Genomic DNA, 221,029 nt, shown 5'->3' with positions numbered 1-221,029 from the left:
TCAAGCAAACTGACCCTGTGCTACACAGGAGGATGGCATGGCCCTACTTAAGCGGGGACATCGCCCCAATAAGAGGGTGGCCCAGCGGTCTTCGGAACTGGACCTTAGTTGATCCTAGGAGCCACGCACCAGAACAGGATGCATTCACATGCCGGGGACTGAACAACAGGACACACAGAGCCAAAATACACAGCATATGGCAGCCACAATGCAAGCACTAATAGCAGATGATAAGCTGAATATAAATGCTAGGTATTAATTGACATTTTGTACAATATATGAAAGCTAGTAGGCCACTTCATGGCTCCTAGTTATACTGCTAGTCCCTACACTAACCAGGAGTCCAGCGGAACCGGACAGAGTTTACACAGATCGGTGCAACAGGACAGGACACAGATCACAGGTCACCCAGCAAGCTAACACCAAGCAGACAGAATTTAAACGTACAAACAGACATGAACCAGCAAGACACAGATCACACAGCAAGCTTGCATCAGGAACAGGACAGAGCACAGGGCACAGCACACTGCAAACAGGACCGAACAGGAATACAGCAGACTACAACATATAGTGACAACCAGACAGACTCCATCCAGAGCTCACATGCACACAGATTAAACTCACAGCAAGTCCATATGTCCTCATACCAGGGGGGATAGACAGACAGCCAACCAGGCTGACATAGGGAACTGTGTCAGGGATCCACCAACAGACACACAGAGAGAGATATAAGACATTTGGAAGGGCACACTTGAAAAGGGGATCTGCATATTACACAGAAAAGGACTACAGGTGTCCAAACCGTCTTAGGGAAGCGGAGAGACAATAGACCTACTTGCAAACACAGATCAGAGTGGGAACAAGCTGAACATAATGGATAACAAGTTACAGACCACAGACGTAACATGACTGCTCACCCTGGGACCCAGCCAGAGACTGACCAGGAGCTGGGTTTATATGTGAGCACAGGCCCAGGAGATTGGCTAGCAAGAAGTACCACACCTAGCCAGCTCAATTAACCCTCAACCACCTGTAGCTGTGCTGCTAGGAAGCCTAGAACTACCGATCGCAGCAGCACATGTAACAGAATGTTTCAAAATAGTAGTTTTAGAAACAATGTTTAAACTGACTCAAAACTTGGTTCAGGAAATGCATGAATGTAAGTATTGTAGCAGAGTGTATGGAGTGAAAGTTGTGACATATAGAGAGCCTTTGGTGGTCTGTGTAATAGAATAAATACACAAAATGCCATATACATCTTACCATCTAGATAGCTGAGGGGGGATTTCACTGAGAATTCTTTGGGCACTGAAAAGCTGGAAGGCACCATAGACTTATTTAAATTGCCAAAGCTTGGTTCTGTGCTATTATCTATGTAAATGCTGTACCATACCAATGTAGTAAGCTTGGTTCTGGTACCATATATATATACATCCAGTGAGCTTGCTTCTGCTACTGTATGGCAGATCATCTTAAAACTTGAAACTGGTGGGAGGCCAACAGTCTTCATACAGCTCAAGGCCCATGACAGCCTTAACCCTTTCCAATCCACTGTCTGACATCTAAAAACATTCTGATTGGAGGCTGTACAGCTCCGATGTCAGAAGATGTCCGGCAGGGTATTATTACTGTATATTACTGGCCGCTCTGTTGTTGGGGGCCTCTCCAGCATGTACTATACCACAGTACTGGCTCTAGCCAGCAGATGGCACCATTGTGTAATGGCAGAAAGAGAAAGCCCCCTAGGAAACCCTGAATCCAAAATTGGATTGCAAAGGGATAAAAGGCTTGTCCAATCTCAGCATTTCATGTCTCAGATGAGAAATCATGGATGTTTCCCCACCACTTCACTGGGTGTTACAACCAAGGTAAGCCTTAGGCCAGTCTAACACAAGCATTTGTAAAAATGCTCGTTTTTAAGCACAGCGTTATACAGTGTCTTGGAATGGCATTTTCAAACATTTTCATTTTTAATGCACCCCATCATTGCAGTGGGCGACATGGTGCATTAAAAAGCCCTGCAACGCACTAAAATAGAAAAGACAGGGTTTGATAAGCACAGCATTCGAAAAGTCCCATTAAAATCAATGCAGGCTCAGTCCAGCATTAAAAGTGCCTTTGTTTGGGCGGCTTTACGCGGTTTCCATAACTCCTACTGTAGTGAATGGAAGTTACGAAAACTGTAGCACAGAGTGCCGCGCCATTTACTAAACTCCCATCTTACAGAAACAGTGTAGCTGGGAATCTTATCCCCAGAGTGCTGATCTTATGTGAGGCCAGAGACTGAGACTTGTATGGTGGAAGGAGAAGGTCCCAGTAGACCATCTCAGGAGTGATATGTGGAAGCAGTGACCCGTCCGCTCGGGCAGCTCTGTTATAGCTGCAAGACAAAAATGCTACAGTTTCATAAAAGTAAAATTTATTAAACAGTGGAAAAAAATATCCCAGAACCCCTTGTGATTTACACTGCATGTTGCACTCTCTGTGATTCGCTCAGCACGTTGCGCTCTCTGTTCATGCTGTGCAGTTATAATCTACAGCTCGGTGTGATCACTTCCATCTTCTGCCAGGGACCGGATTTTCTCTGGAAGGATCTCAGTCCAGAACTTGAACTTCTCCTCCTTCAGCTTTGAAGACGCTTTCTGCTTTAGGTTAATCCCCAGATAGTGTTCCTCTTCGCCGTACGGCGGCCATGTTGTCAGACCAGGACAATTGGGGTCCCTGCAGGAAACAATGTGGCATTGTTATAACTAATGAGGTGACACCAGCGGCGCAGTGAATGTGCCGCCATTCTAGTCCAGTGCGATGGGCTTACCCAGTCCGAGCAAAGTTAGCCCAGTATCTCATCATATTCCTGCTCAGGGCTTTCTCGGCATCGGTTGCAGGTCCTGAGAGAAAAAACATCATCATCAGTGACCGACATCCAGTTCTATCAGCTACACACAGTGGCAGCATAAGTCTCTCTACTGGTGGTTTGTTACAATGTATCAGGCCAGGTTGTTAATCACCATGTCTGCGGTGACAACCACCTTAGGAGAAGAAGTTAGCGATAACGTAAGCGAGTTAAGGCCCATTTACATGCAAAGACCGTTTTTCAAATGATTGAGCGTTTTAGCTATCATTTTGCATAATCTTTCAAGGTGTTAATGGTAACTAATGTCTATTAACCCTTTATCATCTTCATTTGCGTGTAAAAGGGCATCCAGGAGCTGTTTGCAGAGCCCAGTGTGTGGACTGGGCTCTGCACACAGCTGTATTGTTCTCGCACAGGCGACTGGCAGAATACACTGTAATCTCCCAGCACCCGTGGAGAACACAGCATGCGGTCTATTGAGAGCTACCTTATTTCATTGTGGCTGAACAATGGATTTTAAGCTTACCTTAAATTCATCGTTCAGACGAAAAGTACACGATGGCCGCGTTTACACGCAACGATTATCGCTCATTTGCAGTTGAACGAATTTTGAGCAATAATCGTTGTGTGTAAATGGGCCTTTACCCCCACATTGTCACTGTCTATCCATCCATCCATCCAATCTAATCAATTTATAACACGCTCATTGTTATTGTACCGCCTCTAGCTTGGATACAAGATGTGATGTGGGCAGGCATGGAGGCTCTAGTACCCTGTTGTACTGCCTCTAGCTTGGCTACACGATGTGATACAGGCAGGCATGGAGGCTCTAGTAGCATGTTGTACCGCCTCTAGCTTGGATATGAGATGTGATACAGGTGCAGCATCCAAAGAGCAGGCCCACAGCTGAGGAGACAGCGGGGAGAGAAAGGTCTTGTCTCGAGGCTCAACCATCTCCTCCCCGGGGTAGCTTGGGAGCCAACCACGTTACCGCTGGGGAAGATCACAGTCCAGTTGTCACTCGTGATGCCACCGTTCCGTCCTCTGCAACAGATCTTTCAGATGTAATAAAGTAGTCCACACACAGGGTATCTTTCTGAACAAAAACCGGGAACGGTCGACTCTGTTTGTTTACGGAAAACTCTTGAACTTAAATCCACATCAACAGTCTTGACATGGCAAAACGAGGCATAGTGAAGTAACCGGGAGGATTCTCAGGGCATTTGGATAGTCCACAGTCCAAGTTATCTGTGACACTTGTCTTCCAGCATACGCTCTCTCCCCACAGGCAAACACTCACTCGCTCCTATTCTTCTTCTTGCTATGAAGTGGTTTGTCCTGCTCTCGGTGCTCAGCAGAAACACCGAGGTATCCTGGGTCAGATGGGCCCAGGCTGAGCATTAGGCAATCACTAAGCCTCCTCCATGTTCTTCACATACAAGACGACCTCACTCTTGGGCCCGTTAGGCTCACTCAACGACTGACGTCTACCTTTTTAATTCTTGCAAACAGCTACAACATCATTACATGATCACAAATGATACACTGAAAATGATACATTTTCTAGACAGGACAGGACATACCAGATATTAACCCTCTCAGTCCTGCAACCATTCAATACACAAATCAAATGCATGCCACAGAGAAGACACCAACAAGACAACGGTACGAGACAGACATATAACATTATAGAGGGGCCCCACTAACTCTGGGCCACTACATAGGTGGGCATGGAGGCTGTAGTACCCTGTTGTACCGCCTCAAGCTTGAATACATGATATGATATGGGAGGACATAGAAGCATACAAGTTCTGTGTTATACGCTGCTGCATATCGCTCCACATTTGTAGTAACTGAGCCTCTAGATCGTGCAAATGAAATTGGTTCCATTCCGTAGCGTCCAGTTTCGTTGTTCATGACGTCACTGCAAAGGAGGTAACGGTGGGTGGCAAGAAAGTGCATATAATGGGCGCTGTGAGACCCAATGTCCTTCAGTCATACACATGGAAATGGTTCTGATAGACACAGGGGTGTAACGATGGCGCTCCCTATCTCTAGATAGCGGAAAACAAAACAGTTGGAGCTGCTGTTGCTTGTCGGTCGATCAGATACTCCTCTCTACTGGTGGTCTGTAGGGGGCGTCCTGAGCCCGGTCACCTTGTGTGCCCCCATTCACTGGTCCCAAAACCCTCTAACAGTCTGCTCAGATGCTCCTCTCTACTGGTGGTCTGTAAGGGGGCGTCCTGAGCCTGGTCACCTTGTGTGCCTCACACATCCACTGGTCCCAACACCTTCTAACAGTCTGGTCAGACGCTCCTCTCCACTGGTGATCCGTAGGGGGCGTCCTGAGCCCGGTCACTTTGTGGGCCCCCATCCACTGGTCCCAACATCCCCTAACAGTCTGCTCAGATGCTCCTTTCTACTGGTGGTCTGTAGGGGGCGTCCTAAGCCTGGTCACCTTGTGTGCCGTCACACATCCACTGGTCCCAACACCTTCTAACAGTCTGGTCAGATGCTTCACTCTACTGGTGGTCTGTAGGGGGCGTCCTCAGACTGGTCACCTTGTGTGCCCCCATCCACTGGTCCCAACATTCCCTAACAGCCTGGTCAGACGCTCCTTTCTACTAGTGGTCTGTAGGGGGCATCCTGAGCCCGGTCACCTTGTGTGCGCTCACACATCCACTGGTCCTTACATCTTCTAACAGACAGGTCAGACGCTCCTCTCTACTGGTGGTCTGTAGGGTGCATCCTGAGCCCAGTCACCTTGTGTGCCCTCACACATCCACTGGTCCCAACACCCCCTAACAGTCTGCTCAGATGCTCCTTTCTACTAGTGGTCTGTAGGGGGCATCCTGAGCCCGGTCACCTTGTGTGCGCTCACACATCTACTGGTCCTAACATCTTCTAACAGACAGGTCAGACGCTCCTCTCTACTGGTGGTCTGTAGGGGGCATCCCGAGCTCGGTCACCTTGTGTGCCCTCACACATCCACTGGTTGCAACATCTTCTAACAGTCTGGTCAGATGCTCCTCTCTACTGGTGGTCTGTAGGGGGCGTCCTGAGCCCAGTCACCTTGTGTGCCCTCACACATCCACTGGTCCTAACATCTTCTAACAGTCTGGTCAGATGCTCCTCTCTACTGAGGGTCTGTAGGGGGCGTCCTGAGCCCGGTCACCTTGTGTGCCCTCACACATCCACTGGTCCTAACATCTTCTAACAGTCTGGTCAGACGCTCCTCTCTACTGGTGGTCTGTAGGGGGCGTCCTGAGCCCGATCACCTTGTGTGCCCTCACACATCCACTGGTCCTAACATCTTCTAACAGTCTGGTCAGACGCTCCTCTCTACTGGTGGTCTGTAGGGGGCGTCCTGAGCCCGGTCACCTTGTGTGCCCTCACACATCCACTGGTCCTAACATCTTCTAACAGTCTGGTCAGACGCTCCTCTCTACTGGTGGTCTGTAGGGGGCATCCTGAGCCCGGTCACCTTGTGTGCCCTCACACATCCACTGGTTCCAACATCTTCTAACAGTCTGGTCAGATGCTCCTTTCTACTGGTGGTCTGTAGGGGGCGTCCTGAGCCCGGTCACCTTGTGTGCCCTCAGACATCCACTGGTCCTAACATCTTCTAACAGACAGGTCAGACGCTCCTCTCTACTGGTGGTCTGTAGGGGGCATCCCAAGCCCGGTCACCTTGTGTGCCCTCACACATCCACTGGTCCCAACATCTTCTAACAGTCTGGTCAGATGCTCCTCTCTAAAGGGTGGTCTGTAGGGGGCATCCTGAGCCCGGTCACCTTGTGTGCCCTCACACATCCACTGGTCCTAACATCTTCTAACAGTCTAGTCAGACGCTCCTCTCTACTGGTGGTCTGTAGGGGGCGTCCTGAGCCCGGTCACCTTGTGTGCCTCTCACACATCCACTGGTCCCAACATCGCCTAACAGTCTGGTCAGACGCTCCTCTCTACTGGTAGTCTGTAGGGGGCGTCCTGAGCCTGGTCACCTTGTGTGCCCTCACACATCCACTGGTCCCAACATCTTCTAACAGTCTGGTCAGACGCTCCTCTCTACTGGTGGTCTGTAGGGGGCATCCCGAGCCCGGTCACCTTGTGTGCCCTCACACATCCACTGGTCCTAACATCTTCTAACAGTCTGGTCAGACGCTCCTCTCTACTGGTGGTCTGTAGGGAGCGTCCTGAGCCCGGTCACCTTGTGTGCCCTCACACATCCACTGGTCCTAACATCTTCTAACAGTCTGGTCAGATGCTCCTCTCTACTGCTGGTCTGTAGGGGGCGTCCCGAGCCCGGTCACCTTGTGTACCCTCACACATCCACTGGTTCCAACATCTTCTAACAGTCTGGTCAGATGCTCCTCTCTACTGGTGGTCTGTAGGGCGCGTCTGCAACCGATGTAAATAGAAAACTGAAACAGCAGTAAGGGCCAGGGAGCAGCGTGGCAGCGGGAGGAGAGTATGGTGGGTTTTGGTTGTTTTTAAAATCTTATGTCCCCCCCACTGCCATCAATCATTGGTGTTCTCAGTAAATCTCTTTAAGCCCCTGAATGTACAGGAGAAAGGCCCCATTCACTGATAGAAACACAAAGTCTATTAGTAACTTCTCTTCATACAATGAGTAACCCTGTGTTACTACAGATGCTTGTTCTTCTCCTTTCTGCTCTCAGAATGGTGCCAACTGAGCTGCGATTTAAGTCATGTCTGACATTCTGGTTGCTAGGTACAAACTGCATAGCAACCCAACTCATTTTAAAGTTAGTGATGCACCTCTAGTAATCAGTTTGTCAGGTATCCAACTCATGGTGACATTGGCTCTGGACCTAGAGCAAAGAGGGGTGAGGGGTTGCCTGGACAGTAGTAATATAGGACACACCTAGTTTTTGGGTTATTGACTCACCAGCGTATAAGACGCCATCCCTCAGGAAGGGTCCTCCGAAGACAAAGAAGAGCTCATCACCGTGATCAGCCTTAACGTAATCCGCTCTCAGATGAGCCAGTAGACTTGGCGGGTGCTGGTACTCATACACATAGACTGGGAGCCCCGCATCTAATAAAGGTAAGAAGACTGAACGTTAGTTGGCGATGGCTGCGGAGTCATCAGTGATCACTGTTATATATAACACTATACACTGCAGAGGAAGATGCAATGATTGTGTAAGATGGCACTGTGCCCACAGATGATATCAGGGGTGGACTAAGAGGACTCTGATACTGGGATATAGTGTGCCCATGTGCTTAATGTGTGATTGGAAATGTTAAAGTGGGTGTGCAAAACCTGAAACTGCTGTCCATATGTCCTATTAGGACAGAGCAGGATACCTTAAGACTCCCCCCCCCCCCTCCATAGCCAGAATGGAGAGGCGTCCTGTAATACTATGCCCTCCCTATAGTGATTGCTGCAGGAAAAATGTGTGGCTTTCCCTGGCCAGGGGTGTTAAGAGTAAGACTCTGGGTGGTCAGCCATTCACCCCGGTTTCTGCATTCTGAAATGGCTTGTATATCTTAGCATCACCCCTTTAAGGACGTTTTGCATGGATTAATGGTCAGGCAAATGAACCTTCATATGAATGTTTGTTCCTGACCATTGGCCAATGTAAGTACATTTACAAGCAAAATACCCCCCCACTACAAATTTGATTTATTTACCAAATTTACAGACTTTCAGCTGTTTGCAAAAAAAAACACCAAAGAATAACAATTTTAATATTTTAGCACAACTAATATATACCAATATGCCACAAAATGCCATTTTTACTCCTGAAGTCTCAGAACTATCCGCCCTCCATGACAAACGTCTGTAGTAGTTAGTGGAGCTTCTTGTGCTGTAGACATGATGAGGAGCCTCACAGCAGCTTCTGACAGCGTTCCTGAGGAGTCTTACCCCGTTCCTCATGGACAGTGGCCTCCAGCGCACTAATATTCCTGGTTTGAGTGCTGCAGCCGCCTTCTTCAAATCCCACCAAATATTTTCTATGGAGTTCAAGTATCTGTGACGGCCCCTCCAGAATCACAATCTGCTGGGTGTCGCTGAGAGGTGTGGACATGCTTCGGTGAGCTCTCCTGAGAACCACTAGTAAAGGTTTGAAGCTTGACCCAGCAAAGAGTGCAGGTAATGGGCTTCCACCTGCCATGGAGTCCCATATCTTCTTCCTTTAGCCTCGGCCGGGGAAAAAGAATGTGCAGCCAGACAAGAGGCAAATAGGTCAGTGCTGCAAAAAATGCTTAAGTTGGGGCAAATGCAGAAAGGGTGAATTGGAGGATTTGGCATCCCATATTACTACCAAGATGTCCGAGAGGGAGCTGAATAAATGTCAATGCTATAGACTCATTGTTGTAGGTTAAGCTATATAGAACCTCCTCCCCTTCCTCTTTCCAGTCTCTGTAATTTCGTGTGTAAACTGGTCTTTGTCCTCTTGCCATGTGGTCTGTGTACAAACTTTTCCTTTGTCCCCGGCTCGCTTCTGGAGAGGGTGGAGGGGCAGGAAGAATGAAGTCAGTGTGTGTGTCATGTGATTCAAGTTGTCTGAATGTGGGGGTAGTCTGATACTACAGAGACCCCCCCCCACCATCATCCGGACTACCGAACCCATCTTCAGCAGCCCATGCAGCACACATCTGACTTCACGTTGCTGTCCAGCAGCAATCCCGATGAAAGATGTTGCTACGTGTCTCGGTAAATCAAATCACTCTAGTGAAATACATATAGTTGTACAACAAACAGACATTTTACGCTGGTTGATGCTCATCACAACCACAGTGTAGCTTGAAGAAAGCTGCACACAGAATTTTTATATTAAGTGGTTTTTAGCAAACCAGATATGGATGCAGCTTAGCATAGCTGCTTTAGCCGTTTACCTAGATGACACGGCCAGAAGAAACACCCTTGATAAGAAACGATTGATGTCATAGCATGCGCTCGAATAGCAAAGATAAGATGACAAAACAGAACGAATCTTCTATAAACAGGTTTTTCTAAAAAGATGCACATTTATTGGCTAGGCAGATAGGCGCACCCTTTGACTTAAAATTATAAAGGTTCGCTGTATAATAAAATAAATCGGAGATCATTCTGAGTGCACTAAACTGAGTCTGACGTCAGGATTTCTAGAGCAGCTTCTTTTTTTTATAACACATTTGACAAAAGCGAGGTATACCTGTCTTGCAGACTTGTTGCAACATCAATCCACTTTTCCAAAATGGCGGCTGGGAGCTGTGGCGACACCAGAGAGTGCTTGAGCAAACACTCCATCTGCAGCTCTGAAGAGTCGGATGGTGTAAAGAGACAGCCTATCTGGTCTTGTGGGCAGCAGTCCTTGCTACAAGGAGGAACAGCAAGCACCAGCATTCCAGCAGAGTTGGTCAGTCTACCTTCAGCATCAGAGGACACAGATGATGGTGATGACAGCAGCAGCGGCGGCGGACAGGGGACACTAATAATGCAACAAATCTGGCTGCAGGAATCCTCTGAAAGAATGCAGGGTACCATCGTAGACAACAGCAGGAAAAAAGAAAACAAAGAGAGCCTATATACAGGAAAGGTTAATTTATGTAACCAAGCACTCTGGTCTGGCTGCAAAGTCAGATCAGGGTGCTAACCCTGGGCTCCTAGACCTGGGATCTGTGGTGGGTCTAGTTCAAGGGACTAGGGAATAAAGGGTTAATATGACCCAAAGCCCCATACCCACTTGTGCCATTAGTGGGAATGTAAGTCCAAAAGTATTTCACCAACAGCACCTCCATTAGAATACCTTTTTCAGGGAAGGCAGGATAAGTGCATAGCCGTTTCATAGGTAATGGACTGTAATAATGGACCTAATAAAGCAGTCATCCAATGAAGATAGATATAAACAGCAGCAGGAATCTGGTGCATCAGTTATAGGAAAACCTTTATTCTTCCATCTCCAATAAAAATGACAGCGATGTTTCAACCGTCAAACGGTCTTTTTCAAGCATCTTTTTGCTTGAGTAGTGGGAATGGAGACATTAAAGAGGTTTTGGTCAACGGCAAAAAGAAGGGTTATGGCCAATCCGAAGGCACTGGCACTGTTGGTCACCTCACAGTTAGATGGGGGAGGGGGCAATCCAGTGTCAAGTCCCACCTGTGGCAGCTTGGCTGTCCCTCCTGTGTCCCTAAACCACCTGATAGGTGTGGAGGGGGCATAGTGGATCTTCCCACACATAGGAATACAAAAGGAGTCCAGAAGTCCTACTGGTACTGGAAGTTATGCCAGTGTCGCCACTGCAGGCAGTGGGGAAGCATCCTCCTTGTCTTTTGGAAGAGTGCCTCCTGGAGGCTTTGAGGAGAGGGGAGAGCTCAATAAATGTAAGCGATAGAGTTGTGGACTTATCTCTCTGGGTAGAGATATGAATTTGGTGTCTTCCAAGAGCAAAGGGAGAAGACCGTATGGTCCCTACCAATAACCAGGCAGGACATTCACTGTAGAAACATGGCCCGTCCTCAGTGGAGAAGCAATGATGTGTGCCCCACAAGGGTTAAGGGGGTGGAGTTTCTGCTAAGATTTCAGGGTGAAGGACATCTATGCCCTGATCCATCTCTACAGCGCATCTGAGTTCGACATCAGTTTTGTTTGCCCAGAGGGCCTTGAGCTCTTCTGGGGGAATTATGAACTGGTGAAGGACAAGCCAGGACATTTATTGTCAAGCTAAAATGTTTGAGGAACTCAGTGGCCCTCATACCATCTGCAGCCTTTTTCAGTAGGGATTGTGTCTTGGCCTTCTACCAGGCACAGCTGAAGCTTTGTCACAAGTGTGGCGACCCCACACATTTGAGTGCTGCCTGTAATGTCATTAAGTGCACTCTATGGTGAGGTAGGTCATCTTGCGGCATCTTATGCAGAGATCTGGTGTCACCTGTGTGGTGACCTCGGTCACCAATTGAGCCGCTGCCCATGCTCTTATGCCAATGTGGTCATGGCCCTAGGAGAGTAGAAATGTGAAGTTGCCTCTGTGGGGGAAGAGACCCGTAGTAGCAGTGGAGCCCAGGAGCCAAGGAAGAACAAACATGTTGGGGCCGCCAAGTTGAGGTGCCTAGAGAAGCGTAGAAGGATCAGGGAGCTGGCAGAGGCTCATGTGGCAGGTGGGTCAATGCTGGATTCTGTTCCAGATGCAAATCGTATGGTTTCAGGGGATGACAATTTGAGTGAGGAGGTCAGTACGATCCAGAGGCAGGAGGCTGCCACCTCTTCAGATGCCTCCCACTATGTAAGTGTTGGTGAGGATGGCAAGGAGTGGCAAGAGAAAAAGCATAAAGCATAAGCAGGGCGCCCAATAAAGATGTAAATGGGGTAGATGCAGGAAGGTAAACCCAACTCTCTTGTTGGGCATTCCAACAGGTTCCAAGGTCTCTCCTTTTCAGGAGGTGGGGCTGGAGGGTGAGGTTCCTGGGGCAAAGTTGAATCCTATAGGGGGCACTGAGTCTTCCTCTTGTAAGGGTTCACTGACCTCCAAGGGGAGGTGCTGGCCCAGAGCCTGGTGAGAAGGTGTCAGGGCTCAAACCCCTGGACCTCTTGCACTCGAGGCAGCAGTTCTCCCTGATGGACTTAGCCATGTTCCCGTACTCCTGGTCTGGTTCCCTGTCCTGGGCCAACCCTGCTCCTGACTGGGCAAACAATAAAAGCCTGGCCCTTCCACTGCACCAGTGTATGATTATTGTGCTCCTGCTGACAGTCTAGCTCTTCTCTTCTCGTGATCTACCATCACAAGCTGTTACCGACCTCTGGCATTCCTCTGACTATGTTACCTATCTGCTCCCTTTGTAGTACAAACTAATACCTACCGTTGCCGATCCCTGGCTAATCTAGACTAAGTTGTCTGTCTGCTCCGGTTACAACCTAGAACCAGACCGTTACACAAGGAGGACGAGGAGCCCCTTGATATGGATCTTTCAATGTACAAAAAACGTGGCAAGAGGTCATCCTCAGACCATGAGAAGAAGAGGGGTGGGAAAAAAAAAGCTGTCTAACGCAATCCCCTATGATGGCAGTACCTGCTCCATTGACACTGGCACAATCAATTCATGTTGCCAGCGTTAAGTTAGATATGACTAGATTTGAGGCCTTTGATTTTCTTGGCCACGTTGAAGCTGACATTTTTTTGCAAGAGATCAGGCTGCCAAATTTGGCAGCCCTACATAAGTCAAGGAGGGGGTGAAGGTCTGGACCATCCTACTGGTCTCTTGTGGCTTAGCCATATAGCAGAATGGTAGTCCTTTTTATCCCAGCAGTTGAATGCCGATGGGTTATTGACTTAGAAATAGGGAGGTACCTGATGCTAGATGTCCTCATGAAGGGACAAGATCTTCAGCCAATTAACATTTACTGTCCCCAAACCAAGACGGACTGCAAGGATCTCTTTAAGAGGATCAAGCTGTACCTTTTTACCAACCGTCAGGTGATCTTTGGGGATGACTGAAGAGGTCCAGATAAGAAATTTCGAATGACATCTCTCAATATTTTAACAGAAGAGCTCAAGGAAGAGGAAGTTAGACTGGCGATTGATGGGCTTCTACTCAAAAAGTCGCCAGGTCCGGGTGGCTTAACATCTGAGCATTATCAGACCTTTAAGGATATTCTGAGTCCCCTCTTGACTGAGGTATTCAATGAGTGTTTTTTTTCCCGATACTTTACCGAAGTCAATGAGGAGGTCGGCATTGATCATTCTGTCAAAGGGTAGAGATTCGAGCCAAATTGAGAACTGACATCCCATAGCACACCACAATATGGACAGAAAAGTTCTGGCAAATGTGCTGTTTAATTGGCTGGTGAAGGTTGCACCTCAGCTCCTCTGGGGGCCCAGCATTGCTTGTTTCCAGGCTGCAGCACCTTCAGTACTGTTCTCTGTATCCAAGAGGCAGTGTAGCAGGTTAGGGCTGGTCACTGAGAGGGGTACCTACTGTCCCTGGATCTGGCCAAATCATTTGATCAGGTTAATCATGAGTACCTCTGGTCTTTTGTTCTGAGATACAGGGTTGCTGATTGGCTCAGGACATTGTACGTGGGGGCTGAGACTTTCCCGCTAGTGAACGGTTGGGTCGGCCACCCATTTGAGGTTGTGTCTGGTGTCCATCAGGGCTGTCCTCTGAGCCCCTTGCTGTATGTGTTTTCTGTTGATCTTTTTCTCAAAGAGGATTGTGGACCTATAGCGGGGGTTAGGATGGATCAGGCAGTGCTGGAAGCCACTCTGAGGGTAGTGTCAGGTATGCTGATGATCCGGGGAAATTTTAGGGACAGATAAGTCTAGGGATAGGTTTCTTTAAAAATTGGTGCCCAGCTTATCATATCTAGTCCTGGTGGAGGGCTGTGTGCGACACTGCTAGAGTTTTGTTTTATGTCAAAGATGAAGAATATGGCTACAGGTAAATGAATTTAGGCTTTTGGGTATTATGGTGGGTTATTTAAAATGTTACAGTTGTAGAAATTGTAGGCATTACAACTTTTTCTAATTATAGTTTTGTATATATAGTGTTAGAGGTTATAGATAGGTTGGGTGGGGGTTTGTTGGGAGGGAGGGGGGGGGGGGGGATTTATGCTGTAGTTTGACACGTCCTGGACAATAAACATTGTGCATGGACTGTAGGTATGGGCATGGCTCTCGGGCTTTGGTGGACTGTGAAGTTATCCTTGATCACTGTCCTGTTGGAAAGTCCAATAATGTCCAAGCTTCATCTTCTTCATAGAAGGCATGATGTTTTCTCCTGGGATTTCCTGATACTTGATGGAATCTATCTTCCCCTCCATACATTGCAGGTTTCCAGACCCAGATCATCAGCGATCCACCGGCATGCTTAACTGTAGGCAGGGGGTTCTTTTCATTGTCTGCTTCATTCTTCCTCCTCCAGACTACTGTTAATCCGTAAGCCTTAAAAGTTTCAGATTTGTTTCATCTCCCGGAACAGAGTTTCAAAACTTCTGTAGTTATTTATATGGTTTGGAGCACTCTTAACGTTTGGGTCAGTAGAGGTGAGGTCTTGGCATTCAGGTAAGAAGACCTTCAGAGTTTAGTATGTGCCTTGCTATGCATACAGAAACCTCAGTGCTGCTGCCACCAGATCTCCCTGCAGGTCTTTTGCAGTCATTGGAGGATTTTTGACCACCTACCTCCTCAGGAATCTAGTGGCAGTCGAGGATAGTGCAGCCAGGGTTCCTGTAACTTACAACTTGTGAACTGCTTCCAGCTGTGTCTACAGGAACATTATGCGCCTTTGCATCTTTTTGTATCCTTTTCCATGTTTGCACAAGGCCGAGCAGTCTAGGTATTTCATCTCAAGAACACCTGATGTAACTAATCAAGAACTTTATTTGTTACATCAGGTGTGCTTGAGACAACACTTAATATGCAAACGTGTGCTCTTATGAGGAATTCTATTAAGGGGATGAATAATTCTAAGACTGCAAGAGTCAGTAAAAGTGGCATTTTGTGGTGAATGTAAAGAAACCGCTTGTTATATTAGTTGTGTTGAGCTATTTAGATTGTTCTTGTTTGATTTTGTTTTGGCAAACAGCTGAAAGGTCGTGAATTTGGTATGGATGGAAGAGGGAGGTAAGGGGGCAGAAAATCTGCATGTTTCAAATCACCCTCATCTGCTCCACATCATCTTGGTTTATGGCCATAGGCGACGCACCATACATTTAGGCACCACATGACCGCATCATTCAGCTGTTCTTATATTGTATACCACTAGACACTATGGATGATGGGGGCACAAGACACCATTTTTAATCTCATTGCATTGGCAAACTGTGACTACTACAACTCCCAGCATGCCCTGACAGTCAGCACCTCTACATATCAATGACAACAGGAACAGATTGTACCTCTATGGTGTTTTGCAATCCGTAGAGCTGGGATAACGAACGCTGTATCGCCACACAAATCCAAGAAGCGGTCACGGATCTCCACCGGATCATCAATGTCACCAAGATACTCGTCAATAAGGAAAGGAATGGCTTTAGGGTTTGGACCCTGTAAAATTAACATTATGGCCAACAAACAGGGCTTCATAGAAAGCTAACTAGGTAATGAGAAAACATAAATATGTTCATCGTATCTCACCATGAGAGGAAGATTTTGAAGATTCGATGTTGCTGTTTCCCGTGTCATTCCTTCCATCATTCCCGTTAGGTTAAATGACTAAATACAGATGATAATGAGTAGGATATAATTATACAGTAACATAGTAACATTGTTCAAAACCTCACTGCACATAGTATCCTTGCACATAGTGAGGAGTAGAAAAGGAGAGACTCAGTTTCCTCTCGGCCAAAAAATTAGTCAGATACACCTGATGCGGTATTAGGGCCGTCAACCCATCGGCCCCATATCCTAGCAAATTTGGCAGGGTAGCCTTAGGCCATATATGTTAATTTATATAGAGGGATGACTCTATTTACTTCAGCCCTAGTAGTTTTTTGGGGGGGTATTTCCAGAGTGTGTGCTACTGTATCAACCAGAATGTCTTCCACAAAGCTAATGGGCCAAATTTTAGGATGCAGGATGTGCGGGGCTCCTAGGTGCATCTTCATAAACCCAAGGACTTCTCTCCAATAGGTCTGCAAAACATGGCGTTCCCAAACCATATGCATGATTGTGCCTACACTTATTAAGCATCTTGGACAGTCTGCATTGGGTATTAGGCCCATGGTACACAGAATAGTGGGAGAATAGTAGACTCTGTGCAAGAACTTGACTTGGATTAACCTGTCCCTTGCACTGATCAAGGGCAGCCCCGAGCTAGCCAAAAGGCCATCTCGGTCATTCAAGTATAGGTCTGGTATGTCCATGCCCCACTATTTCAGAGCCAATCCCTCAGCGAAGCAAGACCCCTTGTCAGTTGCCTATAAAAACAAGAGAGTGGCTTCAGAATGTTGGCCATCTATGCCAGGTCTTCTAGTTGGGTCAGTGCGAGGGCTATATTCAGGCCTCCAAATAGAGCTCCAAGGTCATGACAGAGCTGCAGATATCTGAAGAGAGAGTTATTAGGAAGGCCCGATCATATCTGTAACTGTGAGAAGGTACCAAGTACACCACTCTCAACCACATCAGAGAGGGTAGTTATCGCATGGCGCCTCCAGAAGATAATTTCTGGCATTTCTTGCAAGTGCGGGATTTTCGGGTTTCTCCACAGGGGAGTAGGAGGGGACTATTGCTCCAAACTATAAGGGTCACCCACATAGGTTTAGGCAGGTTTAGGCAGGGTATTTATGTACAAAGTTGGCCCCTTAGCAATAATCCTCTCGAACTTTGTTCAGGACTTAATATTCTGTTCTCCAGCCTCATCACTGGGTTATAATCAGTAGAGGACAGCCACCACCCTGTCCATACCAAATGACTCGCCAGGTAGTAGTAGTGAAAATGGGGTAGGGCTAGCCCCCCTACCTCCACAGGCAGAGAGGTAGTCTTTAGTGTAATTCTTGGGATGGATCCTCTCCACAATATACGGAGGAGTATCTTTTGCAGAGCCGTAAAAAGCTTTTTAGGGATCAAAATAGGTGTATTCTGGAATATATATAGAAATTTGGGCAATAGCTTCATTTTAAATAGGTTTATTCGACCTACAAAGGTCAGTGGGAGTGAAGCCCATCAGGTTGCCATAACTCATGCCCATTGCAATAGTGGGGCAAGGTTGTCTGTATAGAAATGGTCAGCAGACTTTCACACCACTATCCCAATATAAGTAACTCTGTCTGTCCAACTCAGAGGGGCAATGAGGGACAAAGAGGTTCCAGGGGTATCGACTGGCAGCAGCCCAGATTTATCCCAATTGACCTTCACTCCAGAGTATATTCCAAATGTATCAAAAATAAAGTACTGCAGCCAAGGAGGATTCTGGGTCCTGCAAAATAAGAGAGCATCGTCCGTGTATAGTGCCACACATTCTTCATATGCCCTAAGTCGGAACCCCGCGACCCCAGTTGACGCTTTAATTTAGATCGCCAGTGGTTTGATTGCAATCACAAAAAGCCTTGGGGACAGGGGACAGCCCTGACGTGTTCCTTTAGCCAGGGAGAACTGCTTAGATATATAGGAGCTTGTGTGTATCCGAGCCATCGGAAGATAGTACAGTGTTTGCACCCAGTTAATGAAGCTCGCCCCAAAACAAACCAAGTCATCACCTTTCACAGATATCTCCACTCCACTGAATCAAAAAACTTAGTTTAGTTGATGAAGACCAGAGTATGCCTTACCCAGTTGGAGTGCGATAATGCAAGGTTAGTAAAAAGTCATCTAACATTCATGGTCGCACTCTTGCCTGGTATGAATCGCAATTGATTAGCATGTATGATATGGCTAAGGGCCCTATTAATGCATATTGCCAGTACTTTTGCTAGAATTTTAATATCGTTAAAGAGGGAGATGGGTCGGTATGAGCCACAGTCCGCTGGGTCCTTTCCAGGTTTGGGAATTAAAACCATCAGGGCCTCACGCATGGTTGCCAGCAAGATCACTTCACGAAGGATATAGTTATATAACTGAGGAGTTTCAGGGCTATGAATTCCTGTTTTTTTATACCACTGTATAGGGAGTTCGTCTGGGCCCAGGGATTTTCTGTTTGGTGTACCTCCACCAGCTCTAAGTTTACAACTAGCATAGTCACGCTACTCTGGGGTAATGTTAGGAATACAATAGTATCGAGGTAAGTGCTTAGGTCTTAGTTTAGACATATACAGAGTGGTGTAGAAGTTAGTAAATGTACTATTGATAAGCTCAGGGTCAATGACTGTGGTTCCAGACACATCCCAGACTGCCACAATTGGGGGTATGATATCGTCTTCACTAGCAAGATAAGCTAATAGTTGGCCATTTTTGTCCCTTTGGTCAAAAACGCGGTGCTGAGAATGCACAAGCTTTTTCTTGGTGTAGTCAAGCAGTGGTAGTCTATATTGCCTCCGTAGATTATTAAGCACCGTGTGGTTGGCTTCAGTGGGGCTCGTAACATCTGCCTCACAGATACGGCACTCCAAGCCGAATCTATTCTGCTGTAGGGACTTTCTATGGATAGATATAGGTACCGTGAAAGAGCCCCTGCTGAAGGCCTTAAAGACCTCCCACACCACAGACTCAGGCGCTGAAGCAGCATTGACTCCCAATAGGTCTCTGCCTCCGGATCAGCATGGATCTAGGCTTCCTGTTGATCTAGCCATAGAGGATTAAACCTCCATGTTGGATGGGTCCCCCTTCCTCAAATTTAGAACTAAGTGAAGCTGTGCATGATCAGAGATACCTCGGGGAAAGTAAGAGACGTTGCACACCAAGGGAAGACATTCCGGGTACCCAAAATGCAAATTCATTCTGGAAAAGGAGCCATGCAACACAGAAGGAATAGAGTATGCAGTATCATGCGGGTGTTTCAGATGCCAGATGTCCTCCAGCAGGTAAGAGGAGGCCCATGTTGGTAGTTGGGTTCCCACAGAGGTCGTCTGGCAAAGACAGTCCCGTATTGGGTCCATAAGTTGGTTAAAATCTCCCATCAGTACTAATTGGGCTGCGTCCAAAGCACCACTTTAGCCATAACATCATGCAACACCTGAGTAGCAGCTGGGGAAGGTATATAAATGTTACCTATGTTTAGGAGTTGCCCACCGAAGGAGCCCTGCAATATAAGGAAATGGCCATTAGAGTCAATATGTAGGATTTCAAAGGTAAATGGTATAGATTGAGCCACTAGGATAGTCATGCCTCTAGCATAGTTGGAATATGTGGCGTGGTAGGCGGAGTTGACAAATGCATGCTTAAGCGCCATAACTCTAGAGCCCTGTAACACCTCTCTTGTAGCAGGAGGATATGGGAGGAGTGGTTTTTAAGAAAATTAAACATTGGGCTCTCTTTACTTTAGAATTAAGGCCTCTGACGTTCCATGAGATTCGCTTAAGTTTATCAGCCATTGGGAATTAAGAGCAACTTCTCTCCCCACCCTACCCATCCAACCCAACTAAGGACAGGTTTACATCCCTGAAACATTTAAATCGGTTTCTCAATGCAGGGAAAGGGTCTGTTCAGCTACGGAGGAATCCTTCTCCCAAGGCCAAGAGCCCCCAACAAAACCAAAGCATATCTGATTTACAGGCTTAAATCTGTATTTGGGGTCAACCAGACAAAAACCAAAGGAGAGAGGAGGAGAAGCAGCAGACAGTATAAAGCAGCTACACTAATGCAAATATGGGACATGCATCTATTGGAACTCTAACTAGGCAATCACATCCTCCAACTTATCAAAGAAATGAGCCCGGTTGTCTCTGATCACCTAAAACTTAGCTGGGAACGGCATTGCATAGTCCAGCTGTTTGGAGCGTAGGAGATGCTTTGCCTCTGTGAACTTCTGACGACGCTTCTGTACTTATAGAGAGCAGTCGGGGAAAATTCTTACATGCTAGCCTATGAACGTGCGTGGAGGTGCTCCTGGTGGTGGGGGTTTAGCCGGAATATGATGCGCACGCTCCACACAAAAGAGGGTTGAAAAGAAGTCAGAGCCATAGAAGTCCCTGAGTAGTGATTCAAGGTATTTGCAGGGTCGTTTCCACTCCCTTCAGTAGGCTGACCATTCTGATGCTGCGATGGAGTGATTCTCCAGTAGATTGATCTTCAGTTACTAGGTTATGGTGACCGATTCAAGTGCCTGCACTTACACCCTGAATGGTGTGACTATGTCCTCTAAGTCAGAAACTTGGGTCTCCACTGTAGTAGTGCGCTGCCGCAGACTATGGACATCCACCCGCAGTAATCCAAACTCAGATTGTAGGACATCAAATTTTCTCTGAAAGCACAGATCGTCTCTCTGTAATAGCTCTCAGTACATCTGCAATGCTTGGACTTGGAGTACTGGATGCAGGCAGAGACCCCTGAGGTGTGCCAGTTGTATTAGGTTGGGCATCCTCCATAGCACCAGGTTTTGCAATCTGTTCACCCTATTAATGAATTTTGTTTGCTCTGCAGGGGCCATGCAGGCAGAATGTGTGTGTTAGGTATAGAAGAATGTAGCCAGAAGTGAAGGTGTTACCCTGTCAAATCTGTTGTAGTATAACAGGGGAAGTCCTCTGGGAATTTCCTCTATTTACTATTTCTCGGGGGTTCTTAAACATAGCCGAGAGCAGAATATATATCATTATGAGTCTGTCACATCAACTGCAGTCTGGCACTTTGCTTACAGTTGCAAACTCAAGGTTCTATAGCAAGAATATAATATAGGGTGTCTTTCCAGTAAAAGACCACTAGGTGACAGCAGAGATCTTATTTCTGCAGATTCACAGCGTCTCTTCCACTGCTCTTATTCCTCAGCTCACAGACTCCAGCTATTCATGCAGGTAATAAATTTCAGTCCTTGATGTACGGGTCTGAAAGTGGTTGGAGCAAAGCTCTGCAGCTCCACCAGAGCAATATATGTGACCTCTTCTCTCTTCCTGCACTTTTGAGGAGGGTGACCATTATCTTCTATTGTGTGTGGCTAAGGGAGGAGGAGGGCTGCTGTGCAGGATGGGGGCTGCTTCTAAGCCCAGGCCTTATCCTCCCTTTGTGGCTTACAGTTTGGGGTCTCTCCCTCCTCTGTTCCCCCCACTGCAGGCTGTCTTGGTATGTTTCAGGAGTTTCTCTGCTTGCTGCAGAGCGTTCCCCTGCCTGCCATGCAGGCCATAGTTAGCGCTCGTGGGTCTCAACAGCGTGCCCGCAGATCTCCCTCCTCGCTCCTCCTCACCTATACACTCGCTCGGTCTTCCTGCTACGGGTAAGTTGCGGGGTTTCCCTCCACCTCCTGGCTCTACTTGATGCACTTGCTCATGGGTCCTCCTGCAAATCAAGCTCCTGACTGCATCACCCCTGGTAGTCAGCACTAGGCTGCAATCCTCCGGGTCATTCCAGCAGGTCACACAGCCCCTCTTTCTACTCCCCTTCACTCAGGGGGGGTTATTGTGTGGTTTTGGGCCCCGTGGATCAGGGTATCAGCAGGGTCATTACTTTCACCCTGGGAGCTCTCTGGTCTTGCGTCCGTCCTGTTCATGGGTTAGGCCACGCCCCCCTGTTTGAAGCTATCCTTACTGTGAAAGGGATGAAAGAACAGGAATGATCATCCCTGGGAACCATCACTGCTGAGGCGACTGTTGGGCGCCCTGTGCCTGACAGGTTGTCCGAAGCAAAAGGGCCCCATTTGTCCTCAAAAGGCAGATGTGCTGGGATTTTGAGCAACGAAAATATGCAGCATTTTAGCAAAAGTGATTGAAACGTCAAGAAATCTCATCCACGGACTGCAGAAAAAAATCCACTGCGGAAATTGATCTGCAGAGGGCATTTTGAACCTGCAGCCAGTGCCATCTTAACACATGGGCCCAATGGGCACTTGGCTGGGGGCCCCACAAGTTTAGGGGTCCCATACTAATCTATGTATGTTTACCCTCTAGTGACCACTCATGTGTGTTTTTACATCCTGGGTTTCTGCGCTTTAATCCCCAATGCCGTAAAAACACACTTGTCCTGGGGATTAAAGCCCCAGGGTCTGCGTGGGTGATAACTCCCTGCTATTGGCTGCTGGAGGTAGCCGACAGCCTGGAGCTGTCATGAGTTGCCGTGATCCAAGGGATAACTGCGATCGCATAAAATAAACAAAAAGTCAAATAAAGTTAACGTTTTAGCTCTCCTCACGTATGGGATCCATAAGGGGGGTTGAAAGTACTCACCTCCATTTTTTACAATGCCCGCAGCGCTCTGGTCCTCCCAGGACCTGCTATCTTCTGCGCATACGCACTAGACGGAAAAAGTCAGGCGCATGCACAGAAAGCTAGGGAACCTGGGAGATTTAAAATCTCCCTGCTACCAGCAATCATGAGTAGCCAAAAGCAGGGAGATGTCACTGGGGACTGTGATACGCGGTCCCAGGTCACATGATTGCAGTTATCCGGCAAAATGGCAGACATATGCGCAAAAAGCCGAGGATTGATGGGTAATTTTAAATTTTCCTGCTCCTGGCAACCAAATGTAGCTGAAGGCCTGGAGAGTTAACAGGAGGCTGCTGTATGCGGCTGTTGGTCATGTGATCACCGTTATCCAATGGATAATGGTGATTATGTAAAAGTTAAAAAAAGTTAGTTTCATCTCCTGTCACAGATCCGATCCGTGAGAGGAGGTGAAATTACTTACCTAAGGCCTCCGGCAATGTCCCCCGATGAGATCTCTATCTGCTGACTTTTCCCCAGATTCGGCGCATGCGCCCGTCAGCAAAGTGGCCTCCAGTCACATGATTGCTGTTATCCAATGGATAATGGCAATCACATAAAAGTTTAATCTCCCCTCACTGATTCGATTGTTGAGGGGAGATGAAACTTCTTGGCTTCTGTGCATGCTCCCGCAGGCAAGATGCTGGACAGAGGCGCAGGAGCCGGGGAGGGCCCGGGAAATTTAAAATCTCCTTGCTCTCAGCTCTCAAGGTAGCCGAGAGCCTGGAGCAGTGACCGGAGGTCTTGTGGCTGATGTCCCTCGTCACATGATAAAACGTAACAATCTTCCTTAGGCTGGTCTAACACGACCAGAAAGAAATTACAGCTTCCGTATGTTTGATCTGTGGTAATACGCGGATCAATCTAATGCATTGGGTTACACAATTCCGCTCACATTAGCGGGTCAGAAGTATGTAATCCATTTGCAGAAAACAGAATGCAGCATATTCCATGCACAGCGGATATCCGTGACATAGAGCCTATTGTGCTCTATGGTTGCCGATATACCCACAGTCCATATGCAACTACAAAAAAGGTGTACTGCACGTGACCGCCTATGTGAGTATGCAGTTATTAGCAGTACATTATGCACTGTACGCAGGGCCACAGCCAGGCTCACAGCTGGGATCCACTGCCAGCCTCTGTAAGTGGATTACTTATATGGTTGTGAGAGCCTGGCATTATTCAGATCACTACCTGCAATGTCTACATAATTTACAAGAAGTCCCGGGAACGCTCACCTTCCTGCTGTTCCAGGAACAGCTTGTTGAATGCCTTCTCTGTGAGACCGCCGCACCTCAGCAAGCTTGCGGAACCTCACAGAGCGCCACTTTGGTCAAGAAATACCCCCAAAAAGTGTTAGGTTTACAGCAAACATGGGAGGAGGGGGGATACCTGGTTTTATTGCTCCATGTGTCCATCCCAACTAGCCCCCGTAATTACCCCTGTCTTCTGACAAACCACACAGTTTACATTATTACTTTTATCAAAGATTTAGGGAATGCCAAAGAGGTGTGTGTGTGTGTGTGTGTGGGGGGGGGATTTTTTTTAGGGAGTTAATTTTTTTTCTTCATAAGTGAGCAATGCGGCTTGGAATTTATTCAGTTGTGTCCTGAAATTCAATGGGTTTCCCTCCATTCCTAGCCACGTGTCCAGTAAGCAGATTGGGTCTGCAATGGGTATGCCTCTGAACACAGGACAAACAGGGGTAACCATTTGGGGTGCAAGACTTCATTCAAATGTGTGATGTACAAAAGAAACGTTTTAATTTTTGGGCAATTGTGTCATTTTAAAACAATAATTTTTTCCTTCTGCTTTGCTTAGATTCAGCCAAAAGCTGTGGGGTTGAAATACGCTTTACCCCCATAGATGAATTCCATAATGGGCATAGTTTTCAAAATAGGGGTCATTTGTGGTGGTTCTTCATCATTTGGCCGCTCAAGAGCTCTACAAGTTTGCAATTTTAAGTGCAAATCATTAACACCATGTTTGTTTCCTTTCATGTAATCATATGTATCTATATTTATATTAATGCGTCTTTAGATCTATTCTATAATGCCTGAGAAAGAAGCCTGAGTAGGTTTGAAAGCTCGCTATAACATCATGCATTTTTGTTATCCATTAAAAGGTATCATATCTACAAGATTACTTGGTTTCTCTTACTGAGAAAAATCACATTTAGACATCACACTGGTACAAGGCTTCTTAGCAAGGTGTACGGTTTAGAATGCAAATCATGTCCTATGAGGAACACTTAAAGGATCTGGGAATTTTTAGCTTGCAGAAGAGAAGGCTGAGACTGAGACTTAAGGGCTGTCACAGTGCAGAGGGATCAGACCTATTCTCATCTACACAAGGAAAGACTAGAAGCAATGGGATGAAACTGAAAGGGAGGAGACAGACTAGATATTAGACAGTGAGGGGGATCAGTGAGTGGAACAGGTTGCCATGGGAGGTGGTGAGTTCTCCTTCAATGGAAGTCTTCAAACAAAGACTGGACAGATATCTGTCTGGGATGATTTAGTGAATCCTGTATTGAGCAGAGGGTTGGACCAGAAGACCCTGGAGGTCCCTTCCAACTCTACCATTCTATGATTCTATGGATCCTTGCATTCACTTTCTTCAGCCTGCAGAGAATAAGTGAGAGCGACGATCCCTGTGGATTTCTAGATTTTCATTTTTTTTGCCTTTGTGATAAAATTTAGGCAAAAAAGAAAAACCATTTAGAGGGAGAAGCTGATAAGATCGGGCATATACCAGAAGAGAAGAATGATCGCTGTGACGGCCAGGATAAGCCAAGTAAATCTAAGAAACCAAGCACTCCTGCGAAAAACCTGGGCAAGAATTCCTAGGTGTATGAAAAGCTGCACTTCCATCAAAGAAGAGAGAAGTCATAAAGAACTCCCAGGACCCAGTGCCATTAATATGGAGGAACTCCCAGAGCCCAATGGCATCAACATGGAAGAACTCCTAGAGCTCAACATCATCAACATGGAGGAGAAACTCCAAGAACCAAGTGGAATAAATATGGAGAAACTCCCAGAGCCCAGTGGTATCAACATGGAGGACATCAAAGGGCGGGCATTATGTAACTTCTGATATAATACAAGGTTATGGTTACAGTTACAGCCCTCCATTATTACTGCCAAAAGATCCCTAAAAATATGGAAAGAAACTGCTTGAAATAATTGGGGTAGGGGGCGCAAAGATAAAGTGCAGTAAGGAAAATGCTTGGGATTCGCTGGGGGTCATAATGAAAGTTAGTTATTATTATTTGTAATTTAATGTATAGGTATGCTACTGCAAAGGAAATATGGATGAGACACCCAAAACAATCCACCAGATTTCAGTTTTCATCTCAATAGTAATAATGTCATCTGATTGGTTGCTTTAGGCAATTGCTCCATTCTTCCTTTGTACAGCTGCTATCATTAGTTATGACTAATAAAGACATCACAGTGAATATGGAGATTGAAGCCCAGCTAAAACCTGGTTAGGACCCAAGATATGGTTCAGGTGATGAAGGTGCAGATATGCATATGGAGAGTGAATATATTACTGGTACGGCTCAAATCTTTCATTCTCTGAAATGTCTGGAAACCAAGAGAGCCTTTGGCACCCCTAGTACAGGGGTATGTGCTGCACAAGTAAGCACAACTTCTGAGGGTAGTTGGGAGGGGTCACAGGTTCCAACATCTGTATATAATATAATTACTAGCCAAAAACTTTGCAGGAAGGTAGGCATTTTTTATGTGCCCCTGGCACAAAATGCTGACTCCTGCCTTTTTTGAATAATTTTATTTCCCACTTAATGCTTATTGTTCCTGTAAGGCCAATAGGATATTTAAGAACAGAGGCCACATGGGATCCATTCATACCGAGTCACTGCAGCAATGTGTACACTGCAAGTTCAAGAATAGCATCCCTTAAATAGGCTATTAAGAAGTTTTGTACCTACCGATGGTGCCAGCCAGCCAAACTCCTGATTATTCATTCCAATGATAAACGGGACCTTGTTGATTTCCTTGTCAGCCAACATCTCCTCTACTGGTTTAGGTAGGAAGACGCCATCCACATGGACAGGAAGAGGCAGCATGCCCTGTAGAGACAACAGATGAGACATACAGAACATGGAACTTGTCATACATAGCGGGTAATGGATGATCAGACATCTGATAGGTCAGTGTATATGCAGACCTCCCACAAATAGTGGTGCTATGAGCACAGTCCCTATAGAAGAATATATAGCGTGTTCTCTTCAAACCTCCCATGTTTTATCAGTTTGCAGAGTAGAAAGTGTGATGGTGGGGAAATGAAGATGCATCTTTCCCTGCATTATATTGTGATGTTGTAGTTGATGGGAGAGCATGTGATGGGCAGTGCAGGAACCAGAAAGGGTCACTGAAAACGGCCATATACTTACTAACACAGGTGGGGAAACATGTGCACCAGCCTCAGACAGTACCAATGTGGTTCACTTTTTAAGGTGCAGGGCAGCCCGCCAAATTATTATGGTGTCATTAACAGACCATCCTGATACATGTAGTGCACCATGCAAACAAGCAACCTGACACTTTGTATCTACTCTGTGTAGGAGTATACACTAAGTAGCAACCCCCTTCCATTTAGGAGGCTGAGTGGCTGTCTCATTGGTGTCCTCCACAGGTGTAATTGGTGGTCTCATTCGGCATTTGGCTGCCTGCATGCTGAGGTTGGTGCACATGCTTGCCCTCCTGTGTTAATAGGTATATAGCTGTTTTCAGTGATTGTTCGTTTTTATATTTCCCTTTCTATGATACAGGAACCAGAAAGGGTTCTAGTGTTCAGTGGTGTAGCCGCTGGTGGGAGTAGACACATTGTGTTTGACATGCAGATGGTTTCTGTTTCAGGGCCTCTGATTCGGCCACTAGGCTTTAGATTGTCCAAGACAGAGCCTCGAGAGCCGTTGGAGCATCTCCAGCTGAGAAGTAGCAATATGGAGACTTTATATTATGCAAAAAAAAACCCATGTACTGCTCTAGTGTAATACAGCTTGCCACATGCTCTCTGCCGGGCCCTGTCTGCTCCTCGGGTTGAGAACAAAGTTAAAATGGACAGATTGCTGAGAAAGTGAATGCCAGCATGACAGCGCTTATTGGACCATACCCCACTGCCAGGCACAGAGAGACATGTTCCCTTAGCTTTCAGACTACAGGGATAGCATTTGTGCTATGAGTGCATCGGGTATCTGCGCTTAAGCGACATTCATTTTGTTAATTGTTCACAACCGTTTAAGTAACTTTGTGCCTCAGGGTTCTGGATGAGTTGTTTGGCAATAAATAACAGTCATTCAGCATGGCGGATCATCTGTTCTCTTCCCGCCCGCTTTCCCTCATGCTTCAAAGATGTGATAGGAAAATTATCAGAGTCAGGGAAAATGAGGCAGACAAACCGCCCTGGTTACACTAGCCCCATCCCAGGTGGAGGATAGCCCTGCTCCAACAATGTCAGCAGGCACAAGAGGTGCCAACATTCCACCCTTCATTTAGCCATTATTTCTTGCCATTCTGAGAGGACACCATTCCACCATGGGGATTCCTTTGTATTGGGAGTCGCTACCTCAGTGGGGAGTCCATGCAACACATTGACTGTAGTTGTGACTACACAGTCCTTCATGTAAACCCTGAGAAAGGAATCCAGTGGAGTGATGAAGGGGAAGGCTACCAAATTTTATTGGACATATCTAATCCAGAGATCTGGAAAGTGTTGTTGAGGGAACTCTGAACACCTCAGACATGTTTTCTGTAGACATGGGGATTTTTGTTTTCCCATATCCACATATTACGCCGCCTGACATATCCTGACAGATGAAATGTGGCCTCGTCTGAGAACAAGGGGCCTCATGTATCAAAGCACAGCTTGCATTTTGCAACAGCAGTTTAAGAAATGAAAGGTGTGCTCTGATTGGTCGTTACAAACTTTGATAAATGGGCCCCTGTATGGTTCCAAGAAAGCGTCTATGGGCGTTGATACGATCAAGCATTTCCGTACCGATTCCCTATTTATGTGGCTTGTCATCTGCCATCAATCCTTGGACAACCTGCATTTTATAATAATGCATACAAATCTACTGATGTGCTACTCAATGCATTGTCATTAAATGATCTCGGTGAATTGATTTTCCAGACCTCTCTAGAACTGCGCTCACATTTCTTCCTCTAGGGCTCATTCACACAGGCTACAGCAGATTTTAGTCTGTGTATATGCAGCGTATTCACAGACTGAAACACCATGTATTCTTTTGTGTTGTGTCGTTGCATGTGTGAGAAATAAGTTTTTCACATGCGGAAGAAAAAAAACATTATAGCCCCCATTGATTTCCAGCACAAATACACAGTGAATACACATGTATAATGTGCATTCCAATATATTTGAATGGACTATTTCAGTCCGTAATATGGACCAAATTTGACATTCTGTTTTTTTTTTTGTACAATTAAAAGTTGTGTGAAAAATATGAACATGTGAATTAACTCATAGAAATTAATGTGTTGTGTTATATACTGTCCATATTACACGTGTAATATTCATATCTGTGTGAACGAGCCCTCAAGACTGTTCTAGAGCCCTTCCAGTTGTGAAAAACTTCAATGACAACATTGTATTGTTTCTCCATCAGGCGCCTCTCCTCTGTAAACTAGTCCGTAAGTTTGCAGTGAAATGGCATATTTAATTTCAGCGTACCGCACTACTGTCTGCGCATGCTGTTGCGGAGTCACCGTTTTGCTTCATGTTACCGCGGTGCTGCGCAGAGAGCAAGAACTTCAGGAGCCCAAAGGCCTCATTTAGCTGAAGCATCCAGCAGTGAGGCTCTCTGGTCCCCACGGCAACCAATCACAGCTGCTCTTACACTACTGAGGTAAAGTGAAAGCTGCTCTGTGATTGGTTGAGCTGCACACAGGTTTACTATTAGACATTGTTCTTATTTTATGTATTTACGTATGATTCCCGATCTGCCTCAAGAATACACTAGAGAAAGGTTTGATGTTTATGGAGGATGCATTGTCTGTCTGCCACAGGTGCTCTTATCCACTGACTACCACGGGTGCCTTACATATTACATGCCAGTCAACTGCAAGCCACAGATGCTGACTTCTATCAATCTAAGATTAAAAAGAACTGCAGGAGATGTTCTCAGTAAAGACGGAAGACTTTGGACTTTCAGGACCCCGGCAGAGAAGTGGCTGCTATTTAATAATGAAGTGAATCGAACATCATCCAATCTATTGCAGCAGATAAAAGGGGCATCAGAGGGGGCACATAATAAAGTAGTAAGAGAAATTGTGCAATTTATGTTATTCGGATACCAAAGTCACCCAGGGGTTGTATTACCGGTTGTATTGCCGTAGAGTTATAACACCTACCATTGCTTTAGCAATAACCATAATCTCCTCCTCTGACTTCTTCTTCAGACAGTCGGCTATGGAAGCCAAATCACAGCCCGATATCTTTGCTACTACCTGCAGGGAAAAACAGATATTATATTCCGATAATGCACAGAGTCATTTCAGGACTGGTTGTTGGGTTTGTGAAGGCTATGGGCCTAAATATATACATATACTTTTTATCTTGTCTCCTATGAACATCTCTGAGATACGCTTATACATTCATATGTTGTTTGCACAGTAAGATTGGATGGTTACAGGAATAGAAATAGTATATATATCTTACATTCTTTCCTTATCTTCTGTTACACTGTTCAAAGGTCAGTGTGCAACAGTGTCCAGTAAAGGCAATGCCTTCATGATTAACTGCTATCTATGTAAAGGCATATGACTGACTGAAATGTACACACATTGATAATAGACTTTAAAAATTCTATATAAAGGAAGATGTTTTGTAATAAAGACAGGTTGCTTTTAGACACAGTCCTGATCTCGGTGTCCATTGCTTTCTCACGGCGGCCGCCATAACCACCTCTGATTTGGAGCCTTACAGCATATTGACGGAACTATTGAATTCCCCTAACAGGTTCATGGGATTAATTCTTACTCACTCAGTAATATTCCCAACTGTCCTGTATCCAATGGGACAGTCAGTGCCATCTTAACGCATGGGCCTGATGGGCACTAGCTCGGGGCCACACAAGCATAGGGACACCATACTAATCCATGTCTGTTAACATTTCAATCCCCCCTGTTTCATATATGATAATGTTGTGTGGTGGGATATGAACTTGGCTCCAATCTGTCTATGCAATGTGTGAAAATTAGTTTTGTCACTTTCTGTTTCACTTTCAAATTACCCATAATTCCTTTTGGAAAGTACCCATAATTCCTACAGTAAATTATCCATAATTTCTATAATAAAAAGAGAGATTTACCGCTGAATGGATGTTAGATCATCTGGTGAAGCGCAGTACGTTATCTAGTTACTTTCTAGTGTAAAGTAGCCTGGCACTATGAACAAAATTGTCTACAGGGCAGAGGAAAATGGACCCTAGAGACTTAAGGCTGGTTCAGACAACGATTATCACTCAAAAAATCCTTTGAGCTGGGATGTCGGCCCTTGAATAAAAAAAATCTTCTAAACGATTTTTGAGCGATCACCTTATGCTTCGAATGGAGGATGCAGAAGACAAGCGGGGTGTCACTGCTTGTCTTCTGCATCCAGCTGTTCCCCGCTCAGTGTGCCATCAGCTTTAAATCTGTGTTAATTAGAGAAATTGATCTATACGATTTTGCATCGGTCGGGTCTTTTCCAGTTTTAGGAAGCAATTTGATACAAATTGATTGTTGTCAGGGAAGTTGGGTGTTCCCTTATGTAACCATTTAACAAGGTCTCAAGTAATGGGGTGGTATGGTCTTTTTAAAAATTTTGAAAAACTTGCTTGTATAACTGTCTGGTCCTGGGGCCTTATTATTTCCCAAATTTTTTAATACTCTCCTTGATTTCAAATTAGGATATGGGGGAGTTTAATAGAGTTCGCTGTTCTTCGGTCAGTGAGGGCCAGGACATGTCTGAAAACATGTCCTCATCAATATCCATTCGCAATTTCTTCTGTGAATATAATTGTGAGTGAAATTTTAAAAATCATTTACTTTTTGGGGATGAGATTGTAAATTCCCTTGCATTGCCGTTCAAGCTCATGATGTTAGACTTACTAAAGCGACCTCTTGCTAAATTCGTCATAATTTTACCCGCCTTGTTCCCATATTTTAACAGTCCTGCTTCCTTTCGTTAAAAAGATCATTGTTCCCAGATTTCATAGGATTCTTTTGCTGTTTTCCGTTTTGCTTGTTTTGGTCGTTTGGCCTATCTTGAAACCTGTTGGACGCTTCCCGTAAGTGTTCGCTGAAATGACCTATTTTGTCCTTGATGTTCCTTTTCAGAGATGTTACATAAGCCATTATCTTGCCTCAGATAACAGCTTTAGCCGCATCCCATAGCAATTGAGGATTACTAGAATGTTCCTCATTGTCTGACGTATAATCTAGCCACCATCCTTTTAGTGATGTGCAGAATGTCTCATCCTCAGCTAGATATGTATGGAATCTCCATATATAATATGCACCCCTCGGGATCTCATCACACAAAGACAAAATCACTGGAGCCCAACAGACAGTTTTATGAGCTTTCCGGCCCGCTGACAGCTGCGCTTATCTGTTCGGCAGCGGTCTCGAGCAATGAACCCATATTTCTGGGAAACACCCTTTGTTCCGCCCTTACATCTTTATTAATCAACATTTTCCTTCACTGGCTGAAGAAAAAAATCCAACGGCTGTTCTTCCTCAAGAATATACAATGGGTGGAGTAGTCCTCCTTCTAGATAGAATACACTTACATCTTGGTGGTGGATGAGATCTTCAGACTTGCTGGCCACAAAGTCAGGCATTGTTATGGCTCCGCTTTGTGCGATGGCGCGGTGAAATAAACCTTTGGATAGGGGAGAAAGCACCTAGAAGAGGAGACATTCGGGTTATACTCATCACATCCCTTGGATTGGACACATTTATTTTTTAGTTTTGATACAATGTATGGTATTCTGCATACGGCCCGAACCGCGACAAACAGACCAACGGGACCGATTCCAATCATAGAACTATATATAAAGACGAAAGCCCTCACTGACTGCCTCACTCACTAACTGACTCGCCACTAATTCTCTAACTTCCCGGTGTCGTACAAAAGGGAAATTTGGCACAGCCATTCATTAGATCCTAAATAGGAAAAGTAAAGGGGTCGCAACTTGATTATTCAATCCTATATGCAAAAGTAAGTGAGCCCCTATGTAATGCACCTAATCTAATTCCCAACTACCCAGTGTCGTACAAACTTGAAACTTGGCACGACCATTCTTTAAGTCCTACATAAGAAAAGAAGCGGGGTCACAATTTAATTATTCAATTCTAAGCGCAAACGTAAGTGACCCCTCTATGTAATGTAACTAACAACGCACATCTAAACTGAATAAATGCGAAATTTGCCACAACAATTCTCTATGTCCTAAATTGGAAAAGTTAAAAGAGTCGCAACTTCAATATTCAATTCTAAGGCCTCCCCCACACAGGGGGTTGCGAAAACGCTGTGTTTTCCTACATAGTCAGTAGCGTTGACATGCGTTTTGGCTGCGTTTTTAGTACAGCTGAAAATGTAGCCAAGGAAGCTGGAAATGCCAGAACTGAGCGAACTGGCATAGCAACCTGCGTTAAACGCTATAAAAACATAGTACAAAGTTGTGCCGCATTTTCAGCAGTGCTGCTAACATAGCCCATTCATTCCAATGAGAGACGCACAGCTGAAAACAGCCAAGAATAGAACATGCAACGCTTTCAAAATGCAGCATTGGAAATGCTGCATTTTAAGCCTTGTGTGACAAGACCCATTGAAATGAATGGGAGCATTGTACAGAGTTTAGCGCAGCGCTAAACACTGTACAAAAACACCTGCGTGGGGGAGGCCTAAAAGTGAAAAACTGGGAAAATCCACAATACATGAGAGAGTTCTTTTCTCAGAAACAGTAAAGCTTAGTAAAATGATTTGCATACTGAGGAGAATCTACCTTACCTCTATGTGTATATACTGAGGAGAATCTACCTCACCTCTATGTGTATATACTGAGGAGAATCTACCTCACCTCTATGTGTATATACTGAGGAGAATCTACCTCACCTCTATGTGTATATACTGAGGAGAATCTACCTCACCTCTATGTGTATATACTGAGGAGAATCTACCTCACCTCTATGTGTATATACTGAGGAGAATCTACCTCACCTCACCTCTATGTGTATATACTGAGAAGAATCTACCTCATTGTTATGTGTATATACTGAGGAGAATCTACCTCACCTCTATGTGTATATACTGAGGAGAATCTACCTCACCTCTATGTGTATATACTGAGGAGAATCTACCTCACCTCTATGTGTATATACTGAGGAGAATCTACCTCACCTCACCTCTATGTGTATATACTGAGAAGAATCTACCTCATTGTTATGTGTATATACTGAGGAGAATCTACCTCACCTCTATGTGTATATACAGAGAAGAATCTACCTCACTGTTATGTGTATATACTGAGGAGAATCTACCTTACCTCTGTGTGTATATACTGAAAGGCTGTAAAGTATATAAGGAAGCGGCCATAAACTTTAGGGATGGAGCATGCCTTTAAGGCTAAGGAGGGGTTGAAACCTCCAGTCTGGGGGTAAATTTAAATAAAAAAGGGTGCTACTTTTAAGTAAAGGGTAAAAAGGGAGTAAAGTGGGAGAGGTGGCACATTCTGCAGAGGGACATCGGTACATGCAGTCTGAGGAGAATCTAATGCTCCTCTATATGCATACATATTTTATTCCTTGGTTCCTGTGAAGTAACCACGATTTCAAAATTTTCCATGAAACAACGGGTAAGCATCTGTACCAAATTAACTCTGGCAAAGCTGGGTATATCAGCTAGTAGAACTACATGAAGGACTTGCTCTACAGGCATTATTCTACTATATACTGTGGATAGGAAAGCTCCTTTATGAGGTCTGTCAGCAGACACAGGTGATAGGCGCTCCGTGTGGGAAGAAACACCAGACAGAACTTACCAGAGCTGAGACGCTGATCGCTCCAGCGGATTCACCAAATATAGTGACGGATGAGGGGTCACCACCAAATGCTGCAATGTTTTCCTGTATCCACTGGAGGGCTGCAACTTGGTCCTTAAGCCCATAATTGCCAGACAATTGGTTATCTGTGGTACTGAAATAAGAATAGAATGATTGTGCCTGAAGCCCATGTCCATGTCCGATCACCAATTCACAAATCACATTAACCTGCATAGAATTACTTATACTGTACCAATCTTGAGTTACATCCTGCAATATATTCCAGAGCTGCACTCACTATTCTGCTGGTGGAGTTATTGTGTACATACATTACTTACCATGTACTGACCCTGAGTTACATCCTGTATTATACTCCAGAGCTGCACTCACTATTCTGCTGGTGGAGTCACTGTGTACATACATTACTTATCCTGTACTGATCCTGAGTTCCATCCTGTATTATACTCCAGAGCTGCACTCACTATTCTGCTGGTGGGGTCACTGTGTACATACATTACTTATCCTGTACAGATCTTGAGTTACATCCTGTAGATCTTTTATTATAAAAGTATGAAACATAACAATAAAAGCAAACTGTAACAATAGTAAATAATAATAATACAACCGTATACAGAGATAAGGCCCTTCACCCAGAGTCCATGGTCCACAAACAAAAGAAACCCCGTGTCTGGACTCCCCTCCCCCCTGCCGCACACTCGCACACACACTCAAAGCAAAACACAATATACCTAAAAGAAGAGCATCCAGCTATCCAGAAGAGAAAACTAAAACTAAAACTACAGGTCCAGCCGTACCGCACTGAAACCCCATCATAAACAAAATTAGGCAATAACGTAAACATAACATATATATATATACCAATAATTAACTAAATATGAAAATAAAGACCAAGCCAACCGGCATACAAAAATAACTTAAAGAAATAGTTTTTCAAAAATTTTTTTTTTTTTTTTTTTTTTTTGGGTCCCCAGTGCAGCTCGGGGGCCATGCCTGCTCCATCAGTCCGTGCCCAGAGTTCTAAAGTTCAGGACGTGCCAAGCCACACCAGGGTTTTTTTTTTTTTTTTAATATATATAAACTGTACAACACTCTGCCTGCCGCAGCCTGGGGGCCATGCCCGCTCCACCAGTCCGTGCCCAGAGTTCAATGTTCGGGACGTGCCAGGCTACGGCTCAAGGCGTGAAACCACTCCCCCCCAACCCCCCACCCAACCTAACTACCACCCAGAACGTGAATATATACATATAAAACATACAATAACCAATATACATGACATACACGATATATATTAACATAACCCGAAAGCCTAAGGTCGGCTCACCTGCAGCCCTACTTCACTCCATTTTGCCCAAATCAAAACAAAAAGCTTTATGGTGCACTCACAGCCCGCCACCGGGATTGGAGGTGATAAGCCGGGCACAGACATCACAATGTACTATCCCTTGCATTTTCTCCCTATTCTTTCCCTAATTTGCCCTAGACTGTCCTTAGTCTGCCCCTCAGTCTGACCCTTCATGGAAACCTGTCCCTGCCCTATCCCTCCTCTCTCCCTATCCTGTCCCTATTCTCTCCCTACTCTGCCCCTAGAAAATTAAGAAAAACAAACTGTCCCTAACGAAATACAAGCCCTCTCCATAGGAGAGAAGCTTTAGATGTGCCCAGCCTCTCATACTCCAAAGAACGCACCTTCACCAGGTCACCCAGGATGTTCCTACATACCGTATCCACGGGGAGGACTTTCAGCTCCGTCGAGATTAAACACCGTGCACTTCAGATGTGGAACCTGACCACTAGGCTAACTAGAAATAAAGTGCAGCGGTCCCTGCCACCAAGGCCTCTGAACGCTCCATAAGCCCACTCCGCATAGGAGAGGTGTGCCAGCTGAGGCCAGCCTATGGAGACCCCTACCCGTTGGTATACCTCTGTATTAAAGGGGCACTGAAGCAGGAAATGCTCCATGCTTTCCAGCACGTCGCTGCACTCCTGACGGGGGCAACCCCTGTCAATCAGAGGCCTGCTCTTCAAGTTACCCCTTACATACAGTCTCCCGTGAAAGCAGCGCCAAGCCAAGTCCCAAAACTTCAAGGGGACCCGGGTTGAATTCAGTAAACGTAACCCTCCCTCCAGGTCCCGACTTGGGCAGTCCTTGAGCGCCAGGGGCTTCTGGAAATGGGTCAACAGGACTCTTTCGTCGAGGAGCCTCCTCGTCAGAGTCCTGATCTCCCACATCCCCAGACCCCACCGGCGTATCACCTTCAGAACCAAGGTAGCGTAAGCCGGGAGATGTCCGTGCTGCGTGCGAAGGTCCTTCACTCGCCCTCCTGTCTCCCATTCCTGGAAGAAGGGCCGAAACCATCCCCTGCAGGAGTAGACCCACGGAGGAGCCCTCTCTTGCCAGAGGTTGCCTATGTTGATCTTAAAAAAAGTGTTTACAAGAAACACCACGGGGTTGACCATAGACAACCCCCCTAGTCTCCTCGTGCGGTATGTAACATCTCTCCTGATCAGGTTCAACCTATTCCCCCACAACATTAGGAAGAACAGGTTGTAGACCCGAGTCCAGAGAGGTTCTGGCAAAATGCATACGCTGCCCAGGTAGATGAATAACGGGAGCAGGTATGTTTTGATCAGGCTAATTCTTTCCCGAAGGGTCAAAGACCAACCCTTCCACTGATTTACCTTGTGAGTTGCACCATCCAGCCTGTCCACCCAATTTTGCATGGGGTAATCCCCCTGGCCGAATTTGATGCCAAGTACTTTTGCTGAAGTTTGGGGCACCGGAAGGGTGTCCGGGAGATCAAACGTAGGATCCCCCCTTCCTAACCAGAGACTTTCACACTTATCCCAGTTGACCATAGACCCGGAAGCTTCCGAGTAGCGGTCCACCTCCGACACCACAAACTCCGCCTCCTCTCTCGAGGACACGAAGAGCGTGACATCATCGGCGTATGCCACTGCCCTCAGGGTAGCCTCCGGCACCGCCCGGTCCATCCCGACCCCTGCTATAGGTCCACAATCAACCCTCCTAAGGAAGGGATCTATCGCAAACGCATACAACAGGGGGCTTAGAGGACAGCCCTGACGGACGCCGGACCCCACCTCAAAAGGGCGGCCGGGCCAACCGTTCACCAGCGGGAAAGTCTCAGCCCCTGCATACAATGTTCGCAGCCAATCAACAAACCCCACTGGCAGGCCGTATCTCAGAAGGACGGACCAGAGGTACTCGTGATTAACCCGATCAAACGCTTTGGCCTGATCCAAGGACAGCAGGTACCCCTCCCAGTGACCAGCCCTACCCTGCTCCACTGCCTCCCGGACACCGAGAACAGCGCTAAAGGTGCTACGGCCTGGAACAGAGCAATGCTGCGCCCCCGAGAGGAGCCGGGGTGCAAACTTGACCAGCCGATTAAACAGCACTTTTGCCAGAACCTTCCTGTCCGTATTGAGAAGCGCTATGGGACGCCAGTTCTCAATACGGCTCGAGTCTTTACCTTTTGACAGAATGATCAAGGCCGACCTCCTCATTGACTTTGGCAGAGTGCCCGAGGAAAGACACTCATTTAATACCTCCGTCAAGAGGGGACTCAAGAGGTCCCTGAAGGTCTTATAATACTCGGATGTTAATCCATCCGGACCTGGCGACTTTTTGGGCCGGAGCCCATCAATCGCCAGTCTAACTTCCTCTTCTCTGATCTCTTCTGTCGAAACGCCAAGAGAGGTGTCTACCCCTGGCCCAGGGACAGCTTCAGCCAGGAAAGCCGACATCACTTCCGAATCTAGATCCCTCTTTCCCAAGAGTTGCGAGTAGTAGGATCTGACGACCTCCAGAATCCCTGATCTGGATCGATTCAGGGACCCCGTACTGTCAATCAGTCCAGTGACCACTTTACTATTCACTGACATCCTACAGTTTCTGTAAGGGTCGGGCGAGCGGTACTTCCCGAAATCCCTCTCAAAAACCAAGGATGCGTGTCTGTCATACTGGCACGTCTTGAGTAAAGATTTCACTCTGGAGATCTCCTCGCGGCTACCTCCAGTCGAAACGAGATGTTCGAGTTTCCTCCTCAGGCCGTTGTACAGGCGGTACCTGTCCAGGCATCTGAGGTTGGAGAGCTCACGGAAGAACCTCGCCGCCCTCCTCTTGAACATCTCCCACCACTCTGACTTACTGCTACAGAGATCCAGTAATGGTACCTGGCTCTGCAGAAAATCCTCAAAGGACTGTCTTATCTCTGCTTCCTCCAGGAGTGATGAATTCAGTCTCCACAAACCTCTACCCATCCGGGGGGTCTCTGCAACATTCAGAGAAAACAATATTAGACAGTGATCGGAGAATTCCACCTCAACAACGGACACTGGTGAAGAGATGGCTTCCTCCTTCAAATAAAACCTGTCTATTCTAGACCTGCTCTGACCCCTATAAAAGGTGAATCCCTCGTGGCCTGGGGTGTGCCGGATGTGGACATCCACCAGGCGAGCCTCGCTAGCTATGCTATTAAGTGCGACGCTGTCAAAAGTCAACCGCCTGTCTCCAGAGCCTCCCCTATCGCGGGCTCTTGTGACTGCATTAAAGTCACCTCCAAAGACAACTTGGCGGCTGGTAAAAAGGTAGGGCTTGATCCTCATAAAGAGACTCTTCCTGTCCTTTTTTGACTGGGGACCGTAGATGTTTACAAGTCTCAATTCTTGTCCCTTCATGAGGACATCTAAGATCAGGCACCTTCCCATTTCTAATTCAATAACTCGTCGGCATTCGACCGCTGCGGTAAAAAGGACCGCCACTCCGCTATACGGCTCGGCCGCAAGAGACCAGTAGGAAGGGCCTGACCTCCACTCCCTTTTTGCCTTATGTATGGCTGCCAAATCGGACAGCCTGGTCTCCTGCAAGAATAAAATGTCGGCTTCAACGCGGCCGAGAAAATCAAAGGCCGCAAATCTAGCCGTATCCGACTTAATGCTGGCAACGTTAATTGATGCCAGAGTCAGCGGAGTGGGTGCCGCCATCATGAGTGATTAAATTAGATGGCTTTCTTCCTCACACCCGCTTCTTCGGGGTCAGAGAAAAGCCCCTTGCTTCTTTTTTTGGACACAGATGTGTCCATAGCAGGGGATCCCCCGACCCCATCGTCCTTGTTTCCAGGCTCCAGAGTAGCCCCCTCCCCGGAAGGAACTATGCCTCCACGAGTAGGAGACTCAGCGCCCCCTGTTGACCCTTTCTTTGCCCCAGGCACCTTGCCCTTCGCTTCCCCCTCAGAGGAGGAAGAGATGTCTTGAAGGGCCCGGTACCTGTTGGAGAGTCCAACTGGAGGCGAGCTGGCTTCTCCTTCCAGTACTTTGCCAGGGGTGGGAGAAGATCTTGAATCCCCCCTTCGCTTTCTCCTAGTGGCACCTAGCTTACGCCGTTTCTCTAACCACCTCTTTCCTTCCTCATCCACACTCTCATAGTGGGAGGAATCTGAAGAGTTGGTATTTCTCTCCTCCCTCTGGATCCTCCTGTCCTCTTCATCCACTTCGCTGTCCCTCAAGGCCTCAGCCGCACAATTTGCTTCAGGAACAGGGGCCACCATTGACCCACCTGCTGTGGGCGCTCCTGTCAGCTCCCTGCTCCGTCTGCGTTTGTCCTGACGCCTCTGCTCAGCAGGCGTCTTTTGACGGTTCTTCCCTGGCTCCTGAGCTCCTCCACCTCTGCTAGTCCCCTCACCCCCGGAGGCCGCACCATGGCCCCCATCCGTAGGGGCTGACACCGCATTGGCAAAGGAGCGTGGACAGCGACTGAATGGGTGACCGAGATCACCACACAGGTTACACCTAATCTCCGCACAGGAGGCGGCTAGATGACCCAGACCCCCACACAGAGCGCACTTCAAGGTCTTACAAGCGGCGCTCAAGTGTGAGGGGTCGCCGCACCTGTGGCAGAGCTTCGGCTGCCCCTGGTAAAAGGCCAGGATACGATCCCTGCCGAGGAAGGCTGCAGATGGAATGTGTGCCACTGAGTTACCTGAACGCTTCAGCTTGACCATAAACGTCCAGGCCCCGGACCAGATGCCGTGCTCATCCCTGTTCTTTCTGGGCATGTCTGTCACCTCTCCGTATCGACCGAGCCACGTCATGATGTCAAAACAAGAAAGTGACTCGTTACGAGTCAAAACGGTCACCTTCTTGACTTCGTTCTGGCGAGACACCACCTGGACGGCAAAGTCTCGCCAGCCGGGCTCGCTTTTCATCAGCTCGTAATTCCCCCAGAAGAGTTCTAGACCCTCTGGGCGAACGAAGCTGATGTCAAACTCAGACGTGCCGAAGGGATGGATTAGGGCAAAGATGTCAACCGCCCTGAAGCCCATCTTCAGTAGAAGCTCCACTACCCTCGCCCTCGGGGGGCATGTATCATTGCCCCTCCAACGAAGACGGACCACATTCCTACGACCTGCGTCCAGCCCGGGTGTTGGTAGGGACCATACGGTCTCCCCCCTTTGCTCTCGGAAGGCTCCTAAGCCGTGTCTCTCTGTCCAAAGAGATAGGTTCACCTCTCTTCCTCCAACTGTGATTGAACTCTCCCCCTTCCGTAGAGCCCCCAGGAGGCGCTGTTGCAATACGCCCTCTCTAGAGCCTGGAGACAAGGAGGACCCTTCCCCTCCAGCGGCGACACTGGCATAACTCCTACCAGCTGTCGTCGCCGCCGGAGGGGCGACTGGAACCTGTGATGTACCCTGACTATCCCCAGAACCTGTGCCTATATTTACAGTAGGTTCCCCTGTGCTGAGAACAGTAGCTTCAGCCCGTACCTCCGAGTGCGTCGGAGCATCAGACTCGCGGGCTGCACCAGACACATCCACACCTTTCATACCAAGACCTTTCATTCCAAGACCCTCTGGACCGGACTTGGGGTTAGAAGCAGCTTTTTTATTTTGGGCCTTGGTAGACCTGGGGGGTGGCACTGCTGCCCCATCTTGCGCAGCTGCAACCACCGTAATGACCCCCCCATGGTCAGCACTCTGCATTCCGGCAGTATTAACATTTTTATTTTTGCTTTTTCCTTTACATTTGCCAGCAGCCTCCACATCACTGGGTGCCTGGGACCTAGGCTGGGACCTAGACTGAGGGACCCCTGTAGACCGACCTGTCGCACGGGGGACCCCCGATCCCGCAGCACCCTCCGCATCACTGGCCTTACTGGCGCTGGCAGTTCCGCCACTGCCAAACTGTTTTGCCACCTTGCCTTGTCCTGTGCTGGCCGCCCTGCTGGCTGTTTCTGTCACTGCACTAACTGAAACAGGGACAGGGGACCTGGCCAGTTTAACTCCTTTATCCCTGTTCCCATGTTCAAAACCCACTGCAGAGTCAGAAACCGGGGTTCTCAGGGTGGGGGTGCCCTGATCCGACTTTGCAGCCAAACCAGCGCCCCCCGTCACAAACACAAATTTCTCCTGCACCAAATTCTTTTTTTTTCCTTTTTTCGCCTTGATTTTCACTTCCTCCTCTGGTAAATCATCACCAAACTTAAGGCTGCTCATATTAGGGGGGGATTCCAACAGCCTTATCTGCTGCATTATTAAAGCGCCCCCATCGCTTTTATCTTCTTCTGGATCAGAATCCCCGGAGGTTAGAGGCAGCGCAACCTGCTCCGGCCGGAGGCTGCTGGTGGTTGTAGTGCCACTCTGGGTCTGCTCTCCTGAGCAGACAGGCTGCTCCCTCAGACTGTCCTGGTAGGTGTCCTCCTCAGAACAGTCACCACTGCTGTCTCCATCGCTGGAGTGATCAGCCTCCTTGTGACCGCTGTATCCTGACGCCATTTTGGAGAACCTATCACTGTTTATTAATTTTTCCCTAAAGGGACCACTTTGCTCAAGAATCCTGTCCCTCTCTTCCTTGCACCTTTGTATGCAGTCTTTACAGTCCTGTATGGACTTGCTAATTGCATCTCTTTTTCCTTTAGCGGCGGTCTGGTCCTTCAGTGACCTGGCCGACCGCAGCTTCTCCTTCTGCAGGAGGATTTCTCTCCCCGCTCGCTCATAATCCGCCATGCTGGTGGCCAGACGGGAGGCCAGCTCTACCACAGACTCCCCTTTCCGACGATCACTCCACTGTGGCTTACCTTCTTTGCTGAGCGTTTGGCTGCGAGTCTGACTGCGGGTCATCATCTCGCTTCCGGCGCTGTCAGATGCGGCTGCACCAACCTGCTGGGCCATGTCACTGCGCCTGCGACCCGGACCCTCTCTCTTCGCAGCTTTACTAGCTGCTCCGGCTTTCCTGGTTGTTGCTGCTGAAACCACGTATGCCGCCAGCGCCGCTGATGGTGTTGTCGCTGCCTTCTCAGCACTCCCCCCCTCCGACCGAAGCCAGGGGGGGGGGGGGGAATTGCGGGATTCCATAGAGCAAGAAGCCCAGCTACGTGCTCTGATCCTGGGCTCCAAAACAGGCTTCCAGCTGGGACTGCAACCACACCCTGGTTCTCTGAGGAGCTCCAACAAACCACACCTTACTCCAGAGATGCACTCACTATTCTGCTGCTGGAGTCACTGTGTACATACATTACTCATCCTGTACTGATCCAGACTTCCATCCTGTATTATACCCCAGAGCTGCACTCACTATTCTGCTGGTGGAGTCACTGTGTACATACATTACTTATCCTGTACTGATCCTGAGTTACATCCTGTATTATACTTCAGAGCTGCACTCACTATTCTGCTGGTGGAGTCACTGTGTACATACATTACTTATCCTGTACTGATCCTGAGTTACATCCTGTATTATACTCCAACCTGGACGATGACCAAGGTCCTGGTTGGACTGAAATGTGTCCTAAGTTTTCTCCTGATATGTTGGACACATATTGAATAAAGACAAGGATGTTTAATCACAGCGAGCTTCTTCCTTTTTTTTGGATTGTTGCACATATGAATGACCGCTGAAGACTGGTCGCCCGTTGCACTATGTTTATAAAGATCTTCTGTTGCGGTGGTTCTGGGATCGCTTCTTTTCTAAATAATCTGCTAAGGTTTTGTGCTGTTTCTCTGTCTTCTGGCTCTGGGAGTGGCATTAGGTGAGACATGCTTGGTTTCACCTGTGGCTAGTTCATCAGATCTGTTTAGCCTGGCCTAGTTACTGTACCAATGTAGTAAGCTCCGTTCTCTTACAGTATTTATATAGTAAGCTAATTCTTTTTACTCCTGTGGGAGATAAACTACTGCTGGATGCCCCTGACAGAGCTTTTCTCTTTCTCCCCAGCAAAAACCAATGCACTCATAGCCCAGCATTCATGTGTATGGAGAAGTCTGGGGCGATACCTGTCGTCCTAATGAGTGTTTGCCTGACAGGAATCCCAAGTATATGGGCAAGAGATTTTCCTGACTCTCCAGAGGGGGTGTGAGCACTAAAGATGCCAAGGGCAGCCTAAACTGTAAATACAGTCTGTCTGTAAACTGTACAATGATGACCCTGGGTGGATATACACCATATATCATTGGCAGTATCTTTACCTTAAAAATCCTAGGATCCCCAGCCTGTACTGAATGGACACAGCCACTACGTTCTCAAGAGCACTAAGTGCAGAGCCATCAAACATGCTTGCCGACCCAATGACCAGCGCTCCACCATGTATAAAGGTCATGACCTAAGGGAAAGCAGAAAACATTACAATTTATATTTACTAGCAATGTAATTTCTTTTAAATAAAAAGAGAAACACTACAACTCCCAACATCCTCTGATCACCGGCAGTTGTTAAACAATGCCCTGGGCTTTAGTGTCCCAATAGCTGGAAAGCTAAACATTGTAGATCTACAATACTGATTAGAATAAGTGTAGTGACCTAGAGGGTCCTACAGGGCGGTCTTAAGGTTAATAGGTCCCAGGGACCTCACTTTGAGCCCTTAGGGGGACATAGGAGGCACCCTTTAAGGGAAAGAAACCCTGTTTTCCCTATCAATATGGTTAAATAGAATCTGCCTAACAGTTCTCTTTGCTATTGGCTGCCTGCAACAAATTTTTGGGTTGGTCAGCCTCTCTTTATAGGAAGATTTATGTGACTGGGGGAAACTGGCAATGTGAGTCAGAGGAGAAACTCTTAGAGCCCTGGTGATTAGAGGAGTGGGAGGAGTCATAGAGAGCCCAGGAAAGAGAGCTTGTGGGGTAGGGAAGCGAAGAGTGCAAAGAGGAAAGAGAAGAGAGAAGCAAGTGCTGGAGAGTGCAGAAGCCTGTAGCTGGCAGAAGACAGAGCCCTAAGTGGGGCAGGAGTCTATTTCAACCCTGCCAGGAGGAACATGAGCCAGGAAAGACCCACTTGTATTCCAGAAAGATACTGTACACTTAAAGCTGTGAGTTTCAGATGTCCTTGCACAGTAAACAGTTAGTTTCGACTCAGGAGAGCCTGCACCATAGCCCACAGCTCCACAAGGTGTTCAGCACACTCAGTTAACCCATTCCTTACAATGCTAGTCTCAACTGATAGAATCATCTCAGAGTTCAGCAAGAGTTCTACTCAGTCTTGCAAATCAATCTCATCCTGCAGGGAGTGTTGAGGAATTCATGGTTGCTTTCCAATATGATGGGGGAAGATGTTGGGAACTTTACCACTTGCTGTAACAAGAGTGTGTACATTGTACATGTTTATCAAATCTAAGACAACGGTGTGCCTTCAGCTTTATTGTATCACTATTTGACTTGTCTCCTTATTACACCAAGGAAATACATTAGATTAAGGCACTGGTGTCACGAAAAACCAACACCAGTTTCATTAGCCAAAAAAAACCCTTTACAATCGTGCCTGCAGCTCGCGCTACCCTCGTGACCAGGCAAGAATTTCCACACCCACTTAAACTACTCCACATCAACTCCTGTTCACTGCATAATCATCGAAGTACTAACCTTGAGCTTTAGGATACTTACTGGTAGTTTGGATTTCGGGTCCCTCTTGGCTGGAGTAAACACATTGAGGTACAGGCAGTTTTCCGAGCACCGTGGCAGCTTAAAGGAGGATTGGTAATATCCTTCAAGCATCTCAGACATTAAATCTTCCTGTAAACACCTGAAAACAGTAATAAATGGCATCTTCTTCCATGTTGCTGTAAGTAATGGTCTCGTAAATTGATACATCACTAAAGAGGATTTACAGATGTAGCAATCATTAACATGACAGAAGCATCATGGAAACTAAATTTACAGCATAGTATTTTGTAGTCATCATAAATGTTTGCTACACCTGTAAATCATGGCTACAGCACACGTACAAGACACTCACATGGGGGGATACTCAGAGGCATCTCTAACGGAGCTCCAGGGCTCAGGAGGTTTTGGGTCAGCAAATCTCAGTGGTCCAACTGGAGGTTTTGCAAAAGGGATGCCAAAAAATGCATTTACAGATGTAGAGGTTTCCTTTACAGGCACCGTAATGCCCTGTAGTTGTCCGTATTTTGTGGTTACTAATGGCCTTTCACCATTTTGACCTACAAACAAAAACATTTTTTGGGAGTGATTCATTATTTAATTAATATTAATAAATTAATTAATATAGGCAGTAATACTGCCCCTATGTAAAAGATTATTAATATAATACTGCCCCCTATGTACAAGAATATAACTACTATAATACTGCCCTCTATGTACAAGAATATAACTACTATAATACTGCCCACCATGTACAAGAATATAACTACTATAATACTGCCCCCTATGTACAAGAGTATAACTACTATAATACTGCCCCCTATGTACAAGAATATAACTACACTAATACTGCCTCCTATGTACAAGAATATAGCTACTATAATACTGCTCCTATGTGCAAGAATATAACTACTATACTACTGCCTCCTATGTACAAAAATATAACTACTATACTACTGCCTCCTATGTACAAGAGTATAACTACTATAATACTGCCCCCTATGTACAAGAATATAACTACACTAATACTGCCCCCTATGTACAAGAATATAACTACTATACTACTGCCTCCTATGTACAAGAATATAACTACTATACTACTGCCTCCTATGTACACGAATATAACTACTATACTACTGCCTCCTATGTACAAGAATATAACTACTATAATACTGCCCCCTATGTACAAAAATATAACTACTATAATACTGCCATCCTATGTACAAGACCATAACTAATATTATACTGCCCTCTATGTACAAGAATATAACTATTATAATACTGCCTCCTATGTACAAGAATATAACTACTATAATACTGCCCTCTATGTACAAGAATATAACTACTATAATACTGCCTCCTATGTACAAGAATATAACTACTATAATACTGCCTCCTATGTGCAAGAATGTAACTACTATAATACTGCCTCCTATGTGCAAGAATATAACTGCTATAATACTGCCCCCTATGTACAAGAATATAACTACTATAATACTGCCCCCTATGTACAAGAATATAACTACTATAATACTGCCCCCTATGTACAAGAATATAACTACTATAATACTGCCCCCTATGTACAAGAATATAACTACTATAATACTGCTACCTATGTACAAGAATATAACTAGTATAATACTGTCCCTATGTACAAGAATATAACTACTATAATACTGCCTCCTATGTACAAGAATATAACTACTATAATACTGCCTCCTATGTGCAAGAATATAACTACTATAATACTGTTCCTATGTGCAAGAATATAACTACTATAATACTGCCCCCTATGTGCAAGAATATAACTACTATAATACTGTCCTTTATGTACAAGAATATAACTGCTATAATACTGCCCCCTATGTACAAGAATATAACTACTATAATACTGCCCCCCATGTACAAGAATAGAACTACTATAATACTGCCCCCTATGTACAAGAATATAACTACTATAATACTGCCTCCTATGTGCAAGAATATAACTACTATAATACTGCCTCCTATGTGCCAGAATATAACTACTATAATACTGTTCCTATGTGCAAGAATATAACTACTATAATACTGCCCCCTATGTACAAGAATATAACTACTATAATACTGCTGCTATGTACAAGAATATAACTACTATAATACTGCCCCCTATGTACTAGAATATAACTACTATAATACTGTCCTTTATGTACAAGAATATAACTACTATAATACTGCCCCCTATGTACAAGAATAGAACTACTATAATACTGCCCCCTATGTACAAGAATATAACTACTATAATACTGCCCCCCATGTACAAGAATAGAACTACTATAATACTGCCCCCTATGTACAAGAATATAACTACTATAATACTGCCCTCTATGTACAAGAATATAACTACTATAATACTGCCTCCTATGTACAAGAATATAACTACTATAATACTGCCCCCTATGTACAAGAATATAACTACTATAATACTGCCTCCTATGTACAAGACCATAACTAATATAATACTGCCCCCCCTATTTTCAAGACTACATTGTGGATATAAAAAGTAACATAAAAAAACTGCCTGTGCATTCAAATAATAGATTACGTTTTTTTAAACTGCATGCAGGTTTTTGACTCAGTCTTGCAAATCAATCTCATCCTGCAGGGAGTGTTGAGGAATTCATGGTTGCTTTCCAATATGATGGGGGAAGATGTTGGGAACTTTACCACTTGCTGTAACAAGAGTGTGTACATTGTACATGTTTATCAAATCTAAGACAACGGTGTGCCTTCAGCTTTATTGTATCACTATTTGACTTGTCTCCTTATTACACCAAGGAAATACATTAGATTAAGGCACTGGTGTCACGAAAAACCAACACCAGTTTCATTAGCCAAAAAAAACCCTTTACAATCGTGCCTGCAGCTCGCGCTACCCTCGTGACCAGGCAAGAATTTCCACACCCACTTAAACTACTCCACATCAACTCCTGTTCACTGCATAATCATCGAAGTACTAACCTTGAGCTTTAGGATACTTACTGGTAGTTTGGATTTCGGGTCCCTCTTGGCTGGAGTAAACACATTGAGGTACAGGCAGTTTTCCGAGCACCGTGGCAGCTTAAAGGAGGATTGGTAATATCCTTCAAGCATCTCAGACATTAAATCTTCCTGTAAACACCTGAAAACAGTAATAAATGGCATCTTCTTCCATGTTGCTGTAAGTAATGGTCTCGTAAATTGATACATCACTAAAGAGGATTTACAGATGTAGCAATCATTAACATGACAGAAGCATCATGGAAACTAAATTTACAGCATAGTATTTTGTAGTCATCATAAATGTTTGCTACACCTGTAAATCATGGCTACAGCACACGTACAAGACACTCACATGGGGGGATACTCAGAGGCATCTCTAACGGAGCTCCAGGGCTCAGGAGGTTTTGGGTCAGCAAATCTCAGTGGTCCAACTGGAGGTTTTGCACAAGGGATGCAAAAAAATGCATTTACAGATGTAGAGGTTTCCTTTTTAGATGATCTGCGGCGCTCCTGCAGGCTTTCATAGAGAAAGCTTGTCTGCCGTGGACCAGGAGGGAGTGACAGCCTGCAGGAGCACCGCAGATCATCTAAAAACGTAAGTAATGCTTTTTATTCTTTGCTCCACTGTATTGCCGGCGTATAAGGTGACAGTTGGGGGGTCGTCTTATACGCCCGGTCGCCTTATACGCCGGTATATATTTTTAGTGTAACACATTTCTGGATGAATTGCAGGAAAGGGGTTATATATTTAACCCCTTTCCGACCATTCATCCTGCGATCGCCGGCAGCCCATTGCATTCAGTGGAACATGCTGTATTGCCGCTCCATTGAATTCAATGGGCAAACATCGTTCTTCTCTGCTACAGCTGTTACAGCTGTGCCAGAGGAGGACGATCTTTATGCTGACAGTGGGGGGGGGGCACTCTTGCCGCTATTGTGGCTTAATAGTGGGACCTGTGAACTTGAGATGCAGCCCACCATGTAGCCCCTCGCCTGCCCTATCCGTCACTGTGTCATTCCCATCACTTTCCTGAATTGCCCAGATTTTCACACATGAAAACCTTAGCGAGCATCGGCGAAATACAAAAATGTTCTGGTCGCCCATTGACTTCAATGGGGTTCGTTGTTCGAAACGAACCCTCGAGCATCACGGGAAGTTCGTTACGAATAACGAACACCCGAACATTTTGGTGTTCGCTCATCTCTATCCATATCACTATATACAGGATGTATAACTTATACCAGCTATACATATATAATTTTATACAGGAGATACCCAGGTTATACCAGCATGCTCCATATCACTATACAGGAGATGTATAACCTATACCAGCTGTACCTATAAATTTATACAGAGGATACACAAGTTATACCAGCATGGTCCATATCACTATATACAGGAGATGTATATCTACAGTATATACTGAAATGAACCATGCTGGTATAACTTGTGTATCTTCTGTATTCAGTTATGTCCAGCTAGTATAATTTATACATACCATGCATATAGTGATATGGACCATGTTGGTATAACCTGTGTATAACTGTGGTAGGAGTGCAATATATAAAATGTCCTGCAGAGGGGGATAGACAGGCATTCTGTAATCTGAAACCAGAGGTAACACCTGGGTGTGGCGGCAGCAACATAAGTCTCAGTTCCTGGCACACTGAGCAGAAGAGTACCAGCGCAGCAGAGCTGAAGTGCTGCAAGCTGGAGGGCCAGTGTGGACCAGTAAAGGCCCCAAGTAGGGCAGGGCCAACAACCCTTGACTCATACTGTAGTGGGGTTCAAATAATGGATTATGTGATATGCTGTACATGTTTGCTATGATCTGAAATGAACCTGGCAGACACGCTTTCTACATGTGTGGGGCCCATTCTAAACTGAGATCCATAGGTGAGTAACCCCAACTTGCCGCATATGGTGGAGAATGCGGGCATTGAAATGTTGGTGTGCAGCAGTAAAGGCTTCTGCATCTTACTAACTGGCCTCCTGTCAGTAATCTTCTTAATTTCCTTGTCTTTGTTCATTAACGCCTTTGCATCCTTTTCCATACTCTTGACAAAATCATGGCACCTGCCAGTTTTATTTCAGATCACAGCAAACATGTACAGCATATGACTTAGTCTATTATTTGAACCACATTAGGATATGAGTCGAGGGTTGTTTTCCCTGTCCGACTCAGGGCCTTTACTGGTCCACACTGGACCTCCAGCTTGCAGCACTTCAGCTCTGGTGGTATGCTAGTGGTGCCCAGAGCTGGACATAGTATACCAGATGAGGTCTGACCAAGGAGAAGTAGAGGGGAGCAATTACCTCGTGATCTAAACTCTATGCTTCTATACGTAATCCCTTCTAGGAGGATTTTCCTGACATTTTCTTAGTTGGCTGGTAAAGAGCTTACAGCATATCAAAGGTGTCTGAATGATGGAAGGTATCAGTCAGGAGAAGGGGACCAAAAATGTCCAAGGCATTACATATACCACGGAACATAGTCAAGACAGTCATCAAGAAGTGTATTATATTTGGCACAACAGTGACGTTACCAAGAACTGAATGTCCTTCAAAAATTGATGAAAAGACCAGAAGCAAATTGGTGCTGAAGGCTGCTAAGAGGCCTACAGCAACATTTAAAAAGCTGCAGAGGTTTCTGACAAGCACTGGTTGTGTAGTGCATGTCACAACCATCCCTCGTATTCTTCATATGTCTGGGCTGTAGGGGTGGCGGGCAAGATTGAAGCCTTTACTAACAAAGAAGAACATCCAAGCCTGGCTATGCTTTGTCAACACCTAGATCAAGTCTGCCAGAAGTCAGTGGGAAAACATGTTACAGTCTGCTGAGACCGAGGGGGAATTTGTGGGCCATAATTCCGGAAGGTATGCTTGGTGAAAAGCCAACAGTGAGGATCACCAGAAGACCACCAGACCCGCAGTGAGGATGGTGGGGACAGCATTATATGTGAGTCTGTTCTGCTGCAGGAACTGGGGTTTTCATCAAGGTAGAAGGAATTATGATCAGTTCCAAATCTTCAGGTCTCTACTAGAAAGCTGAATATGAAGAGAAGTTTCACCTGTCAGCACGATGACGAACCAAAGCATAAGGCAAATCACCAAGACAATGGCTGCAGCAGAAGAACAACATTTTGTAATGGCTCAGCCAGAGCGAAACCTGATTCCCGTTGAAGATCTGTGGGTGACCTGAAGAGGGCGCTACACACGAGATGCCCTCGCATTCTGACAGATTTGGAAGGATGCCCTCGCATTCTGACAGATTTGGAAGGATGCCCTCGCATTCTGACAGCGCTTTTGCAAGGAAGACTGGGCAAAGATTGCCAACCCAAGATGTGCCATGCTGATAGACACCGACCCAAAAAGACTAAATGATATTATAAAGTCAAAGGGTGCATCAACAGAGTATTAGGTTTACGTTGTGCACACTTGTGCAACCAGATTGTTTTAGTTGCTTTTCTTTTTGCACCCTAAAAGACTTCAGTTTGTTTTTCCATGGGATTATACAGATAACGGGCCACACGGAAGGCGGAAATAAATCAGAAAGGATTCATCTTTGTCAGGTTTTTAACATGACAATCACCTGGCATTCTAGCAGGGGTGTGCAGACCTTTTACATCCTGTGTAACTGCTATCATAGCGCCTTCTGATGATGAAAGTAGAGTTAGTGTAATATTGCTCTCCTGGGAAGCTCTGCCAGCTGACAACTCCTGTGAGACGCAACCCTCTAAGCTACTAGAAGATGTAGATCTATGTGTGATGGCTAAAGCACTTCTTTCTCCCCTGTCCTCCTGCACATACAGGACCTCCGACACATCTAATACACCTTTGGAATCGTGTCACCCCCAGGCATCCTGTTGTCCTATCCAGCCGAACTGACGAAGGGGTTCTTCCCCGAAACGCGTATTCTATTGCTGGTTTTTAATTTGTGAAAAAATAAAAAAGAAGTGCTTTCACCATCACACATTGGACTTTGATCTACATCTTCTAGTAGCTTAGAGGGTTGCGCCTCCATACCAGTTCTTTTCACATCCTTTTCGCTACACTCACGCCCACACTGGTGGAGCCTCATCTGGTTGGCAGCACCTCCACCATTCAAAATACTCAATCATTGAAAGCTCTTTGTACTCCATAAATATTCCACCCCCCTCACTGGGTCTTGCTCCACCCTCCTTTTTCATTTCTTTAACTCCTGTGAGAGGCTTAGTGGGGACCCTGCTAGTTGTCACCTGGATTTCCCAGAGACCGATTAAAAAAAATATAACAGCAAAAACAGATAAAGAAGAAATAAGAAATATCCGTAGAAGTCGATTATTTCTGTGGATTTCTCCCTCTCTGATATCTGGATGGTTTATTACTAAGACTTTCTGATTTGGAGAAAAAAAAGAAAATAACATATGAAGAAATTCTGATCTGCCTGTTGATGGGTGTGGATCATATCTGCTCTTTCTTGGCTCCTGTATACTTCCCATTACATCCTGTCTTCTGGTATCTGGCACCCCGGTTCTTACCTGTTCCAAATGCTGCTAGAACCAGGGGGCCGAGGAGGAGAATGTGTGGCAGAATCCCCATGTCCGTGCGCTGCGGTCTCCGTGTGGAAGCTGTTCTTCTTCTGCTCCACAGTCTTTACTACATCAGGTGTTCTGGGGTCACTGATAATAAATCACTGGTTACTATGTAACAAATCACAGTATAATTACAGGATTACAGGTCTGCCAGTGATAGAATTGTAAACTAAGCTCCACGGCTCCACCCTGTGATCTACATACAGCTTGGCTCCGGTCCATATAGCCTGCAGATAAGTCGTAGCTGCCCTCTAACCCCTGAGCTGCTGAGTCATTTGTGATCTGGAGTAAAGTGTAACACTACACAATTCCCTTTTAAATTTCATAGAATAATTGCTTAAAGGGAAACTCCAGAAACTACTGAATAATGTAAATATAGTAACATTAGGGGATTAGTCTCACTATGATCACCATCATTTCCTCATAGGGTGGTTGGCACATGCACAGAAACTTAGTCCCATACAAAACTTCTTTACTCTGGCCTCAACCCGGTTTATGGCATCTTCACAACATGTGCCCCCCAAACATCAGCCCTAACACATTTGGTGTCATACCATCACAGAGACTCTTGCAGATCATCGCGGATGTCTCTTCCCAGGAGTGGGAGCCCTGAGAGGCACACCTTCTCTGTGGTGAGTCTTCTCAGGTGCCTCATAATTAGAGACATTTATATGGACCCAGCACCAAATTATCTTTGTTAAAAAAGCAAGTTTTATTTAAACATCTTTAGGGCTTATTCAGACGACTGTATATCGGCCGAGTATTCACGCCCAGCCGATATACTGCGTCCCTCTCTGCAGGTGGAGGAGGCTGGAATAGCCGGGAGCTGTGCACTGAGCTCCCGCCAGCTCTCCGCCTTCTCTCCACCCCTCTGCACTATTTGCAATGATAGGAGGTGGGGCGGAGAGAAGTTCCAGGACTTAGCTCCGCCCCCACCCCTTCCCATTGCAAATAGTGCTGAGGGGCGAAGAGGAGGAGGAGAGGAGGCGGAGAGGTGGCAGGAGCTCAGAGCACTGCTCCCGGCTATTCTAACCTCCTCCTCCTGCAGAGAGGGACGCAGTATATCGTCCAAGCGTGAATACCCGACCGATATACGGTCGTCTGAATAAGCTCCTTAAAACATACCAGAACAAATGATGGAGGAAGAAAGCTCTGCGTTGCAGGCCGATCCTTGCAGCCCTGGCATAATTCTGCAAACTGAAAAAACACATTAAGGGTGCCGACCAACTAGCGATATTCTTTCTAGCGATGCACGGTTGAGTGCCTCGCAGCACAGAGAAAACGCTGCAATATTGCTCATTGTTTTCAATGGGGCTGGTGGCAGCAGCGCTAGCCACATTGAAAACATAGGAAGTACATTGCAGACTTCTGCCACAGCTGTGGCAGGGGATTCCCTTATCCCTGCGGGGACCACGGGGATGAAGGAATCTCCTGCCTCTGCTCATAGACAACCATATGTGATGTCCTCCAGTAATTGTGCACATGGAAGACTGCCCCCACTTGGCTGATGCGCAAATAGCAAGGACCAAACAACAACACATTCCTGTGCTCAGAGCGTCTGTTAAAGGAAGAATCTGGAATGAAGTGTAATAAACCAGACGGTACTTACCTGAGGAGGGTCTGTAAGCTGTATAAAGTCTTTGCTGGTTTCCCAAGAATTTCTGGATTGGGGTCATTTAGGTGCTAAAATACATCATTTAATGCATTGAAAAAAATACAAAACAGTAAACCAGGGATAGACGACGCGCTTGGGGAAGGTTCACCTTTATCAAGGACATAAAGTTATAATAAATACAAGGTAATACATATAGAAAAGGAATAGCGTGGGGGCCGCCGTAAAAGCATAAAGAATAAATGGCGCGCATTTTCATGAAGAATATGTCACATAGGCATTTGGTTCAGCAAAAAGGCGCCAACATCTTGCATGCGTTACAATGGCCTGATGTGACTGCAATGCCGTGGCAACTTTATTCCTCTGACGGACCCTTGGAGCATGGGTCTTGCCATTTGCGCATCCACTGAACCAAGACCTGTACGAGTATCTTGGCCATGTTCTTGCAGTGCCCTCCCCCTGTGGATGTCTCTTTAATGGAGGGTCATGTCAATTGTCTATGTCTGTGGGGACCACAGGGGTGTGAGAAGAGCTGGAGCAGAGGTGCAAAACATAGGCAGAAAAAGGCTGAACACTCACATCTTCATGGAAGATACAGTCTATTCGTGGACACAGACCCACTGCATCATCTGTACATTTCGACTGCAGTCTTTATCAAGCTTCCCCAGGGGTGACGGGCTGCCTTCTAGGTTAGGTTGCCCATACTAGGCCAGTCCCTTCTGGCTTATTTTCTTGCATTTTTCTGACTCTTTCATTCTAGAGGCGCGGTCTTTCTTTTAACTCTAACTATTTGCCCACTTGGCTGAATCCTAGTTTTGGACTTCCCAGCTAACAGGATTGGCGAGCAAGAAGGCAGTGGGTATAAAAACGACACAAACTTTTCTATATAGTCAGCGGGGACAACACAGCTGGTCAGAGGACATAACTGGAGGATGAACTGGACTGCTACGGAGTGGAACCGGGTTGTCCAGGTTTAGTTTGGGCGGTGATGACGGCCGCATTCATGTCAGGAGACCTCGGGGTCAATGCCTCAATCCTAACTTTGTTATAAAGTGGCACACTGCCCCCTGCTGGTGTGATTGTCTGGGGGGGCCATTGCATACAACAGTCGGTCCCCCCTAGTAGTGGTAGGAGGGACAATGACAGCTCACCGGTATGTTCAGGACATCCCACAGCCACATGTGTTCCTCTCATGGCGGCTTCCAGCAGGATAATGCTCGGCCGCACACACAAGGGGGTCACAAGAAGCCCCCACAACATTGTCACATTTCCGTGGCTGCCCAGTGACCAGAGCCAGTTGGGCTATCTGGTAGTTTTTTGAATACTTTGGGACCCCAAGACCTCCTTTCAGCCTGTGGGCTCTATAATATGGAGTGTGAGACCCTTGCAATGGAGTCTTTCTAAACAAAGCGAAGTAACATTTCTTGAAGGGTCTTTAGAATATGACTTGGCACATGAACCCGGAAGAGCTCTACAGTAATATTACAGTTTGGGGAGGAGTGTAATTTTCAAGGAATATACTCAGTCACCATGAAATCTGGTAATAGAAGCAAATCTCCAGAAGAAGTTGAATTAATGGAGGAGGACCGGTTTGTATTACTCCTAAGCTTGTAGTGACAAGAGTTGTCACTACATGAAGGCTGTAAATAGCTTATTTAAATATGTTTCTTTAAATTGCGTACATAGTTTTATTAAAATGTGTGTATGTCCCTTTAATTACACAGGAGCTAGAACAGACTTGGTGATTGGAGGAACCAACAAATCCCAATTACTAAACTCTGATCAGGGAGGAACCAAAGTCTATAAATAGCTGCACCCAGTTCTTACAAGATCAGTAAAAGGATAACAGTTGAAGAGCAGAGTAGTAGGAGTTGTAGGAGGAGTATTAATTGTAGGAGTAGTAGTGGAAGGAGTAGGAAAAGTAGTAGTAGAAGTAATAGAAGGAGTAGGAATAGTAGGAGTAGTGTAGTGACCAAGACTTGTCACTACATAAGGAATGTATATAGTTTATTTCAATCTATTGTAGCGGTGCAGTGCACAGGGGGGCCTGTAGAGGGCCAGAGACAGGACTCTTGGTGCGAGGGTTAACCAAGGGGTGGAGCAGGAACCAGATAAAAGCCGGTTCCTGCCAAAGACAAGAGGGAGAGTGTTTGGCTGAGAGAGCCAGAAAGACAACTCAGTGGAGCTGGGAGGGCTGCAGACCAAGAAGGCCAGAGGTTGACAGGGTGACGCCCCTAACCTCAACACCTGAGAGAGGTGTGTGTGTGTGTCTGGGAGAGCCAGACTGCAATTGAAAAGGAACTCCTGTGGTATACAGAGCGAGAGAGGACCAGCGCAACATAAGAAGGTGTTGCAGGCTGGTGGCCTGAAAATGCAAGAGTCCAACAGGGGACGCCCCTGGACTCCCACCCAAGTTGGTGTGCTTATGGACATTGATGTGATTTGTTGTACTGTGACATTCCGTGAAATAAACGCTGGCAGGAGCCAGACAAAAGATACATGCTATTCCTGAGCCGTGTTTACCCGTGTGGGGCGCCATTTCTGGCATAAGAGGTCAGCGATCCCGAGGCAAGAGGACCCCCCGTGCTACACTATGTAGATCATTTTAATTTACACTTGTTCTAGAATAAATTTGGTGATTGGAGGGCCAATTAGAAGATAGACAAGGCCCCTGTCTGCTCGCAGGGCTCTATACTCATGGGAGGACCTAGAATCTATAAATAACTCCATCAGGATTCTAGAGCTTGGTTCTGGTACTGGATCTATGTAGTAAACTTGGTTCTGGTAATTATATATATATTATATGTGTGTGTCTCATCTTCTATCCTTACTTATGTAAGGAGGTGTATGTAAAGGTTAAGTCACACTGTTTTCGTGGCAGACCGTTTTTCCGCAATCATCTGTTACCTCTCAGCAAGCTGGGTACTCATTTTACCAATCCCTGAAGGATGGGACACTGAGTCAACCTTTAGCCAACTACCTGAACCAGATAGTAAAAAAATAGCACTCAGCAGCACTCACCACAACCCATAAGGGGGGTTAAGCTAACGACAAAGACCTTCTATGTAATGGTCGAAATGTCGCTTTCCTTATGATGATGTGATGTTCCTATGGAAGCATAAAACTTCTTTTTGCACTTGAAATTTTGGACTCTGCTGCCTACTTTCTTCTTTATTGGAACTACCTGAACCAAGCGGGGATTGAATCTGCAAACTACAGGTCATAAGCGAGAGCTTAGGGCTGCATTTCTGCTGCCTTAACACTCTGCACCACATGGGACTCCTACCCAGGTATATAAGTACAGCCTACATATCTGTGTCATCCCCAATTATCTTTATTGTTATCTCAGTGTAATTTTTGATGTTGTATAATGTGATTATAGAATTGGCTGCCTGTGCATGGTAAAGGATTCTTAATAGAGATGAGCGAACGTACTCGGATAAGCACTACTCGTCCGAGTAATGTGCTTTATCCGAGTACCTCCCCGCTCGTCCTGAAAGATTCGGGACGCGCTGCGGAGCGGGGAGCTGCAGGGGAGAGCGGGGAGGAACGGAGGGGAGATCTTTCTCTCCTTCTCTGCCCCGCTCCCCGCTGCGACTCACCTGTCAGCAGCGGAGCGCCCCGAATCTTTCAGGACGAGCGGCGAGATACTCGGATAAAGCACATTACTCGGACGAGTAGTGCTTATCCGAGTACGTTCGCTCATCTCTAATTCTTAATCATCCCCCCCCCCCCCCCAACCAAAGTGTACATGACATGCTGAGCTGGGAATACCCCTATAATGTGATTCCCAGTGTGCTGATTGTATGTGAGGCCAGAGACTGAGACTTGTATAGCGGAAGGAGAAGGTCCCAGTAGACCATCTCAGGAGTGATATGTGGGGGCAGTGACCCGTCCGCTCCGGCAGTTCTGTTATAGCTGCAGGACAAAAATGCTACAGTTTCATAAAAGTAAAATTTATTAAACAGTGGAAAACAGTGCTGTGTAGTTATAGTCTACAGCTCGCTGTGATCACTCCCATCTTCTGCCAGGGACCGCATTTTTTCTGGAAGGATCTCGGTCCAGAACCTGAACTTCTCCTCCTTCAGCTTTGAAGACGCTTTCTCCTGTAGGTAGATCTCCAGATAGTGTTCGCCTGCGCCGTAGGGCGGCCATGTTGTCAGACCAGGACAATTGGGGTCCCTGCAGTAAACAATGTGGCATTGTTATAACTAATGAGGTGACACCAGTGGCGCAGTGAATGTGCCGCCATTCTAGTCCAGTGCGATGGGCTTACCCAGTCCGAGCAAAGTTAGCCCAGTATCTCATCATATTCCTGCTCATGGCTTTCTCGGCATCAGTTGCAGGTCCTGGGAGAGAAAACAACATCATCATCAGTGACCGACATCCAGTTCTCAGTGACAACAGCACTAAATCCCTCCACTGATGGTTTGTTACAATGTATCAGTCCAGGCTCTTTAGCTCACAAAGGGTTGTCTAGAGTGGATACAATTGTAGCAAACAAGGATAGCTTTTAAAGGGGTGTCTGAGTTAATACACTGATTGTCAAAACAATCCCTTCCCTAGAAGTTCACGGACGGATAAAACGTTCTCTGTGATTGTAATATTGATTTAAGTAAGTAATTACAGTATCAGAGCAAAAGGATCATTTATTGTGGAAAATTGACCCCTTGTAGGGACTCTTTTGTATGCTGTTGTACCGCCTCTAACTTGGATACAAGATGTGATACTGGCAGACAGAGGCGTAACTTGAAGCTTCTGGACCCCCATGCAAAACTTGTAACAGGGCCCCCAACTATAATGCTTTATTCATAGTACTGGGCTCCCTATATGGAGAAGAGAGGCCTTTTGGGCCCCCTGAGGCTCCTGGGCCCGGGTGCAACCGCATCCCCTTCATCCTCTATAGTTACGCCCCTGCTGGCAGACATAGAGGCTCTAGTATGCTTTTGTACTGCCTCTAGCTTGGATACAAGATGTGATACGAACAGGCATGGAGGCTCTAGTACCCTGTTGCACCGCTTCTAGCTTGGATACAAGGTGTGATATAAGGGGGCATGGAAGCATATAGGTTCCGTTTGGTATCCTGTGGCACATGGCTCCACATTTGCTGTAACTGAGCCGCTAGATCGTGCAAACTCATAGGCTGTCGCAGTTGGCATCCCAGATGGTTCCATACATGTACTATTTGCAATAAATCTGGCAGCCATGGAAGTGTGACAATGTTGTGGGGGCTTCCTGGGACCCTCTTGTGTGTGCGGCTGAGTATTATCCTGCAGCCTCTTGGAAGCCGCCATGAGAGGAACACATGTGGCTGCAGGATGTCCTGAATATTTGTATAGATAGTTGTATAAAGTGATTTCTTATATCATTAACTTTGGATAAAACTAATGTGAACTGTGATTGACCTGAGCCTGTAAAACTCGTTTAGGTAGGCCCCAATGTGTAACCTGTAAACCAATGGAGCTTTGCAATTAACTGATAATGAGCCATCAATTATTGAATGGTCTTGTGACCTTTGACTCGTAGATGCCTGAGGGATTGGCCACCCACAGGCGTGTAGGACTCAAAGTTGTCAATAGCTGCACGTACACATTTTTCTATGTATATAAGCTGGGGCAGAACGAAGATGATCAGAGCAAACTGGACCTGCATTAGGGACGCCTTATGCAGTGATGAATCCCCAGGAGAAACTCTGATCCATTTCGTTGGTGCTCTTCCAGCTGAGGGTAAATTGGACAGATGATGGAAAAAGACTCCGAGGTGATGGACTCTGTCCAGTAGTGGGTATCCAGCTGAACAGATGTAGTTTATGTGTTGTAAGTATATTCATGTGTAATGTTAATGTGTTCATGTATTTTACTTGGTGATACTAGTATTTAACCTTTGCTTAAGAAATAGTGTAAAAGTATGCAATATCACCTATTTTATGTAAATTAGTTTAATTATCATCCATTTTATATAATTTTGTTCATTTATTATCTTATCAAATAAATTGCGTTGTATCAACCCACTTGTCCTTCTTTAAAGCCGTATCCGAACTTGTCGTCTTTCGAGTTGTCAATACAATATTGGATATCCATGAAGAAAGGTGTGGTATAAAATCACCAACTGTTTATTAGCTTCATGCAGAAATAAGACAACGTTTCAACCCTGTCGGGTCTTTGTCAAGTCAAAGATGTCCTGAACATATCGCTGAGCTGTCATTGTCCCTCGCACCCCTACTAGGGGACCGACTGTCATATGTGATGGCCTTCCCAGACCATCACACCAGCAGAGGGCAGTGTGCCACTCCACAGCAAAGGCAGGATTGGGGCGCTTGAAGACAACCCGGTTCCATTTCATAACAGTTTCACCGTTCAGGACACCACTACAAACTGAGACGACAGTGGGTGTCAAAGGCCGTACATGTAATGGGCGCTGTGAAACCAAATGTCCTTCAGCCAAGTGCCTGGAAATGGTTCAGACAGACACAGGGATGTAATGATGGCGCCCCCTTTCTCTAGATGGTGAACAATGCAACTATTTGAGCGGTTCATTCTTGTCAGACAATCAGATGATCCTTTCTACTGGTGGTCTGTTGGGGGAGTCCTGAGCCCAGCCACCTTGTGTGCGTGCCATCACTGGTGCCAACACCTCCAGTTAGACTGGGTCAGGTAGTGGGCAAATCTTCGATTTAAGCATCCAGCTTATCACAAGACTATCCATCTAATCACGCCACAACTCTAATCATTTGTATATCTGCCTGCGATATAACCGTATGCTGAGTTTTTCAGCAAAACGACAACTTTTTCAAGGTAATGGATTCTTTTTGACAACGTGTACTTTTATATAGTTTTGAACCCCTCCTGTGTCCAAATATACTCACCGTGGTGCTGGTCCACCACCACGACATCTGAGAGGCGATATCACCCATAAACCTAATGTAGAAGCCCTGAGGCAGGTTTATGGGATGTCACTGATGATATCCCAGCCAGCCTTCTATTGGCTGCAGCGGCCTGCTTGATAAATAACCCACATCACTGCTGCAACCGATGTAAAAAAAAAAGACTGGAGAAGCAGGCGGTGGGGCAGCAGGAGGGGAGTATGGTAGGGTTTTTTTTATATCCCATCAATGCGTGAGGTTCTCAGAAAACCCCTCTAAGCCCCCGGATATGCATAAGAAAATTTCCATTCATTGATCGAAAGCAGAGATCCTGAAGATGACAATGAAATGAAACAAAAAGTCTATTAGTAACTTCTCATTATACAATGATTAACCCTATAATGTGAGTGTAGTTGCTCATTCTTCCCTTCTCTGCTGTCAGCATGGTGCCAACAGAGCGGTGATGAAAGTCATGTTTGACATGCCTGGCGCACCTCTAGTAATCAATTTGTCAGGTGTCCAACTCATGGCGACATTGGCTCTGGACTGAGGGCAGAGAGGGGTGAGGAGTTGCCAGGACAGTAATAACAATATTGGACACCTAGTTTTTGGGTCATTGACTCACCAGCGAAGAAGACGCCGTCCCTCAGGAAGGGTCCTCCGAAGACAAAGATGAGCTCATCAGTGTGATCGGCCTTCACAAAGTCAGGTCTCGCATGAGCCAGAAGGCTTGGCGGGTGCTGGTACTCATACATGTAGACTGGGAGCCCCGCATCTAATGAGTGTAAGAAGACTGAATGTTAGTTGGCGATGGCTGCGGAGTCATCAGTGATCATTGTTATACATAATGCTATAGACTGCAGAGGAAGGTGCAATGATTGTGTAAGATGGCACTGTGCCCACAGATAATATCAGGGGTGGACAAGGAGGACCATGAGTCTGGGATTAGCATGCCCATGTGCTTAATGTAAGGGGATTGTGCACAGGCAGAAGCCACTGTCCATATGTTTTATTACAGACAAGAAAGGAAAGAAACTTTTTTTTGAAAGGCGTGGCACAACCTTCAGACAAAAATAACAAATGTATATTTGCAAAAAAGACCTTAGCTTATTAATGAGGACCAGCTTGTATACGCGTTTCGAGTTATGTGAAACTCCTCCTCAGTACTCGCTGGGGATACAATACACTAACACATCTAAAAACATAATGAGATACGGAATAATAGAGAGAAAATAGAGCCTAATTCAGGTATAAAGTAGAATAGGAAATCAAGTAAAAAGAAAGGAGAAAATAAATTACATAAATAAGTAAATATAGCTCAATAATGTGCAAAAACAAATAATTAGTATAAAAGTATTAAGAATACAAACCTAACCATAATGACATCACTAAGAAACACCAGAATAGGAAAGATTTACCAGTTCATAAATTGTCTATTTAGATCCAATAATAATAAAAAATAAAGCTTTGTGACTATATATTCTAATGCCTGACATAAAGACTTGCAGGGTGTCGTTTACCCGGAGCGGGATCAGATTTCAAAACAGAGGAATATTTTTGCAAGTTGTTGGTATTAGAAACATTCTTAAAATAAAAAACTCTGAAAATGATTCAAAAAGTGCAGACAATGAAGGCACACGTTGCAACTGATGTCTGTTTAGGAAGTGTAACACTTCAAACTAGATTTAGGCCGCCTGCAGACGAGCGGGTCGGATCCGGCGGCGAGGATCCTCGCCGCGGGACCCGACCCGAGCACCTGCAGGGACGAGCGCTAACTCACCCGCGCCCAGCGGCCCCGGCTCTTTCATGTGCCGGCTGCCGGGCAGCCGGCGCATGCGCAGACCAGAGCCGGCGGCCGGGTGAGTGATGTTTCTGTGCGAGGCTCTGCGATTTGCCGCGCGATGTTTCGCGTGGCCAAACCGCAGCCGTCTGCATAGGATCGCGTTTGTTAACGCAATCCTATGCAGGCTTTGTGCAGCGGAAATCCCGCGGGATATCCCGCCGCAGGATTTCCGCCCGTGTGCAGGCGGCCTTACAATATAACAATCAGAGGAGAAATAAACTAGAACTCCATCCATCCATAGTCTCCGTGAAAGCCCTAACTGACTGACTCGCCATGGTCTCTCCAACTTCCCGATGTCGTACAAACATGAAGTTTGGCACAACTATTCTTTAGGTCCTAATTAGGAAAAGTACAGGGGTCACAAGTTAACTTTTCAATTCTAAGTGCAAAAGTAAGTGACCCCCTATGTAATGTACCTAATAACACACATCTGTACCACACAAACTTAAAATTTGGCACAACCATTCTTTAGGTTGCAAATAGGAAAAGAAAAGAGGTCATAAGTTCATTATTCAATTCTAAGTGCAAAAGTAAGTGACCCCCCTATGTTATGTATCTAATCAATTCTTTAACTTCCCGGTGTCATACAAACTTGAAATTTGGCACAATCATTCTTTAGGTCCGAATTAGAATTGAATAATCAAGTTGCAACACTTCTACGTTTCTTAAGTGCAAAAGTTAGTGACCCCCTCTGTAACTAACATACACCTGTACTGCACAAACATGAAAATTACCATGACCTATGTGGCAAATTGGGGTCACTCACTTGTGGATCGCCAGTCTCTCGGTTAGGAAATAGGTACCAGACTTGTAGACAATGGCTCAGGAGACTGGCACCTACCAGCAATTATTCACAGCAAAACAGCAAGCTTGTACAGCATGCAGTAGCACAAAGTTATTTGGGGTTCACAACCCACAGGGTCCCAGTCACCAACCCCTTTCATGCTGCTGACTGTTTGCATTTTTGTGATACCAACCCCTCCCAGGGTGCCTGGAGGGCATACTCCTCCATCAGATGGGTGACTGGCCCAAACTGGTGTGTACTGGACCTCCAGCTTGCAGCACTTTGGCTCTGCTGCGCTGGTACTCTCCCCCGAGTGTGGCAGGAGCTGAAGCTTTTATCTTACTTCCTGCCACACTCAAAAGCTGTTTAACTCTTTCTGTAGTACCAGAATGCCTATGTCTATAGCCCTCTGCAGGCCATCATGTGTACTGCACTACTCCACCATTCTTTATGTCCTAAATAGGAAAAGTAAAATGGTTGCTACATCAATATTCAATTTTATGCATTAAAAACTATGCAAAAATCCATGATACAATAGAGATTTCTTTTCTCAGAAACCAGAAAGCCTAGGAAAATGATTTTTATACTGAGGAGACTCTACCTCACCTCTGTGTGTGTATATACTGAGGAGACTCTACCTCACCTCTGTGTGTGTATATACTGAGGAGACTCTACCTCACCTCTGTGTGTGTATATACTGAGGAGACTCTACCTCACCTCTGTGTGTGTATATACTGAGGAGACTCTACCTCACCTCTGTGTGTGTATATACTGAGGAGACTCTACCTCACCTCTGTGTGTGTATATACTGAGGAGACTCTACCTCACCTCTGTGTGTGTATATACTGAGGAGACTCTACCTCACCTCTGTGTGTGTATATACTGAGGAGACTCTACCTCACCTCTGTGTGTGTATATACTGAGGAGACTCTACCTCACCTCTGTGTGTGTATATACTGAGGAGACTCTACCTCACCTCTGTGTGTGTATATACTGAGGAGACTCTACCTCACCTCTGTGTGTGTATATACTGAGGAGACTCTACCTCACCTCTGTGTGTGTATATACTGAGGAGACTCTACCTCACCTCTGTGTGTGTATATACTGAGGAGACTCTACCTCACCTCTGTGTGTGTATATACTGAGGAGACTCTACCTCACCTCTGTGTGTGTATATACTGAGGAGAATCTACCTCACCTCTGTGTGTGTATATACTGAGGAGAATCTACCTCACCTCTATGTGTATATACTGAGGAGAATCTACCTCACCTCTATGTGTATATACTGAGGAGAATCTACCTCACCTCTATGTGTATATACCGAGGAGACTCTACCTCACCTCTATGTGTATATACCGAGGAGACTCTACCTCACCTCTATGTGTATATACTGAGGAGACTCTACCTCACCTCTATGTGTATATACTGAGGAGAATCTACCTCACCTTTATGTGTATATACTGAGGAGAATCTACCTCACCTTTATGTGTATATACTGAGGAGAATCTACCTCACCTTTATGTGTATATACTGAGGAGAATCTACCTCACCTCTCTGTGTATATACTGAGGAGAATCTACCTCACCTCTCTGTGTATATACTGAGGAGAATCTACCTCACCTCTATGTGTATATACTAAGAAGAATCTACCTCACCTCTCTGTGTATATACTGAGGAGAATCTACCTCCCCTCTATGTGTATATACTGAGGAGAATCTACCTCACCTCTATGTGTATATACTAAGAAGAATCTACCTCACCTCTATGTGTATATACTGAGGAGAATCTACCTCCCCTCTATGTGTAAATACTGAGGAGAATCTACCTCACCTTTATGTGTATATACTGAGGAGAATCTACCTCACCTTTATGTGTATATACTGAGGAGAATCTACCTCACCTCTATGTGTATATACTGAGGAGAATCTACCTCACCTCTGTGTGTATATACTGAGGAGAATCTACCTCACCTCTACATGTATATACTGAAGAGAATCTACTTCACCTCTATGTATATGTTACGGATTTAGACTCACTGGGCTAACCAACCAGCCAGGGTTTTGGACCAGATCGGGTGACTGGCAGCTGACCCCTGCAGACAGGAGTACAGATGGCTAACTGGCCCTAAGGTAAGCAGGAAGGTTAAAAGGGGCCCTGCCTACAAGCAGGGTAACTGCCCCGATAAGAGCGCCCCTGTGCTTGCACCTTTGGGATGACTAGCCCTGACAGAAAATAGGGATGAAGTAACACTGTACAGACTAATTACTACAGAGATAGGAATGAAGCAAAGACAGAAATGAAATGGACACACATATAGATGCAGAGCACAAGGCAAAGGAACAAATGGGATAAACAGATAAAAGGTCAAAAATAGACTTGAACAGTCAAGAGACAGAAGACCCAGCAGTGGAGTGACACAGAGGAAAGCCACCAATACTGATCAAGGGGGAAGTGCATTGGCTCAACTTAAATAGGGAAGTGATTGCCCATTAATCCCACAGCTGAGCTGAAAGCCAGAGGACTGGTTAACCCTCTTAGTGCTGGATGAAAACAGACAGATCGGGTCCATATGCACAGGAATAGCAGAATGATGCTTGCAGCTGCCTGGAACTGCAAGAAGGCAGCAGACATGAGTAGCATAACTTACAGTGTATATACTGCAAGGCTATAAAGTACATGAACTGCAGGGATGTAGCATACACTTAAGGCTAGGAAGGGCTGCGAACTCCAGTCTGGGGGTAAAAGGGGCATTACCTATAAGGGCAAAAAGTGAGGAGAGTGGGATGGGTGGCATATTATGCAGAGGGATATCAGTACATGGAGGAGAATCTGAGGAGAATCTAAGGAGTCTGAGTAGAATCTAACGCTCCTCTATGTGTATAGATATTTTATTCTTCTGAAGTAACCATGACTTCATAAAATTTCTGTTCAAACAGGTGAACACCTGTACCAAATTAACATGGGCGCAGCCAGATATATCAGCTAATATATATTATATCTATCTATCTATATCTGAGCCAAAAGAAATTGAAATTATGGTCTTACCGTTCTTGACAGCTTATCCTCATTTCCTCATTTTAATTTTCTTTTACTCAATGTATTGCAATATATATATATATATATATATATATATATATATATATATATATATATATATATATATATATATATATATATATATATATATATATATATATATATATATTCATTCAGTCATTCCACGGAACAGAATTCCAAGAGTTCTATGATTTTCTATAAGGTTATGAGCACGTTGAAGGTGATATTTCTTGTCTTTTCGGTCAGTAGAAGTGACATCTTGGAGTTCAGGTAAGAAGATCTTCAGCATATGGAAACCTCAGTGCCACCAGATCTCGCTGCAGATTTTTGCAGTCACCTGAGGGTTTTTGACCACCTGCCTCCCTAGGAATATGGTGGCAGCCGGCGAGGGTGCCCTCTTTCTGTCACATCCAGGGTTCATGTAACGAAAACTTATGAACTGCTTCCAACTGTGTCTCTAGGTACATTTAGCACTGTTGTATCTTTTTGTATCCTTTGCCTTGTGCAAACATGGAAATGATGTCTTCTCATAAATTTTTGGAGCCCTCTTTTGACTTAGCAATATTTCTAACATGCAGCCAAACGTCAGTCAGGAAAAGCCGAGCAATCCAGATATTTCATCTCAAGCACACCTGATGTAACTAATAAAGCTCTTGATTAGTTACATAAGATGCACTTGAGACAACACTTGATATGCAAATGTGTGATCTTATGAGGGACTTTATTCAGGGCCTGTATAATTCTGTAACTGCAAGTGTCAGTATAAGTGGCATTATGTGGTGAATTTGAAGAAACCGTTTGTTATATTAGTTGTTTTGAACAACAAACAGCTGAAAGTCTAATGGATGAGTGAAAGGGGACAGGAAGATCTGCTTGCATCTAATCACCCTCATCTACTCCATATCATGTTGGTTTATGGTCATAGGTGATGCACCGTACATTTAGGTACTACATGACCACATACATTATGGGCCCAGGACACAGTTTTTTATTTCATTACATTGGCAAGCTGTGAATACTACAACTCCCAGCATGCCCTGACAGTCAGTACCTCTATATACCAACTACAACAAGAACAGATTGTACCTCGATAGTGTTTTGCGAGTCGTAGAGTCGGAATAACGAACACTGTATCGCCACACAAATCCAAGAAGCGGTTGCGGATCTCCAGCGGATCATCGATGTCACCAAGATACTCGTCAATGATTAAACGAATGGCTTTACTGTTTGGACCCTGTAAGATCAACATTAAGGATGATAAGCAAGACTTCATAGAAAACTAACCGGGTAATGAGAGAACATAAATGTGTTCATCGTATCTCACCAGTAAATGAAGATTTTGGAGGTTCGATGTTGCCGTTTCCCGCGTCATTCCTTGCATCAATCCCGTCAGGTTTAATGACTAAATACAGATGATAATGAACAGGGTATAATTTATAATTACATGGGAACATTGTTCAAAATGGCGCTCCACCCAAATAATAAACCTCTCAGGGCTCAGGAATCTTCCTTTTATTCTAAGTCTGCACAGTATTTCAATATTGGAGCAGCAATGTGTACACTACAGGTTCAAGAATAGTGTCTCTGAACAGGGCTATTAGGCAGTTCTGTACCTACCGATGGTGAAATCCAGCCAAACTCCTGATTGTTCATTCCAATGATAATCGGGACCTTGTTGACTTCCTTGTCAGCCAACATCTCCTCTACTGGTTTAGGTAGGAAGACGCCGTCCACACGGGCAGGAAGAGGCATTGGGCCCTGCAGAGACAGCAGATGAGATCTACAGAACATGGACCTCATCATACATAGCGGGTTACGGATGATCAGACGTGTGATAGATCAGTGTATACTCAGACCTGCCGCAAATAGTGGTGCTATAAGCGCAGTCCCTATAGAAGAATACACAGCGTGTTCTCTTCAAACCTCCCATGTTTTATCAGTTTGCAAACTAGAAAGTGTAATGGTGGGAAAAAGAAGAGACATCTTGCCCTACATTATATTGTGATGCTGTGGTTGGTGGGAGAGAGCATGTGATGGGCGGTGCAGGAATCAGAAAGGGGTCCGAGTCCAGTGATGTAGCGGAAGTCGCTGGTGTGAGTAGACGTGCGGGTGGTTCCTGTTTCAGTGTCTCCGACTTGGCCACTAGTCTGGGGACTCTTCAAGAGAGCCTTGAGAGACATTGGAGCATCTCCAGCTGAAAAGGAGCAATACATAGACTTCATATCATGCAGTTCTGGCATGGTGCAGTCCGCCACATGCTCTGCCATTCATTGTCTGCTCCTCGGCCTGAGGATGAAGTTAAAGTGGACAGTTTGCTCCAGATGTGAGTACCAGCGCAGCAGTTCTTATCGGACCATACTCCACTGCCAGGCACAGAGACTTGCCAGGTCCTCTAGCTTTTGGACTACAGGGATAGCGATCAGTTACGTGCGCAATCGTTTAAGTGACTTTGTGCCTCCGGATGAGTTGCTTATCAATAAATAACACAGTTCAGCATGTCGGATCGTCTCTTCATTTCCCGCCCCGCCATCACCCGCTTTCCCTCATGTTTCATGCAATAGGAAAATTACTAGAGAGTCAGGGCAAACTTGGCCGGGAAACCGCCCTGTTTACGCTAACCCCATCCTGGGTGGAGGAGAGCCCAGCTTCAATGATGTCAGTAGGCGGTGGCACCAGAGGTGCCAACATTCCACTCACCTCAGTGCCCCTATTGCCTGCCATTCTGGAAGGACCCCATTCCACCTTAAGGAATTCTCCATGTTGGGAGCCACTACCTCAATGCGGAGTCCCCCAACACATTGACTGTTCTTGTGACTACACGGACTTCATCTAATCCCCGAGGAAGGAATCCAGTGGAGTGATGAACGCGGGGGGCCAACAAATTGGATTAGAAACATCCAATCCAGCGGTCTGGAAAGTGTTATTGAGGGAACTCCAGACATCTCAGACATGTTCTCTGTAGACACGGGGATTTATGGTCTCCCGTATCCGCATATTATGCCAACTGACATATCCTTACAGATGAAATGTGACCTCGTCATTTTACTACAACAGTTTAAGAAACGAAAGCTGTGCTCTGATTGGTCGTTACGGGCAACAAAGACATACTTTTTAGACAGTTTAGATAAATGAGGCCCCTTTATGCTTCTAAGAAAGTTTCTATCAGCGTTGATACAATCAAGCATTTCTGTACCGATTCCGTATCTACGCGGCTTGTTGGCTGCCTTCAATCACTGGACGACCTGCAAGTTGTAAAGATGTATACAAATCTGCTAATGCGCTAATCAATGCATTGTGTGTCGCATCTTCTTTGCATGTGTGGGCATTGCAGAAAGCACAAAACTAAACACAATAGGCCGCATTGAATTCCAGCAGAAATATGCAGTGAATACACAGTATCATGCGCGTTCCAGTTGGTTTCAATGGGCTATTTCGGTCCGTAATAGCGAAAGTTGCGTGAAAGATACGCACAACTGAGTAAACTCAGGGTTTCTATACACTCTGTATTACGCACGTAATCTTCACACCTGTGTGAATGAGCTCTTACTCATTAAAAAACTTCACTGAGCTTCTCAAGACGGTTCTAGAGCTCTTCCATTCATGAAAAACTTCTAGAACCGCGTTTTATAGTTTTTCATCGGTCGCCTCTCCTCTGTAAACTTGTCAGTCATTTCTTTGCAGTGAAATGGCGGATTTACTTTTGGCATTCCGCACTGTCTGCACAGGCTATTACAGAGTCACCGTTTTGCTTCATGCTATCGCAGTGCTGCACAGAGAGCGAGAACTTCAGGAGACCAAAAGTGAGGAGAGTACACCAAAAATGTTGTGATCAAGGAAAAACATCCGGTGAAAGGGGATCCTGCAGACGGGAACAACTCATCACCAAAAGGGGTCGGAGGAGGAAGTCAGGAACCGTTCTAACCAACAGGCTGCACAGTCAGCTGAATACAACGCTGGAGCTCCAACTAACGTGTCCGAACGCACAACTCGCCGTTCCTCTACCACAGATGGTCTATAACAGCAGACGACCAGTTCCAGCACCATTGTGACTAAAAGGTGAGACTCCAGCTGGCAAAATAATGCAAAAATTGTATCACTAATCAGCGGAAGAACATCTCCTGGTCAGATGGATCCAGATTTCTGTTGAACCTTGTCAGCCTGGCGGAGTTGTAATAATGATGAGGGAAAGGTATTCTTGGCACATGCTGGGTCCTCTCATACCTGTAGATGGTCGCCACGATGAATTGCTGGAGTTCTGGACACTAAAGGACATCAACTGCACTACTAGATGAGGGGATTTTAGAAAGGGGCCATTCAGTGTAGAAGTAATGGGAGATAAGGAAATTAGTGATTTTTAAAAAATGTAATAGTTCTTATTTTATCCATTTACAAAATGATTCACGATCTGCCTCAAAAATAAACTGCAGAAAGGTTTGATGTTTGAGTTTACATTGTCTGCCACAGGTGCTCTTATACACTGACTACCACAGGTGCCCTATATATTACATGCCAGTACACTGCAAGCCACAGATGCCGACTTCTAACAATCTAAGATTAAAAAATTAAAAAACTTTGGTACCATGTTAGCCAGTAGAGCAAAACGTGATTGTTCTCAGCAAGAGAAACCAAGTAATCTTGTAGATATGAGACCTTTTAATGGCTAACAAATTACATGATGTTACGGCGAGCTTTTGAACCTATGCAGAGTTCTTCATCAAGGCATAATGAAATTGATTTGAAGAGGCATGCATATTTATACACACATTGTGCAATTAAAACTGCCTCATACTTTCTAGTAAAATTCTTCAAGAGGATTCATGCGTGACTGGGAAGTATGAGACATCTATGGCACAGATAACACTGCTGACCTGGTAATCCCCTAACACTAATTCAGGGACCCTAAAACCTTCACATCCATGTTTGTATTTCTGTTGTAGTAGACTTTTAAGTGCAAATTAATCACATCCATGTCTGTGCCTTGTCATAAGTATGTGTGTATAAATATGCATGCCTCTTCAAATCCATTTCATTATGCCTGGATGAAAAACCCTGTGAAGGTCCGAAAGCTCACATTAACATTATGCATTTTTGTTAGCCATTAAAAGGTCTCATATCTACAAGATTACTTGGTTTCTCTTGCTGGGAACAATCACAAGTTTAAAAGGAAAAAAAAAAACCGCAGGAGATGTCCTCAGTCAAGACTGAAGACTTTGGACTTCCAGGACCCCGGCAGAGAGGTGGCTGCTATTTAACAATGAAGTGAATTGAACATCATCCAATCTATTGCAGGAGATGAAAGGGTCATCAGAGGGGGCACATAATAAAGTAATAAAAGAAATTGTGCAATTTATGTGATTCGGATGCCAAAAATTTCTCTACAGAGTTTAGAATTAAAAGTCACCCGGGGGTGGCACTGCCATAGAGTGATAACACCTACCATTGCTTTGGCAATAACCATAAGCTCCTCCTCTGACTTCTTCTTCAGACAGTCGGCTATGGAAGCCAAATCACAGCCCGATATCTCTGCTACTACCTGCAGGGCAAAACGGATATTATATTCAGATATTACATGTAGTCATTTCAGGACTGGTTGTTGGGTTCATGTCATTAATTCTCACTCCCTCAGTGATACTCCCAACTGTCCTAGATCCAACAGGACAGTCCAGGATTGTGGTGTTGCCCTGCCAAACCGGAAGCCCAGTGAGTGGCTTGAAATCTCAGCATGGGAAGTAAGCCTCAGTTATGCTAAAACATCCAACCAGGAAAATGCTGTCTGTTCGGCAGTGGTCTGGTCCGGTATTGAAACGCTCTGTCATTGAAGAGAGCTGCAATACTGAACGAGACCACTGCCCAACAGACAGTATTATGAGTCATCTTATCTGCTTGGCAGGGGTCCTGAGCAATGAACTCCTATTCTCCAAGAAAAGCCCTTTAATGGAATGTTAGCCGCCCTTACATCTTTATCAAACAGTATCATCCTTCACTGGCTTAAAATTCCCACGACTGTTCCTCCTCCTGAGAATAAACAATGGGTGCAGTGGTCCTCCTTCTAGATAGAACACACTTACATTTTGGCGGTAGAGGAGATCTTCAGACTTGCTGACCACAAAGTCCGGCATTGTTATAGCTCCGCTTTGTGCGATGGCGCGGTGAAATAAACCTTTGGATAGGGGAGAAAGCACCTAGAAGAGGAGACATTCGGGTTATACTCATCACATCCCATGGATTGGACACATTTACTATTACTTTTGATACAACGTACGGTATTCTGCATACGGCCCAAACCGCGACAGAACAGACCAACGGGATCGATTCCAATCATAGAACTATATGAAGGACTTGCTCTACAGGCATTATTATACTATATACTGTGGATAGGAAAGCTCCTTTATGAGGTCTGTCAGCAGACAGGTGATAGGCGCTTCGTATGGGAGGAAACACCAGACAGAACTTACCAGAGCCGAGACGCTGATCGCTCCAGCGGATTCCCCAAATATAGTGACAGATGAGGGGTCACCACCGAATGCTGCAATGTTTTCCTGTGTCCACTTGAGGGCGGCAACCTGGTCTTTCAGCCCATAGTTGCCAGACAATTGGTCATCCTTAGTACTGAAAAAAAAAGGAGAGGTACATTATTTTTGATGACGGAGCCTGAAGCCCTTGTCCATGTCTGATCACCAATTCACAAGTCAAATTAACCTACATAAAAATTACATATCCGGTACTGACCCTGAGTTAAATCCTGTATTATACTCCAGAGCTGCACTCACTATTCTGCTGGTGGAGTCACTGTGTACATACATTACTTATCCTGTACTGCTCCTGAGTTACATCCAGCATTATACTCCAGAGCTGCACTCACTATTCTGCTGGTGGAGTCACTGTGTACATACATTACTTATTCTGTACTGCTCCTGAGTTACATCCTGTATTATCCTCCAGAGCTGCAGTCACTATTCTACTGGTGGAGTCACTGTGTACATACATTACTGTATTTATCCTGGTTTACATCTGGTATTATACTCCAGAGCTGCATTCACTATACTGCTGGCAAGGTTACTGTGAACATAGATTACTTATCCAGTACTGATCCTAAATTACATCGTGTATCACACTCTAGAGCTGCACTCACAATCATGCAGGCTTCGGAGCTGAAATGTCCCTGCACGTTTTTGCTTGGTCAGTATCTTTACAGAGCTGACTGTGGTGATTTCACTTCTGAGAAGTGTCTTCTTGATATGTGTGAGCATTAGGTATAAAGGAGAGGATCACACAAGAGATCCTAGTACAGAAACCATCAGATGCCACCAGGTGTAGAGCTGACAACGGGGTCTGGTGGAGAGATGTCACCAGGTGCAGAGCTGACAACGGGGTCTGGCGGAGAGATGTCACCAGGTGCAGAGCTGACAACGGGGTCTAGTGGAGGGATGCCACCAGGTGTAGAACTGACAACAGGGTCTAGTGGAGGGATGCCACCAGGTGTAGAACTGACAACAGGGTCTGGTGGGGGGGGGGGGGGGGGGGGAGTTGCTTGCTAGAGACGGGTGGCACTTTACAAAAACAGGTAAGCTTTAAACTAGAACAATATGGGAAGGAAAGTGAAAGACCAGGTAAAAATATACAGCCAATTAATACACTTTAGAACCTTGCTACTAGAAGTGCAAAGAAAGAACAAAGACAAATTATTCTGAAGGAAAGTAGAGGAGCAAGAGACCCTGATCACAAACTAACATGTTTCTACACAAATGCACAGAGCATGGGAAACAAACAAGGAGAACTGGAGCTCCTATCACAGGAAGAGAAATATGATGTCATAGGCATCACGAACACTGGGTGGGATGATACACATGATTGGATACAAGGCTTGAAGGATACAATGTATTTATGAGAAACAGACCTAATAAAAGGGGAGGTGGTGTTGTGTTGTATGTTAGGAAAACATAATCTCCACCGAGATTCAAGCTTCAGAGCTGGGGGTTCTGTAGAAACTGTTTGGGTAAGAATACAAGGAGAGAACAACAGAAGGGACACCATTATAGGCATTTACTATAGGCCACCCGGACAAGCAGAAGATATGGAGGAACTTTTTCTACATCAAGATGGCCACGCTCTCAAAAATGTACGACTTAGTGATCATGGGAGATTTTTCCTATCCAGACATTTGTTGGGAATCTCTTTTTGACAACTTAATCTTCCAAAAGGTAAGAGAAAACAAGGGGATCTGCTATCTTGGACCTAATTCTCACCAACAGGGAGGGAATAGTTGAGGAAGTAAGGGTGGCTGGGACCTTAGGAGGCAGTGATCATGAAATCCTTGAATTTTGTATGAAAAGGGGAGGAAGACCTGAGAAAACTCAGACCTCAAGGTTGGATTTCACAAAGGCAGATTTCAATGAACTCAGAAAGAGGGTAGGAAGAATCTAATGGCTGGATGTTGTTAAGGACAGAAATGTCCAAGAAGGTTGGGAAATATTGTGAAATGAGATTCTCAAAGCAGTCGTTAATCCCTAAAAGAAGGAAGAATGGGAAGCATTAAACGAAACCCGGATGGATGAACACAGAACTTGCACACATGTTAAAAACAAAGAAAAATATGTTTAGCAAGTGGAAAGAGGGGGGAAAATCTAAAGAAGATTATAATGTGGTCTGCAGAAACTATAGGGCAAATGTCAGAAAAGCTAAAGCTAATAATGAATTGAGGCTTGTAACAGAGGCCAAAAGCAATAAAAAAGGATAAAAGCAAAAGTCGTCAAAGATTCTATTGGATGCTTGCAAGATGAAAATGGTGAATTGGTTAAGAATGATGTTGAGAAGGTCGAACTTTAAAATTCCTATTTTGTATCTGTTTTCTTTCAGAAAGTAGATGGAACATCAGCTGATCTTCCCTGTGCTATTGGGGAATGAAAGATTGCAGGCTATCTATAAGCTGAGAGATGGTGAGGGAACACTTAGCTAACTTAAATGAATTCAAGTCTCAAGATCCAGATGAATTACATCCTAGGATACTAAAAGAAGCAGCAGAGGTAATTGCTGAACCACTCGCCTTAATCTTTGAAAATTCCTGGAGAACAGGAGAAGTCCCAGAAGATTGGAAAAGGGCAAATATTGTCCCTATCTTCAAAAAAGGTAAGAAGGTGGATCCAGGAAACTACTGGCCTGTGACCCTGACTTCTAGAACGGCAAAAATTTTTTTAACAGATTATTAAACAGCATGTATGCAAGTACTTGGATAAAAATTGAGAAATTAACCAGAGCCAGCATGGGTTTGTAGCAAACAAGTCATGCCAGAAGAATCTAATTTCCCTCTATGACGGAATCACCGACTGGGTCGATCAGGAAAATGCAGTGGATATAGTATATCTTGACTTCAATAAAGCATTTGACAAAATATCTCATACAATACTTATTGAAAAAAATGACCAAATCTGGGATTGACAAGACAACTGTTAGGTGGATTCACAGCTGGCTGAGTGATCTTACTCAAAGAGTGGTCATAAATGGCTGCACATCCAGGTGGAAAAAAGTATTAGGTGGGGAACCACAAGGCTCTGTTCAACATTTTTATAAATGATCTGGAGGAGGAAATTGATGGGAAACTGATCAAATTTGCAGATGAAGAAAGCTAGGAGGGCTAGCTAACACTAGGGAAGAGAGAGAGAGTATTCAAAAAGATCTAGAAAAGCTTGAACAGTGGGCAGCGACTAACAGAATGGTATTTAACAAGAGGAAATGCATCTGGGCAAGAAAAATGAAAAAAGCACATATAGAACGGGAGGAATTAGGCTAAGCAGCAGCACATGGGACTTGGGGATACTAATAGATCACAGACTGAACATGAGTCAACAATGTGATGCAGCAGCCAAAAAGGCAAACACAATTCTGGGATGTATTAAGAGAAGCATAGAGTCTAGATCACGTGAGGTCATTATCCCCCTCTACTCCTCCTTAGTCAGACCTAATCTGGAATACTGGGTACAGTTCTGGGCACCCCACTTTAAAAAGACAGACAAACTGGAGCAAGTTCAGAGAAGAGTTACCAAGATGGTGAGCGGTCTGCAAATCATGTCCTATGAGGAACGGTTAGCTTGCAGAAGAGAAGGCTGAGAAGAGACTTAATAGCTGTCTACAAATATCTGAAGGGCTGTCACAGTGCAGAGGGATCAGCCCTATTCTCATCTGCACAAGGAAAGACTAGAAGCAATGGGATGAAACTGAAAGGGAGGAGACACAGATTAGATATTACACTGTGAGGAGGATCAATGAGTGAACAGGTTACCACGGGAGGTGGGGAGTTCTCCTTCAATAGAAGTGTTCAAACAAAGGCTGGACAAATATCTGTCTGGGATGAATCCTACACTGAGGAGGGGGTGGGACCCTGATGACCTTGGAGGTCCAACTCTACCATTCTATGATTGTATGTCACCAGGTGTAGAACTCACAATGGGGTCTGGTTGTGGGATGACACCAACCAATCAGTACAGGGCAGCTTCCAGGCCCTCCAGAGTCCACTGTTGGCCATGTTATTGGTAGATGAAAGCCATCTGGTGTGTACGGTGCAGCTACATTCAGGCAGACCTCGTAAACTGACAGAACATGGACAACAAAGCGACGGACTGTAAGTGAGTGGCAGCAAGTGATGTATACATCCGAATCACAGTACACCATCTTCCAATCGGATGGCCGCACTTGGGTGTGGAAGTTGTCTGGGGAGCGGTTTCTACGTGACTGCGTCGTCTCAACAGTGAAGTTTGGAGGAGTTTCTGTTATGGTGTGAGTAGGGGGGGGGGTTGCTGAGAAGGACTAATCATTGGTTATAGTGCATTGGTTATAGTGCAGTCCACTCTCAAGACCAACATGTACAGAGACATCCAGGACAATGTGGCATCACCTACCCTGTGGAAATATTTAGGCATAGCCCCTTTTCTCTACCAACATGACCAAGCATCATGTCATACGGCATGTAGGGTTGAGGTAAAAAAACATCTGCAAACTTCATTGGCTGCCCAAAATCCAGATCTAATTCCATCGAGCATCTTTGGGACAAACTAGAATGTTGTATCCGTGTGTGCCCAACACGCTTATTATCCCCAGCATCACTATCTGAAGCTCTACTCGTGGAATGGGGGCAAATCCCTTAACACTTTTATGGGCATTTGGTGGAAAGGGGCCGAAGAGGGTTACTAGAGTCACTAAGACCAATGGAGGACCAACACTATGGAAAAATCTGTAGGAAATCCAATTGCATCACCTTCTATGTGTGTCCTAATACTTCTATTATAGTAACTGCCCCTACATATATAGAAACTCAGCTAAGTTGTTATAAGCGTGGCTGACAACAAACTTGATGACTGTTTCCAGTAGTAACCAGCAGAAATGGTAATGTTCCTCTGTAGTATAATACAAACATTATTTAACTTTTTAAAATTTTTTAGATTAAGCAATCATAGAAGTAAACTGTACAATGACGACCCTGGGTGGATATACACCATATATCTATGGAAGAATCTTTACCTGAGGAATCCTGGGATCCCCAGCCTGTACTGAATGGACACAACCACTACGTCCTCAAGAGCACTGAGTGCAGAGCCATCATACATGCTTGCCGACCCCATGACCAGCCCTCCACCATGTATGAAGGTCATGACCTAAGGGAGAGTGGGAAAGATTAAAATTTATATTTACTAGCAATGTAATTTTTTGAAAACAAAGAAAGAAAAACTACGACATCCCCTGATCACCGGCAGCAGTTAGACAATGCTCGGAGCTTTAGTGTCACAAGAGCTGGAGAGCTAAACATTGCAGATCTACAATACTGATTAGAATAAGCATCAAGGTACTAACCTCCAGCTTCAGGACACTTACCGGTAGTTTGGATTTCGAGTCCCTCTTGGCTGGCGTAAACACATTAAGGTACAGGCAGTCTTCCGAGGACCGCGGCAACTTAAAGGAGGATTGGTAATATTTTTTCACAATGTCACTCATTAAATCTCCCTGTAAACACCTGAAATTAGTAACAAACAGCATATTCTTCTGTGTCGCTGCATGTAATAGTCTCAAATGTATCCATCACTAAAGACGATTCATAGAGTAGCAATCACTAACATGACAGATGCATCATGGGAACTCAATTTACAGCATTGTACATTGTAGTCATCATAAAAGTCAAGTTACTGTTTTCTACATCTGTACATCAGTTACACCACAAGTACAAGAGACTCACATGGGGGGATACTCCGAGGCATCTCTAACGGAGCTCCAGGGTTCAGGAGGTATTGGGTCCTCAAATCTCAGTGGTCCAACTGGAGGTTCTGCAAAAGGGACGCCATAAAAGGCATTTACAGTTCTAGAGGTTTCCTTTACAGGCACTGTAACACCCTGTAGTTGTCCATATTTTGTGGTTACAAAAGACTTTTCTTCACTTTGACCTACAAAAAAAAAGTTTTTCAGGAGATTCTTTAATTAATTAATATTGATATGTTCAATAATATAACTACTATACTACTGCCCCCTACGTACCAGAATACAACTACTATACTACTGCCCCCTACGTACCAGAATACAACTACTATACTACTGCCCCCTACGTACCAGAATACAACTACTATACTACTGCCCCCTACGTACCAGAATACAACTACTATACTACTGCCCCCTACGTACCAGAATACAACTACTATACTACTGCCCCCTACGTACCAGAATACAACTACTATACTACTGCCCCCTACGTACCAGAATACAACTACTATACTACTGCCCCCTACGTACCAGAATACAACTACTATACTACTGCCCCCTACGTACCAGAATACAACTACTATACTACTGCCCCCTACGTACCAGAATACAACTACTATACTACTGCCCCCTACGTACCAGAATACAACTACTATACTACTGCCCCCTACGTACCAGAATACAACTACTATACTACTGCCCCCTACGTACCAGAATACAACTACTATACTACTGCCCCCTACGTACCAGAATACAACTACTATACTACTGCCCCCTACGTACCAGAATACAACTACTATACTACTGCCCCCTACGTACCAGAATACAACTACTATACTACTGCCCCCTACGTACCAGAATACAACTACTATACTACTGCCCCCTACGTACCAGAATACAACTACTATACTACTGCCCCCTACGTACCAGAATACAACTACTATACTACTGCCCCCTACGTACCAGAATACAACTACTATACTACTGCCCCCTACGTACCAGAATACAACTACTATACTACTGCCCCCTACGTACCAGAATACAACTACTATACTGCTGCCCCCTACGTACCAGAATACAACTACTATACTGCTTCCCCCTACGTACCAGAATACAACTACTATACTACTGCCCCCTACGTACCAGAATACAACTACTATACTACTGCCCCCTACGTACCAGAATACAACTACTATACTACTGCCCCCTACGTACCAGAATACAACTACTATACTACTGCCCCCTACGTACCAGAATACAACTACTATACTACTGCCCCCTACGTACCAGAATACAACTACTATACTACTGCCCCCTACGTACCAGAATACAACTACTATACTACTGCCCCCTACGTACCAGAATACAACTACTATACTACTGCCCCCTACGTACCAGAATACAACTACTATACTACTGCCCCCTACGTACCAGAATACAACTACTATACTACTGCCCCCTACGTACCAGAATACAACTACTATAATACTGCCCCCTACGTACAAGAATACAACTACTATAATACTGCCCCCTACGTACAAGAATATAACTACTATAATACTGCCTCCTACGTACAAGAATATAACTACTATAATACTGCCTCCTACGTACAAGAATATAACTACTATAATACTGCCTCCTACGTACAAGAATATAACTACTATAATACTGCTCCTATGTACAAGAATATAACTACTATAATACTGCTCCTATGTACAAGAATATAACTACTATAATACTGCCCCCTATGTACAAGAATATAACTACTATAATACTGTCCCCTATGTACAAGAATATAACTACTATAATACTGTCCCCTATGTACAAGAATATAACTACTATAATACTGTCCCCTATGTACAAGAATATAACTACTATCATACTGTCCCCTATGTACAAGAATATAACTACTATAATACTGTCCCCTATGTACAAGAATATAACTACTATAATACTGTCCCCTATGTACAAGAATATAACTACTATAATACTGTCCCCTATGTACAAGAATATAACTACTATAATACTGTCCCCTATGTACAAGAATATAACTACTATAATTCTGTCCCCTATGTACAAGAATATAACTACTATAATACTGTCCCCTATGTACAAGAATATAACTACTATAATACTGTCCCCTACGTACAAGAATATAACTACTATAATACTGTCCCCTACGTACAAGAATATAACTACTATAATACTGTCCCCTACGTACAAGAATATAACTACTATAATACTGCCCCCTACGTACCAGAATATAACTACTATAATACTGCCCCCTACGTACCAGAATATAACTACTATAATACTGCCCCCTACATACAAGAATATAACTACTATAAAACTGCTCACTATATACCAGAATATAACTACTATAATACTGCTCCTATGTAACGGAATATAACTACTATAATACTGCCCGCTACGCACAAGAATATAACTACTATAATACTGCTCACTATGTACCAGAATATAACTACTATGATACTGCTCACTATGTACCAGAATATAACTACTATGATACTGCTCACTTTGTACCAGAATATAACTACTATGATACTGCTCACTATGTACCAGAATATAACTACTATAATACTGCTCCTATGTAACAGAATATAACTACTATAATACTGCCCCCTACGTATAAGAATATAATTACTATAATACTGCCTTCTATGTACAAGAAATAACTACTATAATACTGCCTCCTATGTACAAGAATATACCTACTATAATACTGCCCCCTATGTACAAGAATATAACTACTATAATAATGCACCCTATGTACAAGAATATACCAACTATAATAGTGCCTCCTATGTACAAGAATATAACTACTATAATACTGTCCCCTACGTACAAGAATATAACTACTATAATACTGCCCCCTACGTACCAGAATATAACTACTATAATACTGCCCTCTATGTACAAGAATATAACTACTATAATACTGCCTCCTATGTACAAGAATATAACTACTATAATATTGCCCCCTATGTACAAGAATATAACTACTATAATACTGCCCCCTATGTACAAGAATATAACTACTATAATACTGCCCCCTATGTACAAGAACATAACTACTATAATACTGCCCCTATGTACAAGAATATAACTACTATAATACTGCCCCCTATGTACAAGAATATAACTACTATAATACTGCTCCTATGTACAAGAATATAACTACTATAATACTGCCCCTATGTACAAGAATATAACTACTATAATACTGCCCCCTATGTACAAGAATATAACTACTATAATACTGCCCCCTATGTACAAGAATATAACTAGTATAATGGCTCTTGAAAAGTGAAAATGAAAAATTGTTGCGTCCCTAAGCCCCAAATAGACCTTGTCCTTAACGGGTTAAAGGAGCTGCAGGAGTTTCTGGCAAGTCCTGGTTGTGTAGTCATGTGACAACCATCTCCTGTCTTTTTGATATGTCTGGGCTGCGGGGGAGGGGGGAAGATGGAAGCCTTCTCTAACAAGAACAATATCCAAGCCCGGCGACGTTTTGCCAAAACTGACGTCAAGTCTGCCAGAAGTCTGCGGGGAACAGGTGATGGTCTGATGAAACTAAGGTGGAACTTTTTGTCTAGGATTCTGAAAGTATATTTGGCATGAAGCCAACGCTGCACATCTCCAGAAGTACACCACCCTGCAGGGAGGATTCCCCACCAGCATCATGCTTCGGAGCTGGTCTTTCAGCTGCTGTAACTGGGGCTTTAGTCAAGCTGCAGGGATTTATGAACTGTCCCAAATTTCAGCTTGTTTTGGCATAAAACCTTCAGGCCTCGGCTGAGAAGAAGAAGATGAAAACATTTCACCTTTCAGAAGGACCACAACCCCAAGCAGACCTCCAAAATCACCAAGGGATCGGCATAGCCACAAGAAGATCAGTTTTGGAATGTCCCAGCTAGAGCCCAGACCTGAATCCCATTAAAGATCTAAGGGATGACCTGAAGAGGGCGCTACACACGAGATGCCCTCGCAATAAGACAGATTTTGAGCGCTTCAATAAGGAAGAGCGGGCGAAGATTGCCAAGTCAGGATGTGCCATGCTGATAGACACCGACCCAAAAAGACTGAATGCTGTCATAACGTCACAGGGTGCAACAGCAAAGTATTAGCTTTAGGGTGCATTCAGACGACCGTATATCGGCCTGGTTTTCACGCCCAGCCGATATATGGCATCTCTCTCTGCAGGGGGGGGGGGGGGGGGAGGAGGATGGAAGAGCCAGGAGCAGGAACTGAGCTCCCGCCCCCTCTTTGCCTCTTCTCCACCCCCCTGCACTATTTTCAATAAGGAGAGGTGGGACGGGGGCGGAGCCGATTCCCCGCACTTAGCTCCACCCTCATTCCGCCTCCTCTCATTGCAAATAGAGATATACGGTCGTCTGAATGCACCCTCAGGGTGTGCAGATTTATGCAACTACATTACTTTAGTTGTTTTCCTTTTTCCACCCTGAAAGACTTCAGTTTGTTTTTCAATGGAATTGTACAGAAAACGAGTCACACCGAGGGAATAAACCTTAAATAATCCATCGCTGTTGGATTTTTGTAACATGACACAACCTGGCATTCTAGCAGGGGTGTGCAGACCTTTCATATCCTCTGTAACTGGCATCATACCGCCTCCTTAGGGCTCAGGCAGACGGGCGTTTTTATGTGTGTAGGTTACCTGCGTTTGTGATCCGCATCTATTAAGAAGCCATGCTTTTCTGTGGCAGCGGTCATATGCCCGATATTTACCTGCGCAGCAGTTAATATACGGCAGCGGATTTTAAAACGCATGTGACTGCGGCTTTTGTCTTTTTTGCTTGTGAAACCCCTCGGAGATGAAGAAATAATGGGTCACAGCTGTAGCAGAAGAGCGCGATGTTCTCTGTATGGCAGTGGGGCCGGCGCTGCTGCCGTCGGCCCCGTTGTCAACGAGGTGAAGCCCCTGGATGTGACCGCATCCAGGGGTTTCACATCCAAGGAATCCCCTGTTGCAGCTGTCGCAGCCGCAGCAGGGGATAGCGGGCAGCGCACTTTATGTGCGCAAAAACGGCGCCAAGTGCTTTTTTCAGCGTGCCGCCCGCTTCGGTCGCGCAAGTTCTTAGGCACGCGTTTTTGTGCACATAAATTCACACATTATAACGCCCGTCTGACTGCGCCCCGATGCTGACAATATAGTTACCGTAATATTGCTCTCCTGTGAGCGGCTTAGTGGGGACCCTGCTAGTTGTCACCTGATGTCCAAGAGACAGATTGAAAAAAAATATGACAACAAAATTTAGATAAAGAACAAATAACTTAGAAGTTTCCAGAGAAGTCGATGATCATTACTGCGGATTTCTCCCTCTCTGCTATATGGAGGGTTTATTATGAAGACTTATTATTTAAAATAACATATAAGAAGTTATTCTAATCTGCCTGTTGATGCGTGAGGATTATATCTGCGCTGCTCTTTCTTGGCTCCTGTATACTTCCCATTACATCCTGCGTTCTGGTATCTGGCACCCAGTTCTTACCTGTTCCAATCGCTGATAGAACCAGGGGTCCGAGGAGGAGAATGTGCGGCAGAATCGCCATGTCCCACCGCTGCGGTCTCCGTGTGGAAGCTGTTCTTCTGCTCCACAGTCTTTACTACTTCAGGTGTTCTGAGGTCACTGATAATAAATCACTGGTTATTACGTAACAAATCACAGTGTAATTACAGCTCTGTCAGTGGTGCATTGTAAGCCAAGCTACACGGCTGCACCCTGTGATCTACATACAGCTTGGCCCCTGTCCATATAGCCTGCAGATAAGTAGTACCAGCCCTCTACCTCCTGAGCTGCCGAGTCATTTGTGATCTGGAGTAAAAACACTACACAATTGCCTTTTAATTTCACAGAATAATTGCTTAAATGGAAACTCCTGACATGACTGAATAATATAAATATAATGATATTAGGTGAGTAGTCATGCCAGAATCACCATCATTTCACTAATAGGGTGGTTGGCACATGCAACTCAGTCTCACCCAGAACTTCTCTTCACTCTGGCTTCAACCAGGTTTATTGTATTTTCTCAGAATTTAACATACACAATAACAGTGCGCAAACACCTGGCCATCTGGCCTCTATCTAAATATTTTACATTACCCTTCATAGCAGGCCCAGTGCCCCAGAACATCAGCACAAACAGGTCTGGTGCCATACTATCACAGAGGCTCCTGTAGGTCCTTGCCAATAGTATGTCTCTTCCCAGGAGTGGGAGCCCTGAGAGGCACACCCTCCTGTTTGTGGAGTCTTCTCAGGTGCCTCCTAATTAGAGACATTTATATGGATCCAGCACCAATTTGTTTACAAAAATGCAGGTTTTATTTAAACATCTTTACAACAAACAGGAACAAATGTAGGAGGAAGAAAGCTGTGAGTTTCAGGCCGCTCCTTGCAGCCCTTCCACGTGGCATTATCCTCCAAACTCAAAGATGACATTTAAAAATCAATCCTCCCAGAAGAAGGAATGGTCACATGCTCACTGCAGCTGTAGCTAATTAATAATAATGGCAACATTTACAAATCAAATCGGCTATGAGCATACATTTACATCTTAGGTGTGTGGAGTTTGTAAGAAGGGGGATCCTATCCTGCTCTGTATACAGAGGGTGCTGGCAGTCATTGACAGCTGACACCTGCATAAAATAGCCACAAGGAGTGTGAGCGCTGATCGTGGCTGTAAACCCTTTAAATGCTCCTGTCAAGAGGCATTCAAATGCCCCAATCAGCTTTCAAAGGTTCTGAATGGCCTACTCATGATGAGATCGGAAGGTGCTGTTTGGGTGCCATGCCAGCCTGTGTCATGACTTCATAGACCGCCTGTCAGAATGTGGTATAATGCAATACTACGGTATTACATTATACTATATGAGTGATCAAACAATTGCAAGTTCAAGTTCCCTGTGGGGAGTGAAAAAAAGTTATAAAAATGAGTACAAAACTTTTATTAGATATTAGAGAAACGCTAAAAGGTAATTCAAGTTTTAAAAATAACCCTTTTTGCATATTTATACTAAGAAACTAAAAAATTAACCCCCCCCAAACATTTGGTATTGCTGCATCCGTAAAAGTCTGATCTATCAAAGCAACACATTATTTATCCCATACGGTGAATGCTGTTAGAAAAAAAATACATACACAATGCCAGAATTGTGCTTTTTTTGGTAATCCCATGTGAAAGAAAACATGTAATAAAACATTATCAAAAAGTTGTATGCACTCCAAAATGGTACCAATAGAAATTACAGGATGTCCTGCAAAAAATTAGGCCTCACACCATTAAGTCCACAGTAAAATGAAAAGTTATGACAGTCAGAAGATGGCAGCACAAAATCATTTATTTTTTTCCAAAGAAATTGTATTTTTTAATGTTATAAATTTGATATCGTAGTTAGAGATGAGCAAGTATCGCTCTTCTCGAGTAACTGCATTCTCGTCCGAGCAGGCTCGGGGAGGCGGCAGGGGTGAGGGAAAGAGAGAGAGAGAGATCTAAGTATCAGAACATGAAGTTTTAATTGTTAATTACTAGAGATGAGCGAGCACCCAAATGCTTGAGTCCGCGTTATTCGAGTCGAGCTTATCGTAAAATTCGAGAGCTCTACTCAATTAGAGACACAGGGCCCTTTAACAATAGTAATACCTGTCTCTGGCTGGCAGACAAGGAAACAGTTTGGATCTGTCCATACTTGTCAGATGATCAGACACTCCTCTCCACTGGTGGTCTGTCAATGGCATCCTGAGCCTGGTTGCTTTGTGTGCAGGCCCTTACACATCCACAGGTCCCAACATTTTCTAACAGTGTGGTCAGAACAGCCCAGCTGATGGGCAATTCGCCGATACCACCATTGAGCCTCTCACATTCGAATAATGCACTCCCTCACAAACTCTGTTACCTGAGCAAAATCTTTTCTCTGCATCGCAGAGGCGTCTAGTGGTCAACTAGCTCCACATATCGGAAAAAAAGCTCCACTGCATGCAAGTAGCCTCTGAGAGGCATTTTATAGGCCAAGGGTGAAACCACTTTTAGGGCCTCAGGTGGCAAGACCGTTCATTTAATCCCACCACGGCTTTAATTATCTGCATATCTGTCTGAGATTTAACTGCATGCCGAGTTGAGCAGCAAAACAATGAGTCCGTCTAATGTTTTTTTTTAACACAGAGTGTATTTGGCCGATAAATTCATCAACCTGGTCTCTTGCAGAAATAAAATGTCAGCTCTGACCCGTCTAAGGGAAATCAAAGGCTACAAACCTACAGCATCAGTCTTAAATCCGGCAACATTAATGGATGCCAGCATCAATAGGGCAAGTGCTGCCATCATTGGTAATCGTGTTGGATAGCCTCACTCTCCTCCCTATCTGAGGAAGAGATTTCCCTTTTTCTTTCTCTTTAAAAAAATGCAAACATCCATACTTTTTTTTTCTCACCCCTTTCACATTCTTACCATCATCTTTTGGCTTCAGGGTAGCCCCCTTTTCAGAGGAAACCAGATCCACTTTAGAAAGAGATCTAGCTTAAACTGGGGTTCCCACGTTAAAGAATTCTGTCACCACCTCCAGCACCTCACTCTCGGCCTCTCCCCCTGGCAAGGTATTATCAAGGGCTTTAAGCCACTTATAGAGGTTGACCAGAGGGGAACTACGTGGGCCATCCTTTGGTATCTGTGCCAGAGGGAGTGGGACCGAATGATGCCACTCTAGAAAGGGAAAACACGTTTTTCCTTCTTGTTCTTCCCTTTATCTTTTTTTCCTGTTTTTATCATTTTTCCCCTTTCTCATAGGTAGTTTTCATGGGAGGATGCAGCAGACTTGGCAGTCACCTACTACCTCTCTATCCTGTGGGGCCAAGCTTCCTAAAGGCTGTATCTACAACGTTACGGTTCCAGAGAGGCAGTCCATGAAGGAGTATATCCAAGATAGTTTGGCCAGGGGGCACATCCAACCCTCAGAGTCTCCAGTAGGTGCTTGGTTTTTCTTTGTGGAGAAGAAGGACAGGGGTTTCAGACCCTGTGTTGACTATAAGGAGCTAAATAAGATCACAGTCAGAAACCCATACGCTCTTCCGCTCATTCCCGACCTCCTTAACCAGGTTGCCGGTGCCCAGTGGTTCTCTAAGCTTCACTTAAGGGGAGCTTACAATATCATTCGTATTCGGGAGGAGGAAGAGTAGAAGACGGCATTTAATATGCCTCTCGGCCACTTCGAGTATCTTATTATGCCCTTTGGGTTGTGTATTGCCCCTGCCATTTTTCAAGGATACATGAATTCCGTCTTTCAGGATATCATGGGCGTGTTTGTTGTAGTGTACCTGGATGATATTCTGATTTTCTCCTCTGACTGGGAGACACACTGTGCACATGTTCAGATCGTGCTGACTCGACTCAGGGCTAACAAGTTATTTGCGAAGATTGAGAAATGTGTTTTTGGTGTGCAGAAAATATCGTTCTTAGGGTGTGTCACTACACCATGGGATATTCAGATGGATCCTGGAAAGGTGAAAGCCATCACTGAGTGGGCCCGATCAGTCACCCTGAAGGCCCTGCAACGCTTCCTGGGGTTCGCTAATTACTATCGCAAGTTCATTAAGAACTTCTTTGTGGTGGCTAAGCCTTTAACAGATCTGACCAAGAAGGGGGCGGATGTGAGTACCTGGTCTTCCGATGCACTGGTGGCCTTCCCTACCCTGAAGGCTGCCTTCTCTTCAGCACCCGTCCTCATCCAACCAGACCTGTCCTGTTCATTTGCTGTGGTGGTGGATGTCTCCGAGTTTGGAGTAGGAGCGGTACTTTCTCAGGGCCCCTCCACACTCACGAATCTTAGACAGTGTGCTTATTTTTCTAGAACGTTTCTCTACAGAATGGAACTACGATATAGGTAATCGGGAGTTGCTTGCTATTAAGTGGGCTTCTGAGGAGTGGAGGCATTTTTTGGAAGGGGCAGGTCATTAGATCTTGGTACTCATAGACCATAAGAACCTTATTTATTTAGATTCAGCGAAGAGGTTGAATGCTCAACAAGCCTGTTGGGCCCTATTCTCTTCACGTTTTAACTTTCTGGTTACCTACCGACCCGGTTCGAAGAACGCTAAGGCTGATGCCTTATCTAGGAGTTTTGGTACTCCGGAACCTTCTGAGTCTGTGCCTGATACTATCTTCTCCCCTGGGGTTGTTCTCGCTGCTATCTTCTCTGACCTCTCCCCTCTAATTCAGGCTGCGCAGCAGTCTGCCCCTGAAGCCCTTCCGGAAGGCAAACTGTTTGTTCTTTTACAGTTGAGGTTGAAGGTGTTAGAGGAGACGTATAACTCGGTCCTAGCTGGTATCCGGGGAACTCAGGAACTACTTTCCAGAATCTATTGGTGGCCTCATATGGCTAGGGACGTTCGGGAGTTTGTCACTGCTTGTCCGGTGTACGCCAGGAGGAAGAGTGTCAGGAGACGTCCTGAGGGGCCTCTTCTTCCCTTTCTTATTCCGTCCAGGCCCTGGGCACATCTGTCCATGGACTTCATAACTGATTTGCCGCCGTCGCAGGGCAATATGGTCATTTGGGTCATCGTGGATCAGTTGTCTAAGATCTCACATTTCATTCCTCTGTGCAGGCTACCTAATGCTAAATTATTATCTGAGATGTTTATTAAAGAGGTGTTTCGGTTGCATGGGATTCCTGAGGATGTGGTCTCAGATAGAGGAGTACAGTTTGTCGCTCACTTCTGGCGAGCTTTCTGCAGGTACTTGAATATTGATTTATCCTTTTCATTGGCTTTTCACACCGAGTCAAACAGGCAAACTGAGAGGATGAATCAAGAATTAATTCAATACCTACAACTGTTTGCTTCAGATAATCAATATCAGTGGGTTAACTTTCTATCTCTCGCTGAATTCGTCATAAACAATCATGTTAATTCGTCATCTCAGATCTCGCCCTTCTTTTGTAATTATGGGTTCCACCCCTGATTTTCTTTCTCTGCTCCCTCAGTTTCTGACACGCCATCTGCGGATTCTGCCATTGACGAACTGTGCACAGTTTGGGCCCAGGTTCATAAGAACCTTCAGGGTTCTCAGGGTAAACTTCTTGGTCAAGCTAATAAAACACGCACGATCTCTGCACCGTTCGTGGTTGGGTTGCAGGTGTTACTGGCCTCAAAAAATTTGAGACTCAAGGTTCAATCTTTAAAGCTGGCTCCCCGCTTTGTTGGTCCATTCACCATCCCTCAGGTGGTGAACCTAGTGGCATACAGACTATCTCTTCTGCAGTCGTGGAAGATTCATGATGTTTTCCACAAGGGGTTGCTGAAGAAATATGTAACCCCAGCTCTGCCTGCCCAGCACCCGCCCTCTCCTACACTTGTACAGGGGGAACTGGAGTACGAGTTAGAGCGTTTGATTGATGCCCAGTGGGTTAGAAGCGTTCTACAATACTTGGTGCACTGGAGGGGTTTTGGCCCTGACGACTGTACATAGATTCCCACTTGGGACGTGCATGTTTCACAGTTTAGTTTGACGGTTCCACAGGGCCTTTGCCCTCAAGCTCGCTCCGGGTCGTGGGGGTCCGGTGTCTTACCCCGTAGAAGGGGGGTACGTTTAGGCCTCCGTGCCCTCACCACCATTTCCCAGGGTGCTGTGGTGTTGCTGTGTACTTCCTTTCATGACTGCATGTTATCTGCTGCAGCTATTCTGTCTGTGTGTGTTTATGCTGGACGGTATTCTGTTCCTGTGTGAATCCAGCTTTCTCTTTGTTCTGCTGCTGGTTCCTTCAGCTTGTTTGCTATTTCTCCCCTGTGTCTCTTACTTCTTTGTAGGTCTGTGTCCTGTACTTTCCTTACATTCACTCCCCCATACCTGCTTGGTTCGGCACAACTCCCTCTGGCTTCCTATCATCACCAGGTAGGTAGTGAGGACTAGAAGTTAAGGATAGTAGAGGCAGCCTGGACCTCCCCACCTTCAGGTGTACCTCCAGGTAAGGGACACTTAGCTCTTCACAGTTTAGGGTGAGGTCTGTTCTGGTCCCTTGTATGGAGACCCAGCTTTTATGCAGCCTCCACCTCGGAGTCAGATGTCCATCCTGCTGGGTGGTTTCACTCGGCAGGAAGACTCAGTGGATCCACAACCACATTGTTACAAAAAATAGAAGAACTACAAGTAGAAGAAAACCAATGGGGCTCAACAAGACTATGAGGGGTCAATAAGTTAAAAAAAAGAAAGCGTTTAAATTATTAAAACAAGAAGGCAGTGAAGAAGCTCTAAAAAAATACAGGAATAACAACAAATTATGTAAGGAAAAGATCAAAACTGCCAAGGAGGAGACCGAGAGATGGATTGCCAAAGAGGGCAAAAATACCCCTAAACTATTTTTCAATTATATAAACAGTAAAGGGATTTGCACTGAAGGCACTGGCCCTTTAACGAATAATGCAGGAGAAACCATAGAAGATGATGAGGGGAAGGCAAATCTATTAAATAGTGTATTCAAGAATAAAAAAGAAATGTCACACCAGATGCAGGAGATAAAACAAATTCCCCACTAAATATCACTTGACTAATGCAGGAGGAAGTGCTGAACCAGTTAAAAGGGATTAAAGTTAACAAATTGCAGGGCCCAGATGGAATGCACCCAATGGTTCTAATGTAACTAAGTGACGTGATAGATAGACTACTATTTCTTATATTTATGGAATTTATTGACACTGGGGTTTTACAACTGGATTAGCATATTGCCAATGGGATTCCAATATACAAAAAGGGGTCAAGAAGGGAGCCTGGTAACTACTGACCGGTAAGTCTCTCACTTTAAAAAATGGAAAAATATTGCTTTCCGAGTTTCCGAGAGATGTTTTCCTTGAGGTATTCCAGGATGGCAACCGTATAACTCCTCATCAGCATGGGTTCATGAGGGGTCAATCATGTCGGACCAATTTGATCTGCTTCTACAATTAACTACGTTCTAGGCGGGATCTAGGAGAGTCTATTGATCTTGTATATTTTGATTTTTTTAAAGCATTTGACACCATGCCGCATAATAGGTTGAGATATAAAATGAGACCACTTGGACTGGGTGAAAACGTGTGTCGCTGGGTAAAGAACTTTCTTGGAGATAGAAAGCAGAGGGTGGGGATAGGTGGTTCGTACTCTGATTGGGCCACGGTCACTAGTGGGGTGCCACACAGTTCAGTACTAGGCCCCATTCATTTCAATATATTTATCAGCGACCTGATAGAGGGGCTGCACAGTAAAATATCAATATTTGCAGATGATACAAAATTATACAAGATAATTAATACAAAGGAGGAAATAAATAGCTGCAAATGGACCTAGATAAACTGGGGGCTTGGATAGAAAAATGGCAAATGAAGTTCAATGTTGATAAATGTAAGGTTCTGCTCATGGGCAGGAGAAATGAATGTCACCAATATACACTAAATGGGGTACTACTAGGGAAAAGTGAGATGGAAAAAGACCTCGGGTACTAGTGGACTGTAGACTTAACTGGAGCAATCAATGCCAGTCAGCTGCTGCAAAAGCAAATAAAGTCTTAGAGTGCATTAAAAGAGGTATAGGGGCGAGGGACAAGAATATTATCCTCCCACTATATAAGGCACTTGTCAGGCCCCACATGGAATACTGCGCACAGTTCTGGTCACCGGCGCTCAGGAAAGATGTTACAGTGCTTGAGGGGGTTCAAAGAAGGGCAACTAAACTAATACATGGAATGGGAGGACTGGAATACCCAGAGAGGCATCAAAACTGGGATTATTCACCCTGGAGAAAAGACGGCTAAGGGGTGACCAAATAACTATATATAAATGCATGAGGGGACAATACAAGGATCTCTCCCAGGATCTGTTTATACCCAGGACTGCAACGGTAACAGGAGGGCATCCTCTACGTCTAGAAGAAAGCAGGTTTCATCACCAACATAAAAGGGGGTTCTTTACTGTAAGAGCAGTGAGAGTGTGGAACTCTCTGTCTGAGGACGTGGTGATGGCAAAATTGATAGAGCAGTTAAGCATCAGGTAGGAACTTCCAAACATCGATCCAGGGATTATTCTGGCTGCCATTATGGAGTTGGAAAGGATCTTTTCTTCCCCAAATGGTCTGAATTGGCTTCTGCCTTATTGGGGAGTTTTCGCCTTCCTCTGGATCAACAAAGAAGGAGGGAGGCGTGGTTGGAAGCAGACAGAACTGGATGGACAGTGTCTTCTTTCAGCCTAACATACTATGTTACTATTTATGATGGGGAGTGCGAGAATTCTCCGCTTATGTGATGGTATTGGAAGACAATCACGAAGGTGTGCCCCTCCGCAGTGAGGTAAAGGCTGTGTAACAATGTCAGTGTCCTGCACTATCTACCAGGAGCAGCGATTTCTTGTGGGACACCAGAAAGGGACGTGGTCACGATATTTCAGTGTTAGATGCCATTTCTGTATGTTGGAGATATGAGGTGCATTTATCATACAACCTTCTGAACACAATGCAAGCTTTGATAAGGCAAGGAGGCCCCCTGCAAGTAACACACCGTGAGCCTTAAAAGTGATCAACTACATGCGTTGGAGCTGCGCCATATCTCTCCCCGCTTGGTTACGCTGCATTAAAATTCCATACTGATGTACCGCTAATCCCGGTTTACATCGCCATTTTACTTTCCGCTCTGTAATAGGAACAGAAAAACAGAGAGCTGGATCTTTCCTATGATGGAACCAAATGGCGCCAGATGGACCCGCTGACTGTAATTGGGCTGTCTGGCTTCCATCACGCATTTCCCCAGATGAAATAACGCTGTTTTGTGTTTGATTGACGAACAGAGCCTCTGGTGCAGATATGAACAGAGCTTATTTAGTTATAGTACTTGTAAATATGACCCACTGCCATAAACAATCTCATCTGCTGCAGTCACTTAGCACTCAGGAGACCGATCTTAGAAGATGGTATTTGCAGCCACTATGAAATATACAGCGCTGTGTGATATAAATACATATAACCAGCAGCTCCTCACTTTTCTGTCAGTGCTCACTTATCCATCTTCACAGGTCAGCAGAGATTTCATTCCCTAAAGAGATCCAGGTGATCAGATAGACCCCATCACTCACCTGCAGCCACCCAGACAGGTGCAGCCCTGCAGGTATCGCCTTACACGGTATTTTTCGCCATCTAGTGGGTAGAATTGAAAACTGCAGAAAAACTGCAGATGTGCAGGGAACAGCACTTTTAGAACCAATTCACTCCTGTGTTGGGGCTTCACTACACAATTCTGTTTTATTGCTCCTTTTTGGGAGCAGAAAAACTAAATTAAACATTTTCGCTTTTCCTTTTGCTTTCAATGGTTTTTCATAATAATGATTTAGCCACATGGCTTTATCTGTAGTGCTGTTTGTCCATCCATAATGGAAAGGTTTCAGTTTTTTTCACATTGTAGTCAATAAGATGCAAGCAAACAAAAGGGCCGTCTATTTAATGACTAATTATACTTTCAGCTAACTTTTGACACATCAGAGAGACGTCATCACAGAATGTCCCACCGATTGTCTGAGATTTAAACAACTTTTATTTTGAATTTCTAAAAAGGGTCACAGAAAAAAACTATTACACCTTAGTGAATCCGAAGTGATATGGAGAACCCGCCCTACGAAGGGCGACCCTTTATCATATATGCCAATTATCAAAAAACATTATTGTGAATACAGTGCTCAGATTGCAAATAGTCTCATTCAGATATCCAAATATATAATCTCAAATCACAGAAAAATGGCCGTTACTTACTGACTGAGGAGTGCATATAGATGCATCCTCCTCTCGCCATGCAGGTAGCTGACTACCAAATGGAGGAGCCAATAACACCTGTGAGGGCACCGATAAAACATCCACTCACACTGCCTCCTGATAATGAGGGGGGTGGATGCTTTGAGTACACTCCCACACATAGTGGATACAGGGTGCCAGACCATCCTGATATATGTAGTTCACCATGCAGACCAGCAACCTATTAATGACGCCATGATAATTCGGCGGGTTGCCCTGCATATCCATCAGTGAACCACATTGGTACTGCCACCCTGGGCTCCCCCTGGAGTCTTAAAGCCACACTGCATGTGAATGATAGATAATAAATGCAAGGCATTGGTTGGATGTTGGCCAAGATACATGAGTCCACTAACCACTTCACTGTTCTTTTTAATTTTTTATTTCCCCTTCTGTGATGCAAATATATAATCTGCACCAATTATTACTCACCAGACTCCACTCTTAGGTCTTTTACCCACTAGCATTTTTTTGTAATGCTGCGATATCGCTTCATTTTTTTAAAATGCAAATGTCAATAGGACTTTCTAATGCTAAAATCGCATCTCACAAAATCACAAGTTTGCGCTTCTGCAATTTTTGTGCGATGCGATTGTAACATTGGAAAGTCCTATTGACATTTGCAGTAAAAAAAACGCAGCGATATTGCAGCGTTAAAAAAAACGCTAGTGGGTAAAAGCCCTAAGACTGCCTGTCCATTAGTGTTGCGGTATCGCTCGGGAGCCGCCGTCCGGGAGCAGGAGCCTGCAGACGGATCTCCACGGTCAGCCTATCCGACAGATAGGATGACCGCGGAAAATCATGGCAATTTGCAGCATGCTGCCAATTGTTGGCCACGAGCGGAGAATAACTATGATTCACTATGATTCTCCGCTCGTGGACAGGGGGGCTGCGTTTTCCATAGCAACGCTATGGAAAATGTGCATTGCGTTCCCCGCAGCCGGATTATCACTGCAGGGAATGTAAAAACGCTGGTGGACAGGCAGCCTTAGAAAGATTACATACAGATGTTATCCATCAGTACAATCCACAGTGTGTCAGGCGGAGTGTCATCTCTCATTAAGGAAAGCACCCAAAAAGTGTGTGGAGACACCTAGAGGGTGATTGGGTCGGAGAGGGCATTCCCAATCTTTGTTTTACAGACTTGTTAAAGTCATACATCAATTTGAAGGAATGCTGCCATCCAATAGGTGGAGCTGCAGGGGTAATGTCCCATCTTCCTTATTTACATAATCCACAGTGTGTTATTCCCAGCATAGAATGCAAAAATTTATAACACTTTTATATAATTATAAAGATAAAAAAATAACGCGTTTCACTAGAAATGGTTTAAGGCCCATTTAGACACAACGATTATCGCTCAAAATTTGCTCAAAAGACATCTTTTGAGCCATAATGATTGTGTCTAAATGGGCTCATCTTTCAGTTCTCTGCTGAACGATGGTTTTCAGTTCTGCTTGAAAACCATGGTTTGGCAGAACAGCTGATAAGCAGAACCGCACACTGTGTTCTGCAGAGGGAGAGCTGATAACAGCTGATTGCTTTGTGTCAGCTATTCTCAGCTGTCAGCCCTGCCAGCAGAACAGCTGTGTCTGCTGTCCATTGTGCTGAATTCTCCACGGGGATCTAGAGATTACATTAGAATTACAATTACAACAATAGAGCTAGTTACAGAGCTCAGACCTCCTAATGAGTACTGCAACAGCTCCCAGAGGTTCATTTGCATGCAAATGAAGCTGATAAAGTACTAATCACAATTAGTGCCTATTAGTACTTTATGCAAAATGATCACTGATCTTTCAATGTTTTGAAAGAGTATCTGTGTGTATAAATGGGCCTTTAGGCTCATCAGGGATCAGAGAATGTACAGAGTCACAATAAGAGGATTCCAAATCACAGCAAGATATGGAAATGATAATCATGACCAAAAGTCAATCAAGATAAGAGAATAATAAATATCCAGATATTCCCCACTCATAGGTGCTGCTATCCTTCAATCAAAAAAGGTACATGTGCATGAAAAAAACTCTCATGTGTTAATCGCTCCAGATCATAGTGACCTCCAGCACCAGAATAGCGCATGCACGAGTACTGGATGCTGCGCAGGCTCAATGCTGATGCAGGGGACTCAGATTCTTTCTCAATCAAAAGGTCTAGTATAAGCACAATAGTAGAAAATAGGGACTTAGAATGGTCTACCAGAACAGTTAGAAACTAGAGGTGAGCGAGCGTACTCGCTAAGGCAAATTACTCAAGCGAGTACTGCCTTTTTCGAGTACATGCCCACTCGTCTCAAAAGATTTGGGTGCCGGCGGGGGTGAGCTGTGAGTTGCGGGAGTGAGCAGGGGGGGAGCAGTGGCAAGAGAGAGAGAGAGATCCCCCCCCCCTGTAACTCCTGTCCACAGAGGCTGAACTTCGTATTATTATCAGTGCTGCTGCAGATGACGCTTAACATTTCCCAATGTCTTACTTTTAATACCAATGCAGAAGACAGCACTATACAGCATATCTGGAAAATCTGTGATACCGTTGAGTGCAGAGACTGTTGAAAGTGAACACTGTGTGCTGAGTGTGCAGACAAGTGAGAAATAGCTATGGCCATGTCTGATACTAGTAATGCTGAGCAGCCCTGCTTCTATCACTGCTTCAGTCATGCCTTTCCCAATGCATATTACTTGGGGGGCCCCATTGTTGCCACACTACAGTGGGGAAGCCCACACTTTTTAGAGACTTTTGGGGTAAAATGAAGGCCACGTTCCATCTGTATCCAATACCAACCGAACAAAAGGTGGAAATCCTGATTGGCCAACTAGAGAGCGCTGCTTTAAGGGAAGTTAAATCCTGGCACCAAACTCAGAAAGGAGCACTGGAACAAATTCTCGAGCAGCCGCAGAATATATTTGAGCCCTGCACCACCTCAGAGCTAAAGATACAGTTCTTTTTTTTCCTTTTTTTTTTTTTAAACTCGTTTTATTGAAAATTAAATAGCATAGAGAAACTTACAATCGCAGGAAGGTGCAGCACGTAGATAATACACATCACTGTATAATTAGGTTGGTATAGAAGTTCAGTCAATGCAGTACAACATAAATAACACATTAATTCTGTAAAACCTGATCAGGTACACAGAAGCCAAATCTCCGAGGCCACAGGTCCCGCTCCAGAACATGTATCCACTATGGGGCACGTCTGAGCTCCAGAATGGATGAAGCCATTAATTGTGGTGAATATAACGTGAGGGGGGAATCGCACCACAGACCCCACACTTTATCAAATTTCTCAGGACACTTGCGTCCCTTGTAGACTATATAATTATATGGCACCACCGAATTGACCAGCTTCCTCCACATTGAGAGTGAGGGGTTCTTACGATCCATCCACCGCAATGCAATCGTTTTTCTAGCAAGGAACAAAGATTCCCTCAGAAAAATCTTTTTATGGTGTTGCCAGCTTTCTTCATCTAGTATTCCAAATAAGCAGATCTCTGGGCTCGGTGGAACAGGGACTTCCACAAGTTCAGAGAGGAAACCTGTGACCTCCCCCCAGAAACTTTCAATAACAGGACACTCCCACATCATGTGCCAAAAATCTGAATATTCGCAGGAACACCTAATGCAGTTTGTAGACTGTATTCTGCTCATTTTGTACAATCTCGCTGGAGTGAGATAGCACTGATACACTATATACAGCTGGATCATTTTATTATTGGCTGCTAGGGATACATATAGAGGAGATTCCAGGAGCTCTTGGAACGTATCGTCTGTTAGTGTCGGTATCAGTGTCCTCCATTTTGTTAGGGCAGAGGGTATATCCTGAGAGGCTCGTATTGAGATGAGGTGGGAGTATAGTGCCGATATGAGGCCCCGGGGGCCTTGGGAGCGAAGGATGCCTATTAAGGGGTAATGAGAAATAGCAGGTCTGGGTGGCGGGAACTGCGCCTCTAAAGCGTGTCTGACCTGGAGAAATCTATAAAAATGGGAACGGGGCAGATCATATTTATTTTGTAGCTGCTCAAATGAGGACAGGGTGTTCTGTGGATAGAGATCTGCCAGGGTCCGGATGCCATATTGTTCCCAAATGTGGGCGTCCTCCAGTCGGAGTAATTCTGGGAGCCCATGATTACGCCAAAGGGGAGTGTCAGCTATTATGTCCATAAAACTGCCAATTGACTTGGCCTGCCGCCAGACCTGAGAGGCCAACCTATGAATTGGTAGCATTTTGCCTGTTAGGGTAGAAGGAGATTCCAGCAGGGGCCACAATCTAGGGATTTTAAGATAATGTGCCAGATGCGCCTCAGAGTTGGGGAGAGGGTCATCACTCAGCCAGCTTCTCAAGTGAATTAGCTGGCCTGCCACACAGTAAAGGAACAAATCTGGCAGGGCAGCGCCCGCGTCTTGCTTCGGCCTCTTTAGCGTAGAGATTCGTAGTTTGGGGCGGGAATTTCCCCAAATAAAGGAAGACATCAGGGACTGCATGGATTTAAAGAAGCGGGACGGGATATGCAGCGACGCATGCTGCATTATGTATAAGCATTTTGGTAATACTATTAGTTTGATAAGATTGATTCGCCCCGCTACCGAGAGCGGTAGGGAGCCCCATATTTTAAACTTAGACCTGAATAAATCTATGAGGGGGTATACATTTAGCTCTAGAGACTTTCCCACATCATTGGTTATCTGTAACCCCAAGTATTTAAACTGGTTTGAGATCCGGAGGCCGCAAAGTGAGTCAATATCGCCCAGACGACTCTCACCAGAAACAGGCATCAGGGCTGATTTAGTCTAGTTGATTTGAAGGCCCGAGAATTCACCAAAAGTATTAATAAGATTTATCACATGGGGGAGGGTTGCCTCAGGATCCGCCAAGAAAAGCAAGAGATCATCGGCATATAAAGCCACTCGATCTTCCCTATCCCCCACTGTGACACCCCTGTATAACTGGGTTTCTCGTAGAATCATTGCCAACGGCTCAATGGCCAGGGTAAATAGTATGGGGGAGAGGGGACACCCCTGTCTAGTTCCTCTATGTAGTTGGAAGTAGGGAGAACAGGATCCATTAATGGAAATAGCTGCTAGGGGGGATTTGTACAGAAGAGTGATCCAGCGTATAAAAGTCTCGCTGAAACCAAATCTCCGTAAAACTTAGAGGAGAAAGGGCCATTCAATGGAATCGAATGCCTTTGCTGCATCTAAGGAGGCCAAGGCCCAATCCTCTTCTCTGGCCGCCCCTATCTGCGTCACCACTTGGGCCCTCCTCAAATTCTCTCTAGTGGATTTTCCGGGCATAAATCCAGTTTGATCCGGGTGGATTCAATCCAGTATTATGGTATTGAGACGATTAGCCAGCATTTTAGTTAGGAGTTTGTAATCAGTATTAAGTAGGGAAATTGGCCTATAGGAACCACAGTCTAGGGGATCTTTATCCGGTTTTAGAATTAATACTATTGTTGCTTCGTAGAAGGATGGAGGGAGATCTCCGTTCTCATAGGCCGCATTGTATGCTGCAAGTAATGTAGGGAGCAATATGTCTTGGTATTTGGCATATACCTCAATTGGAATGCCATCAGGGCCTGGCGATCAAAGATACAGTTCTTTAGCAAGAAACCACAAACTACAGAGTCTTTGTGAGTCTACACCTTATCTCCTCAAGAGGCTGTCTGGGCAGTCATCCAAGTGGATCTCTGAGAAGCCGCAGGAGCAGATCAAGCCCTCCTAGAATGATTTATTGAGGGAGCTGCCAAGAAACTTCACATAGCCAGTTGAAGATGTTATCCATCCAACAACTTGAGGCCTCCTTTCTGGGTTTCAAAGAATTCTCTATCCAGGTCCTGGAGAAAGTTCTGGCCAGTAGCTGAAAAGCCAAAAGAGTCATCACCCATCGGGGTTGTTCAACTCCTCTCTCTATAACAAAGTACATTTTCACTGGTCAAGCTGGCCAGATAACAACTTTGCCTTCTGATGCTATCACCGAACTGCAGAAGCAGATGGCTAAAATAGCTTGTGGGCTAGCCAAGCTGTGCCATAAGATAGAGTGCCTGGAAACTCATCCTTAGGAGCCAATTAGTTGTATTCACAGTGGAGAACTAACACTCCAATAGCCACAGACCAGTTCAGCAGACAAGGGAAACCTATCTGCAGATACAGTCACCGAAGTGTACATGTGGAACGCCAATGCTGGCAGCTAAAAGAATATTCCCTGAGGGAGAAGACTAACCCTCATGTGGAAGAATTGTCGCTCCTGAAAACTCCAAGTGGCTGTCCAAGTATGTCCGACCTTGTCCTGAAGTCACCATCCATATCAATGGAGTCCCCCTTCACTGCCCTACTGGACACAGGGTCACAGGTCGTCACAATAAGAGGGACATTGGGACCTAAATCTTCTAATACAGCCTCTAGATCAGTGTCTGAATGTAATAGACACAAATAAACAGCAAATACCCCTGGAAGGGTAATCGTAGTCTATTATTCTTGCAGGTAGAACCAAGCTCCCCCAACAAGGAGCACTTGTTGCGGATGTACGAGAGAAAAATACCCCTTCTGTGGTTCTAGGGATGAATGTCCACTGTAACTGCTATGACAAGATGTTGGAAGCCCTCTATAAATCCATACCCTTGAGCCTCCCAAGGTCTGCAGAAAGTTTTGCAAAGGACTATCAAGGTGTTGTTAGCGCTATCACCAGAGGACAGATTTACTGTGCCTGCATCTGTGACGTGAGACCAGTCATCTTACAATCTGGTACTGAAACCATGCTGTGGTGCCAAGCTCGACTGGGAAGCCAAGGCCAAGATTACCAAGGCCTGGCAGAGCCTATGCACCTAGAGGTTCATCCTCTGGTCATGGTGCAAGGAGCCTAGTAACTGTCTCTGTAGGAAGAGTGCCAATCCATCTGCTGAATGCCAGTGACACACAAGTGGGACTGAAGAAGTTCTACCCTGTAGCACAGCTATCTCTTGTCACTATCTAGGTCATAGTGAAACTGACCATGGTCGAAGCCCCACAGTCTGCACAGTTGCAGAAAGATGGCAGTACACTTTCAACTACCCCATGGTGCTCTGATACGCAAATAGGTGATGTGATTACACCTTCCAAGCAAATTGAAGGTGTTCTTAAGGTCACCCAAGAGTTCCATCAAGCATCCAATGGACTTCAGGAGAGTATGTGATATATAGCTTACCATCTCAACTGGCTCTCATTCCCCAATAAAAAAGAGCCCTTGATAGCCCTAGGTTCAGCTGCTTACTTCTCTACTTTGGATTTAACCAGAGGATACTGGCAGGTGCCCATCTCAGAAGCAGACCAAGAGAAGACAGCTTTTACCACCCCAATGGGCTTATTTGAGTTTAATTATATGCTTTTTGGACTTTGTAATGCCCCAGGAACCTTTCAAATGCTCATAGAGCACTGCTTAGGCCACAAGAACTTTGAGACTATCTTGTTATAGCTGCATAACTTAATCCCCTACAAAAACCTGGCTGAAATCTCTCACATTTTGATTCAACATGGCCTCAAAGTTAAGCCATATAAATGCCATCAAATGCAAACTCAAGAGTGCTTTTTGGGACACATTGTAAGTATGGAAGGAGTGATACCTGACCAGGAGAAGACCACTGTAGTCAAGAATTGGCCTACATCTAACACTGTGAAAGAGGTCAGAAGTTTCTTGGGATTGCAGGATATTACAAGTGCTTTATATCCAATTTCACCCAGATCCCTGAGTCATTACAGGATGCCAGAGGTGAACAAGAACTCTGCGTAGTTCGAAACGCGTTCTCTGTTCCTGTTTTAAAAGGCACTTTTCAATAAAGCAGTAATACACTTTTCCCAAGTGTGATATCAAAGTCTTTTTACTGTGGATTTTCATTACAAGAACTGATACGAAGTCATCCAAAAGAGCGACAGAAGAGACCAATCTCTATTAATTGGAAAGGTTAACATGAGCTTGTCTTCCAACAACTCAAGGATAAACTGACTGCACAACCCATATTGGGCTACCCTGATCACAACAAGCCTTTCTGTCTCTACACACATGCAAGCATGACGGGACTAGGAGCAGTCTTAAGCCAAGTGCAAACTGGGAAAGAAAGGGTAATTGCCTTTGCAAGCTGATCTTTCAAGGGAGTAGAACACAATGATCAAAACTACAGTTCCTATAAAATTGAGTTCCTCGCTCTTGTATGGGCTGTGACAGAGAAACTCAAGGACTATCTGGCTGCCACGTCATTTATGGTCTATAAGGTAACAACAACTTTATTGCTCATCTGAATACAAAGCCTAGGAGCTCTAGAACAAAGGTGGGCCAATTTTGACTTTGCGATCAAATGCTGCACTGGAAAGACCCATGGGAATACTGATGCTTTCTTCCGTTTGCCAACAGCAATAGTTCCCTCACAAATAGACATCTGGAAAGATGCTGAAATACCTACTATGCTTGCTTTGCTGAACAAAAAGTAGCTAGTATCAACACAGGGAAGACCTCCACCTCACAGCCACAAGAAGTACAAAACCACCTTTTGAGGAGAAAAAGAGAATCCAGCTTCAAACTGAAAGCAGAATTATTAGAGAATTCCAAGATTTGCTAACTGGCAGAACAGTTCCTGGGAGAATCTGTCAAGGCAATTCAGAGTTGAGTTATCTGTAGAGACAGTGGAAGAGACTCTTTAAAAGGTGTACTGTAGAATCCATTACAGGTAACCACATTCATCAAATTGTCATCCCACAGAGAGATGTAACATGGTCCTAACTGCCTACTACGACCAGTCGGGACATATTCGTGTTCAGAAGACTGAAGCTACTATCCGCCACAGATTTTTTTGGATTGGTATGAAGGGGACATAGAAAATCAGTGTCAAGTATGTCCCACCTGTGAAACTAGGTGGAAACAGAAGGCTCCACTTCATCCCATTGTGAGTCAACAGCCACTGGAAATGGAAACCCTTGACTATCTCAAAGTGGAACCCAGAAGAACTGGGTGCACCTATGTGCTTACCATCATTGATCACTACATTAATTTTGTAGCAGCAGTTCCTGTGAAGAGCTGATTGCTAAAACTACTGCTGCAGTACTCTGGCAGAAATTTCTTGATACCTTATGGATGTCAGGAGAAGATTTTGATAGATAGGGGTTTGAGTCTCAAACTCTTTGATGTTCTCTACAATTGTCAGAAACTCAGAACCCCAGCCTATCACCCGCAGGACAATGGACAAGAAAATAAATCAAACATTCTTAACTTGTTGAGGTCTATACCACCCACAAGAGAGTGGAATGGCCAAGTCTACTGCTAGGACTCATCTATGTGTACAACGCCACAGTGACCTGCTCAACTAGCTACAAACCATACTACCTCAAGTTTGGACGCCAAGGTAAACTACCTGTTGACCTTGATTTGGGATTAACAGATCCAGATGAAATCAACCCCTTGCCTAGTACTGATTGGGTGAGAGACCAACAAAGATGACTGACTGGTTTCCACAATTTTCTGTGCATCAGAGGAAGATGAAATCTAGGTGCAAGAAGCAGCCCCTAGATTTCAACCAGCAGGCTAGAGCTAAACCTTTCCCCGTTGGAGACAAAGTATGGCTGAAAAATAAGTACTGAACTAATAATTAATTAATTAATGACCCAGCTAATAAGAATATGTATATGTTACTGATGTAATCTGTTGCACGCCCATAAAGGGCAGGTATTATGTGTTTCAATAAAAACCTGAGGCTCTTGTAACTTGAGTGAGAGCTGGTTGAGATTCAAGGCTGATGACTTGTGTCCGATTGGTTTCTTTCATTATGTGTGCACACTATACAATTAGGAAGCTACAGAATACCCTGAAACCTGCTGGAGGAAAATATGATCCAGTTCAATTGGCATCCCTGATTGGTGGGCCGAGTAGATTTGTGATTTCTTCATTCTAGGGCAATACAGAGATCGGCAGATAACACGCAGAACTCAGGGGCCCGAAAATCTACAGAACACGGTAAGATTGCTTTATGTTAATCTACCGATGTGAGCCGACTTCTAACTGTTAATCTGCCCATATCTAACCCAGAGTGATAAATTACTGAAAGGCAGGTAATATAGTTCTTTCTACTTGAAAAAAAACCCACCGTGTAACCTGTCTAGGGGTATTCTGTATGCTGTATATGTTGTGTCTGAGACGGTTAAAGATTGTGTATACAAGACCAAGAGACAAATTCTGTGAGGGTTAATGTGTAAGAAGGGCGGACTTGGCTGCATAAGCCTGAGGGAGCGCGCCTGGGGCACACTCTCCTATGTAAATAGTGCACGGTTTGCGCTACTACACTTCGAGAGCGAAGCCAGGTAAATCTATATTCCTTCGACTATTGTACTGTGGTCCCGTGTCTAGGCGCAAAATCCCACCGCAGGCCAGATTTAGCTCAGTCCAGCTGGTTATATGACTTATATACCCGGGGAATACAATATGTTCGCGCCACTGATAATGTCTGGGGAGAGGACTGCCGTTATTGGGGATTAGTGGGATGGTAAGCAGGAACAGACTGGTCCTATAAACCGCGAAGTGCCTTAAATAAGAAAGATAACAGCAGGAAATCCCTAATTAGTTGTATAACCCTCCTTGAGAATAATAAGGACAGCAGATATTGGAAGGCTGAACTTAGTATGTTGCTTGGTTTTAATATGGTTCTTACACTAACCATGGAAAATCCAAGCCCGGGGGGGGGGGGGGCTTACAGCTTGGGGACATACCAGTACTGGAGGACAGATCCCTTAAGGAAGTTTAAAATAAGGGATATGGTAGATGCTCCCGAATGGAGGCCTTCACCTAGTCCCGTGCCCATAATTAACCCCCTCCGCCGTAAGATGAAGACCTTAAAGAACATGATGATCATAGCCGACCCTACCTTTGAGGACACCTTGACGGTAGCGAATGGCTACTCTGACCAGAATTCCTGGTTGGAGTTCATGAGGTACAATACTAACAAGAGCAACAAGTCTAACTGTTGCGTGTGCGGTAGTGCCTGACCGCACTTGGGGACGGTCCCTCTGAATCTCCCTGTAGATGCTGAAGAGTGTTTCCTTAGTTTCGTCATTAGCACTTCCACCAATTACACTGTTTGTGAGAAGTGGAAAAAGGAATATGCTATAACTACTTAAGTGTTTTGCACCGAAGAGAGTATTACTGCCTACCCTGGAAACTACACCTGCCATCCAAATTGGCAGGGTGGAGGGAGATTTTTGGGGAACTCACTAACAGGTATTGCTCCTTCTACGGTACGATAGGAGGGGAATGGATGCAGAATCAGGTCCAGTCCTTAGGAGACGTTTAGTGGCTTTGTGGAGACATGAGGTGGAGGACCCGCCTGGAAGGTAATTGGACAGGGGAGTGTGCCTTAGTAAAGCCTTTATGCTCCTCCACATCCTGTCAGACAGCATTGAGGATAATGAGGTTACCCCCCAATAGTTACTTTATCTCGATCCAACTCAGTCTGTGTTTTGTGGTTTTCTTGTCATGTTGGTCTATCCTTGTTTTCTGCATAGGTACGGCGGTTCCTTCCAGTCTTGTCACTAGGTAGTGTAGGGTCAGTGTTGGCGGCCTGGACCTGTCCACCTTCAGGGCCATCTCCAGGAGGGACATTGGTGTGGGTGAAGATCAGGGAGTCCCACGCCGTGCGTACCTGTGCACACTACTAGTATTGTAACATTACACTAGAGTGAGAAGAGAGACTCCTGGTGGTAGTTTTGATCTACACGTGTACATTGACGTCATAGGACAGCCAAGGGGGGTACCTGACGAGTTCTGAAAATTAGAGACCAAGTTAAAGCTAGATTCGAGTCCATTTTTCTGATCATTATGGTAAATAAAATGTTGACTGGATTAATTATGTTTATTATAATTAGCAGCGGTTTATAAATTACACTAGAGATGCCTTATAGGGACCAGTCGACCCATAGGACCTACCTCGACTATGACTTTTCAAAATGGAATGGCCTTAGGTACGATTTTAGCTAAAAGGGGGAGTGTCTGTAAGATGATAGGGGAGATTTGTACCTACATCCCAGACGACACGTGACCTGCGGGTAAAGACGCAGTTGCCATTAAGAAGCTGACCGCACTAACTAAAAAGAGCTAACCTTTGGGACCAGTACTCGCCATGGATGAGCGGGTGGCAAAGGATCCTGGCTCAGATGGGCGTCGCTGTTGTATGTGCACTGATTATCTTTTCCGTTCTAGTCTACTGTGTTATCCTGTGTCAGAGAGACCTGTGAAACTGATGCTGGAAAAGCCGCTCCCACAATGAGTTTGCTGGATGCATCCCCAGAAGGAGTGGACAAGTCCTACACCGCCTTGAAGACCATAAATCGAACCTTCAACGCGCTCCAGTTATTGGCTCACGCGCAGAGAACTGGGAAAATTTGACGAGAAGCGTTACAGGATAGACATTTTAAGGGGGGATTGTAGTAGACATGATAATTAGTCAGCGTAAAATGTCTATTGATTTGTATGAACCAAATGTATTACCCTACTGTAGTGACTTTAACTCTGTGGAGGTTAATGGCCACACAATCTCACCATGGTAATTGATGGACAACGGCATGGTGAAAGATGTATGGTATAATGTTAGCCTAATAAAAAGTTTCACAAGCAGCCTCTAAGAGTTAAAGTCACAATATTTTATGTATACCTGTATTCATCATTGTGTGTTACCCCAGCCCTAACTTCCCCCATACCGAAACTTCTCCCCCATACGGAAATTTCTCAAACAGAGACTGTCACGTACACTGAAATTCCTTCAGCTTGACCGCATGCTGAGAAGACAAAGTCCACACTACACTGGACTTGAGAGAAGGTGGGGGGTGGGGGGGGGGAATTCTGGAATTCTATATGACCCAGCGAATAAGAATATGTATATGTTACTGATGTAATCTGTTGCACACCCATAAAGGGCAGGTATTATGTGTTTCAATAAAAACCTGAGGCTCTTGTAACTCCAAGAGGAGCTGGTTGAGATTCAAGGCTGATGACTTGTGTCCGATTGGTTTCTTTCATTATGTGTGCACACTATACAATTAGGAAGCTACAGGAAACCTGCTGGAGGAAAATATGATCCAGTTCAACAGATAGATAAATAGAAAGATACATACATACATGCATACATAGACAGATATACAGAGATACATATTTATATATATATATATATACATAGACAAATGCATAGAATCTATCTATCTGTATATAAACCTATGTCATATTTGTTTATCTATGTCAGATCTATCTATTCATCTATCTATATATCTATTTATCTCTTTGCATTTAGCTGTCATATCTAATTATGTCATACGTATATATGCATCTATCTGTTTATCTATGCATGCATGTATGTATCTATCTACCTTACATACATAGACAGATGCAAAGATAGATATATGCATAGACAGATGGATTGACAGACACATACATACATAGATGCATAAACAGATAGATACATACATGCAGTACATACATTCATAGACAGATGGATAGAATCTATCTATCTTTCTCATATCTACCTATGTATGCATCTGTACATCTATCTGTCAATGTGTCATTTTATGTATGCATCTATACACCCACCTATCTATGCATCCATCTATCTATATGCATCTATCTCTCTATGCATCTGTCTATCTATCCATTTATGTGTCTATCTATCAACCACAAGAGCCATGCTTAGCCATCTATATAATTGAATACAATGCAGCAAAGGTAAAAAAAAAATTTGATTATGCGATTTCAAGTAAATAAACCAGAAACTTGCAACTGTAAGTATCTAGTTTTTCTCTCTTTTAATAATTCCAAAATTAAGATGGGAGGGGTGACAAAAACATTTTCCGAGTACCACCTGACATTGCTACGCCACTGGATCAGGACAAAGATGACAATCCCAATGAATTCCATCCCAAGGAGAAGCTCCATCACCATAGTACGGTTAGGTCAGGCATCATCACACCCCTATCAGACGTGGAGAGACCCAGGTGGTCATAAAGCCCCCAGCACTCACCTGCAGGGAGCTCATTACATGGAATTTGTCGCCATCTAGTGGATGGAATTAAAAATTGCAGACCTGCAGTCCCAGTGTTAAATTGCATTGACCCTACAGCATTGAGAAGAGTGAGCAGTGCCAGGCTTAGGTTAGAAAATACCATGTGAGGAATTCTTTTTTTTTGCACCCCATCATCTTTTGAAAAAAACAAACTATATATTGTACAGATAGGCAGTCTGCCTGTACAAAAAGCAGCAAGATGGCAGCATAACCATATCAAATGCTGTTACAGAACTAAGCTCAGTACATGGATACAGTACCAAAACCAAGCTCAGTACATAGATACAGCACCAGAACCAAGCTCAGTATATAAATACAGTTCAGTATTTTAATATAGTACATGAACCAAACTTGGATAAAAAAATGCAGCACCAGAACCAATCTTATAAAATAAATACATCACTAAAACCAAGCTCACAACATAAATACAGCCCCAGAACCAAGCTTGGTATATAAATATTGCATGAATCAACCTCAATATATAGACCACAGAGCAGCAAATATTTTTTTAGTTTCTATACCCACCATTTTCTCCCATGTCCACTCCTGTTATGTTAGTTTTCAATCAAATGTGCGGGTGGTCTCCTCTGCTCATAGACAACCATATGTGATGTCCTCCGGTAACTGTGGGCAAGGAAGACTGCCCCCACTTGGCTGATGCGCAAATAGCAAGGACCAAACAACAACACATTCCTGTGCTCAGAGCGTCCGTTAAAGGAAGCATCTGGAATGAAGTGTAATAAACTAGACGGTACTTACCTGAGGAGGGTTGTAAGCAGGAGAAAGTCTTTGTTGGTTTCCCAAGAATTTCTGGATGGGGTCCATTTAGGTGCTAAAATACATCATTTAATTCAATAAAAAAACACAAAACAATAAACCAGGAATAGACGGTGCGCTTTGGGGAAGGTTCACCTTTATCAAGCACATTAAGTTATAATGAATGCAAGGTAATACATATAGAAAAGGAACAGCGTGGGGGCGGCCGTAAAAGCATAAAGAATAAATGGCGATCATTTTCATGAAGAATACTTCACATAGGCATTTGGTTCAGCAAAAAGGGGCCAACATCCTGCATGCGTTCCAACGACCGGATGTGACTGCAATGCCATGACAACCTTATTCCTCTGATGGACCCTTGGAGCATGGGTCTTGCCATTTGCGCATCCACTGAACCAAGACCTCTAGGAGTATCTTGGCCATGTTCTTGCTGTGCCCTCCCCCTGTGGATGTCTCTTTAATGGAGTGTAAGGCTTGAGGGACAGTTAGGAGGGTAAGCCACATGGGATCTGGGAGCTTTATGTACATGATGGATGATATGTCAGCTTCTATGGAGCCTCAAGGGATCTGGGAGCTTTATGTACATGATGGATGGATGATATGTCACCTTCTATGGAGCCTCATGGGATCTGGGAGCTTTATGTACATGATGGATGGATGATATGTCACCTTCTATGGAACCTCATGGGATCTGAGAGCTTTATGTACATGATGGATGGATGATATGTCACCTTCTATGGAGCCTCATGGGATCGGAGAGCTTTATGTACATGATGGATGGATGATGTGTCACTCTCTATGGAGCCTCATGGGATCTGGGAGCTTTATGTACATGATGGATGGATGATGTGTCACTCTCTATCGAGCCTCATGGGATCTGGGAGCTTTATTTACATGATGGATGGATGATATGTCACCCTCTATGGAGCCTCATGGGATCTGGGAGCTTTATGTACATGATGGATGGATGATATGTTACCTTCTATGGAGCCTCATGGGATCTGAGAGCTTTATGTACATGATGGATGGATGATATGTCACCTTCTATGGAGCCTCATGGGATCGGGGAGCTTTATGTACATGATGGATGGATGATATGTCACCTTCTATGGAGCCTCATGGGATCTGGGAGCTTTATGTACATGTTGGATGATATGTCAGCTTCTATGGAGCCTCAAGGGATCTGGGAGCTTTATGTACATGATGGATGGATAATATGTCACCTTCTATGGAGCCTCATGGGATCTGGGAGCTTTATGTACATGATGGATGGATGATATGTCACCTTCTATGGAACCTCATGGGATCTGGGAGCTTTATGTACATGATGGATGGATGATATGTCACCTTCTATGGAGCCTCATGGGATCGGGGAGCTTTATGTACATGATGGATGGATGATGGTGTCACTCTCTATCCAGCCTCATGGGATCTGGGAGCTTTATGTACATGATGGATGGATGATATGTCACCTTCTATGGAGCCTCATGGGATCTGGGAGCTTTATGTACATGATGGATGGATGATATGTCACCTTCTATGGAACCTCATGGGATCTGGGAGCTTTATGTACGTGATGGATGGATGATATGTCACCTTCTATGAAGCCTCATGGGATCGGGGAGCTTTATGTACATGATGGATGGATGATATGTCACCTTCTATGGAGCCTCATGGGATCGGGGAGCTTTATGTACATGATGGATGGATGATGTGTCACTCTCTATGGAGCCTCATGGGATCTGGGAGCTTTATTTACATGATGGATGGATGATATGTCACCCTCTATGGAGCCTCATGGGATCTGGGAGCTTTATGTACATGATGGATGAATGATATGTTACCTTCTATGGAGCCTCATGGGATCTGAGAGCTTTATGTACATGATGGATGGACGATATGTCACCTTCTATGGAGCCTCATGGGATCTGGGAGCTTTATGTACATGATGGATGGATGATGTGTCACTCTCTATGGAGCCTCATGGGATCTGGGAGCTTTATTTACATGATGGATGGATGATATGTCACCCTCTATGGAGCCTCATGGGATCAGGGAGCTTTATGTACATGATGGATGGATGATATGTTACCTTCTATGGAGCCTCATGGGATCTGGGAGCTTTATGTACATGATGGATGGATGATATGTCACCTTCTATGGAGGAGGTTTTCTGGTTAACCAAGATATGTTACAAAAGTCATTACTGGGTCAGATGAGATGGCAGAGAGTGCGTTCTGCCCAGTGATGGACTGGTTGGCAGCAGCTAATGATTGGCTGAAGAAAAATAGCGGGAAATGCCTGTGGTTGTCAGGCGGAATCTGGTGGCCTGACAGAGGCTGGTGATTGGTCCAGAGGAACAAGCTGAGAGGAGCAGCAGTGAGATATGGAGGTGCAGAGATGTGGGCCATCATCATCTGGGAAGGAAGCAGCATGCAGCATCCCGGTGACAGCTCCCTGTTCCTGTCAGCTCCTCTCACAATTCCTGTCACAGCTTCAGACCCTCTGTGAAAATGGAGGACTTTCTCCAGCGCCTGATCGTCAGCGAGGATGAAGTGGACAGTGAGGAATAACTGCACAGATGTCTGGAATCCCCTGCGCTTCAGCTTAGGACTTGTCAGCAGCGCCGGCCAGGAGGAGCTGCAGAGGACATTGTGTGAACGCTTGTATCTGAGGAGGACTTGAATACCACCAGTGCAGCGAATGCAGAGGCTGCCTTTACCTTCATCCGATCGGAGGCGACTGAAACCTGGCAGCGGGGACAGTGCCCAGCAGATGCCAACACCAGCAGGAACAGTGCCCAGCAGATGCCAACACCAGCAGGAATAGTGCCCAGCAGATGCCACGCCAGCAGGAACAGTGCCACCAGATGACAACACCAAGTCCCGTGCTGCTGCAGGGTACAGGTGAAGCTCTACAAGATGGCGACAGCACCTCTGCCAAGTCCTGTGCTGCTGCAGGGGCAGCGTACAGGTGAAGCTCTACAAGTGGTGAGACCCCCGGTAACCAGGTGGTACCCCTGGTTACTGGCACCTGTTTATACAAGGATTTAGATTGTGTAGCAGTTGGGAGTGATTTCGTACGGCGGTTTTTGTGTTCGGTTTTTTGGCGGGCCGGAGCCAGGAGCGGGTCCATTATAGGGAAGACATGCAAATCTTTCCATTGTACTTTCTCTCTGCTCCTGGCTTTGGCTCACAGGGTGCTGGGCATGGGGGCCGTCGTGTGAGCGCCCCCTAAGGTAGATTTGTCAGTTTTAGGCCTCCTTCCCACGAACGGATTTCCGCCGCGTAATTCGCGGCGAAAATCCGCTGCGTTGCACGCAGCTATTAGGTTCTATTGAACCTAATAGCTCCATGCTCACGATGCGTAATTCCACCGCGGAATTACGCACCGCGATTTCTCCCGTCCTCACCCGCAGCATGCTCTATTTTCTGCGGGTGAGGACGGGCTGTACGCACTGACGGCTTCCATTGCAGTCAATGGAAGCCGTCCGTTCACGCTATCTCCCGCTGTAACCAGCGGGAGATAGCGTGAAAAAACGCTTTCCCGCCCACCGCCGAGCGTCATATGACGCCAAATGACGCGGTCCGGCCGCGTCACGTGACACGGCTGGTGACGCGAGAGCGGTGGGCGGTGACGAGCGGTGACGAGCGGTGACGCGGCGGTGGTGGGCGGGGAAGCGATTTCACGCTATCTCCCGCAGGTAAGTATAGGGGCTCTGGGGGGCGCCGTGACGGGCTTCACAGCGGAATATTACGCTGCGGAGCCCGTCACGCTCGTGGGAAGGAGGCCTAAATGTGTTAGTGTTATCCCTTACTAGGCTGTAAAGAAAGGGCGAGTCAGGGAGATGATGGGGAATGTATGTCTGCTTAACAATTGTGTTTTATTAATGGTATCATGTCTGAGCTGAGGTAACTGAGTGCAGCACTGAGGTAGCCGACCTCTGCCCTGAGGTAGCCGAACGCTGCCCTGAGGTAGCCGAGCGCTGCCCTGAGGTAGCCGAGCGCTGCCCTGAGGTAGCCGAGCGCTGCCCTGAGGTAGCCGAGCGCTGCCCTGAGGTAGCCGAGCGCTGCCCTGAGGTAACTGAGCGCTGCACTTAGGTAGATGAGCACTGCAGTAAGCTGTCAGCTGTGAGGTAACCACTGTATGCAGGCAGTCAGCTGTGTGGTAACCACTGTATGCAGGCAGTCAGCTGTGAGGTAACCACTGTATGCAGACGGTCAGCTGTGAGGTAACCACTGTATGCAGACGGTCAGCTGTGAGGTAACCACTGTATGCAGACGGTCAGCTGTGAGGTAACCACTGTATGCAGACGGTCAGCTGTGAGGTAACCACTGTATGCAGACGGTCAGCTGTGAGGTAACCACTGTATGCAGGCGGTCAGCTGTGAGGTAACCACTGTATGCAGGCGGTCAGCTGTGAGGTAACCACTGTATGCAGACGGTCAGCTGTGAGGTAACCACTGTATGCAGACGGTCAGCTGTGAGGTAACCACTGTATGCAGACGGTCAGCTGTGAGGTAACCACTGTATGCAGACTGTCAGCTGTGAGGTAACCACTGTATGCAGGCAGTCAGCTGTGAGGTAACCACTGTATGCAGACGGTCAGCTGTGAGGTAATCACTGTATGCAGACGGTAAGCTGTGAGGTAACCACTGTATGCAGACGGTAAGCTGTGAGGTAAACACTGTATGCAGACTATCAGCTCTGAGGTAACCGCTGTATGCAGGCAGTAAGCTGTGAGGTAACTACTGTATGCAGACTGTCAGCTGTGAGGTAACCACTGCATGCAGACTGTCAGCTGTGAGGTAACCACTGTATGCAGGCAGTAAGCTGTGAGGTAACTACTGTATGCAGACTGTCAGCTGTGAGGTAACCACTGTATGCAGACGGTCAGCTGTGAGGTAACCACTGTATGCAGACGGTCAGCTGTGAGGTAACCACTGTATGCAGACGGTCAGCTGTGAGGTAACCACTGTATGCAGACGGTCAGCTGTGAGGTAACCACTGTATGCAGACTGTCAGCTCTGAGGTAACCACTGTATGCAGGCTGTCAGCTGTGAGGTAACCCCTGTATGCAGGCTGTCAGCTGTGAGGTAACCACTGTATGCAGACTGTCAGCTGTGAGGTAACCACTGTATGCAGACTGTCAGCTGTGAGGTAACCACTGTATGCAGACTGTCAGCTGTGAGGTAACCACTGTATGCAGGCAGTCAGCTGTGAGGTAACCACTGTATGCAGACTGTCAGCTGTGAGGTAACCACTGTATGCAGACGGTCAGCTGTGAAGTAATCACTATATGTAGACGGTCAGCTCTGAGGTAACCACTGTATGCAGACGGTCAGCTGTGAGGTAACTACTGTATGCAGGCAGGCAGCTCTGAGGTAACCACTGTATGCAGGCAGTCAGCTGTGAGGTAACCACTGTATGCAGACTGTCAGCTGTGAGGTAACCACTGTATGCAGACTGTCAGCTGTGAGGTAACCACTGTAAGCAGATGGTCAGCTGTGAGGTAACCACTGTATGCAGACTGTCAGCTGTGAGGTAACCACTGTATGCAGACCGTCAGTTGTGAGGTAACAACTGTATGCAGACTGCCAGCTGTGAGGTAACCACTGTATGCAGACTGTCAGCTGTGAGGTAACCACTGTATGCAGACGGTCAGCTGTGAGGTAACCACTGTATGCAGACTGTTAGCTGTGAGGTAACCACTGTATGCAGACCGTCAGTTGTGAGGTAACCACTGTATGCAGACTGCCAGCTGTAAGTTAACCACTGTATGCAGACTGTCAGCTGTGAGGTAACCACTGTATGCAGACAGTCAGCTCTGAGGTAACCACTGTATGCAGACTGTCAGCTGTGAGGTAACCACTGTATGTAGACTGCCAGCTGTAAGTTAACCACTGTATGCAGACTGTCAGCTGTGAGGTAACCTCTGTATGCAGACCGTCAGTTGTGAGGTAACCACTGTATGCAGACTGCCAGCTGTGAGGTAACCACTGTATGCAGACTGTCAGCTGTGAGGTAACCACTGTATGCAGACTGTCAGCTGTGAGGTAACCACTGTATGCAGACGGTCAGCTGTGAGGTAACCACTGTATGCAGACGGTGAGCTGTGAGGTAACCACTGTATGCAGACGGTCAGCCGTGTGGTAACCACTGTATGCAGACTGTCAGCCGTGTGGTAACCACTGTATGCAGACTGTCAGCCGTGAGGTAACCACTGTATGCAGACTGTCAGCTGTGAGGTAACCGCTGTATGCAGACGGTCAGCTGTGAGGTAACCGCTGTATGCAGACTGTCAGCTGTGAGGTAACCACTGTATGCAGACGGTCACCTCTGAGGTAACCACTGTATGCAGACGGTCAGCTGTGAGGTAACCACTGTCTGCAGACTGTCAGCTGTGAGGTAACCACTGTATGCAGACTGTCAGCTGTGAGGTAACCACTGTCTGCAGACTGTCAGCTGTGAGGTAACCACTGCATGCAGACGGTCAGCCGTGAGGTAACCACTGTATGCAGACGGTCAGCCCTGAGGTAACCACTGTATGCAGACGGTCAGCCCTGAGGTAACCACTGTATGCAGACGGTCAGCCCTGAGGTAACCACTGTATGCAGACGGTCAGCCGTGAGGTAACCACTGTATGCAGACGGTCAGCCGTGAGGTAACCACTGTATGCAGACGGTCAGCTGTGAGGTAACCACTGTATGCAGACTGTCAGCTGTGAGGTAACCACTGTATGCAGACGGTCAGCCGTGAGGTAACCACTGTATGCAGACGGTCAGCTGTGAGGTAACCACTGTATGCAGACTGTAGGTTTTAAATAAAAAAAGTTATGCGCTCGTGGAAAAAGCAGTTAGGTCAAGCAAAATGTGGAAGGTGTTCGTCCTGTGAGGGACGGAAAGGGTATAAAAAAAGAATGGCACTTACTCGGAAGGAGGGGGGTGTATAGAACAAGAAGCCCCCTCCTCTGTGTGCTGACTCCGCTAAGTCCTCTCAGTCGCCGATGGTAATCGCGGGAGGCAAGTTGATTTGTCCAGTTTTATTCATATAAAATCAAGTTTACAGGAAGGCAACGCGTTTCGGTTAATAAAGGACTTAGTAGCCCCATCCCGCCCCAAACAAAGTGAAAAGAATCAAGAAACATCCACAAGAATGAGCGTTATGAAGCCCATCAAAGGTGCATACAAATGCGGACTAGCCAGATGCAAATGTTGTACATCTATTATTAATGGTAAAAAAGAAATTCCACTACCTCAACCCGGAAAAAAAAAATACAATAAAATCTCTGATGACGTGCAGTACAAATTATGTTATTTATCTTCTTGAATGCCCATGCGGCCTAAAATACATTGGTCGCACGATTAACGCCCTGCGAATACGTATCAATAAACATAGAAACAACATCATCAAAGGTTTTGAAAAACACAGTGTTTCCCGTCACTTTAAATTAACACACAATATGGATCCCACAGGACTCAAAGTGGTCCCAATTGAAATAATCAAACCAGGTCTCTTCTCTTTATTGAAAAGAAGGGAAATGTACTGGATATTCAAAATGAAGACATTATTTCCCCAGGGGCTCAATGAAGCACTGGAAAAGAATTTTTAAAATACATATAGTGGTAAATATACCTTTTTCCTGCCATACAACTTAATATACCATCTAAGATGTTATATATGCCATAAGATATACTTTGGTATAAGAAACATATATGATGACCCTATATGTTTTTTAATGATCAGTAGGTCTCTTTTATGTAGCTTCTATTAATTAATATATTTTTATATTCACTTGTATCTATTTTCATTAATGTATGAATTATAACAAAAATAGGATGCATTTTTTAAATATGATGATTTTATTCTGTTGTGCAAAGAATACCTGTTTGACTCACAAACAACTCATAAACATTCTTCAATGAGCATATGACTGAACTGCATAGTATCCATAGAGACAGAGAACGCTTGAATAGCGTTAGTACACCGAACAATCACGTGACCGAGTACATAACGTAACACGCACACCGCTCTCCATAGCAACGCATGATGCTTAGACAAAGTGATTACAAGTTATAATCATGTGACTCACATCACGAGCGGCACGCACGCCTGATGTGACCGCATCATCCATCCACTGGTTCTTCTAGTATGACGCGGCACGCATTGATAGCGCGATCGCGTCATCAGGTCACATGACCAAGGACCCTCCGTGACAACGTGGCACGCACAAGCAACGTGACCACGCAACTTCAAAGTGAAAGTAAAGCATAGAATGCCACGTAACACATCTGGCTTGTGCGGCCACGTCACCAAACTAAACAGGTGACACACACCAACCTATCACCATAGACACCTCCCCCTCAAATCACATAGCTCCACCCACAAAATGGCGCTATACACAGAACGAAAGTGATACTCTGATACTTATAAATGTGAGTAAATCTGTGTTCCAATATATGTACGCATAGGCTTGAAAAAGGTGCATGTCGCACCGAAAACGCGTTGCCTTCCTGTAAACTTGATTTTATATGAATAAAACTGGACAAATCAACTTGCCTCCCGCGATTACCATCGGCGACTGAGAGGACTTAGAGGAGTCAGCACACAGAGGAGGGGGCTTCTTGTTCTATACACCCCCCTCCTTCCGAGTAAGTGCCATTCTTTTTTATACCCTTTCCGTCCCTCACAGGACGAACACCTTCCACATTTTGCTTGACCTAACTGCTTTTTCCACGAGCGCATAACTTTTTTTATTTAAAACCTACTGTTTGTTTTCTTATTGGGGGTCCACTCTCCTGGCGAGAGTCCCCCCTTACTGTCATTGCAGCTCTCCTCCTTCACGGAGGATAGGTGAAAAGCACATTGGGGAGCCTGCTCAATATCCATTGGCGCTGTCTGAACTATTGTGTTTTTATAAACTGTATGCAGACGGTCAGCTGTGAGGTAACCGCTGTATGCAGACTGTCAGCTGTGAGGTAACCACTGTATGCAGAAGGTCAGCTGTGAGGTAACCACTGTATGCAGACGGTCAGCTGTGAGGTAACCACTGTATGCAGACGGTCAGCCGTGAGGTAACCACTGTATGCAGACGGTCAGCCGTGAGGTAACCACTGTATGCAGACGGTCAGCCGTGAGGTAACCACTGTATGCAGACGGTCAGCCGTGAGGTAACCACTGTATGCAGACGGTCAGCTGTGAGGTAACCACTGTATGCAGACTGTCAGCTCTGAGGTAACCACTGTATGCAGACTGTCAGCTGTGAGGTAACCACTATATGCAGACGGTCAGCTGTGAGGTAACCACTGTATGCAGACGGTCAGCCGTGAGGTAACCACTGTATGCAGACGGTCAGCCGTGAGGTAACCGCTGTATGCAGACTGTCAGCCGTGAGGTAACCGCTGTATGCAGACGGTCAGCCGTGAGGTAACCACTGTATGCAGACCCTCAGCCATGAGGTAACCACTGTATGCAGACTGTCAGCCCTGAGGTAACCACTGTATGCAGACGGTCAGCCGTGTGGTAACCACTGTATGCAGGCGGTCAGCTGTGAGGTAACCACTGTATGCAGACTGTCAGCCCTGAGGTAACCACTGTATGCAGACGGTCAGCTGTGAGGTAACCACTGTATGCAGACTGTCAGCTGTGAGGTAACCACTGTATGCAGACGGTCAGCTGTGAGGTAACCCCTGTATGCAGACGGTCAGCTGTGAGGTAACCACTGTATGCAGACGGTCAGCTGTGAGGTAACTACTATATGCAGACGGTCAGCTGTGAGGTAACCACTGTATGCAGGCAGTCAGCTGTGAGGTAACCACTGTATGCAGGCAGTCAGCTGTGAGGTAACCACTGCATGCAGACTGTCAGCTGTGAGGTAACCACTGTATGCAGACTATCAGCTGTGAGGTAACCACTGTATGCAGGCAGTCAGCCGTGAGGTAACCGCTGTATGCAGGCAGTCAGCTGTGAGATAAGCACTGTATGCAGACGGTCAGCTGTGAGGTAACTACTGTATGCAGGCAGTCAGCTGTGAGGTAACCACTGTATGCAGACGGTCAGCTGTGAGGTAACCTCTGTATGCAGGCAGTCAGCTGTGTGGTAACCACTGTATGCAGACGGTCAGCTGTGAGGTAACCACTGTATGCAGGCAGTCAGCTGTGTGGTAACCACTGTATGCAGACGGTCAGCTGTGAGGTAACCACTGTATGCAGGCAGTCATCTGTGAGGTAACCACTGTATGCAGACTGTCAGCTGTGAGGTAACTACTGCCCGCAGTCTGTGGTTGAGGCGGCTGCTGCTGTTAATCAGGTTTGGTTTATTATTACTTATTATTATTACCTCGGTGTAACTAGTTAGGTGGTGGTTAGACATCCTTGGGGCGCCTCACTACCTCAGTGTAACTAGTTAGGTGGTTGTTAGACATCCTTGGGGCACCTCACTACCTCGGTGTAACTAGTTAGGTGGTTGTTAGACATCCTTGGGGCGCCTCCTTACCTCGGTGTAACTAGTTAGGTGGCTGTTAGACATCCTTGGGGCACCTCACTACCTCGGTGTAACGAGTTAGGTGTTTGTTAGACATCCTTGGGGCGCCTCACTACCTCGGTATAACTAATTATGTGGTTGTTAGACATCCTTGGGGCACCTCACTACTTTAGTGTAACTAGTTAGGTGGTGGTTAGACATCCTTGGGGCGCCTCACTACCTCGGTGTAACTAGTTAGGTGGTTGTTAGACATCCTTGGGGCACCTCACTACTTTAGTGTAACTAGTTAGGTGGTGGTTAGACATCCTTGGGGCGCCTCACTACCTCGGTGTAACTAGTTAGGTGGTGGTTAGACATCCTTGGGGCGACTCACTGCCTCGGTGTAACTAGTTAGGTGGTTGTTAGACATCCTTGGGGCGCCTCACTACCTCAGTGTAACTAGTTAGGTGGTTGTTAGACATCCTTGGGGCGCTTCACTACCTCAGTGTAACTAGTTAGGTGGTTGTTAGACATCCTTGGGGCGCCTCACTACCTCAGTGTAACTAGTTAGGTGGTTGTTAGACATCCTTGGGGCGCTTCACTACCTCAGTGTAACTAGTTAGGTGGTTGTTAGACATCCTTGGGGCACCTCACTACCTCGGTGTAACTAGTTAGGTGGTTGTTACACATCCTTGGGGCACCTCACTACCTCAGTGTAACTAGTTAGGTGGCTGTTCGACATCCTTGTGGCGCCCCACTACCTCGGTGTGACTAGTTAGGTGGTTGCTAGACATCCTTGGGGCATCTCACTACCTCAGTGTAACTAGTTAGGTGGTGGTTAGACATCCTTGGGGTGCCTCACTACCTCGGTGTAACTAGTTAGGTGGTGGTTAGACATTCTTGGGGCACCTCACTACCTCGGTGTAACTAGTTAGGTGTTTGTTAGACATCCTTGGGGCGCCTCACTACCTCGGTGTAACTAGTTAGGTGGTTGTTACACATCCTTGAGGCGCCTCACTACCTCAGTGTAACTAGTTAGGTGGCTGTTAGACATCCTTGGGGCGCCTCACTACCTCGGTGTAACTAGTTAGGTGGTGGTTAGACATCCTTGGGGCGCCTCACTACCTCGGTGTAACTAGTTAGGTGGTGGTTAGACATCCTTGGGGCGCCTCACTACCTCGGTGTAACTAGTTAGGTGGTTGTTAGACATCCTTGGGGCGCCTTACTACCTCAGTGTAACTAGTTAGGTGGTTGTTAGACATCCTTGGGGCACCTCACTACCTCGGTGTAACTAGTTAGGTGGTTGTTACACATCCTTGGGGCACCTCACTACCTCAGTGTAACTAGTTAGGTGGCTGTTCGACATCCTTGTGGCGCCCCACTACCTCGGTGTGACTAGTTAGGTGGTTGCTAGACATCCTTGGGGCATCTCACTACCTCAGTGTAACTAGTTAGGTGGTGGTTAGACATCCTTGGGGTGCCTCACTACCTCGGTGTAACTAGTTAGGTGGTGGTTAGACATTCTTGGGGCACCTCACTACCTCGGTGTAACTAGTTAGGTGTTTGTTAGACATCCTTGGGGCGCCTCACTACCTCGGTGTAACTAGTTAGGTGGTTGTTACACATCCTTGAGGCGCCTCACTACCTCAGTGTAACTAGTTAGGTGGCTGTTAGACATCCTTGGGGCGCCTCACTACCTCGGTGTAACTAGTTAGGTGGTGGTTAGACATCCTTGGGGCGCCTCACTACCTCGGTGTAACTAGTTAGGTGGTGGTTAGACATCCTTGGGGCACCTCACTACCTCGGTGTAACTAGTTAGGTGGTTGTTAGACATCCTTGGGGCGCCTTACTACCTCAGTGTAACTAGTTAGGTGGTTGTTAGACATCGTTCGGGCGCCTCACTACTTGGATGTGTGGTAACATTTATGGGATCGAGGTAATGTGGTGTGGGTTACATTTATGGGATCAGGTGTGGGTACACCTGATATATATGTGTGTGTGTGTGTGTGTGTGTGTGTGTGTGTGTATCATCTTCCATCCTTACTTATGAGGTATATGTAAAGGCCAAGTCACACTGTTTTCGTGGCAGACTGTTTTTCCGCAATCATCTGTTACCTCTCAGCAAGCTGGCTACTCATTGTTACGATCGTGTGAGCAGGCAAAGCACGGGACCCACACGATTGTGACCAAAGGGGACGCACATGGGTATCACCAGGGTCACACGGGACTCACACCGGTTTCAGGCAACTGACCCTGTGCTACAAGGTGGAATGAGAGTGACCCTACCTGAGCGGGGACATTGCCCTAATAAGGGCAGCCCAGCGGTCTTCGAATCTGTGCCCTAGCTGATCCTAGGAGTCTGGCACCAGAACAGGATGCATTCACATGCCACATGCCAGACCCAGAATACACTGCACACAACATGCAACCACTAGTAACAGATTGGAAGCTGAATATAAATACCAGGTATTGGTTGACATTTTGTACAAGATGTTGAAAGCTAACGGGCCACTTCACGGCTCCTGGTTATACTGCTAGTCCCTACACCAACCAGGAGTCCAGCAGAACCGGACACCGTTCACACCGCACGCTGCAACAGGACAGGACACAGATTGCAGTTCACACAGCAAGCTAACACAAAACTGACAGAATTTAAACGTGCAAACGGACATGAACCAAGTCACACTGTAAACTCCACCAGGCAAGCATTCATGACTGCTCACCTGAGGGGCCATACAGACTGACCAGGGGCTGGGTTTATATGTGAGCACAGATCCAGGGTATTGGCTAGCAGACAGTACCACACCCATCCAGCTCAATCATTAACCCTGAGAGTGCTGTGCTGCTTGAATCACAATAGTACTACATGTCTCAGCAGCACACGTAACACTCATTTTACCTATCTCTGAAGGAAGGGACACTGAGTCAAACTTGAGCCGACTACTTGAACCAAGCGGGGATTGAATCTGCAAACTTCAGGTCGTGAGCAAGAGCTTAGGGCTGCATTTCTGCTGCCTCAACACTCAGCACCACATGGGACTCCTACCCAGGTATATAAGTACAGCCTACATATCTGGGTCATCCCTAATTATGACTTTATAAAGTTGCTATGACGATCTTTATTGTTGTCTCAGTATAATTTTTGATGTTGTATAATGTGATTATAGAATTGGCTACCTGTGCATTATAAAGGATTCTTAATCATACCCCCCCCCCCCCCCAACCAAAGTGTGCATGAAATGCTGAGCTGGGAATATCCCTATAATCTGATTCCCAGAGTGCTGATTGTATGTGAGGCCAGAGACTGAGACTTGTATAGCGGAAGGAGAAGGTCCCAGTAGACCATCTCGGGAGTGAAGTATAGGGGCAGTGACCCGTCCGCTCCGGCAGTTCTGTTATAGCTGCAAAAGACAAAAATGCTACAGTTTCATAAAAGTTAAATTTATTAAACAGAGGAAAACAGTGCATATTGCGCTCTGTGATTCGCACCGCACGTTGTGCTCTCTGTTCATGCTGTGTAGTTATAATCTACGGCTCGCTGTGATCACTCCCATCCTTTGTCAGGGACCGCATTTTTTCTGGAAGGATCTCGGTCCAGAACTTGAACTTCTTCTCCTTCAGCTTTGAAGACGCTTTCTGCTGTAGGTTAATCTCCAGATAGCGTTCATCTGCGCCGAACGGCGGCCATGTTGTCAGACCAGGAGAATTGGGGTCCCTGCAGGAAACAATGTGGCATTGTTATAACTCATGAGGTGACACCAGCAGCGCAGTGAATGTGCCGCCATGCTAGTCCAGTGCTATGGGCTTACCCAGTCCGGGCAAAGTTAGCCCAGTATCTCATCATTTTCCTGCTCAAGGTCTTCTCGGCATCGGTTGCAGGTCCTGAGAGAGAAAACATCATCATCAGTGACCGACATCCAGTTCTATCAGCTACATACAGCAGCAGCATAAGTCTCTCTACTGGTGGTTTGTTACCATGTATCAGTCCAGGCTGTTAAGCTCACAGAGGACTGACTAGGGTGGATACAATTGTAGCAAACAAGGATAGCTTTTAAAGGGGTGTCTGAGTTAATAAACTGAGTGTCAAAACAATCCCTTCCCTAGAAGTTGTCGAACGGATGAAGCGTTCTCTCTGTGATTGTAATATTGATTTAAGTAAGTGATCACAGTATCAGAGCAAAAGGATCATTAATTGTGGAAAATTGACCCCTTGTAGGGACTCTTTAGTACCCTGTTGTACCGCCTCTAGCTTGGATACAAGATGTGATACTGGGAGGCATAGAGGCTCTAGTACCCTGTTGTACTGCCTCCAACTTGGATACAAGATGTGATACAGATGGGCATGGAGGCTCTAGTACCCTGTTGTATCGCCTCCAGCTTGGATACAAGATGTGATACGAACAGGCATGGAGGCTCTAGTACCCTGTTGTACTGCCTCCAGCTTGGATACAAGATGTGATACGGATGGGCATGGAGCCTGTAGTACCCTGTTGTACCACGTCCAGCTTGGATACAAGATGTGATACGGGCAGGCATGGAGGCTCTACAACCCTGTTGTACCGCCTCTAGCTTGGATACAAGATGTGATACATGGGGCATGGAGGCTCTAGTACCCTGTTGTACCGCCTCTAGCTTGGATACAAGATGTGATACGGGCAGGCATGGAGGCTCTACAACCCTGTTGTACCGCCTCTAGCTTGGATACAAGATGTGATATAAGGGGGCATGGAAGCATATAGGTTCTGTTTGGTATCCTGTGGCACATGGCTCCACATTTGCTGTAACTGAGCCTCTAGATCGTGCAAACTCATACGCTGTCGCAGTTGGCATCCCAGATGGTCCCATACATGTACTATTTGCAATAAATCTGGTGACCGGGCAGCCATGAAAGTATGACAATGTTGTGGGGGCTCCTGGGACCCCCTTGTGTGTGCGGCCGAGCATTATCCTGTTGCCTCTTGGAAGCCGCCATGAGAGGAACACATGTGGCTGCAGGATGTCCTGAATATTGGATATCCATGAAGAAAGGTGTGGTATAAAATCACCAACTGTTTATTAGCTTCATGCAGAAATAAGACAATGTTTCAACCCTGTCAGGTCTTTGTCAAGTCAAAGATGTCCTGAACATATTGCTGAGCTGTCATTGTCCCTCGTACCCCTACTAGGGGACCGACTGTCATATGCGATGGCCTTCCCAGACCATCACACCAGCAGGGGGCAGTGTGCCACTCCACTGCAAAGGCAGGATTGGGGTGCTTGAAGACAACCTGGTTCCATTTCATAACATCTAGTTTCACTGTTCAGGACACCACTGCAAACTGAGGCGACAGTGGGTGTCAAAGGCCGTACATGTAATGGGCGCTATGAGACCAAATGTCCTTCAGCCAAGTGCCTGGAAATAGTTCAGACAGACACAGGGATGTAATGATGGCGCCCCTGTCTCTAGATGGTGAACAATGCAACTATTTGAACTGTTCATTCTTGTCAGACAATCAGATGATCCTTTCTACTGGTGGTTTGTTGGGGGAATCCTGAGCCCAGCCACCTTGTGTGAGTGCCATCACTGGTGCCAACACCTCCAGTTAGACTGGGTCAGGTAGTGGGCCAATCTTCAATTTGAGCATCCAGCTTATCACAAGACTATCCATCTAATCACGCCACAACTCTAATCATCTGTATATCTGCCTGCGATATAACTGCATGCTGAGTTTTTCAGCAAAACGACAACTTCTTCTAGGTAATGGATTTTTTTTGACAACGTGTACTTTTATATAGTTTTGAACCCCTCCTGTGTCCAAATATACTCACTGTGGTGCTGGTCCACCACCACGACATCTGAGGGGTGATATCACCCATAAACCTAATGTAGAAGCCCTGAGGCAGGTTTATGGGATGTCACTGATGATATCCCAGCCGGCCATCTCTTGGCTGCAGCAGCCTGCTTGATAAATATCCCACATCACTGCTGCAACCCATGTAAAAAAATGACTGGAGAAGCAGGCGGTGGGGCAGCAGGAGGGGGTATGGTAGGTTTTTTTTTATATGCCATCAATGTGTGAGGTTCTCAGAAAATCCCTCTAAGCCCCTGGATATGCATAGGAAAATTTCCATTCATTGATCAAAAGCAGAGATCCTGAAGAGGACAATGAAATTAAACAAAAAGTCTATTAGTAACTTCTCATTATACAATAATTAACCCTATAATGTGAGTGCAGCTGCTCATTCTTCCCTTCTCTGCTGTCAGCATGGTGCCCACAGAGCTGTGATTAAAGTCATGTCTGACATGCCTGACGCTATGTAGTTTGTAACTAGCAACCAACTCATTTTAAAGTTAGTGATGCACCTCTAGTAATCAGTTTGTCAGGTGTCCAACTCATGGCGACATTGGCTCTGGGCTGAGGGCAGAGAGGGGTGAGGAGCTGCCAGGACAGTAATGATAACAATATTGGACACCTAGTTTTTGGGTCATTTACTCACCAGCGAAGAAGACGCCGTCCCTCAGGAAGGGTCCTCCGAAGACAAAGACGAGCTCATCAGTGTGATCGGCCTTCACGAAGTCAGGTCTTGCATGAGCCAGAAGGCTTGGCGGGTGCTGGTACTCATACACAAAGACTGGGAGCCCCGCATCTAATGAGGGTAAGAAGACTGAATGTTAGTTGGCGATGGCTGTGGAGTCATCAGTGATTACTGTTATATATAACACTATACACTGCAGAGGAAGATGCAATGATTGTGTAAGATGGCACTGTGCCCACAGATGATATCAGGGGTGGACAATGAGGACCATGAGTCTGGGATTAGCATGTCCACATGCTTAATGTGAGATTTGAAATGTTAAGGGGATTGTGCACAGGCAGAAGCCACTGTCCATATGTCCTATTACAGACAAGGAAGGAAAGAAACTTTTTATTGAAAGGCGTGGCGCAACCTTCAGACAAAAATAACAAATGTATATTTGCAAAAAAGATCTTAGTTTATTAATGAGGACCAGCTTGTATACGCGTTTCGAGTTATTGGATACTCCTCCTCAGTACTCGCTGGGGATACAATACACTAACACGTCTAAAAACATAACGGGGTATGGAATAATAGATAGAAAATAGAGCCTAATTCAGGTATAAAGTAGAAAATAGGAAATCAAGTAAAAAGAAAGGAGAAAATAAATTACATAAATAAGTAAATATATTTCAATAACGTACAAAAACAATTAATTAGTATAAAAGTATTAAGAATACAAACCTAACCACAATGACATCACTAATGAACACCAGAATAGGAAAGATTTGCCAATTCATAAATTGTCTATTTAGATCCAATAATAATAGAAAATAAAGCTTTGTGACTGTATATTCTAATGCGTGACATAAAGACTTCATACATATAGTAGCAGGGTGTCGTTTACCCAGAGGGAGTTCAGATTTCAAAACAGAGGATTATTTTTGCAAGTTGTTGGTATTAGAAGCAATCTCAACGCTTTGTAATCTAATTTTGGATTCAGGGTTTCCTAGGGGGCTTTCTCTTTCTGCCATTTTACAATGGCGCCATCTGCTGGCTAGATCCAGTACTGCGGTATGGGACATAAGTAAGAATACCCTGCTGGACATCTTCCGACATCGGAGCTGTACAGGCTTCAATCAGAATGTCTTTAGACGTCAGACAGTGGATTGAAAAGGGTTAAAATAAAAAACTCTGAAAATGATTCAAAAAGTGCAGACAATGAAGGCATACATCCCAACTGATGTCTGTTTAGGAAGTGTAACACTTCAAACTAGATTTACAATAGAACAATTAGAGGAGAAAAAAAAAACTAGAACTCCATCCAGCCATCTACAGTCTCCGTGAAAGCCCTAACTGACTGACTCGCCATGGTCTCTCCAACTTACCGATGTCGTACAAACATGAAATTTGGCACAACTATTTTTTAGGTCCTAATTAGGAAAAGTACAGGGGTCACAAGTTAACTTTTCAATTCTAAGTGCAAAAGTGACTGACCTCCCCCCTATGTTATGTATCTAATTTAATTCTCTAACTTCCCATTGTCATACAAACTTGAAATTTGGCACAATCATTCTTTAGGTCCGAATAAGAATTGAATAATCAAGTTGCAACACTTCTATGTTTCCTAAGTGCAAAAGTTAGTGATCCCCTCTGTAACTAACATACACCTGTACTGCACAAACATGAAATTTACCATGACCTATGTGGCAAATTGGGGTTACTCACTTGTGGATCGCCAGTCTCTCAGTTAGGAAATAGGTACCACACGTGTAGACAATGGCTCAGGAGCCTGGATTTCCTTTAAAACTGGCACCTACCAGCAATTATTCACAGCAAAATAGCAAGCTTGTACAGCATGCAGTAGCACAAAGTAATTGGGGGTTCACAACCCACAGGGTCTCAGTCACCAACCCCTCCCATGCTGCTGACTGTTTGCATTTTTGTGATACCAACCCCTCCCAGGGTGCCTGGAGGACATACTCCTCCATCAGATGGGTGACTGGCCCAAACTGGTGTGTACTGGACGTCCAGCTTACAGCGCTTTGGCTCTGCTTCGCTGGTACTCTCCCCCTTGAGTGTGGCAGGAGCTGAAGCTTTTATCTTACTTCCTGCCACACTCAAAAGCTGTTTAACTCTTTCTGTAGTACCAGAATGCCTATGTCTATAGCCCTCTGCAGGCCATCCTGTGTACTGCACTACTCCACCATTCTTTATGTCCTAAATAGGAAAAGTAAAATGGTTGCTCTGTGTACATACTAAGGAGAATCTAACTAACCTCTACATGTATATACTGAAGAGAATCTACTTAATCTCTATATGTATGTTACAGATTTGGACTCACTGGGCTAACCAACCAGACTGGGTTTTTAGACCAGATCGGGTGACTGGCAGCTGACCCCAGCAGACAGGAGTAAAGATGGCTAACTGGCTCTAAGGTAAGCAGGAAGATTAAAAGGGGTCCTGCCTAGAAGCAGGGTAATTGCCCCGAAAAGGGTGCCCCTGTGCTTGCACCTTTGGGATGACTAGCCCTGATAGAAAACAGGGATGAAATAACACTGCACAGACGAATTACTACAGAGATAGGAATGAAGAAAAGACAGAAAGGAAATGGACACACATATAGATGCAGAGCACAAGGCAAAGGAACAAAAGGGATAAACAGATAAAAGGTCAAAAATAGACTTGAACAGTCAAGAGACAGAAGACCTAGAAGTGGAGTGACAGAGGAAAGCACACCAATACTGATCAAGGGGGAAGTGCATTGGCTCAACTTAAATAGGGAAGTGATTGCCCATTAATCCCACAGCTGAGCTGAAAGCCACAGGACTGGTTAACCCTCTTAGTGCTGGATGAAAACAGACAGATAGGGTCCATATGCACAGGAATAGCAGAATGATGCTTGCAGCTGCCTGGAACCAAAAGAAGGTAGCAGACATGAGTAACATAACTTACAGTATATATACTGCAAGGCTATAAAGTACATGAACAGCAGGAATGCAGCATACATTTAAGGCTAAGAAGGGGCTGAGAACTCCAGTCTGGGGGTAAATTTGAATAAAAAGGGGCATTACCTATAAGGGTAAAAAGTGAGAAGAGTGGGAGGGGTGGCATATTATGCAGAGGGACATCGGTACATGAGGAGAATCTGAAGAGAATCTAAGGAGTCAGAGTAGAATCTAATGCTCCTCTGTGAATACATATTTTATTCTTCTGAAGTAACCATGACTTCATAAAATTTCTGTTCAAATAGGCGAACACCTGTACCAAATTACCATGGGCACAGCCAGATATATCAGCTAGTATATATTTATATATTTTCTATAAGGTTATGAGCACGTTGAAGGTGATATTTTTTGTCTTTTCGGTCAGTAGAAGTGACATCTTGGAGTTTAGGTAAGAAGATCTTCAGCATATGGAAACCTCAGTGCCACCAGATCTCGCTGCAGGTTATTTGCAGTCACCTGAGGGTTTCTGACCACCTACCTCCTAAGGAATATGGTGGCAGCCAGGGAGGGTGCCCTCTTTCTGTCACATCCAGGTTTCATGTAACTAAAACTTGTGAACTGCTTCCAACTGTGTCTCTAGGTACATTAAGCACTGTTGTATCTTTTTGTATCCTTTTCCATGTTTGCACAAGATAATGATGTCTGCTCATAAATTTTTGGAGCCCTCTTTTGACTTAGCAATATTTCTAACATGCAGCCAAACGTCAGTCATCAATGGCTGAGCAGTCCAGATATTTTATCTCAAGCACACCTGATGTAACTAATAAAGCTCTTGATCCGTTACATAAGATGCACATGAGACAACACTTGATATGCAAATATGTGATCTTATGAGGGACTTTATTCAGGTCCTGTATAATTCTGAGACTGCAAGAGTCAGTATAAGTGGCATTCTGTGGCGTTATATTAGCTGAAAGTCTGTGATGGATGAGGGAAAGGTGGTCAGGAAAATCTGCTTGCATCTAATCACCCTCATCCACTCCATATCATGTTGGTTTATGGTCATAGGTGACGTTTAAGCTCCACTTGACCGCATACATTATGGGCCCAGGACACAGTTTTTTATTTAATTGCATTGGCAAGCTGTGAATACTACAACTCCCAGCATGCCCTGACAGTCAGTACTTCTACATACCAGCTACAATGGGAACAGATTGTACCTCGATAGTGTTTTGCAAGTCGTAGAATCGGAATAACGAACGTTATATCGCCACACAAATCCAAGAAGCGGTTACGGATCTCCACTGGATCATCGATGTCACCAAGATACTCATCAATGATTAAACGAATGGCTTTACGGTTTGAACCCTGTAAGATCAACATTAAGGATGATAAGCAGGACTTCATAGAAAACTAACCGGGTAACGAGAAAACATAAATGTGTTCATCGTATCTCACCAGTAAAGGAAGATTTTGGAGGTTCGATGTTGCTGTTTCCCGCGTCATTCCTTGCATCAATCCTGTTAGGTTTAATGACTAAATACAGATGATAATGAACAGGGTATAATTTATAATTACATGGGAACATTGTTCAAAATGGCGCTCCACCCAAATAATAAACCTCTCAGGGCTCAGGAATCTTACTTTTATTCTAAGTCTGCACAGTATTTCAATATTGGAGCAGCAATGTGTACACTACAGGTTCAAGAATAGCATCTCTGAACAGGGCTATTAGGCAGTTCTGTACCTACCGATGGTGAAATCCAGCCAAACTCCTGATTGTTCATTCCAATTATAATCGGGACCTTGTTGACTTCCTTGTCAGCCAACATCTCCTCTACTGTTTTAGGTAGGAAGACGCCGTCCACATGGAGAGGAAGAGGCGTTGGGCCCTGCAGAGACAGGAAATGGGATCTACAGAACATGGACCTTGTCATACATAGCGGGTTACGGATGATCAGACGTGTGATAGATCAGTGTATACTCAGACCTGCCGCAAATAGTGGTGATATAAGCACAGTCCCTATAGAAGAATACACAGCGTGTTCTCTTCAAACCTCCCATGTTTTATCAGTTTGCAAACTAGAAAGTGTAATAGTGGGAAAAAGAAGAGGCATCTTGCCCTACATTATATTGTGATGCTGTGGTTGGCGGGAGAGAGCATGTGATGGGCGGTGCAGGAATCAGAAAGGGGTCCGAGTCCAGTGATGTAACAGAAGTCACTGGTGTGAGTAGACACGTTGTGTTTGACATGCGGGTGGTTCCTGTTTCAGCGCCTCTGACTTGGCTACTAGTATGGGGATTCCTCAAGAGAAAACCTTGAGAGACATTGGAGCATCTCCAGCTGAAAAGGAGCAATACATAGACTTCATATCATGCAGCTCTGGCATGGTGCAGCCCGCCACACGCTCTCTGCTATTCATTGTCTGCTCCACGGCCTGAGGATGAAGTTAAAGTGGACAGATTGCTCCAGATGTGAGTACCAGCGCAGCAGTTCTTATGGGACCATACTCCACTGCCAGGCACATAGAGACTTGCCCGCTCCCCTAGCTTTTGGACTACAGGGATAGCGATCATGTTACGTGCGCATTGGGTTCCTGCGCTTAAGGGACTTATTGCTATAATTTATTCACAATCGTTTAAGTGACTTTGTGCCTCCGGATGAGTTGCTTAGCAATAAATAACACAGTTCAGCATGTCGGATCGTCTCTTCACTTCCCGCCCCGCCATCACCCGCTTTCCCTCATGTTTCATGCAATAGGAAAATTACTAGAGTCAAGGCAAACTTGGCCGGAAAACCGCCCTGTTTACGCTAACCCCATCCCGGGTGGAGGAGAGCCCTGCTTCAATGATGTCAGTAGGCGGTGGCACCAGAGGTACCAACATTCCACTCACCTCAGAACCCCTTTATTCTTGCCATTCTGGAAGGACTCCATTCCACCTTGAGGAATCCTCCATGTTGGGAGCCGCTACCTCATTGTGGAGTCCCCCAACACATTGGCTGTACTTGTGACTACACGGACTTCATGTAATCCCCGAAGAAGGAATCCAGTGGAGTGATCCAACAAATTGCATTCGAAACATCCAATCCAGCGGTCTGGAAAGTGTTATTGAGGGAACTCCAGACATCTCAGACATGTTCTCTGTAGACATGGGGATTTATGGTATCCCGTATCCGCATATTATGCCAACTGACATATCCTTACAGATGAAATGTGACCTTGTCATTTTACTACAGCAGTTTAAGAAACGAAAGCTGCGCTCTGATTGGTCGTTACAGGCAACAAAGACATTTTAGATAAATGAGGCCCCTTTATGCTTCTAAGAAAGTTTCTATCAGCGTTGATACAATCAAGCATTTCCGTACCGATTCCGTATCTATGCGGCTTGTCGGCTGCCTTCAATCATTGGACAACCTGCAAGTTATAAAAACGTATACAAATCTGCTAATGCGCTAATCAATGCATTGTGTGTCGCATCTTTTTTGCATGTGTGGGCATTGTGTTTTTCAGATGCAGAAAGCACGAAACTAAACACAATAGGCCGCATTGAATTCCAGCAGAAATATGCAGTAAATACACAGTATCATGCGCATTCCAGTTGGTTTCAATGGGCTATTTCTGTCTGTAATACCGAAAGTTGCATGAAAAATACGCACAACTGAGTAAACTCAGGGTTTCTATACACTCCGTATTACGCACGTAATCTTCACACCTGTGTGAATGAGCCCTTACTCTTTAAAAACTTCAATGAGCTTCTCAAGACTGTTCTAGAGCTCTTCCATTCGTAAAAAACTTCTAGAACCGCGTTTTATAGTTTTTCCATCGGTCGCCATTCCTCTGTAAACTTGTCAGTAATTTCTTTGCAGTGAAATAGCTGATTTAGTTTTTGCGTACCGCACTACTGTCTGCGCACGTTGTGCAAATAAAAGTGTTTCATACTTTCCAGTAAAATTCTTCAAGAGGATTCATGCGTGACTGGGAAATATGAGACATCTATAGCACAGATAACACTGCTGACCTGGTAATCCCCTAACACTAATTCAGGGACCCTAAAACCTTCACATCCATGTTTGTATTTCTGTTGTAGTAGTCTTTTAAGTGCAAATTAATCACATCCATGTCTGTGCCCGGTCATAAGTATGTGTGTATAAATATGCATGCCTCTTCAAATCCATTTCATTATGCCTGGATGAAGAACCCTGCGAAGGTCCAAAAGCTCACATTAACATTATGCATTTTTGTTCGCCATTAAAAGGTATCATATCTACAAGATTACGTGGTTTCTCTTGCTGGGAACAATCACAAGTTTAAAAGGAAAAAAAAACTGCAGGAGATGTTCTTAGTAAAGACTGAAGACTTTGGACTTCCAGGACCCCGGCAGAGGAGTGGCTGCTATTTAACAATGAAGTGAATTGAACATCATCCAAATCTATTGCAGGAGATGAAAAGGTCATCAGATGGGGCACATAATAAAGTAATAAAAGTAATTGTGCAATTTATGTGATTCGGATGCCAAAAATTTCTCTACAGAGTTTAGAATTAAAAGACACCCATGGGGGGTGGTACTGCCATAGAGTGATAACACCTACCATTGCTTTGGCAATAACCATAAGCTCCTCCTCTGACTTCTTCTTCAGACAGTCGGCTATGGAAGCCAAATCACAGCCCGATATCTCCGCTACTACCTGCAGGGCAAAACAGATATTATATTCAGATATTACATGTAGTCATTTCAGGACTGGTTGTTGGGTTCATGGGATTAATTCTCACTCCCTCAGTGATACCCCCAACTATCCTGGATCCAGCAGGACAGTCCCAGATTTTGAGTGCTGTCCTGCCACCCCAGGAATCCCAGTGAGTGGCTTGATATCTCAGCATGGGAGGTAAGCCTCAGTTATGATAAAACATCCAACCAGGAAAAGGATATGTGGAAGTTATACTTTATAGGTTGTGAAGGTTCAGCCATCCGTTATTTCCTCGACTCCCCCCATTAATATGTACACACTGCTCCTTCAAACATGAGTGTCATTTTTGTGGGGGCTAAAGGGGTTTTCTGGGCAAACATTATGCATGACCTATCCTTACAACAGGTCATCAACAGCAGTTAGACAGCGGTCTACTGTTCGGAATTCCTGCCTATCAAGCTGATAAGAGCTGCTGTCAACCGTCCAGAAAGCTCATAATGCTGCCTGTTCGACAGTGGTCTGGTCTGGTCTTAAAATGCGCTGTCATTGAAGTGAATGGGAGAGAGCTGCAATACTGAACGAGACCACTGCCTAACAGACAGTTTTATGAGTCATCTTATCTGCTTGGCAGGGGTCCTGATCAATGGACTCCTATTCTCCAAGAAAACCCCTTTAATGGACCGTTAGCCACCCTTACACCTTTATCAAGCAGTATTATCCGTCACCAGCTGAAAAATCCCATGGCTGTTCCTCCTCGAGAATAAACAATGGCTGGTGTACTCCTCCTTCTAGATAGAACACACTTACATTTTGGCGGTAAAGGAGATCTTCAGACTTGCTGACCACAAAGTCCGGCATTGTTATGGCTCCGCTCTGTGCGATGGCGCGGTGAAATAAACCTTTGGATAGGGGAGAAAGCACCTAGAAGAGGAGACATTCGGGTTATACTCATCACATCCCTTGGATTGGACACATTTACTATTGGTTTTGATACAACGTACTGTATTCTGCATACGGCCCGAACCGTGACAGAACAGACCAACAGGACCAATTCCAATCATATCCAAACTATATGAACGACTTACTCTACAGGCATTATTATACTATATACTGTGGATAGGAAAGCTCCTTTATGAGGTCTGTCAGCAGACACAGGTGATAGGCGCTCCGTATGGGAGGAAACACCAGACAGAACTTACCAGAGCCGAGACGCTGATCGCTCCAGTGGATTCACCAAATATAGTGACAGATGAGGGGTCACCACCAAATGCTGCAATGTTTTCCTGTATCCACTGGAGGGCGGCAACCTGGTCCTTAAGCCCATAGTTGCCAGACAATTGGTCATCCCTAGTATTGAAAAAAAAGGAGAGGTACATTATTTATGATGACGGAGCCTGAAGCCCATGTCCATGTCCGATCACCAATTCACAAGTCAAATTAACCTACATAAAAATGACTTATCCTGTACTGATCCTGAGTTACATCCTGTATTATACTCCAGAGCTGCAATCACTATTCTGCTGGTGGAGTCACTGTATACATACATTACTTATCCTGTACTGATCCTAAGTTACATCCTGTATTATACTCCAGAGCTGCACTCACTATTCTGCTGGTGGAGTCACTGTGTACATACATTACAGTATTTATCCTGGTTTACATCTGGTATTATACTCCAGAGCTGCATTCACTATACTACTGGCAAGGCCACTGTGAACATAGATTACTTATCCAGTACTGATCCTAAGTTACATCGTGTATCACACTCTAGAGCTACACTCACAATCATGCAGGCTTTGGAGCTGAAATGTCCCTGCACTTTTTGCTTGGTCAGTATCTTTACAGAGCTGACTGTGGTGATTTCACTTCTAAGAAGTGTCTTCTTGATATGTGTGAGCATTAGGTATAAAGGAGAGGATCACACAATAGATCCTATTGCAGAAACCATCAGATGCCACCAGGTGTAGAGCTGACAATGGGGTCTGGTGGAGAGATGTCATCAGGTGCAGAGCAGACAACGGGGTCCGGCAGTGGGATGTCATCAGGTGAAGAGCTGACAACGGTTTCTGGTGGGGGGAAGTTGCTTTGCTAGAAATGGGTGTCACTTTACAAAAACAGGTAAGCATGTATTGAGTGCTTCACTCATTAGGAGGGCTTTAAACTAGAACAATATGGGAAGGAAAGTGAAAGGCCAGTTAAAAATATACAGCTAATTCATACATTTTAGAACCTTGCTACTAGAAGTGCAAAGAAAGAACAAGGACAAAAAATTCTGAAGGAAAGTAGAGGAGCGAGAGACCCCGATCACAAACTAACATGTTCCTAAACAAATGCACAGAGCATGGGAAACAAACAAGGAGAATTGGAGTTCTGAACACAGGAAGAGAAATATGATCTCATCGGCATCACGGACACCTGGTGAGATGATACACATGATTGGGATACAAGGCTTGAAGGATACAATGTATTTAAAAGGAACAGACCTAATAAAAGGGGGGGAGGTGTTGTGTTGTATGTTAGGAAAACCTTCATCTCCACGGAGATTCAATCTTCAGAGCTGGGAGTTCTGTAGAGACTGTTTGGGGAAAAATACAAGGAGAGAACAACAGAAATGACACCATTGTAGGCATTTACTATAGGCCGCCAGGACAAGCAGAAGATATGGAGGACCTCTTTCTACATCAGATGGCCAAGCTCTCAAAAATGTACGACTTAGTGATCATGGGAGATTTTACCGATCCAGACATTTGTTGGGAATCTCTTGCAGGTAAAAGTAATGGATCCAACAAATTCTTATCCGCTCTTGCTGACAACTTTATCTTCCAAAAGGTAGAAGAGGAAACAAGGGGATCTGCTATCTTGGACCTAATTCTTACCAACAGGGAGGAAATGGTTGAGGAGGTAAGGGTGGCTGGGACCTTCAGAGGCAGAGATCATGCTGTCCTTGAATTTTGCATGAAAAGGGGAGGAAGACCTGAGAAAACGCAGATGTCAAGGTTGGATTTCACAAAGGCAGATTTTTATGAACTCAGAAAGAGGAGAGGAAGATTCCAATGGTTGGGTGTTGTTAAGGACAGAAATGTCCAAGAAGGTAAGCAAATATTTTGAAATAAGATTCTCAAAGCACAATTGTTACCAATCCCTAAAAAAAAAGGAAGAATCGGAAGCATTTAAAGAGACCAGGATGGATGAACACAGAACTTGCACACGTTCCAAAAAAGAACAATATGTTTAGCAAATGGAAAGAGGGGGGAAAAAAATCTAAAGAAAAATATAATGTGGTCTGCAGAAACTATAGGGCAAGTGTCAGAAAAGCTAACGCTGATAATGAATTGAGAACAAAAGCAATAACAAAGGATTTGGGGGGTCAAAAGCAAAGGAAAAGTCAAAGATGCTATTGAATGCTTACAAGATGAAAATTGTGAATTGGTTAGGAATGATGTTGAGAAGGAAGAACTTTTAAATTTCTATTTTGTATCGGTTTTCTTTCAGAAAGTAGATGTAACATTAACCCTTTCCAATCCACTGTCTGACCTCTGAGGACATTATGATTTAGGGCTGTACAGCTCTGATGTTGGAAGACGTCCGTTGGAGTTCTCTTACTGTATATTGCCAGCCTCTCTGCTGTCGGAGCCTATCCAATGTGTCACCTCATGCAGTACTGGCTTTAGCCAGCATATAGCGCCGTTTTATAACGCCAGAAAAAGAGTAAGCCCCATAGGAAAACCAGGATACAAATTGGATTGGAAAGGGTTAACTGATCTTCCCTGTGCTATTGGGGAATAAAAGAATGCAGGCTGTCTATAAGCTGAGAGATGGTGAGGGAACACTTAGCTAACTTTAATGAATTCACGTCTCAAGATCGAGATGAATTACATCCTAGGATACTAAAAGTAGCAGCAAAGGTAATTACTGAACCACTCGCCATAATCTTTGAAATTTCCGGGAGAACAAAAAAAGTCCCAGAAGATTGGAAAAGGGCAAATATTGTCCCCATCTTCAAAAAAGGTAAGAAGATGGATCCAGGAAACTACAGGCCTGTGAGCCTGACTTCTATAAGGGTAAAAAAATCTTTGAACTAATTATTAAACAGCATGTATGCAAGTACTTGGATAAAAATGGAGAAATTAACCAGAGCCAGCATGGGTTTGTAACAAACAAGTCATGCCAGAAGAATCCAATTTCCTTCTATGACAGAATCCCCGACTGGGTCGATCAGGAAAATGCAGTGGATATAGTATATCTTGACTTCAGTAAAGCATTTGACAAAGTATCTCATAGCATACTTATTGAAACAAATGACCAAATCTGGGATTGACAAGGCAACTGTTAGGTGGATTCACAGCTGGCTGAGTGATCTTACTCAAAGAGTGGTCTTAAATGGCTGTACATCTAAGTGGAAGAATGTATTAGGTGGGGTACCACAAGGCTCCGTTCAACATTTTTATAAATGATCTGGAGGAGGAAATTGATGGGAAACTGATAAAATTTGCAGACGACAGAAAGCTAGGAAGGATAGCTAACACTTGGAAAGAGAGGGAGAGTATTCAAAAAGATCTACAAAAGCTTGATCAGTGGGAGGCGACTAACAGAATGGTATTTAACAAGGGAAATGCAAAGTCCTACATTTGGGCAAAAGAAATGAAGAAAGCACATATAGATCGGAGGAATTAGGCTAAGCAGCAGCACATGGAACTTGGGGATACTAATAGATCATAGACTGAACAAGAGTCAACAATGTGATGCAACAACCAAAAAAGACAAAACAATTCTGGAATGTATTTAGAGAACCATAGAGACTAGATCACGTGAGGTAATTCTCCCTGCTATATAACTGCTATAATACTGCCTCCTATGTACAAGAATATAACTACTATAATACTGCCCTCCTTTGTACAGGAATATATCTACTATAATACTGCTCCATATGTACAAGATTATAACTATTGTAATACCGCCCCCTATGTACAAGAATATAACTACTATAATACAGCCCCCCTATGTACAAGAATATAACTGCTATAATACTGCCACCGATGTACAAGAATATAACTACTATAATACTGCCCCCTATGTACAAAAATATAACTACTGTATTACTGCCCCCTATGAAGAAGAATATAACTACTATAATACTGCCCACTATGTAGAAGACTATAACTACTATAATACTGCATCCTATGTACAAGAATATAACTACTATAATACTGCCCCCTACGTACAAAAATATATCTGCTATAATACTGCCCCCTATGTACAACAATATAACTGCTATAATACTGCCCCCTATGTACAAGAATATAACGGATATAATACTGCCCCCTATGTACAAAAATATAACTGCTATAATACTGCATCCCATGTAAAAGAATATAACTGCTATAAAACTGCATCCTATGTACAAGAGTATAACTACTATAATACTGCCTTCTATGTGCAAGAATATAACTACCATAATACTGTTCCTTTGTACAACAAGATAGCTACTATAATACTGCCCCCTATGTACAAGAACATAACTAATATAATACTGCCCGGATGTAGAAGAATATAACTACGGTACTATATTATTGCCCCCTATGTACAAGAATATAACTACTATAATACTGCTCCTATGTACAAGAATATTACTACTATAATACTGCCCCTATGTACAAGAATATAACTACTATAATAGTGACCCCTATGTAAAAAATATAACTACTATAATACTGCCCCCTATGTAGAAGAATATACCTACTATAATACTGCCTCCTATGTACAAGAATATAACTACTATAATACTGCCCCCTATGTACAAGAATATAACTACTATAATACTGCCTCCTATTTACAGGACTATAACTACTATAATACTGCCCCCTATGTACAAGAATGTAACTACTATAATACTGCATCCTATGTACAAGAAGAATACAACTACTTAAATACTGCATCCTATGTAGAAGAATATAACTACTATAACACTGCCCCTATGTAGAGGAATATAAGTACTATAATACTGCCCCCTGTATACAAGAATATAACTACTATAATACAGTCCCCTATGTACAAGATAATAACTAATATAATAATGCCCCCTATGTACAAGAATACAACTACTTAAATACTGCATCCAATCTACAAGAATATAGCTACTATAATGCTGCCCCCTATGTACAAGAATATAACTACTATATTACTGTTCCTATGTACAGGAATAAAACTACTATAATAGTGCCCCCTATGTACAAGAATATATGCACTATAATACTACCCCATGTACTAGAATATAACTAGTTTAATACCGACCCCTATGTACAAGAATGTAACTGCTATAATACCACCCTCTTTGTAGAAGACTATAACTACTATAATACTGCCTCCAAAGTACAAGAATATAACTATTATAATATTGCCCCCTATGTACAAGAATATAACTACTACAATACTGACCCCTATGTACAAGACTATAACTACTATAATACTGCATCCTATATACAATGATATAACTACTATAATACTGCCCCCTATGTACAAAAATATATCTGCTATAATACTGCCCCCTATGTACAAGAATATAACTGCTATAATAGTGTCCCCATGTATAAGAATATAACTGCTATAATACTGCATCCTATGTACAAGAATATAACTACTATAATACTACCCCCTATGTACAAGAATATAACTACTATAATACTGAAACTATGTACAACAATTTAACAACTATATTACTGCCCCCTATGTACAGGAATATAAGTACTATAATAATGCCCCCTATGTTGAAAAATATAACTACTATAATACTGCCCCCTATGTAAAAGAATATAACTACTATAATACTGCCCCCTATGTAGAAGAATATAACTACTATAATACTGCCTCCTATGTACAAAAGTATAACTACTATAATACTGCCCCTATGAACAAGAATAAAGCTACTATAGTACTGCCCCCCATGTACAAGAATAAAACTACTATAACACTGCAACCTATGTAGAAGAATACAACTACTTAAATACTGCATCCTATGTGCAAGAATATAATTACTATAATACTGCCCCTTATGTACAAGAATTTAACTAATATAATACTGTCCCCTATGTACAAGATAATAACTACTATAATATTGCCCCCTATGTAGAAGAATACAACTACTTAAATACTGCATCGAATATACAAGTATAACTACTATAATACTGCCCCTATGTACAAGACTATAACGACTATAATACTGCCCCTATGTACAAGAATATTACTACTATAATAATGTTCCTATGTACAAGAATGTAACTACTTTAATACTGCCCCCTATGTAAAAGAATATAACTATTATATTCTTGCCCCCTATGTACAAAAATATAACTACTATAATAATGCCCTACTATATACTTGAATATTTCTACTATAATACTGCCCCATGTAGAAGAATATAACTGCTATAATACTGCTCCCTTATGTACAAGAATATAACGACTGTATTACCGCTGACTATGTACAACAATATATCTGCTATAAAACCGCCCCCTATGTACAAGAATATAACTAGCATAATACTGCCTCCTATGTACAAGAATATAACTACTATAATACAGACCCCTATGTAAAAGAATATAACTACTATAATTCTGCATCCTATGTACAAGACTATAAATACTATAATACTGCATCTTATGTACAAGAATATAACTACTATAATACTGCCCCCTATGTACAACAATAAAACTTCTATAATACTGCCCCCTATGTAAAAGAATATAACTGCTATAATAGTGCCCCATATGTACAAAAATATAGCTGCTATAATACTGCATCCTATGTACAAGAATATAACTACTATAATACTGTTCCTATGTACAACAATTTAACTACTATAATACTGCCCCCTATGTGCAAGAATATAACTACAATAATACTGCCCCCTATGTACAAGACTATAACTACTATATGACTGCCCCCTATGTACAAGAATATAACTATTGAAATACTGCCTCCTATGTACAAGAATATAATTACTATAATTCTGCGCCCTATGTACAAAAATATAACTACTATAATACAGCCCCCTATGTAGAAGAATATAACTACTATAACACTGCCCCCTATGTACAAGAATATAATTACTATAATACTGACTCCTAGGTAGAAGAATATAACTACTATAATACTGCCCCCTATGTAGAAGAATATAACTACTTTATTACTGCCATCTATGTACAAGAATATAACTACTATAATACTGCATCATATGTACAAGAATATAGCTACTATAATTCTGCCATCTATGTACAAGAATACAACTACTATAATATTGTATCCTATGTACAAGAGTATAACTACTATAATATTGCCCCCTATGTACAAGAATATAACTATTATATTATTGCCCCCTATGTACAAGATTATAACTACTATACTATTACCCCTATGTACAAGAATATAACTACTATAATACTGCATCCTATGTAGAAGAATATAACTACTATAATACTGCCCCCTATGTACAAGGAAAAAACTACTTAAATACTGCATTCAATGTACAAGAATATAATTACTATAATACTGCCCCTTATGTACAAGAATTTAACTAATATAATACTGTCCCCTATGTACAAGATAATAACTACTATAATATTGCCCCCTATGTAGAAGAATACAACTACTTAAATACTGCATCGAATATACAAGTATAACTACTATAATACTGCCCCTATGTACAAGACTATAACGACTATAATACTGCCCCTATGTACAAGAATATTACTACTATAATAATGTTCCTATGTACAAGAATGTAACTACTTTAATACTGCCCCCTATGTAAAAGAATATAACTATTATTTTCTTGCCCCCTATGTACAAAAATATAACTACTATAATAATGCCCTACTATATACTTGAATATTTCTACTATAATACTGCCCCATGTAGAAGAATATAACTGCTATAATACTGCTCCCTTATGTACAAGAATATAACGACTGTATTACCGCTGACTATGTACAACAATATATCTGCTATAAAACCGCCCCCTATGTACAAGAATATAACTAGCATAATACTGCCTCCTATGTACAAGAATATAACTACTATAATACAGACCCCTATGTAAAAGAATATAACTACTATAATTCTGCATCCTATGTACAAGACTATAAATACTATAATACTGCATCTTATGTACAAGAATATAACTACTATAATACTGCCCCCTATGTACAACAATAAAACTTCTATAATACTGCCCCCTATGTAAAAGAATATAACTGCTATAATAGTGCCCCATATGTACAAAAATATAGCTGCTATAATACTGCATCCTATGTACAAGAATATAACTACTATAATACTGTTCCTATGTACAACAATTTAACTACTATAATACTGCCCCCTATGTGCAAGAATATAACTACAATAATACTGCCCCCTATGTACAAGACTATAACTACTATATGACTGCCCCCTATGTACAAGAATATAACTATTGAAATACTGCCTCCTATGTACAAGAATATAATTACTATAATTCTGCGCCCTATGTACAAAATTATAACTACTATAATACAGCCCCCTATGTAGAAGAATATAACTACTATAACACTGCCCCCTATGTACAAGAATATAATTACTATAATACTGACTCCTAGGTAGAAGAATATAACTACTATAATACTGCCCCCTATGTAGAAGAATATAACTACTTTATTACTGCCATCTATGTACAAGAATATAACTACTATAATACTGCATCATATGTACAAGAATATAGCTACTATAATTCTGCCATCTATGTACAAGAATACAACTACTATAATACTGTATCCTATGTACAAGAGTATAACTACTATAATATTGCCCCCTATGTACAAGAATATAACTATTATATTATTGCCCCCTATGTACAAGATTATAACTACTATACTATTACCCCTATGTACAAGAATATAACTACTATAATACTGCATCCTATGTAGAAGAATATAACTACTATAATACTGCCCCCTATGTACAAGGAAAAAACTACTTAAATACTGCATTCAATGTACAAGAATATAATTACTATAATACTGCCCCTTATGTACAAGAATTTAACTAATATAATACTGTCCCCTATGTACAAGATAATAACTACTATAATATTGCCCCCTATGTAGAAGAATACAACTACTTAAATACTGCATCGAATATACAAGTAAAACTACTATAATACTGCCCCTATGTACAAGACTATAACGACTATAATACTGCCCCTATGTACAAGAATATTACTACTATAATAATGTTCCTATGTACAAGAATGTAACTACTTTAATACTGCCCCCTATGTAAAAGAATATAACTATTATTTTCTTGCCCCCTATGTACAAAAATATAACTACTATAATAATGCCCTACTATATACTTGAATATTTCTACTATAATACTGCCCCATGTAGAAGAATATAACTGCTATAATACTGCTCCCTTATGTACAAGAATATAACGACTGTATTACCGCTGACTATGTACAACAATATATCTGCTATAAAACCGCCCCCTATGTACAAGAATATAACTAGCATAATACTGCCTCCTATGTACAAGAATATAACTACTATAATACAGACCCCTATGTAAAAGAATATAACTACTATAATTCTGCATCCTATGTACAAGACTATAAATACTATAATACTGCATCTTATGTACAAGAATATAACTACTATAATACTGCCCCCTATGTACAACAATAAAACTTCTATAATACTGCCCCCTATGTAAAAGAATATAACTGCTATAATAGTGCCCCATATGTACAAAAATATAGCTGCTATAATACTGCATCCTATGTACAAGAATATAACTACTATAATACTGTTCCTATGTACAACAATTTAACTACTATAATACTGCCCCCTATGTGCAAGAATATAACTACAATAATACTGCCCCCTATGTACAAGACTATAACTACTATATGATTGCCCCCTATGTACAAGAATATAACTATTGAAATACTGCCTCCTATGTACAAGAATATAATTACTATAATTCTGCGCCCTATGTACAAAAATATAACTACTATAATACAGCCCCCTATGTAGAAGAATATAACTATTATAACACTGCCCCCTATGTACAAGAATATAATTACTATAATACTGACTCCTAGGTAGAAGAATATAACTACTATAATACTGCCCCCTATGTAGAAGAATATAACTACTTTATTACTGCCATCTATGTACAAGAATATAACTACTATAATACTGCATCATATGTACAAGAATATAGCTACTATAATTCTGCCATCTATGTACAAGAATACAACTACTATAATACTGTATCCTATGTACAAGAGTATAACTACTATAATATTGCCCCCTATGTACAAGAATATAACTATTATATTATTGCCCCCTATGTACAAGATTATAACTACTATACTATTACCCCTATGTACAAGAATATAACTACTATAATACTGCATCCTATGTAGAAGAATATAACTACTATAATACTGCCCCCTATGTACAAGGAAAAAACTACTTAAATACTGCATTCAATGTACAAGAATATAATTACTATAATACTGCCCCTTATGTACAAGAATTTAACTAATATAATACTGTCCCCTATGTACAAGATAATAACTACTATAATATTGCCCCCTATGTAGAAGAATACAACTACTTAAATACTGCATCGAATATACAAGTATAACTACTATAATACTGCCCCTATGTACAAGACTATAACGACTATAATACTGCCCCTATGTACAAGAATATTACTACTATAATAATGTTCCTATGTACAAGAATGTAACTACTTTAATACTGCCCCCTATGTAAAAGAATATAACTATTATTTTCTTGCCCCCTATGTACAAAAATATAACTACTATAATAATGCCCTACTATATACTTGAATATTTCTACTATAATACTGCCCCATGTAGAAGAATATAACTGCTATAATACTGCTCCCTTATGTACAAGAATATAACGACTGTATTACCGCTGACTATGTACAACAATATATCTGCTATAAAACCGCCCCCTATGTACAAGAATATAACTAGCATAATACTGCCTCCTATGTACAAGAATATAACTACTATAATACAGACCCCTATGTAAAAGAATATAACTACTATAATTCTGCATCCTATGTACAAGACTATAAATACTATAATACTGCATCTTATGTACAAGAATATAACTACTATAATACTGCCCCCTATGTACAACAATAAAACTTCTATAATACTGCCCCCTATGTAAAAGAATATAACTGCTATAATAGTGCCCCATATGTACAAAAATATAGCTGCTATAATACTGCATCCTATGTACAAGAATATAACTACTATAATACTGTTCCTATGTACAACAATTTAACTACTATAATACTGCCCCCTATGTGCAAGAATATAACTACAATAATACTGCCCCCTATGTACAAGACTATAACTACTATATGACTGCCCCCTATGTACAAAAATATAACTATTGAAATACTGCCTCCTATGTACAAGAATATAATTACTATAATTCTGCGCCCTATGTACAAAATTATAACTACTATAATACAGCCCCCTATGTAGAAGAATATAACTACTATAACACTGCCCCCTATGTACAAGAATATAATTACTATAATACTGACTCCTAGGTAGAAGAATATAACTACTATAATACTGCCCCCTATGTAGAAGAATATAACTACTTTATTACTGCCATCTATGTACAAGAATATAACTACTATAATACTGCATCATATGTACAAGAATATAGCTACTATAATTCTGCCATCTATGTACAAGAATACAACTACTATAATACTGTATCCTATGTACAAGAGTATAACTACTATAATATTGCCCCCTATGTACAAGAATATAACTATTATATTATTGCCCCCTATGTACAAGATTATAACTACTATACTATTACCCCTATGTACAAGAATATAACTACTATAATACTGCATCCTATGTAGAAGAATATAACTACTATAATACTGCCCCCTATGTACAAGGAAAAAACTACTTAAATACTGCATTCAATGTACAAGAATATAATTACTATAATACTGCCCCTTATGTACAAGAATTTAACTAATATAATACTGCCCCTTATGTACAAGAATTTAACTAATATAATACTGTCCCCTATGTACAAGATAATAACTACTATAATATTGCCCCCTATGTAGAAGAATACAACTACTTAAATACTGCATCGAATATACAAGTATAACTACTATAATACTGCCCCTATGTACAAGACTATAACGACTATAATACTGCCCCTATGTACAAGAATATTACTACTATAATAATGTTCCTATGTACAAGAATGTAACTACTTTAATACTGCCCCCTATGTAAAAGAATATAACTATTATTTTCTTGCCCCCTATGTACAAAAATATAACTACTATAATAATGCCCTACTATATACTTGAATATTTCTACTATAATACTGCCCCATGTAGAAGAATATAACTGCTATAATACTGCTCCCTTATGTACAAGAATATAACGACTGTATTACCGCTGACTATGTACAACAATATATCTGCTATAAAACCGCCCCCTATGTACAAGAATATAACTAGCATAATACTGCCTCCTATGTACAAGAATATAACTACTATAATACAGACCCCTATGTAAAAGAATATAACTACTATAATTCTGCATCCTATGTACAAGACTATAAATACTATAATACTGCATCTTATGTACAAGAATATAACTACTATAATACTGCCCCCTATGTACAACAATAAAACTTCTATAATACTGCCCCCTATGTAAAAGAATATAACTGCTATAATAGTGCCCCATATGTACAAAAATATAGCTGCTATAATACTGCATCCTATGTACAAGAATATAACTACTATAATACTGTTCCTATGTACAACAATTTAACTACTATAATACTGCCCCCTATGTGCAAGAATATAACTACAATAATACTGCCCCCTATGTACAAGACTATAACTACTATATGATTGCCCCCTATGTACAAGAATATAACTATTGAAATACTGCCTCCTATGTACAAGAATATAATTACTATAATTCTGCGCCCTATGTACAAAAATATAACTACTATAATACAGCCCCCTATGTAGAAGAATATAACTACTATAACACTGCCCCCTATGTACAAGAATATAATTACTATAATACTGACTCCTAGGTAGAAGAATATAACTACTATAATACTGCCCCCTATGTAGAAGAATATAACTACTTTATTACTGCCATCTATGTACAAGAATATAACTACTATAATACTGCATCATATGTACAAGAATATAGCTACTATAATTCTGCCATCTATGTACAAGAATACAACTACTATAATACTGTATCCTATGTACAAGAGTATAACTACTATAATATTGCCCCCTATGTACAAGAATATAACTATTATATTATTGCCCCCTATGTACAAGATTATAACTACTATACTATTACCCCTATGTACAAGAATATAACTACTATAATACTGCCCTCCTTTGTACAGGAATATATCTACTATAATACTGCCCCCTATGTACAAGAATATAACTACTATAATACTGCTTCATATGTACAAGATTATAACTATTGTAATACCGCCCCCTATGTACAAGAATATAACTACTATAATACCGCCCCCTATGTACAAGAATATAACTGCTATAATACTGCCACCGATGTACAAGAATATAACTACTATGTTACTGCCCCCTATGTAAAAGAATATAACTACTGTATTATTGCCCCCTATGTACAAGAATATAACTATAAAAATACTGCCACTAATGTACAAGAATATAACTACTATAATACTGCCCCCTAGGTACAAAAATATAACTACTATATTACTGCCCCAATGTAGAAGAATATAACTACTATAATACTGACTCCTATGTACAAGAATGTAACTACTATAATACTGCCCCCTATGTACAGGAATACAACTACTTAAATACTGCCCCCTATGTACAAGAATATAACTACCATATTATTGTCCACTATGTACAAGAATATAACTACTATATTATTGTTCCCTAGGTACAAGAATATAACTACTATAAAAGTGCCATCCTATGAACAGGAATATATCTACTATAATACCGCCCCATGTACAAGAATATAACTACTATAATATTGCTCCCTTATGTACAAGATTATAACTACTATAGTATTGCCCCTATGTAGAGGTATATAACTACTATAATTCTGCCCCCTATGTACAAGAATATAACTACTATAATATTGCCCCCCATGTAAAAGAATATAACTGCTATAATGCTGCCCCCTATGTACAAAAATATAACTGCTATAATACTGCCCCCTATGTTTAAGAATATAACTGCTATAATAGTGCCCCCTATGTATAAGAATATAACTGCTATAATAGTGCCCCCTATGTATAAGAATATAACTGCTATAATACTGCCCCTATGTACAAAAATATAACTGCTATAATACTGCATCCTATGTGCAAGTATATAACTACTATAATACTGTCTCCTATGTGCAAGAATTTAACTACTATAATACGGCCCCAATGTACAAGAATATAGCTACTATAGTACTGCCCCCTAAGTACAAGAATAAAACTTCTGTAATACTGCATCCTAAGTTCAAGAATACAACTACTTAAATACTGCATCCAATGTACAAGAATATAACTACTATAATACTGTTCATATGTACAGGACTATAACTGCTATAATACTGCTCCCTTATGTACAAGAATATAACAACTGTAATACCGCTGACTATGTACAACAATATATCTGCTATAATACCGCCCCCTATGTACAAGAATATAACTACTATAATACTGCATTCTATGTACAAGAATATAACTACTATAATACTGCCCCTATGTACGAGAATATAACTACTATAATAGTGCCCCCTATGTACAACAATGCAACTGCTATAATACTGCCCCCTATGTACAAAAATATAACTGCTTTAATACTGTCCCCTAAGTGCAAGAATATAGCTGCTATAATACTGCCCCCTATGTACAAGAATACAACTGCTATAATACTGCCCCCTATGTACAAAAATATAACTGCTATAATACTGCATCCTATGTACAAGAATATAACTACTATAATACTGTTCCTATGTACAACAACTTAACTACTGTATTACTGTCCCCTATGTACAAGAATCTAATTACCATAATACTGCCCCCTATTTACAAGACTATAACTACTATATGATTGCCCCCTATGTACAAGAATATAATTACTATAATACTGCCCCCTATATACAAAAATATAACTACAATAATACTGCCCCCTATGTACAAGAATATAACTACTATAATACTGCCCCCTATGTACAAGAATAGAACTACTATAATACTGACTCCTAGGTAGAAGAATATAACTACTATAATACTGCCCCCTATGTAGAAGAATATAACTACTATATTACTGCCATCTATGTAAAAGAATATAACTACTATAAGGGCTTAGTCAGACGGGCGTTTTTAGCTGCGATTTGCGCATGCGCATGCGTCCGGCGATTTTTTAAAACCATTGCTTTGCAATGGTATCGGACACATGAGCGCTTTTTATGCGCTCGTCCGATAAATTATAGAACAGAAATCGCAGATCGCACCTATCTGCGATCTGCGATTCCTGTTCTCTTCTCTATATGCGCTCAATGGGGCCGGCGGCAGCAGCGCCGACCCCATTGAGAACATATAGAAGACAAATCATTCTCCTCTGACACAGCTGTAACAGCTGTGGCAGAGAAGAACGATGTTTGCCCATTGAATTCAATGGAGCCGGCAATACAGCCGCTCCATTGAAAGCAATGGGCTGCCGGCGTGCGCGGGGTGAATTGTCGGGAAGGGCTTAAATATATAAGCCCTTCCCTGCAATTCATCATAAAAAAAAATTGTATACTCACCTTTCCGCTGCAGCCGGAGTCCAGCCGCGGCCGCTGTCAGTTCTCCTGAACTGCTTCTCGGCACTATTCAGCCGGCGGGGCTTTAAAATCCCCGCCTGCTGAATGATCTGCCTCTGATTGGTCATAGCCCTGACCAATCAGAGGCAGGTTTCACTCACACACCCATTCATGAATTCATGAATGGGTGAGTGACTGCTGCCTCTCAGCGTTGAGCCAATCAGGGGCAGGTCTGACTCACATCCATTCTTGAATTCATGAATAGGTGTGAGTGAGACATGCCTCTGATTGGCTCAGCGCTGAGCCAATCAGGGGGCAGGTCTGACTCACACCCCCTTCACACCCACTGCAGGACGGCCGCGCGGAGCTCCGGCTGCTGGGAGGTGAGTATATATATATTTTTTATTTTTACACATTTTAGGATAAATTGCAGGGAAGGGCTTATATGTTTAAGCCCTTCCCGACAATTCATCCCGGGCACGCCCGCAGCGCATTGCTTTAAATGGAGCCGGCTCTATTGCCGTCTCCATTGAATGCAATGCGCTGGACAGCTCCGGCCCGTTTCTAATGAAACGCGATCTGAGCAGATTTTCGGGCGATTTGCGCACAGCGGTCACGCGATTTGCGGATGCGCATCCGTCATGCGATCCGCAAATCGCGTGAAAAAACGCCCGTGTGACTAAGGCCTGATACTGACTCCTATGTACAAGAATATAACTACAATAATACTGCATCCTATGTAGAAGAATATAACTACTATAATACTGCCCCCTATGTACAAGAATATAACTACTATAATACTGCCCCCTATGTACAAGGAAAAAACTACTTAAATACTGCATTCAATGTACAAGAATATAACTACTATAATACTGCCCCCTATGTACAAGAATATAACTACTATAATACTGCCTCCTATGTACAAGAATATAACTACTATAATACTTCCCCCTATGTACAAGAATATAACTGCTATATTATTGCCCCCTATGTACAAGAATATAACTACTATAATACTGCCTCCTATGTACAAGAATATAACTACTATAATACTGCTCCCTATGTACAAGAATATAACTACTATAATACTGCTCCTATGTACAAGACTATAACTACTATAATACTGCCCCCTATGTACAAGAATATAACTACTATAATACTGCCTCCTATGTACAAGAATATAACTACTATAATACTGCTCCCTATGTACAGGAATATATCTACTATAATACTGCCCCCTATGTACAAGAATATAACTACTATAATACTGCCCCCTATGTACAAGAATATAACTACTATAATACTGCCCCCTATGTACAAGAATATAACTATTATAATACTGCCCCCTATGTACAGGAATATATCTACTATAATACTGCCCCATTGACAAGAATATAACTACTATAATACTGCCCTCCTATGTACAAGAATATAACTCCTATAATACTGCCCCATTGACAAGAATATAACTACTATAATACTGCTCCTATGTACAAGAATATAACTACTATAATACAGCCCCTATCTACAAGAATATAACTACTATAATACTGCGCCCTATGTACAAGAATATAACTACTATAATACTGCCCCCTATGTACAAGAATATAACTACTATAATACTGCCCCCTATGTATAAGTATATAACTACTATAATACTGCCTGCTATGTACAAGAATATAACTACTATAATACTGCCCCCTATGTACAAGTATATAACTACTATAATACTGCCCCCTACGTACAAGAATATAACTACTATAATACTGGCCCTTATGTACAAGTATCTAACTACTATAATACTGCCCTTATGTACAAGAATATAACTACTATAATACTGCCCCTTGTGTACTGGAATATAACTACTATAATACTGCCCCCTATGTACAAGATTATAACTAGTATAATACTGACTCCTATGTACAAGAATATAACTACTATAATACTGCCCCCATGTACAAGAATATAACTACTATAATACTGCCTGCTATGTACAAGAATATAACTACTATAATACTGCCCCCTATGTACAAGAATATAACTACTAGAATACTGCCTCCTATGTAGAGGAATATAACTACTATAATACTACCCCCTATGTACAAGAATATAACTACTATAATACTGCTCCATATGTACAAGAATATAACTACTATAATACTGCCTCCTATGTACAAGAATATAACTACTATAATACTTCCCCCTATGTACAAGAATATAACTACTATAATAGTGCCCCCCTATGTACAAGAATATAACTGCTATAATACTGCCTCCTATGTACAAGCATATAACTACTATAATACTGCCCCCTTTGTACAAGAATCTAACTACTATAATACTGCCTCCTATGTACAAGAATATAACTACCATAATACTGCCTCCTATGTACAAGAATCTAACTACTATAATACTGCCCCCTATGTAGAAGAATATAACTACCATAATACTGCCTCCTATGTACAAGAATATAACTACTATAATACTGCCCCCTATGTAGTAGAATATAACTACTATAATACTGCCCCCTATGTACAAGAATATAACTACTATAATACTGCCCCCTATGTACAAGTATATAACTAGTATAATGGCTCTTGAATAGTGAAAATGAAAAATCGTTGCGTCCCTAAGCCCCAAATCGACCTTGTCCTTAACGGGTTAAAGGAGGAGTTTCTGGCAAGTTCTGGTTGTGTATTCATGTGACAACCATGTCCCGTCTTCTTGATATGTCTGGGCTGCGGGGGAGGGGGGCAAGATGGAAGCCTTCTCTAACAAGAACAATATCCAAACCTGGCGACGTTTTGCCAAAACCGACGTCAAGTCTGCCAGAAGTTTGTGGGGAACAGGTGATGGTCTGATGAAACTAAGGTGGAACTTTTTGTCTAGGATTCTGAAAGTATATTTGGCACGAAGCCAACGCTGCACATCTCCAGAAGAACACCACCCCGCAGGGAGGACTGTCCACCAGCATCATGCTTTGGAGCTGGCTTTCAGCTGCTGTAACTGGGGCTTTAGTCAAGCTGCAGGGATTTATGAACTGTCCCAAATTTCAGCTTGTTTTGGCATAAAACCTTCAGGCCTCGGCTGAGAAGATGAAAACATTTCACCTTTCAGAAGGATAACATCCCCAAGCAGACCTCCAAATCACCAAGAGAACGGCATAGCCACAAGAAGATTGTGGTTTTGGAATGTTCCAGCCAGAGACCAGACCTGAATCCCATTAAAGATCTAAGGGTTGACCTGAAGAGGGCGCTACACACGAGATGCCCTCGCAATAGGACAGATTTTGAGCGCTTCAACAAGGAAGAGCGGGCGAAGATTGCCAAATCAGGATGTGCCATGCCAGTGCCAGACTGAATGCTGTCATAAAGTCACAGGGTGCATAAACAACGTATTAGCTTTAGGGGGCAGATTTATGCTACCATATTGTTTTAGTGGTTTTCCTTTTTCCACCCTAAAAGACTTCAGTTTGTTTTTCAATGGAATTGTGCAGAAAACGGGTCAAACAGAGGGCGGGAATAAACCTTAAATTAGTCAGCTTTGTTGGATTTTTGTAACATGACACAACCTGGCATTCTAGCAGGGGTGTGCAGACCTTTCATATCCTCTGTAACTGGTATCATACCGCCTTCCTAGGGCTCAGGCAGACGGGCGTTTTTATGTGTGTGTGTTACCTGCGTTTGCGACCTGCATGTATTAAGAAGCCATGCTTTTCTGTGGCAGCGGTCATATGCCCGATATTTACCTGCGCCGCAGTTAATATAGGACAGCGGATTTTAAAACGCAGGTAACTGCGGCTTTCGTCTTTTTTGCTTGTGAAACCCCTCAGAGATGAAGAAATATCGTGTCACACCTGTAGCAGAGTAGCGCGATGTTCTCTGTATGGCAGTGGGGCCGGCGCTGCTGCCGCTGGCCCCATTGACAACAAGATGAAGCCCCTGGATGTGACCGCATCCAGTGGTTTCACATCCAAGGAATCCCCTGTTGCAGCTGTCACAGCCGCAGCAGGGGATAGCGGGCAGCGCACTTTATGTGCACAAAAACGCGGCCAAGTGCTTTTTTTTAGTGTGACGCCAGCTTCGGTCGCGCAAATTTTCTTAGGCACGCGTTTTTGTGCACATAAATTCACACATTATAACACCCGTCTGACTGCGCCCCGATGCTGACAATATAGTTACTGTAATATTGCTCTCCTGTGAGAGGGTTAGTGGGGACCCTGCTAGTTGTCACCTGATGTCCAAGAGACAGATTAAAAAAAAATATGACAACAAAATTTAGATAAAGAACAAATAACTTAGAAGTTTCCAGAGAAGTCGATGATCATTACTGCGGATTTCTTCCTCTCTGCTATATGGAGGGTTTATTATGAAGACTTTTATGATTTCAAATAACATAAGAAGAAATTCTGTTCTGCTGTTTGCTGGGTGGTGATCATATCTGCGCTGCTCTTTCTTGGCTCCTGTATACTTCCCATTACATCCTCCGTTCTAGTATCCGGAACCCCGGTTCTTACCTGTTCCGATTGCTGCTAGAACCAGCGGTCCGAGGAGGAGAACGTGCGGCAGAATCGCCATGTCCGTGCGCTGCGGTCTCTGTGTGGATGCTTCTCTTCTTCTTCTTCACAGTCCTTACTACATCAGGTGTTCTGGGCTCACTGATAATAAATACCTCGTTACAATGTAACAAATCACAGTATAATTACAGCTCTGTCAGTAGCATTGTCAGCCAAGCTCCACAGCTCCACCCTGTGATCTACATACAGCTTGGCCCCTGTCCATATATCATACAGATAAGTAGTACCAGCCCTCTAACCCCTGAGCTGCTTGGTCAAATGTAACACTACACAATTGCCTTTTAAATTTCATAGAACAATTGCTTAAATGGAAACTCCTGCCATGATTGAATAATATAAATATAATGATATTAGGTGAGGAGTCACACCAGAATCGCCATCATTTCACTAATAGGGTGGTTGGCACATGCCACTCAGTCTCAACCAGAACTTCTCTTCACTCTGGCTTCAACCAGGTTTATTGCATGTTCTGAGAATTTAATATACACAATAACAGTGCGCAAACACCTGGCCATCTGGCCTCTATCTAAATATTTTACATTACCCTTCATAGCAGGCCCAGTGCCCCAGAACATCAGCACAAACAGGTCTGGTGCCATACTATCACAGAGGCTCCTGTAGGTCCTTGCCAATAGCCTGTCACCTCCCAGGAGTGGGAGCCCTGAGAGGCACACCCTCCTGTTTGTGGAGTCTTCTCAGGTGCCTCCTAATTAGAGACATTTATATGGATCCAGCGCCAAATCGTATTTGTTTACAAAAATGCAAGTTTTATTTAAACATCTTTAGAACAAACAGGAACAAATGTAGGAGGAAGAAAGCTGTGAGTTTCAGGCCGCTCCTTGCAGCCCTTCCACTTGGCATAATTCTACGTTTAAAAATCAGTCCTCCCAGAAGAAGGAATGGTCACATGTTCACTGCAGCTGTAGCTAATTAATAATGGCAACATTTTCAAATCAAATCGGCTATGGACATACATTTACATCTTAGGTGTGTAGAGTTTGTGAGGAGTGGGATCCTATCCTGCTCTGTATACAGTACATATATAGGGAGAAAACAAAGCAGGATTCGCGCTCCCAGGAACATAGATGTCCGGTATATAGTGAAGCAAGTTTTATTCGTACAACGTGTTTCGTCCTTAATGTAGGACTTTATCAAGTACCTCTTAAAAAGTCCTACATTAAGGACGAAACGCGTTGTACGAATAAAACTTGCTTCACTATATACCGGACATCTATGTTCCTGGGAGCGCGAATCCTGTTTTTTTCCCCCTATACACCCACTCTGCAGCGGCTCTCTTATAGAGAGACGGAGGATAGACGCGGGTCTCCTGCTGTTCAGCCCAGCGGGATAAGGAAGGAACGATCGGATATTTATATAGAAGCCTTTCTGGATATGTGGTGTTAGTGGAGATCAAGCACAGGGATCTCCACTATACACCGGGTGAGTGTTAACCCTTACATTTTCTTTGAGATTGCACACAGTGATTAACCCTGAACTCTGGAGTGCTGTCCTAATTTTTTGCATATTTTGGTTTCTGCTACAGAGGGTGCTGGCAGTCTTTGACAGCTGACACCTGCATAAAATAGCCACAAGGAGTGTGAGCGCTGATCGCGGCTGTAAACCCTTTAAATGCTCGTGTCAAGAGACGTTCAAATGCCCCAATCAGCTCTCAAAGGTTCTGAATGGCCTCCCCATGATGAGATTGCAAGATGCTGTTTGGGTGCCATGCCAGCCTGTGTCATGACTTCATAGACCGCCTATTACATTATACTGTATGAGTGATCAAACAATTGCAAGTTCAAGTCCCCTGTGGGGAGTGAAAAAAAGTTATAAAAATGAGTACAGAAATTTTATTAGATATTAGAAAAACGCTAAAAGGTAATTCAAGTTTTAAAAATAACCCTTTTTGCATATTTATAGTAAGAAAATAAATCTTAAACCCCCCAAAACATTTGGTATTGCTGCATCCGTAAAAGTCTGATCTATCAAAGCAACACATTATTTATCCCATATGGTGAATGTTGCTAGAAAAAAAACACATACACAATGCCAGAATTGTGCTTTTTTTGGTAATCCCATGTGAAAGAAAACATTTAATAAAACATTATCAGTTATGACAGTCAGAAGATGGCAGCACAAAATCATTTATTTTTTTCCAAAGAAATTGTATTTTTTAATGTTATAAATTTGATATCGAAGTTAGAGATGAGCGAGTATCGCTCTTCTCGAGTAACTGCATTCTCGTCCGAGCAGGCTCGGGGAGGCGGCAGGGGTGAGCGAAAGAGAGATCTATGTATCAGAACATGAAGTTTTATTGTTAATTACTAGAGATGAGCGAGCACCCAAATGCTTGAGTCCGCGTTATTCGAGTCGAGCTTATCGTAAAATTCGAGAGCTCTACTCAAGTAGAGACACAGGGCCCTTTAACAATGGTAATACCTGTCTCTGGTTGGCAGACAAGGAAACAGTTAGGATCTGTCCATAATTGTCAGATGATCAGACACTCCTCTCCACTGGTGGTCTGTCAATGGCATCCTGAGCCTGGTTGCTTTGTGTGCAGGCCCTTACACATCCACAGGTCCCAACATTTCCTAACAGTCTGGTCAGAACAGCCCAGATGATGGGCAATTCACCAATACCACCATTGAGGCTCTCACATTCGAATAATGCACTCCCTCACAAACTCTGTTACCTGAGTGAAATCTTTTCTCTGCATTGCAGAGGCGTCTAGTGGTCAACTAGCTCCACATATTGGAAAAAGAGCTCCACTACATGCAAGTAGCCTCTGAGAGGCATTTTATAGGCCAAGGGGGGAAACCACTTTTAGGGCCTCAGGTGGCAAGAACGTTCATTTAATCCCACCACAGCTTTAATTATCTGCATATCTGTCTGAGATTTAACTGCATGCTGAGTTAAGCAGCAAAACAATGAGTCCGTCTAATGTTTTTTGACACAGTGTGTATTTAGCCGATAAATTCATCAACCTGGTCTCTTGCAGAAATAAAATGTCAGCTCTGACCCGTCTGAGGAAATCAAAGGCTACAAACCTACACCATCAGTTTTAAATCCGACAACATTAATGGATGCCAGCATCAATAGGGCAAGTGCTGCCATCATTGGTAATCGTGTTGGATAGCCTCACTCTCCTCCCTATCTGAGGAAGAGATTTCCCTTTTTCTTTCTCTTTAAAAAAATGCAAACATCTATACTTTTTTTTTCTCACCCCTTTCACATTCTTACCATCACCTTTTGGCTTCAGGGTAGCCCCCTTTTCAGAGGAAACCAGATCCACTTTAGAAAGAGATCTAGCTTAAACTGGGGTTCCCACCTTAAAGAATTCTGTCACCACCTCCAGCACCTCACTCTCGGCCTCTCCCCCTGGCAAGGTATTATCAAGGGCTTTAAACCACTTATAGAGGTTGACCAGAGGGAAACTACTTGGGCCATCCTTTGGTATCTGTGCCAGAGGGAGTTGGACCGAATTATGCCACTCTAGAAAGGGAAAACACGTTTTTCCTTCTTGTTCTTCCCTTACCCTTTTTTGTTTTGTTTTTATCGTTTCTCCCCTTTCTCATAAATAGTTTTCCTGGGAGGATGCAGCAGACCTGGCAGCCACTTACTACCTCTCTATCCTGTGGGGCCAAGCTTCCTAAAGGCTGTATCTACAATGTTACGGTTCCAGAGAGGCAGTCCATGAAGGAGTATATCCAAGATAGTTTGGCCAGGGGTCACATCCAACCCTCAGAGTCTCCAGAAAGTACTTGGTTTTTCTTTGTGGAGAAGAAGGACGGGGGTCTCAGAGCCTGTGTTGACTATAAGGAGCTAAATAAGATCGCAGTCAGAAACCAATACGCTCTTTCGCTCATTTCCGACCTCCTTAACCAGGTTGCCGGTGCCCAGTGGTTCTCCAAGCTTGACTTAAGGGGAGCTTACAATATCATTCGTATTCGGGAGGGTGAGGAGTAGAAGACGGCATGTAATATGCCTCTCGGCCACTTCGAGTATCTTATTATGCCCTTTGGGTTGTGTATTGCCCCTGCCATTTTTCAAGGATACATGAATTCCGTCTTTCAGGATATCATGGGCGTGTTTGTTGTAGTGTACCTGGATGACATTCTGATTTTCTCCTCCAACTGGGAGACACACCGTGCACATGTTCAGATCGTGCTGACTCGACTCAGGGCTAACAAGTTATTTGCGAAGATTGAGAAATGTGTTTTTGGTGTGCAGAAAATATCGTTCTTAGGGTGTGTCACTACACCATGGGATATTCAGATGGATCCTGGGAAGGTGGAAGCCATCACTGAGTGGGCCCAATCAGTCACCCTGAAGGCCCTGCAATGCTTCCTGCAGTTCGCTAGTTACTATCGCAAGTTTGCTAATTACTATCTAAGAACTTCTTTGTGGTGGCTAAGCCTTTAACAGATCTCACCAGGAAGGGGGCCGATGTGAGTACCTGGTCTTCCAATGCACTGGTGGCCTTCGCTACCCTGAAGGCTGCCTTCTCTTCAGCTCCTGTCCTCATCCAACCAGACCTTTCCTGTCCGTTTGCTGTGGTGGTGGATGTCTCCGAGTTTGGAGTAGGAGCGGTACTTTCTCAGGGCCCCTCCACACTCACGAATCTTAGATAGTGTGCTTATTTTTCTAGAACGTTTCTCTACAGAATGGAACTGCGATATAGGCAATCGGGAGTTGCTTGCTATTAAGTGGGCTTTTGAGGAGTGGAGGCATTTTTTGGAAGGGGCAGGTCATCAGATCTTGGTACTCACAGACCATAAGAAGCTTATTTATTTAGATTCAGCTAAGAGGTTGAATGCTCAACAAGCCTGTTGGGCCCTATTCTCTTCACGTTTTAACTTTCTGGTTACCTACCGACGCGGTTCGAAGAACGCTAAGGCTGATGCCTTATCTAGGAGTTTTGGTACTCCGGAACCTTCTGAGTCTGTGCCTGATACTATCTTCTTCCCAGGGGTGGTTCTCGCTGCTATCTTCTCTGACCTCTACCCTCTAATTCAGGCTGCGCAGCAGTTTGCCCCTGAAGCCCTTCCGGAAGGCAAACTGTTGTTTCTTTTACCGTTGAGGTTGAAGGTGTTAGAGGAGACGTATGCTTCGGTCCTAGCTGGTCACCTCGGTATCCGGGGAACTCAGGAACTACTTTCCAGAATCTATTGGTTGCCTCATATGGCTAGGGACATTCGGGAGTTTGTCATTGCTTGTCCGGTGTGCGCCAGGAGACGTCCTGAGGGGCCTCTTCTTCCCTTGCCTATTCCGTCCAGGCCCTGGTCACATCTGTCCATGGACTTCATAACTGATTTGCCGCCGTCGCAGGGGAATATGGGTCATCATGGATCGGTTGTCTAAGATGTCACATTTCGTTCCTCTGTGCAAGCTACCTAATGCTAAATTATTATCTGAGATGTTTATTAAAGAGGTGTTTGGGATTCCTGAGGATGTGGTCTCAGATAGAGGAGTACAGTTTGTCGCTCACTTCTGGCGAGCTTTCTGCCGAAACTTGAATATTGATTTATCCTTTTCATTGGCTTTTCACCCCGAGTCGAACGGGAAAACTGAGAGGATGAATCAAGAATTAATTCAACACCTACAACTGTTTGTTTCAGATAATCAATATCAGTGGGTTAACTTTCAATGTCTCGCTGAATTTGTCATAAACAATCATGTTAAATCGTCATCTCAGATCTCGCCCTTCTTTTGTAATTATAGGTACCATCCCCCATTTTCTTTCTCTGCTCCCTCAGTTTCTGACACGCCATCTGCAGACTCTGCCATTGATGAACTGTGCACAATTTGGGCCCAGGTTCATAAGAACCTTCAGGGTTCTCCGGGTAAACTTCTTGGTCAAGCTAATAAAAGACGCACGATCTTTGCACCTCAAAGATGTCAAAGGTGTTACTGGCCTCAAAAAATTTGAAACTTAAGGTTCCATCCTTAAAGCTGGCTCCCCGCTTTGTTGGTCCGTTCACCATCTCTCAGGTGGTGAACCCAGTGGCATACAGACTATGTCTTCTGCAGTCGTGGAAGATTCATGATGTTTTCCACAAGGGGTTGCTGAAGTAATATGTAACCCCAGTTCTGCACGCCCAGAACCCTCTCTCTCCTACACTTGTACAGGGGGTACTGGAGTACGAGGTAGAGCATTTGATTGATGCCCCGCAGGTTAGAGGCGTTCTACAATACTTGGTGCACTGGAGGGGTTTTGGCCCTGACGATCGTACATAGATTCCCACTTTGGACGTGCATGCTCCACAAATAGTTCGACGGTTCCACAGGGCCTTTCCTCTCAAGCTCGCTCCGGGGCATGGGGGTCTGGTATCATCCCCCGTAGAAGGGGGGTACTGTTAGGATTGGTGGCTCGTGGGTCCTATATGCCCTCACCACCGGTCCTGTTACCCAGGTGGCTGGCGATGCAGGGGAGCCCCTGTCCTGGTTACCTCGCCTGGTTGCCGGGTTGCTAGGAACACGGTGAGTGCCACCCCGCACCTCGTCCTCGGCACCATGGCAACCCGGCACGCGTCTTCATCTCTGCCTCCTGCAGGGCTGGGGGCGTGTTCACCAGCATTGCTGGGTGTACTCGGTTGCTCTCAGGCTCCCTGCCCCAGTCAGCTCCTAGGGCGGGAGCTCTGACAGTATTTAAACCTGACTGTGTGCTCATATCCTTGCCAGTGTTAGTTTCGTCTTCCAGCTGCACCCGTGTTTTCTTGTATTTTGACTCCCGTTTGACTCTCTCCTTTTTGTACCCCGACTTGCCTTCTGTACTGAGTACCCTCCTGTTGCTGACCTGGATAGTCTGATTTGCCTTAGTGTTATTTGTTCCATTGTCTGTCTGTCTGTCCTCATCTCCTTCTTCCCTAGAGAGTGTAGGGACCGTCGTCAAGTTGTCGCCCTGGGGATTAGCCCAGGGGGGGCAAGTAGGTAGGGACTGAGGTTGCGAGTTTTTTTCAGGGACTTCCAGCATTCTGGACCCTAGTCCTGATATGATCACTTCCTCCTAAGGTCCCAGCCACCATATTTCTTCAACCATTTCCTCCCTGTGGGTAATTGGGTCAAAGATAGCAGACCCCCTTGTTTTCTCTTCTGCATTCTGGAAGATAAAGTTGTCAGCAAGAGCGGATAAGAATTTATTGGATCCATTACTTTTACCTGAGAGAGATTCCCAACAAATGTCTGGATAATTAAAATCTCCCATGATCACTATGTTGGGCTTCTTTGAGTGCTTGGCCATCTGATGCAGAAATAGTTCCTCCATATCTTCTGCTTGTCCGGCGGCCTATAGTAAATGCCTACAATGGTGTCCTTTCTGTTGTTCTCTCCTTGTATTCTTACCCAAACAGTTTCTACAGAACTCCCAGCTTTGAGGCTTGAACCTCCATGGAGATGAATGTTCTCCTAACATACAACACAACACCTCCTCCCCTTTTATTAGGTCTGTTTCTTACAAATAGGTTGAATCCTTCAAGCCTTGTATCCAATCATGTCTATCATCCCACCAAGTTTCTGTGATGCCGATGACATCATATTTCTCTTCCTGTGTTCGGAGCTCCAATTCTCCTTGTTTGTTTCCCATGCCCTGTGCATTTCTGTAGAAACATGTAAGTTTGTGATCGGTGTCTCTTACTCCTCTACATGCCTTCTAATTTTTTTTGTCTTTGTTATTTCTTTCCACTTCTAATAGCAAGGTTCTCAATTTTATTTATTAGCTGTAGATTTTTGCTTACCCTTTCACTTCCCTTTCCATATTGTTCTAGTTTAAAGCTATGTTGATGAGTGTAGCAAGGCACCTACCAAATATATACTTACCTGTCTTCGTAAGGGGAAACTCATCTCTCAAAAGGAGTCCTTCATATAGGTACTTCACTTCATTCCATAGTCTAGAAATTTAAATTCATACTAATGGCACCCTCAACGTAGCCAGTTGTTTACCTTTTGAATGGCCATCCATTGGGAGGATGGGCGAGAAGACCACCTGTGCTCCTAGTTCCTTCACTTTCCTGTCAAGGTCTTAAAAAGTTTCTGCAGATAGTTACATGGTTTTTTTTTGCTGTATTATTTGTCCCTATATCTATTAGTAGCAATAGGTGGTGTTCTGTAGAACTGAAGTGTCTTGATAGTCTATCAGACATATATTTGATTTGTTCACCTGGAAGACAGCAGCCCTCTCTTGAGGTTATGTCAGGTCCGCAGACAGTGGCCTCTGTTCATCTCAGTAGGGAATCCCCCGCAACCAACCCTCTTCTCCTTCACAGCAATATTACTTTTTTTCCTTCCAAGAAGATTCTGAGGGATTACTAGACCGTTCTTTGTGGGCAAAGTCATTTCTTGATGTACTTCCTCCTTGTTCTCCTGCATGAAGGCCTGGTACCGGTTCCTGAGCAGTATGGGTGCTGGCTGACTCCTGATCCTCCTGCTTCTTTGGGTCATATGCTTCCATTACTCTGCTTCTGCAGGTACACTGAACATTTTTTTTCCTTTAACATCCGAAAGAGTTACTTTTGCTCTGTCAAGGAAATTCTCATCTTCCTTAATGAGTTTCAATGTAGCTATTCCCTCCAAAAGACTTTGCACCTTTTTCTCCAATAGAGACACAAGCTTGCATTTCTGGCCGGTGAAGTTTGGCTTTGGTAGATCTGTAAACATAGCACACTTTGCAGCTCACCATATGGCTCATCTCCACCTCCATGTTGCACATAGTTGATGTCCACTTCCAAAGTTCTAAAAGTTACGAATTCTCATACTGATATGTAACCTATAAGATATTACTGAGTGCAATGGTGATGTCTTCTGAACAGCTAGACCCAGCTTAACCCGGCGATCATCCCACTCACAGCACCTCTTCCCAGAATGCACTGGGAATAAGCAAATTATCTTCCTGGAGCTCCAATCCTTGGTCCTGAACTTCACTTGCCTGGCTGTAGGAAGTGACCATATCTCTTCTCCCCAACGTTTATCCAAAAAGATTGGTTGTTCACCCTCTATATTGACCAACCTCTCTCCTTTCCTTAATGCAGACAGAAAGAGATGATGTGACCTGGGGTCCCTGAAGGCAGATGAAGGTCTCCCACCTGCCCTGTTGGTATCACACAGGATAGGATTAGATACAGTAGCAGGCAGTATCAAACATGATAGGATTAGGTACATGGCTCAGCTGTAAAGCACATAGGTTACATGCAGTATGAGAACAGGTCTGGTTGGTTCGCACCCGGATACGGATACAATGTCACTAATTAACTATTTTATACATTTAGGAGGGATGCATATGAGGTGCATACTGTTGCACAAGATGCATGCACATTGCACATTTGGAAGCCCAGATCCTGAATCTAAATTAGTGACTGGCAACACTGATATACATTGACAATATGAAAAGGAGTTTGCTGCCCACTCAGCAAGCACTCACTTGGGTAGTTTGGGAGAGCAGAGGGAGCAGGCAACTAGCTGGGTGACAAAAGGGGTAGAGGGAAGAGAGCTAGGGAGGCTAGTCCTGAACTGGCATACCCCAACAAGTTTGCAAAGTTGACAGATGAGGGAGATGCCATTACAGGGTTAGCACTGCTGCAGCATGACATGCCCTCTGAACACCAGAGAGATGACTGCTCCAGTAAGAAGGAGAAGGTGAGTGTAGTGCAGGCTAGACAGGTCCTAGGGGGACAGATAGGGCAATCTGCCACAAAGACTGGAATGGTCAAACTGTGTGTTGTCTTCCTGGTGCTCGAGTTCGACACATCGCGGATCGAGTTGACAGATAATTGGGAGGGGCAGATGAGTATCCAGTGGTCATGGTGCACATCAGCACTAATGACCAAGTTAGAGGTCAATGGAGGATCCTCAGGGACTTAGAATCTTAGCTTACAGTAAGGACCTCCAAGATAGTATTTCCGAGGAAAACTACCTGTACCACGAGCCACACCAAAAAGGCAGTGGGAGATTAGGGAGGTAAACAAGTGACTCTAGATTTGGTGTAGGAAGGAGGGTTTGGGTTCCTGGAGAACTGGTCTGACTGCTGTTGGCTTAAGGCTCTACTGTATGGACAGGCTGCATCTCAATGGGGAGGTTGTAGCTGTGCTGGGGGAGAAGATGGCTAGAAGGTTGGAGGAGTGTTTAAACTAGGGACTGGGGGAAGGGTAAGGTGAACAAGTGCAATAGGGGGAAGGCATTGTGAACAGTGACCTTGGACCAAGTAATGCGAATGGGGGTCAAGTGGGAGGTGGTGTAGTACAGTTAGAACTTACAGAACAGTTAATAGGACCATACATAGCATTATAAATATAAAGAATAACAACCGTATAAATTGTATGGCAAGGAATGCAAGAGGTCTGGTCAGTAAAGTGGGGAGCTCGAAGCGAGAATGTCTGATGAAAATTACGATATAGTAGGAATAATGGAAACATGGCTTGATGATAAGTGCAATTGGGCGGTGAATTTACAGTTAGAATCTCTTCAGAGGAAACTGTGGGAACTAGAAAGGGGGAGGTCTGTATGTTAAATCCTACTTAATGCTGAGACTACAAGAAGATATAGGTGTAGGAGATGAACACACAGAATCTCTGTAGGTAAAAATACAGGGAGGGCAAAATAACAAAATCCTGATAGGGGTTTTCTATAGGCCACCAAAAATAGCAGAAAAAACTAAAAACTTATTATTAAGACAAATAGAAAAGGTGCCATAACGCAATGAATTATTATGGGAGACTTTAATTATTTGGATAGAATATGGTAAAATGAAACCTGCGAAACTAATAAGGACGATAAGTTCTTGAGGACAATTAAAGATAACTACCTTACCCAACTTGTGCAGGAGCCAATTATAGGGAGGGCCACTCTGAACTTATTATTAACTAACAAACTGGACACAATAATGGGGGTGCAGGTTGAAGGACATTTGGGAAATAATAACCACAATATAATTAATTTCCATCTGTCCTTCAATAGGAAGCCCTATCAAGGAGAAACAAAAAAGCTAAACGTTAGTAAAGCAAAATTTGATCAGCTCAGGATTACTCTTGGCAACATTAATTGGGACAACATCTTCAAAAATAATATTGCAGGCGAGAAATGGCAGAAGTATAAAAACATCCTAATTACCTTATGTGTGCATTTCATACCCTTTAGGGTGGAATAATGAAGCTCTGGTGGCTGCAATGTGGGTGGTGCTTACTGGACGTATCAAGGACAAAATGGCAGGTCAAAAGGTTCTGGCCTCATTGGATGCTCTGATCTCCTTAGCTATTAGGATAAACTTGAGGTTTCATGAGAGACCCAGGGTGATTAGACAGGTGAGAAGGCTACTCTGGACAAACCCCCTGAGCCCAGAGACTACTATCCCTCCTACAGACCAGAGGACTCCACCACCTCAGATTCGTCAGAGAGGTGGTCTTGGGTGAGGATGTCTCCTCTTTCCTCTCCCCAGTTGAATCTGCTGGTAACCCTGATTCTGTCAGGGGTCCCAGTTCCTGTTGGTGTCTTTCTGGACCAGTTCGGAGCTTCAGCAGCATCTTTGGTGGAGAATTTCACCAGGATATGACTAGAGACTATTAGGAACCTTGAAAAATCGGTGGCGACCATGAAGAGGTTTGCCAATTGCAAGTTGGCTCAATGGTTTTTGGGCCCGTTTGAGATACTAGAGAGAATTAGCTTTGTTTGCTACAGGTTGAGACTCCCTCCCTCCCTACGTATTCCAAAATCATTTCTTGTCTCCCTGCTTAGCCACTGGTACTCAATAGGTTTTCCCAAAGACCCAGACTGGTGTCATCACAGATAGTTGCTGAGAACACTTTCGAGGTCAAGGCTATTCTTGATGGCAAGAGGGTAAGGACAAAAACCTTTTTTGGTAGATTGCAAATGGTATTGTTCTAAGGAGAGGTCATGGGAGCCTTCTGAGAATATTAATGCCCCACGCCTTATTCAGGATTTTTTTCAGAGAACCGTCAGGAGAAGAAGAGGGCTTAGAGAGCGGGTACTGTCAGGTCTGGCAGACATGGGCATCATCCTGCTTCCTGAGTCTGCTTCACTTTGTTACAGCATCTGCGGGGTTACTGTGTCTGGCTTCTCCATCCAGCTTGAGGTGACTTGCAATCAACCTTCTATTTTAACCCCCTAGACCTTTCCCAGGGTGCTTTGGTGTTGCTGTGTACTTCCTTTCATGACTGCATGTTATCTGCTGCAGCTATTCTGTGTGTGTTTATGCTGGACGGTATTCTGTTCCTGTGTGAATCCAGCTTTCTCTTTGTTCTGCTGCTCGTTCCTTCAGCTTGTTTGCTATTTCTCCCCTGTGTCTCTTACTTCTGTGTAGGTCTGTGTCCTGTACTTTCCTTACATTCACTCCTCCATACCTGCTTGGTTCGGCACAACTCGCTCTGGCTTCCTATCATCACCAGGTAGGTAGTGAGGACTAGAAGTTAAGGATAGAAGAGGCAGCCTGGACCTCCCTGGACCTTTACAAAAAATAAAAGAACTACAAGTAGAAGGAAACCAATGGGACTCGACAAGACTGTCCGGGGGAGCGCAATAAGTAAAAAAAACTGTTTAAATAATTAAAACAAGATGGCAGTGAAGAAGTGCTAAAAAAATACAGGAATAACAACAAATTATGTAAGGAAAAGATCAAAACTGCCAAGGAGGAGACCGAGAGATGGATCGCCAAAGAGAGCAAAAATAACCCTAAACTATTTTTCAATTATATAAACCGTAAAAGGATTTGCACTGAAGGCACTGGCCCTTTAACAAATAATACAGGAGAAACCATATAAGGTAATGCGAGGAAGGCAAATCTATTAAATAGTTTTTTCTGAAGTGTATTCAAGAATAAAAAAAGAAATGTCACAGCAGATACAGAAGATAAAACAAATTCCCCACTAAATATCACTTGACTAATGAAGGAGGAAGTGCTGAATTAGTTAAAAAGGATTAAAATCAACAAATTGCCGGGCCCAGATGGAATACACCCAAGGGTTCTAATGTAACTAAGTGACATGATAGATAGACCACTATTTCTTATATTTAGGGAATCTATTGAGACTGCGTTTTTCCAACTGGATTGACAGATTGCCAATGGGATTCCAATATACAAAAAGGGGTCAAGAAGGGAGCCTGGTAACTACTGACCGGTAAGTCTCTCACTTTAATAAAGTGAAAAATATTTGAGGGGTTTCAAAGAGATGTTTTCCTTGAAGTATTCCAGGATGGCAACCGTATAACTCCTCATCAGCATGGGTTCATGAGGGGTCAATCATGTCAGACCAATTTGACCTGCTTCTACAATGAAGTACGTTCTAGGCTGTATCTAGGAGAGTCTATTGATCTCGTATACCACCGTGGCCTCAAAGTTAAGCCATCTAATGCAAACTCAAGTTTCTTATTTGGGACACATTGTAAGTATGGAAGGAGTGATACCGACCAGGAGAAGACCAACGTAGTCAGGAATTGGCCTACACCTAACACTGTGAAAGAGGATATTACAAGTGATTTATATCCAGTTTCATCCAGATTGCTGAGTCATTACAGGAACTCATAGGAAGTCATCCAAAAGAGCGACAGAAGAGACCAATCTCTATTAATTGGAAAGGGGAACATGAGCTTGTCTTCCAACAACTCATGAAATAAACTGACTGTACCACGCATATTGGGATACCCTGGGATAACTTTATTGCTCATCTGAATACAAAGCTTAGGAGCTCTAGAACCGAGGTGGGCCAATTTTGACTTTGCAGTCAAATGCTGTACTGGAAAGACCAATGGGAATACTGATGCCAACAGCTATAGATCCCTCACAAATAAAGACATCTGGAAAGATGTTGAAATACCTACTTACTATGCTTGCTTTGCTCAACAACATGTAGCTATTACCAACACAGGGAAGACCTCCCCCTCACAGCCACAAGAAGTAAAAAACCACCTTTTGAGGAGAAAAAGAGTCATTTTTAGAGACAGTGGAAGAGACGATTTGTAAGGTGTAATGTAGAACCCTTTACAGGCAACCACATTCATCAAATTGTCATCCCACAGAGAGATGTAAAATGGTCCTTACTGCCTACTACGACCAGTCGGGACATATTCGTGTTCAGAAGACTGAAGCTACTATCCGCCACAGATTTTATTGGATTAGTAGGAGAGGGAACATAGAAAAGCAGTGTCAAGTATGTCCCACCTTTGAAACTAGGTGGAAACAGAAGGCTCCACTTCATCCCATTGTGAGTCAACACCCACTGGAAATGGTAGCCCTTGACCATCTCAAAGTGGAACCCAGAAGAACTGGCTGCACCTATGTGCTTACTAGAGATGAACGAGCACCAAAATGCTCGGGTGCTCGTTGCTCGAGTTGAACTTTCCGCGATGCTCGAGAGTTCGTTTCGAGTAACGAACCCCATTGAAGTCAATGAGCGACTCAAGCATTTTTGTATATGACCCATGGTCCGCTACAGTTTTAATTTGTGAAAATCTGGAAAACCCAAGAAAGTGATGGAAACGACACAGAAACGGATAGGGCAGGCGAGGGGCAACATGCTGGGCTGCATCTCAGGCTCCCAGGTCCCACTGTTAAGTTACAATAGCGGCAAGAGTGAGCCCCCCCCCTAACAATTTTTACTTCGGACAAACCCTCATTAGCAAGTCACACCTTAGCTAAGCACCACACTACCTCCAAGCAAGCACAAGCACTGCCTGTGGGTCACACCGCTGCCTCTTCTCCTGGGTTACATGCTGCCCAACCCCCCCCCCCCGCACGATCCTGCGTCCGCAGCGCACACAAAAGTGTCCCTGCGCAGCCTTCAGCTGCCCTCATGCCACACACTGGCTGCATAGCCACACCACCCTCATGTCTATTTATAAGTGGGTCTGCCATGAGGAGGAACCGGAGGCACACACTGCAGAGGGTTGGCAGGGCCAGGCAGCGACCCTCTTTAAAAGGGGCGAGGCGATAGCCCACAATACTGTAGAGAATCAATAGAGAAATTGACGTTCGATCTTCATTCCAATAAAGTGCCAACCTCCGTCAGGAGCTGCAAACGTTGGCATGAGTTACATAGCTATGGGGAATCCATGTGCCACACAGTATTCATTCTGTCAAGGTGTCGCATAGCTCAATCGACACCGCAAGGGGAAAGCCATCTGCACTCTGTCCTCTACCCAAGTCAGTGTCTTTGTGCCAGACAGGTCAAACACCACGATGGGAACTAAGTGGGCACCAACAGCATAGGTGGGTCCTAGGCAACCCAAGACATGAACAATAAATAAATCAGAGTGGCCAAACATGGCAGACTTGCACGGCGCCGAAGACATAGGCCTCAGACCACAGCGTCAGCAATCACGGGCATGAAGCAGACTTCGATGCTAGTTCATCTGCGACGGGCTCATTAAATCAGTTAGCTTTACTTTCATTGCTCCAATGACTGGATTAACAGGAAAAAGCTCCACAGCCCCAATCTGGCGTACTTGCACTTCCCCCGGGACATAGGCCTCAGCCCACACCCTCAGCAAACGCGCGATAGGCCTCAGCCCACACCCTCAGCAAATGCGGGCATGAAGTGGACTTCGATGCTAGTTCATCTGCGACGGGCTCAGTAAATCAGTTACCTTTCCTTTCACCACTCCAATGACTGGATTAGCCAGGAAAAAGTTGCACAGCCCCAACCTGGAGCAGTTGCAGTTTCCCCAGGACATAGGCCTCGGCCAACAGCTTCAGCAATCGTAGGCAGGAAGCGGACTTTCACTGCACCCAGGACATAAGCCTCTGCACAAACCCTCAGCAATCGCGGGCCTAGAGTGGACTCCAATGCTGGCGTAGCTGTGAACGTCTCATTAGTGCTGTATCGCTCCTCTTGTTTGTCCCAATGCAGTGCCCCGGATAGCTGAGGTAACGTGAGATAAAATACAGGTTGGCTTCGGCCCACACTGCATGCCCCAGTCAGGCTGGTTTTTTTTAATAGTCGCAGGCAGGTACAACTCCGCTATGGGAAGTCTGTGTGCACCCACAGCATGGGTGGCTCCCTGGAACCCACCGACAGTACATAAATAAATCCCATTGCAGTGCCCTGGATAGCTAAGTTAACGTGAGATAAAATACAGGTTGGCTTCGGCCCACACTCCATACCCTAGTCAGTCTGGGGTTTTTTCATAGTGCCAGGCAGGTACAACTGCGCTATGGGAAGTCTGTGTGGACCCACAGCATGGGTGGGTCCCAGGAAGCCACCAAGGGTACATTAATAAATCCCATTGCAGTGCCCCGGATAGCTGAGCTAACGTGAGATAAAATACAGGTTGGCTTCGGCCCACACTGCATGCTCGAGTCAGACTGGGTTTTTTTAATAGTCACAGGCAGGTTCAACTGCGCTATGGGTCTCTGTTTGGGGAAGAATACAAGGAGAGAACAGAAAGGACACCATTGTAGGCATTTACTATAGGACACCTGGACAAGCAGAAGATATGGAGGACCTCTTTCTACATTAGATGGTCAAGCACTCAAAAATGTACGACTTAGTGATCATGGGAGATTTTTCCTATCCAGACATTTGTTGGGAATCTCTTGCAGGAAAAGTAATGGATCCAACAGATTCTTATCTGCTCTTGCTGACAACTTTATCTTCCAAAAGGTAGAAGAGGAAACAAGGGAATCTGCTATCTTGGACCTAATTCTTACCAACACGGAGGAAATGGTTAAGGAGGTAAGGGTGGCTGGGACCTTCGGAGGCAGAGATCATGCTATCCTTGAATTTTGCATGAAAAGGGGAGGAAGACCTGAGAAAACTCAAATGTCAAGGTTGGATTTCACAAAGGCAGATTTTAATGAACTCAGAAAGAGGAGAGGAAGGATCCAATGGCTGGATGTTGTTATGGACAAAAATGTCCAAGAAAGTTGGGAAATATTTTGAAATAAGATTCGCAAAGCACAGTCGTTAACAATCCTTAAAAGAAGGAAGAGTGGGAGGCATTTAAAGAGACCAGGATGGATGAACACAGAACTTGCACACGTTACAAAAAAGAACAATATGTTTAGCAAATGGAAAGAGGGGGGAAAAAATCTAAAGAAAAATATAATGTGGTCTGCAGAAACTATAGGGCAAGTGTCAGAAAAGCTAACGCTGATAATGATTTGAGGCTTGTAACAGAGGCCAAAAGCAATAAAAAAGGATTTTGGGGGTCAAAAGCAAAGGAAAAGTCAAAAATGCTATTGGATGCTTACAAGATGAAAATTGTGAATTGGTTAGGAATGATGTTGAGAAGGAAGAACTTTAAAATTCCTATTTTGTATCGGTTTTCCTTCAGAAAGTAGATGTAACATCAACTGATCTTCCCTGTGCTATTGGGGAATAAAATAATGCAGGCTGTCTATAAGCTGAGAGATGGTGAGGGAACACTTAGCTAACTTAAATGAATTCAAGTCTCAAGAGCCAGATGAATTACATCCTAGGATACTAAAAGAAGCGGCAAAGGTAATTACTGAACCACACGCCATAATCTTTGAAAATTCCGGGAGAACAAAAAGTTCCAGAAGATTGGAAAAGGGCAAATATTGTCCCCATCTTCAAAAAAAGGTAAGAAGGTGGATCCAGGAAACTACAGGCCTGTGAGCCTGACTTCTATAACGGTAAAAAAATCTTTGAACTAATTATTAAACAGCATGTATGCAAGTACTTGGATAAAAATGAAGAAATTCACTAGAGCCAGCATGGGTTTGTAACAAGCAAGTCATACCAGAAGAATCCAATTTCCTTCCATGACAGAATCACCGACTGGGTCGATCAGCAAAATAGAGGGGATATAGTATATCTTGACTACAGTAAAGCATTTGACAAAGTATCTCATAGCATACTTATTGAAACAAATGACCAAATCTGGGATAGACAAGGCAACTGTTACAGCTGGCTGAGTGATCTTACTCAAAGAGTGGTCTTAAATGGCTGCACATCGAAGTGGAAGAATGTATTAGGTGGAGAACCCCAAGGCGCCGTTCAACATTTTTATAAATGATCTGGAGGAGGAAATTGATGGGAAACTGATAATATTTGCAGACGACAGAAAGCTAGGAGGGATAGCTAACACTAGGGAAGAGAGGGAGAGTATTCAAAAAGATCTAGAAAAGCTTGATCAGTGAGCGGCGACTAACAGAATGGTATTTAACAAAGGGAAATGCAAAGTCCTACATTTGGGCAAGAGAAATGAAGAAAGCACATATAGATCGGAGGAATTAGGCTAAGCAGCAGCACATGGGACTTGGGGATACTAATAGATCATAGACTGAACATGAGTCAACAATGTGATGCAATAGCCAAAAAAGTCAAAACAATTCTGGGATGTATTAAGAGAACCATAGAGTCTAGATCACATTAGGTAATTCTCCCCCTCTACTCTTCCTTAGTCAGATCTCATCTGGAATACTGTCTCGAGTTCTGGGCACCCCACTTTAAGACAGACAAACTGGAGCAAGTTCAGAGAAGAGTTACCAAGATGGTGAGTGGTCTGCAAATCATGTCCTATGAGGAACTGGTAAAGGATCTGGGAATGTTTAGCAGAAGAGAAGGCTGAGAGGAGACTTAATAGCTGTCTACAAATATCTGAAGGGCTGTCACAGTGCAGAAGGATCAGCCCTATTCTCATCTGCACAAGGAAAGACTAAAAGCAATGGGATTAAATTGAAAGGGAGGAGACACAGATTAGATATTAGACAGTGAGGGGATCAATGAGTGGAACAGGTTACCACAGGAGGTAGAGAGTTCTCCTTCAATGGAAGTGTTCAAACAAAGGCTGGTCAAATATCTGTCTGGGATGAATCCTACACTGAGCAGGGGGTGGGACCCTGATGACCTTGGAGGTCCCTTCCAACTCTTCCATTCTATGATTCTATGTCACAAGGTGTAGAACTCACAAAGGGGTCTGGTTGTGGGATGACACCAACCAATCAGCACAGGGCAGCTTCTGGGCCCTCCAGAGTCCACTGTTGGCCATGTTATTGGTAAATGAAAGCCATCTGGTGTGTACGGTGCAGCTACATTCAGGGAGACCTTGTAAACTAACAGAACATGGACAAGAAAGCGACGGACTGTAAGTGAGTGGCAGCAAGTGCTGTATACATCCGAATCACAGTACACCATCTTCTGATCGGATGGCCGCACTTGGGTGTTGAAGTTGTCTGGGGAGCAGTTTCTACGTGACTGCATCGTCTCAACAGTGAAGTTTGGAGGAGTTTCTGTTATGGTGTGAGGTATTTTTTGCTGAGAAGGACTAATCATTGGTTATAGTGCAGTCCACTCTGAAGACCAACATGTACAGCGACATCCAGGACAATGTGGCATCACCTACCCTGTGGAAATATTTAGGCATAGCCCCTTTTCTCTACCAACATGACCAAGCATCAGGTCACACGGCATGTAGGGTTGAGGTAAAAAACATCTGCAAACTTCATTGGCTGCCCAAAGTCCAGATCTAATTCCACTGAGCATCTTTGGGACAAGTTAGAACGTTGTATCCGAGTGTGCCCAACACGCTTATTATCCCAAGCATCACTATCTGAAGCTCTACTCGTGGAATGGGGGCAAATCTCTCAACACTTTTATGAGCATTTGTTGGAAAGCGGCCGAAGAGGGTTACTAGAGTCACTAAGACCAAAGGAGGACCAACACTATGGAAAGATCTGTAGGAAATCCAATTGCATCACCTTCTATGTGTGTCCCAATACTTCTATTAAAGTAACTGCCCCTACATATATAGAAACTCAGCTAAGTTGTTATAAGCGTGGCTGACAAACTTGATGACTGTTTCCAGTAGCAACCAGCAAAAATGGTAATGTTGGTCTGAGGTATAATACAAACATTATTAAACTTTTTAAAAATTTTTAGATTAAGCAATCATAGAATGATGAGCCTGGGTGGATATACACCATATATCTATGGAAGTATCTATACCTGAAGAATCCTAGGACCCCCAGCCTGTACTGAATGGGCACAACCACTGCGTTCTCATGAGCACTGAGTGCAGAGCCATCATACATGCTTGCCGACCCCATGACCAGCCCTCCACCATGTATGAAGGTCATGACCTAAGGGAGAGTGGAAAAGATCAAAATTTATATTTACTAGCAATATAATTTTTTGAAAACAAGGAAAGAAAAACTACAACTCCCAACATCTCCTGATCACCAGCAGCCATTAAGCAATGCTCAGGGCTTTAGTGTCACAACAGCCGGAGAGCTAAACATTGCAGATCTACAATACTGATTGCAATAAACATCCAAGCACTAACCTCCAGCTTCAGGATACTTACCGGTAGTTTGGATTTTGGGTCCCTGTCGGATGGAGTAAACACATTGAGGTACAGGCAGTCTTCCGAGGACGGCGGCATATTAAAGGAGGATTGATTATATTTTTTCACAATATCACTCATTAAATCTCCCTGTAAACACCTGAAATTAGTAAAAAACAGCATATTCTTCTGTGTCGCTGCATGCGATGGTCTCATAAATTTATCCATCACTAAAGACGATTCATAGAGTAACAATCATTAACATGACAGATGCATCATGGGAACTCAATTTACAGCATAGTACATTGCAGTGATCATAAAAGTCAAGATAATGTTTGCTGCATCTGTACATCACAGCTGCACCGTAAGCACGAGAGACTCACATGGGGGGATACTGGGAGGCATCTCTAACGGAGCTCCAGGGCTCAGGAGGTTTTGGGTCGGCAAATCTCTGTGGTCCAACTGGAGGTTTTGCAAAAGGGACACCAAAAAATGCGTCTATGGTTCTAGAGGTTTCCTTTACAGGCACTGTAATGCCCTGTAGTGGTCCATATTTTGTGGTTACCAACGGCCTTTCATCACTTTGACCTACAAAAAATTTTTTTTTCGGGAGAGTCTTTAATTAATATTATTATGTACAAGAATATAACTACTATAATACTGCCCCCTATGTACAAGAATATAACTACTGTAATACTGCCCCTATGCACAAGAATATAACTACTATAATACTGCCCCCTATGTACAAGAATATAACTACTATAATACTGCTCCTATGTACAGGAATATAACTGCTATAATACTGCCCCCTATGTACAAGAATATAACTTCTATAATACTGCCCCCTATGTACAAGAATATAACTGCTATAATACTGCCCCCTATGTACAAGAATATAACTTCTATAATACTGCCCCCTATGTACAAGAATACAACTACTATAATACTGCCCCCGATGTACAAGACTATAACTGCTATATTACTGCCCCCTATGTACAAGAAAATAACTACTATAATACTGCCCCCTATGTACAAGAATATAACTACTATAATACTGCCCCTATGTACAAGAATATAACTGCTATAATACTGCCCCCTATGTACAAGAATATAACTTCTATAATACTGCCCCCTATGTACAAGAATACAACTACTATAATACTGTCCCCTATGTACAAGAATATAACTACTATAATACTGTCCCCTATGTAGAAGACTATAACTACTATAATACTGCCCCCGATGTACAAGACTATAACTGCTATAATACTGCCCCCTATGTACAAGACTATAACTGCTATAATACCGCCCCCTATGTACAAGAATATAACTGCTATAATACTGCATCCTATGTACAAGAATATAACTACTATAATACTGCATCCTATGTACAAGAATATAACTACTATAATACTGCCCCCTATGTACAAGAATATAACTGCTATAATACTGCCCCCTATGTACAAGAATATAACTGCTATAATACTGCTCCCTATGTACAAGAATATAACTACTATAATACTGCCCCCTATGTACCAGAAAATAACTACTATAATGCGCCCTCCTATGTACAAAAATATAACTACTACAATACTGCCCCCTATGTACAAGAATATAACTACTATAATACTACCCCCTATGTACAAGAATATAAATACTATAATATTATCTGCTATGTACGAGGATATAACTACTATAATACTGCCCCCTATGTACAAGTATACAACTACTATTATACTACACCCTATGTACAAGAATATAACTACTATAATACTGCCTCCTATTTACAAGAATATAACTACTATAATACTGCCCCCTATGTACAAGAATATAGGTACTATAATACTGCCCCTATGTACAAGTATATAACTACTATATTACTGCCCCCTATGTACAAGAATATAACTACTAGAATACTGTCCCCTATGTACAAGAATATAACTACTATAATACTGCCCCCTATGTACAAGAATATAACTACTATAATACTTCCCCCTATGTACAAGAATATAACTACTGAAATACTGCCCCCAATGTACAAGAATATAACTACTATAATACTGTCCCATATGTACAAGAAAATAACTATTGTAATACTGTCCCCTATGTACAAGAATATGCCTACTATAATACTGCCCCCTATGTACAAGAATATAACTACTATAATACTGACCCCTATGTACAAGAATATAACTACTGAAATACTGCCCCCAATGTAGAAGAATATAACTACTATAATACTGTCCCCTATGTACAAGAATATACCTACTATAATACTGCCTCCTATGTACAAGAATATAACTACAATAATACTGCCCCCTATGTACAAGAATATAACTACTATAATACTGCCTCCTATGTGCCAGAATATAACTACTATTAAACTGCCCCCTATATACAAGAATATAACTACTATAATACTGCCTCCTATGTACAAGGATATAACTACTATAATACTACCCCCTATGTACAAGAATATAACTACTATAATCCGCCCCCTATGTACAAGAATATAACTACTGTAATCCTGCCCCCTATGTACAAGAATATAACTACTATAATACTGCCCCTATGTACAAGAATATAACTACTATAATACTGCCCCTATGTACAAGAATATAACTACTATAATACTGCCCCCTATGTACAAGAATATAACTACTATAATACTGTCCCCTATATACAAGAATATAACTACTATAATACTGCCCCCTATGTACAAGAATATAACTGCTTTAATACTGCCCCCTATGTACATGACTATAACTGCTATAATACTGCCCCCTATGTACAAAAATATAACTACTATAATACTGTCCCCTATATACAAGAATATAACTACTGAAATACTGCCCCCAATGTACAAGAATATAACTACTATAATACTGTCTCCTATGTACAAGAATATAACTACTGTAATACTATCCCCTATGTACAAGAATATAACTACTATAATACTGCCCCCTATGTACAAGAATATAACTACTATAATACTGCCCCCTATGTACAAGACTATAACTACTGAAATACTGCCCCCAATGTAGAAGAATATAACTACTGTAATACTGCCCCCTATGTACAAGAATATAACTACTATAATACTGCCTCCTATGTGCCAGAATATAACTACTATAATACTGCCTCCTATGTACAAGAATATAACTACTATAATACGGCTCCCTATGTACAAGAATATAACTACTATAATACTGCCCCCTATGTACAAGAATATAACTACTATAATACTGCCTCCTATGTACAAGAATATAACTACTATAATACTGCTCCCTATGTACAAGAATATAACTACTATAATACTGCTCCTATGTACAAGATTATAACTACTATAATACTGCCCCCTATGTGCAAGAATATAACTACTATAATACTGCCCCCTATGTACAAGAATATAACTACTATAATACTGCCCCCTATGTGCCAGAATATAACTACTATAATACTGCCTCCTATGTGCCAGAATATAACTACTATAATACTGCCCCCTATATACAAGAATATAACTACTGTAATACTGCCTCCTATGTACAAGAATATAACTACTATAATACTACCCCCTATGTACAAGAATATAACTGCTATAATACTGTCCCCTATATGCAAGAATATAACTACTATAATGCTGCCCCCTATGTACAAGAATATAACTACTATAATACTGCCCCTATGTACAAGAATATAACTACTGTAATACTGCCCTCTATGTACAAGAATATAACTACTATCATAATGCCCCCTATGTACAAGACTAGAACTACTATAATACTGCCCCCTATGTATAAGAATATAACTACTGTAATACTGCCCCCTATGTACAAGAATATAACTACTGTAATACTGCCCCTATGTACAAGAATATAACTACTATAATACTGCCCCCTATGTACAAGAATATTACTACTATAATACTGCCCCCAATGTACAAGAATATAACTAGTATAATACTGTCCCATATGTACAAGAAAATAACTACTATAATACTGCCCCCTATGTACAAGAATATAACCACTGTAATACTGCCCCTATGTACAAGAATATAACTACTGTAATACTGCCCTCTATGTACAAGAATATAACTGCTATAATACTGCCCCCTATGTACAAGAATATAACTACTATAATACTGCCCCCTATGTACAAGAATAAAACTAATATAATTCTGCCCCCTATGTACAAGAATATAACTACTATAATACTGCTCCTATGTACAAGAATATAACTACTATAATACTGCTCCAATGTACAAGAATATAACTACTATAATACTGCCCCCCTATGTACAAGAATATAACTACTATAATACTGCCCCCTATGTACAAGAATATAACTACTATAATACTGCCTCCTATGTACAAGAATATAACTACTATAGTACTGCCTCCTATGTACAAGAATATAACTACTATAATACTGCCCCCTATGTACAAGAATATAACTACTATACTACTGCCTTCTATGTACAAGAATATAACTACTATAATACTGCCCCCTATGTACAAGAATATAACTACTATAATACTGCTCCAATGTAGAAGAATATAACTACTATAATACTGCCCCCTATGTACAAGAATATAACTACTATAATACTTCCCCCTATGTACAAGAATATAACTACTGTAATCCTGCCCCCTATGTACAAGAATATAACTACTATAATACTGCCCCTATGTACAAGAATATAACTACTATAATACTGCCCCCTATATACAAGAATATAACTACTATAATACTGCCTCCTATGTACAAGGATATAACTACTATAATACTACCCCCTATGTACAAGAATATAACTACTATAATCCGCCCCCTATGTACAAGAATATAACTACTGTAATCCTGCCCCCTATGTACAAGAATATAACTACTGTAATCCTGCCCCCTATGTACAAGAATATAACTACTATAATACTGCCCCTATGTACAAGAATATAACTACTATAATACTGCCCCTATGTACAAGAATATAACTACTATAATTCTGCCCCCTATGTACAAGTATATAACTACTATAATACTACCCCCTATGTACAAGAATATAACTACTATAATACTGCCCCCTATGTACAAGAATATAACTACTATAATACTGTCCCCTATATACAAGAATATAACTACTGAAATACTGCCCCCAATGTACAAGAATATAACTACTATAATACTGTCTCCTATGTACAAGAATATAACTACTGTAATACTATCCCCTATGTACAAGAATATAACTACTATAATACTGCCCCCTATGTACAAGAATATAACTACTATAATACTGCCCCCTATGTACAAGACTATAACTACTGAAATACTGCCCCCAATGTAGAAGAATATAACTACTGTAATACTGCCCCCTATGTACAAGAATATAACTACTATAATACTGCCTCCTATGTGCCAGAATATAACTACTATAATACTGCCTCCTATGTACAAGAATATAACTACTATAATACGGCTCCCTATGTACAAGAATATAACTACTATAATACTGCCCCCTATGTACAAGAATATAACTACTATAATACTGCCTCCTATGTACAAGAATATAACTACTATAATACTGCTCCCTATGTACAAGAATATAACTACTATAATACTGCTCCTATGTACAAGATTATAACTACTATAATACTGCCCCCTATGTGCAAGAATATAACTACTATAATACTGCCCCCTATGTACAAGAATATAACTACTATAATACTGCCCCCTATGTGCCAGAATATAACTACTATAATACTGCCTCCTATGTGCCAGAATATAACTACTATAATACTGCCCCCTATATACAAGAATATAACTACTGTAATACTGCCTCCTATGTACAAGAATATAACTACTATAATACTACCCCCTATGTACAAGAATATAACTGCTATAATACTGTCCCCTATATACAAGAATATAACTACTATAATGCTGCCCCCTATGTACAAGAATATAACTACTATAATACTGCCCCTATGTACAAGAATATAACTACTGTAATACTGCCCTCTATGTACAAGAATATAACTACTATCATAATGCCCCCTATGTACAAGACTAGAACTACTATAATACTGCCCCCTATGTATAAGAATATAACTACTGTAATACTGCCCCCTATGTACAAGAATATAACTACTGTAATACTGCCCCTATGTACAAGAATATAACTACTATAATACTGCCCCCTATGTACAAGAATATTACTACTATAATACTGCCCCCAATGTACAAGAATATAACTAGTATAATACTGTCCCATATGTACAAGAAAATAACTACTATAATACTGCCCCCTATGTACAAGAATATAACCACTGTAATACTGCCCCTATGTACAAGAATATAACTACTGTAATACTGCCCTCTATGTACAAGAATATAACTGCTATAATACTGCCCCCTATGTACAAGAATATAACTACTATAATACTGCCCCCTATGTACAAGAATAAAACTAATATAATTCTGCCCCCTATGTACAAGAATATAACTACTATAATACTGCTCCTATGTACAAGAATATAACTACTATAATACTGCTCCAATGTACAAGAATATAACTACTATAATACTGCCCCCCTATGTACAAGAATATAACTACTATAATACTGCCCCCTATGTACAAGAATATAACTACTATAATACTGCCTCCTATGTACAAGAATATAACTACTATAGTACTGCCTCCTATGTACAAGAATATAACTACTATAATACTGCCCCCTATGTACAAGAATATAACTACTATACTACTGCCTTCTATGTACAAGAATATAACTACTATAATACTGCCCCCTATGTACAAGAATATAACTACTATAATACTGCTCCAATGTAGAAGAATATAACTACTATAATACTGCCCCCTATGTACAAGAATATAACTACTATAATACTTCCCCCTATGTACAAGAATATAACTGCTATATTATTGCCCCCTATGTACAAGAATATAACTACTATAATACTGCCTCCTATGTACAAGAATATAACTACTATAATACTGCTCCCTATGTACAAGAATATAACTACTATAATACTGCTCCTATGTACAAGACTATAACTACTATAATACTGCCCCCTATGTACAAGAATATAACTACTATAATACTGCCTCCTATGTACAAGAATATAACTACTATAATACTGCTCCCTATGTACAGGAATATATCTACTATAATACTGCCCCCTATGTACAAGAATATAACTACTATAATACTGCCCCCTATGTACAAGAATATAACTACTATAATACTGCCCCCTATGTACAAGAATATAACTATTATAATACTGCCCCCTATGTACAGGAATATATCTACTATAATACTGCCCCATTGACAAGAATATAACTACTATAATACTGCCCTCCTATGTACAAGAATATAACTCCTATAATACTGCCCCATTGACAAGAATATAACTACTATAATACTGCTCCTATGTACAAGAATATAACTACTATAATACAGCCCCTATCTACAAGAATATAACTACTATAATACTGCGCCCTATGTACAAGAATATAACTACTATAATACTGCCCCCTATGTACAAGAATATAACTACTATAATACTGCCCCCTATGTATAAGTATATAACTACTATAATACTGCCTGCTATGTACAAGAATATAACTACTATAATACTGCCCCCTATGTACAAGTATATAACTACTATAATACTGCCCCCTACGTACAAGAATATAACTACTATAATACTGGCCCTTATGTACAAGTATCTAACTACTATAATACTGCCCTTATGTACAAGAATATAACTACTGTAATACTGCCCCTTGTGTACTGGAATATAACTACTATAATACTGCCCCCTATGTACAAGATTATAACTAGTATAATACTGACTCCTATGTACAAGAATATAACTACTATAATACTGCCCCCATGTACAAGAATATAACTACTATAATACTGCCTGCTATGTACAAGAATATAACTACTATAATACTGCCCCCTATGTACAAGAATATAACTACTATAATACTGCTTCCTATGTAGAGGAATATAACTACTATAATACTACCCCCTATGTACAAGAATATAACTACTATAATACTGCTCCATATGTACAAGAATATAACTACTATAATACTGCCTCCTATGTACAAGAATATAACTACTATAATACTTCCCCCTATGTACAAGAATATAACTACTATAATAGTGCCCCCCTATGTACAGGAATATAACTACTATAATACTGCTCCATATGTACAAGAATATAACTACTATAATACTGCCTCCTATGTACAAGAATATAACTACTATAATACTTCCCCCTATGTACAAGAATATAACTACTATAATAGTGCCCCCCTATGTACAGGAATATAACTACTATAATACTGCCCCCTTTGTACAAGAATCTAACTACTATAATACTGCCTCCTATGTACAAGAATATAACTACCATAATACTGCCTCCTATGTACAAGAATCTAACTACTATAATACTGCCCCCTATGTAGAAGAATATAACTACCATAATACTGCCTCCTATGTACAAGAATATAACTACTATAATACTGCCCCCTATGTAGTAGAATATAACTACTATAATACTGCCCCCTATGTACAAGAATATAACTACTATAATACTGCCCCCTATGTACAAGAATATAACTACTATAATACTGCCCCCTATGTACAAGTATATAACTAGTATAATGGCTCTTGAATAGTGAAAATGAAAAATCGTTGCGTCCCTAAGCCCCAAATCGACCTTGTCCTTAACGGGTTAAAGGAGGAGTTTCTGGCAAGTTCTGGTTGTGTATTCATGTGACAACCATGTCCCGTCTTCTTGATATGTCTGGGCTGCAGGGGAGGGGGGCAAGATGGAAGCCTTCTCTAACAAGAACAATATCCAAACCTGGCGACGTTTTGCCAAAACCGACGTCAAGTCTGCCAGAAGTTTGTGGGGAACAGGTGATGGTCTGATGAAACTAAGGTGGAACTTTTTGTCTAGGATTCTGAAAGTATATTTGGCACGAAGCCAACGCTGCACATCTCCAGAAGAACACCACCCCGCAGGGAGGACTGTCCACCAGCATCATGCTTTGGAGCTGGCTTTCAGCTGCTGTAACTGGGGCTTTAGTCAAGCTGCAGGGATTTATGAACTGTCCCAAATTTCAGCTTGTTTTGGCATAAAACCTTCAGGCCTCGGCTGAGAAGATGAAGATGAAAACATTTCACCTTTCAGAAGGACAACATCCCCAAGCAGACCTCCAAATCACCAAGAGAACGGCATAGCCACAAGAAGATTGTGGTTTTGGAATGTTCCAGCCAGAGACCAGACCTGAATCCCATTAAAGATCTAAGGGTTGACCTGAAGAGGGCGCTACACACGAGATGCCCTCGCAATAGGACAGATTTTGAGCGCTTCAACAAGGAAGAGCGGGCGAAGATTGCCAAATCAGGATGTGCCATGCCAGTGCCAGACTGAATGCTGTCATAAAGTCACAGGGTGCATAAACAACGTATTAGCTTTAGGGGGCAGATTTATGCTACCATATTGTTTTAGTGGTTTTCCTTTTTCCACCCTAAAAGACTTCAGTTTGTTTTTCAATGGAATTGTGCAGAAAACGGGTCAAACAGAGGGCGGGAATAAACCTTAAATTAGTCAGCTTTGTTGGATTTTTGTAACATGACACAACCTGGCATTCTAGCAGGGGTGTGCAGACCTTTCATATCCTCTGTAACTGGTATCATACCGCCTTCCTAGGGCTCAGGCAGACGGGCGTTTTTATGTGTGTGTGTTACCTGCGTTTGCGACCTGCATGTATTAGGAACCCATGCTTTTCTATGGCAGCGGTCATATGCCCGATATTTACCTTCACACAAAAATGCGCAGCAGTTCATATAGGGCAGCGGATTTTAAAACGCAGGTAACTGCGGCATTCGTCTTTTTTGCTTGTGAAACCCCTCAGAGATGAAGAAATATCGTGTCACACCTGTAGCAGAGTAGCGCGATGTTCTCTGTATATCAATAGGGCTGCAGCTGCCGCCGGCCCCATTGACAACGAGGTGAAGCCCCTGGATGTGACAGCATCCAGGGGTTTCACATCCAAGGAATCCCCTGTTGCAGCTGTCACAGCCGCAGCAGGGGATAGCGGGCAGCGCACTTTATGTGCACAAAAACGGCGCCAAGTGCTTTTTTTTTTTCAGCGTCACGCCCACTTTGGTCGCGCAAATTCTCTTAGGCACGCGTTTTTGTGCACATAAATTCACACATTATAACGCCCGTCTGACTGCGCCCCGATGCCGACAATATAGTTACCGTAATATTGCTCTCCTGTGAGCGGCTTAGTGGGGACCCTGCTAGTTGTCACCTGATGTCCAAGAGACAGATTGAAAAAAATATGACAACAAAATTTAGATAAAGAACAAATAAGTTTCCAGAGTAGTCGATGATCATTACTGCGGATTTCTCCCTCTCTGCTATATGGAGGGTTTATTATTAGGACTTTTATTATTTAAAATAACATAAGAAAACATTCTTTATCTGCCTGTTGATGGGTGCAGGTAATATCTGCGCTGCTCTTACTTGGCTCCTGTATACTTCCCATTACATCCTGTGTTCTGGTATTTGGCTCCCCTGTACTTACCTCTTACAATCGCTGCTAGAACCAGCGGTCCGAGGAGGAGAATGTGCTGCAGAATCGCCATGTCCGTGCGCTGCGGTCTCCGTGTGGAAGCTTCTCTTCTTCTTCTCCACAGTCCTTACTACATCAGGTGTTCACTGATAATAAATCGCTGGTTATTATGTAACAAATCAGTGAGATTACAGCTCTGTCAGGGGCGGCCAAGCTGCACCCTGTGATCTACATACAGCTTGGCACCTGTCCATATATCCTACAGATAAGTAGTACCAGCCCTCTACACCCTGTGATCTACATACAGCTTGGCACCTGTCCATATATCCTACAGATAAGTAGTATCAGCCCTCTACCTCCTGAGCTGATGAGTCATTTGTGATCTGGAGTAAAATGTAACAAAACACAATTCCCTTTTAAATTTCACAGAATAATTGCTTAAATGGAAACTCCTGACATGACTGAATAATATAAATATAATGATATTAGGTGGGTAGTCACACCAGAATCGCCATCATTTCCTCATAGGGTGGTTGGCATGTGCAACTCAGTCTCACCCAGAACTTCTCTTTTCTCTGGCTTCAACCATTTTCTCAGAATTTAATATACACAATAACAGTGCGCAAACACCTGGCCATCTGGCCTCTATCTAAATATTTTACAATACCCTTTGTAGCAGGCCCAGTGCCCCAGAACATCAGCACAAACAGGTCTGGTGCCATACTATCACAGAGGCTCCTGTAGGTCCTTGCCAATAGCATGTCTCTTCCCAGGAGTGGGAGCCCTGAGAGGCACACCCTCCTGTTTGTGGAGTCTTCTCAGGTGCCTCCTAATTAGAGACATTTATATGGATCCAGCACCAAATCGTATTTGTTTACAAAAATGCAAGTTTTATTTAAACATCTTTAGAACAAACAGGAACAGATGTAGGAGGAAGAAAGCTGTGAGTTTCAGGCCGCTCCTTGCAGCCCTTCCACGTGGCATTATCCTCCAAACTAAAAGACGACATTTAAAAAGACAAACCTACAGTCACATGTTCACTGCAGCTGTAGCTAATTAATAATGGCAACATTTACAAATCAAATCGGCTATGAACATACATTTACATATTAGGTGTGTGGAGTTTGTGAGGAGTGGGATCCTATCCTGCTCTGTATACAGAGGGTGCTGGCAGTCATTGACAGCTGACACCTGCATAAAATAGCCACAAGGAGTGTGAGCGCTGATCGCGGCTATAAACCCTTTAAATGCTTCTGTCATTCAAATGCCCCAAATCAGCTCTTAAAGGTTCAGTTCCTGCTCCTGGCTCTTCCATCCTCCTCCCCCTGCAGACAAGGACCCCGTATATCGGCTCGGAGTGAAAAACGAGTCGATATAAGGTCATCTGAATAAGCCCTTAGGTCCAGGAGACCAGGGTGTCTTCCGATCTCTTGATTCTGTTTCTTCCAGCAGTCATGGGGTTACTGTGTCTGGCTCCTCCACTCAGCTTGGGAGGATTTGTAATCAAGCTTCCTATTTAAACCCTCCAGTCTGTACCATGATACCTGCTGTTGATGGTACTTCCTGTGATTGCTTGCAAGCACCTCTCTCAGTCTGTGTCTGAATGTAGTTAGTTGTGCACCTTACTAGTGCACTGTCTCTTAGCGGGTTTCCCAGATTCCTGTGTGCCTACTTCTGGGGTTCCGTCTGTCTGTCTTTACCTTATATATGTTACTGCTGCTCAGGTCTGCTTCCGTTTCCACTTTATGCTTGCCCTTGCATACCTGCGTGCTCGGTGCCGTAACCCTGGATTCCCCCACCAGGTAGGGAGGGACATCTAGGAGCCAGGGTCAGGAAAGGCGGCCTAGACCTCTCCACCATCTGCAGTACCTCTAGGACAGGGACACCTCCTCCGACTAGATCAGGGTAAGACCCATTTCTATTTCTGCACTGGGTTCCCACACTTGTCCTGCTGTAGCCTAAGTGTCAGCTGTCTCCCTTGCCAGGTGGTTCCATTTGGCAGGGAGACACAGTGGATCCACTAAATCCATAACACTCCTATGCACTTTGCTGTTGCTGTCATGCACTACAGATTTTCTTTTATATCAAATTTTTATTGACATTTTGAGTTTTTCAACAATCAACAGACAGACAATAATACAACGTCTCAGGTGGCATGAAAGGAAATTACATAAGCGCAAAAGAGATCAAATGACAATGCACAAAACACGTTTAATTAGAGACGATCGCAACAGCAAAGTGGCCAGAGCCACTGGGGGGAGACATATCTCCATCCAGGGCAGCCGCCCTGTCAGGAGGCCTCCTTAAAACATCAAAAAACTAACCTAAAACAGGGGTTGACAGGTACATTAGGTAACGACACAAAGGGGGAGGTTAAGGGGGATGGGGGGGTAAACTCGTGCATCTTCTGCCTCTGAATAAGATGAGTATCCGAGCGGATAAAGCAGATCCAACTAGGGGTGGGGCCCCCGAGTCGTGAGGGCTGAGCCGGATAGTCTCTATGTCGCAGGGAGGGAGTTCATGAATCAAAGCTATGAAAAAGTGGAGGGTGGTCGGGTGTCCCTCCTAAACAGCCCAGTGGGCCCAACTATTCTCTCACAGAGCTTCCCTGATAGAACGCCACGGGCTCCAGGTTTCCAGGTAATTCTCATGGGAACCTCTGGCGTAGCTAGACAGTTCCTCCAGGTTCGAGAGGAGATCAACCTTCTCTCTCCACTTAAAGGGGTTCTGACATGAAAAAAAAAAAATTGTACTCACCTTGCCTGGCCTGGCCCGATCGCCAGGTATGTCCCCTCCAGCCGGCATCTTCTTCTGTGCCTTTAAAGCAGAGCAGGAGCGGTCAAAAAGACCGCTTCCTGCTCTGGTCCGTCCGTCAGGCACTTCCGAGGTCAACGGACGGACCGCCACAGCAAGCACGTCACAAGCAGTGCTTGCTGTGGGCGGCCCGTCCGTCCGGCTGAACTCCGGAGTGCTGCGCATGCGCAGTGGAGACGCAGCCCGTCCTGACTCCTGTCAGAGGGCACCTCTCCACTGCGCATGCGCGCGATCCCGGAGCGGCGCGGCTGCTGGAGGAAGAAGACTGCCTGCCGGGAGGCATACTAGCACTTTCTGCTTAGGTTAAGCAGCGCTGCTGATTAGAGCCACCTGATTGGCTCTTCGGCACCACGTGACTGCACAGCGTGCACCAATCAGGTGGCTCTAGTCAGGCTGCTTAACCTAAGCAGAAAGTGCTAATATGCTGCCGGGAGATGACCCCCCGATGTCAACAACAACAGGAGAACAGGTAAGTATAAGATTTTTATGCTTTAGCAGCCATTAACCCATGGGTTCCCTGGGTCCATTAGGCAGACCAGGGAACAATGGCTGCTAAAGCATAAAAAAATTATTCATGTCAGAACCCCTTTAACCAGGGAAGGGGGATCTTTTCTATGCCAGAGAAGGGGGATGAGAGACTTAGCGACATCAATTAAGTGTGCTATCAATTTGTGTTTCTGCGGATGGAAGGTAGCTGACGGCTTCCACAGTAAGACCACCTCAGGGGAGAGGACCAGCCCCGGAGAAAGTCTGCTCAGCACGCATTCCACATCTCTCCAGAAAGGAGTCAGCACCGGGCACTCCCACTACAGGTGTAGGTATGAACCTGTTGCAGAGTCACACCTCCAACAGGAATCCTGAGGTGTAAGTTTGTGGTCTGAGAGCCACTGGGGAGTCCTATACCATCTAGATAGCAACTTATAGTGTGATTCCTGCGAGGTAACACAGGGCGAGGTGCCAAATGAGTTCCTGAGTATGACTCTCGTATCGCTCTCCGAGAGGGAGATTTTGAGCTCCTTCTCCCAGGAGGTGATGAACACTGGTTTAGTATTGTGCGGGGGGGAGACAAACTGTTTTCGGATGACAGCTAATTTTCTCTTGGATGCGTTGTTGTCCCTAAGGGATTTCTCAAAATTAGTTAGTGGTCTGGTCGACCTGTGCAGGGACAAGAACTTTTTAATAATATGTGTTATATGTGCTGACATTAAGAAAGGTAGCTTATGTCCAGGTAATAGATCTCTCAGGATATCTGAGGGGGGCATGTGAGCCCTCGTCTGTAAGTCTGAGATTTTTTTATCGGACATGATCTGCCAACTGCCCGCAGAACAGGGGTCAAGTTGAAGACCTACTGTCTTATGTAAAGCGTTTAAAGGGGTTGTCCCGCGGCAGCAAGTGGGTCTATACACTTCTGTATGGCCATATTAATGCACTTTGTAATGTACATTGTGCATTAATTATGAGCCATACAGAAGTTATAAGAAGTTTTTCACCTACCTGCTCCGTTGCTAGCGTCCTCGTTTCCATGGAGGCCGTCTAATTTTCGGCGTCTAATGGCCAAATTAGACGCGCTTGTGCAGTCCGGGTCTTCTTCTTTTCTCAATGGGGCTCCGTGTAGCTCCGTGTAGCTCTGCCCCGTCACGTGCCGATTGCAGCCAATCAGGAGGCTGGAATCGGCAATGGACCGCACAGAAGCCCTGCGGTCCACCGAGGTAGAAGATCCCGGCGGCCATCTTCAGCAGGTAAGTAAGAAGTCACCGGAGCGCGGGGATTCAGGTAAGCGCTGTGCGGTCTTCTTTTTTAACCCCTGCATTGGGATTGTCTCGCGCCGAACGGGGGGGGGGGGTTGAAAAAAAAAAAAAAACGTTTCGGCGCGGGACAACCCCTTTAGGACTTAGTCAGACGGGCGTTTTTAGCCGCGATTTGCGCATGAGCATGCGTCCGGCGATTTTTTTAAAACCATTGCTTTGCAATGGTATCGGACACATGAGCGCTTTTTATGCGCTCATCCGATAAATTATAGAACAAAAAATCGCAGATCGCACCTATCTGCGATCTGCGATTCCTGTTCTCTTCTTTATATGCGCTCAATGGGGCCGGCGGCAGCAGCGCCGACCCCATTGAGAACATATAGAAGACAAATCATTCTTCTCTGCCACAGCTGTAACAGCTGTGGCAGAGAAGAACGATGTTTGCCCATTGAATTCAATGGAGCGGCAATATAGCCGCTCCATTGAAAGCAATGGGCTGCCGGCGTGCGCGGGGTGAATTGTCGGGAAGGGGTTAAATATATAAGCCCTTCCCTGCAATTCGTCCTAAAATGTGTTAAAATAAAAAAAAATTGTATACTCACCTTTCCGCTGCAGCCGGAGTCCAGCCGCGGCCGCTGTCAGTTCTCCTGAACTGCTTCTCGGCACTATTCAGCCGGCGGGGCTTTAAAATCCCCGCCTGCTGAATGATCTGCCTCTGATTGGTCACAGCCCTGACCAATCAGAGGCTGAAAACACTCACACACCCATTCATGAATTCATGAATGGGTGAGTGACTGCTGCCTTAGGGGCAGGTCTGACTCACATCCATTCATGAATTCATGAATGGGTGTGAGTGAGGCATGCCTCTGATTGGCTCAGCGCTGAGCCAATCAGGGGGCAGGTCTGACTCACACCCCCTTCACACCCACTGCAGGACGGCCGCGCGGAGCTCCGGCTGCCGGCAGAAGGTGAGTATACAATTTTTTTTTTATTTTAACACATTTTAGGATGAATTGCAGGTAAGGGCTTATATATTTAAGCCCTTACCGACAATTCATCCCGGGCTCGCCCGCAGCGCATTGCTTTCAATGGAGACGGCTGTATTGCCGTCTCCACTGAATGCACTGCGCTGGACAGCTCTGGCCCGTTTCTAATGAAACGCGGCTAGGAGCAGATTTTCTGGCGATTTGCGGGCGACTTGCGCGCACCGGTCACGCGATTTGCGGATGCGCATCCATCATGCGATCCGCAAATCGCGCGAAAAAACGCCCGTCTGACTAAGCCCTTAAGGGGGTGAGAGGAGAGGGGGTGGGGGCCAACCCCTCTCCTAGCTTAAGCAAGGTCTCCATAACTCCTCTCAGGAGGGGGCCGACCATTCCCCACTTCCTTAAGATCTGCTTAGGGAACCATAGATCCTGGAGGAAAGTGGGGCCATAAGAGGCCAGTGCGAGGTCATGAACTAAATGGTCTTTGACTGGATGCACCAGCTCCATCCAATGACTTAGCTGGGTCGACAAGTATAAGTCTCTGGGGTTAGACAAGTCTATTCCTCCATCTGTCCTTCTCCTTTCTAGTAAGCTGTGGGCTAATCTCGGTCTTCTACCTCTCCAAACATAGTTCAAGATAATTGAGCGCAAAGACTTGAAGAAAGAGTTGGGAATATGGATCGGGAGAAGTCGCATTTTATATAAAAAAAATTGGCATGACGTAAGATTGAAGAATGTTTTTTCTCCCTAACCATGACAAGAAAGGGAAGTCATATGAGCGCAGTAAGTTTCTAATCCTAGACAGGAGAGGAGAAAAGTTGGAGAGAACAGATCCTCCACTCTTTTAGTTAGCTGTATACCCAAAAATTCTAAGTCTGCTGTGGCCCATGAGAAAGGGGAATTTGCCTTCAGTGCTCGACAGCGATTAGATGATATCGAGATGTTCAAGACCTTCGACTTTGAATAATTTATTTTAAAATCAGAGAAAGTCCCGAATTCCTCTAAGAGAGTAGTGAGATGCGGCAGACCCTCCTCCAGGTTCGTGACTAGAAAAACGATGTCATCTGCGTAGGCTGCAAGTGAGAGGGTCGTCCGGCCCACTTTCAGTCCCTGAATACCGGGGTCTAGTCGGATCTTCTGTAGGAACGGCTCCAGGGCGAGGATAAATAGCGAGGGAGATAGGGGGCAGCCTTGTCGCGTGCCGTTACTAATATTAGAAGGGGGCGAAAGGATTTCATTTATTTTAAGTCTGGCATACGGAGCGGTATAGAGGGAAAAAATGGCGGTAATGAATGTGGGAGGTATTTTGAAGTGAGAGAGGACTGTTTGCATGTATAGCCAATAAACACGGTCAAAGGCTTTTTCAGCGTCTGAACCGACCAAAGCCAGTGGGGTGTTTGATGTTTGTGCGTGTCTTATTGCATGTAGAGAAGTCTGATAGAATTATCTTTACCTTCTCTGCCCCTGACGAAACCAGCCTGCTCCTCGTTCACAAGGGATGGGATATATCTTTCCAATCTTTTTGCGAGAAGTTTAGCCCATAGCTTTACGTCGAAGTTAATTAGGGATATAGGCCTATAACTTCCGCAAGCCTCAGGATCTTTATTGTCCTTGTGTATCAACGTGATATGCGCCTCTTGCGCTTGTTTGGGCAGAGATTCCCCTCGGAGAGGGGAGTTAAATAGTTCCGTCAAGTGGGGAATCAGACAGGATTTAAAGGCTTTATAATACGTGGCAGGTAGTCCATCGGGACCTGGGCTTTTACCCGAAGGAGATGAAGTCAGGAGGTCGTCCACCTCCCGAGAGGAAACTGGTCTCGTCAGGGCTACAGCTGCATCCTCATCCAAACAAGGGAGGTCCAACTCGCTCAGAAATGCCTGTATCTGTGTGTGTGCTATCTGTTGCTCGTCCGGGGTGTGGGGATGACGAATATTATACAATTGGGAATAGAAGGCTTGGAACTCCGCTGCTATGTCTACCGAAGAAGTGACGGTGCCACCCGTGTTGGTCTTTATCAAACTAATTAGGTTTCTTTTCCGAGCTTTTTTGATAAGAGCAGAGGTCCATTTACTGCCTCTGTTGCCCTGTACATAGACTGTTTTTTGGAGATGTAAGTGCTTTTTATTATACCTTGAGTCGAAGTCTCTTTTCAGATCCTTCCTAAGGTTAGTTAGTTTATCTAGTGTGGCTTTGCATTGTGAACTTTTTACAGCTTGTTCTAGTTTAGTTATTTGCTGGAGCTTTTCATCTGTCTCTTTTTGTTGCCTTTTTTTGATTCTAGAGCTCAGCGCAATTAATAAGCCCCTAGCGTAGGCCTTGTGGGCTTCCCATGTCATTGGAGTAGAAACCTCTGGCGATTTATTTAAATGGAAAAATTCTTCTAAGCGGGACTTTAGATGTTGTTTATCTTCTTCTGCGTCCAGGAGCGAGGGGTTTAATTTCCATCTCCATTCGCGAGGGGGAGGTGGAAGGAGGTCTATGCTAATGTGAAGTGGGGCATGGTCTGAAATTAAAATGGGGTCTATTTTGGCTCCAGTGAACGTGTCTAGTAGGGACGAGGAAATAAAAATATAGTCGAGGCGTTGGAAGGAGAAGTGTACATGAGAGTAAAAAGTGAAATCCTTCATAGAAGGGTTGAAATGTTTCCAAACATCTACCAAGCCCAACTCCGCGAGACTGCGGTACAGTCTTCTAAGTTTAGACTGAGAGATGTGGGACCTTCCGGTCGATGAGTCGAGAATAGGGCTAAGGGTCAAATTTAGATCACCTCCCAGGAGAATTGGGCCCTCTGCGAATTGCTTTAAGGTCTCGAGGTGTCCCAACAACCAAGGCACCTGCCCTGCGTTTGGAGCGTAGAGATTAGCTATCGTCACTTTATGGTTTAGAAGTTTACCTCTTAAAAAGAGGACCCTTCCCTCTTCATCTGAATGTTGGGCTTCACATGTAAAAGCTACCGAATGATGGAATAGTACAGAGACTCCCCTAGCGGTGGATGTCGGATGCGTGCTGTGGTATGCCTGCGTGAAATGTTTTCCAGGGAGTGACAAGCGTCTATTTCCCCTGAAGTGGGTTTCCTGCAGGAATGCAATTTTAGTACCGTACCTTCTCAGCAGCAGCGCTATGTGATGTCTTTTGGAAGGGGAATTCAGCCCTTTCATATTCCACGTGGTCCATTTCAGGGAGTCGTTCATGCTGATGTAGACTCAAGCGCACCTAACTCTGGAGCGCGTAAGGAAAGAGAAAAGCATCAGTCGTAGGCAGATAAAAGTCTACTGCACCTCCTGTGCCCGGACTCGCCTGGCTAGGTACACGAGACTAATGGGTGGGGGAGTGGGGGGGGGGGAGAAGGGGAACACCTGGGAAGAGCGAGGGGGGGGGGAAGACCGACTCAACAGAGACAAAAGGAGGGGGGGTTAGACTATAAGAACGTATGGATGGGAGAGCTAAACTTCTCTCTCCAATAGAAAAAGCTGCGGAATCTCACGTCGACTGGGTCGTCTATTCGTGAGAGGGCAGAGGGAGGGGAGGGTAAGGTGGGTGTGAGGCGGGTTGGTCGGTCTTTATATAGATAAGGACCGATCAACTATGGACAGCCTGAACTGCCAGGGGTCTGACAGGATCCTTTAGTGAGGACATCCGTGGGGGGGGGGTATAAGGTATTGGATCCCATCTCGGGCTAGACAAGAGAGGGATACAATAATAGCGGAGAAATCAACATTAACCAAGTAAACATATCAAACATGACGCAACACAATACAGCAATTGTACTGAACCGGTGAAGGAGAGGTCGGCCGGGAGCCGAATAGCCTGAAAGCCAACTTGAGTCAAAATGGACACTTTCCGAACAGCGTGTAACAAGGCCGTGTATGTACAGCCTGTAGAAAGGCGAACAAGAACTGTGTCGTTCGGGGGCTTCAAGTGTCCTCATTATTGAGGGTCTCTTTTGCCTTCTTACGTTTCCCCCTAGGCGATTTTGCATTGGAAGCTGGTTGCCACGCATCCGGCGGAGGGAGTTTTGGCAGACTCGGGAAACCCGGAAGCGGGAGCCAGCACGGCAGGTCGAGAGGGGGTATCTCCAGCAGGGGCCAAGCTTTGTGCAGGTCCTCTGGGGTTCTTATGGTGAGCCTGCGCCCCCCCCACGGTAACCCCAAGTCCAAAATGGAACAACCAGGCTTAGCGTAAGTCTTTGGCCCTGAGGGCCTCAAGTAGAGTCTCCTTTTGTACAGAGTTGATGGCGCAAGGTCCTGATAGAACTGCAGTGCGTGACCTCTAAACTTAAACCCTTTATGTCCTCTCGCAGAATTCAGAATAGCCAGGGTGTCTTGGAATGAGAACATTTTACAAATAATGTCCCTGGGAGGTTCATTTGTGGGAGGAGGGGGTCTAAGAGCCCTGTGAATGCGCTCAATACCCATGTGTAGGGCTTTCTCCGGTCCCAGAAGAAGTTCAAAAATTTCAGCCCCTACCTTAAGGAGGGAATCTGCGTCATATGACCCGGGGAGCCCCTTAATACGTAAATTGCAGTGCCTGTTTCGATTCTCCAGATCTTCCTGGGCTATTAGGGCGCGATTCAGATGCTCATGTTGTTCCTTCAGCACCTGTGCCAAAACCCGGGCATGAGATGTGATGGCGGAGGAAGAAGCCTCCAGGTCTTCCACCCTGCGCCCCAGATGCTTTAAATCTTCTTTAATTTCAGATAGGTCTGACATTAAGGGGCTTAAGGGCATCAGCTAGAAGCTGCTTCATAAAGCCTTTTGAAATGGCCTCGCTATCCTCCTCTTCTTCAGATGAGGACTCCCCTCCCCTCTCCTTACTTTGTGCTGGTGCAGCAGCCTCGTGGGACGGCGCCATCTTGGCCGGCTGGCGCGGTGATCGAGAGTCCCGTTCTTTCAGGAACCGCTGCATCCCGACTTGATTCTTCAGAGCCCGAGGTGTGCTCAGCTGCTCTGCGCCCCTCTCCTTCACCGTTTTCGGCATGTCCGCTGTAGATAGCTGATGATAGGACCCCACAGGAACTCCTCGCAGTCGGAGTGCTGGACTTAGGCAGCCATCACGCTCGGAGGTCAGGCTCCGCCCCCCGCACTACAGATTTTCAACTGTAGAACGTGCACAGCGTATTTGCCACATGTGAATGTTAAGGAAATGACACATGAAGTACTATCAATTTTCTCTTAAGAATCAAGTGGGCGGCTCTCCGTCGGGAGTAAGAGTAATGGTGTTGCAGAAAGTTAAGCTCAATGAGCCAATTGAGGATAAGAGTCCGCCAGTTTCAATAATATCCAATGGGTGGGAGAACGTCCTGAGTAAACTCTGGGCATATAATGGCAGAGAAAGAAGCAGAAATACAAAACAAAAAAGAACTGAGGTGAACACATGTAGCGCAGAAGCACATCATCACTCAAATATCATGAGTCCTTGAGCGAAACACAATTTGCGTTCCACCCCTCACTCTGAAAGCACGTGAATGTGCGTAACTCATTATGCGCCAAAGACGTGGCGGGCCTGCTAGGATAGGGAGACAGGTAATTACTGTATTGTATATCTGTATGTCCTTTTCATTGTTGAACTTGAAAAAGGCCAGTGTTTGGAGGCCGAAACGCGTTGTACAATAAAGTATTGTGGAAACGGTACCTCCATGTCTACTGTGATCTCTATATGCCTGCTGGGATTAGCGGTGCCTAGTTGTCATTGGGCACCCCTGTGAAGTAAGTTTTTCACTTATTTCTGATCCTTTCACTTCACCTCAATACCGCTGGAGCGCGGAGTTCTTATTTGTTTTTGTTTTTTTTAATTTTCTCTTAAGCGGATTCATTATTATTTATGCTTAAACAAGTTTAGTTCAGATACAAAAAAACCTCTTTTTGAGAAAACTGTTGGAATTCCGTACTTAACATACCAGAGAATGCAATTTTGTCTTTGTTCCTGATCTAATGAGGACAGAAAGAGGTTTTTAACAGAAAGAAAGAAATATTGGCTCTTGGACAATGGCTATTGTCTATAGGAGATGAGATCTCTTCAGCATGGTGACTATGTAAGAACACTGCGATGGATAACAAATGCCAGACAAACACGAAATGTGCTGACAACAACCAAGCAGAATGAGCTAATTGGTTAAATCTGAATCTATTCATATGAATACAAGTTGCAACTAGTTGTTTCTCCTCAAAATAATATTCAAACTGTTACACAAAATATTAAAGACAGAATCCACTTACGCTGCTTTTCATGTGTTACAAGTGTAAATGCTGAAGCGCGGAGCAGGACAGGTATTTTTCAGCCTGTCATGTTGTAATCAGGAAAGGCTTCAAGTGGCGGTACACTTATATACCGCTGACAGGCTGTATAGGTCTGACATGCTCTACACAGAACCCTGGTATTCCCTAAGGGGGGCTTCACACAAGTGTGTTTTTGTGCGTACATAGGTGTGCATCCATGTACGTGCAAAAACACGCGCGAATGCAGGTCCCTGCAATGCCTTAAATGGAGCTGCGGCTGAGCATCTTAGCCAATCACAGGTAGCTCTTGCTGAATGAATGACAGGTGAGAGCTGCTTGTGATTGGCTGAGTGCTTCAGCCAATCACAAGCAGCTCTTTCAGCAGGCGGAGATTTTAAATCCCTGCCTGCTGAAAGAACTGCTTTAAAGAGCTGGGGACAGTGCTGAGAGGATGCGGCTGAGCTCCGGCCGCTGAAGGGAGGGGAGTATGTTATATATTTTTTTTTTCTTAACACCACTTTTCCTTGTTTTTCATGGAAGGGCTTATATTTAAAGCCCTTCCCTGAAAAACAATTACAGTATGCCAGCAGCTGGATCCCCTACCGCAGCTGTCATCTGTGACAGCTGTGGTAGGGAATTCTTTAATCCCCGCAGGGATTGAAGAATTCCTTTGCTGCATCTGTCACAGATGTGGCAGGTACAGCAGGGAATTCTTTTTCCTTGCAGGGATGAAAAAAACATCTCCCGCATGCGGCAGATGTGTTCTTCTTCCCCGCGGGGAAAAGGCAGCAGCAGACAGCTCAGTTTTTTTACACTAAAATTCTTGTTTTTCAGAGAACAGCTTATATGTAAATCCCTTACCTGAAAAACAATTACAGGGTGCCGGCAGACCATTGCAGCAGCCTCGGCTCCATTGAAGACAATGCGTGCATTCCCTATTGTGCACACATGTCCTATCTTTACAGGCCCATGCCTGTAAAACACGGACATGTGAACACACCATAGGGAATGCATGTGTTGTAATAGACACAAGCTTTTGTGCGCACATATGATGCACAAAAACACGCTCGTGTAAAGCCACCCTAAGGGAAATGAGCAGTTGGCTATCCGCTTCTCTGGTATCATCAACCACACAAAGAATGCAGAAAACAGTCCTAATACAATCGAATGTGCAATTTTACATTCAAGTTTTCATGTCGTTCTCAACTCTCATGAAAGCCTTCGTCTTCTTTTTCCTTTTGGCAAACAGTCAGGGCAGGAGAGGTTACGGACCTAAAGCTACAGGATAATTAAATACTTTCTGTAAAAACAATTTTCTGTTTCTTATTCTGGGTTTGCATAGGATGACTGTTAGGTATACAACTGCACAAGCGCTGACCGCAAAGATAGTTACCGCTTGTGTAGAGTCTTTAGACAGGGTACTCACTGGGTGTATATTGCTAACTAGAGATGAGCGAGTAGTGCCTTAGCCGAGTATCTCCCCGCTCGTCTCTAAAGATTCGGGGGCCGGCGCAGGTGACAGGTGAGTTGCTGGTCCCCGCCCCCCGCAGTATACTCGCTCATCTCTATTGCTAACATTTTATTTATACCATATGTTGAACCCCTTAAAAGAAAACTTAAAAAAGAAATGTCAGAATTCCTGTTTTTTTCCATTCTCTCCCAAAAAATGAAGAGAAGCTAAACAATACATAATATGTACTCCACAGTGGTACCATTAGAAGATACAACTTGTTCCACAAAAGAACCCCCCAAAAAACTGAAGGCCTCATACGGTTTTGTCAATAAAAAATAAATAACAATAACAATGTTACGACTCTTGGAACATAACAATGTAAAAAAAAAAAAATTGCCGGGTCATTAAAGTGCAAAATAGGGCGGACAGTAATGGGTTACAGGGGTTTTCCAGGAGTAGAATATCGATGGCCTGTCCTCAGCATAGGTGATCAGTTCATCAATAACTGATATGTGGGGATCTATGGAGTGGGATCGTCACCAATTAGCTGTTTGAAGAAGTTGCAGTGCTCGAGTGAACACCACAGCGTCTTCTCAGGCCAGTGATATCATGTTCATCGGTGACATGGACTTCCAACAGCTCCATCCCATTCAAGTAAATGGGATTGAGCTGCTATACCAGGTACTGCCACTACAAAATAACTCACAGGAGGCTGATAGGATAACAGCATTCCATAATCCTATTCTGCTACCATTATGTGATACATACAGGAAACCTGATACCGTATGGCACAGAGCTGAACGTAGCGGTAGTATATCGTAGCTTATTCTATGATGCAGACATTATCACACATGATGGGATTAGGTGCAGCAGCACAAATGATAGAATTAGATACAACGGCTCAGCAATCGCTGTCACACATGATAAGACAAGATAAAGAAGATATTATTATAAAAGTAAGAAAGCATAACAGAATAATGAAGGATAACAACAAGGGATACTGGCAATAGGAAATAACAAAATAATGGGAAAACGGCAAACAACATAATATACCAACTCAAGAATCATCACCATACAAAATAATCCAAAGTCAATATTACAGAATAACCAAAAGAAAAAAAAACTGGTCGGGCCACTGAGTCATTTATACCAAATAAGTCATACAAAATACATGTATAAAGAAAATCATATCCAATAACTCTGTTAGACACCCGTGACTTATATACCCACATACTACAAGCTACTAAGAGAGGGAACGAAAAATGCATATTAGTAACATATCATTTCTACACATATGTATCACATATGTCCATACCCCGTACCCCGTACCCCGGTCTACTGCCAACACCTATGAAACGTATTTATAAAATACACAAAGAGTAAAATAAATACAGATATACAAGAGGCTGCTGATAAGTCTTTGGCTTTGTGTTCTTTTTTTGTTTCTATGGTAATGAATGTTACATCCCATGAAAGCCTTATGTGTCTAATATATGTGTTTGTAGCTTATGGCAACAGTGATCTTGGCACGCGGGAAAACAAAATGGAGGAGTCTAAGGCGATATTTAGCACAAATGAGAGCAGAGGAGTGATAAAGTCGGTGAAGGATATTCATGGTGATATGTGGCAGACATCGGGGGATCAATGACCTTCATATTTTACAGTTAAGAACTGGGTGCCACTTCAGCACCAAGGATGAGGAATGTCCTGGACGACCGAGAGAGGTTGTGGTTCCGGAGATCGCCGATGCTGCGCACAACCTCATACCGGAGAATCAGCCAATCTCAGCTGCAGGAATAGCAGACATCATGGGGGTTTCTCATGAACGTGTTTGTGTCATTATCCATGAACATTTGAACATGAAGAAGCTATCTGCAAAGTGGGTCCCCAAATGTTTGACAACAGATCAGAGAAGCATCGAGTGACAACCTCCCGGTCCATTTGTCAGCGTTTCCGGACTGATAAGAACTTCCTGGACCGACTGGTCACTATGGATGAGACCTGGATTTATTGGTATGACCCTGAAACCAAGGAGCAGTCAGAGAGTGGAGGCCCAGTGGTCCTCAGTCACTAAGGTGATGGCGTCTGTGTTCTGTGATAAGGAGGGCGTACTGCTGGTGGATGACCTTTACAATGGTTCCACCATCAATGCAAGGTGTTACATTGAGCTTTTGGACCAATTAAAGGCAGCTCTGAAGGCCAAAAGGTGCAGCAAGGTGTCCAAAGGAATCTTGTTCCTGCAAGACAACACCTCCGCTCACACGGCAAAACTGGTGGAGCTAGGCTTCCCGCTGGTTGACCACCCACCTTATTCACCAGATCTCGCTCCCTCTGACTATCATCTGTTTCCAAACCTGAAGACACACCTCAAGGGGACCAAATTTCCCACTTTTTCTGACGCCATGGCTGCTACGGATGACTGGTTTGAGGCACAACCGAAATCCTTCTTTTTTTTTTTTAAACAATTTCTTTTTATTGTAAAATTGAGAGAAAGAAAAACAGAGCCAATGCGTTACAAGCACATTCAGGTCTCGCAGGACCTATCAATAGGGCATATATTAATTATCAGGATGTAACAGTTGTTGTAGACATGTAGGTAGACAGCTCTTAGTCGGCTCGAACATGGGGAAAGAGGGTTAGGGATATGGGGTGGGAGAAGGGGAAGGGTATTAAACATGTGGCATGATACGTTCTTTTGAGTAGGTAGGTAGAGAGTGGCAGATTTCTGTATGTTGCTGAGGTTGCTGCATTTAGGTATCGGGATTGTTTCTAGTTCCCTGGAAGTGGATCCATGGTGTCCAGATTGTTGTGAAAGCATCTCTTGAGCCACTTTTCCAGGCCAGCATCTCCTCAAATCGGAAGATTTGTGAGACTCTTTCTATCCACTGAGGAATTTGTGGGGTTTCTTTTTTCCTCCAAAAAAGAGGAATCAAGAGCTTGGCCGCCGTCAGCAGGGCTGTTGGTAAACTCTTAGAGGATGGCTTGAATTGTTTTGTAGGTAGCCAGATTAGGATCTTCTCAGGTCTAAAAGAATGCGCTGTGTGGCAGATTTTAGTAATAAGATCAGTGATTGATTGCCAGAAAGGTTTGATTTTAACGCATTGCCACCAGATATGCAGGGCAGTACCTCTCTCTTCCTCACACCTCCAGCAGATATCTGGTAATGTGGGGGACGTTTTAGAGGTTGTTACCACCTGGTTAGGGTCTTGTATGAATTTTCTTGGATGCGGACACATCTAGAAAATCTGTGTGAATTTTTCAGGACCTTGAGTGTCTCCTCTCTGCTAAGGCTGAGGCCCAGCTCTTCCTCCCATTCCCTGAGGAACCAGGGCCTTACAGGGGCAGTTGTTAAGAGGAGGCCTTTGTAGAGTCGGCTGACCAATCTCTTAGGGCGTGGGGTCAAGGTGATGTATGACTCGTACCAAAGTGGATCTCTGAGGTTATTTGAGTTGGTTGAAATTGTGTGGTAGAGACTGGCTCTATTCAAGAAGTTTAGTGTGCAGGATGGAAGATATGTGTCTATTTGTGCCTGGTTTGTTAAAGTGGGACCTGTGAGGACGTCGTATATTGTGTAGCCTTCGAATTTGTCCCATAACCCCTAGCGTTTGAGTGGTTTGTTTGCTAGAATAGCTGGTATCAGAGTGGCCGGTGCCATTGGAGGAAGGAACTTGCCTCCTTCAGCCCCTTGGCGGGTAGACCTTAGTATTTTTATTGTGCATTTTGTGATGGGGCTGAAGTGTGTTTGTTTGTCCAGTGGGGGCCATTTATCCATAGCAGTAGTTGGTTTTCTTTCCCCAGTATCGTTCTCTCCATATCTAGTGTGGGAGTGGATATCCCACTATCTATTAGGGAGATCCATCGCGCGATGTGGATCGCTTTATGGTATAACTGTAGATTTGGGAGGCCCGCGCCCCCTGGGGGCGTTTTTGGGTCAGGAATGAAAATGCCAATCGCGGTTTGTGGCCTCCCCATATGTAGTCTCTAAACAATTTATGTAGTTGTAAAAAAAAGGGGGTCAGAGCTGCTATTGGGACTGTGTGTAAGATATAGATAATTGGTGGGAGTATGTAAGTGGAGATGAGGTTTTTCCTTCCCAGCCATGACATTAGCGGTATGTTAAATTGCGTGAGTTGATTTTTCACTTTTTTGAGTAAAGGGGTATACTTCGTCTCATAGAGCTGGGAAGGGTTGGCGGTGAGTGTGATACCAAGGTATTTTAGCTTTGATGTGGGCCATTTGAAGGCGTATCGCTCTTTTAGTCTGTTGATTATGTGAGACTGAGCGGAGACGTTCAGGGCTTCTGATTTTTCATAGTTTATTTTAAAATTGGACAGCCCTCCGAATAGATCAAATGTCTCCATAAGCGCAGGAAACGCCTTCTTTGGATTGGTGACCAACACCAATAAGTCATCTGCAAAGGCAGCTGTGGTGTGGGTAGTGTCCCCTATCTTGAGACCTTCTATATCTGGGTTCTGCCTAATTTTCTGGAGTAGGGTCTCCATCACTAGAATGAACAGTGTGGGTGATAGCGGGCAGCCCTGCCTAGTTCCATTTGTAATAGTAAAGGGCTTGGAGAGCGTGCCATTGACTTGTACTTTAGCCGTTGGTTCCGAATATAAGGAGAAAATAGCCTCGATAAACGGGGGAGGAAAGCCAAATTTAGACAAGGTGTTTTCCATGTATTTCCAGCTAATTCTATCAAAGACCTTTTTGGCGTCGGTGGAGATCAAGACTAGCGGAAGTTTATTACACTTAGCGTAGTGGATGGCGTGGATTGCTCCAGTCGTATTGTATTTTCCCTCTCTCTCCGGAATGAATCCCACTTGATCTGGGTTTATCAGCTTGGTAAGGAAAGGCGCTATCCTATTGGCCAGCAATTTCGCCCATAATTTGATGTCCGTGTTAAGGAGGGAAATTGGACGGTAATTACTGCAAAGGTCTGGGGCTTTGCCTTCTTTAGGGATTAGTGAAATGTGAGCTTCTACTGATTGTTTGGGAAGCGCCGCACCAGATAGTAGGGAATTACAAAGTTTAGTTATTTGTGGGACAAGTACGTTGGCAAATTTTTTATAATAGAGGATGGGGAGCCCATCAGGACCCGGGCTTTTCCCGTTGGGGATGGAGGCCAGAGTCTCGGCAATCTCTTCCTCCGTGATCTGGCGCATGAGCGAGGCAGCTTCTTCTTCAGAAAGGCCCAGGAGTTCTAGATTTTTAAAAAAAGTTAAGCATGTTGTTCTGTGGCTCCACTGTAGCTCTCCTAAGGTTGTATAGTGAGGTATAGTAATTTTCAAATTCTGTAGTAATGTCTTCTGTGGCCGTCATCATCTTCCCTATGGTGGACTTAACTTGGGAGATAAAGGATTTTTCTTTTTGCTTTTGGATAAGTCTCATCATTATTCTTGATCCTCTATCACCATGTATGTATATTTTGTATTTAGATGAGAGTAGGGTCTTTGCCGATTTTATATTTAGGACATTTTTAAGTTTATCTCTCAATTTCGTGAGTTCTTCTAATGTAGAGCTATTGGGGTTATCTATGTGTCTTGTTTCTATTTCAGAGATCTGAGCCAGGAGTGAATTAATTTCCTTGTCTCTCAGGCGTTTGGTTTTAGAGCCTAGCAATATCAGTTCTCCTCTAATATAGGCTTTATGAGTTTCCCAGATAATTGGGTGGAGACTTCTTGGGATTCACTGAATTGAAAAAATTCTTCTAGTTTGAAATCCTTCTTTTTGCAAGGCTTACAGAACTTGGAATACCAATGTGAGACGTGTGTTGACATCAGTGGAGGGTATGTGGAATAAATGTAGAGTTTCATCTTCCTATCTCGTTTCTTTCTGGGTAAAGCCAAAGACTTCTCAGCAGCCCCTCATATACTGAAGTACAAAGTGTTTTTTTTTGTTCTTTCCCTTCCCCCTTTCTGTTCTCCCTCTACCCTTCCCCACAGTGCACCAAGCAACTCCCCTTAACAGATACACCCAGCTATAACACATACCATAAAACCAACCACCCGCAGAACCACATAATCCATAATATGCATAGTACACAATAAGACATAATACATGACCTTTATAACACTAATCTAGGGGTGTTATGAAGCCTAAATAGTAACATAGTATGCTAGGCTGGAAAAATACAAATGTCCATCTAGTTCAGCCAGTTTCAAAACTTCCATTGTTAAAACAGAGGAAGGTAAAATACCCCCGATGAGGCAGAAGCAAGTTTACTCTATTTTTGTGGGAAAAATTCCTTCTTGGGTCCATAAGGGCAGTCAGATTAATCCCTGGATCAACATTTGAAAAGTTCCTTCTTGACTCCAAGTCTGGCAGTCGGAAGATCTCCGGATCAACAACCCTTCTGTTTATTTAATGTCTATATCCTTTAGTGCTCCAAAAAGATGTCTAGTCCCCTCTCAAACTCCTCTATTGATTTTGCCATCACCATGTCTTCAGGCAAAGAGTTCCACAGTCTCACTGCTCTTACAGTAAAGAACCTCCTTTTTGTGCTGGCAATGAAATCTTCTTTCCACTAAACATAGAGGATGCCCTCTTGTTACTGTTATAGTCCTGGGTATAGACGGATCATGGGAGAGGTCCTTGTATTATCCCCTAATGTACTTATACATAGGTAATACATATAATAAAAACATATAGCCAATACCGTTGGCATCCAGTTCTCAAGCCCTGTTTTGAGTTCCGTAAGCCTTACACTCAACGTTTAACCTAAAAACAATATAAAGAGCTATGGTAAAAGAACCCAGCCCCACACCAAAAAGGAGTTCTCCAGGCTAGGGAACCCCAAAGAAAGAACTCCTCTAAAGAAAGGCCGTCCTAATTTCATCCAACCTTTCACACTCCATAGAAAGCACCTTCATCAGGTCCCCAATGAATATTCCTAATTACCTCATCCTCTAGGAGGATTTTATGCTGCGTCGATACTAAGCAGCATGCATTCCACGTGTAATACCTAACCACTATACTTACTAAAAATAAAATGCAGCAGTCTGGACCTATGCAGATCTCTGAATGCACCATAACACCACTCAGCATAGGTAAGTTCAGCTAGCTGAGGCCAACCGATGGAAGCCATTACCCTCTTTTATACCTAAACATTAAAAGTGAGAATGAAGCAGGAAGCGATTCATGCTCTCTGGAGTGTTGTCACATCCCACCCAGGACCAACCCCTTTCCTAAGTGTTCCTGTACTTCTAGTTGGCCCCTACATATACCTTACTATGGAAGCAGCACAAGGTCAAGTCCCAATACTTCAAAGGAATTCTTACTGAATTTAAAAGAAACAAAACTACCCTCAATTCTTGACCTGGGCAGTTTCTGAGGACCAATGGACCCTGAAAGGGAATTGCCAAAATGCTCTGATCAAGCGCATGTCTAGCCACCATACTGACTTCCCACAATGTCAGCCCTCATTGGAATAAGAACTTCAGCACCAGTGCAGCATAAACCTGAAGATGTCTGTGAGGTGTATGAAAATCCTTCACATGCCCTCCTGTCTCCATTCCTGGAAGAAAGGCTGAAACCATCCCCTAAAGGAGAATACCTATGGAGGAGCCAGAGGATAGACATTCATTAAAAACCTCAGTCAAGTGGGGAATCAAAACTTAATTAAAGGCTTTATTAAACTTAGATTTTAAGCAATCCATAGCTGGCAACTTTTTAGACCTAAGCCCATCAATCACCAGATTAACTTCTGCTTCCATAGTTGCTTCCATCAAAATCTCACAATAGGGATCTACCCCAGGTCAGGAATGGCTTCTGCCAGAAAAAAATTAAATTCTGTTCATATTAAGTACCCTCATGCCCAAGAGATGTAAGTAGAAGGATCTGATGACCTTCAGGATTTCTGATCTGGACCTTTTCAGAGACCCTATTCTGTCTCACAGACCTGTGAGCAATTTATAGTTCCTGTAGGGGTTGGGTGAGTGGTATTTGGCAAACTCCCTCTAAAAAACTAAAGATACATGTTTTTCAACTTTCATAAACTCTTGCCCACCTGATGAGCTTCTGTGACATTCAGGGAAAAAAAGAATCAAACAGTGAATGCAGATCCTCTAAGTCCACCATAATAATGGTGAGGAGACTGCTTTCTCCTTTAAATAGAACCTATCTATCCTAGACCTACAATTACTACCTATGGAGTACGTGAACCCCGTGTGCTCCACAAGGCATGCTTCACTAAGTATGCTATTTAATGCGACCCTCTCATAGTTCAGACGGTCATTGGAACCTTCTCTTTCACAGAGCCTTCAGACATTATTAAAGTCTCCTCCAAAGACCACTTGCCAACTTGTAAAAGGGTAATGCTTAATTCTCATAAAGAGGTCTTTGCACCTTCATCTTGACTGTGGTCCATAAATATTGACCTACCATGAGAATATCCAAGATCAAGTGCAGTGTCCCATAGGTGACCCTGGACACATGGTATATGCTGAGGAGCTGGGAGGGCAAGATGCTGTTCATTAAGAACTTCTTTGTGGTGGCTAAGCCTTTAACAGATCTCACCAGGAAGGGGGCGGATGTGAATACCTGGTCTTCTGATGCACTGGTGGCCTTCGCTACCCTGAAGGCTGCCTTCTCTTCAGCACCCGTCCTCATCCAACCAGACCTTTCCTGTCCGTTTGCTGTGGTGGTGGATGCCTCCGAGTTTGGAGTAGGAGCGGTACTTTCTCAAGGCCCCTCCATACTCACGAATCTTAGACAGTGTGCTTATTTTTCTAGAACGTTTCTCTACGGAATGGAACTACGATATAGGCAATCGGGAGTTACTTGCTATTAAGTGGGCTTCTGAGGAGTGGAGGCATTTTTTGGAAGGGTCAGGTCATCAGATCTTGGTACTCACAGACCATAGGAACCTTATTGATTTAGATTCAGCTAAGAGGTTGAATGCTCAACAAGCCTGTTGGGCCCTATTCTCTTCACATTTTAACTTTCTGGTTACCTACCGACCCGGTTCGAAGAACGCTAAGGCTGATGCCTTATCTAGGAGTTTTGGTACTCCAGAACCTTCTGAGTCTGCGCCTGATACTATCTTCTCTCCTGGGGTGGTTCTCGCCGCTATCTCCTCTGACCTCTACCCTCTAATTCAGGCTGCGCAGCAGTCTGCCCCTGAAGCCCTTCCGGAAGGCAAACTTTTTGCTCCTTTACAGTTGAGGTTGAAGGTGTTAGAGGAGACGTATGCCTCGGTCCTAGCTGGTCCCCCCGGTATCCGGGGAACTCAGGAACTACTTTCCAGAATCTATTGGTGGCCTCATATGGCTAGGGACGTTCGGGAGTTTGTCACTGCTTGTCCGGTGTGCGCCAGGAGGAAGAGTGTCAGGAGACGTCTTGAGGGGCCTCTTCTTCCCTTGCCTATTCCATCCAGGCCCTGGTCACATCTGTCCACGGACTTCATAACTTCTTTGCCGCCGTCACAGGGGAATATGGTCATTTGGGTCATCGTGGATCGGTTGTCTAAGATGTCACATTTCGTTCCTCTGTGCAGGCTACCTAATGCTAAATTATTATCTGAGATGTTTATTAAAGAGGTGTTTCGGTTGCATGGGATTTCTGAGGATGTGGTCTCAGATAGAGGAGTACAGTTTGTCGCTCACTTCTGGCGAGCTTTCTGCAGGAACTTGAATATTGATTTATCCTTTTGATTGGCTTTTCACCCCGAGTCGAACGGGCAAACTGAGAGGATGAATCAAGAATTAATTCAATACCTACAACTGTTTGTTTCCGACAATCAATATCAGTGGGTTAACTTTCTACCTCTCGCTGAATTTGTCATAAACAATCAAGTTAATTCGTCATCTCAGGTCTCGCCCTTCTTTTGTAATTATGGGTTCCACCCCTGATTTTCTTTCTCTGCTCCCTCAGTTTCTGACACGCCATCTGCGGATTCTGCCATTAATGAACTGTGCACAGTTTGGGCCCAGGTTCGTAAGAACCTTCAGGGTTCCCAGGGTAAACTTCTTGGTCAGGCTAATAAAAGACACATGATCTCTGCACCCTTCGTGGTTGGGGAGCAGGTATTAGTGGCCTCAAAAAATGTGAAACTTAAGGTTCCACCCTTAAAGCTGGCTCCCCGCTTTGTTGGTCCGTTCACCATCTCTCAGGTGGTGAACCCAGTGGCATACAGACTATCTCTTCTGCAGTCGTGGAAGATTCATGATGTTTTCCACAAGGGGTTGCTGAAGAAATATGTAACCGCAGTTCTGCCCACCCAGAGCCCGCCCTCTCCTACACTTGTACAGGGGGAACTGGAGTACGAGGTAGAGCATTTGATTGATGCCCGGCAGGCTGGAGGCGTTCTACAATACTTGGAGCACTGGAGGGCTTTTGGCCCTGACGACCATATATAGATTCCCACTTGGGATGTGCATGCTCCACAGTTAGTTTGACGGTTCTACAGGGCCTTTGCCCTCAAGCTTGCTCTGGTTCGTGGGGGTCCGGTGTCTTCCCCCGTAGTAGGGGGGGTACGTTTAGGATTGGTGGCTCACGGGTCCTCCGTGCCCTCACCACCGGTCCTGTCACCCAGGTGGCTACCATGTGGTGCAGGGGAGCCCCAGTCCTTATTACCTCCTCTGGCCGCCGGGTTGCTAGGGACCTGGCGGGTGCCACCCCGCACCACGTCCTCGGCACCATGGCAACCCAGCACGTGTCTTCATCTCTGCCACCTGAAGGGCTGGGGGCGTGTTCCCCAGTGTTGCTGGGTGTACTCGGTTGCTCTCAGGTTCCCTGCCCCAGTCAGTTTCTGGGGCAGGAGCACTGACAGTATTTAAACCTGACTGTGTAATCATATCCTTGCCAGTGTTAGTTTCATCCTCCAGCTGCACCCGTGTTTTTGTGTATTTTGACTCCTGTTCGACTCTGCTTTTTGGACCCCGACTTGCCTTCTGTACCGAGCACCCTCCTGTTGCCGACATGGATAGTCTGACTTGCCTTAGTGTTATTTGTTCCAGTGTCTGTCAGTCCCCATGTCCTGCTTCCCTAGAGAGTGTAGGGATTGTCATCCAGTTGTACTGAGTGTAATGGTGATGTCCTCTGAACAGCTATACCCAGCTAAACCCGGCGATCATCCCACTCACAGCAACTCTTCCCTCTTCCCAGAATGCACTGGGCTAAGCAAATTATCTTCCTGGAGCTCCAATCCTTGGTCCTGAACATCACTTGCCTGTCTGTAGGAAGTGACCATATCTCTTCTCCCCAACATTTATCTAAAAAGATAAGTTGTGTTCTTCACCCTCTATATTGACCAACCTCTTTACTTTCCTTAATGCAGACAGAAAAAGATGATGTGACCTGGGGTCCCTGAAGGCAGATGAAGATCTCCTACCTACCCTGTTGGTATCACACAGGATAGGATTAGATACAGTAGCAGGCAGTATCAAACATGATAGGATTAGGTACATGGCTCAGCTGTAAAGCACATAGGTGACATGCAGTATGAGAACAGGTCTGGTTGGTTCGCACCCGGATACGGATACAATGTCACTAAGCTATTTTACACGTCTAGGAGGGATGCGTATGAGATGCATACTGTTGTGCAAGATGCATGCACATTGCACATTTGGAAGCCCAGATCCTGAATCTAAATTAGTGACTGGCAACACTGATATACATTGACAATATGGAAAGGAGTTTGCTGCTCACTCAGACAAGGAGGCCCCCTGCAAGTAACACACTGTGAGCCTTAAAAGTGATCAACTACATGCGTTGGAGCTGCGCCATATCTCTCCCCGCTTGGTTACGCTGCATTAAAATTCCATACTGATGAACCGCTAATCCCGGTTTACATTGCCATTTTACTTTCCGCTCTGTAATAGGAACAGAAAAACAGAGAGCTGATCTTTCCTATGATGGAACCAAATGGTGCCAGATGGACCCGCTGACTGTAATTGGGCTGTCTGGCTTCCATCACGCATTTCCCCAGATGAAATAGCGCTGTTTTATGTTTGATTGACGAACAGAGCCTCTGGTGCAGATATGAACAGAGCCTCTGACACTGATATGAACAGAGCTTATTTAGTCGTAGGACTTGTAAATATGACCCACTGTCATAAACAATCTCATCTGCTGCAGTCACTTAGCACTCAGGAGACCGATCTTAGAAGTTGGTATTTGCAGCCACTATGAAATATACAGCGCTGTGTGATATAAATACATATAACCAGCAGCTCCTCCCTTTCTGTCAGCGCTCACTTATCCATCTTCACAGGTCAGCAGAGATTTCATTGCCTGAAGAGACCCAGGTGATCGAAGAGACCCCATCACTCACCTGCAGCCACCCAGACAGGTGCAGCCCTGCAGGTATCGCCTTACATGTTATTTTTCGCCATCTAGTGGGTAGAATTGAAAACTGCAGAAAAACTGCAGATGTGCAGGGAACGGCACTTTTAGAGCCAATTCACACCTGCGTTGGGGCTTCACTACACAATTCTGTTTTATTGCTCCTTTTTGGGAGCAGAAAAACTAAATTAAACATTTTCGCTTTTGCTTTCAATGGTTTTTCATAATAATGATTTAGCCACATGGCTTTATCTGTAGTGCTGTTTGTCCATCCATAATGGAAAGGTTTCAGTTTTTTTCACATTGTAGTCAATAAGATGCAAGCAAACAAAAGGCCGTCTATTTAATGACTAATTATACTTTCAGCTAACTTTTGACACATCAGAGAGACGTCATCACAGAATGTCCCACCGATTGTCTGAGATTTAAACAACTTTTATTTTGAATTTCTAAAAAGGGTCACAGAAAAAAACTATTACACCTTAGTGAATCCGAAGTGATATGGAGAACCCGCCCTACGAAGGGCAACCCTGTGCTGGATCTTGACTGTAGAACACCCTTATAAACCCTTAATAAGAGATTGAAAAAAAAGGGGGGAGGGGAGGGGAATATTTATCATATATTCCAATTATGAAAAAACATTATTGTGAATACAGCGTTCAGATTACAAATAGTCTCATTCAGATATCCAAATATATAATCTGCACCAATTATTACTCACCAGACTCCACTCTTAGGGCTTTTACCCACTAGCATTTTTTTGTAATGCTGCGATATCGCTACGTTTTTTTAAAATGCAAATGTCAATAGGACTTTCTAATGCTAAAATCGCATCTCACAAAAATCGCAAGTTTGCGCTTCTGCAATTTTTGTGCGATGCGATTGTAACATTGGAAAGTCCCATTGACATTTGCATTATTAAAAACACAGCGATATTGCAGCGTTAAAAAAAACGCTAGTGGGTAAAAGCCCTAAGGCTGCCTGTCCATTAGTGTTGCGGTATCGCTCGGGAGCCGCCGTCCGGGAGCAGGAGCCTGCAGACGGATCTCCACGGTCAGCCTATCCGACAGATAGGATGACCGCGGAGAATCACGGCAATTCGCAGCATACTGCCAATTGCTGGCCACGAGCGGAGAATAACTATGATTCACTATGATTCTCGCTCGTGGACAGGGGGGCTGCGCTTTCCATAGCAAAACTATGGAAAATGCGCATTGCGTTCCCCGCAGCCGGATTATCACTGCGGGGAATGCAATGTAAAAACGCCCGTTTACAGGCAGCCTTAGAAAGATTACATACAGATGTTATCCATCAGTACAATCCACAGTGTGTCAGGCGGAGTGTCATCTCTCATTAAGGAAAGCACCCAAAAAGTGTGTGGAGACACCTAGAGGGTGAGTGGGTCGGGGAGGGCATTCCCAATCTTTGTTTTACAGACTTGTTAAAGTCATACATCAATTTGAAGGAATGCTGCCATCCAATAGGTGGAGCTGCAGGGGTAATGTCCCATCTTCCTTATTTACATAATCCACAGTGTGTTATTCCCAGCATAGAATGCAAAAATTTATAACACTGTTATATAATTATAAAGATAAAAAATAACGCGTTTCACTAGAAATGGTTTAAGGCCCATTTAGACACAACGATTATCGCTCAAAATTTGCTCAAAAGACATCTTTTGAGCGATAATGATTGTGTCTAAATGGGCCCATCTTTCAATTTTCTGCTGAACGATGGTTTTCAGTTCTGCTTGAAAACCATCGTTTGGCAGAACAGCTGATAAGCAGGACCGCACACTGTGTTCTGCAGAGGGAGAGCTGATAACAGCTGATTGCTTTGTCTCAGCTATTCTCAGCTGTCAGCCCTGCCAGCAGAACAGCTGTGTCTGCTGTCCATTGTGCTGAATTCTCCACGGGGATCTAGAGATTACATTAGAATTACAATTACAACAATAGAGCTAGTTACAGAGCTCAGACCTCCTAATGAGTACTGCAACAGCTCCCAGAGGTTCATTTGCATGCAAATGAAGCTGATAAAGTACTAATCGCAATTAGTGTCTATTAGTACTTTATGCAAAATGATCACTGATCTTTCAATTTTTTGAAAGATTATCTGTGTGTGTAAATGGGCCTTTAGGCTCATCAGGGATCAGAGAATGTACAGAGTCACAATAAGTAAAAAAATATAGGGGTCATGGAGAGCGCCAAACACTTTGTATGTAGATCACAATGATAATAGTGTGATAACTCACCTGGTGCAAGGCATGTCACCCTAAGGTGATATATGCCTGCACCTAAGATCCTGGTATGCTCGTAACAATTACTTTATCCAGGGAATACTGGAATCGAAGGACAAGAAGATCCAACTTGCTGGAGAGCTGCAGGTCACAGCAAAACTCCGTTCCTCATCAGAGGTAGGATGAAGTCAAAAGAAAACTACAAGAAAAAACTAAGGACCTGCGCTGCTTTGCATATAAAAGATCAATAATAACTGTCTCAATAGCCAGTGTTTGGATAGAGACAAATTTTTTTTTTATTTTATACAAATAAAAGAGAGAGGTCTCAGCCTCATATAGTAGTATAAAAATACTTGCGGGATCCTATGCGACGCGTTTCGGCGTGATACACGCCTTTCTCAAGCATACAGATACATAAACAGACAGTGGTATAAATAGAGCAAAATAACCAACTAGGAGTAACAGCGATATACATACAAACAAAACAAAGAAATCTTATGGTAACGGAGAACCTTTATTTATCACCAAGTATAATATACAACATAAGGAGATCGAAAATGTTATGAAAAAATATTGGTCCATCTTAAAACAAGACCCTTTCCTTCAGAATGATATATTGGATAAACCGAAAGTTATCTATCGTAGAAATAAGACCTTACAAAATGTATTGGCCCCTTCATATCCTAAAAAACTTCGCAGTATTGAACAAAGGCCAATACACCCGAATATGTTGACAGGTACCTTTAAATGTTTAAAAACCCGGTGCAAATGTTGTCCATTATTGGTGCAAGGTAAAAAAGACATTTTGCTAAAGCGGGAGAACAGAGTGATGGGGATTAACCAATTCCTGAATTGTAGACAGTTATTATTGATCTTTTATATGCAAAGCAGCGCAGGTCCTTAGTTTTTTCTTGTAGTTTTCTTTAGAGTCACAATAAGAGGATTCCAAATCACAGCAAGATATGGAAATGATAATCATGACCAAAAGTCAATCAAGATAAGAGAATAATTAATATCCAGATATCGCCCACTCATAGGTGCTGCGATCCTTCAATCAAAAAAGGTGCATGTGCGTGAAAAAAAACACTCATGTGTTAATGGCTCCAGATCATAGTGACCCCAAGCACCAGCATAGTGCATGCACGAGTATTGGATGCTGCGCAGGCTCAATGCTGATGCAGGGGACTCAGATTCTTTCTCAATCAAAAGGTCTAGTATAAGCACAATAGTAGAAAATAGGGACTTAGAATGGTCTACCAGAGCAGTTAGAAACTTGAGCTGAGTGAGCGTACTCGCTAAGGCAAATTACTCGAGTGAGTAGTGCCTTATGCGAGTTCCGGCCCTCTCATCTCAAAAGATTCGGGTGCCAGCGGGGGTGAGCGGTGAGTTGCTGGAGTGAGCAGGGGGGAGCGGATGGGGGGGGGGGGGGAGTAGGTGCGAGAGAGATAGAGAGATCCCCTCCCCTGTAACTCCTGTCCGCAGCCATCTTGGGAGAGGCAGAACTTCGTATTATTATCAGTGCTGCTGCAGATGACGCTTAACATTTCCCAATGTCTTACTTTTAATACCAATGCAGAAGACAGCACTATACAGTTTATGTGGAAAATCTGTGATACCGGTGAGTGCAGACTGTTGAAAGTGAACACTGTGTGCTGAGTGTGCAGACAAGTGAGAAATAGCTACGGCCATGTCTGATACTAGTGATGCTGAGCAGCCCTGCTTCTATCACTGCTTCAGTCATGCCTTTCACTGTGCCATATTACTTGGGGGCCCCATGGTTGCCACACTACAGTGGGGAAGCCCACACTTTTTTGAGACTTTTGGGGTAAAATGAAGGCCACGTTCCATCTGTATCCAATACCAACCGAACAAAAGGTGGAAATCCTGATTGGCCAACTAGAGAGCGCTGCTTTAAGGGAAGTTAAATCCTGGCACCAAGTTCAGAAAGGAGCACTGGAACAAATTCTCGAGCAGCCGCAGAATATATTTGAGCCCTGCACCACCTCAGAGCTAAAGATACAGTTCTTTAGCAAGAAACCACAAACTACCGAGTCTTTGTGAGTCTACACCTTATCTCTTCAAGAGGCTGTCTGGGCAGTCATCCAAGTGGATCTCTGAGAGGCTGCAGGAGCAGATCAAGCCCTCCTAGAATGATTTATTGAGGGAGCTGCCAAGAAACTTCACATAGCCAGTTGAAGATGTTATCCATTCAACATCTTGAGGCCTCCTTTCTGGGTTTCAAAGAATTCTCTATCCAGGTCCTGGAGAAAGTTCTGGCCAGTAGCTGAAAAGCCAAAAGAGTCATCACCCATTGGGGATGTTCAACTCCTCTCTTTATATCGAAGTACATTTCCACTGGTCAAGCTGGCCAGATAACAACTTTGCCTTCTGATGCTATCACCGAACTGCAGAAGCAGATGGCTAAAATAGCTTGTGGGCTAGCCAAGCTGTGCCAGAAGAGAGAGTGCCTGGAAACTCACCCTTAGGAGCCAATTAGCTGCATTCACAGTGGAGAACTAACACTCTAATAGCCACAGACCAGTTCAACAGACAAGGGAAACCTATCTGCAGATACGGTCACCGAAGTGTACATGTGGAACGCCAATGCTGGCAACGAAAAGAATATTCCCTGAGGTAGAAGACTAACCCTCAGGTGGAAGAATTGTCGGTCCTGAAAACTCCAAGTGGCTGTCCAAGTATGTCCTACCTTGTCCTGAAGTCACCATCCATATCAATGGAGTCCCCCTTCACTGCCCTACTGGACACAGGGTCACAGGTCATCACAATAAGAGAGACATTGGGACCTAAATCTTCTAATACAGCCTCTAGATCAGTGTCTGAATGTAATAGACACCAATAAGCAGCCAATACCCCTGGAAGGGTAATCGTAGTCTACTATTCTTGCAGGTGGAACCAAGCACCCCCAACAAGGAGTACTTGTTGTGGATGTACAAGAGAAAAATACCCCTTCTGTGGTTCTAAGGAATGAATGTCCACTGTAACTGCTATGACAAGATGTTGGAAGCCCTCTATAAATCCATACCCTTGAGCCTCCTAAGGTCAGCAGAAAGTTTTGCAAAGGACTATCAAGGTGTTGTTAGCACAGCAGCAATTCACTATCACCAGAGGACTGGTTTGATGTGCCTGCATCTGTGACGTGAGACCAGTCATCCTACAATCTGGTAATGAAACCATGCTGTGGTGCCGAGCTCGAGCAGGAGTCCAAGGCCAAGATTACCAAGGCCTGGCAGAGCCTAGACACCTAGAAGTTCATCCTCTGGTCATGGTGCAAGGAGCCTAGTAACTGTCTCTCTAGGAAAAGTGACAATCCATCTGCTGAATGCCAGTGACACACAAGTGGAACTGAAGAAGCTCTACCCTGTAACACAGCTATCTCTTGTCACTATCTAGGTCATAGTGAACCTGACCATGGTCGAAGCCCCACAGTCTGCACAGTTGCAGAAAGATGGCACTATACTTTCAACTACCCCATTGTGGTCTGATACGCAAGTCGGTGATCTAATTACACCTTCTTAGAAAATTGAAGGTGTTCTTAAGGTCACCCAAGAGTTCCATCAAGCATCTAATGGACTTCAGGAGAGTATGTGATATATACTTTACCATTAGAGATAAGCGAGCACCAAAATGCTCGGGTGCTTGTTGCTCGAGTCGAACTTTTTGCAATGCTCGAGAACTCATTTCAAGTAACGAACCCGATTGAAGTCAATGGGGGACTCGAGCATTTTTGTATATGACCGATGCTCCGCATAGGTCTTCACTTGTGAAACTCTGGAAAACATCCGAAAGTCATGGAAACACCACAGAAAGGGATAGGGAAGGGCAGGGGCAGCATGCAGGGCTGCATCTGAGGCTCCTAGGTCCCACTATTAAGCCACAATAGGGGCTAGAGTCTGCTCCCCCCCCTAACAATTTTTACTTCGGACAAACCCTCATTAGCAAGCCACACCTTAGCTAAGGACCAAACTACCTGCACCCAAGGACAATCACTGCCAGCGGGTCACACCGCTGCCTCATCTCCTGGGTTACATGCTGCCCACCCCCGCACGACCCTGCATCCACACCGCACACAAGTGTCCCTGCGCAGCCTTCAGCTACCCTCATGCCACACGCTCGCTTTATAGCTACACCACCCTCATCTCTATTTCTAAGCGCGTCTGCGATGAGGAGGAAGCGGAGGCACACACTGCAGAGGGTTGGCAGGGCCAGGCAGCGACCCTCTTTGATTGGGGGGGGGGGGGGGGGCGATAGCCCACAATGCTGTTGAGAATCGATGATAAATTGACTTACGATCATCATTCCAGTCCTGTGCCACCTCAGTCGCAAAATTGACACGAGCCCCAAATGTGGGCATAAAGGGGACTCAGGTGCCAGCACTTCTACACATCTCCACAATGCAGCAATACTCTGTGTGGGAAGCACATCAGCGGGCCCAGAGTCAGACTCGGTTCCAGCCTCCATCTTGTGTGACCCAAGGGGTCGGAAGTTACATAGCAATGGGGAATCCATGTGTCCACACACAATTCATTCTGTGTAGGTGTTAGATAGCTCAACAGCGCAATGGAAAGTCTTTGAATTCCTTGGGCTTGCCTATGCTGTCGGTGCTGTAAATGGTCTCATTAAATCAGTTACATTTGCTTTAACCGCTCCAAAGACTGGATTAACCAGGAAGAAGTTCCACAGGCCCAACCTGGCACAGTTGCATTTCCCCCAGGACATAGGCCTCTGCCCACACCCTCAGCAATTGTGGGCATGAAGCGGACTCCAATGCTAGTACAGCTGTGAAGGTCTCATTAAATCAGTTACGTTTGCTTTCACCGCTCCAAATACTGCATTAACCAGGAAGATGTTCCACAGGCCCAACCAGACGCAGTTAATTTGCCCCAGGGACATAGGCCTCTGCCCACATCCTCAGCAAACGCGGGCATGAAGCGGACTCCTGTGAACATCTCATAAATGCAGTAACGTTTCTCTTCTTTGGCCCAAACCAGTGCCGTGGATAACTGTGGTAACACGAGAGAAAATACATGTTGCCCAGTGCTGATCCCATGACCACAAGCAGGAGGAGGAGGTGGCATTACAAGACCAAGAAACCATGACCAGGGCCCGCAGTAGCCTGTGTGGGAAGTATGTGAGCGGGCCCTTGGTCAGGCTCGGTCCCAGCAAACACCTTGTGTGACCCAAGGTGCCGCGAGTGACATAGCAATGGGAAAATCCATGTGCCCACACACTATTCATTCTGTGTAGGTGTCGGATAGATCAATTGACACCATAAGGGGAAAGCCATCTGCAATCTGCACCCTACCCAAGTCAGTCAGTGTCTTTGTGCCAGACAGGTAAAACACCGCTATGTGAAGTCTTTGTGCACCCACAGCATAGGCAAGCCGAAGGAATCCAAAGACAGTAATTAACATGAAGAAATGACAGTGCCCAAACATGGCAGACTTTCACTCCGCCGAGGACATACATAGGCCTCTGCACACACCCTCAGCAATCGTGGGCATAAAGCGGACTCCGATGCTAGTACAGCTGTGAACGTCTCATTAATGCAGTAACGCTCCTCTTCTTTGGCCCAAAACAGTGTCTCAGATAACTGTCGTAACATGGGAGAAAATACATGATGCCCAGTGCTGATTCCCTGACCCCAAGCAGGAGGAGGAGGTGGCATTACAAAGCCAAGACACCATGACCAGGACCTGCTATAGTCTGTGTGGGAAGCATGTTAGCGGGCCCAGGGTCAGGCTCGGTCCCAACCTCCACCTTGTGTGACCCAAGGTGCCCTGAGTTACATAGCAATGGGAAATCCATGTGTCCCAACACAGATAGCTCAACACTGCAAGGGGAAGTCTTTGAGTTCCTTGGGCTCGCCTATGCTGTAAGTGCACAAAGATGGTATTACACAGGCAGAAATCAGAGTGCCGAACCATGGGAGAGTTTCACCCCACCAAGGACCTTGGCCTCGGCCCAAAATTCTGGCCTAGTCAGTCACTGTATTATTTGTGCAACATAGGTAAAACACCGCAATGGGAAGACTTAGTGCACCCATAGTATAGACAGACCCCTGTAACATTCCTGTAGCAAAGATATAAACAGACCCCAGTAACATTTCTGTAGTAAACGTATA

The 221,029-nt window shown here is 44.0% G+C and overlaps 3 protein-coding genes and 1 long non-coding RNA gene across 6 annotated transcripts; all 4 read right to left on the bottom strand.

Annotated features, from left to right (window-relative positions):
• Window positions 1–2,402: 2,402 nt before the first annotated feature.
• On the bottom strand, window positions 2,403–187,241 carry LOC136581970 (fatty acyl-CoA hydrolase precursor, medium chain-like). Of its 3 annotated transcripts, XM_066582688.1 has the most exons (14): window positions 53,104–53,297; window positions 50,900–51,003; window positions 45,917–46,121; window positions 45,565–45,703; window positions 44,158–44,291; window positions 34,658–34,811; window positions 32,405–32,518; window positions 29,985–30,080; window positions 26,540–26,680; window positions 15,938–16,015; window positions 15,700–15,847; window positions 7,764–7,913; window positions 2,816–2,888; window positions 2,403–2,721 (listed from the first exon to the last, which is right to left on the bottom strand). In XM_066582688.1, coding segments are annotated over exons 3-14 (1,416 nt in total). In that variant the 5' UTR covers window positions 45,919–46,121; window positions 50,900–51,003; window positions 53,104–53,297; the 3' UTR covers window positions 2,403–2,534. The 3 variants fall into 3 exon arrangements, with proteins under 3 accessions (XP_066438785.1, XP_066438784.1, XP_066438783.1); XM_066582687.1 differs by lacking the exons at window positions 50,900–51,003; window positions 53,104–53,297 and adding an exon at window positions 187,163–187,241; XM_066582686.1 differs by lacking the exon at window positions 50,900–51,003 and having other exon boundaries at window positions 53,104–53,304.
• Window positions 48,173–49,058, bottom strand: LOC136581974 (uncharacterized). The gene is made up of 3 exons (XR_010787110.1): window positions 48,935–49,058; window positions 48,583–48,721; window positions 48,173–48,273 (listed from the first exon to the last, which is right to left on the bottom strand). It is a non-coding gene; the product is annotated as an uncharacterized lncRNA (long non-coding RNA).
• Window positions 58,710–85,244, bottom strand: LOC136581969 (fatty acyl-CoA hydrolase precursor, medium chain-like). Its single transcript, XM_066582685.1, has 13 exons — window positions 85,087–85,244; window positions 79,536–79,740; window positions 79,178–79,316; window positions 78,827–78,960; window positions 73,771–73,924; window positions 73,384–73,497; window positions 72,753–72,848; window positions 68,933–69,073; window positions 68,640–68,717; window positions 68,402–68,549; window positions 62,257–62,406; window positions 59,046–59,118; window positions 58,710–58,951 (listed from the first exon to the last, which is right to left on the bottom strand). Exons 1-13 carry the CDS (start codon window positions 85,145–85,147, stop codon window positions 58,765–58,767), a joined length of 1,680 nt encoding a protein of 559 aa, XP_066438782.1. The 5' UTR covers window positions 85,148–85,244; the 3' UTR covers window positions 58,710–58,764.
• Window positions 124,099–165,229, bottom strand: LOC136582627 (fatty acyl-CoA hydrolase precursor, medium chain-like). Its single transcript, XM_066583797.1, has 13 exons — window positions 165,129–165,229; window positions 164,869–165,015; window positions 162,948–163,154; window positions 156,229–156,369; window positions 136,003–136,150; window positions 135,611–135,724; window positions 134,708–134,803; window positions 131,868–132,008; window positions 131,575–131,652; window positions 131,337–131,484; window positions 127,151–127,300; window positions 124,483–124,555; window positions 124,099–124,388 (listed from the first exon to the last, which is right to left on the bottom strand). The coding sequence occupies exons 1-13, from the start codon at window positions 165,227–165,229 to the stop codon at window positions 124,202–124,204; spliced, it is 1,731 nt and encodes a 576-aa protein (XP_066439894.1). The 3' UTR covers window positions 124,099–124,201.
• Window positions 187,242–221,029: the final 33,788 nt, after the last annotated feature.

The sequence above is a fragment of the Eleutherodactylus coqui genome, chromosome 11 (genome assembly GCF_035609145.1).
Source record: "Eleutherodactylus coqui strain aEleCoq1 chromosome 11, aEleCoq1.hap1, whole genome shotgun sequence".
Classification (NCBI taxonomy): domain Eukaryota; kingdom Metazoa; phylum Chordata; class Amphibia; order Anura; family Eleutherodactylidae; genus Eleutherodactylus; species Eleutherodactylus coqui.
This window is presented reverse-complemented; position numbering and strand designations above follow the sequence as displayed.

Excerpts from the sequence above, each read along its gene's own strand:
- LOC136582627 (XM_066583797.1), bottom strand. The coding sequence starts at position 165,229 with ATGGTCACTTCCTACAGCCAGGCAAGTGAAGTTCAGGACCAAGGATTG. Across the intron at positions 165,016-165,128 it reads GCATTCTGGGAAGAGGTGCT|AACTTTGGAAGTGGACATCA; the intron begins GTGAGTGGGATG and ends CGTAACTTTTAG. Across the intron at positions 127,301-131,336 it reads ACTTGCAAAACACTATCGAG|ATGCGGGGCTCCCAGTCTTT; the intron begins GTACAATCTGTT and ends TACCCTCATTAG.
- LOC136581969 (XM_066582685.1), bottom strand. The coding sequence starts at position 85,147 with ATGGCGATTCTGCCGCACATTCTCCTCCTCGGACCCCTGGTTCTATCA. Across the intron at positions 72,849-73,383 it reads ATCTCCTCTACCGCCAAAAT|GTAGTAGCAGAGATATCGGG; the intron begins GTAAGTGTGTTC and ends TTTGCCCTGCAG. Across the intron at positions 69,074-72,752 it reads TGGTTATTGCCAAAGCAATG|GGCCCAATGCCTCTTCCTGC; the intron begins GTAGGTGTTATC and ends CTGTCTCTGCAG.
- LOC136581970 (XM_066582687.1), bottom strand. The coding sequence starts at position 187,223 with ATGGCGATTCTGCAGCACATTCTCCTCCTCGGACCGCTGGTTCTAGCA. Across the intron at positions 44,292-45,564 it reads ACCCGAAATCCAAACTACCA|GTCATGACCTTTATACATGG; the intron begins GTAAGTATCCTA and ends GCTTTCCCTTAG. Across the intron at positions 7,914-15,699 it reads GATTGCAAAACACCATAGAG|ATGCGGGGCTCCCAGTCTAT; the intron begins GTACAATCTGTT and ends TACCTTTATTAG.